Source organism: Podarcis cretensis, assembly GCF_951804945.1.
Source record: "Podarcis cretensis genome assembly, chromosome: 5".
Lineage (NCBI taxonomy): Eukaryota > Metazoa > Chordata > Lepidosauria > Squamata > Lacertidae > Podarcis > Podarcis cretensis.
This window is the reverse complement of record NC_137174.1, coordinates 8,761,749-9,050,106: the sequence shown is the minus strand read 5'-3', so window position 1 is coordinate 9,050,106 and position 288,358 is coordinate 8,761,749. Positions and strand designations below refer to the sequence as shown.

General features: G+C 42.3%; 2 protein-coding genes, 3 long non-coding RNA genes and 1 pseudogene across 12 annotated transcripts; 5 read left to right on the top strand and 1 right to left on the bottom strand.

Moving 5' to 3' along the window:
- Positions 1-161,913: 161,913 nt before the first annotated feature.
- On the bottom strand, positions 161,914-223,957 carry MAEA (macrophage erythroblast attacher, E3 ubiquitin ligase). Of its 3 annotated transcripts, XM_079975372.1 has the most exons (11): positions 223,953-223,957; positions 191,044-191,143; positions 180,513-180,695; positions 178,511-178,714; positions 174,752-174,874; positions 174,203-174,214; positions 169,303-169,379; positions 167,158-167,266; positions 166,653-166,786; positions 165,902-166,097; positions 161,914-163,250 (listed from the first exon to the last, which is right to left on the bottom strand). In XM_079975372.1, the coding sequence occupies exons 2-11, from the start codon at positions 191,110-191,112 to the stop codon at positions 163,155-163,157; spliced, it is 1,203 nt and encodes a 400-aa protein (XP_079831498.1). In that variant the 5' UTR covers positions 191,113-191,143; positions 223,953-223,957; the 3' UTR covers positions 161,914-163,154. The 3 variants fall into 3 exon arrangements, with proteins under 3 accessions (XP_079831498.1, XP_079831500.1, XP_079831499.1); XM_079975374.1 differs by lacking the exons at positions 191,044-191,143; positions 223,953-223,957 and adding an exon at positions 186,568-186,590; XM_079975373.1 differs by lacking the exons at positions 174,203-174,214; positions 223,953-223,957 and having other exon boundaries at positions 191,044-191,501.
- On the top strand, positions 166,108-166,759 carry LOC307215866. The gene is made up of 2 exons (XR_013838690.1): positions 166,108-166,585; positions 166,619-166,759. It is a non-coding gene; the product is annotated as an uncharacterized lncRNA (long non-coding RNA).
- Positions 176,664-178,503, top strand: LOC307215808 (peptidyl-prolyl cis-trans isomerase-like 3; annotated as a pseudogene). Its single transcript has 2 exons — positions 176,664-177,024; positions 177,242-178,503. The product of its transcript is annotated as a peptidyl-prolyl cis-trans isomerase-like 3 (transcript).
- LOC307215829 lies at positions 183,447-203,536 on the top strand. The gene is made up of 3 exons (XR_013838652.1): positions 183,447-183,575; positions 202,035-202,182; positions 203,522-203,536. It is a non-coding gene; the product is annotated as an uncharacterized lncRNA (long non-coding RNA).
- Positions 186,714-188,206, top strand: LOC307215836. Its single transcript, XR_013838660.1, has 3 exons — positions 186,714-187,017; positions 187,390-187,610; positions 187,749-188,206. It is a non-coding gene; the product is annotated as an uncharacterized lncRNA (long non-coding RNA).
- On the top strand, positions 223,899-279,100 carry CTBP1 (C-terminal binding protein 1). 5 transcript variants are annotated; one of them, XM_079975340.1, is made up of 11 exons: positions 223,906-224,065; positions 245,223-245,305; positions 248,850-249,071; positions 257,290-257,444; positions 264,520-264,664; positions 267,286-267,492; positions 269,056-269,270; positions 272,926-273,056; positions 275,351-275,478; positions 276,571-276,688; positions 278,027-279,100. In XM_079975340.1, the coding sequence occupies exons 3-11, from the start codon at positions 249,065-249,067 to the stop codon at positions 278,211-278,213; spliced, it is 1,293 nt and encodes a 430-aa protein (XP_079831466.1). In that variant the 5' UTR covers positions 223,906-224,065; positions 245,223-245,305; positions 248,850-249,064; the 3' UTR covers positions 278,214-279,100. The 5 variants fall into 5 exon arrangements, with proteins under 5 accessions (XP_079831464.1, XP_079831465.1, XP_079831468.1 ...); XM_079975342.1 differs by lacking the exon at positions 248,850-249,071 and having other exon boundaries at positions 223,905-224,065; XM_079975341.1 differs by lacking the exon at positions 245,223-245,305.
- Positions 279,101-288,358: the final 9,258 nt, after the last annotated feature.

The window sequence follows — 288,358 nt, the reverse complement described above, 5'->3', positions numbered from 1 at the left end:
CAACTGAACCGGCAGAAAAAGATTCTTTTGAAAAAATCCCTAAGCCCCGGGGTCACAATTTCATAAAAAATCTGACTTTCGGCAATTCACTCAAAAATGGTGCCGAACGATTGCAAATGCTTCCCTGAGAGGTTTTGTAGTCGAAACAGAAGGCTTTTTATCACAGGAAAAGAAATCAGCCCTCAACAACATAACCGGCAGAAAAAGAATTTTTTGAAAAAATCCCTAAGCCCCGGTGTCACAATTTCATCATAAATCTGACTTTCGGCAATTCACTCAAAAATGGTGCCAAACGGTTGCAAATGCTCCCCTAAGAGGTTTTGTAGCCGAAACAGAAGGCTTTTTATCAAAGGAAAAGAAATCAGCCCTCAACAACATAACCGGCAGAAAAATATTTTTTTGAAAAAATCCCTAAGCCCCGGGGTCACAATTTCATAAAAAATGAGACTTTCGGCAATTCACTCAAAAATGGTGCCGAACGGTTGCAAATGCTTCCCTGAGAGGTTTTGCAGTCGAAACAGAAGGCTTTTTATCACAGGAAAATAAATCAGCCCTCAACAACATAACCGGCAGAAAAAGATTTTTTTGAAAAAATCCCTAAGCCCCGGGGTCACAATTTCATAAAAAATCTGACTTTTGGCAATTTCATCATGAATCATTTCATCATGAATTTCGGCAATTTCATCATGAATCTGACTTTCGGCAATTCACTCAAAAATGGTGCCAAAGTGTTGCAAATGCTTCCCTGAGAGGTTTTGCAGTCGAAACAGAAGGCTTCTTATCACAGGAAAAGAAATCAGCCCTCAACAACATAACCGGCAGGAAAAGAATCATTTGAAAAAATCCCTAAGCCCCGGGGTCACAATTTCGTAAAAAAATTGACTTTCGGCAATTCACTCAAAAATGGTGCCATAGAGTTGCAAATGCTCCCCTGAGAGGTTTTGCAGTCGAAACAGAAGGCTTTTTATCACAGGAAAAGAAATCAGCCCTCAACAACATAACCGGCAGAAAAAGATTTTTTTGAAAAAATCCCTAAGCCCCGGGGTCACAATTTCATCATAAATCTGACTTTCGGCAATTCACTCAAAAATGGTGCCAAACGGTTGCAAATGCTCCCCTAAGTGGTTTTGTAGTCGAAACAGAAGGCTTTTTATCACAGGAAAAGAAATCAGCCCTCAACAACATAACCGGCAGAAAAAGATTCTTTTGAAAAAATCCCTAAGCCCCGGGGTCACAATTTCATTAAAAATCTGACTTTCGGCAATTCACTCAAAAATGGTGCCGAACGGTTGCAAATGCTTCCCTGAGAGGTTTTGCAGTCGAAAAAGAAGGCTTTTTATCACAGGAAAATAAATCAGCCCTCAACAACATAACCGGCAGAAAAAGATTTTTTTGAAAAAATCCCTAAGCCCCGGGGTCACAATTTCATCATAAATCTGACTTTCGGCAATTCACTCAAAAATGGTGCCAAACGTTTGCAAATACTCCCCTGAGAAGCTTTGCAGTCGAAACAGAAGGCTTTTTATTACAGGAAAAGAAATCAGCCCTCAACAACTTAACCGGCAGAAAAAGATTTTTTTGAAAAAATCCCTAAGCCCCAGGGTCACAATTTCATAAAAAAACTGACTTTCGGCAATTCACTCAAAAATGGTGCCAAACGTTTGCAAATGCTCCCCTGAGAGGTTTTGCAGTCGAAGCAGAAGGCTTTTTATCACAGGAAAAGAAATCAGCCCTCAACAACATAACCGGCAGAAAAAGATTTTTTTGAAAAAATCCCTAAGCCCCGGGGTCACAATTTCATCATAAATCTGACTTTCGGCAATTCACTCAAAAATGGTGCCAAACGTTTGCAAATGCTCCCCTGAGAGGTTTTGCAGTCGAAGCAGAAGGCTTTTTATCACAGGAAAAGAAATCAGCCCTCAACAACATAACCGGCAGAAAAAGATTTTTTTGAAAAAATCCCTAAGCCCCGGGGTCACAATTTCATCAAAAATCTGACTTTCGGCAATTCACTCAAAAATGGTGCCAAACGGTTGCAAATGCTCCCCTGAGAGGTTTTGCAGTCGAAACAGAAGGCTTTTTATCACAGGAAAAGAAATCAGCCCTCAACAACATAACCGGCAGAAAAATATTTTTTTGAAAAAATCCCTAAGCCCCGGGGTCACAATTTCATCAAAAATGTGACTTTCGGCAATTCACTCAAAAATGGTACCAAACGTTTGCAAATGCCCCCCTGAGAGGTTTTGCAGTCGAAACAGAAGGCTTTTTATCACAGGAAAAGAAATCAGCCCTCAACAACATAACCGGCAGAAAAATATTTTTTTGAAAAAATCCCTAAGCCCCGGGGTCACAATTTCATAAAAAATGTGACTTTCGGCAATTCACTCAAAAATGGTGCCAAACTGTTGCAAATGCTTCCCTGAGAGGTTTTGCATTCGAAACAGAAGGCTTTTTATCACAGGAAAAGAAATCAGCCCTCAACAACATAACCGGCAGAAAAAGATTTTTTTGAAAAAATCCCTAAGCCCCGGGGTCACAATTTCATAAAAAATCTGACTTTCGGCAATTCACTCAAAAATGGTGCCAAACATTTGCAAATGCTCCCCTGAGAGGTTTTGCAGTCGAAGCAGAAGGCTTTTTATCACAGGAAAAGAAATCAGCCCTCAACAACATAACCGGCAGAAAAATATTTTTTTGAAAAAATCCCTAAGCCCCGGGGTCACAATTTCATCAAAAATGTGACTTTCGGCAATTCACTCAAAAATGGTACCAAACGTTTGCAAATGCCCCCCTGAGAGGTTTTGCAGTCGAAACAGAAGGCTTTTTATCACAGGAAAAGAAATCAGCCCTCAACAACATAACCGGCAGAAAAATATTTTTTTGAAAAAATCCCTAAGCCCCGGGGTCACAATGTCATAAAAAATGTGACTTTCGGCAATTCACTCAAAAATGGTGCCGAAGGGTTGCAAATGCTTCCCTGAGAGGTTTTGCAGTCGAAACAGAAGGCTTTTTATCACAGGAAAAGAAATCAGCCCTCAACAACATAACCGGCAGAAAAATATTTTTTTGAAAAAATCCCTAAGCCCCGGGGTCACAATTTCATCATAAATCTGACTTTCGGCAATTCACTCAAAAATGGTGCCATACGGTTGCAAATGCTTCCCTGAGAGGTTTTGTAGTCGAAACAGAAGGCTTTTTATCACAGGAAAAGAAATCAGCCCTCAACAACTTAACCGGCAGAAAAATATTTTTTGAAAAAATCCCTAAGCCCCGGGGTCACAATTTCATAAAAATGTGACTTTCGGCAATTCACTCAAAAATGGTGCCAAACTGTTGCAAATGCTTCCCTGAGAGGTTTTGCAGTCGAAACAGAAGGCTTTTTATCACAGGAAAAGAAATCAGCCCTCAACAACTTAACCGGCAGAAAAATATTTTTTTAAAAAAATCCCTAAGCCCCGGGGTCACAATTTCATAAAAAATGTGACTTTCAGCAATTCACTCAAAAATGGTGCCAAACGGTTGCAAATGCTCCCCTGAGAGGTTTTGTAGCCGAAACAGAAGGCTTTTTATCACAGGAAAAGAAATCAGCCCTCAACAACTTAACCGGCAGAAAAAGATTCTTTTGAAAAAATCCCTAAGCCCCGGGGTCACAATTTCATCATAAATCTGACTTTCGGCAATTCACTCAAAAATGGTGCCGAACGGTTGCAAATGCTCCCCTGAGAAGCTTTGCAGTCGAAACAGAAGGCTTTTTATTACAGGAAAAGAAATCAGCCCTCAACAACTTCACCGGCAGAAAAAGATTTTTTTGAAAAAATCCCTAAGCCCCGGGGTCACAATTTCATCAAAAATCTGACTTTCGGCAATTCACTCAAAAATGGTGCCAAACGGTTGCAAATGCTCCCCTGAGAGGTTTTGCGGTCGAAACAGAAGGCTTTTTATCACAGGAAAAGAAATCAGCCCTCAACAACATAACCGGCAGAAAAATATTTTTTTGAAAAAACCCCTAAGCCCCGGGGTCACAATTTCATCAAAAATCTGACTTTCGGCAATTCACTCAAAAATGGTACCAAACGTTTGCAAATGCCCCCCTGAGAGGTTTTGCAGTCGGAACAGAAGGCTTTTTATCACAGGAAAAGAAATCAGCCCTCAACAACATAACCGGCAGAAAAAGATGTTTTTGAAAAAATCCCTAAGCCCCGGGGTCACAATTTCATAAAAAAATTGACTTTTGGCAATTCACTCAAAAATGGTGCCAAACGGTTGCAAATGCTCCCCTGAGAGGTTTTGTAGTCGAAACAGAAGGCTTTTTATCACAGGAAAAGAAATCAGCCCTCAACAACATAACCGGCAGAAAAAGATTTTTTTCAAACAATCCCTAAGCCCCGGGGTCACAATTTCATCATAAATCTGACTTTCGGCAATTGACTCAAAAATGGTGCCAAACGTTTGCAAATGCTCCCCTGAGAGGTTTTGCAGTCGAAACAGAAGGCTTTTTATCACAGGAAAAGAAATCAGCCCTCAACAACATAACCGGCAGAAAAAGATTTTTTTGAAAAAATCCCTAAGCCCCGGGGTCACAATTTCATCATAAATCTGACTTTCGGCAATTCACTCAAAAATGGTGACTTTCGGCAATTCACTTTAAAATGGTGCCAAAAGGTTTCAAATGCTCCCCTGAGAGGTTTTGCAGTCGAAACAGAAGGCTTTTTATCACAGGAAAAGAAATCAGCCCTCAACAACATAACCGGCAGAAAAAGTTTTTTTTGAAAAAATCCCTAAGCCCTGGGGGTCACAATTTCACCATGAATCTGACTTTCGGCAATTCACTTAAAAATGGTGCCAAACGGTTTCAATTGCTCCCCTGAGAGGTTTTGCAGTCGAAACCGAAGGCTTTTTATTACAGGAAAAGAAATCAGCCCTCAACAACTGAACCGGCGGAAAAAGATTTTATTGAAAAAATCCCTAAACCCCGGGGTCACTATTTCATCATAAATCTGACTTTCGGCAATTCACTCAAAAATGGTGCCATACGGTTGCAAATGCTCCCCTGAGAGGTTTTGCAGTCGAAACAGAAGGCTTTTTATCACAGTAAAAGAAATCAGCCCTCAACAATATAACCGGCAGAAAAATATTTTTTTGAAAAAATCCCTAAGCCCCGGGGTCACAATTTCATCAAAAATCTGACTTTCGGCAATTCACTCAAAAATGGTGCCAAACGGTTGCAAATGCTCCCCTGAGAGGTTTTGCAGTCCAAACAGAAGGCTTTTTATCACAGGAAAAGAAATCAGCCCTCAACAACATAACCGGCAGAAAAAGAATTTTTTTTAAAAAATCCCTAAGCCCCGGGGTCACAATTTCATAAAAAATTTGACTTTCGGCAATTCACTCAAAAATGGTGCCAAACGGTTGCAAGTGCTCCCCTGAGAGGTTTTGTAGTCGAAACAGAAGGCTTTTTATCACAGGAAAAGAAATCAGCCCTCAACAACATAACCGGCAGAAAAAGATTCTTTTGAAAAAATCCCTAAGCCCCGGGGTCACAATTTCATAAAAAATCTGACTTTCGGCAATTCACTCAAAAATGGTGCCAAACGGTTGCAAATGCTTCCCTGAGAGGTTTTGTAGTCGAAACAGAAGGCTTTTTATCACAGGAAAAGAAATCAGCCCTCAACAACATAACCGGCAGAAAAATATTTCTTTGAAAAAATCCCTAAGCCCCGGCGTCACAATTTCATCAAAAATGTGACTTTCGGCAATTCACTCAAAAATGGTGCCAAACTGTTGCAAATGCTTCCCTGAGAGGTTTTGCAGTCGAAACAGAAGGCTTTTTATCACAGGAAAAGAAATCAGCCCTCAACAACTTAACCGGCAGAAAAATATTTTTTTGAAAAAATCCCTAAGCCCCGGGGTCACAATTTCATAAAAAATGTGACTTTCAGCAATTCACTCAAAAATGGTGCCAAACGGTTGCAAATGCTCCCCTGAGAGGTTTTGTAGCCGAAACAGAAGGCTTTTTATCACAGGAAAAGAAATCAGCCCTCAACAACTTAACCGGCAGAAAAAGATTCTTTTGAAAAAATCCCTAAGCCCCGGGGTCACAATTTCATCAAAAATCTGACTTTCGGCAATTCACTCAAAAATGGTGCCAAACGTTTGCAAATGCCCCCCTGAGAGGTTTTGCAGTCGGAACAGAAGGCTTTTTATCACAGGAAAAGAAATCAGCCCTCAACAACATAACCGGCAGAAAAAGATGTTTTTGAAAAAATCCCTAAGCCCCGGGGTCACAATTTCATAAAAAAATTGACTTTTGGCAATTCACTCAAAAATGGTGCCAAACGGTTGCAAATGCTCCCCTGAGAGGTTTTGTAGTCGAAACAGAAGGCTTTTTATCACAGGAAAAGAAATCAGCCCTCAACAAGTTAACCGGCAGAAAAAGATTTTTTTCAAACAATCCCTAAGCCCCGGGGTCACAATTTCATCATAAATCTGACTTTCGGAAATTGACTCAAAAATGGTGCCAAACGTTTGCAAATGCTCCCCTGAGAGGTTTTGCAGTCGAAACAGAAGGCTTTTTATCACAGGAAAAGAAATCAGCCCTCAACAACATAACCGGCAGAAAAAGATTTTTTTGAAAAAATCCCTAAGCCCCGGGGTCACAATTTCATCATAAATCTGACTTTCGGCAATTCACTCAAAAATGGTGACTTTCGGCAATTCACTTTAAAATGGTGCCAAAAGGTTTCAAATGCTCCCCTGAGAGGTTTTGCAGTCGAAACAGAAGGCTTTTTATCACAGGAATGAAATCAGCCCTCAACAACATAACCGGCAGAAAAAGTTTTTTTTGAAAAAATCCCTAAGCCCCGGGGTCACAATTTCATCATGAATCTGACTTTCGGCAATTCACTTAAAAATGGTGCCAAACGGTTTCAATTGCTCCCCTGAGAGGTTTTGCAGTCGAAACCGAAGGCTTTTTATTACAGGAAAAGAAATCAGCCCTCAACAACTGAACCGGCGGAAAAAGATTTTATTGAAAAAATCCCTAAACCCCGGGGTCACTATTTCATCATAAATCTGACTTTCGGCAATTCACTCAAAAATGGTGCCAAACGGTTGCAAATGCTCCCCTGAGAGGTTTTGTAGTCGAAACAGAAGGCTTTTTATCACAGGAAAAGTAATCAGCCCTCAACAACATAACCGGCAGAAAAATATTTTTTTGAAAAAATCCCTAAGCCCCGGGGTCACAATTTCATCAAAGATCTGACTTTCGGCAATTCACTCAAAAATGGTGCCAAACGTTTGCAAATGCTCCCCTGAGTGGTTTTGTAGTCGAAACAGAAGGCTTTTTATCACAGGAAAAGAAATCAGCCCTCAACAACATAACCGGCAGAAAAAGATTTTTTTGAAAAAGTCCCTAAGCCCCGGGGTCACAATTTCATCATAAATCTGACTTTCGGCAATTCACTCAAAAATGGTGCCGAACGATTGCAAATGCTTCCCTGAGAGGTTTTGTAGTCGAAACAGAAGGCTTTTTATCACAGGAAAAGAAATCAGCCCTCAACAACATAACCGGCAGAAAAAGATTTTTTTGAAAAATCCCTAAGCCCCGGGGTCACAATTTCATAAAAAAACTGACTTTCGGCAATTCACTCAAAAATGGTGCCAAACGTTTGCAAATGCTCCCCTGAGAGGTTTTGCAGTCGAAGCAGAAGGCTTTTTATCACAGGAAAAGAAATCAGCCCTCAACAACATAACCGGCAGAAAAAGATTTTTTTGAAAAAATCCCTAAGCCCCGGGGTCACAATTTCATCAAAAATCTGACTTTCGGCAATTCACTCAAAAATGGTGCCAAACGGTTGCAAATGCTCCCCTGAGTGGTTTTGCAGTCGAAACAGAAGGCTTTTTATCAAAGGAAAAGAAATCAGCCCTCAACAACATAACCGGCAGAAAAAGATTTTTTTGAAAAAATCCCTAAGCCCCGGGGTCACAATTTCATCAAAAATCTGACTTTCGGCAATTCACTCAAAAATGGTGCCAAACGGTTGCAAATGCTCCCCTGAGTGGTTTTGCAGTCGAAACAGAAGGCTTTTTATCAAAGGAAAAGAAATCAGCCCTCAACAACATAACCGGCAGAAAAAGTTTTTTTTGAAAAAATCCCTAAGCCCCGGGGTCACAATTTCATCATAAATCTGACTTTCGGCAATTCACTCAAAAATGGTGACTTTCGGCAATTCACTTTAAAATGGTGCCAAACGGTTTCAAATGCTCCCCTGAGAGGTTTTGCAGTCGAAACAGAAGGCTTTTTATCACAGGAAAAGAAATCAGCCCTCAACAACATAACCGGCAGAAAAAGTTTTTTTTGAAAAAATCCCTAAGCCCTGGGGTCACAATTTCATCATGAATCTGACTTTCGGCAATTCACTCAAGAATGGTGCCAAACGGTTGCAAATGCTCCCCTGAGAGGTTTTGTAGCCGAAACAGAAGGCTTTTTATCACAGGAAAAGTAATCAGCCCTCAACAACATAACCGGCGGAAAAATATTTTTTTGAAAAAATCCCTAAGCCCCGGGGTCACAATTTCATCAAAAATCTGACTTTCGGCAATTTCATCATGAATCATTTCATCATGAATTTCGGCAATTTCATCATGAATCTGACTTTCGGCAATTCACTTTAAAATGGTGCCAAACGGTTTCAAATGCTCCCCTGAGAGGTTTTGCAGTCGAAACAGAAGGCTTTTTATCACAGGAAAAGAAATCAGCCCTCAACAACTGAACCGGCGGAAAAAGATTTTTTTGAAAAAATCCCTAAGCCCCGGGGTCACAATTTCATCATAAATCTGACTTTCGGCAATTCACTCAAAAATGTTGCCAAACGGTTGCAAATGCTCCCCTGAGTGGTTTTGCAGTCGAAACAGAAGGCTTTTTATCACAGGAAAAGAAATCAGCCCTCAACAACATAACCGGCAGAAAAAGATTTTTTTGAAAAAGTCCCTAAGCCCCGGGGTCACAATTTCATCAAAAATCTGACTTTCGGCAATTTCATCATGAATCATTTCATCATGAATTTCGGCAATTTCATCATGAATCTGACTTTCGGCAATTCACTTTAAAATGGTGCCAAACGGTTTCAAATGCTCCCCTGAGAGGTTTTGCAGTTGAAACAGAAGGCTTTTTATCACAGGAAAAGAAATCAGCCCTCAACAACTGAACCGGCGGAAAAAGATTTTTTTGAAAAAATCCCTAAGCCCCGGGGTCACAATTTCATCATAAATCTGACTTTCGGCAATTCACTCAAAAATGTTGCCAAACGGTTGCAAATGCTCCCCTGAGTGGTTTTGTAGTCGAAACAGAAGGCTTTTTATCACAGGAAAAGAAATCAGCCCTCAACAACATAACCGGCAGAAAAAGATTTTTTTGAAAAAGTCCCTAAGCCCCGGGGTCACAATTTCATCATAAATCTGACTTTCGGCAATTCACTCAAAAATGGTGCCAAACGGTTGCAAATGCTTCCCTGAGAGTTTTTGTAGTCGAAACAGAAGGCTTTTTATCACAGGAAAAGAAATCAGCCCTCAACAACATAACCGGCAGAAAAAGATTTTTTTGAAAAAGTCCCTAAGCCCCGGGGTCACAATTTCATAAAAAATCTGACTTTCGGCAATTCACTCAAAAATGGTGACAAACGGTTGCAAATGAACCCCTGAGAGGTTTTGCACTCGAAACAGAAGGCTTTTTATCACAGGAAAAGAAATCAGCCCTCAACAACTGAACCGGCAGAAAAAGATTTTTTTGAAAAAATCCCTAAGCCCCGGGGTCACAATTTCATCATAAATCTGACTTTCGGCAATTCACTCAAAAATGGTGCCATACGGTTGCAAATGCTCCCCTGAGAGGTTTTGCAGTCGAAACAGAAGGCTTTTTATCACAGGAAAAGAAATCAGCCCTCAACAACATAACCGGCCGAAAAAGAATTTTTTGAAAAAATCCCTAAGCCCCAGGGTCACAATTTCATCATAAATCTGACTTTCGGCAATTGACTCAAAAATGGTGCCAAACGTTTGCAAATGCTCCCCTGAGAGGTTTTGCAGTCGAAACAGAAGGCTTTTTATCACAGGAAAAGAAATCAGCCCTCAACAACATAACCGGCAGAAAAAGATGTTTTTGAAAAAATCCCTAAGCCCCGGGGTCACAATTTCATAAAAAATTTGACTTTCGGCAATTCACTCAAAAATGGTGCCAAACGGTTGCAAATGCTCCCCTGAGAGGTTTTGTAGCCGAAACAGAAGGCTTTTTATCAAAGGAAAAGAAATCAGCCCTCAACAACATAACCGGCAGAAAAAGATTCTTTTGAAAAAATCCCTAAGCCCCGGGGTCACAATTTCATCAAAAATCTGACTTTCGGCAATTCACTCAAAAATGGTGCCGAACGGTTGCAAATGCTTCCCTGAGAGGTTTTGTAGTCGAAACAGAAGGCTTTTTATCACAGGAAAAGAAATCAGCCCTCAACAAGTTAACCGGCAGAAAAAGATTTTTTTCAAACAATCCCTAAGCCCCGGGGTCACAATTTCATCATAAATCTGACTTTCGGCAATTCACTCAAAAATGGTGCCAAACGGTTGCAAATGCTCCCCTGAGAGGTTTTGCAGTCGAAACAGAAGGCTTTTTATCACAGGAAAAGAAATCAACCCTCAACAACATAAGCGGCAGAAAAAGATTCTTTTGAAAAAATCCCTAAGCCCCGGGGTCACAATTTCATCATAAATCTGACTTTCGGCAATTTCATCATGAATCATTTCATCATGAATTTCGGCAATTTCATCATGAATCTGACTTTCGGCAATTCACTCAAAAATGGTGACTTTCGGCAATTCACTTTAAAATGGTGCCAAACGGTTTCAAATGCTCCCCTGAGAGGTTTTGCAGTCGAAACAGAAGGCTTTTTATCACAGGAAAAGAAATCAGCCCTCAACAACATAACCGGCAGAAAAAGTTTTTTTTGAAAAAATCCCTAAGCCCTGGGGTCACAATTTCATCAAAAATCTGACTTTCGGCAATTTCATCATGAATCATTTCATCATGAATTTCGGCAATTTCATCATGAATCTGACTTTCGGCAATTCACTTTAAAATGGTGCCAAACGGTTTCAAATGCTCCCCTGAGAGGTTTTGCAGTCGAAACAGAAGGCTTTTTATCACAGGAAAAGAAATCAGCCCTCAACAACTGAACCGGCGGAAAAAGATTTTTTTGAAAAAATCCCTAAGCCCCGGGGTCACAATTTCATAAAAAATGTGACTTTCGGCAATTCACTCAAAAATGGTGCCAAAGTGTTGCAAATGCTTCCCTGAGAGGTTTTGCAGTCGAAACAGAAGGCTTTTTATCATAGGAAAAGAAATCAGCCCTCAACAACATAACCGGCAGAAAAAGATTCTTTTGAAAAAATCCCTAAGCCCCGGGGGTCACAATTTCATAAAAAATCTGACTTTCGGCTATTCACTCAAAAATGGTGCCAAACGGTTGCAAATGCTCCACTGAGTGGTTTTGTAGTCGAAACAGAAGGCTTTTTATCACAGGAAAAGAAATCAGCCCTCAACAATATAACCGGCAGAAAAAGATTTTTTTGAAAAAGTCCCTAAGCCCCGGGGTCACAGTTTCATAAAAAATCTGACTTTCGGCAATTCACTCAAAAATGGTGACAAACGGTTGCAAATGCTCCCCTGAGAGGTTAAGCAGTCGAAACAGAAGGCTTTTTATCACAGGAAAAGAAATCAGCCCTCAACAACTTCACCGGCAGAAAAAGATTTTTTTGAAAAAATCCCTAAGCCCCGGGGTCACAATTTCATCATAAATCTGACTTTCGGCAATTCACTCAAAAATGGTGCCAAACGTTTGCAAATGCTCCCCTGAGAGGTTTTGCAGTCGAAGCAGAAGGCTTTTTATCACAGGAAAAGAAATCAGCCCTCAACAACTGAACCGGCGGAAAAAGATTTTTTTGAAAAAATCCCTAAGCCCCGGGGTCACAATTTCATCATAAATCTGACTTTCGGCAATTCACTCAAAAATGGTGCCAAACAGTTGCAAATGCTCCCCTGAGTGTTTTGTAGTCGAAACAGAAGGCTTTTTATCACAGGAAAAGAAATCAGCCCTCAACCACATAACCGGCAGAAAAAGATTTTTTTGAAAAAATCCCTAAGCCCCGGGGTCACAATTTCATCATAAATCTGACTTTTGGCAATTCACTCAAAAATGGTGCCAAACGGTTGCAAATGCTTCCCTGAGAGGTTTTGCATTCGAAACAGAAGGCTTTTTATCACAGGAAAAGAAATCAGCCCTCAACAACATAACCGGCAGAAAAAGATTTTTTTGAAAAAATCCCTAAGCCCCCGGGGTCACAATTTCATCATAAATCTGACTTTCGGCAATTCACTCAAAAATGGTGCCAAACGTTTGCAAATGCTCCCCTGAGATGTTTCGCAGTCGAAGCAGAAGGCTTTTTATCACAGGAAAAGAAATCAGCCCTCAACAACATAACCGGCAGAAAAAGATTTTTTTGAAAAAGTCCCTAAGCCCCGGGGTCACAATTTCATAAAAAATCTGACTTTCGGCAATTCACTCAAAAATGGTGACAAACGGTTGCAAATGCTCCCCTGAGAGGTTTTGTAGTCGAAACAGAAGGCTTTTTATCACAGGAAAAGAAATCAGCCCTCAACAACATAACCGGCAGAAAAAGATTTTTTTGAAAAAATCCCTAAGCCCCGGGGTCACAATTTCATCATAAATCTGACTTTTGGCAATTCACTCAAAAATGGTGCCAAACGGTTGCAAATGCTTCCCTGAGAGTTTTTGTAGTCGAAACAGAAGGCTTTTTATCACAGGAAAAGAAATCAGCCCTCAACAACTTAACCGGCAGAAAAAGATTTTTTTGAAAAAATCCCTAAGCCCCGGGGTCACAATTTCATAAAAAAACTGACTTTCGGCAATTCACTCAAAAATGGTGCCAAACGTTTGCAAATGCTCCCCTGAGAGGTTTTGCAGTCGAAGCAGAAGGCTTTTTATCACAGGAAAAGAAATCAGCCCTCAACAACATAACCGGCAGAAAAAGATTTTTTTGAAAAAATCCCTAAGCCCCCGGGGTCACAATTTCATCATAAATCTGACTTTCGGCAATTCACTCAAAAATGGTGCCAAACGTTTGCAAATGCTCCCCTGAGAGGTTTCGCAGTCGAAGCAGAAGGCTTTTTATCACAGGAAAAGAAATCAGCCCTCAACAACATAACCGGCAGAAAAAGATTTTTTTGAAAAAATCCCTAAGCCCCGGGGTCACAATTTCATCATAAATCTGACTTTCGGCAATTCACTCAAAAATGGTGCCATACGGTTGCAAATGCTTCCCTGAGAGGTTAAGCAGTCGAAACAGAAGGCTTTTTATCACAGGAAAAGAAATCAGCCCTCAACAACATAATCGGCAGAAAAATAATTTTTTGAAAAAATCCCTAAGCCCCGGGGTCACAATTTCATCATAAATCTGACTTTCGGCAATTCACTCAAAAATGGTGCCGAACGATTGCAAATGCTTCCCTGAGAGGTTTTGTAGTCGAAACAGAAGGCTTTTTATCACAGGAAAAGAAATCAGCCCTCAACAACATAACCGGCAGAAAAAGATTTTTTTGAAAAAATCCCTAAGCCCCGGGGTCACAATTTCATCATAAATCTGACTTTCGGCAATTCACTCAAAAATGGTGCCAAACTGTTGCAAATGCTTCCCTGAGAGGTTTTGCATTCGAAACAGAAGGCTTTTTATCACAGGAAAAGAAATCAGCCCTCAACAACATAACCGGCAGAAAAAGAATTTTTTGAAAAAATCCCTAAGCCCCGGGGTCACAATTTCATCATAAATCTGACTTTCGGCAATTCACTCAAAAATGGTGCCATACGGTTGCAAATGCTTCCCTGAGAGGTTAAGCAGTCGAAACAGAAGGCTTTTTATCACAGGAAAAGAAATCAGCCCTCAACAACATAATCGGCAGAAAAATAATTTTTTGAAAAAATCCCTAAGCCCCGGGGTCACAATTTCATCATAAATCTGACTTTCGGCAATTCACTCAAAAATGGTGCCAAACGGTTGCAAATGCTCCCCTGAGTGGTTTTGTAGTCGAAACAGAAGGCTTTTTATCACAGGAAAAGAAATCAGCCCTCAACAACATAACCGGCAGAAAAAGATTTTTTTGAAAAAGTCCCTAAGCCCCGGGGTCACAATTTTATAAAAAATCTGACTTTCGGCAATTCACTCAAAAATGGCGCCGAACGATTGCAAATGCTTCCCTGAGAGGTTTTGTAGTCGAAACAGAAGGCTTTTTATCACAGGAAAAGAAATCAGCCCTCAACAACATAACCGGCAGAAAAAGATTTTTTTGAAAAAATCCCTAAGCCCCTGGGTCACAATTTCATAAAAAATCTGACTTTCGGCAATTTCATCATGAATCATTTCATCATGAATTTCGGCAATTTCATCATGAATCTGACTTTCGGCAATTCACTTAAAAATGGTGCCAAACGGTTTCAATTGCTCCCCTGAGAGGTTTTGTAGTCGAAACAGAAGGCTTTTTATCACAGGAAAAGAAATCAGCCCTCAACAACTGAACCGGCGGAAAAAGATTTTTTTGAAAAAATCCCTAAGCCCCGGGGTCACAATTTCATAAAAAATGTGACTTTCGGCAATTCACTCAAAAATGGTGCCAAAGTGTTGCAAATGCTTTCCTGAGAGGTTTTGCAGTCGAAACAGAAGGCTTTTTATCATAGGAAAAGAAATCAACCCTCAACAACTGAACCGGCAGAAAAAGATTCTTTTGAAAAAATCCCTAAGCCCCGGGGTCACAATTTCATAAAAAATCTGACTTTCGGCAATTCACTCAAAAATGGTGCCGAACGGTTGCAAATGCTCCCCTGAGAGGTTTTGTAGCCGAAACAGAAGGCTTTTTATTACAGGAAAAGAAATCAGCCCTCAACAACATAACCGGCAGAAAAAGATTTTTTTGAAAAAATCCCTAAGCCCCTGGGTCACAATTTCATAAAAAATCTGACTTTCGGCAATTTCATCATGAATCATTTCATCATGAATTTCGGCAATTTCATCATGAATCTGACTTTCGGCAATTCACTCAAAAATGGTGCCAAACGTTTGCAAATGCTCCCCTGAGAGGTTTTGCAGTCGAAACAGAAGGCTTTTTATCACAGGAAAAGAAATCAGCCCTCAACAACATAACCGGCAGAAAAAGATTTTTTTGAAAAAATCCCTAAGCCCCGGGGTCACAATTTCATAAAAAATGTGACTTTCGGCAATTCACTCAAAAATGGTGCCAAAGTGTTGCAAATGCTTTCCTGAGAGGTTTTGCAGTCGAAACAGAAGGCTTTTTATCATAGGAAAAGAAATCAACCCTCAACAACTGAACCGGCAGAAAAAGATTCTTTTGAAAAAATCCCTAAGCCCCGGGGTCACAATTTCATAAAAAATCTGACTTTCGGCAATTCACTCAAAAATGGTGCCGAACGGTTGCAAATGCTCCCCTGAGAGGTTTTGTAGCCGAAACAGAAGGCTTTTTATTACAGGAAAAGAAATCAGCCCTCAACAACATAACCGGCAGAAAAAGAATTTTTTGAAAAAATCCCTAAGCCCCGGGGTCACAATTTCATCATAAATCTGACTTTCGGCAATTCACTCAAAAATGGTGCCATACGGTTGCAAATGCTCCCCTGAGAGGTTTTGCAGTCGAAACAGAAGGCTTTTTATCACAGGAAAAGAAATCAGCCCTCAACAACATAACCGGCAGAAAAATATTTTTTTGAAAAAATCCCTAAGCCCCGGGGTCACAATTTCATAAAAAATGTGACTTTCGGCAATTCACTCAAAAATGGTGCCGAACGGTTGCAAATGCTTCCCTGAGAGGTTTTGTAGCCGAAACAGAAGGCTTTTTATCAAAGGAAAAGAAATCAGCCCTCAACAACATAACCGGCAGAAAAATATTTTTTTGAAAAAATCCCTAAGCCCCGGGGTCACAATTTCATAAAAAATGTGACTTTCGGCAATTCACTCAAAAATGGTGCCGAACGGTTGCAAATGCTTCCCTGAGAGGTTTTGCAGTCGAAACAGAAGGCTTTTTATCACAGGAAAATAAATCAGCCCTCAACAACATAACCGGCAGAAAAAGATTTTTTTGAAAAAATCCCTAAGCCCCGGGGTCACAATTTCATCATAAATCTGACTTTCGGCAATTCACTCAAAAATGGTGCCAAACATTTGCAAATGCTCCCCTGAGAGGTTTTGCAGTCGAAGCAGAAGGCTTTTTATCACAGGAAAAGAAATCAGCCCTCAACAACATAACCGGCAGAAAAATATTTTTTTGAAAAAATCCCTAAGCCCCGGGGTCACAATTTCATCAAAAATGTGACTTTCGGCAATTCACTCAAAAATGGTACCAAACGTTTGCAAATGCCCCCCTGAGAGGTTTTGCAGTCGAAACAGAAGGCTTTTTATCACAGGAAAAGAAATCAGCCCTCAACAACATAACCGGCAGAAAAATATTTTTTTGAAAAAATCCCTAAGCCCCGGGGTCACAATTTCATAAAAAATGTGACTTTCGGCAATTCACTCAAAAATGGTGCGAAACTGTTGCAAATGCTTCCCTGAGAGGTTTTGCAGTCGAAACAGAAGGCTTTTTATCATAGGAAAAGAAATCAGCCCTCAACAACATAACCGGCAGAAAAATATTTTTTTGAAAAAATCCCTAAGCCCCGGGGTCACAATTTCATCATAAATCTGACTTTCGGCAATTCACTCAAAAATGGTGCCATACGGTTGCAAATGCTCCCCTGAGAGGTTTTGCAGTCGAAACAGAAGGCTTTTTATCACAGTAAAAGAAATCAGCCCTCAACAACATAACCGGCAGAAAAAGAATTTTTTTAAAAAAATCCCTAAGCCCCGGGGTCACAATTTCATAAAAAATTTGACTTTCGGCAATTCACTCAAAAATGGTGCCAAACGGTTGCAAGTGCTCCCCTGAGAGGTTTTGTAGTCGAAACAGAAGGCTTTTTATCACAGGAAAAGAAATCAGCCCTCAACAATATAACCGGCAGAAAAAGATTCTTTTGAAAAAATCCCTAAGCCCCGGGGTCACAATTTCATAAAAAATCTGACTTTCGGCAATTCACTCAAAAATGGTGCCAAACGGTTGCAAATGCTTCCCTGAGAGGTTTTGTAGTCGAAACAGAAGGCTTTTTATCACAGGAAAAGAAATCAGCCCTCAACAACTTAACCGGCAGAAAAATATTTTTTGAAAAAATCCCTAAGCCCCGGGGTCACAATTTCATAAAAATGTGACTTTCGGCAATTCACTCAAAAATGGTGCCAAACTGTTGCAAATGCTTCCCTGAGAGGTTTTGCAGTCGAAACAGAAGGCTTTTTATCACAGGAAAAGAAATCAGCCCTCAACAACTTAACCGGCAGAAAAATATTTTTTTAAAAAAATCCCTAAGCCCCGGGGTCACAATTTCATAAAAAATGTGACTTTCAGCAATTCACTCAAAAATGGTGCCAAACGGTTGCAAATGCTCCCCTGAGAGGTTTTGTAGCCGAAACAGAAGGCTTTTTATCACAGGAAAAGAAATCAGCCCTCAACAACTTAACCGGCAGAAAAAGATTCTTTTGAAAAAATCCCTAAGCCCCGGGGTCACAATTTCATCATAAATCTGACTTTCGGCAATTCACTCAAAAATGGTGCCGAACGGTTGTAAATGCTCCCCTGAGAAGCTTTGCAGTCGAAACAGAAGGCTTTTTATTACAGGAAAAGAAATCAGCCCTCAACAACTTCACCGGCAGAAAAAGATTTTTTTGAAAAAATCCCTAAGCCCCGGGGTCACAATTTCATCAAAAATCTGACTTTCGGCAATTCACTCAAAAATGGTGCCAAACGGTTGCAAATGGTCCCCTGAGAGGTTTTGCGGTCGAAACAGAAGGCTTTTTATCACAGGAAAAGAAATCAGCCCTCAACAACATAACCGGCAGAAAAATATTTTTTTGAAAAAACCCCTAAGCCCCGGGGTCACAATTTCATCAAAAATCTGACTTTCGGCAATTCACTCAAAAATGGTACCAAACGTTTGCAAATGCCCCCCTGAGAGGTTTTGCAGTCGGAACAGAAGGCTTTTTATCACAGGAAAAGAAATCAGCCCTCAACAACATAACCGGCAGAAAAAGATGTTTTTGAAAAAATCCCTAAGCCCCGGGGTCACAATTTCATAAAAAAATTGACTTTTGGCAATTCACTCAAAAATGGTGCCAAACGGTTGCAAATGCTCCCCTGAGAGGTTTTGTAGTCGAAACAGAAGGCTTTTTATCACAGGAAAAGAAATCAGCCCTCAACAAGTTAACCGGCAGAAAAAGATTTTTTTCAAACAATCCCTAAGCCCCGGGGTCACAATTTCATCATAAATCTGACTTTCGGCAATTGACTCAAAAATGGTGCCAAACGTTTGCAAATGCTCCCCTGAGAGGTTTTGCAGTCGAAACAGAAGGCTTTTTATCACAGGAAAAGAAATCAGCCCTCAACAACATAACCGGCAGAAAAAGATTTTTTTGAAAAAATCCCTAAGCCCCGGGGTCACAATTTCATCATAAATCTGACTTTCGGCAATTCACTCAAAAATGGTGACTTTCGGCAATTCACTTTAAAATGGTGCCAAAAGGTTTCAAATGCTCCCCTGAGAGGTTTTGCAGTCGAAACAGAAGGCTTTTTATCACAGGAATGAAATCAGCCCTCAACAACATAACCGGCAGAAAAAGTTTTTTTTGAAAAAATCCCTAAGCCCCGGGGTCACAATTTCATCATGAATCTGACTTTCGGCAATTCACTTAAAAATGGTGCCAAACGGTTTCAATTGCTCCCCTGAGAGGTTTTGCAGTCGAAACCGAAGGCTTTTTATTACAGGAAAAGAAATCAGCCCTCAACAACTGAACCGGCGGAAAAAGATTTTATTGAAAAAATCCCTAAACCCCGGGGTCACTATTTCATCATAAATCTGACTTTTGGCAATTCACTCAAAAATGGTGCCAAACGGTTGCAAATGCTCCCCTGAGAGGTTTTGTAGTCGAAACAGAAGGCTTTTTATCACAGGAAAAGTAATCAGCCCTCAACAACATAACCGGCAGAAAAATATTTTTTTGAAAAAATCCCTAAGCCCCGGGGTCACAATTTCATCAAAGATCTGACTTTCGGCAATTCACTCAAAAATGGTGCCAAACGGTTGCAAATGCTCCCCTGAGTGGTTTTGTAGTCGAAACAGAAGGCTTTTTATCACAGGAAAAGAAATCAGCCCTCAACAACATAACCGGCAGAAAAAGATTTTTTTGAAAAAGTCCCTAAGCCCCGGGGTCACAATTTCATCATAAATCTGACTTTCGGCAATTCACTCAAAAATGGTGCCGAACGATTGCAAATGCTTCCCTGAGAGGTTTTGTAGTCGAAACAGAAGGCTTTTTATCACAGGAAAAGAAATCAGCCCTCAACAACATAACCGGCAGAAAAAGATTTTTTTGAAAAAATCCCTAAGCCCCGGGGTCACAATTTCATAAAAAAACTGACTTTCGGCAATTCACTCAAAAATGGTGCCAAACGTTTGCAAATGCTCCCCTGAGAGGTTTTGCAGTCGAAGCAGAAGGCTTTTTATCACAGGAAAAGAAATCAGCCCTCAACAACATAACCGGCAGAAAAAGATTTTTTTGAAAAAATCCCTAAGCCCCGGGGTCACAATTTCATCAAAAATCTGACTTTCGGCAATTCACTCAAAAATGGTGCCAAACGGTTGCAAATGCTCCCCTGAGTGGTTTTGCAGTCGAAACAGAAGGCTTTTTATCAAAGGAAAAGAAATCAGCCCTCAACAACATAACCGGCAGAAAAAGATTTTTTTGAAAAAATCCCTAAGCCCCGGGGTCACAATTTCATAAAAAATCTGACTTTCGGCAATTCACTCAAAAATGGTGCTAAACGTTTGCAAATGCTCCCCTGAGAGGTTTTGCAGTCGAAACAGAAGGCTTTTTATCACAGGAATGAAATCAGCCCTCAACAACATAACCGGCAGAAAAAGATTCTTTTGAAAAAATCCCTAAGCCCCGGGGTCACAATTTCATCATAAATCTGACTTTCGGCAATTCACTCAAAAATGGTGACTTTCGGCAATTCACTTTAAAATGGTGCCAAACGGTTTCAAATGCTCCCCTGAGAGGTTTTGCAGTCGAAACAGAAGGCTTTTTATCACAGGAAAAGAAATCAGCCCTCAACAACATAACCGGCAGAAAAAGTTTTTTTTGAAAAAATCCCTAAGCCCTGGGGTCACAATTTCATCATGAATCTGACTTTCGGCAATTCACTCAAGAATGGTGCCAAACGGTTGCAAATGCTCCCCTGAGAGGTTTTGTAGCCGAAACAGAAGGCTTTTTATCACAGGAAAAGTAATCAGCCCTCAACAACATAACCGGCGGAAAAATATTTTTTTGAAAAAATCCCTAAGCCCCGGGGTCACAATTTCATCAAAAATCTGACTTTCGGCAATTTCATCATGAATCATTTCATCATGAATTTCGGCAATTTCATCTTGAATCTGACTTTCGGCAATTCACTTTAAAATGGTGCCAAACGGTTTCAAATGCTCCCCTGAGAGGTTTTGCAGTCGAAACAGAAGGCTTTTTATCACAGGAAAAGAAATCAGCCCTCAACAAGTTAACCGGCAGAAAAAGATTTTTTTCAAACAATCCCTAAGCCCCGGGGTCACAATTTCATCATAAATCTGACTTTCGGCAATTCACTCAAAAATGGTGCCAAACGTTTGCAAATGCTCCCCTGAGAGGTTTTGCAGTCGAAACAGAAGGCTTTTTATCACAGGAAAAGAAATCAGCCCTCAACAACATAACCGGCAGAAAAAGATTTTTTTGAAAAAATCCCTAAGCCCCGGGGTCACAATTTCATCATAAATCTGACTTTCGGCAATTCACTCAAAAATGGTGCCAAACGGTTGCAAATGCTCCCCTGAGAGGTTTTGCAGTCGAAACAGAAGGCTTTTTATCACAGGAATGAAATCAGCCCTCAACAACATAACCGGCAGAAAAAGATTCTTTTGAAAAAATCCCTAAGCCCCGGGGTCACAATTTCATCATAAATCTGACTTTCGGCAATTTCATCATGAATCATTTCATCATGAATTTCGGCAATTTCATCATGAATCTGACTTTCGGCAATTCACTTAAAAATGGTGCCAAACGGTTGCAAATGCTTCCCTGAGAGGTTTTGTAGTCGAAACAGAAGGCTTTTTATCACAGGAAAAGAAATCAGCCCTCAACAAGTTAACCGGCAGAAAAAGATTTTTTTCAAACAATCCCTAAGCCCCGGGGTCACAATTTCATAAAAAATCTGACTTTCGGCAATTCACTCAAAAATGGTGCCAAACGGTTGCAAATGCTCCCCTGAGAGGTTTTGCAGTCGAAACAGAAGGCTTTTTATCACAGGAAAAGAAATCAACCCTCAACAACATAAGCGGCAGAAAAAGATTCTTTTGAAAAAATCCCTAAGCCCCGGGGTCACAATTTCATCATAAATCTGACTTTCGGCAATTTCATCATGAATCATTTCATCATGAATTTCGGCAATTTCATCATGAATCTGACTTTCGGCAATTCACTCAAAAATGGTGACTTTCGGCAATTCACTTTAAAATGGTGCCAAACGGTTTCAAATGCTCCCCTGAGAGGTTTTGCAGTCGAAACAGAAGGCTTTTTCTCACAGGAAAAGAAATCAGCCCTCAACAACATAACCGGCAGAAAAAGTTTTTTTTGAAAAAATCCCTAAGCCCTGGGGTCACAATTTCATCAAAAATCTGACTTTCGGCAATTTCATCATGAATCATTTCATCATGAATTTCGGCAATTTCATCATGAATCTGACTTTCGGCAATTCACTTAAAAATGGTGCCAAACGGTTTCAATTGCTCCCCTGAGAGGTTTTGCAGTCGAAACAGAAGGCTTTTTATCACAGGAAAAGAAATCAGCCCTCAACAACTGAACCGGCGGAAAAAGATTTTTTTGAAAAAATCCCTAAGCCCCGGGGTCACAATTTCATAAAAAATGTGACTTTCGGCAATTCACTCAAAAATGGTGCCAAAGTGTTGCAAATGCTTCCCTGAGAGGTTTTGCAGTCGAAACAGAAGGCTTTTTATCATAGGAAAAGAAATCAGCCCTCAACAACATAACCGGCAGAAAAAGATTCTTTTGAAAAAATCCCTAAGCCCCGGGGGTCACAATTTCATAAAAAATCTGACTTTCGGCTTTTCACTCAAAAATGGTGCCAAACGGTTGCAAATGCTCCCCTGAGTGGTTTTGTAGTCGAAACAGAAGGCTTTTTATCACAGGAAAAGAAATCAGCCCTCAACAATATAACCGGCAGAAAAAGATTTTTTTGAAAAAGTCCCTAAGCCCCGGGGTCACAGTTTCATAAAAAATCTGACTTTCTCAAATTCACTCAAAAATGGTGACAAACGGTTGCAAATGCTCCCCTGAGAGGTTAAGCAGTCGAAACAGAAGGCTTTTTATCACAGGAAAAGAAATCAGCCCTCAACAACTTCACCGGCAGAAAAAGATTTTTTTTTAAAAATCCCTAAGCCCCGGGGTCACAATTTCATCATAAATCTGACTTTCGGCAATTCACTCAAAAATGGTGCCAAACGTTTGCAAATGCTCCCCTGAGAGGTTTTGCAGTCGAAGCAGAAGGCTTTTTATCACAGGAAAAGAAATCAGCCCTCAACAACTGAACCGGCGGAAAAAGATTTTTTTGAAAAAATCCCTAAGCCCCGGGGTCACAATTTCATCATAAATCTGACTTTCGGCAATTCACTCAAAAATGGTGCCAAACAGTTGCAAATGCTCCCCTGAGTGGTTTTGTAGTCGAAACAGAAGGCTTTTTATCACAGGAAAAGAAATCAGCCCTCAACAACATAACCGGCAGAAAAAGATTCTTTTGAAAAAATCCCTAAGCCCCGGGGTCACAATTTCATGAAAAATTTGACTTTCGGCAATTCACTCAAAGATGGCGCCAAACGGTTGCAAATGCTCCCCTGAGAGATTTTGCACTTGAAACAGAAGGCTTTTTATCACAGGAAAAGAAATCAGCCCTCAACAACTGAACCGGCAGAAAAAGAATTTTTTGAAAAAATCCCTAAGCCCCGGGGTCACAATTTCATCATAAATCTGACTTTCGGCAATTCACTCAAAAATGGTGCCAAACGGGTGCATATGCTCCCCTGAGAGGTTTTGCAGTCGAAAAAGAAGGCTTTTTATCAAAGGAAAAGAAATCAGCCCTCAACAACTGAACCGGCAGAAAAAGATTTTTTTGAAAAAATCCCTAAGCCCCGGGGTCACAATTTCATAAAAAATCTGACTTTCGGGAATTCACTCAGAAATGGTGTCAAACGGTTGCAAATGCTCCCCTGAGAGGTTTTGCAGTCGAAATAGAAGGCTTTTTATCAAAGGAAAATAAATCAGCCCTCAACAACTTAACCGGAAGAAAAGGATTTTTTTTGCAAAAATCCCTAAGCCCCGGGGTCACAATTTCATAAAAAATCTGACTTTTGGCAATTCACTCAAAAATGGTGCCATACGGTTGCAAATGCTCCCCTGAGAGGTTTTGCAGTCGAAACAGAAGGCTTTTTATCACAGGAAAAGAAATCAGCCCTCAACAACTGAAATGGCAGAAAAAGATTTTTTTGAAAAAATCCCTAAGCCCCGGGGTCACAATTTCATCAAAAATCTGACTTTCGGCAATTCACTCAAAAATGGTGCCATACGTTTCCATATGCTCCCCTGAGAGGTTTTGCAGTCGAAACAGAAGGCTTTTTATCACAGGAAAAGAAATCAGCCCTCAACAATTTAACCGGCAGAAAAAGATTTTTTTCAAAAAATCCCTAAGCCCCGTGGTCACAATTTCATGAAAAATTTGACTTTCGGCAATTCACTCAAAGATGGCGCCAAACGGTTGCAAATGCTCCCCTGAGAGGTATTGCAGTCAAAAGAGAAGGCTTTTTATCACAGGAAAAGAAATCAGCCCTCAACAAGTTAACCGGAAGAAAAAGATTTTTTTCAAAAAATCCCTAAGCCCCGGGGTCACAATTTCATCAAAAATCTGACTTTTGGCAATTCACTCAAAAATGGTGCCATACGGTTGCAAATGCTCCCCTGAGAGATTTTGCAGTTGAAACAGAAGGCTTTATATCACAGGGCAAAGAAATCAGCCCTCAACAACATAACCGGCAGAAAAAGTTTTTTTTGAAAAAATCCCTAAGCCCCGGGGTCACAATTTCATCAAAAATCTGACTTTCGGCAATTTACTCAAAAATGGTGCCATACGGGTGCATATGCTCCCCTGAGAGGTTTTGCAGTCGAAAAAGAAGGCTTTTTATCAAAGGAAAAGAAATCAGCCCTCAGCAACATAACCGGCAGAAAAAGATTTTTTTGAAAAAATCCCTAAGCCCCGGGGGCACAATTTCATAAAAAATCTGACTTTCGGCAGTTCACTCAAAAATGGTGCCAAACGGTTGCAAATGCTCCCCTGAGAGGTTTTGCATTCGAAACAGAAGGCTTTTTATCAAAGGAAAATAAATCAGCCCTCAACAACTTAACCGGAAGAAAAGGATTTTTTTGCAAAAATACCTAAGCCCCGGGGTCACAATTTCATCATAAATCTGACTTTCGGCAATTCACTCAAAAATGGTGCCAAACGGTTGCAAATGCTCCCCTGAGAGGTTTTGCAGTCGAAACAGAAGGCTTTTTATCACAGGAAAAGAAATCAGCCCTCAACAACTGAACCGGCAGAAAAAGAATTTTTTGAAGAAATCCCTAAGCCCCGGGGTCACAATTTCATAAAAAATCTGACTTTCGGCAGTTCACTCAAAAATGGTGCCAAACGGTTGCAAATGCTCCCCTGAGAGGTTTTGCAGTCGAAACAGAAGGCTTTTTATCAAAGGAAAATAAATCAGCCCACAACAACATAACCGGCAGAAAAAGATTTTTTTGAAAAAATCCCTAAGCCCCGGGGTCACAATTTCATAAAAAATCTGACTTTCGGCAATTCACTCAAAAATGGTGCCAAACGGGTGCAAATGCTCCCCTGAGAGGTTTTGCAGTCAAAAGAGAAGGCTTCTTATCACAGGAAAAGAAATCAGCCCACAACAACATAACCGGCAGAAAAAGATTTTTTTGAAAAAATCCCTAAGCCCCGGGGTCACAATTTCATAAAAAATCTGACTTTCGGCAATTCACTCAAAAATGGTGCCAAACGGTTGCAAATGCTCCCCTGAGAGGTTTTGCAGTCGAAACAGAAGGCTTTTTATCAAAGGAAAATAAATCAGCCCTCAACAACATAACCGGAAGAAAAGGATTTTTTTGCAAAAATCCCTAAGCCCCGGGGTCACAATTTCATCATAAATCTGACTTTCGGCAATTCACTCAAAAATGGTGCCATACGGTTGCAAATGCTCCCCTGAGAGGTTTTGCAGTCGAAACAGAAGGCTTTTTATCACAGGAAAAGAAATCAGCGCTCAACAAGTTAACTGGCAGAAAAAGATTTTTTTGAAAAAATCCCTAAGCCCCGGGGTCACAATTTCATAAAAAATCTGACTTTCGGCAATTCACTCAAAAATGGTGCCAAATGGTTGCAAATGCTCCCCTGAGAGGTTTTGCATTCGAAACAGAAGGCTTTTTATCAAAGGAAAATAAATCAGCCCTCAACAACTTAACCGGAAGAAAAGGATTTTTTTGCAAAAATACCTAAGCCCCGGGGTCACAATTTCATGAAAAATTTGACTTTCGGCAATTCACTCAAAGATGGCGCCAAACGGTTGCAAATGCTCCCCTGAGAGATTTTGCACTTGAAACAGAAGGCTTTTTATCACAGGAAAAGAAATCAGCCCTCAACAACTGAACCGGCAGAAAAAGAATTTTTTGAAAAAATCCCTAAGCCCCGGGGTCACAATTTCATCATAAATCTGACTTTCGGCAATTCACTCAAAAATGGTGCCAAACGGGTGCATATGCTCCCCTGAGAGGTTTTGCAGTCGAAAAAGAAGGCTTTTTATCAAAGGAAAAGAAATCAGCCCTCAACAACTGAACCGGCAGAAAAAGATTTTTTTGAAAAAATCCCTAAGCCCCGGGGTCACAATTTCATAAAAAATCTGACTTTCGGGAATTCACTCAGAAATGGTGTCAAACGGTTGCAAATGCTCCCCTGAGAGGTTTTGCAGTCGAAATAGAAGGCTTTTTATCAAAGGAAAATAAATCAGCCCTCAACAACTTAACCGGAAGAAAAGGATTTTTTTTGCAAAAATCCCTAAGCCCCGGGGTCACAATTTCATAAAAAATCTGACTTTTGGCAATTCACTCAAAAATGGTGCCATACGGTTGCAAATGCTCCCCTGAGAGGTTTTGCAGTCGAAACAGAAGGCTTTTTATCACAGGAAAAGAAATCAGCCCTCAACAACTGAAATGGCAGAAAAAGATTTTTTTGAAAAAATCCCTAAGCCCCGGGGTCACAATTTCATCAAAAATCTGACTTTCGGCAATTCACTCAAAAATGGTGCCATACGTTTCCATATGCTCCCCTGAGAGGTTTTGCAGTCGAAACAGAAGGCTTTTTATCACAGGAAAAGAAATCAGCCCTCAACAATTTAACCGGCAGAAAAAGATTTTTTTCAAAAAATCCCTAAGCCCCGTGGTCACAATTTCATGAAAAATTTGACTTTCGGCAATTCACTCAAAGATGGCGCCAAACGGTTGCAAATGCTCCCCTGAGAGGTATTGCAGTCAAAAGAGAAGGCTTTTTATCACAGGAAAAGAAATCAGCCCTCAACAAGTTAACCGGAAGAAAAAGATTTTTTTCAAAAAATCCCTAAGCCCCGGGGTCACAATTTCATCAAAAATCTGACTTTTGGCAATTCACTCAAAAATGGTGCCATACGGTTGCAAATGCTCCCCTGAGAGATTTTGCAGTTGAAACAGAAGGCTTTATATCACAGGAAAAGAAATCAGCCCTCAACAACATAACCGGCAGAAAAAGTTTTTTTTGAAAAAATCCCTAAGCCCCGGGGTCACAATTTCATCAAAAATCTGACTTTCGGCAATTTACTGAAAAATGGTGCCATACGGGTGCATATGCTCCCCTGAGAGGTTTTGCAGTCGAAAAAGAAGGCTTTTTATCAAAGGAAAAGAAATCAGCCCTCAGCAACATAACCGGCAGAAAAAGATTTTTTTGAAAAAATCCCTAAGCCCCGGGGGCACAATTTCATAAAAAATCTGACTTTCGGCAGTTCACTCAAAAATGGTGCCAAACGGTTGCAAATGCTCCCCTGAGAGGTTTTGCATTCGAAACAGAAGGCTTTTTATCAAAGGAAAATAAATCAGCCCTCAACAACTTAACCGGAAGAAAAGGATTTTTTTGCAAAAATACCTAAGCCCCGGGGTCACAATTTCATCATAAATCTGACTTTCGGCAATTCACTCAAAAATGGTGCCAAACGGTTGCAAATGCTCCCCTGAGAGGTTTTGCAGTCGAAACAGAAGGCTTTTTATCACAGGAAAAGAAATCAGCCCTCAACAACTGAACCGGCAGAAAAAGAATTTTTTGAAGAAATCCCTAAGCCCCGGGGTCACAATTTCATAAAAAATCTGACTTTCGGCAGTTCACTCAAAAATGGTGCCAAACGGTTGCAAATGCTCCCCTGAGAGGTTTTGCAGTCGAAACAGAAGGCTTTTTATCAAAGGAAAATAAATCAGCCCTCAACAACTTAACCGGAAGAAAAGGATTTTTTTGCAAAAATACCTAAGCCCCGGGGTCACAATTTCATCATAAATCTGACTTTCGTCAATTCACTCAAAAATGGTGCCAAACGGTTGCAAATGCTCCCCTGAGAGGTTTTGCAGTCAAAAGAGAAGGCTTCTTATCACAGGAAAAGAAATCAGCCCACAACAACATAACCGGCAGAAAAAGATTTTTTTGAAAAAATCCCTAAGCCCCGGGGTCACAATTTCATAAAAAATCTGACTTTCGGCAATTCACTCAAAAATGGTGCCAAACGGTTGCAAATGCTCCCCTTAGAGGTTTTGCAGTCGAAACAGAAGGCTTTTTATCAAAGGAAAATAAATCAGCCCTCAACAACATAACCGGAAGAAAAGGATTTTTTTGCAAAAATCCCTAAGCCCCGGGGTCACAATTTCATCATAAATCTGACTTTCGGCAATTCACTCAAAAATGGTGCCATACGGTTGCAAATGCTCCCCTGAGAGGTTTTGCAGTCGAAACAGAAGGCTTTTTATCACAGGAAAAGAAATCAGCGCTCAACAAGTTAACCGGCAGAAAAAGATTTTTTTGAAAAAATCCCTAAGCCCCGGGGTCACAATTTCATGAAAAATTTGACTTTCGGCAATTCACTCAAAGATGGCGCCAAACGGTTGCAAATGCTCCCCTGAGAGATTTTGCACTTGAAACAGAAGGCTTTTTATCACAGGAAAAGAAATCAGCCCTCAACAACTGAACCGGCAGAAAAAGAATTTTTTGAAAAAATCCCTAAGCCCCGGGGTCACAATTTCATCATAAATCTGACTTTCGGCAATTCACTCAAAAATGGTGCCAAACGGGTGCATATGCTCCCCTGAGAGGTTTTGCAGTCGAAAAAGAAGGCTTTTTATCAAAGGAAAAGAAATCAGCCCTCAACAACTGAACCGGCAGAAAAAGATTTTTTTGAAAAAATCCCTAAGCCCCGGGGTCACAATTTCATAAAAAATCTGACTTTCGGGAATTCACTCAGAAATGGTGTCAAACGGTTGCAAATGCTCCCCTGAGAGGTTTTGCAGTCGAAATAGAAGGCTTTTTATCAAAGGAAAATAAATCAGCCCTCAACAACTTAACCGGAAGAAAAGGATTTTTTTTGCAAAAATCCCTAAGCCCCGGGGTCACAATTTCATAAAAAATCTGACTTTTGGCAATTCACTCAAAAATGGTGCCATACGGTTGCAAATGCTCCCCTGAGAGGTTTTGCAGTCGAAACAGAAGGCTTTTTATCACAGGAAAAGAAATCAGCCCTCAACAACTGAAATGGCAGAAAAAGATTTTTTTGAAAAAATCCCTAAGCCCCGTGGTCACAATTTCATGAAAAATTTGACTTTCGGCAATTCACTCAAAGATGGCGCCAAACGGTTGCAAATGCTCCCCTGAGAGGTATTGCAGTCAAAAGAGAAGGCTTTTTATCACAGGAAAAGAAATCAGCCCTCAACAAGTTAACCGGAAGAAAAAGATTTTTTTCAAAAAATCCCTAAGCCCCGGGGTCACAATTTCATCAAAAATCTGACTTTTGGCAATTCACTCAAAAATGGTGCCATACGGTTGCAAATGCTCCCCTGAGAGATTTTGCAGTTGAAACAGAAGGCTTTATATCACAGGAAAAGAAATCAGCCCTCAACAACATAACCGGCAGAAAAAGTTTTTTTTGAAAAAATCCCTAAGCCCCGGGGTCACAATTTCATCAAAAATCTGACTTTCGGCAATTTACTCAAAAATGGTGCCATACGGGTGCATATGCTCCCCTGAGAGGTTTTGCAGTCGAAAAAGAAGGCTTTTTATCAAAGGAAAAGAAATCAGCCCTCAGCAACATAACCGGCAGAAAAAGATTTTTTTGAAAAAATCCCTAAGCCCCGGGGGCACAATTTCATAAAAAATCTGACTTTCGGCAGTTCACTCAAAAATGGTGCCAAACGGTTGCAAATGCTCCCCTGAGAGGTTTTGCATTCGAAACAGAAGGCTTTTTATCAAAGGAAAATAAATCAGCCCTCAACAACTTAACCGGAAGAAAAGGATTTTTTTGCAAAAATACCTAAGCCCCGGGGTCACAATTTCATCATAAATCTGACTTTCGGCAATTCACTCAAAAATGGTGCCAAACGGTTGCAAATGCTCCCCTGAGAGGTTTTGCAGTCGAAACAGAAGGCTTTTTATCACAGGAAAAGAAATCAGCCCTCAACAACTGAACCGGCAGAAAAAGAATTTTTTGAAGAAATCCCTAAGCCCCGGGGTCACAATTTCATAAAAAATCTGACTTTCGGCAGTTCACTCAAAAATGGTGCCAAACGGTTGCAAATGCTCCCCTGAGAGGTTTTGCAGTCGAAACAGAAGGCTTTTTATCAAAGGAAAATAAATCAGCCCTCAACAACTTAACCGGAAGAAAAGGATTTTTTTGCAAAAATACCTAAGCCCCGGGGTCACAATTTCATCATAAATCTGACTTTCGGCAATTCACTCAAAAATGGTGCCAAACGGTTGCAAATGCTCCCCTGAGAGGTTTTGCAGTCAAAAGAGAAGGCTTTTTATCACAGGAAAAGAAATCAGCCCTCAACAAGTTAACCAGCAGAAAAAGATTTTTTTGAAAAAATCCCTAAGCCCCGCGGGGGGTCACAATTTCATCATAAATCTGACTTTCGTCAATTCACTCAAAAATGGTGCCAAACGGTTGCAAATGCTCCCCTGAGAGGTTTTGCAGTCAAAAGAGAAGGCTTCTTATCACAGGAAAAGAAATCAGCCCACAACAACATAACCGGCAGAAAAAGATTTTTTTGAAAAAATCCCTAAGCCCCGGGGTCACAATTTCATAAAAAATCTGACTTTCGGGAATTCACTCAAAAATGGTGCCATACGGTTGCATATGCTCCCCTGAGAGGTTTTGCAGTCAAAACAGAAGGCTTTTTATCACAGGAAAAGAAATCAGCCCTCAACAACATAACCGGCAGAAAATTTTTTTTTTAAAAAAATCCCTAAGCCCCGGGGTCACAATTTCATAAAAAATCTGACTTTCGGCAATTCACTCAAAAATGGTGCCAAACGGTTGCAAATGCTCCCCTGAGAGGTTTTGCAGTCGAAACAGAAGGCTTTTTATCAAAGGAAAATAAATCAGCCCTCAACAACATAACCGGAAGAAAAGGATTTTTTTGCAAAAATCCCTAAGCCCCGGGGTCACAATTTCATCATAAATCTGACTTTCGGCAATTCACTCAAAAATGGTGCCATACGGTTGCAAATGCTCCCCTGAGAGGTTTTGCAGTCGAAACAGAAGGCTTTTTATCACAGGAAAAGAAATCAGCGCTCAACAAGTTAACCGGCAGAAAAAGATTTTTTTGAAAAAATCCCTAAGCCCCGGGGTCACAATTTCATGAAAAATTTGACTTTCGGCAATTCACTCAAAGATGGCGCCAAACGGTTGCAAATGCTCCCCTGAGAGATTTTGCACTTGAAACAGAAGGCTTTTTATCACAGGAAAAGAAATCAGCCCTCAACAACTGAACCGGCAGAAAAAGAATTTTTTGAAAAAATCCCTAAGCCCCGGGGTCACAATTTCATCATAAATCTGACTTTCGGCAATTCACTCAAAAATGGTGCCAAACGGGTGCATATGCTCCCCTGAGAGGTTTTGCAGTCGAAAAAGAAGGCTTTTTATCAAAGGAAAAGAAATCAGCCCTCAACAACTGAACCGGCAGAAAAAGATTTTTTTGAAAAAATCCCTAAGCCCCGGGGTCACAATTTCATAAAAAATCTGACTTTCGGAAATTCACTCAGAAATGGTGTCAAACGGTTGCAAATGCTCCCCTGAGAGGTTTTGCAGTCGAAATAGAAGGCTTTTTATCAAAGGAAAATAAATCAGCCCTCAACAACTTAACCGGAAGAAAAGGATTTTTTTTGCAAAAATCCCTAAGCCCCGGGGTCACAATTTCATAAAAAATCTGACTTTTGGCAATTCACTCAAAAATGGTGCCATACGGTTGCAAATGCTCCCCTGAGAGGTTTTGCAGTCGAAACAGAAGGCTTTTTATCACAGGAAAAGAAATCAGCCCTCAACAACTGAAATGGCAGAAAAAGATTTTTTTGAAAAAATCCCTAAGCCCCGGGGTCACAATTTCATCAAAAATCTGACTTTCGGCAATTCACTCAAAAATGGTGCCATACGTTTCCATATGCTCCCCTGAGAGGTTTTGCAGTCGAAACAGAAGGCTTTTTATCACAGGAAAAGAAATCAGCCCTCAACAATTTAACCGGCAGAAAAAGATTTTTTTCAAAAAATCCCTAAGCCCCGTGGTCACAATTTCATGAAAAATTTGACTTTCGGCAATTCACTCAAAGATGGCGCCAAACGGTTGCAAATGCTCCCCTGAGAGGTATTGCAGTCAAAAGAGAAGGCTTTTTATCACAGGAAAAGAAATCAGCCCTCAACAAGTTAACCGGAAGAAAAAGATTTTTTTGAAAAAATCCCTAAGCCCCGGGGTCACAATTTCATAAAAAATCTGACTTTTGGCAATTCACTCAAAAATGGTGCCATACGGTTGCAAATGCTCCCCTGAGAGATTTTGCAGTTGAAACAGAAGGCTTTATATCACAGGAAAAGAAATCAGCCCTCAACAACATAACCGGCAGAAAAAGTTTTTTTTGAAAAAATCCCTAAGCCCCGGGGTCACAATTTCATCAAAAATCTGACTTTCGGCAATTTACTCAAAAATGGTGCCATACGGGTGCATATGCTCCCCTGAGAGGTTTTGCAGTCGAAAAAGAAGGCTTTTTATCAAAGGAAAAGAAATCAGCCCTCAACAACATAACCGGCAGAAAAAGATTTTTTTGAAAAAATCCCTAAGCCCCGGGGGCACAATTTCATAAAAAATCTGACTTTCGGCAATTCACTCAAAAATGGTGCCATACGTTTCCATATGCTCCCCTGAGAGGTTTTGCAGTCGAAACAGAAGGCTTTTTATCACAGGAAAAGAAATCAGCCCTCAACAAGTTAACCGGCAGGAAAAGATTTTTTTCAAAAAATCCCTAAGCCCCGTGGTCACAATTTCATGAAAAATTTGACTTTCGGCAATTCACTCAAAGATGGCGCCAAACGGTTGCAAATGCTCCCCTGAGATATTTTGCAGTTGAAACAGAAGGCTTTTTATCACAGGAAAAGAAATCAGCCCTCAACAACTGAACCGGCAGAAAAAGAATTTTTTGAAAAAATCCCTAAGCCCCGGGGTCACAATTTCATAAAAAATCTGACTTTCGGCAATTCACTCAAAAATGGTGCCATACGGGTGCATATGCTCCCCTAAGAGGTTTTGCAGTCGAAAAAGAAGGCTTTTTATCAAAGGAAAAGAAATCAGCCCTCAACAACTGAACCGGCAGAAAAAGATTTTTTTGAAAAAATCCCTAAGCCCCGGGGTCACAATTTCATAAAAAATCTGACTTTCGGGAATCTACTCAGAAATAGTGTCAAACGGTTGCAAATGCTCCCCTGAGAGGTTTTGCAGTCAAAACAGAATGCTTGTTATCACAGGAAAAGAAATCAGCCCTCAACAAGTTAACCGGCAGAAAAAGATTTTTTTGAAAAAATCCCTAAGCCCCGGGGTCACAATTTCATCATAAATCTGACTTTCGGCAATTCACTCAAAAATGGTGCCAAACGGTTGCATATGCTCCCCTGAGAGGTTTTGCAGTCGAAACAGAAGGCTTTTCATCAAAGGAAAAGAAATCAGCCCTCAACAACATAACCGGCAGAAAAAGATTTTTTTGCAAAAATCCCTAAGCCCCGGGGTCACAATTTCATCAAAAATCTGACTTTTGGGAATTCACTCAAAAATGGTGCCAAACGGTTGCAAATGCTCCCCTGAGAGGTTTTGCAGTCAAAAGAGAAGGCTTTTTATCACAGGAAAAGAAATCAGCCCTCAACAACTTAACCGGAAGAAAAAGATTTTTTTCAAAAAATCCCTAAGCCCCGTGGTCACAATTTCATGAAAAATTTGACTTTCGGCAATTCACTCAAAGATGGCGCCAAACGGTTGCAAATGCTCCCCTGAGAGGTATTGCAGTCGAAATAGAAGGCTTTTTATCAAAGGAAAATAAATCAGCCCTCAACAACTTAACCGGAAGAAAAGGAATTTTTTGCAAAAATCCCTAAGCCCCGGGGTCACAATTTCATCATAAATCTGACTTTCGGCAATTCACTCAAAAATGGTGCCATACGGTTGCATATGCTCCCCTGAGAGGTTTTGCAGTCGAAACAGAAAGCTTTTTATCACAGGAAAAGAAATCAGCCATAAACAACATAACCGGCAGAAAAAGATTTTTTTCAAAAAATCCCTAAGCCCCGGGGTCACAATTTCATCAAAAATCTGACTTTTGGCAATTCACTCAAAAATGGTGCCAAACGGTTGCAAATGCTCCCCTGAGAGGTTTTGCAGTCAAAAGAGAAGGCTTTTTATCACAGGAAAAGAAATCAGCCCTCAACAAGTTAACCGGCAGAAAAAGATTTTTTTGAAAAAATCCCTAAGCCCCGTGGTCACAATTTCATGAAAAATTTGACTTTCGGCAATTCACTCAAAGATGGCGCCAAACGGTTGCAAATGCTCCCCTGAGAGGTTTTGCAGTCAAAACAGAAGGCTTTTTATCACAGGAAAAGAAATCAGCCCTCAACAACATAACCGGCAGAAAATTTTTTTTTTGAAAAAATCCCTAAGCCCCGGGGTCACAATTTCATCATAAATCTGACTTTCGGGAATTCACTCAAAAATGGTGCCAAACGGTTGCATATGCTCCCCTGAGAGGTTTTGCAGTCAAAAGAGAAGGCTTTTTATCACAGGAAAAGAAATCAGCCCTCAACAAGTTAACCGGCTGAAAAAGATTTTTTTCAAAAAATCCCTAAGCCCCGGGGTCACAATTTCATGAAAAATTTGACTTTCGGCAATTCACTCAAAAATGGTGCCAAACGGTTGCAAATGCTCCCCTGAGAGGTTTTGCAGTCGAAACAGAAGGCTTTTTATCACAGGAAAAGAAATCAGCCCTCAACAACTGAACCGGCAGAAAAAGAATTTTTTGAAGAAATCCCTAAGCCCCGGGGTCACAATTTCATAAAAAATCTGACTTTCGGCAGTTCACTCAAAAATGGTGCCAAACGGTTGCAAATGCTCCCCTGAGAGGTTTTGCAGTCGAAACAGAAGGCTTTTTATCAAAGGAAAATAAATCAGCCCTCAACAACTTAACCGGAAGAAAAGGATTTTTTTGCAAAAATACCTAAGCCCCGGGGTCACAATTTCATCATAAATCTGACTTTCGGCAATTCACTCAAAAATGGTGCCAAACGGTTGCAAATGCTCCCCTGAGAGGTTTTGCAGTCAAAAGAGAAGGCTTTTTATCACAGGAAAAGAAATCAGCCCTCAACAAGTTAACCAGCAGAAAAAGATTTTTTTGAAAAAATCCCTAAGCCCCGCGGGGGGTCACAATTTCATCATAAATCTGACTTTCGGGAATTCACTCAAAAATGGTGCCAAACGGTTGCAAATGCTCCCCTGAGAGGTTTTGCAGTCAAAAGAGAAGGCTTCTTATCACAGGAAAAGAAATCAGCCCACAACAACATAACCGGCAGAAAAAGATTTTTTTGAAAAAATCCCTAAGCCCCCGGGGTCACAATTTCATAAACAATCTGACTTTCGGCAATTCACTCAAAAATGGTGCCATACGGTTGCATATGCTCCCCTGAGAGGTTTCGTAGTCAAAACAGAAGGCTTTTTATCACAGGAAAAGAAATCAGCCCTCAACAACATAACCGGCAGAAAAAGATTTTTTTGAAAAAATCCCTAAGCCCCGGGGTCACAATTTCATCATAAATCTGACTTTCGGCAATTCACACAAAAATGGTGCCAAACGGTTGCATATGCTCCCCTGAGAGGTTTTGCAGTCAAAAGAGAAGGCTTTTTATCACAGGAAAAGAAATCAGCCCTCAACAAGTTAACCGGCTGAAAAAGATTTTTTTCAAAAAATCCCTAAGCCCCGTGGTCACAATTTCATGAAAAATTTGACTTTCGGCAATTCACTCAAAGATGGTGCCAAACGGTTGCAAATGCTCCCCTGAGAGGTTTTGCAGTTGAAACAGAAGGCTTTTTATCACAGGAAAAGAAATCAGCCCTCAACAACATAACCGGCAGAAAAAGATTTTTTTGAAAAAATCCCTAAGCCCCGGGGTCACAATTTCATAAAAAATCTGACTTTCGGCAGTTCACTCAGAAATGGTGCCAAACGGTTGCAAATGCTCCCCTGAGAGGTTTTGCAGTCGAAACAGAAGGCTTTTTATCAAAGGAAAATAAATCAGCCCTCAACAACTTAACCGGAAGAAAAGGATTTTTTTGCAAAAATACCTAAGCCCCGGGGTCACAATTTCATCATAAATCTGACTTTCGGGAATTCACTCAAAAATGGTGCCAAACGGTTGCAAATGCTCCCCTGAGAGGTTTTGCAGTCGAAACAGAAGGCTTTTTATCACAGGAAAAGAAATCAGCCCTCAACAAGTTAACCGGCTGAAAAAGATTTTTTTCAAAAAATCCCTAAGCCCCGTGGTCACAATTTCATGAAAAATTTGACTTTCGGCAATTCACTCAAAGATGGTGCCAAACGGTTGCAAATGCTCCCCTGAGAGGTTTTGCAGTCGAAACAGAAGGCTTTTTATCACAGGAAAAGAAATCAGCCCTCAACAACATAACCGGCAGAAAAAGATTTTTTTGAAAAAATCCCTAAGCCCCGGGGTCACAATTTCATCATAAATCTGACTTTCGGCAATTCACTCAAAAATGGTGCCAAACGGTTGCAAATGCTCCCCTGAGAGGTTTTGCAGTCAAAAGAGAAGGCTTTTTATCACAGGAAAAGAAATCAGCCCTCAACAAGTTAACCAGCAGAAAAAGATTTTTTTGAAAAAATCCCTAAGCCCCGCGGGGGGTCACAATTTCATCATAAATCTGACTTTCGGGAATTCACTCAAAAATGGTGCCAAACGGTTGCAAATGCTCCCCTGAGAGGTTTTGCAGTCAAAAGAGAAGGCTTCTTATCACAGGAAAAGAAATCAGCCCACAACAACATAACCGGCAGAAAAAGATTTTTTTGAAAAAATCCCTAAGCCCCCGGGGTCACAATTTCATAAAAAATCTGACTTTCGGCAATTCACTCAAAAATGGTGCCATACGGTTGCATATGCTCCCCTGAGAGGTTTTGCAGTCAAAACAGAAGGCTTTTTATCACAGGAAAAGAAATCAGCCCTCAACAACATAACCGGCAGAAAAATATTTTTTTGAAAAAATCCCTAAGCCCCGGGGTCACAATTTCATAAAAAATCTGACTTTCGGCAATTCACTCAAAAATGGTGCCAAACGGTTGCAAATGCTCCCCTGAGAGGTTTTGCAGTCGAAACAGAAGGCTTTTTATCAAAGGAAAATAAATCAGCCCTCAACAACTTAACCGGAAGAAAAGGATTTTTTTTGCAAAAATACCTAAGCCCCGGGGTCACAATTTCATCATAAATCTGACTTTCGGCAATTCACTCAAAAATAGCGCCAAACGGTTGCAAATGCTCCCCTGAGAGGTTTTGCAGTCGAAACAGAAGGCTTTTTATCACAGGAAAAGAAATCAGCCCTCAACAACTGAACCGGCAGAAAAAGAATTTTTTGAAAAAACCCCTAAGCCCCGGGGTCACAATTTCATAAAAAATCTGACTTTCGGCAATTCACTCAAAAATGGTGCCAAACGGTTGCAAATGCTCCCCTGAGAGGTTTTGCAGTCAAAAGAGAAGGCTTCTTATCACAGGAAAAGAAATCAGCCCTCAACAACATAACCGGCAGAAAAAGATTTTTTTGAAAAAATCCCTAAGCCCCGGGGTCACAATTTCATAAAAAATCTGACTTTCGGCCATTCACTCAAAAATGGTGCCATACGGTTGCATATGCTCCCTGAGAGGTTTTGCAGTCAAAACAGAAGGCTTTTTATCACAGGAAAAGAAATCAGCCCTCAACAACATAACCGGCAGAAAAATATTTTTTTGAAAAAATCCCTAAGCCCCGGGGTCACAATTTCATAAAAAATCTGACTTTTGGCAATTCACTCAAAAATGGTGCCAAACGGTTGCAAATGCTCCCCTGAGAGGTTTTGCATTCGAAACAGAAGGCTTTTTATCAAAGGAAAATAAATCAGCCCTCAACAACTTAACCGGAAGAAAAGGATTTTTTTGCAAAAATACCTAAGCCCCGGGGTCACAATTTCATCATAAATCTGACTTTCGGCAATTCACTCAAAAATGGTGCCATACGGTTGCAAATGCTCCCCTGAGAGGTTTTGCAGTCGAAACAGAAGGCTTTTTATCACAGGAAAAGAAATCAGCCCTCAACAACTGAACCGGCAGAAAAAGAATTTTTTGAAGAAATCCCTAAGCCCCGGGGTCACAATTTCATAAAAAATCTGACTTTCGGCAGTTCACTCAAAAATGGTGCCAAACGGTTGCAAATGCTCCCCTGAGAGGTTTTGCAGTCGAAACAGAAGGCTTTTTATCAAAGGAAAATAAATCAGCCCTCAACAACTTAACCGGAAGAAAAGGATTTTTTTGCAAAAATACCTAAGCCCCGGGGTCACAATTTCATCATAAATCTGACTTTCGGCAATTCACTCAAAAATGGTGCCAAACGGTTGCAAATGCTCCCCTGAGAGGTTTTGCAGTCAAAAGAGAAGGCTTTTTATCACAGGAAAATAAATCAGCCCACAACAACATAACCGGCAGAAAAAGATTTTTTTGAAAAAATCCCTAAGCCCCGGGGTCACAATTTCATAAAAAATCTGACTTTCGGCAATTCACTCAAAAATGGTGCCATACGGTTGCATATGCTCCCCTGAGAGGTTTTGCAGTCAAAACAGAAGGCTTTTTATCACAGGAAAAGAAATCAGCCCTCAACAACATAACCGGCAGAAAAAATTTTTTTTGAAAAAATCCCTAAGCCCCGGGGTCACAATTTCATAAAAAATCTGACTTTCGGCAATTCACTCAAAAATGGTGCCAAACGGTTGCAAATGCTCCCCTGAGAGGTTTTGCAGTCGAAACAGAAGGCTTTTTATCAAAGGAAAATAAATCAGCCCTCAACAACATAACCGGAAGAAAAGGATTTTTTTGCAAAAATCCCTAAGCCCCGGGGTCACAATTTCATCATAAATCTGTCTTTCGGCAATTCACTCAAAAATGGTGCCATACGGTTGCAAATGCTCCCCTGAGAGGTTTTGCAGTCGAAACAGAAGGCTTTTTATCACAGGAAAAGAAATCAGCGCTCAACAAGTTAACCGGCAGAAAAAGATTTTTTTGAAAAAATCCCTAAGCCCCGGGGTCACAATTTCATGAAAAATTTGACTTTCGGCAATTCACTCAAAGATGGCGCCAAACGGTTGCAAATGCTCCCCTGAGAGATTTTGCACTTGAAACAGAAGGCTTTTTATCACAGGAAAAGAAATCAGCCCTCAACAACTGAACCGGCAGAAAAAGAATTTTTTGAAAAAATCCCTAAGCCCCGGGGTCACAATTTCATCATAAATCTGACTTTCGGCAATTCACTCAAAAATGGTGCCAAACGGGTGCATATGCTCCCCTGAGAGGTTTTGCAGTCGAAAAAGAAGGCTTTTTATCAAAGGAAAAGAAATCAGCCCTCAACAACTGAACCGGCAGAAAAAGATTTTTTTGCAAAAATCCCTAAGCCCCGGGGTCACAATTTCATAAAAAATCTGACTTTTGGCAATTCACTCAAAAATGGTGCCATACGGTTGCAAATGCTCCCCTGAGAGGTTTTGCAGTCGAAACAGAAGGCTTTTTATCACAGGAAAAGAAATCAGCCCTCAACAACTGAAATGGCAGAAAAAGATTTTTTTGAAAAAATCCCTAAGCCCCGGGGTCACAATTTCATCAAAAATCTGACTTTCGGCAATTCACTCAAAAATGGTGCCATACGTTTCCATATGCTCCCCTGAGAGGTTTTGCAGTCGAAACAGAAGGCTTTTTATCACAGGAAAAGAAATCAGCCCTCAACAATTTAACCGGCAGAAAAAGATTTTTTTCAAAAAATCCCTAAGCCCCGTGGTCACAATTTCATGAAAAATTTGACTTTCGGCAATTCACTCAAAGATGGCGCCAAACGGTTGCAAATGCTCCCCTGAGAGGTATTGCAGTCAAAAGAGAAGGCTTTTTATCACAGGAAAAGAAATCAGCCCTCAACAAGTTAACCGGAAGAAAAAGATTTTTTTCAAAAAATCCCTAAGCCCCGGGGTCACAATTTCATAAAAAATCTGACTTTTGGCAATTCACTCAAAAATGGTGCCATACGGTTGCAAATGCTCCCCTGAGAGATTTTGCAGTTGAAACAGAAGGCTTTATATCACAGGAAAAGAAATCAGCCCTCAACAACATAACCGGCAGAAAAAGTTTTTTTTGAAAAAATCCCTAAGCCCCGGGGTCACAATTTCATCAAAAATCTGACTTTCGGCAATTTACTCAAAAATGGTGCCATACGGGTGCATATGCTCCCCTGAGAGGTTTTGCAGTCGAAAAAGAAGGCTTTTTATCAAAGGAAAAGAAATCAGCCCTCAACAAGTTAACCGGCAGAAAAAGATTTTTTTGAAAAAATCCCTAAGCCCCGGGGTCACAATTTCATAAAAAATCTGACTTTCGGCAATTCACTCAAAAATGGTGCCATACGTTTCCATATGCTCCCCTGAGAGGTTTTGCAGTCGAAACAGAAGGCTTTTTATCACAGGAAAAGAAATCAGCCCTCAACAAGTTAACCGGCAGGAAAAGATTTTTTTCAAAAAATCCCTAAGCCCCGTGGTCACAATTTCATGAAAAATTTGACTTTCGGCAATTCACTCAAAGATGGCGCCAAACGGTTGCAAATGCTCCCCTGAGATATTTTGCAGTTGAAACAGAAGGCTTTTTATCACAGGAAATAAATCAGCCCTCAACAACTGAACCGGCAGAAAAAGAATTTTTTGAAAAAATCCCTAAGCCCCGGGGTCACAATTTCATAAAAAATCTGACTTTCGGCAATTCACTCAAAAATGGTGCCATACGGGTGCATATGCTCCCCTAAGAGGTTTTGCAGTCGAAAAAGAAGGCTTTTTATCAAAGGAAAAGAAATCAGCCCTCAACAACTGAACCGGCAGAAAAAGATTTTTTTGAAAAAATCCCTAAGCCCCGGGGTCACAATTTCATAAAAAATCTGACTTTCGGGAATTCACTCAGAAATGGTGTCAAACGGTTGCAAATGCTCCCCTGAGAGGTTTTGCAGTCAAAACAGAATGCTTTTTATCACAGGAAAAGAAATCAGCCCTCAACAAGTTAACCGGCAGAAAAAGATTTTTTTGAAAAAATCCCTAAGCCCAGGGGTCACAATTTCATCATAAATCTGACTTTCGGCAATTCACTCAAAAATGGTGCCAAACGGTTGCATATGCTCCCCTGAGAGGTTTTGCAGTCGAAACAGAAGGCTTTTTATCAAAGGAAAAGAAATCAGCCCTCAACAACATAACCGGCAGAAAAAGATTTTTTTGAAAAAATCCCTAAGCCCCGGGGTCACAATTTCATCAAAAATCTGACTTTTGGGAATTCACTCAAAAATGGTGCCAAACGGTTGCAAATGCTCCCCTGAGAGGTTTTGCAGTCAAAAGAGAAGGCTTTTTATCACAGGAAAAGAAATCAGCCCTCAACAAGTTAACCGACAGAAAAAGATTTTTTTCAAAAAATCCCTAAGCCCCGTGGTCACAATTTCATGAAAAATTTGACTTTCGGCAATTCACTCAAAGATGGCGCCAAACGGTTGCAAATGCTCCCCTGAGAGGTTTTGCAGTCGAAACAGAAGGCTTTTTATCACAGGAAAAGAAATCAGCCCTCAACAAGTTAACCGGCAGGAAAAGATTTTTTTCAAAAAATCCCTAAGCCCCGTGGTCACAATTTCATGAAAAATTTGACTTTCGGCAATTCACTCAAAGATGGCGCCAAACGGTTGCAAATGCTCCCCTGAGATATTTTGCAGTTGAAACAGAAGGCTTTTTATCACAGGAAATAAATCAGCCCTCAACAACTGAACCGGCAGAAAAAGAATTTTTTGAAAAAATCCCTAAGCCCCGGGGTCACAATTTCATAAAAAATCTGACTTTCGGCAATTCACTCAAAAATGGTGCCATACGGGTGCATATGCTCCCCTAAGAGGTTTTGCAGTCGAAAAAGAAGGCTTTTTATCAAAGGAAAAGAAATCAGCCCTCAACAACTGAACCGGCAGAAAAAGATTTTTTTGAAAAAATCCCTAAGCCCCGGGGTCACAATTTCATAAAAAATCTGACTTTCGGGAATTCACTCAGAAATGGTGTCAAACGGTTGCAAATGCTCCCCTGAGAGGTTTTGCAGTCAAAACAGAATGCTTTTTATCACAGGAAAAGAAATCAGCCCTCAACAAGTTAACCGGCAGAAAAAGATTTTTTTGAAAAAATCCCTAAGCCCAGGGGTCACAATTTCATCATAAATCTGACTTTCGGCAATTCACTCAAAAATGGTGCCAAACGGTTGCATATGCTCCCCTGAGAGGTTTTGCAGTCGAAACAGAAGGCTTTTTATCAAAGGAAAAGAAATCAGCCCTCAACAACATAACCGGCAGAAAAAGATTTTTTTGAAAAAATCCCTAAGCCCCGGGGTCACAATTTCATCAAAAATCTGACTTTTGGGAATTCACTCAAAAATGGTGCCAAACGGTTGCAAATGCTCCCCTGAGAGGTTTTGCAGTCAAAAGAGAAGGCTTTTTATCACAGGAAAAGAAATCAGCCCTCAACAAGTTAACCGACAGAAAAAGATTTTTTTCAAAAAATCCCTAAGCCCCGTGGTCACAATTTCATGAAAAATTTGACTTTCGGCAATTCACTCAAAGATGGCGCCAAACGGTTGCAAATGCTCCCCTGAGAGGTTTTGCAGTCGAAATAGAAGGCTTTTTATCAAAGGAAAATAAATCAGCCCTCAACAACTTAACCGGAAGAAAAGGAATTTTTTGCAAAAATACCTAAGCCCCGGGGTCACAATTTCATCATAAATCTGACTTTCGGCAATTCACTCAAAAATGGTGCCATACGGTTGCAAATGCTCCCCTGAGAGGTTTTGCAGTCGAAACAGAAGGCTTTTTATCACAGGAAAAGAAATCAGCCCTCAACAACTGAAATGGCAGAAAAAGATTTTTTTGAAAAAATCCCTAAGCCCCGGGGTGACAATTTCATCAAAAATCTGACTTTCGGCAATTCACTCAAAAATGGTGCCATACGTTTGCATATGCTCCCCTGAGAGGTTTTGCAGTCGAAACAGAAAGCTTTTTATCACAGGAAAAGAAATCAGCCATAAACAACATAACCGGCAGAAAAAGATTTTTTTGAAAAAATCCCTAAGCCCCGGGGTCACAATTTCATCAAAAATCTGACTTTTGGCAATTCACTCAAAAATGGTGCCAAACGGTTGCAAATGCTCCCCTGAGAGGTTTTGCAGTCAAAAGAGAAGGCTTTTTATCACAGGAAAAGAAATCAGCCCTCAACAAGTTAACCGGCAGAAAAAGATTTTTTTGAAAAAATCCCTAAGCCCCGTGGTCACAATTTCATGAAAAATTTGACTTTCGGCAATTCACTCAAAGATGGCGCCAAACGGTTGCAAATGCTCCCCTGAGAGGTTTTGCAGTCAAAACAGAAGGCTTTTTATCACAGGAAAAGAAATCAGCCCTCAACAACATAACCGGCAGAAATTTTTTTTTTTGAAAAAATCCCTAAGCCCCGGGGTCACAATTTCATCATAAATCTGACTTTCGGGAATTCACTCAAAAATGGTGCCAAACGGTTGCATATGCTCCCCTGAGATATTTTGCAGTTGAAACAGAAGGCTTTTTATCACAGGAAATAAATCAGCCCTCAACAACTGAACCGGCAGAAAAAGAATTTTTTGAAAAAATCCCTAAGCCCCGGGGTCACAATTTCATAAAAAATCTGACTTTCGGCAATTCACTCAAAAATGGTGCCATACGGGTGCATATGCTCCCCTAAGAGGTTTTGCAGTTGAAACAGAAGGCTTTTTATCACAGGAAAAGAAATCAGCCCTCAACAACATAACCGGCAGAAAAAGATTTTTTTGAAAAAATCCCTAAGCCCCGGGGTCACAATTTCATCAAAAATCTGACTTTCGGCAATTCACTCAAAAATGGTGCCAAACGGTTGCAAATGCTCCCCTGAGAGGTTTTGCAGTCGAAACAGAAGGCTTTTTATCAAAGGAAAATAAATCAGCCCTCAACAACTTAACCGGAAGAAAAGGATTTTTTTGCAAAAATACCTAAGCCCCGGGGTCACAATTTCATAAAAAATCTGACTTTCGGCAATTCACTCAAAAATGGTGCCAAACGGTTGCATATGCTCCCCTGAGAGGTTTTGCAGTCGAAACAGAAGGCTTTTTATCAAAGGAAAAGAAATCAGCCCTCAACAACATAACCGGCAGAAAAAGATTTTTTTGAAAAAATCCCTAAGCCCCGGGGTCACAATTTCATCAAAAATCTGACTTTTGGGAATTCACTCAAAAATGGTGCCAAACGGTTGCAAATGCTCCCCTGAGAGGTTTTGCAGTCAAAAGAGAAGGCTTTTTATCACAGGAAAAGAAATCAGCCCTCAACAAGTTAACCGACAGAAAAAGATTTTTTTCAAAAAATCCCTAAGCCCCGTGGTCACAATTTCATGAAAAATTTGACTTTCGGCAATTCACTCAAAGATGGCGCCAAACGGTTGCAAATGCTCCCCTGAGAGGTTTTGCAGTCGAAATAGAAGGCTTTTTATCAAAGGAAAATAAATCAGCCCTCAACAACTTAACCGGAAGAAAAGGAATTTTTTGCAAAAATACCTAAGCCCCGGGGTCACAATTTCATCATAAATCTGACTTTCGGCAATTCACTCAAAAATGGTGCCATACGGTTGCAAATGCTCCCCTGAGAGGTTTTGCAGTCGAAACAGAAGGCTTTTTATCACAGGAAAAGAAATCAGCCCTCAACAACTGAAATGGCAGAAAAAGATTTTTTTGAAAAAATCCCTAAGCCCCGGGGTGACAATTTCATCAAAAATCTGACTTTCGGCAATTCACTCAAAAATGGTGCCATACGTTTGCATATGCTCCCCTGAGAGGTTTTGCAGTCGAAACAGAAAGCTTTTTATCACAGGAAAAGAAATCAGCCATAAACAACATAACCGGCAGAAAAAGATTTTTTTGAAAAAATCCCTAAGCCCCGGGGTCACAATTTCATCAAAAATCTGACTTTTGGCAATTCACTCAAAAATGGTGCCAAACGGTTGCAAATGCTCCCCTGAGAGGTTTTGCAGTCAAAAGAGAAGGCTTTTTATCACAGGAAAAGAAATCAGCCCTCAACAACTGAACCGGCAGAAAAAGATTTTTTTGAAAAAATCCCTAAGCCCCGTGGTCACAATTTCATGAAAAATTTGACTTTCGGCAATTCACTCAAAGATGGCGCCAAACGGTTGCAAATGCTCCCCTGAGAGGTTTTGCAGTCAAAACAGAAGGCTTTTTATCACAGGAAAAGAAATCAGCCCTCAACAACATAACCGGCAGAAATTTTTTTTTTTGAAAAAATCCCTAAGCCCCGGGGTCACAATTTCATCATAAATCTGACTTTCGGGAATTCACTCAAAAATGGTGCCAAACGGTTGCATATGCTCCCCTGAGAGGTTTTGCAGTCAAAAGAGAAGGCTTTTTATCACAGGAAAAGAAATCCGCCCTCAACAAGTTAACCGGCAGAAAAAGATTTTTTTCAAAAAATCCCTAAGCCCCGTGGTCACAATTTCATGAAAAATTTGACTTTCGGCAATTCACTCAAAGATGGTGCCAAACGGTTGCAAATGCTCCCCTGAGAGGTTTTGCAGTTGAAACAGAAGGCTTTTTATCACAGGAAAAGAAATCAGCCCTCAACAACATAACCGGCAGAAAAAGATTTTTTTGAAAAAATCCCTAAGCCCCGGGGTCACAATTTCATCAAAAATCTGACTTTCGGCAATTCACTCAAAAATGGTGCCAAACGGTTGCAAATGCTCCCCTGAGAGGTTTTGCAGTCGAAACAGAAGGCTTTTTATCAAAGGAAAATAAATCAGCCCTCAACAACTTAACCGGAAGAAAAGGATTTTTTTGCAAAAATACCTAAGCCCCGGGGTCACAATTTCATAAAAAATCTGACTTTCGGCAATTCACTCAAAAATGGTGCCAAACGGTTGCAAATGCTCCCCTGAGAGGTTTTGCAGTCGAAACAGAAGGCTTTTTATCACAGGAAAAGAAATCAGCCCTCAACAAGTTAACCGGCAGAAAAAGATTTTTTTCAAAAAATCCCTAAGCCCCGGGGTCACAATTTCATAAAAAATCTGACTTTCGGCAATTCACTCAAAAATGGTGCCAAACGTTTGCAAATGCTCCCCTGAGAGGTTTCGTAGTCGAAACAGAAGGCTTTTTATCACAGGAAAAGAAATCAGCCCTCAACAACATAACCGGCAGAAAAAGATTTTTTTGAAAAAATCCCTAAGCTCCGGGGTCACAATTTCATCATAAATCTGACTTTTGGCAATTCACACAAAAATGGTGCCAAACGGTTGCATATGCTCCCCTGAGAGGTTTTGCAGTCAAAAGAGAAGGCTTTTTATCACAGGAAAAGAAATCAGCCCTCAACAAGTTAACCGGTTGAAAAAGATTTTTTTCAAAAAATCCCTAAGCCCCGTGGTCACAATTTCATGAAAAATTTGACTTTCGGCAATTCACTCAAAGATGGTGCCAAACGGTTGCAAATGCTCCCCTGAGAGGTTTTGCAGTTGAAACAGAAGGCTTTTTATCACAGGAAAAGAAATCAGCCCTCAACAACATAACCGGCAGAAAAAGATTTTTTTGAAAAAATCCCTAAGCCCCGGGGTCACAATTTCATAAAAAATCTGACTTTCGGCAGTTCACTCAAAAATGGTGCCAAACGGTTGCAAATGCTCCCCTGAGAGGTTTTGCAGTCGAAACAGAAGGCTTTTTATCAAAGGAAAATAAATCAGCCCTCAACAACTTAACCGGAAGAAAAGGATTTTTTTGCAAAAATACCTAAGCCCCGGGGTCACAATTTCATCATAAATCTGACTTTCGGCAATTCACTCAAAAATGGTGCCAAACGGTTGCAAATGCTCCCCTGAGAGGTTTTGCAGTCAAAAGAGAAGGCTTTTTATCACAGGAAAAGAAATCAGCCCTCAATAAGTTAACCAGCAGAAAAAGATTTTTTTGAAAAAATCCCTAAGCCCCGCGGGGGGTCACAATTTCATCATAAATCTGACTTTCGGGAATTCACTCAAAAATGGTGCCAAACGGTTGCAAATGCTCCCCTGAGAGGTTTTGCAGTCGAAATAGAAGGCTTTTTATCAAAGGAAAATAAATCAGCCCTCAACAACATAACCGGCAGAAAAAGAATTTTTTGAAAAAATCCCTAAGCCCCGGGGTCACAATTTCATAAAAAATCTGACTTTCGGCAATTCACTCAAAAATGGTGCCAAACGGTTGCAAATGCTCCCCTGAGAGGTTTTGCAGTCGAAATAGAAGGCTTTTTATCAAAGGAAAATAAATCAGCCCTCAACAACTTAACCGGAAGAAAAGGAATTTTTTGCAAAAATACCTAAGCCCCGGGGTCACAATTTCATCATAAATCTGACTTTCGGCAATTCACTCAAAAATGGTGCCATACGGTTGCAAATGCTCCCCTGAGAGGTTTTGCAGTCGAAACAGAAGGCTTTTTATCACAGGAAAAGAAATCAGCCCTCAACAACTGAAATGGCAGAAAAAGATTTTTTTGAAAAAATCCCTAAGCCCCGGGGTCACAATTTCATCAAAAATCTGACTTTTGGCAATTCACTCAAAAATGGTGCCAAACGGTTGCAAATGCTCCCCTGAGAGGTTTTGCAGTCAAAAGAGAAGGCTTTTTATCACAGGAAAAGAAATCAGCCCTCAACAAGTTAACCGGCAGAAAAAGATTTTTTTGAAAAAATCCCTAAGCCCCGTGGTCACAATTTCATGAAAAATTTGACTTTCGGCAATTCACTCAAAGATGGCGCCAAACGGTTGCAAATGCTCCCCTGAGAGGTTTTGCAGTCAAAACAGAAGGCTTTTTATCACAGGAAAAGAAATCAGCCCTCAACAACATAACCGGCAGAAAATTTTTTTTTTGAAAAAATCCCTAAGCCCCGGGGTCACAATTTCATCATAAATCTGACTTTCGGGAATTCACTCAAAAATGGTGCCAAACGGTTGCATATGCTCCCCTGAGAGGTTTTGCAGTCAAAAGAGAAGGCTTTTTATCAAAGGAAAAGAAATCAGCCCTCAACAACTGAACCGGCAGAAAAAGATTTTTTTGAAAAAATCCCTAAGCCCCGGGGTCACAATTTCATAAAAAATCTGACTTTCGGGAATTCACTCAGAAATGGTGTCAAACGGTTGCAAATGCTCCCCTGAGAGGTTTTGCAGTCGAAATAGAAGGCTTTTTATCAAAGGAAAATAAATCAGCCCTCAACAACTTAACCGGAAGAAAAGGATTTTTTTGCAAAAATCCCTAAGCCCCGGGGTCACAATTTCATAAAAAATCTGACTTTTGGCAATTCACTCAAAAATGGTGCCATACGGTTGCAAATGCTCCCCTGAGAGGTTTTGCAGTCGAAACAGAAGGCTTTTTATCACAGGAAAAGAAATCAGCCCTCAACAACTGAAATGGCAGAAAAAGATTTTTTTGAAAAAATCCCTAAGCCCCGGGGTCACAATTTCATCAAAAATCTGACTTTCGGCAATTCACTCAAAAATGGTGCCATACGTTTCCATATGCTCCCCTGAGAGGTTTTGCAGTCGAAACAGAAGGCTTTTTATCACAGGAAAAGAAATCAGCCCTCAACAATTTAACCGGCAGAAAAAGATTTTTTTCAAAAAATCCCTAAGCCCCGTGGTCACAATTTCATGAAAAATTTGACTTTCGGCAATTCACTCAAAGATGGCGCCAAACGGTTGCAAATGCTCCCCTGAGAGGTATTGCAGTCAAAAGAGAAGGCTTTTTATCACAGGAAAAGAAATCAGCCCTCAACAAGTTAACCGGAAGAAAAAGATTTTTTTCAAAAAATCCCTAAGCCCCGGGGTCACAATTTCATAAAAAATCTGACTTTTGGCAATTCACTCAAAAATGGTGCCATACGGTTGCAAATGCTCCCCTGAGAGATTTTGCAGTTGAAACAGAAGGCTTTATATCACAGGAAAAGAAATCAGCCCTCAACAACATAACCGGCAGAAAAAGTTTTTTTTGAAAAAATCCCTAAGCCCCGGGGTCACAATTTCATCAAAAATCTGACTTTCGGCAATTTACTCAAAAATGGTGCCATACGGGTGCATATGCTCCCCTGAGAGGTTTTGCAGTCGAAAAAGAAGGCTTTTTATCAAAGGAAAAGAAATCAGCCCTCAACAAGTTAACCGGCAGAAAAAGATTTTTTTGAAAAAATCCCTAAGCCCCGGGGTCACAATTTCATAAAAAATCTGACTTTCGGCAATTCACTCAAAAATGGTGCCATACGTTTCCATATGCTCCCCTGAGAGGTTTTGCAGTCGAAACAGAAGGCTTTTTATCACAGGAAAAGAAATCAGCCCTCAACAAGTTAACCGGCAGGAAAAGATTTTTTTCAAAAAATCCCTAAGCCCCGTGGTCACAATTTCATGAAAAATTTGACTTTCGGCAATTCACTCAAAGATGGCGCCAAACGGTTGCAAATGCTCCCCTGAGATATTCTGCAGTTGAAACAGAAGGCTTTTTATCACAGGAAATAAATCAGCCCTCAACAACTGAACCGGCAGAAAAAGAATTTTTTGAAAAAATCCCTAAGCCCCGGGGTCACAATTTCATAAAAAATCTGACTTTCGGCAATTCACTCAAAAATGGTGCCATACGGGTGCATATGCTCCCCTAAGAGGTTTTGCAGTCGAAAAAGAAGGCTTTTTATCAAAGGAAAAGAAATCAGCCCTCAACAACTGAACCGGCAGAAAAAGATTTTTTTGAAAAAATCCCTAAGCCCCGGGGTCACAATTTCATAAAAAATCTGACTTTCGGGAATTCACTCAGAAATGGTGTCAAACGGTTGCAAATGCTCCCCTGAGAGGTTTTGCAGTCAAAACAGAATGCTTTTTATCACAGGAAAAGAAATCAGCCCTCAACAAGTTAACCGGCAGAAAAAGATTTTTTTGAAAAAATCCCTAAGCCCCGGGGTCACAATTTCATCATAAATCTGACTTTCGGCAATTCACTCAAAAATGGTGCCAAACGGTTGCATATGCTCCCCTGAGAGGTTTTGCAGTCGAAACAGAAGGCTTTTTATCAAAGGAAAAGAAATCAGCCCTCAACAACATAACCGGCAGAAAAAGATTTTTTTGAAAAAATCCCTAAGCCCCGGGGTCACAATTTCATCAAAAATCTGACTTTTGGGAATTCACTCAAAAATGGTGCCAAACGGTTGCAAATGCTCCCCTGAGAGGTTTTGCAGTCAAAAGAGAAGGCTTTTTATCACAGGAAAAGAAATCAGCCCTCAACAAGTTAACCGACAGAAAAAGATTTTTTTCAAAAAATCCCTAAGCCCCGTGGTCACAATTTCATGAAAAATTTGACTTTCGGCAATTCACTCAAAGATGGCGCCAAACGGTTGCAAATGCTCCCCTGAGAGGTTTTGCAGTCGAAATAGAAGGCTTTTTATCAAAGGAAAATAAATCAGCCCTCAACAACTTAACCGGAAGAAAAGGAATTTTTTGCAAAAATACCTAAGCCCCGGGGTCACAATTTCATCATAAATCTGACTTTCGGCAATTCACTCAAAAATGGTGCCATACGGTTGCAAATGCTCCCCTGAGAGGTTTTGCAGTCGAAACAGAAGGCTTTTTATCACAGGAAAAGAAATCAGCCCTCAACAACTGAAATGGCAGAAAAAGATTTTTTTGAAAAAATCCCTAAGCCCCGGGGTCACAATTTCATCAAAAATCTGACTTTCGGCAATTCACTCAAAAATGGTGCCATACGTTTGCATATGCTCCCCTGAGAGGTTTTGCAGTCGAAACAGAAAGCTTTTTATCACAGGAAAAGAAATCAGCCATAAACAACATAACCGGCAGAAAAAGATTTTTTTGAAAAAATCCCTAAGCCCCGGGGTCACAATTTCATCAAAAATCTGACTTTTGGCAATTCACTCAAAAATGGTGCCAAACGGTTGCAAATGCTCCCCTGAGAGGTTTTGCAGTCAAAAGAGAAGGCTTTTTATCACAGGAAAAGAAATCAGCCCTCAACAAGTTAACCGGCAGAAAAAGATTTTTTTGAAAAAATCCCTAAGCCCCGTGGTCACAATTTCATGAAAAATTTGACTTTCGGCAATTCACTCAAAGATGGCGCCAAACGGTTGCAAATGCTCCCCTGAGAGGTTTTGCAGTCAAAACAGAAGGCTTTTTATCACAGGAAAAGAAATCAGCCCTCAACAACATAACCGGCAGAAAATTTTTTTTTTGAAAAAATCCCTAAGCCCCGGGGTCACAATTTCATCATAAATCTGACTTTCGGGAATTCACTCAAAAATGGTGCCAAACGGTTGCATATGCTCCCCTGAGAGGTTTTGCAGTCAAAAGAGAAGGCTTTTTATCACAGGAAAAGAAATCCGCCCTCAACAAGTTAACCGGCAGAAAAAGATTTTTTTCAAAAAATCCCTAAGCCCCGTGGTCACAATTTCATGAAAAATTTGACTTTCGGCAATTCACTCAAAGATGGTGCCAAACGGTTGCAAATGCTCCCCTGAGAGGTTTTGCAGTTGAAACAGAAGGCTTTTTATCACAGGAAAAGAAATCAGCCCTCAACAACATAACCGGCAGAAAAAGATTTTTTTGAAAAAATCCCTAAGCCCCGGGGTCACAATTTCATCAAAAATCTGACTTTCGGCAATTCACTCAAAAATGGTGCCAAACGGTTGCAAATGCTCCCCTGAGAGGTTTTGCAGTCGAAACAGAAGGCTTTTTATCAAAGGAAAATAAATCAGCCCTCAACAACTTAACCGGAAGAAAAGGATTTTTTTGCAAAAATACCTAAGCCCCGGGGTCACAATTTCATAAAAAATCTGACTTTCGGCAATTCACTCAAAAATGTTGCCAAACTGTTGCAAATGCTCCCCTGAGAGGTTTTGCAGTCAAAAGAGAAGGCTTTTTATCACAGGAAAAGAAATCAGCCCTCAACAACATAACCGGCAGAAAATTTTTTTTTTGAAAAAATCCCTAAGCCCCAGGGTCACAATTTCATCATAAATCTGACTTTCGGGAATTCACTCAAAAATGGTGCCAAACAGTTGCAAATGCTCCCCTGAGAGGTTTTGCAGTCAAAACAGAAGGCTTTTTATCACAGGAAAAGAAATCAGCCCTCAACAACATAACCGGCAGAAAATTTTTTTTTTGAAAAAATCCCTAAGCCCCAGGGTCACAATTTCATCATAAATCTGACTTTCGGCAATTCACTCAAAAATGGTGCCAAACGGTTGCATATGCTCCCCTGAGAGGTTTTGCAGTCAAAAGAGAAGGCTTTTTATCACAGGAAAAGAAATCAGCCCTCAACAAGTTAACCGGCTGAAAAAGATTTTTTTCAAAAAATCCCTAAGCCCCGTGGTCACAATTTCATGAAAAATTTGACTTTCGGCAATTCACTCAAAGATGGTGCCAAACGGTTGCAAATGCTCCCCTGAGAGGTTTTGCAGTTGAAACAGAAGGCTTTTTATCACAGGAAAAGAAATCAGCCCTCAACAACATAACCGGCAGAAAAAGATTTTTTTGAAAAAATCCCTAAGCCCCGGGGTCACAATTTCATCAAAAATCTGACTTTCGGCAATTCACTCAAAAATGGTGCCAAACGGTTGCAAATGCTCCCCTGAGAGGTTTTGCAGTCGAAACAGAAGGCTTTTTATCACAGGAAAAGAAATCAGCCCTCAACAACTGAACCGGCAGAAAAAGAATTTTTTGAAGAAATCCCTAAGCCCCGGGGTCACAATTTCATAAAAAATCTGACTTTGGGCAGTTCACTCAAAAATGGTGCCAAACGGTTGCAAATGCTCCCCTGAGAGGTTTTGCAGTCGAAACAGAAGGCTTTTTATCAAAGGAAAATAAATCAGCCCTCAACAACTTAACCGGAAGAAAAGGATTTTTTTGCAAAAATACCTAAGCCCCGGGGTCACAATTTCATCCTAAATCTGACTTTCGGCAATTCACTCAAAAATGGTGCCAAACGGTTGCAAATGCTCCCCTGAGAGGTTTTGCAGTCAAAAGAGAAGGCTTTTTATCACAGGAAAAGAAATCAGCCCTCAACAAGTTAACCAGCAGAAAAAGATTTTTTTGAAAAAATCCCTAAGCCCCGCGGGGGGTCACAATTTCATCATAAATCTGACTTTCGGCAATTCACTCAAAAATAGCGCCAAACGGTTGCAAATGCTCCCCTGAGAGGTTTTGCAGTCGAAACAGAAGGCTTTTTATCACAGGAAAAGAAATCAGCCCTCAACAACTGAACCGGCAGAAAAAGAATTTTTTGAAAAAACCCCTAAGCCCCGGGGTCACAATTTCATAAAAAATCTGACTTTCGGCAATTCACTCAAAAATGGTGCCAAACGGTTGCAAATGCTCCCCTGAGAGGTTTTGCAGTCAAAAGAGAAGGCTTTTTATCACAGGAAAAGAAATCAGCCCTCAACAACTGAACCGGCAGAAAAAGAATTTTTTGAAGAAATCCCTAAGCCCCGGGGTCACAATTTCATAAAAAATCTGACTTTCGGCAGTTCACTCAAAAATGGTGCCAAACGGTTGCAAATGCTCCCCTGAGAGGTTTTGCAGTCGAAACAGAAGGCTTTTTATCAAAGGAAAATAAATCAGCCCTCAACAACTTAACCGGAAGAATAGGATTTTTTTGCAAAAATACCTAAGCCCCGGGGTCACAATTTCATCATAAATCTGACTTTCGGCAATTCACTCAAAAATGGTGCCAAACGGTTGCAAATGCTCCCCTGAGAGGTTTTGCAGTCAAAAGAGAAGGCTTCTTATCACAGGAAAAGAAATCAGCCCACAACAACATAACCGGCAGAAAAAGATTTTTTTGAAAAAATCCCTAAGCTCCGGGGTCACAATTTCATAAAAAATCTGACTTTCGGCAATTCACTCAAAAATGGTGCCAAACGGTTGCAAATGCTCCCCTGAGAGGTTTTGCAGTCAAAAGAGAATGCTTTTTATCACAGGAAAAGAAATCAGCCCTCAACAAGTTAACCAGCAGAAAAAGATTTTTTTGAAAAAATCCCTAAGCCCCGCGGGGGGTCACAATTTCATCATAAATCTGACTTTCGGGAATTCACTCAAAAATGGTGCCAAACGGTTGCAAATGCTCCCCTGAGAGGTTTTGCAGTCGAAACAGAAGGCTTTTTATCAAAGGAAAATAAATCAGCCCTCAACAACTTAACCGGAAGAAAAGGATTTCTTTGCAAAAATACCTAAGCCCCGGGGTCACAATTTCATCATAAATCTGACTTTCGGCAATTCACTCAAAAATGGTGCCAAACGGTTGCAAATGCTCCCCTGAGAGGTTTTGCAGTCAAAAGAGAAGGCTTTTTATCACAGGAAAAGAAATCAGCCCTCAACAAGTTAACCAGCAGAAAAAGATTTTTTTGAAAAAATCCCTAAGCCCCGCGGGGGGTCACAATTTCATCATAAATCTGACTTTCGGGAATTCACTCAAAAATGGTGCCAAACGGTTGCAAATGCTCCCCTGAGAGGTTTTGCAGTCAAAAGAGAAGGCTTCTTATCACAGGAAAAGAAATCAGCCCACAACAACATAACCGGCAGAAAAAGATTTTTTTGAAAAAATCCCTAAGCCCCGGGGTCACAATTTCATAAAAAATCTGACTTTCGGCAATTCACTCAAAAATGGTGCCATACGGTTGCATATGCTCCCCTGAGAGGTTTTGCAGTCAAAACAGAAGGCTTTTTATCACAGGAAAAGAAATCAGCCCTCAACAACATAACCGGCAGAAAAATATTTTTTTGAAAAAATCCCTAAGCCCCGGGGTCACAATTTCATAAAAAATCTGACTTTCGGCAATTCACTCAAAAATGGTGCCAAACGGTTGCAAATGCTCCCCTGAGAGGTTTTGCAGTCGAAACAGAAGGCTTTTTATCAAAGGAAAATAAATCAGCCCTCAACAACTTGACCGGAAGAAAAGGATTTTTTTTGCAAAAATACCTAAGCCCCGGGGTCACAATTTCATCATAAATCTGACTTTCGGCAATTCACTCAAAAATAGCGCCAAACGGTTGCAAATGCTCCCCTGAGAGGTTTTGCAGTCGAAACAGAAGGCTTTTTATCACAGGAAAAGAAATCAGCCCTCAACAACATAACCGGCAGAAAAATATTTTTTTGAAAAAACCCCTAAGCCCCGGGGTCACAATTTCATAAAAAATCTGACTTTCGGCAATTCACTCAAAAATGGTGCCAAACGGTTGCAAATGCTCCCCTGAGAGGTTTTGCAGTCGAAACAGAAGGCTTTTTATCAAAGGAAAATAAATCAGCCCTCAACAACTTGACCGGAAGAAAAGGATTTTTTTGAAAAAATCCCTAAGCCCCGGGGTCACAATTTCATAAAAAATCTGACTTTCGGCAATTCACTCAAAAATAGCGCCAAACGGTTGCAAATGCTCCCCTGAGAGGTTTTGCAGTCGAAACAGAAGGCTTTTTATCACAGGAAAAGAAATCAGCCCTCAACAACTGAACCGGCAGAAAAAGAATTTTTTGAAGAAATCCCTAAGCCCCGGGGTCACAATTTCATAAAAAATCTGACTTTCGGCAATTCACTCAAAAATGGTGCCAAACGGTTGCAAATGCTCCCCTGAGAGGTTTTGCAGTCAAAAGAGAAGGCTTCTTATCACAGGAAAAGAAATCAGCCCTCAACAACATAACCGGCAGAAAAAGATTTTTTTGAAAAAATCCCTAAGCCCCGGGGTCACAATTTCATAAAAAATCTGACTTTCGGCAATTCACTCAAAAATGGTGCCATACGGTTTCATATGCTCCCCTGAGAGGTTTTGCAGTCAAAAGAGAAGGCTTTTTATCACAGGAAAAGAAATCAGCCCTCAACAACTGAACCGGCAGAAAAAGAATTTTTTGAAGAAATCCCTAAGCCCCGGGGTCACAATTTCATAAAAAATCTGACTTTCGGCAGTTCACTCAAAAATGGTGCCAAACGGTTGCAAATGCTCCCCTGAGAGGTTTTGCAGTCGAAACAGAAGGCTTTTTATCAAAGGAAAATAAATCAGCCCTCAACAACTTAACCGGAAGAATAGGATTTTTTTGCAAAAATACCTAAGCCCCGGGGTCACAATTTCATCATAAATCTGACTTTCGGCAATTCACTCAAAAATGGTGCCAAACGGTTGCAAATGCTCCCCTGAGAGGTTTTGCAGTCAAAAGAGAAGGCTTCTTATCACAGGAAAAGAAATCAGCCCACAACAACATAACCGGCAGAAAAAGATTTTTTTGAAAAAATCCCTAAGCCCCGGGGTCACAATTTCATAAAAAATCTGACTTTCGGCAATTCACTCAAAAATGGTGCCAAACGGTTGCAAATGCTCCCCTGAGAGGTTTTGCAGTCAAAAGAGAATGCTTTTTATCACAGGAAAAGAAATCAGCCCTCAACAAGTTAACCAGCAGAAAAAGATTTTTTTGAAAAAATCCCTAAGCCCCGCGGGGGGTCACAATTTCATCATAAATCTGACTTTCGGGAATTCACTCAAAAATGGTGCCAAACGGTTGCAAATGCTCCCCTGAGAGGTTTTGCAGTCGAAACAGAAGGCTTTTTATCAAAGGAAAATAAATCAGCCCTCAACAACTTAACCGGAAGAAAAGGATTTTTTTGCAAAAATACCTAAGCTCCGGGGTCACAATTTCATCATAAATCTGACTTTCGGCAATTCACTCAAAAATAGCGCCAAACGGTTGCAAATGCTCCCCTGAGAGGTTTTGCAGTCGAAACAGAAGGCTTTTTATCACAGGAAAAGAAATCAGCCCTCAACAACTGAACCAGCAGAAAAAGAATTTTTTGAAAAAACCCCTAAGCCCCGGGGTCACAATTTCATCAAAAATCTGACTTTCGGGAATTCACTCAAAAATGGTGCCAAACGGTTGCAAATGCTCCCCTGAGAGGTTTTGCAGTCAAAAGAGAAGGCTTCTTATCACAGGAAAAGAAATCAGCCCTCAACAACATAACCGGCAGAAAAAGATTTTTTTGAAAAAATCCCTAAGCCCCGGGGTCACAATTTCATAAAAAATCTGACTTTCGGCAATTCACTCAAAAATGGTGCCATACGGTTTCATATGCTCCCCTGAGAGGTTTTGCAGTCAAAAGAGAAGGCTTTTTATCACAGGAAAAGAAATCAGCCCTCAACAACATAACCGGCAGAAAAATATTTTTTTGAAAAAATCCCTAAGCCCCGAGGTCACAATTTCATAAAAAATCTGACTTTCGGCAATTCACTCAAAAATGGCGCCAAACGGTTGCAAATGCTCCCCTGAGAGGTTTTGCAGTCGAAACAGAAGGCTTTTTATCACAGGAAAAGAAATCAGCCCTCAACAACTGAACCGGCAGAAAAAGATTTTTTTGAAAAAATCCCTAAGCCCCGGGGTCACAATTTCATCATAAATCTGACTTTCGGCAATTCACTCAAAAATGGTGCCAAACGGTTCCATATGCTCCCCTGAGAGGTTTTGCAGTCGAAACAGAAGGCTTTTTATCACAGGAAAAGAAATCAGCCCTCAACAACTGAAATGGCAGAAAAAGATTTTTTTGAAAAAATCCCTAAAGCCCGGGGTCACAATTTCATCAAAAATCTGACTTTCGGCAATTCACTCAAAAATGGTGCCATACGTTTCCATATGCTCCCCTGAGAGGTTTTGCAGTCAAAAGAGAAGGCTTTTTATCACAGGAAAAGAAATCAGCCCTCAACAAGTTAACCGGCAGAAAAAGAATTTTTTGAAAAAATCCCTAAGCCCCGGGGTCACAATTTCATAAAAAATCTGACTTTCGGCAATTCACTCAAAAATGGTGCCAAACGGTTGCAAATGCTCCCCTGAGAGGTTTTGCAGTCGAAACAGAAGGCTTTTTATCACAGGAAAAGAAATCAGCCCTCAACAACTGAACCGGCAGAAAAAGATTTTTTTGAAAAAATCCCTAAGTCCCGGGGTCACAATTTCATAAAAAATCTGACTTTCGGCAATTCACTCAAAAATGGTGCCATATGTTTCCATATGCTCCCCTGAGAGGTTTTGCAGTCGAAACAGAAGGCTTTTTATCACAGGAAAAGAAATCAGCCCTCAACAACTGAACCGGCAGAAAAAGATTTTTTTGAAAAAATCCCTAAGCCCCGGGGTCACAATTTCATAAAAAATCTGACTTTCGGCAATTCACTCAAAAATGGTGCCAAACGTTTGCAAATGCTCCCCTGAGAGGTTTTGTAGTCGAAACAGAAGGCTTTTTATCACAGGAAAAGATATCAGCCCTCAACAACTGAACCGGCAGAAAAAGTTTTTTTTGAAAAAATCCCTAAGTCCCGGGGTCACAATTTCATAAAAAATCTGACTTTCGGCCATTCACTCAAAAATGGTGCCATACGGTGGCAAATGCTCCCCTGAGAGGTTTTGCAGTCGAAACAGAAGGCTTTTTATCACAGGAAAAGAAATCAGCCCTCAACAACTGAAATGGTAGAAAAAGATTTTTTTGAAAAAATCCTTAAAGCCCGGGGTCACAATTTCATAAAAAATCTGACTTTCGGCAATTCACTCAAAAATGGTGCCATACGTTTCCATATGCTCCCCTGAGAGGTTTTGCAGTCGAAACAGAAGGCTTTTTATCACAGGAAAAGAAATCAGCCCTCAACAACATAACCGGCAGAAAAAAAAATTTTTTAAAAAAATCCCTAAGCCCCGGGGTCACAATTTCATAAAAAATCTGACTTTCGGCAATTCACTCAAAAATGGTGCCAAACGGTTGCAAATGCTCCCCTGAGAGGTTTTGCATTCGAAACAGAAGGCTTTTTATCAAAGGAAAATAAATCAGCCCTCAACAACTTAACCGGAAGAAAAGGATTTTTTTGCAAAAATACCTAAGCCCCGGGGTCACAATTTCATCATAAATCTGACTTTCGGCAATTCACTCAAAAATGGTGCCAAACGGTTGCAAATGCTCCCCTGAGAGGTTTTGCAGTCAAAAGAGAAGGCTTTTTATCACAGGAAAAGAAATCAGCCCTCAACAAGTTAACCAGCAGAAAAAGATTTTTTTGAAAAAATCCCTAAGCCCCGCGGGGGGTCACAATTTCATCATAAATCTGACTTTCGGGAATTCACTCAAAAATGGTGCCAAACGGTTGCAAATGCTCCCCTGAGAGGTTTTGCAGTCAAAAGAGAAGGCTTCTTATCACAGGAAAAGAAATCAGCCCACAACAACATAACCGGCAGAAAAAGATTTTTTTGAAAAAATCCCTAAGCCCCGGGGTCACAATTTCATAAAAAATCTGACTTTCGGCAATTCACTCAAAAATGGTGCCAAACGGTTGCAAATGCTCCCCTGAGAGGTTTTGCAGTCAAAACAGAAGGCTTTTTATCACAGGAAAAGAAATCAGCCCTCAACAACATAACCGGCAGAAAAATATTTTTTTGAAAAAATCCCTAAGCCCCGGGGTCACAATTTCATAAAAAATCTGACTTTCGGCAATTCACTCAAAAATGGTGCCAAACGGTGGCAAATGCTCCCCTGAGAGGTTTTGCAGTCGAAACAGAAGGCTTTTTATCACAGGAAAAGAAATCAGCCCTCAACAACTGAAATGGTAGAAAAATATTTTTTTGAAAAAATCCCTAAGTCCCGGGGTCACAATTTCATCAAAAATCTGACTTTCGGCAATTCACTCAAAAATGGTGCCATACGTTTCCATATGCTCCCCTGAGAGGTTTTGCAGTCAAAACAGAAGGCTTTTTATCAAAGGAAAATAAATCAGCCCTCAACAACATAACCGGAAGAAAAGGATTTTTTTGCAAAAATACCTAAGCCCCGGGGTCACAATTTCATCATAAATCTGACTTTCGGCAATTCAGTCAAAAATAGCGCCAAACGGTTGCAAATGCTCCCCTGAGAGGTTTTGCAGTCGAAACAGAAGGCTTTTTATCAAAGGAAAATAAATCAGCCCTCAACAACTTAACCGGAAGAAAAGGATTTTTTTGCAAAAATACCTAAGCCCCGGGGTCACAATTTCATCATAAATCTGACTTTCGGCAATTCACTCAAAAATGGTGCCAAACGGTTGCAAATGCTCCCCTGAGAGGTTTTGCAGTCGAAACAGAAGGCTTTTTATCACAGGAAAAGAAATCAGCCCTCAACAACTGAACCGGCAGAAAAAGAATTTTTTGAAGAAATCCCTAAGCCCCGGGGTCACAATTTCATAAAAAATCTGACTTTCGGCAGTTCACTCAAAAATGGTGCCAAACGGTTGCAAATGCTCCCCTGAGAGGTTTTGCAGTCGAAACAGAAGGCTTTTTATCAAAGGAAAATAAATCAGCCCTCAACAACTTAACGGGAAGAAAAGGATTTTTTTGCAAAAATACCTAAGCCCCGGGGTCACAATTTCATCAAAAATCTGACTTTTGGGAATTCACTCAAAAATGGTGCCAAACGGTTGCAAATGCTCCCCTGAGAGGTTTTGCAGTCAAAAGAGAAGGCTTTTTATCACAGGAAAAGAAATCAGCCCTCAACAAGTTAACCAGCAGAAAAAGATTTTTTTGAAAAAATCCCTAAGCCCCGCGGGGGGTCACAATTTCATCATAAATCTGACTTTTGGCAATTCACTCAAAAATGGTGCCAAACGGTTGCAAATGCTCCCCTGAGAGGTTTTGCAGTCGAAACAGAAGGCTTTTTATCAAAGGAAAATAAATCAGCCCTCAACAACATAACCGGCAGAAAAAATTTTTTTTGAAAAAATCCCTAAGCCCCGGGGTCACAATTTCATAAAAAATCTGACTTTCGGCAATTCACTCAAAAATGGTGCCAAACGGTTGCAAATGCTCCCCTGAGAGGTTTTGCAGTCGAAACAGAAGGCTTTTTATCAAAGGAAAATAAATCAGCCCTCAACAACTTAACCGGAAGAAAAGGATTTTTTTGCAAAAATACCTAAGCCCCGGGGTCACAATTTCATCATAAATCTGACTTTCGGCAATTCACTCAAAAATAGCGCCAAACGGTTGCAAATGCTCCCCTGAGAGGTTTTGCAGTCGAAACAGAAGGCTTTTTATCACAGGAAAAGAAATCAGCCCTCAACAACTGAACCGGCAGAAAAAGATTTTTTTGCAAAAATACCTAAGCCCCGGGGTCACAATTTCATAAAAAATCTGACTTTCGGCAATTCACTCAAAAATGGTGCCAAACGGTTGCAAATGCTCCCCTGAGAGGTTTTGCAGTCAAAAGAGAAGGCTTCTTATCACAGGAAAAGAAATCAGCCCTCAACAACATAACCGGCAGAAAAAGATTTTTTTGAAAAAATCCCTAAGCCCCGGGGTCACAATTTCATAAAAAATCTGACTTTCGGCAATTCACTCAAAAATGGTGCCATACGGTTTCATATGCTCCCCTGAGAGGTTTTGCAGTCAAAAGAGAAGGCTTTTTATCACAGGAAAAGAAATCAGCCCTCAACAACATAACCGGCAGAAAAAGAATTTTTTGAAAAAATCCCTAAGCCCCGGGGTCACAATTTCATCAAAAATCTGACTTTCGGCAATTCACTCAAAAATGGTGCCAAACGGTTGCAAATGCTCCCCTGAGAGGTTTTGCAGTCGAAACAGAAGGCTTTTTATCACAGGAAAAGAAATCAGCCCTCAACAACTTAACCGGAAGAAAAAGATTTTTTTGAAAAAATCCCTAAGCCCCGGGGTCACAATTTCATCATAAATCTGACTTTCGGCAATTCACTCAAAAATGGTGCCAAACGGTTCCATATGCTCCCCTGAGAGGTTTTGCAGTCGAAACAGAAGGCTTTTTATCAAAGGAAAAGAAATCAGCCCTCAACAAGTTAACCAGCAGAAAAATATTTTTTTGAAAAAATCCCTAAGCCCCGGGGTCACAATTTCATAAAAAATCTGACTTTCGGCAATTCACTCAAAAATGGTGCCAAACGGTTGCAAATGCTCCCCTGAGAGGTTTTGCAGTCAAAAGAGAAGGCTTCTTATCACAGGAAAAGAAATCAGCCCTCAACAAGTTAACCGGCAGAAAAGGATTTTTTTGAAAAAATCCCTAAGCCCCGGGGTCACAATTTCATCATAAATCTGACTTTCGGGAATTCACTCAAAAATGGTGCCAAACGGTTCCATATGCCCCCCTGAGAGGTTTTGCAGTTGAAACAGAAGGCTTTTTATCACAGGAAAAGAAATCAGCCCTCAACAACATAACCGGCAGAAAAAGAATTTTTTGAAAAAATCCCTAAGCCCCGGGGTCACAATTTCATAAAAAATCTGACTTTCGGCAATTCCCTCAAAAATGGTGCCAAACGGTTGCAAATGCTCCCCTGAGAGGTTTTGCAGTCGAAACAGAAGGCTTTTTATCACAGGAAAAGAAATCAGCCCTCAACAACATAACCGGCAGAAAAAATTTTTTTTGAAAAAATCCCTAAGCCCCGGGGTCACAATTTCATCATAAATCTGAGTTTTGGCAATTCACTCAAAAATGGTGCCATACGGTTGCATATGCTCCCCTGAGAGGTTTTGCAGTCAAAAGAGAAGGCTTTTTATCACAGGAAAAGAAATCAGCCCTCAACAACTGAACCGGCAGAAACAGATTTTTTTCAAAAAATCCCTAAGTCCCGGGGTCACAATTTCATAAAAAATCTGACTTTCGGGAATTCACTCAGAAATGGTGTCAAACGGTTGCAAATGCTCCCCTGAGAGGTTTTGCAGTTGAAACAGAAGGCTTTTTATCACAGGAAAAGAAATCAGCCCTCAACAACTTAACCGGAAGAAAAGGATTTTTTTACAAAAATCCCTAAGCCCCGGGGTCACAATTTCATAAAAAATCTGACTTTCGGCAATTCACTCAAAAATGGTGCCATATGTTTCGATATGCTCCCCTGAGAGGTTTTGCAGTCGAAACAGAAGGCTTTTTATCACAGGAAAAGAAATCAGCCCTCAACAACATAACCGGCAGAAAAAGAATTTTTTGAAAAAATCCCTAAGCCCCCGGGGTCACAATTTCATCATAAATCTGACTTTCGGCAATTCACTCAAAAATGGCGCCAAACGGTTGCAAATGCTCCCCTGAGAGGTTTTGCAGTCAAAACAGAAGGCTTTTTATCACAGGAAAAGAAATCAGCCCTCAACAACTGAACCGGCAGAAAAAGAATTTTTTGAAGAAATCCCTAAGCCCCGGGGTCACAATTTCATAAAAAATCTGACTTTCGGCAATTCACTCAAAAATGGTGCCAAACGGTTGCAAATGCTCCCCTGAGAGGTTTTGCAGTCAAAAGAGAAGGCTTCTTATCACAGGAAAAGAAATCAGCCCTCAACAACATAACCGGCAGAAAAATATTTTTTTGAAGAAATCCATAAGCCCCGGGGTCACAATTTCATCATAAATCTGACTTTCGGCAATTCACTCAAAAATGGTGCCATACGGTTGCAAATGCTCCCCTGAGAGATTTTGCAGTCGAAACAGAAGGCTTTTTATCACAGGAAAAGAAATCAGCCATCAACAAGTTAACCGGCAGAAAAAGATTTTTTTCAAAAAATACCTAAGCCCCGGGGTCACAATTTCATCATAAATCTGACTTTCATCAATTCACTCAAAAATGGCGCCAAACGGTTGCAAATGCTCCCCTGAGAAGTTTTGCAGTCGAAACAGAAGGCTTTTTATCACAGGAAAAGAAATCAGCCCTCAACAACTGAACCGGCAGAAAAAGAATTTTTTGAAAAAATCCCTAAGCCCCGGGGTCACAATTTCATAAAAAATCTGACTTTCGGCAATTCACTCAAAAATGGTGCCAAACGGTTGCAAATGCTCCCCTGAGAGGTTTTGCAGTCAAAAGAGAAGGCTTCTTATCACAGGAAAAGAAATCAGCCCTCAACAAGTTAACCGGCAGAAAAAGATTTTTTTGAAAAAATCCCTAAGCCCCGGGGTCACAATTTCATCATAAATCTGACTTTCATCAATTCACTCAAAAATCTTGCCAAACGGTTGCAAATGCTCCCCTGAGAGGTTTTGCAGTCGAAACAGAAGGCTTTTTATCACAGGAAAAGAAATCAGCCCTCAACAACTGAACCGGCAGAAAAAGATTTTTTTGAAAAAATCCCTAAGCTCCGGGGTCACAATTTCATCATAAATCTGACTTTCGGCAATTCACTCAAAAATGGCGCCAAACGGTTGCAAATGCTCCCCTGAGAGGTTTTGCAGTCGAAACAGAAGGCTTTTTATCACAGGAAAAGAAATCAGCCCTCAACAACTGAACCGGCAGAAAAAGATTTTTTTGAAAAAATCCCTAAGCCCCGGGGTCACAATTTCATCAAAAATCTGACTTTCGGCAATTCACTCAAAAATGGTGCCATACGTTTCCATATGCTCCCCTGAGAGGTTTTGCAGTCGAAACAGAAGGCTTTTTATCAAAGGAAAATAAATCAGCCCTCAACAACTTAACCGGAAGAAAAGGATTTTTTTGCAAAAATACCTAAGCCCCGGGGTCACAATTTCATCATAAATCTGACTTTCGGCAATTCACTCAAAAATGGTGCCATATGTTTCCATATGCTCCCCTGAGAGGTTTTGCAGTCGAAACAGAAGGCTTTTTATCACAGGAAAAGAAATCAGCCCTCAACAACTGAACCGGCAGAAAAAGAATTTTTTGAAAAAATCCCTAAGCCCCGGGGTCACAATTTCATAAAAAATCTGACTTTCGGCAATTCACTCAAAAATGGTGCCAAACGGTTGCAAATGCTCCCCTGAGAGGTTTTGCAGTTGAAACAGAAGGCTTTTTATCACAGGAAAAGAAATCAGCCCTCAACACCATAACCGGCAGAAAAAAATTTTTTTGAAAAAATCCCTAAGCCCCGGGGTCACAATTTCATCATAAATCTGACTTTCGGCAATTCACTCAAAAATGGTGCCAAACGGTTGCAAATGCTCCCCTGAGAGGTTTTGCAGTCGAAACAGAAGGCTTTTTATCACAGGAAAGGAAATCAGCCCTCAACAACATAACCGGTAGAAAAAATTTTTTTTGAAAAAATCCCTAAGCCCCGGGGTCACAATTTCATCAAAAATCTGACTTTCGGCAATTCACTCAAAAATGGTGCCAAACGGTTGCAAATGCTCCCCTGAGAGGTTTTGCAGTCGAAACAGAAGGCTTTTTATCAAAGGAAAATAAATCAGCCCTCAACAACTTAACCGGAAGAAAAGGATTTTTTTACAAAAATCCCTAAGCCCCGGGGTCACAATTTCATAAAAAATCTGACTTTCGGCAATTCACTCAAAAATGGTGCCATATGTTTCCATATGCTCCCCTGAGAGGTTTTGCAGTCGAAAGAGAAGGCTTTTTATCACAGGAAAAGAAATCAGCCCTCAACAACTGAAATGGCAGAAAAAGATTTTTTTGAAAAAATCCCTAAAGCCCGGGGTCACAATTTCATCAAAAATCTGACTTTCGGCAATTCACTCAAAAATGGTGCCATACGTTTCCATATGCTCCCCTGAGAGGTTTTGCAGTCGAAACAGAAGGCTTTTTATCACAGGAAAAGAAATCAGCCCTCAACAAGTTAACCGGCAGAAAAAGATTTTTTTCAAAAAATCCCTAAGCCCCGTGGTCACAATTTCATGAAAAATTTGACTTTCGGCAATTCACTCAAAGATGGCGCCAAACGGTTGCAAATGCTCCCCTGAGAGGTTTTGTAGTCGAAACAGAAGGCTTTTTATCACAGGAAACGAAATCAGCCCTTAACAACATAACCGGCAGAAAAAGAATTTTTTGAAAAAATTACTAAGCCCCCGGGGTCACAATTTCATAAAAAATCTGACTTTCGGCAATTCACTCAAAAATGGTGCCAAACGGTTGCAAATGCTCCCCTGAGAGGTTTTGCAGTCGAAACAGAAGGCTTTTTATCACAGGAAAAGAAATCAGCCCTTAACAACATAACCGGCAGAAAAATTTTTTTTAGAAAAAATCCCTAAGCCCCAGGGTCACAATTTCATCATAAATCTGACTTTTGGCAATTCACTCAAAAATGGTGCCATACGGTTCCATATGCTCCCCTAAGAGGTTTTGCAGTCAAAAGAGAAGGCTTTTTATCACAGGAAAAGAAATCAGCCCTCAACAAGTTAACCGGCAGAAACAGATTTTTTTCAAAAAATCCCTAAGTCCCGGGGTCACAATTTCATAAAAAATCTGACTTTCGGCAATTCACTCAAAAATGGTGCCAAACGTTTGCAAATGCTCCCCTGAGAGGTTTTGTAGTCGAAACAGAAGGCTTTTTATCACAGGAAAAGATATCAGCCCTCAACAACTGAACCGGCAGAAAAAGATTTTTTTGAAAAAATCCCTAAGCCCCGGGGTCACAATTTCATAAAAAATCTGACTTTCGGGAATTCACTCAAAAATGGTGCCATATGTTTCCATATGCTCCCCTGAGAGGTTTTGCAGTCAAAACAGAAGGCTTTTTATCACAGGAAAAGAAATCAGCCCTCAACAACATAACCGGCAGAAAATTTTTTTTTTGAAAAAATCCCTAAGCCCCGGGGTCACAATTTCATCATAAATCTGACTTTTGGCAATTCACTCAAAAATGGTGCCATACGGTTCCATATGCTCCCCTGAGAGGTTTTGCAGTCAAAAGAGAAGGCTTTTTATCACAGGAAAAGAAATCAGCCCTCAACAAGTTAACCGGCAGAAAAAGATTTTTTTGAAAAAATCCCTAAGCCCCGGGGTCACAATTTCATGAAAAATTTGACTTTCGGCAATTCACTCAAAGATGGCGCCAAACGGTTGCACATGCTCCCCTGAGAGGTTTTGCAGTTGAAACAGAAGGCTTTTTATCACAGGAAAAGAAATCAGCCCTCAACAACATAACCGGCAGAAAAAATTTTTTTTGAAAAAATCCTTAAGCCCCGGGGTCACAATTTCATCATAAATCTGACTTTTGGCAATTCACTCAAAAATGGTGCCATACGGTTCCATATGCTCCCCTGAGAGGTTTTGCAGTCAAAAGAGAAGGCTTTTTATCACAGGAAAAGAAATCAGCCCTCAACAAGTTAACCGGCAGAAAAAGATTTTTTTCAAAAAATCCCTAAGCCCCGGGGTCACAATTTCATGAAAAATTTGACTTTCGGCAATTCACTCAAAAATGGTCCCATATGTTTCCATATGCTCCCCTGAGAGGTTTTGCAGTCGAAACAGAAGGCTTTTTATCACAGGAAAAGAAATCAGCCCTCAACAACTGAACCGGCAGAAAAAGAATTTTTTGAAAAAATCCCTAAGCCCCGGGGTCACAATTTCATAAAAAATCTGACTTTCGGCAATTCACTCAAAAATGGTGCCAAACGGTTGCAAATGCTCCCCTGAGAGGTTTTGCAGTCAAAAGAGAAGGCTTCTTATCACAGGAAAAGAAATCAGCCCACAACAACATAACCGGCAGAAAAAGATTTTTTTGAAAAAATCCCTAAGCCCCGGGGTCACAATTTCATAAAAAATCTGACTTTCGGCAATTCACTCAAAAATGGTGCCATACGGTTGCATATGCTCCCCTGAGAGGTTTTGCAGTCAAAAGAGAAGGCTTTTTATCACAGGAAAAGAAATCAGCCCTCAACAACATAACCAGCAGAAAAATATTTTTTTGAAAAAATCCCTAAGCCCCGGGGTCACAATTTCATAAAAAATCTGACTTTCGGCAATTCACTCAAAAATGGTGCCAAACGGTTGCAAATGCTCCCCTGAGAGGTTTTGCAGTCGAAACAGAAGGCTTTTTATCACAGGAAAAGAAATCAGCCCTCAACAACTGAACCGGCAGAAAAAGATTTTTTTGAAAAAATCCCTAAGCCCCGGGGTCACAATTTCATAAAAAATCTGACTTTCGGCAATTCACTCAAAAATGGTGCCATACGGTTGCATATGCTCCCCTGAGAGGTTTTGCAGTCAAAAGAGAAGGCTTTTTATCACAGGAAAAGAAATCAGCCCTCAACAACATAACCGGCAGAAAAAGATTTTTTTGAAAAAATCCCTAAGCCCCGGGGTCACAATTTCATAAAAAATCTGACTTTCGGCAATTCACTCAAAAATGGTGCCAAACGGTTGCAAATGCTCCCCTGAGAGGTTTTGCAGTCGAAACAGAAGGCTTTTTATCACAGGAAAAGAAATCAGCCCTCAACAACTGAACCGGCAGAAAAAGATTTTTTTGAAAAAATCCCTAAGCCCCGGGGTCACAATTTCATAAAAAATCTGACTTTCGGCAATTCACTCAAAAATGGTGCCAAACGGTTCCATATGCTCCCCTGAGAAGTTTTGCAGTCGAAACAGAAGGCTTTTTATCAAAGGAAAATAAATCAGCCCTCAACAAGTTAACCGGCAGAAAAGGGTTTTTTTTGAAAAAATCCCTAAGCCCCGGGGTCACAATTTCATAAAAAATCTGACTTTCGGGAATTCACTCAAAAATGGTGCCAAACGGTTGCAAATGCTCCCCTGAGAGGTTTTGCAGTCGAAACAGAAGGCTTTTTATCACAGGAAAAGAAATCAGCCCTCAACAACATAACCGGCAGAAAAAATTTTTTTTGAAAAAATCCCTAAGCCCCGGGGTCACAATTTCATCATAAATCTGACTTTTGGCAATTCACTCAAAAATGGTGCCATACGGTTCCATATGCTCCCCTGAGAGGTTTTGCAGTCAAAAGAGAAGGCTTTTTATCACAGGAAAAGAAATCAGCCCTCAACAAGTTAACCGGCAGAAACAGATTTTTTTCAAAAAATCCCTAAGTCCCGGGGTCACAATTTCATAAAAAATCTGACTTTCGGCAATTCACTCAAAAATGGTGCCAAACGTTTGCAAATGCTCCCCTGAGAGGTTTTGTAGTCGAAACAGAAGCCTTTTTATCACAGGAAAAGATATCAGCCCTCAACAACTGAACCGGCAGAAAAAGATTTTTTTGAAAAAATCCCTAAGCCCCGGGGTCACAATTTCATCATAAATCTGACTTTCGGCAATTCACTCAAAAATGGTGCCAAACGTTTGCAAATGCTCCCCTGAGAGGTTTTGTAGTCGAAACAGAAGGCTTTTTATCACAGGAAAAGATATCAGCCCTCAACAACTGAACCGGCAGAAAAAGATTTTTTTGAAAAAATCCCTAAGCCCCGGGGTCACAATTTCATAAAAAATCTGACTTTCGGCAATTCACTCAAAAATGGTGCCAAACGGTTGCAAATGCTCCCCTGAGAGGTTTTGCAGTCAAAACAGAAGGCTTTTTATCACAGGAAAAGAAATCAGCCCTCAACAACATAAGCGGCAGAAAATTTTTTTTTTGAAAAAATCCCTAAGCCCCGGGGTCACAATTTCATCATAAATCTGACTTTTGGCAATTCACTCAAAAATGGTGCCATACGGTTCCATATGCTCCCCTGAGAGGTTTTGCAGTCAAAAGAGAAGGCTTTTTATCACAGGAAAAGAAATCAGCCCTCAACAACATAACCGGCAGAAAAAGATTTTTTTGAAAAAATCCCTAAGCCCCGGGGTCACAATTTGATAAAAAATCTGACTTTCGGCAATTCACTCAAAAATGGTGCCATACGGTTGCATATGCTCCCCTGAGAGGTTTTGCAGTCAAAAGAGAAGGCTTTTTATCACAGGAAAAGAAATCAGCCCTCAACAACATAACCGGCAGAAAAATATTTTTTTGAAAAAATCCCTAAGCCCCGGGGTCACAATTTCATAAAAAATCTGACTTTCGGCAATTCACTCAAAAATGGTGCCAAACGGTTGCAAATGCTCCCCTGAGAGGTTTTGCAGTCGAAACAGAAGGCTTTTTATCACAGGAAAAGAAATCAGCCCTCAACAACTGAACCGGCAGAAAAAGATTTTTTTGAAAAAATCCCTAAGCCCCGGGGTCACAATTTCATAAAAAATCTGACTTTCGGCAATTCACTCAAAAATGGCGCCAAACGGTTCCATATGCTCCCCTGAGAAGTTTTGCAGTCGAAACAGAAGGCTTTTTATCAAAGGAAAATAAATCAGCCCTCAACAAGTTAACCAGCAGAAAAATATTTTTTTTGAAAAAATCCCTAAGCCCCGGGGTCACAATTTCATAAAAAATCTGACTTTCGGCAATTCACTCAAAAATGGTGCCAAACGGTTGCAAATGCTCCCCTGAGAGGTTTTGCAGTCGAAACAGAAGGCTTTTTATCACAGGAAAAGAAATCAGCCCTCAACAACTGAACCGGCAGAAAAAGATTTTTTTGAAAAAATCCCTAAGCCCCGGGGTCACAATTTCATAAAAAATCTGACTTTCGGCAATTCCCTCAAAAATGGTGCCAAACGGTTCCATATGCTCCCCTGAGAAGTTTTGCAGTCGAAACAGAAGGCTTTTTATCAAAGGAAAATAAATCAGCCCTCAACAAGTTAACCAGCAGAAAAAGATTTTTTTGAAAAAATCCCTAAGCCCCGGGGTCACAATTTCATAAAAAATCTGACTTTCGGCAATTCACTCAAAAATGGTGCCAAACGGTTGCAAATGCCCCCCTGAGAGGTTTTGCAGTCAAAAGAGAAGGCTTCTTATCACAGGAAAAGAAATCAGCCCTCAACAAGTTAACCGGCAGAAACAGATTTTTTTCAAAAAATCCCTAAGTCCCGGGGTCACAATTTCATAAAAAATCTGACTTTCGGCAATTCACTCAAAAATGGTGCCAAACGTTTGCAAATGCTCCCCTGAGAGGTTTTGTAGTCGAAACAGAAGGCTTTTTATCACAGGAAAAGATATCAGCCCTCAACAACTGAACCGGCAGAAAAAGATTTTTTTGAAAAAATCCCTAGCCCCGGGGTCACAATTTCATAAAAAATCTGACTTTCGGGAATTCACTCAGAAATGGTGTCAAACGGTTCCATATGCTCCCCTGAGAGGTTTTGCAGTCGAAACAGAAGGCTTTTTATCACAGGAAAAGAAATCAGCCCTCAACAACTGAACCGGCAGAAAAAGAATTTTTTGAAAAAATCCCTAAGCCCCGGGGTCACAATTTCATAAAAAATCTGACTTTCGGCAATTCACTCAAAAATGGTGCCAAACGGTTGCAAATGCTCCCCTGAGAGGTTTTGCAGTCAAAAGAGAAGGCTTCTTATCACAGGAAAAGAAATCAGCCCTCAACAACATAACCGGCAGAAAAAGATTTTTTTGAAAAAATCCCTAAGCCCCGGGGTCACAATTTCATAAAAAATCTGACTTTCGGCAATTCACTCAAAAATGGCGCCAAACGGTTCCATATGCTCCCCTGAGAAGTTTTGCAGTCGAAACAGAAGGCTTTTTATCAAAGGAAAATAAATCAGCCCTCAACAAGTTAACCAGCAGAAAAATATTTTTTTGAAAAAATCCCTAAGCCCCGGGGTCACAATTTCATAAAAAATCTGACTTTTGGCAATTCACTCAAAAATGGTGCCATACGGTTCCATATGCTCCCCTGAGAGGTTTTGCAGTCAAAAGAGAAGGCTTATTATCACAGGAAAAGAAATCAGCCCTCAACAACTTAACCGGAAGAAAAGGATTTTTTTGCAAAAATACCAAAGCCCCGGGGTCACAATTTCATCATAAATCTGACTTTCGGCAATTCACTCAAAAATGGTGCCAAACGGTTGCAAATGCTCCCCTGAGAGGTTTTGCAGTCAAAAGAGAAGGCTTCTTATCACAGGAAAAGAAATCAGCCCACAACAACATAACCGGCAGAAAAAGATTTTTTTGAAAAAATCCCTAAGCCCCGGGGTCACAATTTCATAAAAAATCTGACTTTCGGCAATTCACTCAAAAATGGTGCCATACGGTTGCATATGCTCCCCTGAGAGGTTTTGCAGTCAAAACAGAAGGCTTTTTATCACAGGAAAAGAAATCAGCCCTCAACAACATAACCGGCAGAAAAAATTTTTTTTGAAAAAATCCCTAAGCCCCGGGGTCACAATTTCATAAAAAATCTGACTTTCGGCAATTCACTCAAAAATGGTGCCAAACGGTTGCAAATGCTCCCCTGAGAGGTTTTGCAGTCGAAACAGAAGGCTTTTTATCACAGGAAAAGAAATCAGCCCTCAACAACTGAACCGGCAGAAAAAGATTTTTTTGAAAAAATCCCTAAGCCCCGGGGTCACAATTTCATAAAAAATCTGACTTTCGGCAATTCACTCAAAAATGGTGCCAAACGGTTCCATATGCTCCCCTGAGAAGTTTTGCAGTCGAAACAGAAGGCTTTTTATCAAAGGAAAATAAATCAGCCCTCAACAAGTTAACCAGCAGAAAAAGATTTTTTTGAAAAAATCCCTAAGCCCCGGGGTCACAATTTCATAAAAAATCTGACTTTCGGCAATTCACTCAAAAATGGTGCCAAACGGTTGCAAATGCTCCCCTGAGAGGTTTTGCAGTCAAAAGAGAAGGCTTCTTATCACAGGAAAAGAAATCAGCCCTCAACAAGTTAACCGGCAGAAAAGGGTTTTTTTTGAAAAAATCCCTAAGCCCCGGGGTCACAATTTCATAAAAAATCTGACTTTCGGGAATTCACTCAAAAATGGTGCCAAACGGTTGCAAATGCTCCCCTGAGAGGTTTTGCAGTCGAAACAGAAGGCTTTTTATCACAGGAAAAGAAATCAGCCCTCAACAACATAACCGGCAGAAAAAAATTTTTTTGAAAAAATCCCTAAGCCCCGGGGTCACAATTTCATCATAAATCTGACTTTTGGCAATTCACTCAAAAATGGTGCCATACGGTTCCATATGCTCCCCTGAGAGGTTTTGCAGTCAAAAGAGAAGGCTTTTTATCACAGGAAAAGAAATCAGCCCTCAACAAGTTAACCGGCAGAAACAGATTTTTTTCAAAAAATCCCTAAGTCCCGGGGTCACAATTTCATAAAAAATCTGACTTTCGGCAATTCACTCAAAAATGGTGCCAAACGTTTGCAAATGCTCCCCTGAGAGGTTTTGTAGTCGAAACAGAAGCCTTTTTATCACAGGAAAAGATATCAGCCCTCAACAACTGAACCGGCAGAAAAAGATTTTTTTGAAAAAATCCCTAAGCCCCGGGGTCACAATTTCATCATAAATCTGACTTTTGGCAATTCACTCAAAAATGGTGCCATACGGTTCCATATGCTTCCCTGAGAGGTTTTGCAGTCAAAAGAGAAGGCTTATTATCACAGGAAAAGAAATCAGCCCTCAACAACATAACCGGCAGAAAAAGATTTTTTTGAAAAAATCCCTAAGCCCCGGGGTCACAATTTCATAAAAAATCTGACTTTCGGCAATTCACTCAAAAATGGTGCCAAACGGTTGCAAATGCTCCCCTGAGAGGTTTTGCAGTCAAAACAGAAGGCTTTTTATCACAGGAAAAGAAATCAGCCCTCAACAACATAAGCGGCAGAAAATTTTTTTTTTGAAAAAATCCCTAAGCCCCGGGGTCACAATTTCATCATAAATCTGACTTTTGGCAATTCACTCAAAAATGGTGCCATACGGTTCCATATGCTCCCCTGAGAGGTTTTGCAGTCAAAAGAGAAGGCTTTTTATCACAGGAAAAGAAATCAGCCCTCAACAACATAACCGGCAGAAAAATATTTTTTTGAAAAAATCCCTAAGCCCCGGGGTCACAATTTGATAAAAAATCTGACTTTCGGCAATTCACTCAAAAATGGTGCCATACGGTTGCATATGCTCCCCTGAGAGGTTTTGCAGTCAAAAGAGAAGGCTTTTTATCACAGGAAAAGAAATCAGCCCTCAACAACATAACCGGCAGAAAAATATTTTTTTGAAAAAATCCCTAAGCCCCGGGGTCACAATTTCATAAAAAATCTGACTTTCGGCAATTCACTCAAAAATGGTGCCAAACGGTTGCAAATGCTCCCCTGAGAGGTTTTGCAGTCGAAACAGAAGGCTTTTTATCACAGGAAAAGAAATCAGCCCTCAACAACTGAACCGGCAGAAAAAGATTTTTTTGAAAAAATCCCTAAGCCCCGGGGTCACAATTTCATAAAAAATCTGACTTTCGGCAATTCACTCAAAAATGGCGCCAAACGGTTCCATATGCTCCCCTGAGAAGTTTTGCAGTCGAAACAGAAGGCTTTTTATCAAAGGAAAATAAATCAGCCCTCAACAAGTTAACCAGCAGAAAAATATTTTTTTTGAAAAAATCCCTAAGCCCCGGGGTCACAATTTCATAAAAAATCTGACTTTCGGCAATTCACTCAAAAATGGTGCCAAACGGTTGCAAATGCCCCCCTGAGAGGTTTTGCAGTCAAAAGAGAAGGCTTCTTATCACAGGAAAAGAAATCAGCCCTCAACAAGTTAACCGGCAGAAACAGATTTTTTTCAAAAAATCCCTAAGTCCCGGGGTCACAATTTCATAAAAAATCTGACTTTCGGCAATTCACTCAAAAATGGTGCCAAACGTTTGCAAATGCTCCCCTGAGAGGTTTTGTAGTCGAAACAGAAGGCTTTTTATCACAGGAAAAGATATCAGCCCTCAACAACTGAACCGGCAGAAAAAGATTTTTTTGAAAAAATCCCTAGCCCCGGGGTCACAATTTCATAAAAAATCTGACTTTCGGGAATTCACTCAGAAATGGTGTCAAACGGTTCCATATGCTCCCCTGAGAGGTTTTGCAGTCGAAACAGAAGGCTTTTTATCACAGGAAAAGAAATCAGCCCTCAACAACTGAACCGGCAGAAAAAGAATTTTTTGAAAAAATCCCTAAGCCCCGGGGTCACAATTTCATAAAAAATCTGACTTTCGGCAATTCACTCAAAAATGGTGCCAAACGGTTGCAAATGCTCCCCTGAGAGGTTTTGCAGTCAAAAGAGAAGGCTTCTTATCACAGGAAAAGAAATCAGCCCTCAACAACATAACCGGCAGAAAAAGATTTTTTTGAAAAAATCCCTAAGCCCCGGGGTCACAATTTCATAAAAAATCTGACTTTCGGCAATTCACTCAAAAATGGCGCCAAACGGTTCCATATGCTCCCCTGAGAAGTTTTGCAGTCGAAACAGAAGGCTTTTTATCAAAGGAAAATAAATCAGCCCTCAACAAGTTAACCAGCAGAAAAATATTTTTTTGAAAAAATCCCTAAGCCCCGGGGTCACAATTTCATAAAAAATCTGACTTTTGGCAATTCACTCAAAAATGGTGCCATACGGTTCCATATGCTCCCCTGAGAGGTTTTGCAGTCAAAAGAGAAGGCTTATTATCACAGGAAAAGAAATCAGCCCTCAACAACTTAACCGGAAGAAAAGGATTTTTTTGCAAAAATACCAAAGCCCCGGGGTCACAATTTCATCATAAATCTGACTTTCGGCAATTCACTCAAAAATGGTGCCAAACGGTTGCAAATGCTCCCCTGAGAGGTTTTGCAGTCAAAAGAGAAGGCTTCTTATCACAGGAAAAGAAATCAGCCCACAACAACATAACCGGCAGAAAAAGATTTTTTTGAAAAAATCCCTAAGCCCCGGGGTCACAATTTCATAAAAAATCTGACTTTCGGCAATTCACTCAAAAATGGTGCCATACGGTTGCATATGCTCCCCTGAGAGGTTTTGCAGTCAAAACAGAAGGCTTTTTATCACAGGAAAAGAAATCAGCCCTCAACAACATAACCGGCAGAAAAAATTTTTTTTGAAAAAATCCCTAAGCCCCGGGGTCACAATTTCATAAAAAATCTGACTTTCGGCAATTCACTCAAAAATGGTGCCAAACGGTTGCAAATGCTCCCCTGAGAGGTTTTGCAGTCGAAACAGAAGGCTTTTTATCACAGGAAAAGAAATCAGCCCTCAACAACTGAACCGGCAGAAAAAGATTTTTTTGAAAAAATCCCTAAGCCCCGGGGTCACAATTTCATAAAAAATCTGACTTTCGGCAATTCACTCAAAAATGGTGCCAAACGGTTCCATATGCTCCCCTGAGAAGTTTTGCAGTCGAAACAGAAGGCTTTTTATCAAAGGAAAATAAATCAGCCCTCAACAAGTTAACCAGCAGAAAAAGATTTTTTTGAAAAAATCCCTAAGCCCCGGGGTCACAATTTCATAAAAAATCTGACTTTCGGCAATTCACTCAAAAATGGTGCCAAACGGTTGCAAATGCTCCCCTGAGAGGTTTTGCAGTCAAAAGAGAAGGCTTCTTATCACAGGAAAAGAAATCAGCCCTCAACAAGTTAACCGGCAGAAAAGGGTTTTTTTTGAAAAAATCCCTAAGCCCCGGGGTCACAATTTCATAAAAAATCTGACTTTCGGGAATTCACTCAAAAATGGTGCCAAACGGTTGCAAATGCTCCCCTGAGAGGTTTTGCAGTCGAAACAGAAGGCTTTTTATCACAGGAAAAGAAATCAGCCCTCAACAACATAACCGGCAGAAAAAATTTTTTTTGAAAAAATCCCTAAGCCCCGGGGTCACAATTTCATCATAAATCTGACTTTTGGCAATTCACTCAAAAATGGTGCCATACGGTTCCATATGCTCCCCTGAGAGGTTTTGCAGTCAAAAGAGAAGGCTTTTTATCACAGGAAAAGAAATCAGCCCTCAACAAGTTAACCGGCAGAAACAGATTTTTTTCAAAAAATCCCTAAGTCCCGGGGTCACAATTTCATAAAAAATCTGACTTTCGGCAATTCACTCAAAAATGGTGCCAAACGTTTGCAAATGCTCCCCTGAGATGTTTTGTAGTCGAAACAGAAGCCTTTTTATCACAGGAAAAGATATCAGCCCTCAACAACTGAACCGGCAGAAAAAGATTTTTTTGAAAAAATCCCTAAGCCCCGGGGTCACAATTTCATCATAAATCTGACTTTTGGCAATTCACTCAAAAATGGTGCCATACGGTTCCATATGCTTCCCTGAGAGGTTTTGCAGTCAAAAGAGAAGGCTTATTATCACAGGAAAAGAAATCAGCCCTCAACAACATAACCGGCAGAAAAAGATTTTTTTGAAAAAATCCCTAAGCCCCGGGGTCACAATTTCATAAAAAATCTGACTTTCGGCAATTCACTCAAAAATGGTGCCAAACGGTTGCAAATGCTCCCCTGAGAGGTTTTGCAGTCAAAACAGAAGGCTTTTTATCACAGGAAAAGAAATCAGCCCTCAACAACATAAGCGGCAGAAAATTTTTTTTTTGAAAAAATCCCTAAGCCCCGGGGTCACAATTTCATCATAAATCTGACTTTTGGCAATTCACTCAAAAATGGTGCCATACGGTTCCATATGCTCCCCTGAGAGGTTTTGCAGTCAAAAGAGAAGGCTTTTTATCACAGGAAAAGAAATCAGCCCTCAACAACATAACCGGCAGAAAAATATTTTTTTGAAAAAATCCCTAAGCCCCGGGGTCACAATTTGATAAAAAATCTGACTTTCGGCAATTCACTCAAAAATGGTGCCATACGGTTGCATATGCTCCCCTGAGAGGTTTTGCAGTCAAAAGAGAAGGCTTTTTATCACAGGAAAAGAAATCAGCCCTCAACAACATAACCGGCAGAAAAATATTTTTTTGAAAAAATCCCTAAGCCCCGGGGTCACAATTTCATAAAAAATCTGACTTTCGGCAATTCACTCAAAAATGGTGCCAAACGGTTGCAAATGCTCCCCTGAGAGGTTTTGCAGTCGAAACAGAAGGCTTTTTATCACAGGAAAAGAAATCAGCCCTCAACAACTGAACCGGCAGAAAAAGATTTTTTTGAAAAAATCCCTAAGCCCCGGGGTCACAATTTCATAAAAAATCTGACTTTCGGCAATTCACTCAAAAATGGCGCCAAACGGTTCCATATGCTCCCCTGAGAAGTTTTGCAGTCGAAACAGAAGGCTTTTTATCAAAGGAAAATAAATCAGCCCTCAACAAGTTAACCAGCAGAAAAATATTTTTTTTGAAAAAATCCCTAAGCCCCGGGGTCACAATTTCATAAAAAATCTGACTTTCGGCAATTCACTCAAAAATGGTGCCAAACGGTTGCAAATGCTCCCCTGAGAGGTTTTGCAGTCGAAACAGAAGGCTTTTTATCACAGGAAAAGAAATCAGCCCTCAACAACTGAACCGGCAGAAAAAGATTTTTTTGAAAAAATCCCTAAGCCCCGGGGTCACAATTTCATAAAAAATCTGACTTTCGGCAATTCCCTCAAAAATGGTGCCAAACGGTTCCATATGCTCCCCTGAGAAGTTTTGCAGTCGAAACAGAAGGCTTTTTATCAAAGGAAAATAAATCAGCCCTCAACAAGTTAACCAGCAGAAAAAGATTTTTTTGAAAAAATCCCTAAGCCCCGGGGTCACAATTTCATAAAAAATCTGACTTTCGGCAATTCACTCAAAAATGGTGCCAAACGGTTGCAAATGCCCCCCTGAGAGGTTTTGCAGTCAAAAGAGAAGGCTTCTTATCACAGGAAAAGAAATCAGCCCTCAACAAGTTAACCGGCAGAAACAGATTTTTTTCAAAAAATCCCTAAGTCCCGGGGTCACAATTTCATAAAAAATCTGACTTTCGGCAATTCACTCAAAAATGGTGCCAAACGTTTGCAAATGCTCCCCTGAGAGGTTTTGTAGTCGAAACAGAAGGCTTTTTATCACAGGAAAAGATATCAGCCCTCAACAACTGAACCGGCAGAAAAAGATTTTTTTGAAAAAATCCCTAAGCCCCGGGGTCACAATTTCATAAAAAATCTGACTTTCGGGAATTCACTCAGAAATGGTGTCAAACGGTTGCAAATGCTCCCCTGAGAGGTTTTGCAGTCAAAACAGAAGGCTTTTTATCACAGGAAAAGAAATCAGCCCTCAACAACATAACCGGCAGAAAATTTTTTTTTTGAAAAAATCCCTAAGCCCGGTCACAATTTCATCATAAATCTGACTTTTGGCAATTCACTCAAAAATGGTGCCATACGGTTCCATATGCTCCCCTGAGAGGTTTTGCAGTCAAAAGAGAAGGCTTATTATCACAGGAAAAGAAATCAGCCCTCAACAACATAACCGGCAGAAAAAGATTTTTTTGAAAAAATCCCTAAGCCCCGGGGTCACAATTTCATCATAAATCTGACTTTTGGCAATTCACTCAAAAATGGTGCCATACGGTTCCATATGCTCCCCTGAGAGGTTTTGCAGTCAAAAGAGAAGGCTTTTTATCACAGGAAAAGAAATCAGCCATCAACAAGTTAACCAGCAGAAAAAGATTTTTTTCAAAAAATCCCTAAGCCCCGGGGTCACAATTTCATAAAAAATCTGACTTTCTGCAATTCACTCAAAAATGGTGCCAAACGGTTGCAAATGCTCCCCTGAGAGGTTTTGCAGTCGAAACAGAAGGCTTTTTATCACAGGAAAAGAAATCAGCCCTCAACAACATAACCGGCAGAAAAATATTTTTTTGAAAAAATCCCTAAGCCCCGGGGTCACAATTTCATAAAAAATCTGACTTTCGGCAATTCACTCAAAAATGGCGCCAAACGGTTCCATATGCTCCCCTGAGAAGTTTTGCAGTCGAAACAGAAGGCTTTTTATCAAAGGAAAATAAATCAGCCCTCAACAAGTTAACCAGCAGAAAAATATTTTTTTGAAAAAATCCCTAAGCCCCGGGGTCACAATTTCATAAAAAATCTGACTTTCGGCAATTCACTCAAAAATGGTGCCAAACGGTTGCAAATGCTCCCCTGAGAGGTTTTGCAGTCGAAACAGAAGGCTTTTTATCACAGGAAAAGAAATCAGCCCTCAACAACATAACCGGCAGAAAAAGATTTTTTTCAAAAAATCCCTAAGCCCCGGGGTCACAATTTCATCATAAATCTGACTTTTGGCAATTCACTCAAAGATGGCGCCAAACGGTTCCATATGCTCCCCTGAGAGGTTTTGCAGTCAAAAGAGAAGGCTTATTATCACAGGAAAAGAAATCAGCCCTCAACAACATAACCGGCAGAAAAAGATTTTTTTGAAAAAATCCCTAAGCCCCGGGGTCACAATTTCATAAAAAATCTGACTTTCGGCAATTCACTCAAAAATGGTGCCATACGGTTGCATATGCTCCCCTGAGAGGTTTTGCAGTCAAAACAGAAGGCTTTTTATCACAGGAAAAGAAATCAGCCCTCAACAACATAACCGGCAGAAAAAGATTTTTTTCAAAAAATCCCTAAGCCCCGGGGTCACAATTTCATGAAAAATTTGACTTTCGGCAATTCACTCAAAAATGGTGCCAAACGGTTCCATATGCTCCCCTGAGAGGTTTTGCAGTTGAAACAGAAGGCTTTTTATCACAGGAAAAGAAATCAGCCCTCAACAACATAACCGGCAGAAAAAGATTTTTTTCAAAAAATCCCTAAGCCCCGGGGTCACAATTTCATCATAAATCTGACTTTCGGCAATTCACTCAAAAATGGTGCCATATGTTTCCATATGCTCCCCTGAGAGGTTTTGCAGTCGAAACAGAAGGCTTTTTATCACAGGAAAAGAAATCAGCCCTCAACAACTGAACCGGCAGAAAAAGAATTTTTTGAAAAAATCCCTAAGCCCCGGGGTCACAATTTCATAAAAAATCTGACTTTCGGCAATTCACTCAAAAATGGTGCCAAACGGTTGCAAATGCTCCCCTGAGAGGTTTTGCAGTCAAAAGAGAAGGCTTCTTATCACAGGAAAAGAAATCAGCCCTCAACAACTGAACCGGCAGAAAAAGATTTTTTTGAAAAAATCCCTAAGCCCCGGGGTCACAATTTCATAAAAAATCTGACTTTCGGCAATTCACTCAAAAATGGCGCCAAACGGTTCCATATGCTCCCCTGAGAAGTTTTGCAGTCGAAACAGAAGGCTTTTTATCAAAGGAAAATAAATCAGCCCTCAACAAGTTAACCAGCAGAAAAATATTTTTTTGAAAAAATCCCTAAGCCCCGGGGTCACAATTTCATAAAAAATCTGACTTTCGGCAATTCACTCAAAAATGGTGCCAAACGGTTGCAAATGCTCCCCTGAGAGGTTTTGCAGTCGAAACAGAAGGCTTTTTATCACAGGAAAAGAAATCAGCCCTCAACAACTGAACCGGCAGAAAAAGATTTTTTTGAAAAAATCCCTAAGCCCCGGGGTCACAATTTCATAAAAAATCTGACTTTCGGCAATTCACTCAGAAATGGTGTCAAACGGTTGCAAATGCTCCCCTGAGAGGTTTTGCAGTCAAAACAGAAGGCTTTTTATCACAGGAAAAGAAATCAGCCCTCAACAACATAACCGGCAGAAAATTTTTTTTTTGAAAAAATCCCTAAGCCCGGTCACAATTTCATCATAAATCTGACTTTTGGCAATTCACTCAAAAATGGTGCCATACGGTTCCATATGCTCCCCTGAGAGGTTTTGCAGTCAAAAGAGAAGGCTTATTATCACAGGAAAAGAAATCAGCCCTCAACAACATAACCGGCAGAAAAAGATTTTTTTGAAAAAATCCCTAAGCCCCGGGGTCACAATTTCATAAAAAATCTGACTTTCGGCAATTCACTCAAAAATGGTGCCAAACGGTTCCATATGCTCCCCTGAGAGGTTTTGCTTTCAAAAGAGAAGGCTTTTTATCACAGGAAAAGAAATCAGCCATCAACAAGTTAAACAGCAGAAAAAGATTTTTTTCAAAAAATCCCTAAGCCCCGGGGTCACAATTTCATGAAAAATTTGACTTTCGGCAATTCACTCAAAGATGGCGCCAAACGGTTGCAAATGCTCCCCTGAGAGGTTTTGCAGTTGAAACAGAAGGCTTTTTATCACAGGAAAGGAAATCAGCCCTCAACAACATAACCTGCAGAAATTTTTTTTTTGAAAAAATCCCTAAGCCCCGGGGTCACTATTTCATCAAAAATCTGACTTTCGGCAATTCACTCAAAAATGGTGCCAAACGGTTGCAAATGCTCCCCTGAGAGGTTTTGCAGTCAAAAGAGAAGGCTTCTTATCACAGGAAAAGAAATCAGCCCACAACAACATAACCGGCAGAAAAAGATTTTTTTGAAAAAATCCCTAAGCCCCGGGGTCACAATTTGATAAAAAATCTGACTTTCGGCAATTCACTCAAAAATGGTGCCATACGGTTGCATATGCTCCCCTGAGAGGTTTTGCAGTCAAAAGAGAAGGCTTTTTATCACAGGAAAAGAAATCAGCCCTCAACAACATAACCGGCAGAAAAAGAATTTTTTGAAAAAATCCCTAAGCCCCGGGGTCACAATTTCATAAAAAATCTGACTTTCGGCAATTCACTCAAAAATGGTGCCAAACGGTTGCAAATGCTCCCCTGAGAGGTTTTGCAGTCAAAAGAGAAGGCTTCTTATCACAGGAAATGAAATCAGCCCTCAACAACTGAACCGGCAGAAAAAGATTTTTTTGAAAAAATCCCTAAGCCCCGGGGTCACAATTTCATAAAAAATCTGACTTTCGGCAATTCACTCAAAAATGGCGCCAAACGGTTCCATATGCTCCCCTGAGAAGTTTTGCAGTCGAAACAGAAGGCTTTTTATCAAAGGAAAATAAATCAGCCCTCAACAAGTTAACCAGCAGAAAAAGATTTTTTTGAAAAAATCCCTAAGCCCCGGGGTCACAATTTCATAAAAAATCTGACTTTCGGCAATTCACTCAAAAATGGTGCCAAACGGTTCCATATGCTCCCCTGAGAAGTTTTGCAGTCGAAACAGAAGGCTTTTTATCAAAGGAAAAAAAATCAGCCCTCAACAAGTTAACCAGCAGAAAAAGATTTTTTTGAAAAAATCCCTAAGCCCCGGAGTCACAATTTCATAAAAAATCTGACTTTCGGCAATTCACTCAAAAATGGTGCCAAACGGTTCCATATGCTCCCCTGAGAGGTTTTGCAGTCAAAACAGAAGGCTTTTTATCACAGGAAAAGAAATCAGCCCTCAACAACATAACCGGCAGAAAAAGATTTTTTTCAAAAAATCCCTAAGCCCCGGGGTCACAATTTCATGAAAAATTTGACTTTCGGCAATTCACTCAAAGATGGCGCCAAACGGTTGCACATGCTCCCCTGAGAGGTTTTGCAGTTGAAACAGAAGGCTTTTTATCACAGGAAAGGAAATCAGCCCTCAACAACATAACCTGCAGAAATTTTTTTTTTTGAAAAAATCCCTAAGCCCCGGGGTCACTATTTCATCAAAAATCTGACTTTCGGCAATTCACTCAAAAATGGTGCCAAACGGTTGCAAATGCTCCCCTGAGAGGTTTTGCAGTCAAAAGAGAAGGCTTCTTATCACAGGAAAAGAAATCAGCCCACAACAACATAACCGGCAGAAAAAGATTTTTTTGAAAAAATCCCTAAGCCCCGGGGTCACAATTTGATAAAAAATCTGACTTTCGGCAATTCACTCAAAAATGGTGCCATACGGTTGCATATGCTCCCCTGAGAGGTTTTGCAGTCAAAAGAGAAGGCTTTTTATCACAGGAAAAGAAATCAGCCCTCAACAACATAACCGGCAGAAAAATATTTTTTTGAAAAAATCCCTAAGCCCCGGGGTCACAATTTCATAAAAAATCTGACTTTCGGCAATTCACTCAAAAATGGTGCCAAACGGTTGCAAATGCTCCCCTGAGAGGTTTTGCAGTCGAAACAGAAGGCTTTTTATCACAGGAAAAGAAATCAGCCCTCAACAACTGAACCGGCAGAAAAAGATTTTTTTGAAAAAATCCCTAAGCCCCGGGGTCACAATTTCATAAAAAATCTGACTTTCGGCAATTCACTCAAAAATGGCGCCAAACGGTTCCATATGCTCCCCTAAGTAGTTTTGCATTCGAAACAGAAGGCTTTTTATCAAAGTAAAATAAATCTGCCCTCAACAAGTTAACCAGCAGAAAAATATTTTTTTGAAAAAATCCCTAAGCCCCGGGGTCACAATTTCATAAAAAATCTGACTTTCGGCAATTCACTCAAAAATGGCGCCAAACGGTTGCAAATGCTCCCCTGAGAGGTTTTGCAGTCGAAACAGAAGGCTTTTTATCACAGGAAAAGAAATCAGCCCTCAACAACTGAACCGGCAGAAAAAGATTTTTTTGAAAAAATCCCTAAGCCCCGGGGTCACAATTTCATCATAAATCTGACTTTTGGCAATTCACTCAAAAATGGTGCCATACGGTTCCATATGCTCCCCTAAGAGGTTTTGCAGTCAAAAGAGAAGGCTTATTATCACAGGAAAAGAAATCAGCCCTCAACAACATAACCGGCAGAAAAAGAATTTTTTGAAAAAATCCCTAAGCCCCGGGGTCACAATTTCATAAAAAATCTGACTTTCGGCAATTCACTCAAAAATGGTGCCAAACGGTTCCATATGCTCCCCTGAGAGGTTTTGCAGTCAAAACAGAAGGCTTTTTATCACAGGAAAAGAAATCAGCCCTCAACAACATAACCGGCAGAAAAAGATTTTTTTCAAAAAATCCCTAAGCCCCGGGGTCACAATTTCATGAAAAATTTGACTTTCGGCAATTCACTCAAAGATGGCGCCAAACGGTTGCACATGCTCCCCTGAGAGGTTTTGCAGTTGAAACAGAAGGCTTTTTATCACAGGAAAGGAAATCAGCCCTCAACAACTGAACCGGCAGAAAAAGAATTTTTTGAAAAAATCCCTAAGCCCCGGGGTCACTATTTCATCAAAAATCTGACTTTCGGCAATTCACTCAAAAATGGTGCCAAACGGTTGCAAATGCTCCCCTGAGAGGTTTTGCAGTCGAAACAGAAGGCTTTTTATCAAAGGAAAATAAATCAGCCCTCAACAACTTAACCGGCAGAAAAAGATTTTTTTCAAAAAATCCCTAAGCCCCGGGGTCACAATTTCATCATAAATCTGACTTTCGGCAATTCACTCAAAAATGGTGCCATATGTTTCCATATGCTCCCCTGAGAGGTTATGCAGTTGAAACAGAAGGCTTTTTATCACAGGAAAAGAAATCAGCCCTCAACAACATAACCGGCAGAAAAAGAATTTTTTGAAAAAATCCCTAAGCCCCGGGGTCACAATTTCATAAAAAATCTGACTTTCGGCAATTCACTCAAAAATGGTGCCATACGGTTGCATATGCTCCCCTGAGAGGTTTTGCAGTCAAAACAGAAGGCTTCTTATCACAGGAAAAGAAATCAGCCCTCAACAACATAACCGGCAGAAAAATATTTTTTTGAAAAAATCCCTAAGCCCCGGGGTCACAATTTCATAAAAAATCTGACTTTCGGCAATTCACTCAAAAATGGTGCCAAACGGTGGCAAATGCTCCCCTGAGAGGTTTTGCAGTCGAAACAGAAGGCTTTTAATCAAAGGAAAATAAATCAGCCCTCAACAACTTAACCGGCAGAAAAAGATTTTTCTGAAAAAATCCCTAAGCCCCGGGGTCACAATTTCATCATAAATCTGACTTTCGGCAATTCACTCAAAAATGGCGCCAAACGGTTGCAAATGCTCCCCTGAGAGGTTTTGCAGTCAAAAGAGAAGGCTTCTTATCACAGGAAAAGAAATCAGCCCTCAACAACATAACCGGCAGAAAAAGATTTTTTTGAAAAAATCCCTAAGCCCCGGGGTCACAATTTCATCATAAATCTGACTTTCGGCAATTCACTCAAAAATGGTGCCATACGGTTGCATATGCTCCCCTGAGAGGTTTTGCAGTCAAAAGAGAAGGCTTTTTATCACAGGAAAAGAAATCAGCCCTCAACAACTGAACTGGCAGAAAAAGATTTTTTTGAAAAAATCCCTAAGCCCCGGGGTCACAATTTCATAAAAAATCTGACTTTCGGCAATTCACTCAAAAATGGTGCCAAACGGTTCCATATGCTCCCCTGAGAAGTTTTGCAGTCGAAACAGAAGGCTTTTTATCAAAGGAAAATAAATTAGCCCTCAACAAGTTAACCAGCAGAAAAATATTTTTTTGAAAAAATCCCTAAGCCCCGGGGTCACAATTTCATAAAAAATCTGACTTTCGGCAATTCACTCAAAAATGGTGCCATACGGTTGCAAATGCTCCCCTGAGAGGTTTTGCAGTCAAAAGAGAAGGCTTCTTATCACAGGAAAAGAAATCAGCCCTCAACAAGTTAACCGGCAGAAAAGGATTTTTTTTGAAAAAATCGCTAAGCCCCGGGGTCACAATTTCATCATAAATCTGACTTTCGGGAATTCACTCAAAAATGGTGCCAAACGGTTGCAAATGCTCCCCTGAGAGGTTTTGCAGTCAAAAGAGAAGGCTTCTTATCACAGGAAAAGAAATCAGCCCTCAACAAGTTAACCGGCAGAAAAGGATTTTTTTGAAAAAATCCCTAAGCCCCGGGGTCACAATTTCATCATAAATCTGACTTTCGGGAATTCACTCAAAAATGGTGCCAAACGGTTCCATATGCCCCCCTGAGAGGTTTTGCAGTCGAAACAGAAGGCTTTTTATCACAGGAAAAGAAATCAGCCCTCAACAACTGAAATGGCAGAAAAAGATTTTTTTGAAAAAATCCCTAAAGCCCGGGGTCACAATTTCATCAAAAATCTGACTTTCGGCAATTCACTCAAAAATGGCGCCATACGTTTCCATATGCTCCCCTGAGAGGTTTTGCAGTCGAAACAGAAGGCTTTTTATCACAGGAAAAGAAATCAGCCCTCAACAAGTTAACCGGCAGAAAAAGATTTTTTTCAAAAAATCCCTAAGCCCCGTGGTCACAATTTCATGAAAAATTTGACTTTCGGCAATTCACTCAAAAATGGCGCCAAACGGTTGCAAATGCTCCCCTGAGAGGTTTTGCAGTCGAAACAGAAGGCTTTTTATCACAGGAAAAGAAATCAGCCCTCAACAACTGAACCGGCAGAAAAAGATTTTTTTGAAAAAATCCCTAAGCCCCGGGGTCACAATTTCATCATAAATCTGACTTTTGGCAATTCACTCAAAAATGGTGCCAAACTATTGCAAATGCTCCCCTCAGAGGTTTTGCAGTCGAAACAGAAGGCTTTTTATCACAGGAAAAGAAATTAGCCCTCAACAACTGAACCGGCAGAAAAAGATTTTTTTGAAAAAATCCCTAAGCCCCGGGGTCACAATTTCATCATAAATCTGACTTTTGGCAATTCACTCAAAAATGGTGCCATACGGTTCCATATGCTCCCCTGAGAGGTTTTGCAGTCAAAAGAGAAGGCTTTTTATCAAAGGAAAATAAATCAGCCCTCAACAACTGAACCGGCAGAAAAAGATTTTTTTGAAAAAATCCCTAAGCCCCGGGGTCACAATTTCATCAAAAATCTGACTTTTGGGAATTCACTCAAAAATGGTGCCAAACGGTTGCAAATGCTCCCCTGAGAGGTTTTGCAGTCAAAAGAGAAGGCTTTTTATCACAGGAAAAGAAATCAGCCCTCAACAACTTAACCGGAAGAAAAGGATTTTTTTGCAAAAATACCTAAGCCCCGGGGTCACAATTTCATAAAAAATCTGACTTTCGGCAGTTCACTCAAAAATGGTGCCAAACGGTTGCAAATGCTCCCCTGAGATGTTTTGTAGTCGAAACAGTAGGCTTTTTATCACAGGAAAAGAAATCAGCCCTCAACAACTGAACCGGCAGAAAAAGATTTTTTTTGCAAAAATCCCTAAGCCCCGGGGTCACAATTTCATCATAAATCTGACTTTCGGCAATTCACTCAAAAATGGTGCCAAACGGTTGCATATGCTCCCCTGAGAGGTTTTGCAGTCAAAACAGAAGGCTTTTTATCACAGGAAAAGAAATCAGCCCTCAACAACTGAACCGGCAGAAAAAGATTTTTTTTGCAAAAATCCCTAAGCCCCGGGGTCACAATTTCATCATAAATCTGACTTTCGGCAATTCACTCAAAAATGGTGCCAAACGGTTCCATATGCTCCCCTGAGAGGTTTTGCAGTCGAAACAGAAGGCTTTTTATCAAAGGAAAAGAAATCAGCCCTCAACAAGTTAACCGGCAGAAAAGGATTTTTTTGAAAAAATCCCTAAGCCCCGGGGTCACAATTTCATCATAAATCTGACTTTCGGCAATTCACTCAAAAATGGTGCCAAACGGTTCCATATGCCCCCCTGAGAGGTTTTGCAGTCGAAACAGAAGGATTTTTATCAAAGGAAAAGAAATCAGCCCTCAATAACTGAAATGGCGGAAAAAGATTTTTTTGAAAAAATCCCTAAGCCCCGGGGTCACAATTTCATGAAAAATCTGACTTTTGGGAATTCACTCAAAAATGGTGCCAAACGGTTCCATATGTTCCCCTGAGAGGTTTTGCAGTCGAAACAGAAGGCTTTTTATCAAAGGAAAGTAAATCAGCCCTCAACAACTTAACCGGAAGAAAAGGATTTTTTTGCAAAAATACCTAAGCCCCGGGTTTACAATTTCATCATAAATCTGACTTTTGGCAATTCACTCAAAAATGGTGCCAAACTGTTGCAAATGCTCCCCTCAGAGGTTTTGCAGTCGAAACAGAAGGCTTTTTATCACAGGAAAAGAAATTAGCCCTCAACAACTGAAACGGCAGAAAAAGAATTTTTTGAAAAAATCCCTAAGCCCCGGGGTCACAATTTCATCATAAATCTGACTTTTGGCAATTCACTCAAAAATGGTGCCAAACGGTTGCAAATGCTCCCCTGAGATGTTTTGCAGTCAAAAGAGAAGGCTTTTTATCACAGGAAAAGAAATCAGCCATCAACAAGTTAACCAGCAGAAAAAGATTTTTTTCAAAAAATCCCTAAGCCCCGGGGTCACAATTTCATAAAAAATCTGACTTTCTGCAATTCACTCAAAAATGGTGCCAAACGGTTGCAAATGCTCCCCTGAGAGGTTTTGCAGTCGAAACAGAAGGCTTTTTATCACAGGAAAAGAAATCAGCCCTCAACAACATAACCGGCAGAAAAATATTTTTTTGAAAAAATCCCTAAGCCCCGGGGTCACAATTTCATAAAAAATCTGACTTTCGGCAATTCACTCAAAAATGGCGCCAAACGGTTCCATATGCTCCCCTGAGAAGTTTTGCAGTCGAAACAGAAGGCTTTTTATCAAAGGAAAATAAATCAGCCCTCAACAAGTTAACCAGCAGAAAAATATTTTTTTGAAAAAATCCCTAAGCCCCGGGGTCACAATTTCATAAAAAATCTGACTTTCGGCAATTCACTCAAAAATGGTGCCAAACGGTTGCAAATGCTCCCCTGAGAGGTTTTGCAGTCGAAACAGAAGGCTTTTTATCACAGGAAAAGAAATCAGCCCTCAACAACATAACCGGCAGAAAAAGATTTTTTTCAAAAAATCCCTAAGCCCCGGGGTCACAATTTCATCATAAATCTGACTTTTGGCAATTCACTCAAAGATGGCGCCAAACGGTTCCATATGCTCCCCTGAGAGGTTTTGCAGTCAAAAGAGAAGGCTTATTATCACAGGAAAAGAAATCAGCCCTCAACAACATAACCGGCAGAAAAAGATTTTTTTGAAAAAATCCCTAAGCCCCGGGGTCACAATTTCATAAAAAATCTGACTTTCGGCAATTCACTCAAAAATGGTGCCATACGGTTGCATATGCTCCCCTGAGAGGTTTTGCAGTCAAAACAGAAGGCTTTTTATCACAGGAAAAGAAATCAGCCCTCAACAACATAACCGGCAGAAAAAGATTTTTTTCAAAAAATCCCTAAGCCCCGGGGTCACAATTTCATGAAAAATTTGACTTTCGGCAATTCACTCAAAAATGGTGCCAAACGGTTCCATATGCTCCCCTGAGAGGTTTTGCAGTTGAAACAGAAGGCTTTTTATCACAGGAAAAGAAATCAGCCCTCAACAACATAACCGGCAGAAAAAGATTTTTTTCAAAAAATCCCTAAGCCCCGGGGTCACAATTTCATCATAAATCTGACTTTCGGCAATTCACTCAAAAATGGTGCCATATGTTTCCATATGCTCCCCTGAGAGGTTTTGCAGTCGAAACAGAAGGCTTTTTATCACAGGAAAAGAAATCAGCCCTCAACAACTGAACTGGCAGAAAAAGAATTTTTTGAAAAAATCCCTAAGCCCCGGGGTCACAATTTCATAAAAAATCTGACTTTCGGCAATTCACTCAAAAATGGTGCCAAACGGTTGCAAATGCTCCCCTGAGAGGTTTTGCAGTCAAAAGAGAAGGCTTCTTATCACAGGAAAAGAAATCAGCCCTCAACAACATAACCGGCAGAAAAAGATTTTTTTGAAAAAATCCCTAAGCCCCGGGGTCACAATTTCATAAAAAATCTGACTTTCGGCAATTCACTCAAAAATGGCGCCAAACGGTTCCATATGCTCCCCTGAGAAGTTTTGCAGTCGAAACAGAAGGCTTTTTATCAAAGGAAAATAAATCAGCCCTCAACAAGTTAACCAGCAGAAAAATATTTTTTTGAAAAAATCCCTAAGCCCCGGGGTCACAATTTCATAAAAAATCTGACTTTCGGCAATTCACTCAAAAATGGTGCCAAACGGTTGCAAATGCTCCCCTGAGAGGTTTTGCAGTCAAAAGAGAAGGCTTTTTATCACAGGAAAAGAAATCAGCCCTCAACAACTGAACCGGCAGAAAAAGAATTTTTTGAAAAAATCCCTAAGCCCCGGGGTCACAATTTCATAAAAAATCTGACTTTCGGCAATTCACTCAAAAATGGTGCCAAACGGTTGCAAATGCTCCCCTGAGAGGTTTTGCAGTCAAAAGAGAAGGCTTCTTATCACAGGAAAAGAAATCAGCCCTCAACAACTGAACCGGCAGAAAAAGATTTTTTTGAAAAAATCCCTAAGCCCCGGGGTCACAATTTCATAAAAAATCTGACTTTCGGCAATTCACTCAAAAATGGCGCCAAACGGTTCCATATGCTCCCCTGAGAAGTTTTGCAGTCGAAACAGAAGGCTTTTTATCAAAGGAAAATAAATCAGCCCTCAACAAGTTAACCAGCAGAAAAATATTTTTTTGAAAAAATCCCTAAGCCCCGGGGTCACAATTTCATAAAAAATCTGACTTTCGGCAATTCACTCAAAAATGGTGCCAAACGGTTGCAAATGCTCCCCTGAGAGGTTTTGCAGTCGAAACAGAAGGCTTTTTATCACAGGAAAAGAAATCAGCCCTCAACAACTGAACCGGCAGAAAAAGATTTTTTTGAAAAAATCCCTAAGCCCCGGGGTCACAATTTCATAAAAAATCTGACTTTCGGCAATTCCCTCAAAAATGGTGCCAAACGGTTCCATATGCTCCCCTGAGAAGTTTTGCAGTCGAAACAGAAGGCTTTTTATCAAAGGAAAATAAATCAGCCCTCAACAAGTTAACCAGCAGAAAAAGATTTTTTTGAAAAAATCCCTAAGCCCCGGGGTCACAATTTCATAAAAAATCTGACTTTCGGCAATTCACTCAAAAATGGTGCCAAACGGTTGCAAATGCTCCCCTGAGAGGTTTTGCAGTCAAAAGAGAAGGCTTCTTATCACAGGAAAAGAAATCAGCCCTCAACAAGTTAACCGGCAGAAACAGATTTTTTTCAAAAAATCCCTAAGTCCCGGGGTCACAATTTCATAAAAAATCTGACTTTCGGCAATTCACTCAAAAATGGTGCCAAACGTTTGCAAATGCTCCCCTGAGAGGTTTTGTAGTCGAAACAGAAGGCTTTTTATCACAGGAAAAGATATCAGCCCTCAACAACTGAACCGGCAGAAAAAGATTTTTTTGAAAAAATCCCTAAGCCCCGGGGTCACAATTTCATAAAAAATCTGACTTTCGGGAATTCACTCAGAAATGGTGTCAAACGGTTGCAAATGCTCCCCTGAGAGGTTTTGCAGTCAAAACAGAAGGCTTTTTATCACAGGAAAAGAAATCAGCCCTCAACAACATAACCGGCAGAAAATTTTTTTTTTGAAAAAATCCCTAAGCCCGGTCACAATTTCATCATAAATCTGACTTTTGGCAATTCACTCAAAAATGGTGCCATACGGTTCCATATGCTCCCCTGAGAGGTTTTGCAGTCAAAAGAGAAGGCTTATTATCACAGGAAAAGAAATCAGCCCTCAACAACATAACCGGCAGAAAAAGATTTTTTTGAAAAAATCCCTAAGCCCCGGGGTCACAATTTCATAAAAAATCTGACTTTCAGCAATTCACTCAAAAATGGTGCCAAACGGTTCCATATGCTCCCCTGAGAGGTTTTGCTTTCAAAAGAGAAGGCTTTTTATCACAGGAAAAGAAATCAGCCATCAACAAGTTAAACAGCAGAAAAAGATTTTTTTCAAAAAATCCCTAAGCCCCGGGGTCACAATTTCATGAAAAATTTGACTTTCGGCAATTCACTCAAAGATGGCGCCAAACGGTTGCAAATGCTCCCCTGAGAGGTTTTGCAGTTGAAACAGAAGGCTTTTTATCACAGGAAAGGAAATCAGCCCTCAACAACATAACCTGCAGAAATTTTTTTTTTGAAAAAATCCCTAAGCCCCGGGGTCACTATTTCATCAAAAATCTGACTTTCGGCAATTCACTCAAAAATGGTGCCAAACGGTTGCAAATGCTCCCCTGAGAGGTTTTGCAGTCAAAAGAGAAGGCTTCTTATCACAGGAAAAGAAATCAGCCCACAACAACATAACCGGCAGAAAAAGATTTTTTTGAAAAAATCCCTAAGCCCCGGGGTCACAATTTGATAAAAAATCTGACTTTCGGCAATTCACTCAAAAATGGTGCCATACGGTTGCATATGCTCCCCTGAGAGGTTTTGCAGTCAAAAGAGAAGGCTTTTTATCACAGGAAAAGAAATCAGCCCTCAACAACATAACCGGCAGAAAAAGAATTTTTTGAAAAAATCCCTAAGCCCCGGGGTCACAATTTCATAAAAAATCTGACTTTCGGCAATTCACTCAAAAATGGTGCCAAACGGTTGCAAATGCTCCCCTGAGAGGTTTTGCAGTCAAAAGAGAAGGCTTCTTATCACAGGAAATGAAATCAGCCCTCAACAACTGAACCGGCAGAAAAAGATTTTTTTGAAAAAATCCCTAAGCCCCGGGGTCACAATTTCATAAAAAATCTGACTTTCGGCAATTCACTCAAAAATGGCGCCAAACGGTTCCATATGCTCCCCTGAGAAGTTTTGCAGTCGAAACAGAAGGCTTTTTATCAAAGGAAAATAAATCAGCCCTCAACAAGTTAACCAGCAGAAAAAGATTTTTTTGAAAAAATCCCTAAGCCCCGGGGTCACAATTTCATAAAAAATCTGACTTTCGGCATTTCACTCAAAAATGGTGCCAAACGGTTCCATATGCTCCCCTGAGAGGTTTTGCAGTCAAAACAGAAGGCTTTTTATCACAGGAAAAGAAATCAGCCCTCAACAACATAACCGGCAGAAAAAGATTTTTTTCAAAAAATCCCTAAGCCCCGGGGTCACAATTTCATGAAAAATTTGACTTTCGGCAATTCACTCAAAGATGGCGCCAAACGGTTGCACATGCTCCCCTGAGAGGTTTTGCAGTTGAAACAGAAGGCTTTTTATCACAGGAAAGGAAATCAGCCCTCAACAACATAACCTGCAGAAATTTTTTTTTTTGAAAAAATCCCTAAGCCCCGGGGTCACTATTTCATCAAAAATCTGACTTTCGGCAATTCACTCAAAAATGGTGCCAAACGGTTGCAAATGCTCCCCTGAGAGGTTTTGCAGTCAAAAGAGAAGGCTTCTTATCACAGGAAAAGAAATCAGCCCACAACAACATAACCGGCAGAAAAAGATTTTTTTGAAAAAATCCCTAAGCCCCGGGGTCACAATTTGATAAAAAATCTGACTTTCGGCAATTCACTCAAAAATGGTGCCATACGGTTGCATATGCTCCCCTGAGAGGTTTTGCAGTCAAAAGAGAAGGCTTTTTATCACAGGAAAAGAAATCAGCCCTCAACAACATAACCGGCAGAAAAATATTTTTTTGAAAAAATCCCTAAGCCCCGGGGTCACAATTTCATAAAAAATCTGACTTTCGGCAATTCACTCAAAAATGGTGCCAAACGGTTGCAAATGCTCCCCTGAGAGGTTTTGCAGTCGAAACAGAAGGCTTTTTATCACAGGAAAAGAAATCAGCCCTCAACAACTGAACCGGCAGAAAAAGATTTTTTTGAAAAAATCCCTAAGCCCCGGGGTCACAATTTCATAAAAAATCTGACTTTCGGCAATTCACTCAAAAATGGCGCCAAACGGTTCCATATGCTCCCCTAAGTAGTTTTGCATTCGAAACAGAAGGCTTTTTATCAAAGTAAAATAAATCTGCCCTCAACAAGTTAACCAGCAGAAAAATATTTTTTTGAAAAAATCCCTAAGCCCCGGGGTCACAATTTCATAAAAAATCTGACTTTCGGCAATTCACTCAAAAATGGCGCCAAACGGTTGCAAATGCTCCCCTGAGAGGTTTTGCAGTCGAAACAGAAGGCTTTTTATCACAGGAAAAGAAATCAGCCCTCAACAACTGAACCGGCAGAAAAAGATTTTTTTGAAAAAATCCCTAAGCCCCGGGGTCACAATTTCATCATAAATCTGACTTTTGGCAATTCACTCAAAAATGGTGCCATACGGTTCCATATGCTCCCCTAAGAGGTTTTGCAGTCAAAAGAGAAGGCTTATTATCACAGGAAAAGAAATCAGCCCTCAACAACATAACCGGCAGAAAAAGAATTTTTTGAAAAAATCCCTAAGCCCCGGGGTCACAATTTCATAAAAAATCTGACTTTCGGCAATTCACTCAAAAATGGTGCCAAACGGTTCCATATGCTCCCCTGAGAGGTTTTGCAGTCAAAACAGAAGGCTTTTTATCACAGGAAAAGAAATCAGCCCTCAACAACATAACCGGCAGAAAAAGATTTTTTTCAAAAAATCCCTAAGCCCCGGGGTCACAATTTCATGAAAAATTTGACTTTCGGCAATTCACTCAAAGATGGCGCCAAACGGTTGCACATGCTCCCCTGAGAGGTTTTGCAGTTGAAACAGAAGGCTTTTTATCACAGGAAAGGAAATCAGCCCTCAACAACTGAACCGGCAGAAAAAGAATTTTTTGAAAAAATCCCTAAGCCCCGGGGTCACTATTTCATCAAAAATCTGACTTTTGGCAATTCACTCAAAAATGGTGCCAAACGGTTGCAAATGCTCCCCTGAGAGGTTTTGCAGTCGAAACAGAAGGCTTTTTATCAAAGGAAAATAAATCAGCCCTCAACAACTTAACCGGCAGAAAAAGATTTTTTTCAAAAAATCCCTAAGCCCCGGGGTCACAATTTCATCATAAATCTGACTTTCGGCAATTCACTCAAAAATGGTGCCATATGTTTCCATATGCTCCCCTGAGAGGTTATGCAGTTGAAACAGAAGGCTTTTTATCACAGGAAAAGAAATCAGCCCTCAACAACATAACCGGCAGAAAAAGAATTTTTTGAAAAAATCCCTAAGCCCCGGGGTCACAATTTCATAAAAAATCTGACTTTCGGCAATTCACTCAAAAATGGTGCCATACGGTTGCATATGCTCCCCTGAGAGGTTTTGCAGTCAAAACAGAAGGCTTCTTATCACAGGAAAAGAAATCAGCCCTCAACAACATAACCGGCAGAAAAATATTTTTTTGAAAAAATCCCTAAGCCCCGGGGTCACAATTTCATAAAAAATCTGACTTTCGGCAATTCACTCAAAAATGGTGCCAAACGGTGGCAAATGCTCCCCTGAGAGGTTTTGCAGTCGAAACAGAAGGCTTTTAATCAAAGGAAAATAAATCAGCCCTCAACAACTTAACCGGCAGAAAAAGATTTTTCTGAAAAAATCCCTAAGCCCCGGGGTCACAATTTCATCATAAATCTGACTTTCGGCAATTCACTCAAAAATGGCGCCAAACGGTTGCAAATGCTCCCCTGAGAGGTTTTGCAGTCAAAAGAGAAGGCTTCTTATCACAGGAAAAGAAATCAGCCCTCAACAACATAACCGGCAGAAAAAGATTTTTTTGAAAAAATCCCTAAGCCCCGGGGTCACAATTTCATCATAAATCTGACTTTCGGCAATTCACTCAAAAATGGTGCCATACGGTTGCATATGCTCCCCTGAGAGGTTTTGCAGTCAAAAGAGAAGGCTTTTTATCACAGGAAAAGAAATCAGCCCTCAACAACTGAACCGGCAGAAAAAGATTTTTTTGAAAAAATCCCTAAGCCCCGGGGTCACAATTTCATAAAAAATCTGACTTTCGGCAATTCACTCAAAAATGGTGCCAAACGGTTCCATATGCTCCCCTGAGAAGTTTTGCAGTCGAAACAGAAGGCTTTTTATCAAAGGAAAATAAATTAGCCCTCAACAAGTTAACCAGCAGAAAAATATTTTTTTGAAAAAATCCCTAAGCCCCGGGGTCACAATTTCATAAAAAATCTGACTTTCGGCAATTCACTCAAAAATGGTGCCAAACGGTTGCAAATGCTCCCCTGAGAGGTTTTGCAGTCAAAAGAGAAGGCTTCTTATCACAGGAAAAGAAATCAGCCCTCAACAAGTTAACCGGCAGAAAAGGATTTTTTTTGAAAAAATCGCTAAGCCCCGGGGTCACAATTTCATCATAAATCTGACTTTCGGGAATTCACTCAAAAATGGTGCCAAACGGTTGCAAATGCTCCCCTGAGAGGTTTTGCAGTCAAAAGAGAAGGCTTCTTATCACAGGAAAAGAAATCAGCCCTCAACAAGTTAACCGGCAGAAAAGGATTTTTTTGAAAAAATCCCTAAGCCCCGGGGTCACAATTTCATCATAAATCTGACTTTCGGGAATTCACTCAAAAATGGTGCCAAACGGTTCCATATGCCCCCTTGAGAGGTTTTGCAGTCGAAACAGAAGGCTTTTTATCACAGGAAAAGAAATCAGCCCTCAACAACTGAAATGGCAGAAAAAGATTTTTTTGAAAAAATCCCTAAAGCCCGGGGTCACAATTTCATCAAAAATCTGACTTTCGGCAATTCACTCAAAAATGGCGCCATACGTTTCCATATGCTCCCCTGAGAGGTTTTGCAGTCGAAACAGAAGGCTTTTTATCACAGGAAAAGAAATCAGCCCTCAACAAGTTAACCGGCAGAAAAAGATTTTTTTCAAAAAATCCCTAAGCCCCGTGGTCACAATTTCATGAAAAATTTGACTTTCGGCAATTCACTCAAAAATGGCGCCAAACGGTTGCAAATGCTCCCCTGAGAGGTTTTGCAGTCGAAACAGAAGGCTTTTTATCACAGGAAAAGAAATCAGCCCTCAACAACTGAACCGGCAGAAAAAGATTTTTTTGAAAAAATCCCTAAGCCCCGGGGTCACAATTTCATCATAAATCTGACTTTTGGCAATTCACTCAAAAATGGTGCCAAACTATTGCAAATGCTCCCCTCAGAGGTTTTGCAGTCGAAACAGAAGGCTTTTTATCACAGGAAAAGAAATTAGCCCTCAACAACTGAAACGGCAGAAAAAGAATTTTTTGAAAAAATCCCTAAGCCCCGGGGTCACAATTTCATAAAAAATCTGACTTTCGGCAGTTCACTCAAAAATGGTGCCAAACGGTTGCAAATGCTCCCCTGAGATGTTTTGTAGTCGAAACAGAAGGCTTTTTATCACAGGAAAAGAAATCAGCCCTCAATAACATAACCGGCAGAAAAAGAATTTTTTGAAAAAATCCCTAAGCCCCCGGGGTCACAATTTCATAAAAAATCTGACTTTCGGCAATTCACTCAAAAATGGTGCCAAACGGTTGCAAATGCTCCCCTGAGAGGTTTTGCAGTCGAAACAGAAGGCTTTTTATCACAGGAAAAGAAATCAGCCCTCAACAACATAACCGGCAGAAAAAGAATTTTTTGAAAAAATCCCTAAGCCCCGGGGTCACAATTTCATCATAAATCTGACTTTCGGCAATTCACTCAAAAATGGTGCCAAACGGTTGCAAATGCTCCCCTGAGAGGTTTTGCAGTCAAAAGAGAAGGCTTTTTATCACAGGAAAAGAAATCAGCCCTCAACAACTGAACCGGCAGAAAAAGATTTTTTTGAAAAAATCCCTAAGCCCCGGGGTCACAATTTCATCATAAATCTGACTTTTGGCAATTCACTCAAAAATGGTGCCAAACGGTTGCAAATGCTCCCCTGAGAGGTTTTGCAGTCAAAAGAGAAGGCTTTTTATCACAGGAAAAGAAATCAGCCCTCAACAACTTAACCGGAAGAAAAGGATTTTTTTGCAAAAATACCTAAGCCCCGGGGTCACAATTTCATAAAAAATCTGACTTTCGGCAGTTCACTCAAAAATGGTGCCAAACGGTTGCAAATGCTCCCCTGAGATGTTTTGTAGTCGAAACAGTAGGCTTTTTATCACAGGAAAAGAAATCAGCCCTCAACAACTGAACCGGCAGAAAAAGATTTTTTTTGCAAAAATCCCTAAGCCCCGGGGTCACAATTTCATCATAAATCTGACTTTCGGCAATTCACTCAAAAATGGTGCCAAACGGTTGCATATGCTCCCCTGAGAGGTTTTGCAGTCAAAACAGAAGGCTTTTTATCACAGGAAAAGAAATCAGCCCTCAACAACTGAACCGGCAGAAAAAGTTTTTTTTTGCAAAAATCCCTAAGCCCCGGGGTCACAATTTCATCATAAATCTGACTTTCGGCAATTCACTCAAAAATGGTGCCAAACGGTTCCATATGCTCCCCTGAGAGGTTTTGCAGTCGAAACAGAAGGCTTTTTATCAAAGGAAAAGAAATCAGCCCTCAACAAGTTAACCGGCAGAAAAGGATTTTTTTGAAAAAATCCCTAAGCCCCGGGGTCACAATTTCATCATAAATCTGACTTTCGGCAATTCACTCAAAAATGGTGCCAAACGGTTCCATATGCCCCCCTGAGAGGTTTTGCAGTCGAAACAGAAGGATTTTTATCAAAGGAAAAGAAATCAGCCCTCAATAACTGAAATGGCGGAAAAAGATTTTTTTGAAAAAATCCCTAAGCCCCGGGGTCACAATTTCATGAAAAATCTGACTTTTGGGAATTCACTCAAAAATGGTGCCAAACGGTTCCATATGTTCCCCTGAGAGGTTTTGCAGTCGAAACAGAAGGCTTTTTATCAAAGGAAAGTAAATCAGCCCTCAACAACTTAACCGGAAGAAAAGGATTTTTTTGCAAAAATACCTAAGCCCCGGGTTTACAATTTCATCATAAATCTGACTTTTGGCAATTCACTCAAAAATGGTGCCAAACTGTTGCAAATGCTCCCCTCAGAGGTTTTGCAGTCGAAACAGAAGGCTTTTTATCACAGGAAAAGAAATTAGCCCTCAACAACTGAAACGGCAGAAAAAGAATTTTTTGAAAAAATCCCTAAGCCCCGGGGTCACAATTTCATCATAAATCTGACTTTTGGCAATTCACTCAAAAATGGTGCCAAACGGTTGCAAATGCTCCCCTGAGATGTTTTGCAGTCAAAAGAGAAGGCTTTTTATCACAGGAAAAGAAATCAGCCCTCAACAACATAACCGGCAGAAAAAGATTTTTTTGAAAAAATCCCTAAGCCCCCGGGGTCACAATTTCATAAAAAATCTGACTTTCGGCAATTCACTCAAAAATGGTGCCAAACGGTTGCATATGCTCCCCTGAGAGGTTTTGCAGTCAAAACAGAAGGCTTTTTATCACAGGAAAAGAAATCAGCCCTCAACAACTGAACCGGCAGAAAAATATTTTTTTGAAAAAATCCCTAAGCCCCGGGGTCACAATTTCATAAAAAATCTGACTTTCGGCAATTCACTCAAAAATGGTGCCAAACGGTTCCATATGCTCCCCTGAGAGGTTTTGCAGTCGAAACAGAAGGCTTTTTATCAAAGGAAAGTAAATCAGCCCTCAACAACTTAACCGGAAGAAAAGGATTTTTTTGCAAAAATACCTAAGCCCCGGGGTCACAATTTCATCATAAATCTGACTTTTGGCAATTCACTCAAAAATGGCGCCAAACGGTTGCAAATGCTCCCCTCAGAGGTTTTGCAGTCGAAACAGAAGGCTTTTTATCACAGGAAAAGAAATTAGCCCTCAACAACTGAAACGGCAGAAAAAGAATTTTTTGAAAAAATCCCTAAGCCCCGGGGTCACAATTTCATCATAAATCTGACTTTCGGCAATTCAATCAAAAATGGTGCCATACGGTTTCAAATGCTCCCCTGAGAGGTTTTGCAGTCGAAGCAGAAGGCTTTTTATCAAAGGAAAATAAATCAGCCCTCAACAACTTAACCGGAAGAAAAGGATTTTTTTGCAAAAATACCTAAGCCCCGGGGTCACAATTTCATAAAAAATCTGACTTTCGGCAGTTCACTCAAAAATGGTGCCAAACGGTTGCAAATGCTCCCCTGAGATGTTTTGTAGTCAAAAGAGAAGGCTTTTTATCACAGGAAAAGAAATCAGCCCTCAACAACAGAACCGGCAGAAAAAAATTTTTTTTCAAAAAATCCCTAAGCCCCGGGGTCACAATTTCATAAAAAATCTGACTTTCGGCAATTCACTCAAAAATGGTGCCAAACGGTTGCAAATGCTCCCCTGAGAGGTTTTGTAGTCGAAACAGAAGGCTTTTTATCAGAGGAAAAGATATCAGCCCTCAACAACTGAACCGGCAGAAAAAGATTTTTTTGAAAAAATCCCTAAGCCCCGGGGTCACAATTTCATAAAAAATCTGACTTTCGGCAATTCACTCAAAAATGGTGCCAAACGGTTGCAAATGCTCCCCTGAGAGGTTTTGCAGTCGAAACAGAAGGCTTTTTATCAAAGGAAAAGAAATCAGCCCTCAACAACTTAACCGGAAGAAAAGGATTTTTTTTGCAAAAATCCCTAAGCCCCGGGGTCACAATTTCATAAAAAATCTGACTTTCGGCAATTCACTCAAAAATGGTGCCAAACGGTTGCAAATGCTCCCCTGAGAGGTTTTGTAGTCGAAACAGAAGGCTTTTTATCAGAGGAAAAGATATCAGCCCTCAACAACTTAACCGGCAGAAAAAGATTTTTTTGAAAAAATCCCTAAGCCCCGGGGTCACAATTTCATCATAAATCTGACTTTCGGCAATTCACTCAAAAATGGTGCCAAACGGCTGCATATGCTCCCCTGAGAGGTTTTGTAGTCGAAACAGAAGGCTTTTTATCAAAGGAAAAGAAATCAGCCCTCAACAACTTAACCGGAAGAAAAGGATTTTTTTTGCAAAAATCCCTAAGCCCCGGGGTCACAATTTCATAAAAAATCTGACTTTCGGCAATTCACTCAAAAATGGTGCCAAACGGTTGCAAATGCTCCTCTGAGAGGTTTTGCAGTCGAAACAGAAGGCTTTTTATCACAGGAAAAGAAATCAGCCCTCAACAAGTTAACCGGCAGAAAAAGATTTTTTTCAAAAAATCCCTAAGCCCCGGGGTCACAATTTCATCATAAATCTGACTTTCGGCAATTCACTCAAAAATGGCGCCAAACGGTTCCATATGCCCCCCTGAGAGGTTTTGCAGTCGAAACAGAAGGCTTTTTATCACCGGAAAAGAAATCAGCCCTCAACAACTGAAATGGCAGAAAAAGATTTTTTTGAAAAAATCCCTAAAGCCCGGGGTCACAATTTCATCATAAATCTGACTTTCGGCAATTCAATCAAAAATGGTGCCATACGGTTTCAAATGCTCCCCTGAGAGGTTTTGCAGTCGAAGCAGAAGACTTTTTATCAAAGGAAAATAAATCAGCCCACAAAAACTTAACCGGAAGAAAAGGATTTTTTTGCAAAAATACCTAAGCCCCGGGGTCACAATTTCATAAAAAATCTGACTTTCGGCAGTTCACTCAAAAATGGTGCCAAACGGTTGCAAATGCTCCCCTGATATGTTTTGCAGTCAAAAGAGAAGGCTTTTTATCACAGGAAAAGAAATCAGCCCTCAACAACATAACCGGCAGAAAAAGATTTTTTTGAAAAAATCCCTAAGCCCCGGGGTCACAATTTCATCATAAATCTGACTTTCGGCAATTCACTCAAAAATGGTGCCAAACGGTTCCATATGCTCCCCTGAGAGGTTATGCAGTTGAAACAGAAGGCTTTTTATCACAGGAAAAGAAATCAGCCCTCAACAAGTTAACCGGCAGAAAAAGATTTTTTTCAAAAAATCCCTAAGCCCCGGGGTCACAATTTCATCATAAATCTGACTTTCGGCAATTCACTCAAAAATGGCGCCAAACGGTTCCATATGCTCCCCTGAGAGGTTTTGCAGTCGAAACAGAAGGCTTTTTATCACAGGAAAAGAAATCAGCCCTCAACAACATAACCGGCAGAAAAGGATTTTTTTGAAAAAATCCCTAAGCCCCGGGGTCACAATTTCATCATAAATCTGACTTTCGGGAATTCACTCAAAAATGGTGCCAAACGGTTCCATATGCCCCCCTGAGAGGTTTTGCAGTCGAAACAGAAGGCTTTTTATCACCGGAAAAGAAATCAGCCCTCAACAACTGAAATGGCAGAAAAAGATTTTTTTGAAAAAATCCCTAAAGCCCGGGGTCACAATTTCATCATAAATCTGACTTTTGGCAATTCACTCAAAAATGGTCCCATCTGTTTCCATATGCTCCCCTGAGAGGTTATGCAGTTGAAACAGAAGGCTTTTTATCACAGGAAAAGAAATCAGCCCTCAACAACATAACCGGCAGAAAAAGAATTTTTTGAAAAAATCCCTAAGCCCCCGGGGTCACAATTTCATAAAAAATCTGACTTTCGGCAATTCACTCAAAAATGGTGCCAAACGGTTGCATATGCTCCCCTGAGAGGTTTTGCAGTCAAAACAGAAGGCTTTTTATCACAGGAAAAGAAATCAGCCCTCAACAACTGAACCGGCAGAAAAATATTTTTTTGAAAAAATCCCTAAGCCCCGGGGTCACAATTTCATAAAAAATCTGACTTTCGGCAATTCACTCAAAAATGGTGCCAAACGGTTCCATATGCTCCCCTGAGAGGTTTTGCAGTCGAAACAGAAGGCTTTTTATCAAAGGAAAGTAAATCAGCCCTCAACAACTTAACCGGAAGAAAAGGATTTTTTTGCAAAAATACCTAAGCCCCGGGGTCACAATTTCATCATAAATCTGACTTTTGGCAATTCACTCAAAAATGGCGCCAAACGGTTGCAAATGCTCCCCTCAGAGGTTTTGCAGTCAAAACAGAAGGCTTTTTATCACAGGAAAAGAAATTAGCCCTCAACAACTGAAACGGCAGAAAAAGAATTTTTTGAAAAAATCCCTAAGCCCCGGGGTCACAATTTCATCATAAATCTGACTTTCGGCAATTCAATCAAAAATGGTGCCATACGGTTTCAAATGCTCCCCTGAGAGGTTTTGCAGTCGAAGCAGAAGGCTTTTTATCAAAGGAAAATAAATCAGCCCTCAACAACTTAACCGGAAGAAAAAGATTTTTTTGAAAAAATCCCTAAGCCCCGGGGTCACAATTTCATCATAAATCTGACTTTCGGCAATTCACTCAAAAATGGTGCCAAACGGTTCCATATGCTCCCCTGAGAGGTTATGCAGTTGAAACAGAAGGCTTTTTATCACAGGAAAAGAAATCAGCCCTCAACAACATAACCGGCAGAAAAAGAATTTTTTGAAAAAATCCCTAAGCCCCGGGGTCACAATTTCATAAAAAATCTGACTTTCGGCAATTCACTCAAAAATGGTGCCAAACGGTTGCATATGCTCCCCTGAGAGGTTTTGCAGTCAAAACAGAAGGCTTTTTATCACAGGAAAAGAAATCAGCCCTCAACAACTGAACCGGCAGAAAAATATTTTTTTGAAAAAATCCCTAAGCCCCGGGGTCACAATTTCATAAAAAATCTGACTTTCGGCAATTCACTCAAAAATGGTGCCAAACGGTTCCATATGCTCCCCTGAGAGGTTTTGCAGTCGAAACAGAAGGCTTTTTATCAAAGGAAAGTAAATCAGCCCTCAACAACTTAACCGGAAGAAAAGGATTTTTTTGCAAAAATACCTAAGCCCCGGGGTCACAATTTCATCATAAATCTGACTTTTGGCAATTCACTCAAAAATGGCGCCAAACGGTTGCAAATGCTCCCCTGAGAGGTTTTGCAGTCAAAAGAGAAGGCATTTTATCACAGGAAAAGAAATCAGCCCTCAACAACATAACCGGCAGAAAAAGATTTTTTTGAAAAAAATCCCTAAGCCCCGGGGTCAAAATTTCATAAAAAATCTGACTTTCGGCAATTCACTCAAAAATGGTGCCAAACGGTTGCAAATGCTCCCCTGAGAGGTTTTGCAGTCGAAACAGAAGGCTTTTTATCAAAGGAAAAGAAATCAGCCCTCAACAACTTAACCGGCAGAAAAAGATTTTTTTCAAAAAATCCCTAAGCCCCGGGGTCACAATTTCATCATAAATCTGACTTTCGGGAATTCACTCAAAAATGGTGCCAAACGGCTGCATATGCTCCCCTGAGAGGTTTTGTAGTCGAAACAGAAGGCTTTTTATCAAAGGAAAAGAAATCAGCCCTCAACAACTTAACCGGAAGAAAAGGATTTTTTTTGCAAAAATTCCTAAGCCCCGGGGTCACAATTTCATAAAAAATCTGACTTTCGGCAATTCACTCAAAAATGGTGCCAAACGGTTGCAAATGCTCCCCTGAGAGGTTTTGCAGTCGAAACAGAAGGCTTTTTATCACAGGAAAAGAAATCAGCCCTCAACAAGTTAACCGGCAGAAAAAGATTTTTTTCAAAAAATCCCTAAGCCCCGGGGTCACAATTTCATCATAAATCTGACTTTCGGCAATTCACTCAAAAATGGCGCCAAACGGTTCCATATGCTCCCCTGAGAGGTTTTGCAGTCGAAACAGAAGGCTTTTTATCACAGGAAAAGAAATCAGCCCTCAACAACATAACCGGCAGAAAAAGATTTTTTTGAAAAAATCCCTAAGCCCCGGGATCACAATTTCATCATAAATCTGACTTTCGGCAATTCACTCAAAAATGGCGCCAAACGGTTCCATATGCTCCCCTGAGAGGTTTTGCAGTCGAAACAGAAGGCTTCTTATCACAGGAAAAGAAATCAGCCCTCAACAAGTTAACCGGCAGAAAAGGATTTTTTTGAAAAAATCCCTAAGCCCCGGGGTCACAATTTCATCATAAATCTGACTTTCGGGAATTCACTCAAAAATGGTGCCAAACGGTTCCATATGCCCCCCTGAGAGGTTTTGCAGTCGAAACAGAAGGCTTTTTATCACCGGAAAACAAATCAGCCCTCAACAACTGAAATGGCAGAAAAAGATTTTTTTGAAAAAATCCCTAAAGCCCGGGGTCACAATTTCATCATAAATCTGACTTTCGGCAATTCAATCAAAAATGGTGCCATACGGTTTCAAATGCTCCCCTGAGAGGTTTTGCAGTCGAAGCAGAAGACTTTTTATCAAAGGAAAATAAATCAGCCCACAAAAACTTAACCGGAAGAAAAGGATTTTTTTGCAAAAATACCTAAGCCCCGGGGTCACAATTTCATAAAAAATCTGACTTTCGGCAGTTCACTCAAAAATGGTGCCAAACGGTTGCAAATGCTCCCCTGAGATGTTTTGCAGTCAAAAGAGAAGGCTTTTTATCACAGGAAAAGAAATCAGCCCTCAACAACATAACCGGCAGAAAAAGATTTTTTTGAAAAAATCCCTAAGCCCCGGGGTCACAATTTCATCATAAATCTGACTTTCGGCAATTCACTCAAAAATGGTGCCAAACGGTTCCATATGCTCCCCTGAGAGGTTATGCAGTTGAAACAGAAGGCTTTTTATCACAGGAAAAGAAATCAGCCCTCAACAACTGAACCGGCAGAAAAATATTTTTTTGAAAAAATCCCTAAGCCCCGGGGTCACAATTTCATAAAAAATCTGACTTTCGGCAATTCACTCAAAAATGGTGCCAAACGGTTCCATATGCTCCCCTGAGAGGTTTTGCAGTCGAAACAGAAGGCTTTTTATCACAGGAAAAGAAATCAGCCCTCAACAACATAACCGGCAGAAAAAGATTTTTTTGAAAAAATCCCTAAGCCCCGGGATCACAATTTCATCATAAATCTGACTTTCGGCAATTCACTCAAAAATGGCGCCAAACGGTTCCATATGCTCCCCTGAGAGGTTTTGCAGTCGAAACAGAAGGCTTCTTATCACAGGAAAAGAAATCAGCCCTCAACAAGTTAACCGGCAGAAAAAGATTTTTTTGAAAAAATCCCTAAGCCCCGGGGTCACAATTTGATAAAAAATCTGACTTTCGGCAATTCACTCAAAAATGGTGCCATACGGTTGCATATGCTCCCCTGAGAGGTTTTGCAGTCAAAAGAGAAGGCTTTTTATCACAGGAAAATAAATCAGCCCACAAAAACTTAACCGGAAGAAAAGGATTTTTTTGCAAAAATACCTAAGCCCCGGGGTCACAATTTCATAAAAAATCTGACTTTCGGCAGTTCACTCAAAAATGGTGCCAAACGGTTGCAAATGCTCCCCTGAGATGTTTTGCAGTCAAAAGAGAAGGCTTTTTATCACAGGAAAAGAAATCAGCCCTCAACAACATAACCGGCAGAAAAAGAATTTTTTGAAAAAATCCCTAAGCCCCCGGGGTCACAATTTCATAAAAAAACTGACTTTCGGCAATTCACTCAAAAATGGTGCCAAACGGTTGCATATGCTCCCCTGAGAGGTTTTGCAGTCAAAACAGAAGGCTTTTTATCACAGGAAAGGAAATCAGCCCTCAACAACTGAACCGGCAGAAAAATATTTTTTTGAAAAAATCCCTATGCCCCGGGGTCACAATTTCATAAAAAATCTGACTTTCGGCAATTCACTCAAAAATGGTGCCAAACGGTTCCATAGGCTCCCCTGAGAGGTTTTGCAGTCGAAACAGAAGGCTTTTTATCAAAGGAAAGTAAATCAGCCCTCAACAACTTAACCGGAAGAAAAGGATTTTTTTGCAAAAATACCTAAGCCCCGGGGTCACAATTTCATCATAAATCTGACTTTTGGCAATTCACTCAAAAATGGCGCCAAACGGTTGCAAATGCTCCCCTCAGAGGTTTTGCAGTCGAAACAGAAGGCTTTTTATCACAGGAAAAGAAATTAGCCCTCAACAACTGAAACGGCAGAAAAAGAATTTTTTGAAAAAATCCCTAAGCCCCGGGGTCACGATTTCATCATAAATCTGACTTTCGGCAATTCAATCAAAAATGGTGCGATACGGTTTCAAATGCTCCCCTGAGAGGTTTTGCAGTCGAAGCAGAAGGCTTTTTATCAAAGGAAAATAAAACAGCCCTCAACAACTTAACCGGAAGAAAAGGATTTTTTTGCAAAAATACCTAAGCCCCGGGGTCACAATTTCATAAAAAATCTGACTTTCGGCAGTTCACTCAAAAATGGTGCCAAACGGTTGCAAATGCTCCCCTGAGATGTTTTGTAGTCGAAACAGAAGGCTTTTTATCACAGGAAAAGAAATCAGCCCTCAACAAAGAACCGGCAGAAAAAATTTTTTTTTGAAAAAATCCCTAAGCCCCGGGGTCACAATTTCATAAAAAATCTGACTTTCGGCAATTCACTCAAAAATGGTGCCAAACGGTTGCAAATGCTCCCCTGAGAGGTTTTGCAGTCAAAAGAGAAGGCTTTTTATCACAGGAAAAGAAATCAGCCCTCAACAACATAACCGGCAGAAAAAGATTTTTTTGAAAAAATCCCTAAGCCCCGGGGTCAAATTTTCATAAAAAATCTGACTTTCGGCAATTCACTCAAAAATGGTGCCAAACGGTTGCAAATGCTCCCCTGAGAGGTTTTGCAGTCGAAACATAAGGCTTTTTATCAAAGGAAAAGAAATCAGCCCTCAACAACTTAACCGGCAGAAAAAGATTTTTTTCAAAAAATCCCTAAGCCCCCGGGTCACAATTTCATCATAAATCTGACTTTCGGGAATTCACTCAAAAATGGTGCCAAACGGCTGCATATGCTCCCCTGAGAGGTTTTGTAGTCGAAACAGAAGGCTTTTTATCAAAGGAAAAGAAATCAGCCCTCAACAACTTAACCGGAAGAAAAGGATTTTTTTTGCAAAAATCCCTAAGCCCCGGGGTCACAATTTCATAAAAAATCTGACTTTTGGCAATTCACTCAAAAATGGTGCCATACGGTTGCAAATGCTCCCCTGAGAGGTTTTGCAGTCGAAACAGAAGGCTTTTTATCACAGGAAAAGAAATCAGCCCTCAACAACATAACCGGCAGAAAAAGATTTTTTTGAAAAAATCCCTAAGCCCCGGGATCACAATTTCATCATAAATCTGACTTTCGGCAATTCACTCAAAAATGGCGCCAAACGGTTCCATATGCTCCCCTGAGAGGTTTTGCAGTCGAAACAGAAGGCTTATTATCACAGGAAAAGAAATCAGCCCTCAACAAGTTAACCGGCAGAAAAGGATTTTTTTGAAAAAATCCCTAAGCCCCGGGGTCACAATTTCATCATAAATCTGACTTTCGGGAATTCACTCAAAAATGGTGCCAAACGGTCACATATGCCCCCCTGAGAGGTTTTGCAGTCGAAACAGAAGGCTTTTTATCACCGGAAAAGAAATCAGCCCTCAACAACTGAAATGGCAGAAAAAGATTTTTTTGAAAAAATCCCTAAAGCCCGGGGTCACAATTTCATCATAAATCTGACTTTCGGCAATTCACTCAAAAATGGTGCCAAACGGTTGCAAATGCTCCCCTGAGAGGTTTTGCAGTCAAAACAGAAGGCTTTTTATCACAGGAAAAGAAATCAGCCCTCAACAACATAACCGGCAGAAAAAATTTTTTTTGAAAAAATCCCTAAGCCCCGGGGTCACAATTTCATCATAAATCTGACTTTTGGCAATTCACTCAAAAATGGTGCCATACGGTTCCATATGCTCCCCTGAGAGGTTTTGTAGTCAAAAGAGAAGGCTTTTTATCACAGGAAAAGAAATCAGCCCTCAACAAGTTAACCGGCAGAAACAGATTTTTTTCAAAAAATCCCTAAGTCCCGGGGTCACAATTTCATAAAAAATCTGACTTTCGGCAATTCACTCAAAAATGGTGCCAAACGTTTGCAAATGCTCCCCTGAGAGGTTTTGTAGTCGAAACAGAAGGCTTTTTATCACAGGAAAAGATATCAGCCCTCAACAACTGAACCGGCAGAAAAAGATTTTTTTGAAAAAATCCCTAAGCCCCGGGGTCACAATTTCATAAAAAATCTGACTTTCGGCAATTCACTCAAAAATGGTGCCAAACGGTTGCAAATGCTCCCCTGAGAGGTTTTGCAGTCGAAACAGCAGGCTTTTTGTCAAAGGAAAATAAATCAGCCCTCAACAACTTAACCGGAAGAAAAGGATTTTTTTACAAAAATCCCTAAGCCCCGGGGTCACAATTTCATAAAAAATCTGACTTTCGGCAATTCACTCAAAAATGGTGCCATATGTTTCCATATGCTCCCCTGAGAGGTTTTGCAGTCGAAACAGAAGGCTTTTTATCACAGGAAAAGAAATCAGCCCTCAACAACTGAACCGGCAGAAAAAGAATTTTTTGAAAAAATCCCTAAGACCCGGGGTCACAATTTCATAAAAAATCTGACTTTCGGCAATTCACTCAAAAATGGTGCCAAACGGTTCCATATGCTCCCCTGAGAGGTTTTGCAGTCAAAAGAGAAGGCTTTTTATCACAGGAAAAGAAATCAGCCATCAACAAGTTAACCGGCAGAAAAAGATTTTTTTCAAAAAATCCCTAAGCCCCGGGGTCACAATTTCATGAAAAATTTGACTTTCGGCAATTCACTCAAAGATGGCGCCAAACGGTTGCACATGCTCCCCTGAGAGGTTTTGCAGTTGAAACAGAAGGCTTTTTATCACAGGAAAAGAAATCAGCCCTCAACAACATAACCGGCAGAAAAAGAATTTTTTGAAAAAATCCCTAAGCCCCGGGGTCACAATTTCATAAAAAATCTGACTTTCGGCAATTCACTCAAAAATGGTGCCAAACGGTTGCAAATGCTCCCCTGAGAGGTTTTGCAGTCGAAACAGAAGGCTTTTTATCAGAGGAAAGGAAATCAGCCCTCAACAACATAACCGGCAGAAAAATTTTTTTTTGAAAAAATCCCTAAGCCCCGGGGTCACAATTTCATCAAAAATCTGACTTTCGGCAATTCACTCAAAAATGGTGCCAAACGGTTGCAAATGCTCCCCTGAGAGGTTTTGCAGTCGAAACAGCAGGCTTTTTGTCAAAGGAAAATAAATCAGCCCTCAACAACTTAACCGGAAGAAAAGGATTTTTTTACAAAAATCCCTAAGCCCCGGGGTCACAATTTCATAAAAAATCTGACTTTCGGCAATTCACTCAAAAATGGTGCCATATGTTTCCATATGCTCCCCTGAGAGGTTTTGCAGTCGAAACAGAAGGCTTTTTATCACAGGAAAAGAAATCAGCCCTCAACAACTGAACCGGCAGAAAAAGAATTTTTTGAAAAAATCCCAAAGACCCGGGGTCACAATTTCATAAAAAATCTGACTTTCGGCAATTCACTCAAAAATGGTGCCAAACGGTTGCATATGCTCCCCTGAGAGGTTTTGCAGTCAAAACAGAAGGCTTTTTATCACAGGAAAAGAAATCAGCCCTCAACAACTGAACCGGCAGAAAAATATTTTTTTGAAAAAATCCCTAAGCCCCGGGGTCACAATTTCATAAAAAATCTGACTTTCGGCAATTCACTCAAAAATGGTGCCAAACGGTTCCATATGCTCCCCTGAGAGGTTTTGCAGTCGAAACAGAAGGCTTTTTATCACAGGAAAAGAAATCAGCCCTCAACAACATAACCGGCAGAAAAAGATTTTTTTGAAAAAATCCCTAAGCCCCGGGATCACAATTTCATCATAAATCTGACTTTCGGCAATTCACTCAAAAATGGCGCCAAACGGTTCCATATGCTCCCCTGAGAGGTTTTGCAGTCGAAACAGAAGGCTTCTTATCACAGGAAAAGAAATCAGCCCTCAACAAGTTAACCGGCAGAAAAAGATTTTTTTGAAAAAATCCCTAAGCCCCGGGGTCACAATTTGATAAAAAATCTGACTTTCGGCAATTCACTCAAAAATGGTGCCATACGGTTGCAAATGCTCCCCTGAGAGGTTTTGCAGTCGAAACAGAAGGCTTTTTATCACAGGAAAAGAAATCAGCCCTCAACAACATAACCGGCAGAAAAATATTTTTTTGAAAAAATCCCTAAGCCCCGGGGTCACAATTTCATAAAAAATCTGACTTTCGGCAATTCACTCAAAAATGGTGCCAAACGGTTGCAAATGCTCCCCTGAGAGGTTTTGCAGTCGAAACAGAAGGCTTTTTATCACAGGAAAATAAATCAGCCCACAAAAACTTAACCGGAAGAAAAGGATTTTTTTGCAAAAATACCTAAGCCCCGGGGTCACAATTTCATAAAAAATCTGACTTTCGGCAGTTCACTCAAAAATGGTGCCATACGGTTGCAAATGCTCCCCTGAGAGGTTTTGCAGTCGAAACAGAAGGCTTTTTATCACAGGAAAAGAAATCAGCCCTCAACAACATAACCGGCAGAAAAAGATTTTTTTGAAAAAATCCCTAAGCCCCGGGATCACAATTTCATCATAAATCTGACTTTCGGCAATTCACTCAAAAATGGCGCCAAACGGTTCCATATGCTCCCCTGAGAGGTTTTGCAGTCGAAACAGAAGGCTTATTATCACAGGAAAAGAAATCAGCCCTCAACAAGTTAACCGGCAGAAAAGGATTTTTTTGAAAAAATCCCTAAGCCCCGGGGTCACAATTTCATCATAAATCTGACTTTCGGGAATTCACTCAAAAATGGTGCCAAACGGTCACATATGCCCCCCTGAGAGGTTTTGCAGTCGAAACAGAAGGCTTTTTATCACCGGAAAAGAAATCAGCCCTCAACAACTGAAATGGCAGAAAAAGATTTTTTTGAAAAAATCCCTAAAGCCCGGGGTCACAATTTCATCATAAATCTGACTTTCGGCAATTCACTCAAAAATGGTGCCAAACGGTTGCAAATGCTCCCCTAAGAGGTTTTGCAGTCAAAACAGAAGGCTTTTTATCACAGGAAAAGAAATCAGCCCTCAACAACATAACCGGCAGAAAAAATTTTTTTTGAAAAAATCCCTAAGCCCCGGGGTCACAATTTCATCATAAATCTGACTTTTGGCAATTCACTCAAAAATGGTGCCATACGGTTCCATATGCTCCCCTGAGAGGTTTTGTAGTCAAAAGAGAAGGCTTTTTATCACAGGAAAAGAAATCAGCCCTCAACAAGTTAACCGGCAGAAACAGATTTTTTTCAAAAAATCCCTAAGTCCCGGGGTCACAATTTCATAAAAAATCTGACTTTCGGCAATTCACTCAAAAATGGTGCCAAACGTTTGCAAATGCTCCCCTGAGAGGTTTTGTAGTCGAAACAGAAGGCTTTTTATCACAGGAAAAGATATCAGCCCTCAACAACTGAACCGGCAGAAAAAGATTTTTTTGAAAAAATCCCTAAGCCCCGGGGTCACAATTTCATAAAAAATCTGACTTTCGGCAATTCACTCAAAAATGGTGCCAAACGGTTGCAAATGCTCCCCTGAGAGGTTTTGCAGTCGAAACAGCAGGCTTTTTGTCAAAGGAAAATAAATCAGCCCTCAACAACTTAACCGGAAGAAAAGGATTTTTTTACAAAAATCCCTAAGCCCCGGGGTCACAATTTCATAAAAAATCTGACTTTCGGCAATTCACTCAAAAATGGTGCCATATGTTTCCATATGCTCCCCTGAGAGGTTTTGCAGTCGAAACAGAAGGCTTTTTATCACAGGAAAAGAAATCAGCCCTCAACAACTGAACCGGCAGAAAAAGAATTTTTTGAAAAAATCCCTAAGACCCGGGGTCACAATTTCATAAAAAATCTGACTTTCGGCAATTCACTCAAAAATGGTGCCAAACGGTTCCATATGCTCCCCTGAGAGGTTTTGCAGTCAAAAGAGAAGGCTTTTTATCACAGGAAAAGAAATCAGCCATCAACAAGTTAACCGGCAGAAAAAGATTTTTTTCAAAAAATCCCTAAGCCCCGGGGTCACAATTTCATGAAAAATTTGACTTTCGGCAATTCACTCAAAGATGGCGCCAAACGGTTGCACATGCTCCCCTGAGAGGTTTTGCAGTTGAAACAGAAGGCTTTTTATCACAGGAAAAGAAATCAGCCCTCAACAACATAACCGGCAGAAAAAGAATTTTTTGAAAAAATCCCTAAGCCCCGGGGTCACAATTTCATAAAAAATCTGACTTTCGGCAATTCACTCAAAAATGGTGCCAAACGGTTGCAAATGCTCCCCTGAGAGGTTTTGCAGTCGAAACAGAAGGCTTTTTATCAGAGGAAAGGAAATCAGCCCTCAACAACATAACCGGCAGAAAAATTTTTTTTTGAAAAAATCCCTAAGCCCCGGGGTCACAATTTCATCAAAAATCTGACTTTCGGCAATTCACTCAAAAATGGTGCCAAACGGTTGCAAATGCTCCCCTGAGAGGTTTTGCAGTCGAAACAGCAGGCTTTTTGTCAAAGGAAAATAAATCAGCCCTCAACAACTTAACCGGAAGAAAAGGATTTTTTTACAAAAATCCCTAAGCCCCGGGGTCACAATTTCATAAAAAATCTGACTTTCGGCAATTCACTCAAAAATGGTGCCATATGTTTCCATATGCTCCCCTGAGAGGTTTTGCAGTCGAAACAGAAGGCTTTTTATCACAGGAAAAGAAATCAGCCCTCAACAACTGAACCGGCAGAAAAAGAATTTTTTGAAAAAATCCCAAAGACCCGGGGTCACAATTTCATAAAAAATCTGACTTTCGGCAATTCACTCAAAAATGGTGCCAAACGGTTGCATATGCTCCCCTGAGAGGTTTTGCAGTCAAAACAGAAGGCTTTTTATCACAGGAAAAGAAATCAGCCCTCAACAACTGAACCGGCAGAAAAATATTTTTTTGAAAAAATCCCTAAGCCCCGGGGTCACAATTTCATAAAAAATCTGACTTTCGGCAATTCACTCAAAAATGGTGCCAAACGGTTCCATATGCTCCCCTGAGAGGTTTTGCAGTCGAAACAGAAGGCTTTTTATCACAGGAAAAGAAATCAGCCCTCAACAACATAACCGGCAGAAAAAGATTTTTTTGAAAAAATCCCTAAGCCCCGGGATCACAATTTCATCATAAATCTGACTTTCGGCAATTCACTCAAAAATGGCGCCAAACGGTTCCATATGCTCCCCTGAGATGTTTTGCAGTCAAAAGAGAAGGCTTTTTATCACAGGAAAAGAAATCAGCCCTCAACAACATAACCGGCAGAAAAAGATTTTTTTGAAAAAATCCCTAAGCCCCGGGGTCACAATTTCATCATAAATCTGACTTTCGGCAATTCACTCAAAAATGGTGCCAAACGGTTCCATATGCTCCCCTGAGAGGTTATGCAGTTGAAACAGAAGGCTTTTTATCACAGGAAAAGAAATCAGCCCTCAACAACATAACCGGCAGAAAAAGAATTTTTTGAAAAAATCCCTAAGCCCCCGGGGTCACAATTTCATAAAAAATCTGACTTTCGGCAATTCACTCAAAAATGGTGCCAAACGGTTGCATATGCTCCCCTGAGAGGTTTTGCAGTCAAAACAGAAGGCTTTTTATCACAGGAAAAGAAATCAGCCCTCAACAACTGAACCGGCAGAAAAATATTTTTTTGAAAAAATCCCTAAGCCCCGGGGTCACAATTTCATAAAAAATCTGCCTTTCGGCAATTCACTCAAAAATGGTGCCAAACGGTTCCATAGGCTCCCCTGAGAGGTTTTGCAGTCGAAACAGAAGGCTTTTTATCAAAGGAAAGTAAATCAGCCCTCAACAACTTAACCGGAAGAAAAGGATTTTTTTGCAAAAATACCTAAGCCCCGGGGTCACAATTTCATCATAAATCTGACTTTTGGCAATTCACTCAAAAATGGCGCCAAACGGTTGCACATGCTCCCCTGAGAGGTTTTGTAGTCGAAACAGAAGGCTTTTTATCAAAGGAAAAGAAATCAGCCCTCAACAACTTAACCGGAAGAAAAGGATTTTTTTTGCAAAAATCCCTAAGCCCCGGGGTCACAATTTCATAAAAAATCTGACTTTCGGCAATTCACTCAAAAATGGTGCCAAGCGGTTGCAAATGCTCCCCTGAGAGGTTTTGCAGTCGAAACAGAAGGCTTTTTATCACAGGAAAAGAAATCAGCCCTCAACAAGTTAACCGGCAGAAAAAGATTTTTTTCAAAAAATCCCTAAGCCCCGGGGTCACAATTTCATCATAAATCTGACTTTCGGCAATTCACTCAAAAATGGCGCCAAACGGTTCCATATGCTCCCCTGAGAGCTTTTGCAGTCGAAACAGAAGGCTTTTTATCACAGGAAAAGAAATCAGCCCTCAACAACATAACCGGCAGAAAAAGATTTTTTTGAAAAAATCCCTAAGCCCCGGGATCACAATTTCATCATAAATCTGACTTTCGGCAATTCACTCAAAAATGGCGCCAAACGGTTCCATATGCTCCCCTGAGAGGTTTTGCAGTCGAAACAGAAGGCTTCTTATCACAGGAAAAGAAATCAGCCCTCAACAAGTTAACCGGCAGAAAAGGATTTTTTTGAAAAAATCCCTAAGCCCCGGGGTCACAATTTCATCATAAATCTGACTTTCGGGAATTCACTCAAAAATGGTGCCAAACGGTTCCATATGCCCCCCTGAGAGGTTTTGCAGTCGAAACAGAAGGCTTTTTATCACCGGAAAAGAAATCAGCCCTCAACAACTGAAATGGCAGAAAAAGATTTTTTTGAAAAAATCCCTAAAGCCCGGGGTCACAATTTCATCATAAATCTGACTTTCGGCAATTCACTCAAAAATGGTGCCAAACGGTTGCAAATGCTCCCCTGAGAGGTTTTGCAGTCAAAACAGAAGGCTTTTTATCACAGGAAAAGAAATCAGCCCTCAACAACATAACCGGCAGAAAAATTTTTTTTTGAAAAAATCCCTAAGCCCCGGGGTCACAATTTCATCATAAATCTGACTTTTGGCAATTCACTCAAAAATGGTGCCATACGGTTCCATATGCTCCCCTGAGAGGTTTTGCAGTCAAAAGAGAAGGCTTTTTATCACAGGAAAAGAAATCAGCCCTCAACAAGTTAACCGGCAGAAACAGATTTTTTTCAAAAAATCCCTAAGTCCCGGGGTCACAATTTCATAAAAAATCTGACTTTCGGCAATTCACTCAAAAATGGTGCCAAACGTTTGCAAATGCTCCCCTGAGAGGTTTTGTAGTCGAAACAGAAGGCTTTTTATCAGAGGAAAAGATATCAGCCCTCAACAACTGAACCGGCAGAAAAAGATTTTTTTGAAAAAATCCCTAAGCCCCGGGGTCACAATTTCATAAAAAATCTGACTTTCGGCAATTCACTCAAAAATGGTGCCAAACGGTTGCAAATGCTCCCCTGAGAGGTTTTGCAGTCGAAACAGCAGGCTTTTTGTCAAAGGAAAATAAATCAGCCCTCAACAACTTAACCGGAAGAAAAGGATTTTTTTACAAAAATCCCTAAGCCCCGGGGTCACAATTTCATAAAAAATCTGACTTTCGGCAATTCACTCAAAAATGGTGCCATATGTTTCCATATGCTCCCCTGAGAGGTTTTGCAGTCGAAACAGAAGGCTTTTTATCACAGGAAAAGAAATCAGCCCTCAACAACTGAACCGGCAGAAAAAGAATTTTTTGAAAAAATCCCTAAGACCCGGGGTCACAATTTCATAAAAAATCTGACTTTCGGCAATTCACTCAAAAATGGTGCCAAACGGTTCCATATGCTCCCCTGAGAGGTTTTGCAGTCAAAAGAGAAGGCTTTTTATCACAGGAAAAGAAATCAGCCATCAACAAGTTAACCGGCAGAAAAAGATTTTTTTCAAAAAATCCCTAAGCCCCGGGGTCACAATTTCATGAAAAATTTGACTTTCGGCAATTCACTCAAAGATGGCGCCAAACGGTTGCACATGCTCCCCTGAGAGGTTTTGCAGTTGAAACAGAAGGCTTTTTATCACAGGAAAAGAAATCAGCCCTCAACAACATAACCGGCAGAAAAAGAATTTTTTGAAAAAATCCCTAAGCCCCGGGGTCACAATTTCATAAAAAATCTGACTTTCGGCAATTCACTCAAAAATGGTGCCAAACGGTTGCAAATGCTCCCCTGAGAGGTTTTGCAGTCGAAACAGAAGGCTTTTTATCAGAGGAAAGGAAATCAGCCCTCAACAACATAACCGGCAGAAAAATTTTTTTTTGAAAAAATCCCTAAGCCCCGGGGTCACAATTTCATCAAAAATCTGACTTTCGGCAATTCACTCAAAAATGGTGCCAAACGGTTGCAAATGCTCCCCTGAGAGGTTTTGCAGTCGAAACAGCAGGCTTTTTGTCAAAAGAAAATAAATCAGCCCTCAACAACTTAACCGGAAGAAAAGGATTTTTTTACAAAAATCCCTAAGCCCCGGGGTCACAATTTCATAAAAAATCTGACTTTCGGCAATTCACTCAAAAATGGTGCCAAACGGTTGCAAATGCTCCCCTGAGAGGTTTTGCAGTCGAAACAGAAGGCTTCTTATCACAGGAAAAGAAATCAGCCCACAACAACATAACCGGCAGAAAAAGATTTTTTTGAAAAAATCCCTAAGCCCCGGGGTCACAATTTCATAAAAAATCTGACTTTCGGCAATTCACTCAAAAATGGTGCCATACGGTTGCATATGCTCCCCTGAGAGGTTTTGCAGTCAAAACAGAAGGCTTTTTATCACAGGAAAAGAAATCAGCCCTCAACAACATAACCGGCAGAAAAAGATTTTTTTGAAAAAATCCCTAAGCCCCGGGGTCACAATTTCATAAAAAATCTGACTTTCGGCAATTCACTCAAAAATGGTGCCAAACGGTTCCATATGCTCCCCTGAGAGGTTTTGCAGTCGAAACAGAAGGCTTTTTATCAAAGGAAAATAAATCAGCCCTCAACAAGTTAACCAGCAGAAAAAGATTTTTTTGAAAAAATCCCTAAGCCCCGGGGTCACAATTTCATCATAAATCTGACTTTCGGGAATTCACTCAAAAATGGTGCCAAACGGTTGCAAATGCTCCCCTGAGAGGTTTTGCAGTCAAAAGAGAAGGCTTCTTATCACAGGAAAAGAAATCAGCCCTCAACAAGTTAACCGGCAGAAAAGGATTTTTTTGAAAAAATCCCTAAGCCCCGGGGTCACAATTTCATCATAAATCTGACTTTCGGCAATTCACTCAAAAATGGTGCAATACGTTTCCAGATGCTCCCCTGAGAGGTTTTGCAGTCGAAACAGAAGGCTTTTTATCAAAGGAAAAGAAATCAGCCCTCAACAAGTTAACCGGCAGAAAAAGATTTTTTTGAAAAAATCCCTAAGCCCCGGGGTCACAATTTCATAAAAAATCTGACTTTCGGCAATTCACTCATAAATGGTGCCATACGGGTGCATATGCTCCCCTGAGAGGTTTTGCAGTCGAAAAAGAAGGCTTTTTATCAAAGGAAAAGAAATCAGCCCTCAACAACTGAACCGGCAGAAAAAGAATTTTTTGAAAAAATCCCTAAGCCCCCGGGGTCACAATTTCATAAAAAATCTGACTTTCGGCAATTCACTCAAAAATCGTGCCAAACGGTTGCAAATGCTCCCCTGAGAGGTTTTGCAGTCAAAAGAGAAGGCTTTTTATCAAAGGAAAAGAAATCAGCCCTCAACAACTTAACCGGCAGAAAAAGATTTTTTTAAAAAAATCCCTAAGCCCCGCGGTCACAATTTCATAAAAAATCTGACTTTCGGCAATTCACTCAAAAATGGTGCCAAACGGTTCCATATGCTCCCCTGAGAGGTTTTGCAGTCGAAACAGAAGGCTTTTTATCACAGGAAGAGAAATCAGCCCTCAACAACTTAACCGCAATAAAAGGATTTTTTTGCAAAAATACCTAAGCCCCGGGGTCACAATTTCATCATAAATCTGACTTTCGGCAATTCACTCAAAAATGGTGCCATACGGTTGCAAATGCTCCCCTGAGAGGTTTTGCAGTCGAAACAGAAGGCTTTTTATCACAGGAAAAGAAATCAGCCCTCAACAACTGAACCGGCAGAAAAAGAATTTTTTGAAAAAATCCCTAAGCCCCGGGGTCACAATTTCATCATAAATCTGACTTTCGGCAATTCACTCAAAAATGGTGCCAAACGGTTGCAAATGCTCCCCTGAGAGGTTTTGCAGTCAAAAGAGAAGGCTTTTTATCACAGGAAAAGAAATCAGCCCTCAACAAGTTAACCGGCAGAAAAAGATTTTTTAGAAAAAATCCCTAAGCCCCGGGGTCACAATTTCATCATAAATCTGACTTTCGGCAATTCACTCAAAAATGGTGCCAAACGGTTGCAAATGCTCCCCTGAGAGGTTTTGCAGTCAAAAGAGAAGGCTTTTTATCACAGGAAAAGAAATCAGCCCTCAACAACATAACCGGCAGAAAAAGATTTTTTTGAAAAAATCCCTAAGCCCCGGGGTCAAAATTTCATCATAAATCTGACTTTCGGGAATTCACTCAAAAATGGTGCCAAACGGCTGCATATGCTCCCCTGAGAGGTTTTGCAGTCGAAACATAAGGCTTTTTATCACAGGAAAAGAAATCAGCCCTCAATAACTGAAATGGCGGAAAAAGATTTTTTTGAAAAAATCCCTAAGCCCCGGGGTCACAATTTCATCATAAATCTGACTTTCGGGAATTCACTCAAAAATGGTGCCAAACGCTTCCATATGCCCCCCTGAGAGGTTTTGCAGTCGAAACAGAAGGCTTTTTATCACAGGAAAAGAAATCAGCCCTCAACAACATAACCGGCAGAAAAATATTTTTTTGAAAAAATCCCTAAGCCCCGGGGTCACAATTTCATAAAAAATCTGACTTTCGGCAATTCACTCAAAAATGGTGCCAAACGGTTGCAAATGCTCCCCTGAGAGGTTTTGCAGTCGAAACAGAAGGCTTTTTATCACAGGAAAAGAAATCAGCCCTCAACAACATAACCGGCAGAAAAAGATTTTTTTGAAAAAATCCGTAAGCCCCGGGGTCACAATTTCATAAAAAAATCTGACTTTCGGCAATTCACTCAAAAATGGCGCCAAACGGTTCCATATGCTCCCCTGAGAGGTTTTGCAGTCGAAACAGAAGGCTTTTTATCAAAGGAAAAGAAATCAGCCCTCAACAAGTTAACCGGCAGAAAAAGATTTTTTTGAAAAAATCCCTAAGCCCCGGGGTCACAATTTCATAAAAAATCTGACTTTCGGCAATTCACTCAAAAATTGTGCCATACGGTTCCATATGCTCCCCTGAGAGGTTTTGCAGTCAAAAGAGTAGGCTTTTTATCAAAGGAAAAGAAATCAGCCCTCAACAAGTTAACCGGCAGAAAAAGATTTTTTTCAAAAAATCCCTAAGCCCCGGGGTCACAATTTCATCATAAATCTGACTTTCGGCAATTCACTCAAAAATGGTGCCAAACGGTTGCATATGCTCCCCTGAGAGGTTTTGCAGTCGAAAAAGAAGGCTTTTTATCAAAGGAAAAGAAATCAGCCCTCAACAACATAACCGGCAGAAAAAGATTTTTTTGAAAAAATCCCTAAGCCCCGGGGTCACAATTTCATCATAAATCTGACTTTTGGGAATTCACTCAAAAATGGTGCCAAACGGTTGCAAATGCTCCCCTGAGAGGTTTTGCAGTCAAAAGAGAAGGCTTTTTATCACAGGAAAAGAAATCAGCCCTCAACAAGTTAACCGGCAGAAAAAGATTTTTTTCAAAAAATCCCTAAGCCCCGGGGTCACAATTTCATCATAAATCTGACTTTCGGCAATTCACTCAAAAATGGTGCAATACGTTTCCAGATGCTCCCCTGAGAGGTTTTGCAGTCGAAACAGAAGGCTTTTTATCAAAGGAAAAGAAATCAGCCCTCAACAAGTTAACCGGCAGAAAAAGATTTTTTTGAAAAAATCCCTAAGCCCCGGGGTCACAATTTCATCATAAATCTGACTTTCGGGAATTCACTCAAAAATGGTGCCAAACGGTTCCATATGCCCCCCTGAGAGGTTTTGCAGTCGAAACAGAAGGCTTTTTATCACAGGAAAAGAAATCAGCCCTCAATAACTGAAATGGCGGAAAAAGATTTTTTTGAAAAAATCCCTAAGCCCCGGGGTCACAATTTCATAAAAAATCTGACTTTCGGCAATTCACTCAAAAATGGTGCCATACGGTTCCATATGCTCCCCTGAGAGGTTTTGCAGTCAAAAGAGAAGGCTTTTTATCAAAGGAAAAGAAATCAGCCCTCAACAACATAACCGGCAGAAAAAGATTTTTTTGAAAAAATCCCTAAGCCCCGGGGTCACAATTTCATCAAAAATCTGACTTTTGGGAATTCACTCAAAAATGGTGCCAAACGGTTGCAAATGCTCCCCTGAGAGGTTTTGCAGTCAAAAGAGAAGGCTTTTTATCACAGGAAAAGAAATCAGCCCTCAACAAGTTAACCGGCAGAAAAAGATTTTTTTCAAAAAATCCCTAAGCCCCGTGGTCACAATTTCATGAAAAATTTGACTTTCAGCAATTCACTCAAAGATGGCGCCAAAAGGTTGCAAATGCTCCCCTGAGAGGTTTTGCCGTCGAAACCCAAGTCTTTTTATCACAGGAAAAGAAATCAGCCCTCAACAACATAACCGGCAGAAAAAGAATTTTTTGAAAAAATCCCTAAGCCCCCGGGGTCACAATTTCATAAAAAATCTGACTTTCGGCAATTCACTCAAAAATCGTGCCAAACGGTTGCAAATGCTCCCCTGAGAGGTTTTGCAGTCAAAACATAAGGCTTTTTATCAAAGGAAAAGAAATCAGCCCTCAACAACTTAACCGGCAGAAAAAGATTTTTTTGAAAAAATCCCTAAGCCCCGGGGTCACAATTTCATAAAAAATCTGACTTTCGGCAATTCACTCAAAAATGGTGCCAAACGGTTCCATATGCTCCCCTGAGAGGTTTTGCAGTCGAAACAGAAGGCTTTTTATCACAGGAAGAGAAATCAGCCCTCAACAACTTAACCGGAAGAAAAGGATTTTTTTGCAAAAATACCTAAGCCCCGGGGTCACAATTTCATCATAAATCTGACATTCGGCAATTCACTCAAAAATGGTGCCATACGGTTGCAAATGCTCCCCTGAGAGGTTTTGCAGTCGAAACAGAAGGCTTTTTATCACAGGAAAAGAAATCAGCCCTCAACAACTGAACCGGCAGAAAAAGAATTTTTTGAAAAAATCCCTAAGCCCCGGGGTCACGATTTCATCATAAATCTGACTTTCGGCAATTCACTCAAAAATGGTGCCATACGGTTGCAAATGCTCCCCTGAGAGGTTTTGCAGTCGAAACAGAAGGCTTTTTATCACAGGAAAAGAAATTAGCCCTCAACAACTGAAACGGCAGAAAAAGAATTTTTTGAAAAAATCCCTAAGCCCCGGGGTCACAATTTCATCATAAATCTGACTTTCGGCAATTCACTCAAAAATGGTGCCATACGGTTGCAAATGCTCCCCTGAGAGGTTTTGTAATCAGAAGAGAAGGCTTTTTATCACAGGAAAAGAAATCAGCCCTCAACAACATAACCGGCAGAAAAAGATTTTTTTGAAAAAATCCCTAAGCCCCGGGGTCACAATTTCATCATAAATCTGACTTTCGGCAATTCACTCAAAAATGGTGCCAAACGGTTCCATATGCTCCCCTGAGAGGTTTTGCAGTCGAAACAGAAGGCTTTTTATCAAAGGAAAAGAAAACAGCCCTCAACAACTTAACCGGCAGAAAAAGATTTTTTTTGAAAAAATCCCTAAGCCCCGGGGTCACAATTTCATCATAAATCTGACTTTCGGCAATTCACTCATAAATGGTGCCATACGGGTGCATATGCTCCCCTGAGAGGTTTTGCAGTCGAAACAGAAGGCTTTTTATCACAGGAAAAGAAATTAGCCCTCAACAACTGAAACGGCAGAAAAAGAATTTTTTGAAAAAATCCCTAAGCCCCGGGGTCACAATTTCATCATAAATCTGACTTTCGGCAATTCACTCAAAAATGGTGCCATACGGTTGCAAATGCTCCCCTGAGAGGTTTTGTAATCAGAAGAGAAGGCTTTTTATCACAGGAAAAGAAATCAGCCCTCAACAACATAACCGGCAGAAAAAGATTTTTTTGAAAAAATCCCTAAGCCCCGGGGTCACAATTTCATCATAAATCTGACTTTCGGCAATTCACTCAAAAATGGTGCCAAACGGTTCCATATGCTCCCCTGAGAGGTTTTGCAGTCGAAACAGAAGGCTTTTTATCAAAGGAAAAGAAAACAGCCCTCAACAACTTAACCGGCAGAAAAAGATTTTTTTTGAAAAAATCCCTAAGCCCCGGGGTCACAATTTCATCATAAATCTGACTTTCGGCAATTCACTCAAAAATGGTGCCAAACGGTTGCATATGCTCCCCTGAGAGGTTTTGCAGTCAAAAGAGAAGGCTTTTTATCACAGGAAAAGAAATCAGCCCTCAACAAGTTAACCGGCAGAAAAAGATTTTTTTCAAAAAATCCCTAAGCCCCGTGGTCACAATTTCATGAAAAATTTGACTTTCAGCAATTCACTCAAAGATGGCGCCAAACGGTTGCAAATGCTCCCCTGAGAGGTTATGCAGTTGAAACAGAAGGCTTTTTATCACAGGAAAAGAAATCAGCCCTCAACAACATAACCGGCAGAAAAAGATTTTTTTGAAAAAATCCCTAAGCCCCGGGGTCACAATTTCATAAAAAATCTGACTTTCGGCAATTCACTCAAAAATGGTGCCAAACGGTTCCATATGCTCCCCTGAGAGGTTTTGCAGTCGAAACAGAAGGCTTTTTATCACAGGAAGAGAAATCAGCCCTCAACAACTTAACCGGAAGAAAAGGATTTTTTTGCAAAAATCCCTAAGCCCCGGGGTCACAATTTCATCATAAATCTGACTTTCGGCAATTCACTCAAAAATGGTGCCATACGGTTGCAAATGCTCCCCTGAGAAGTTTTGTAATCAGAAGAGAAGGCTTTTTATCACAGGAAAAGAAATCAGCCCTCAACAACATAACCGGCAGAAAAAGATTTTTTTGCAAAAATCCCTAAGCCCCGGGGTCACAATTTCATCATAAATCTGACTTTCAGCAATTCACTCAAAAATGGTGCCAAACGGTTCCATATGCTCCCCTGAGAGGTTTTGCAGTCGAAACAGAAGGCTTTTTATCAAAGGAAAAGAAAACAGCCCTCAACAACTTAACCGGCAGAAAAAGATTTTTTTTGAAAAAATCCCTAAGCCCCGGGGTCACAATTTCATCATAAATCTGACTTTCGGCAATTCACTCAAAAATGGTGCCAAACGGTTGCATATGCTCCCCTGAGAGGTTTTGCAGTCGAAAGAGAAGGCTTTTTATCAAAGGAAAAGAAATCAGCCCTCAACAACATAACCGGCAGAAAAAGATTTTTTTGAAAAAATCCCTAAGCCCCGGGGTCACAATTTCATCAAAAATCTGACTTTTGGGAATTCACTCAAAAATGGTGCCAAACGGTTGCAAATGCTCCCCTGAGAGGTTTTGCAGTCAAAAGAGAAGGCTTTTTATCACAGGAAAAGAAATCAGCCCTCAACAAGTTAACCGGCAGAAAAAGATTTTTTTCAAAAAATCCCTAAGCCCCGTGGTCACAATTTCATGAAAAATTTGACTTTCAGCAATTCACTCAAAGATGGCGCCAAACGGTTGCAAATGCTCCCCTGAGAGGTTATGCAGTTGAAACAGAAGGCTTTTTATCACAGGAAAAGAAATCAGCCCTCAACAACATAACCGGCAGAAAAAGATTTTTTTGAAAAAATCCCTAAGCCCCCGGGGTCACAATTTCATAAAAAATCTGACTTTCGGCAATTCACTCAAAAATCGTGCCAAACGGTTGCAAATGCTCCCCTGAGAGGTTTTGCAGTCAAAACATAAGGCTTTTTATCAAAGGAAAAGAAATCAGCCCTCAACAACTTAACCGGCAGAAAAAGATTTTTTTGAAAAAATCCCTAAGCCCCGGGGTCACAATTTCATCATAAATCTGACTTTCGGCAATTCACTCAAAAATGGTGCCAAACGGTTCCATATGCTCCCCTGAGAGGTTTTGCAGTCGAAACAGAAGGCTTTTTATCACAGGAAGAGAAATCAGCCCTCAACAACTTAACCGGAAGAAAAGGATTTTTTTGCAAAAATACCTAAGCCCCGGGGTCACAATTTCATCATAAATCTGACTTTCGGCAATTCACTCAAAAATGGTGCCATACGGTTGCAAATGCTCCCCTGAGAGGTTTTGAAGTCGAAACAGAAGGCTTTTTATCACAGGAAAAGAAATCAGCCCTCAACAACTGAACCGGCAGAAAAAGAATTTTTTGAAAAAATCCCTAAGCCCCGGGGTCACGATTTCATCATAAATCTGACTTTCGGCAATTCACTCAAAAATGGTGCCATACGGTTGCAAATGCTCCCCTGAGAGGTTTTGCAGTCGAAACAGAAGGCTTTTTATCACAGGAAAAGAAATTAGCCCTCAACAACGGAAACGGCAGAAAAAGAATTTTTTGAAAAAATCCCTAAGCCCCGGGGTCACAATTTCATCATAAATCTGACTTTCGGCAATTCACTCAAAAATGGTGCCATACGGTTGCAAATGCTCCCCTGAGAGGTTTTGAAGTCGAAACAGAAGGCTTTTTATCACAGGAAGAGAAATCAGCCCTCAACAACTGAACCGGCAAAAAAAGAATTTTTTGAAAAAATCCCTAAGCCCCGGAGTCACAATTTCATCATAAATCTGACTTTTGGCAATTCACTCAAAAATGGCGCCAAACGGTTGCAAATGCTCCCCTGAGAGGTTTTGCAGTCGAAACAGAAGGCTTTTTATCACAGGAAAAGAAATCAGCCCTCAACAACATAACCGGCAGAAAAAGAATTTTTTGAAAAAATCCCTAAGCCCCGGGGTCACAATTTCATGAAAAATTTGACTTTCGGCAATTCACTCAAAGATGGCGCCAAACGGTTGCAAATGCTCCCCTGAGAGGTTTTGCAGTTGAAACAGAAGGCTTTTTATCACAGGAAAAGAAATCAGCCCTCAACAACTGAACCGGCAGAAAAAGAATTTTTTGAAAAAATCCCTAAGCCCTGGGGTCACAATTTCATAAAAAATCTGACTTTCGGCAATTCACTCAAAAATGGTGCCAAACGGTTGCAAATGCTCCCCTGAGAGGTTTGGCGGGTGAAACAGAAGGCTTTTTATCACAGGAAAAGAAATCAGCCCTCAACAACTTAACCGGAAGAAAAGGATTTTTTTTGCAAAAATACCTAAGCCCCGGGGTCACAATTTCATAAAAAATCTGACTTTCGGCAATTCACTCAAAAATGGTGCCAAACGGTTGCAAATGCCCACCTGAGAGGTTTTGCAGTCGAAACAGAAGGCTTTTTATCACAGGAAAAGAAATCAGCCCTCAACAACATAACCGGCAGAAAAAGATTTTTTTGAAAAAATCCCTAAGCCCCGGGGTCACAATTTCATCATAAATCTGACTTTCGGCAATTCACTCAAAAATGTTGCCAAACGGTTGCAAATGCTCCCCTGAGAGGTTTTGCAGTCGAAACAGAAGGATTTTTATCACAGGAAAAGAAATCAGCCCTCAACAACATAACCGGCAGAAAAAAATTTTTTTAAAAAAATCCCTAAGCCCCGGGGTCACAATTTCATAAAAAATCTGACTTTCGGCAATTCACTCAAAGATGGCGCCAAACGGTTGGAAATGCTCCCCTGAGAGGTTTTGCAGTCGAAACAGAAGGCTTTTTATCACAGGAAAAGAAATCAGCCCTCAACAACTGAACCTGCAGAAAAAGATTTTTTTGAAAAAATCCCTAAGCCCCGGGGTCAAAATTTCATAAAAAATCTGACTTTCGGCAATTCACTCAAAAATTGTGCCAAACGGTTCCATATTCTCCCCTGAGAGGTTTTGCAGTCGAAACAGAAGGCTTTTTATCAAAGGAAAAGAAATCAGCCCTCAACAACTTAACCGGAAGAAAAGAATTTTTTTGCAAAAATACCTAAGCCCCGGGGTCACAATTTCATCATAAATCTGACTTTCAGCAATTCACTCAAAAATGGTGCCATACGGTTGCAAATGCTCCCCTGAGAGGTTTTGCAGTCGAAACAGAAGGCTTTTTATCACAGGAAAAGAAATCAGCCCTCAACAACTGAACCGGCAGAAAAATATTTTTTTGAAAAAATCCCTAAGCCCCGGGGTCACAATTTCATAAAAAATCTGACTTTCGGCACTTCACTCAAAAATGGCGCCAAACGGTTGCAAATGCTCCCCTGAGATGTTTTGTAGTCGAAACAGAAGGCTTTTTATCACCGGAAAAGAAATCAGCCCTCAACAACTGAACCGGCAGAAAAAGATTTTTTTGAAAAAATCCCTAAAGCCCGGGGTCACAATTTCATCATAAATCTGACTTTCGGCAATTCACTCAAAAATGGTGCCAAACGTTTGCAAATGCTCCCCTGAGAGGTTTTGCAGTCGAAACAGCAGGCTTTTTGTCAAAGGAAAATAAATCAGCCCTCAACCACTTAACCGGAAGAAAAGGATTTTTTTACAAAAATCCCTAAGCCCCGGGGTCACAATTTCATAAAAAATCTGACTTTCGGCAATTCACTCAAAAATGGTGCCATATGTTTCCATATGCTCCCCTGAGAGGTTTTGCAGTCGAAACAGAAGGCTTTTTATCACAGGAAAAGAAATCAGCCCTCAACAACTGAACCGGCAGAAAAAGAATTTTTTGAAAAAATCCCTAAGACCCGGGGTCACAATTTCATAAAAAATCTGACTTTCGGCAATTCACTCAAAAATGGTGCCAAACGGTTCCATATGCTCCCCTGAGAGGTTTTGCAGTCAAAAGAGAAGGCTTTTTATCACAGGAAAAGAAATCAGCCATCAACAAGTTAACCGGCAGAAAAAGATTTTTTTCAAAAAATCCCTAAGCCCCGGGGTCACAATTTCATGAAAAATTTGACTTTCGGCAATTCACTCAAAGATGGCGCCAAACGGTTGCACATGCTCCCCTGAGAGGTTTTGCAGTTGAAACAGAAGGCTTTTTATCACAGGAAAAGAAATCAGCCCTCAACAACATAACCGGCAGAAAAAGAATTTTTTGAAAAAATCCCTAAGCCCCGGGGTCACAATTTCATAAAAAATCTGACTTTCGGCAATTCACTCAAAAATGGTGCCAAACGGTTGCAAATGCTCCCCTGAGAGGTTTTGCAGTCGAAACAGAAGGCTTTTTATCAGAGGAAAGGAAATCAGCCCTCAACAACATAACCGGCAGAAAAATTTTTTTTTGAAAAAATCCCTAAGCCCCGGGGTCACAATTTCATCAAAAATCTGACTTTCGGCAATTCACTCAAAAATGGTGCCAAACGGTTGCAAATGCTCCCCTGAGAGGTTTTGCAGTCGAAACAGCAGGCTTTTTGTCAAAGGAAAATAAATCAGCCCTCAACAACTTAACCGGAAGAAAAGGATTTTTTTACAAAAATCCCTAAGCCCCGGGGTCACAATTTCATAAAAAATCTGACTTTCGGCAATTCACTCAAAAATGGTGCCATATGTTTCCATATGCTCCCCTGAGAGGTTTTGCAGTCGAAACAGAAGGCTTTTTATCAAAGGAAAAGAAATCAGCCCTCAACAACTGAACCGGCAGAAAAAGAATTTTTTGAAAAAATCCCAAAGACCCGGGGTCACAATTTCATAAAAAATCTGACTTTCGGCAATTCACTCAAAAATGGTGCCAAATGGTTGCAAATGCTCCCCTGAGAGGTTTTGCAGTCAAAAGAGAAGGCTTCTTATCACAGGAAAAGAAATCAGCCCACAACAACATAACCGGCAGAAAAAGATTTTTTTGAAAAAATCCCTAAGCCCCGGGGTCACAATTTCATAAAAAATCTGACTTTCGGCAATTCACTCAAAAATGGTGCCATACGGTTGCATATGCTCCCCTGAGAGGTTTTGCAGTCAAAACAGAAGGCTTTTTATCACAGGAAAAGAAATCAGCCCTCAACAACATAACCGGCAGAAAAAGATTTTTTTGAAAAAATCCCTAAGCCCCGGGGTCACAATTTCATAAAAAAATCTGACTTTCGGCAATTCACTCAAAAATGGCGCCAAACGGTTCCATATGCTCCCCTGAGAGGTTTTGCAGTCGAAACAGAAGGCTTTTTATCAAAGGAAAATAAATCAGCCCTCAACAAGTTAACCAGCAGAAAAAGATTTTTTTGAAAAAATCCCTAAGCCCCGGGGTCACAATTTCATCATAAATCTGACTTTCGGGAATTCACTCAAAAATGGTGCCAAACGGTTGCAAATGCTCCCCTGAGAGGTTTTGCAGTCAAAAGAGAAGGCTTCTTATCACAGGAAAAGAAATCAGCCCTCAACAAGTTAACCGGCAGAAAAGGATTTTTTTGAAAAAATCCCTAAGCCCCGGGGTCACAATTTCATCATAAATCTGACTTTCGGGAATTCACTCAAAAATGGTGCCAAACGGTTCCATATGCCCCCCTGAGAGGTTTTGCAGTCGAAACAGAAGGCTTTTTATCACAAGAAAAGAAATCAGCCCTCAACAACATAACCGGCAGAAAAATATTTTTTTGAAAAAATCCCTAAGCCCCGGGGTCACAATTTCATAAAAAAATCTGACTTTCGGCAATTCACTCAAAAATGGTGCCAAACGGTGGCAAATGCTCCCCTGAGAGGTTTTGCAGTCGAAACAGAAGGCTTTTTATCAAAGGAAAATAAATCAGCCCTCAACAAGTTAACCAGCAGAAAAAGATTTTTTTGAAAAAATCCCTAAGCCCCGGGGTCACAATTTCATCATAAATCTGACTTTCGGGAATTCACTCAAAAATGGTGCCAAACGGTTGCAAATGCTCCCCTGAGAGGTTTTGCAGTCAAAAGAGAAGGCTTCTTATCACAGGAAAAGAAATCAGCCCTCAACAAGTTAACCGGCAGAAAAGGATTTTTTTGAAAAAATCCCTAAGCCCCGGGGTCACAATTTCATCATAAATCTGACTTTCGGCAATTCACTCAAAAATGGTGCAATACGTTTCCAGATGCTCCCCTGAGAGGTTTTGCAGTCGAAACAGAAGGCTTTTTATCAAAGGAAAAGAAATCAGCCCTCAACAAGTTAACCGGCAGAAAAAGATTTTTTTGAAAAAATCCCTAAGCCCCGGGGTCACAATTTCATAAAAAATCTGACTTTCGGCAATTCACTCATAAATGGTGCCATACGGGTGCATATGCTCCCCTGAGAGGTTTTGCAGTCGAAAAAGAAGGCTTTTTATCAAAGGAAAAGAAATCAGCCCTCAACAACTGAACCGGCAGAAAAAGATTTTTTTGAAAAAATCCCTAAGCCCCGGGGTCACAATTTCATCATAAATCTGACTTTTGGCAATTCACTCAAAAATGGTGCCATACGGTTCCATATGCTCCCCTGAGAGGTTTTGCAGTCAAAAGAGAAGGCTTTTTATCAAAGGAAAATAAATCAGCCCTCAACAACATAACCGGCAGAAAAAGGTTTTTTTGAAAAAATCCCTAAGCCCCGGGGTCACAATTTCATCATAAATCTGACTTTTGGCAATTCACTCAAAAATGGTGCCATACGGTTCCATATGCTCCCCTGAGAGGTTTTGCAGTCAAAAGAGAAGGCTTTTTATCAAAGGAAAATAAATCAGCCCTCAACAACATAACCGGCAGAAAAAGGTTTTTTTCAAAAAATCCCTAAGCCCCGGGGTCACAATTTCATCATAAATCTGACTTTCGGCAATTCACTCAAAAATGGTGCCAAACGGTTGCATATGCTCCCCTGAGAGGTTTTGCAGTCGAAAGAGAAGGCTTTTTATCAAAGGAAAAGAAATCAGCCCTCAACAACATAACCGGCAGAAAAAGATTTTTTTGAAAAAATCCCTAAGCCCCGGGGTTACAATTTCATCAAAAATCTGACTTTTGGGAATTCACTCAAAAATGGTGCCAAACGGTTGCAAATGCTCCCCTGAGAGGTTCTGCAGTCAAAAGAGAAGGCTTTTTATCACAGGAAAAGAAATCAGCCCTCAACAAGTTAACCGGCAGAAAAAGATTTTTTTGAAAAAATCCCTAAGCCCCGGGGTCACAATTTCATAAAAAATCTGACTTTCGGCAATTCACTCAAAAATGGTGCCAAACGGTTCCATATGCCCCCCTGAGAGGTTTTGCAGTCGAAACAGAAGGCTTTTTATCACAGGAAAAGAAATCAGCCCTCAACAACATAACCGGCAGAAAAAGATTTTTTTGAAAAAATCCCTAAGCCCCGGGGTCACAATTTCATAAAAAATCTGACTTTCGGCAATTCACTCAAAAATGGTGCCAAACGGTGGCAAATGCTCCCCTGAGAGGTTTTGCAGTCGAAACAGAAGGCTTTTTATCAAAGGAAAATAAATCAGCCCTCAACAAGTTAACCGGCAGAAAAAGATTTTTTTCAAAAAATCCCTAAGCCCCGGCGTCACAATTTCATCATAAATCTGACTTTCGGCAATTCACTCAAAAATGGTGCCAAACGGTTGCATATGCTCCCCTGAGAGGTTTTGCAGTCGAAAGAGAAGGCTTTTTATCAAAGGAAAAGAAATCAGCCCTCAACAACATAACCGGCAGAAAAAGATTTTTTTGAAAAAATCCCTAAGCCCCGGGGTTACAATTTCATCAAAAATCTGACTTTTGGGAATTCACTCAAAAATGGTGCCAAACGGTTGCAAATGCTCCCCTGAGAGGTTTTGCAGTCAAAAGAGAAGGCTTTTTATCACAGGAAAAGAAATCAGCCCTCAACAAGTTAACCGGCAGAAAAAGATTTTTTTCAAAAAATCCCTAAGCCCCGTGGTCACAATTTCATGAAAAATTTGACTTTCGGCAATTCACTCAAAGATGGCGCCAAACGGTTGCAAATGCTCCCCTGAGAGGTTATGCAGTTGAAACAGAAGGCTTTTTATCACAGGAAAAGAAATCAGCCCTCAACAACATAACCGGCAGAAAAAGAATTTTTTGAAAAAATCCCTAAGCCCCCGGGGTCACAATTTCATAAAAAATCTGACTTTCGGCAATTCACTCAAAAATCGTGCCAAACGGTTGCAAATGCTCCCCTGAGAGGTTTTGCAGTCAAAACATAAGGCTTTTTATCAAAGGAAAAGAAATCAGCCCTCAACAACTTAACCGGCAGAAAAAGATTTTTTTGAAGAAATCCCTAAGCCCCGCGGTCACAATTTCATAAAAAATCTGACTTTCGGCAATTCACTCAAAAATGGTGCCAAACGGTTCCATATGCTCCCCTGAGAGGTTTTGCAGTCGAAACAGAAGGCTTTTTATCACAGGAAGAGAAATCAGCCCTCAACAACTTAACCGCAATAAAAGGATTTTTTTGCAAAAATACCTAAGCCCCGGGGTCACAATTTCATCATAAATCTGACTTTCGGCAATTCACTCAAAAATGGTGCCATACGGTTGCAAATGCTCCCCTGAGAGGTTTTGCAGTCGAAACAGAAGGCTTTTTATCACAGGAAAAGAAATCAGCCCTCAACAACTGAACCGGCAGAAAAAGAATTTTTTGAAAAAATCCCTAAGCCCCGGGGTCACGATTTCATCATAAATCTGACTTTCGGCAATTCACTCAAAAATGGTGCCATACGGTTGCAAATGCTCCCCTGAGAGGTTTTGCAGTCGAAGCAGAAGGCTTTTTATCAAAGGAAAATAAATCAGCCCTCAACAACTTAACCGGAAGAAAAGGATTTTTTTGCAAAAATACCTAAGCCCCGGGGTCACAATTTCATAAAAAATCTGACTTTCGGCAGTTCACTCAAAAATGGTGCCAAACGGTTGCAAATGCTCCCCTGAGATGTTTTGTAGTCGAAACAGAAGGCTTTTTATCACAGGAAAAGAAATCAGCCCTCAACAACTGAACCGGCAGAAAAAGAATTTTTTGAAAAAATCCCTAAGCCCCGGGGTCACAATTTCATCATAAATCTGACTTTCGGCAATTCACTCAAAAATGGTGCCAAACGGTTCCATATGCTCCCCTGAGAGGTTTTGCAGTCGAAACAGAAGGCTTTTTATCAAAGGAAAAGAAAACAGCCCTCAACAACTTAACCGGCAGAAAAAGATTTTTTTTGAAAAAATCCCTAAGCCCCGGGGTTACAATTTCATCATAAATCTGACTTTCGGCAATTCACTCAAAAATGGTGCCAAACGGTTGCAAATGCTCCCCTGAGAGGTTTTGCAGTCAAAAGAGAAGGCTTTTTATCACAGGAAAAGAAATCAGCCCTCAACAACATAACCGGCAGAAAAAGATTTTTTTGAAAAAATCCCTAAGCCCCGGGGTCAAAATTTCATCATAAATCTGACTTTCGGGAATTCACTCAAAAATGGTGCCAAACGGCTGCATATGCTCCCCTGAGAGGTTTTGCAGTCGAAACATAAGGCTTTTTATCACAGGAAAAGAAATCAGCCCTCAATAACTGAAATGGCGGAAAAAGATTTTTTTGAAAAAATCCCTAAGCCCCGGGGTCACAATTTCATCATAAATCTGACTTTCGGGAATTCACTCAAAAATGGTGCAATACGTTTCCAGATGCTCCCCTGAGAGGTTTTGCAGTCGAAACAGAAGGCTTTTTATCAAAGGAAAAGAAATCAGCCCTCAACAACTGAACCGGCAGAAAAAGAATTTTTTGAAAAAATCCCTAAGCCCCGGGGTCACGATTTCATCATAAATCTGACTTTCGGCAATTCACTCAAAAATGGTGCCATACGGGTGCAAATGCTCCCCTGAGAGGTTTTGCAGTCGAAGCAGAAGGCTTTTTATCAAAGGAAAATAAATCAGCCCTCAACAACTTAACCGGAAGAAAAGGATTTTTTTGCAAAAATACCTAAGCCCCGGGGTCACAATTTCATAAAAAATCTGACTTTCGGCAGTTCACTCAAAAATGGTGCCAAACGGTTGCAAATGCTCCCCTGAGAGGTTTTGCAGTCGAAACAGAAGGCTTTTTATCACAGGAAAAGAAATCAGCCCTCAACAACTGAACCGGCAGAAAAAGAATTTTTTGAAAAAATCCCTAAGCCCCGGAGTCACAATTTCATCATAAATCTGACTTTCGGCAATTCACTCAAAAATGGTGCCAAACGGTTGCAAATGCTCCCCTGAGAGGTTTTGCAGTCAAAAGAGAAGACTTTTTATCACAGGAAAAGAAATCAGCCCTCAACAACATAACCGGCAGAAAAAGATTTTTTAGAAAAAATCCCTAAGCCCCGGCGTCACAATTTCATCATAAATCTGACTTTCGGCAATTCACTCAAAAATGGTGCCAAACGGTTCCATATGCTCCCCTGAGAGGTTTTGCAGTCGAAACAGAAGGCTTTTTATCAAAGGAAAAGAAAACAGCCCTCAACAACATAACCGGCAGAAAAAGATTTTTTTGAAAAAATCCCTAAGCCCCGGGGTCAAAATTTCATCATAAATCTGACTTTCGGGAATTCACTCAAAAATGGTGCCAAACGGCTGCATATGCTCCCCTGAGAGGTTTTGCAGTCGAAACATAAGGCTTTTTATCACAGGAAAAGAAATCAGCCCTCAATAACTGAAATGGCGGAAAAAGATTTTTTTGAAAAAATCCCTAAGCCCCGGGGTCACAATTTCATCATAAATCTGACTTTCGGGAATTCACTCAAAAATGGTGCCAAACGGTTCCATATGCCCCCCTGAGAGGTTTTGCAGTCGAAACAGAAGGCTTTTTATCACAGGAAAAGAAATCAGCCCTCAACAACATAACCGGCAGAAAAATATTTTTTTGAAAAAATCCCTAAGCCCCGGGGTCACAATTTCATAAAAAATCTGACTTTCGGCAATTCACTCAAAAATGGTGCCATACGGTTCCATATGCTCCCCTGAGAGGTTTTGCAGTCGAAACAGAAGGCTTTTTATCAAAGGAAAATAAATCAGCCCTCAACAACTTAACCGGAAGAAAAGGATTTTTTTGCAAAAATACCTAAGCCCCGGGGTCACAATTTCATCATAAATCTGACTTTCGGCAATTCACTCAAAAATGGCGCCAAACGGTTGCAAATGCTCCCCTGAGAGGTTTTGCAGTCGAAACAGAAGGCTTTTTATCACAGGAAAAGAAATCAGCCCTCAACAACAGAACCGGCAGAAAAAGAATTTTTTGAAAAAATCCCTAAGCCCCGGGGTCACAATTTCATCATAAATCTGACTTTCGGCAATTCACTCAAAAATGGTGCCATACGGTTGCATATGCTCCCCTGAGAGGTTTTGCAGTCAAAAGAGAAGGCTTTTTATCACAGGAAAAGAAATCAGCCCTCAACAACATAACCGGCAGAAAAATATTTTTTTGAAAAAATCCCTAAGCCCCGGGGTCACAATTTCATAAAAAAAATCTGACTTTCGGCAATTCACTCAAAAATGGCGCCAAACGGTTCCATATGCTCCCCTGAGAGGTTTTGCAGTCGAAACAGAAGGCTTTTTATCAAAGGAAAATAAATCAGCCCTCAACAACTTAACCGGAAGAAAAGGATTTTTTTGAAAAAATCCCTAAGCCCCGGGGTCACAATTTCATCATAAATCTGACTTTCGGGAATTCACTCAAAAATGGTGCCAAACGGTTCCATATGCCCCCCTGAGAGGTTTTGCAGTCGAAACAGAAGGCTTTTTATCACAGGAAAAGAAATCAGCCCTCAACAACATAACCGGCAGAAAAAATTTTTTTTGAAAAAATCCCTAAGCCCCGGGGTCACAATTTCATCATAAATCTGACTTTCGGGAATTCACTCAAAAATGGTGCCAAACGGTTCCATATGCCCCCCTGAGAGGTTTTGCAGTCGAAACAGAAGGCTTTTTATCACAGGAAAAGAAATCAGCCCTCAATAACTGAAATGGCGGAAAAAGATTTTTTTGAAAAAATCCCTAAGCCCCGGGGTCACAATTTCATCAAAAATCTGACTTTCGGCAATTCACTCAAAAATGGTGCAATACGTTTCCAGATGCTCCCCTGAGAGGTTTTGCAGTCGAAACAGAAGGCTTTTTATCAAAGGAAAAGAAATCAGCCCTCAACAAGTTAACCGGCAGAAAAAGATTTTTTTGAAAAAATCCCTAAGCCCCGGGGTCACAATTTCATAAAAAATCTGACTTTCGGCAATTCACTCAAAAATTGTGCCATACGGTTCCATATGCTCCCCTGAGAGGTTTTGCAGTCAAAAGAGAAGGCTTTTTATCAAAGGAAAAGAAATCAGCCCTCAACAAGTTAACCGGCAGAAAAAGATTTTTTTCAAAAAATCCCTAAGCCCCGGGGTCACAATTTCATCATAAATCTGACTTTTGGGAATTCACTCAAAAATGGTGCCAAACGGTTGCATATGCTCCCCTGAGAGGTTTTGCAGTCGAAAGAGAAGGCTTTTTATCAAAGGAAAAGAAATCAGCCCTCAACAACATAACCGGCAGAAAAAGTTTTTTTGAAAAAATCCCTAGGCCCCGTTGTCACAATTTCATCATAAATCTGACTTTTGGGAATTCACTCAAAAATGGTGCCAAACGGTTGCAAATGCTCCCCTGAGAGGTTTTGCAGTCAAAAGAGAAGGCTTTTTATCACAGGAAAAGAAATCAGCCCTCAACAAGTTAACCGGCAGAAAAAGATTTTTTTCAAAAAATCCCTAAGCCCCGGGGTCACAATTTCATCATAAATCTGACTTTCGGCAATTCACTCAAAAATGGTGCCATACGGGTGCATATGCTCCCCTGAGAGGTTTTGCAGTCGAAACAGAAGGCTTTTTATCACAGGAAAAGAAATTAGCCCTCAACAACTGAAACGGCAGAAAAAGAATTTTTTGAAAAAATCCCTAAGCCCCGGGGTCACAATTTCATCATAAATCTGACTTTCGGCAATTCACTCAAAAATGGTGCCATACGGTTGCAAATGCTCCCCTGAGAGGTTTTGTAATCAGAAGAGAAGGCTTTTTATCACAGGAAAAGAAATCAGCCCTCAACAACATAACCGGCAGAAAAAGATTTTTTTGAAAAAATCCCTAAGCCCCGGGGTCACAATTTCATCATAAATCTGACTTTTGGCAATTCACTCAAAAATGGTGCCAAACGGTTCCATATGCTCCCCTGAGAGGTTTTGCAGTCGAAACAGAAGGCTTTTTATCAAAGGAAAAGAAAACAGCCCTCAACAACTTAACCGGCAGAAAAAGATTTTTTTTGGAAAAAATCCCTAAGCCCCGGGGTTACAATTTCATCATAAATCTGACTTTCGGCAATTCACTCAAAAATGGTGCCAAACGGTTGCAAATGCTCCCCTGAGAGGTTTTGCAGTCAAAAGAGAAGGCTTTTTATCACAGGAAAAGAAATCAGCCCTCAACAACATAACCGGCAGAAAAAGATTTTTTTGAAAAAATCCCTAAGCCCCGGGGTCACAATTTCATAAAAAATCTGACTTTCGGCAATTCACTCAAAAATGGTGCCATACGGTTGCATATGCTCCCCTGAGAGGTTTTGCAGTCAAAACAGAAGGCTTTTTATCACAGGAAAAGAAATCAGCCCTCAACAACATAACCGGCAGAAAAAGATTTTTTTGAAAAAATCCCTAAGCCCCGGGGTCACAATTTCATAAAAAAATCTGACTTTCGGCAATTCACTCAAAAATGGCGCCAAACGGTTCCATATGCTCCCCTGAGAGGTTTTGCAGTCGAAACAGAAGGCTTTTTATCAAAGGAAAATAAATCAGCCCTCAACAAGTTAACCAGCAGAAAAAGATTTTTTTGAAAAAATCCCTAAGCCCCGGGGTCACAATTTCATCATAAATCTGACTTTCGGGAATTCACTCAAAAATGGTGCCAAACGGTTGCAAATGCTCCCCTGAGAGGTTTTGCAGTCAAAAGAGAAGGCTTCTTATCACAGGAAAAGAAATCAGCCCTCAACAAGTTAACCGGCAGAAAAGGATTTTTTTGAAAAAATCCCTAAGCCCCGGGGTCACAATTTCATCATAAATCTGACTTTCGGGAATTCACTCAAAAATGGTGCCAAACGGTTCCATATGCCCCCCTGAGAGGTTTTGCAGTCGAAACAGAAGGCTTTTTATCACAAGAAAAGAAATCAGCCCTCAACAACATAACCGGCAGAAAAATATTTTTTTGAAAAAATCCCTAAGCCCCGGGGTCACAATTTCATAAAAAAATCTGACTTTCGGCAATTCACTCAAAAATGGTGCCAAACGGTGGCAAATGCTCCCCTGAGAGGTTTTGCAGTCGAAACAGAAGGCTTTTTATCAAAGGAAAATAAATCAGCCCTCAACAAGTTAACCAGCAGAAAAAGATTTTTTTGAAAAAATCCCTAAGCCCCGGGGTCACAATTTCATCATAAATCTGACTTTCGGGAATTCACTCAAAAATGGTGCCAAACGGTTGCAAATGCTCCCCTGAGAGGTTTTGCAGTCAAAAGAGAAGGCTTCTTATCACAGGAAAAGAAATCAGCCCTCAACAAGTTAACCGGCAGAAAAGGATTTTTTTGAAAAAATCCCTAAGCCCCGGGGTCACAATTTCATCATAAATCTGACTTTCGGCAATTCACTCAAAAATGGTGCAATACGTTTCCAGATGCTCCCCTGAGAGGTTTTGCAGTCGAAACAGAAGGCTTTTTATCAAAGGAAAAGAAATCAGCCCTCAACAAGTTAACCGGCAGAAAAAGATTTTTTTGAAAAAATCCCTAAGCCCCGGGGTCACAATTTCATAAAAAATCTGACTTTCGGCAATTCACTCATAAATGGTGCCATACGGGTGCATATGCTCCCCTGAGAGGTTTTGCAGTCGAAAAAGAAGGCTTTTTATCAAAGGAAAAGAAATCAGCCCTCAACAACTGAACCGGCAGAAAAAGATTTTTTTGAAAAAATCCCTAAGCCCCGGGGTCACAATTTCATCATAAATCTGACTTTTGGCAATTCACTCAAAAATGGTGCCATACGGTTCCATATGCTCCCCTGAGAGGTTTTGCAGTCGAAAAAGAAGGCTTTTTATTACAGGAAAAGAAATCAGCCCTCAACAACATAACCGGCAGAAAAAGATTTTTTTGAAAAAATCCCTAAGCCCCGGGGTCACAATTTCATAAAAAATCTGACTTTCGGCAATTCACTCAAAAATGGTGCCAAACGGTGGCAAATGCTCCCCTGAGAGGTTTTGCAGTCGAAACAGAAGGCTTTTTATCAAAGGAAAATAAATCAGCCCTCAACAAGTTAACCGGCAGAAAAAGATTTTTTTCAAAAAATCCCTAAGCCCCGGCGTCACAATTTCATCATAAATCTGACTTTCGGCAATTCACTCAAAAATGGTGCCAAACGGTTGCATATGCTCCCCTGAGAGGTTTTGCAGTCGAAAGAGAAGGCTTTTTATCAAAGGAAAAGAAATCAGCCCTCAACAACATAACCGGCAGAAAAAGATTTTTTTGAAAAAATCCCTAAGCCCCGGGGTTACAATTTCATCAAAAATCTGACTTTTGGGAATTCACTCAAAAATGGTGCCAAACGGTTGCAAATGCTCCCCTGAGAGGTTTTGCAGTCAAAAGAGAAGGCTTTTTATCACAGGAAAAGAAATCAGCCCTCAACAAGTTAACCGGCAGAAAAAGATTTTTTTCAAAAAATCCCTAAGCCCCGTGGTCACAATTTCATGAAAAATTTGACTTTCGGCAATTCACTCAAAGATGGCGCCAAACGGTTGCAAATGCTCCCCTGAGAGGTTATGCAGTTGAAACAGAAGGCTTTTTATCACAGGAAAAGAAATCAGCCCTCAACAACATAACCGGCAGAAAAAGAATTTTTTGAAAAAATCCCTAAGCCCCCGGGGTCACAATTTCATAAAAAATCTGACTTTCGGCAATTCACTCAAAAATCGTGCCAAACGGTTGCAAATGCTCCCCTGAGAGGTTTTGCAGTCAAAACATAAGGCTTTTTATCAAAGGAAAAGAAATCAGCCCTCAACAACTTAACCGGCAGAAAAAGATTTTTTTGAAGAAATCCCTAAGCCCCGCGGTCACAATTTCATAAAAAATCTGACTTTCGGCAATTCACTCAAAAATGGTGCCAAACGGTTCCATATGCTCCCCTGAGAGGTTTTGCAGTCGAAACAGAAGGCTTTTTATCACAGGAAGAGAAATCAGCCCTCAACAACTTAACCGCAATAAAAGGATTTTTTTGCAAAAATACCTAAGCCCCGGGGTCACAATTTCATCATAAATCTGACTTTCGGCAATTCACTCAAAAATGGTGCCATACGGTTGCAAATGCTCCCCTGAGAGGTTTTGCAGTCGAAACAGAAGGCTTTTTATCACAGGAAAAGAAATCAGCCCTCAACAACTGAACCGGCAGAAAAAGAATTTTTTGAAAAAATCCCTAAGCCCCGGGGTCACGATTTCATCATAAATCTGACTTTCGGCAATTCACTCAAAAATGGTGCCATACGGTTGCAAATGCTCCCCTGAGAGGTTTTGCAGTCGAAGCAGAAGGCTTTTTATCAAAGGAAAATAAATCAGCCCTCAACAACTTAACCGGAAGAAAAGGATTTTTTTGCAAAAATACCTAAGCCCCGGGGTCACAATTTCATAAAAAATCTGACTTTCGGCAGTTCACTCAAAAATGGTGCCAAACGGTTGCAAATGCTCCCCTGAGATGTTTTGTAGTCGAAACAGAAGGCTTTTTATCACAGGAAAAGAAATCAGCCCTCAACAACTGAACCGGCAGAAAAAGAATTTTTTGAAAAAATCCCTAAGCCCCGGGGTCACAATTTCATCATAAATCTGACTTTCGGCAATTCACTCAAAAATGGTGCCAAACGGTTCCATATGCTCCCCTGAGAGGTTTTGCAGTCGAAACAGAAGGCTTTTTATCACAGGAAAAGAAATCAGCCCTCAACAACATAACCGGCAGAAAAAGATTTTTTTGAAAAAATCCCTAAGCCCCGGGGTCACAATTTCATAAAAAATCTGACTTTCGGCAATTCACTCAAAAATGGTGCCAAACGGTGGCAAATGCTCCCCTGAGAGGTTTTGCAGTCGAAACAGAAGGCTTTTTATCAAAGGAAAAGAAAACAGCCCTCAACAACTTAACCGGCAGAAAAAGATTTTTTTTGAAAAAATCCCTAAGCCCCGGGGTTACAATTTCATCATAAATCTGACTTTCGGCAATTCACTCAAAAATGGTGCCAAACGGTTGCAAATGCTCCCCTGAGAGGTTTTGCAGTCAAAAGAGAAGGCTTTTTATCACAGGAAAAGAAATCAGCCCTCAACAACATAACCGGCAGAAAAAGATTTTTTTGAAAAAATCCCTAAGCCCCGGGGTCAAAATTTCATCATAAATCTGACTTTCGGGAATTCACTCAAAAATGGTGCCAAACGGCTGCATATGCTCCCCTGAGAGGTTTTGCAGTCGAAACATAAGGCTTTTTATCACAGGAAAAGAAATCAGCCCTCAATAACTGAAATGGCGGAAAAAGATTTTTTTGAAAAAATCCCTAAGCCCCGGGGTCACAATTTCATCATAAATCTGACTTTCGGGAATTCACTCAAAAATGGTGCCAAACGGTTCCATATGCCCCCCTGAGAGGTTTTGCAGTCGAAACAGAAGGCTTTTTATCACAGGAAAAGAAATCAGCCCTCAACAACATAACCGGCAGAAAAATATTTTTTTGAAAAAATCCCTAAGCCCCGGGGTCACAATTTCATAAAAAATCTGACTTTCGGCAATTCACTCAAAAATGGTGCCAAACGGTGGCAAATGCTCCCCTGAGAGGTTTTGCAGTCGAAACAGAAGGCTTTTTATCAAAGGAAAATAAATCAGCCCTCAACAACTTAACCGGAAGAAAAGGATTTTTTTGCAAAAATACCTAAGCCCCGGGGTCACAATTTCATCATAAATCTGACTTTCGGCAATTCACTCAAAAATGGCGCCAAACGGTTGCAAATGCTCCCCTGAGAGGTTTTGCAGTCGAAACAGAAGGCTTTTTATCACAGGAAAAGAAATCAGCCCTCAACAACAGAACCGGCAGAAAAAGAATTTTTTAAAAAAATCCCTAAGCCCCGGGGTCACAATTTCATCATAAATCTGACTTTCGGCATTTCACTCAAAAATGGTGCCATACGGTTGCATATGCTCCCCTGAGAGGTTTTGCAGTCAAAAGAGAAGGCTTTTTATCACAGGAACAGAAATCAGCCCTCAACAACATAACCGGCAGAAAAATATTTTTTTGAAAAAATCCCTAAGCCCCGGGGTCAAAATTTCATAAAAAAATCTGACTTTCGGCAATTCACTCAAAAATGGCGCCAAACGGTTCCATATGCTCCCCTGAGAGGTTTTGCAGTCGAAACAGAAGGCTTTTTATCAAAGGAAAATAAATCAGCCCTCAACAAGTTAACCAGCAGAAAAAGATTTTTTTGAAAAAATCCCTAAGCCCCGGGATCACAATTTCATCATAAATCTGACTTTCGGGAATTCACTCAAAAATGGTGCCAAACGGTTGCAAATGCTCCCCTGAGAGGTTTTGCAGTCGAAACAGAAGGCTTTTTATCACAGGAAAAGAAATTAGCCCTCAACAACTGAAACGGCAGAAAAAGAATTTTTTGAAAAAATCCCTAAGCCCCGGGGTCACAATTTCATCATAAATCTGACTTTCGGCAATTCACTCAAAAATGGTGCCATACGGTTGCAAATGCTCCCCTGAGAGGTTTTGTAATCAGAAGAGAAGGCTTTTTATCACAGGAAAAGAAATCAGCCCTCAACAACATAACCGGCAGAAAAAGATTTTTTTGAAAAAATCCCTAAGCCCCGGGGTCACAATTTCATCATAAATCTGACTTTTGGCAATTCACTCAAAAATGGTGCCAAACGGTTCCATATGCTCCCCTGAGAGGTTTTGCAGTCGAAACAGAAGGCTTTTTATCAAAGGAAAAGAAAACAGCCCTCAACAACTTAACCGGCAGAAAAAGATTTTTTTTGGAAAAAATCCCTAAGCCCCGGGGTTACAATTTCATCATAAATCTGACTTTCGGCAATTCACTCAAAAATGGTGCCAAACGGTTGCAAATGCTCCCCTGAGAGGTTTTGCAGTCAAAAGAGAAGGCTTTTTATCACAGGAAAAGAAATCAGCCCTCAACAACATAACCGGCAGAAAAAGATTTTTTTGAAAAAATCCCTAAGCCCCGGGGTCACAATTTCATAAAAAATCTGACTTTCGGCAATTCACTCAAAAATGGTGCCATACGGTTGCATATGCTCCCCTGAGAGGTTTTGCAGTCAAAACAGAAGGCTTTTTATCACAGGAAAAGAAATCAGCCCTCAACAACATAACCGGCAGAAAAAGATTTTTTTGAAAAAATCCCTAAGCCCCGGGGTCACAATTTCATAAAAAAATCTGACTTTCGGCAATTCACTCAAAAATGGCGCCAAACGGTTCCATATGCTCCCCTGAGAGGTTTTGCAGTCGAAACAGAAGGCTTTTTATCAAAGGAAAATAAATCAGCCCTCAACAAGTTAACCAGCAGAAAAAGATTTTTTTGAAAAAATCCCTAAGCCCCGGGGTCACAATTTCATCATAAATCTGACTTTCGGGAATTCACTCAAAAATGGTGCCAAACGGTTGCAAATGCTCCCCTGAGAGGTTTTGCAGTCAAAAGAGAAGGCTTCTTATCACAGGAAAAGAAATCAGCCCTCAACAAGTTAACCGGCAGAAAAGGATTTTTTTGAAAAAATCCCTAAGCCCCGGGGTCACAATTTCATCATAAATCTGACTTTCGGGAATTCACTCAAAAATGGTGCCAAACGGTTCCATATGCCCCCCTGAGAGGTTTTGCAGTCGAAACAGAAGGCTTTTTATCACAAGAAAAGAAATCAGCCCTCAACAACATAACCGGCAGAAAAATATTTTTTTGAAAAAATCCCTAAGCCCCGGGGTCACAATTTCATAAAAAAATCTGACTTTCGGCAATTCACTCAAAAATGGTGCCAAACGGTGGCAAATGCTCCCCTGAGAGGTTTTGCAGTCGAAACAGAAGGCTTTTTATCAAAGGAAAATAAATCAGCCCTCAACAAGTTAACCAGCAGAAAAAGATTTTTTTGAAAAAATCCCTAAGCCCCGGGGTCACAATTTCATCATAAATCTGACTTTCGGGAATTCACTCAAAAATGGTGCCAAACGGTTGCAAATGCTCCCCTGAGAGGTTTTGCAGTCAAAAGAGAAGGCTTCTTATCACAGGAAAAGAAATCAGCCCTCAACAAGTTAACCGGCAGAAAAGGATTTTTTTGAAAAAATCCCTAAGCCCCGGGGTCACAATTTCATCATAAATCTGACTTTCGGCAATTCACTCAAAAATGGTGCAATACGTTTCCAGATGCTCCCCTGAGAGGTTTTGCAGTCGAAACAGAAGGCTTTTTATCAAAGGAAAAGAAATCAGCCCTCAACAAGTTAACCGGCAGAAAAAGATTTTTTTGAAAAAATCCCTAAGCCCCGGGGTCACAATTTCATAAAAAATCTGACTTTCGGCAATTCACTCATAAATGGTGCCATACGGGTGCATATGCTCCCCTGAGAGGTTTTGCAGTCGAAAAAGAAGGCTTTTTATCAAAGGAAAAGAAATCAGCCCTCAACAACTGAACCGGCAGAAAAAGATTTTTTTGAAAAAATCCCTAAGCCCCGGGGTCACAATTTCATCATAAATCTGACTTTTGGCAATTCACTCAAAAATGGTGCCATACGGTTCCATATGCTCCCCTGAGAGGTTTTGCAGTCGAAAAAGAAGGCTTTTTATTACAGGAAAAGAAATCAGCCCTCAACAACATAACCGGCAGAAAAAGATTTTTTTGAAAAAATCCCTAAGCCCCGGGGTCACAATTTCATAAAAAATCTGACTTTCGGCAATTCACTCAAAAATGGTGCCAAACGGTGGCAAATGCTCCCCTGAGAGGTTTTGCAGTCGAAACAGAAGGCTTTTTATCAAAGGAAAATAAATCAGCCCTCAACAAGTTAACCGGCAGAAAAAGATTTTTTTCAAAAAATCCCTAAGCCCCGGCGTCACAATTTCATCATAAATCTGACTTTCGGCAATTCACTCAAAAATGGTGCCAAACGGTTGCATATGCTCCCCTGAGAGGTTTTGCAGTCGAAAGAGAAGGCTTTTTATCAAAGGAAAAGAAATCAGCCCTCAACAACATAACCGGCAGAAAAAGATTTTTTTGAAAAAATCCCTAAGCCCCGGGGTTACAATTTCATCAAAAATCTGACTTTTGGGAATTCACTCAAAAATGGTGCCAAACGGTTGCAAATGCTCCCCTGAGAGGTTTTGCAGTCAAAAGAGAAGGCTTTTTATCACAGGAAAAGAAATCAGCCCTCAACAAGTTAACCGGCAGAAAAAGATTTTTTTCAAAAAATCCCTAAGCCCCGTGGTCACAATTTCATGAAAAATTTGACTTTCGGCAATTCACTCAAAGATGGCGCCAAACGGTTGCAAATGCTCCCCTGAGAGGTTATGCAGTTGAAACAGAAGGCTTTTTATCACAGGAAAAGAAATCAGCCCTCAACAACATAACCGGCAGAAAAAGAATTTTTTGAAAAAATCCCTAAGCCCCCGGGGTCACAATTTCATAAAAAATCTGACTTTCGGCAATTCACTCAAAAATCGTGCCAAACGGTTGCAAATGCTCCCCTGAGAGGTTTTGCAGTCAAAACATAAGGCTTTTTATCAAAGGAAAAGAAATCAGCCCTCAACAACTTAACCGGCAGAAAAAGATTTTTTTGAAGAAATCCCTAAGCCCCGCGGTCACAATTTCATAAAAAATCTGACTTTCGGCAATTCACTCAAAAATGGTGCCAAACGGTTCCATATGCTCCCCTGAGAGGTTTTGCAGTCGAAACAGAAGGCTTTTTATCACAGGAAGAGAAATCAGCCCTCAACAACTTAACCGCAATAAAAGGATTTTTTTGCAAAAATACCTAAGCCCCGGGGTCACAATTTCATCATAAATCTGACTTTCGGCAATTCACTCAAAAATGGTGCCATACGGTTGCAAATGCTCCCCTGAGAGGTTTTGCAGTCGAAACAGAAGGCTTTTTATCACAGGAAAAGAAATCAGCCCTCAACAACTGAACCGGCAGAAAAAGAATTTTTTGAAAAAATCCCTAAGCCCCGGGGTCACGATTTCATCATAAATCTGACTTTCGGCAATTCACTCAAAAATGGTGCCATACGGTTGCAAATGCTCCCCTGAGAGGTTTTGCAGTCGAAGCAGAAGGCTTTTTATCAAAGGAAAATAAATCAGCCCTCAACAACTTAACCGGAAGAAAAGGATTTTTTTGCAAAAATACCTAAGCCCCGGGGTCACAATTTCATAAAAAATCTGACTTTCGGCAGTTCACTCAAAAATGGTGCCAAACGGTTGCAAATGCTCCCCTGAGATGTTTTGTAGTCGAAACAGAAGGCTTTTTATCACAGGAAAAGAAATCAGCCCTCAACAACTGAACCGGCAGAAAAAGAATTTTTTGAAAAAATCCCTAAGCCCCGGGGTCACAATTTCATCATAAATCTGACTTTCGGCAATTCACTCAAAAATGGTGCCAAACGGTTCCATATGCTCCCCTGAGAGGTTTTGCAGTCGAAACAGAAGGCTTTTTATCACAGGAAAAGAAATCAGCCCTCAACAACATAACCGGCAGAAAAAGATTTTTTTGAAAAAATCCCTAAGCCCCGGGGTCACAATTTCATAAAAAATCTGACTTTCGGCAATTCACTCAAAAATGGTGCCAAACGGTGGCAAATGCTCCCCTGAGAGGTTTTGCAGTCGAAACAGAAGGCTTTTTATCAAAGGAAAAGAAAACAGCCCTCAACAACTTAACCGGCAGAAAAAGATTTTTTTTGAAAAAATCCCTAAGCCCCGGGGTTACAATTTCATCATAAATCTGACTTTCGGCAATTCACTCAAAAATGGTGCCAAACGGTTGCAAATGCTCCCCTGAGAGGTTTTGCAGTCAAAAGAGAAGGCTTTTTATCACAGGAAAAGAAATCAGCCCTCAACAACATAACCGGCAGAAAAAGATTTTTTTGAAAAAATCCCTAAGCCCCGGGGTCAAAATTTCATCATAAATCTGACTTTCGGGAATTCACTCAAAAATGGTGCCAAACGGCTGCATATGCTCCCCTGAGAGGTTTTGCAGTCGAAACATAAGGCTTTTTATCACAGGAAAAGAAATCAGCCCTCAATAACTGAAATGGCGGAAAAAGATTTTTTTGAAAAAATCCCTAAGCCCCGGGGTCACAATTTCATCATAAATCTGACTTTCGGGAATTCACTCAAAAATGGTGCCAAACGGTTCCATATGCCCCCCTGAGAGGTTTTGCAGTCGAAACAGAAGGCTTTTTATCACAGGAAAAGAAATCAGCCCTCAACAACATAACCGGCAGAAAAATATTTTTTTGAAAAAATCCCTAAGCCCCGGGGTCACAATTTCATAAAAAATCTGACTTTCGGCAATTCACTCAAAAATGGTGCCAAACGGTGGCAAATGCTCCCCTGAGAGGTTTTGCAGTCGAAACAGAAGGCTTTTTATCAAAGGAAAATAAATCAGCCCTCAACAACTTAACCGGAAGAAAAGGATTTTTTTGCAAAAATACCTAAGCCCCGGGGTCACAATTTCATCATAAATCTGACTTTCGGCAATTCACTCAAAAATGGCGCCAAACGGTTGCAAATGCTCCCCTGAGAGGTTTTGCAGTCGAAACAGAAGGCTTTTTATCACAGGAAAAGAAATCAGCCCTCAACAACAGAACCGGCAGAAAAAGAATTTTTTAAAAAAATCCCTAAGCCCCGGGGTCACAATTTCATCATAAATCTGACTTTCGGCATTTCACTCAAAAATGGTGCCATACGGTTGCATATGCTCCCCTGAGAGGTTTTGCAGTCAAAAGAGAAGGCTTTTTATCACAGGAACAGAAATCAGCCCTCAACAACATAACCGGCAGAAAAATATTTTTTTGAAAAAATCCCTAAGCCCCGGGGTCAAAATTTCATAAAAAAATCTGACTTTCGGCAATTCACTCAAAAATGGCGCCAAACGGTTCCATATGCTCCCCTGAGAGGTTTTGCAGTCGAAACAGAAGGCTTTTTATCAAAGGAAAATAAATCAGCCCTCAACAAGTTAACCAGCAGAAAAAGATTTTTTTGAAAAAATCCCTAAGCCCCGGGATCACAATTTCATCATAAATCTGACTTTCGGGAATTCACTCAAAAATGGTGCCAAACGGTTGCAAATGCTCCCCTGAGAGGTTTTGCAGTCAAAAGAGAAGGCTTTTTATCACAGGAAAAGAAATCAGCCCTCAATAACTGAAATGGCGGAAAAAGATTTTTTTGAAAAAATCCCTAAGCCCCGGGGTCACAATTTCATCAAAAATCTGACTTTCGGCAATTCACTCAAAAATGGTGCAATACGTTTCCAGATGCTCCCCTGAGAGGTTTTGCAGTCGAAACAGAAGGCTTTTTATCAAAGGAAAAGAAATCAGCCCTCAACAACTGAACCGGCAGAAAAAGAATTTTTTGAAAAAATCCCTAAGCCCCGGGGTCACGATTTCATCATAAATCTGACTTTCGGCAATTCACTCAAAAATGGTGCCATACGGGTGCAAATGCTCCCCTGAGAGGTTTTGCAGTCGAAGCAGAAGGCTTTTTATCAAAGGAAAATAAATCAGCCCTCAACAACTTAACCGGAAGAAAAGGATTTTTTTGCAAAAATACCTAAGCCCCGGGGGCACAATTTCATAAAAAATCTGACTTTCGGCAGTTCACTCAAAAATGGTGCCAAACGGTTGCAAATGCTCCCCTGAGATGTTTTGTAGTCGAAACAGAAGGCTTTTTATCACAGGAAAAGAAATCAGCCCTCAACAACTGAACCGGCAGAAAAAGAATTTTTTGAAAAAATCCCTAAGCCCCGGAGTCACAATTTCATCATAAATCTGACTTTCGGCAATTCACTCAAAAATGGTGCCAAACGGTTGCAAATGCTCCCCTGAGAGGTTTTGCAGTCAAAAGAGAAGGCTTTTTATCACAGGAAAAGAAATCAGCCCTCAACAACATAACCGGCAGAAAAAGATTTTTTAGAAAAAATCCCTAAGCCCCGGGGTCACAATTACATCATAAATCTGACTTTCGGCAATTCACTCAAAAATGGTGCCAAACGGTTCCATATGCTCCCCTGAGAGGTTTTGCAGTCGAAACAGAAGGCTTTTTATCACAGGAAAAGAAATCAGCCCTCAACAACTGAACCGGCAGAAAAAGAATTTTTTGAAAAAATCCCTAAGCCCCGGAGTCACAATTTCATCATAAATCTGACTTTCGGCAATTCACTCAAAAATGGTGCCAAACGGTTGCAAATGCTCCCCTGAGAGGTTTTGCAGTCAAAAGAGAAGACTTTTTATCACAGGAAAAGAAATCAGCCCTCAACAACATAACCGGCAGAAAAAGATTTTTTAGAAAAAATCCCTAAGCCCCGGGGTCACAATTACATCATAAATCTGACTTTCGGCAATTCACTCAAAAATGGTGCCAAACGGTTCCATATGCTCCCCTGAGAGGTTTTGCAGTCGAAACAGAAGGCTTTTTATCAAAGGAAAAGAAAACAGCCCTCAACAACATAACCGGCAGAAAAAGATTTTTTTGAAAAAATCCCTAAGCCCCGGGGTCAAAATTTCATCATAAATCTGACTTTCGGGAATTCACTCAAAAATGGTGCCAAACGGCTGCATATGCTCCCCTGAGAGGTTTTGCAGTCGAAACATAAGGCTTTTTATCACAGGAAAAGAAATCAGCCCTCAATAACTGAAATGGCGGAAAAAGATTTTTTTGAAAAAATCCCTAAGCCCCGGGGTCACAATTTCATCATAAATCTGACTTTCGGGAATTCACTCAAAAATGGTGCCAAACGGTTCCATATGCCCCCCTGAGAGGTTTTGCAGTCGAAACAGAAGGCTTTTTATCACAGGAAAAGAAATCAGCCCTCAACAACATAACCGGCAGAAAAATATTTTTTTGAAAAAATCCCTAAGCCCCGGGGTCACAATTTCATAAAAAATCTGACTTTCGGCAATTCACTCAAAAATGGTGCCATACGGTTCCATATGCTCCCCTGAGAGGTTTTGCAGTCGAAACAGAAGGCTTTTTATCAAAGGAAAATAAATCAGCCCTCAACAACTTAACCGGAAGAAAAGGATTTTTTTGCAAAAATACCTAAGCCCCGGGGTCACAATTTCATCATAAATCTGACTTTCGGCAATTCACTCAAAAATGGCGCCAAACGGTTGCAAATGCTCCCCTGAGAGGTTTTGCAGTCGAAACAGAAGGCTTTTTATCACAGGAAAAGAAATCAGCCCTCAACAACAGAACCGGCAGAAAAAGAATTTTTTGAAAAAATCCCTAAGCCCCGGGGTCACAATTTCATCATAAATCTGACTTTCGGCAATTCACTCAAAAATGGTGCCATACGGTTGCATATGCTCCCCTGAGAGGTTTTGCAGTCAAAAGAGAAGGCTTTTTATCACAGGAAAAGAAATCAGCCCTCAACAACATAACCGGCAGAAAAATATTTTTTTGAAAAAATCCCTAAGCCCCGGGGTCACAATTTCATAAAAAAAATCTGACTTTCGGCAATTCACTCAAAAATGGCGCCAAACGGTTCCATATGCTCCCCTGAGAGGTTTTGCAGTCGAAACAGAAGGCTTTTTATCAAAGGAAAATAAATCAGCCCTCAACAACTTAACCGGAAGAAAAGGATTTTTTTGAAAAAATCCCTAAGCCCCGGGGTCACAATTTCATCATAAATCTGACTTTCGGGAATTCACTCAAAAATGGTGCCAAACGGTTCCATATGCCCCCCTGAGAGGTTTTGCAGTCGAAACAGAAGGCTTTTTATCACAGGAAAAGAAATCAGCCCTCAACAACATAACCGGCAGAAAAATTTTTTTTTGAAAAAATCCCTAAGCCCCGGGGTCACAATTTCATCATAAATCTGACTTTCGGGAATTCACTCAAAAATGGTGCCAAACGGTTCCATATGCCCCCCTGAGAGGTTTTGCAGTCGAAACAGAAGGCTTTTTATCACAGGAAAAGAAATCAGCCCTCAATAACTGAAATGGCGGAAAAAGATTTTTTTGAAAAAATCCCTAAGCCCCGGGGTCACAATTTCATCAAAAATCTGACTTTCGGCAATTCACTCAAAAATGGTGCAATACGTTTCCAGATGCTCCCCTGAGAGGTTTTGCAGTCGAAACAGAAGGCTTTTTATCAAAGGAAAAGAAATCAGCCCTCAACAAGTTAACCGGCAGAAAAAGATTTTTTTGAAAAAATCCCTAAGCCCCGGGGTCACAATTTCATAAAAAATCTGACTTTCGGCAATTCACTCAAAAATTGTGCCATACGGTTCCATATGCTCCCCTGAGAGGTTTTGCAGTCAAAAGAGAAGGCTTTTTATCAAAGGAAAAGAAATCAGCCCTCAACAAGTTAACCGGCAGAAAAAGATTTTTTTCAAAAAATCCCTAAGCCCCGGGGTCACAATTTCATCATAAATCTGACTTTTGGGAATTCACTCAAAAATGGTGCCAAACGGTTGCATATGCTCCCCTGAGAGGTTTTGCAGTCGAAAGAGAAGGCTTTTTATCAAAGGAAAAGAAATCAGCCCTCAACAACATAACCGGCAGAAAAAGTTTTTTTGAAAAAATCCCTAAGCCCCGGGGTCACAATTTCATCATAAATCTGACTTTTGGGAATTCACTCAAAAATGGTGCCAAACGGTTGCAAATGCTCCCCTGAGAGGTTTTGCAGTCAAAAGAGAAGGCTTTTTATCACAGGAAAAGAAATCAGCCCTCAACAAGTTAACCGGCAGAAAAAGATTTTTTTCAAAAAATCCCTAAGCCCCGGGGTCACAATTTCATCATAAATCTGACTTTCGGCAATTCACTCAAAAATGGTGCCATACGGGTGCATATGCTCCCCTGAGAGGTTTTGCAGTCGAAACAGAAGGCTTTTTATCACAGGAAAAGAAATTAGCCCTCAACAACTGAAACGGCAGAAAAAGAATTTTTTGAAAAAATCCCTAAGCCCCGGGGTCACAATTTCATCATAAATCTGACTTTCGGCAATTCACTCAAAAATGGTGCCATACGGTTGCAAATGCTCCCCTGAGAGGTTTTGTAATCAGAAGAGAAGGCTTTTTATCACAGGAAAAGAAATCAGCCCTCAACAACATAACCGGCAGAAAAAGATTTTTTTGAAAAAATCCCTAAGCCCCGGGGTCACAATTTCATCATAAATCTGACTTTTGGCAATTCACTCAAAAATGGTGCCAAACGGTTCCATATGCTCCCCTGAGAGGTTTTGCAGTCGAAACAGAAGGCTTTTTATCACAGGAAAAGAAAACAGCCCTCAACAACTTAACCGGCAGAAAAAGATTTTTTTTGAAAAAATCCCTAAGCCCCGGGGTTACAATTTCATCATAAATCTGACTTTCGGCAATTCACTCAAAAATGGTGCCAAACGGTTGCAAATGCTCCCCTGAGAGGTTTTGCAGTCAAAAGAGAAGGCTTTTTATCACAGGAAAAGAAATCAGCCCTCAACAACATAACCGGCAGAAAAAGATTTTTTAGAAAAAATCCCTAAGCCCCGGGGTCAAAATTTCATAAAAAATCTGACTTTCGGCAATTCACTCAAAAATGGTGCCAAACGGTTGCAAATGCTCCCCTGAGAGGTTTTGCAGTCGAAACATAAGGCTTTTTATCAAAGGAAAAGAAATCAGCCCTCAACAACTTAACCGGCAGAAAAAGATTTTTTTCAAAAAATCCCTAAGCCCCGGGGTCACAATTTCATCATAAATCTGACTTTCGGGAATTCACTCAAAAATGGTGCCAAACGGCTGCATATGCTCCCCTGAGAGGTTTTGTAGTCGAAACAGAAGGCTTTTTATCAAAGGAAAAGAAATCAGCCCTCAACAACTTAACCGGAAGAAAAGGATTTTTTTTGCAAAAATCCCTAAGCCCCGGGGTCACAATTTCATCATAAATCTGACTTTCGGCAATTCACTCAAAAATGGTGCCAAACGGTTGCAAATGCTCCCCTGAGAGGTTTTGCAGTCGAAACAGAAGGCTTTTTATCACAGGAAAAGAAATCAGCCCTCAACAACTGAACCGGCAGAAAAAGATTTTTTTCAAAAAATCCCTAAGCCCCGTGGTCACAGTTTCATGAAAAATTTGACTTTCGGCAATTCACTCAAAGATGGCGCCAAACGGTTGCAAATGCTCCCCTGAGAGGTTTTGCAGTTGAAACAGAAGGCTTTTTATCAGAGGAAAAGAAATCAGCCCTCAACAACTGAACCGGCAGAAAAAGAATTTTTTGAAAAAATCCCTAAGCCCTGGGGTCACAATTTCATAAAAAATCTGACTTTCGGCAGTTCACTCAAAAATGGTGCCAAACGGTTGCAAATGCTCCCCTGAGAGGTTTTGCAGTCGAAACAGAAGGCTTTTTATCACAGGAAAAGAAATCAGCCCTCAACAAGTTAACCGGCAGAAAAAGATTTTTTTGAAAAAATCCCTAAGCCCCGGGGTCACAATTTCATCATAAATCTGACTTTCGGCAATTCACTCAAAAATGGTACCAAAGGGTTCCATATGCTCCCCTGAGAGGTTTTGCAGTCGAAACAGAAGGCTTTTTATCAAAGGAAAAGAAATCAGCCCTCAACAAGTTAACCGGCAGAAAAAGATTTTTTTGAAAAAATCCCTAAGCCCCGGGGTCACAATTTCATAAAAAATCTGACTTTCGGCAATTCACTCAAAAATGGTGCCAAACGGTTGCAAATGCTCCCCTGAGAGGTTTGGCGGGTGAAACAGAAGGCTTTTTATCACAGGAAAAGAAATCAGCCCTCAACAACTTAACCGGAAGAAAAGGAGTTTTTTTTGCAAAAATACCTAAGCCCCGGGGTCACAATTTCATAAAATATCTGACTTTCGGCAATTCACTCAAAAATGGTGCCAAACGGTTGCAAATGCCCCCCTGAGAGGTTTTGCAGTCGAAACAGAAGGCTTTTTATCACAGGAAAAGAAATCAGCCCTCAACAACATAACCGGCAGAAAAAGATTTTTTTGAAAAAATCCCTAAGCCCCGGGGTCACAATTTCATCATAAATCTGACTTTCGGCAATTCACTCAAAAATGTTGCCAAACGGTTGCAAATGCTCCCCTGAGAGGTTTTGCAGTCGAAACAGAAGGATTTTTATCACAGGAAAAGAAATCAGCCCTCAACAACATAACCGGCAGAAAAAAATTTTTTTAAAAAAATCCCTAAGCCCCGGGGTCACAATTTCATAAAAAATCTGACTTTCGGCAATTCACTCAAAGATGGCGCCAAACGGTTGCAAATGCTCCCCTGAGAGGTTTTGCAGTCGAAACAGAAGGTTTTTTATCACAGGAAAAGAAATCAGCCCTCAACAACTGAACCTGCAGAAAAAGATTTTTTTGAAAAAATCCCTAAGCCCCGGGGTCACAATTTAATCAAAAATCTGACTTTCGGCAATTCACTCAAAAATGGCGCCAAACGGTTGCAAATGCTCCCCTGAGAGGTTTTGCAGTCGAAACAGAAGGCTTTTTATCACAGGAAAAGAAATCAGCCCTCAACAACGTAACCGGCAGAAAAAGATTTTTTTGCAGAAATCCCCAAGGCCCCGGGTCACAATTTCAGCTAAAATCTGACTTTTGGCAATTCACTCAAAAATGCTGCCAAACGGTTGCAAATGCTCCCCTGAGAGGTTCAAAACAGAAGGCTTTTTATCACAGGAAAATAAATCAATAATTCTATTGCTAAGGCTGATGCCCCTAATCAATAATTCTATTGTTAAGGCTGATGCCCCTAATCAATAATTCTATTGCTAAGGCTGATGCCCCACAATCAATAATTCTCCTGCTAAGGCTGATGCCCCTAATCAATAATTCTGTTGCTAAGGCTGATGCCCCCTAATCAATAATTCTATTGCTAAGGCTGATGCCCCTAATCAATAATTCTCCTGCTAAGGCTGATGCCCCCAATCAATAATTCTCCTGCTAAGGCTGATGCCCCCAATCAATAATTCTATTGCTAAGGCTGATGCCCCCAATCAATAATTCTGTTGCTAAGGCTGATGCCCCTAATCAATAATTCTATTGCTAAGGCTGATGCCCCTAATCAATAATTCTCCTGCTAAGGTTGATGCCCCCCTAATCAATAATTCTCCTGCTAAACCTGATGCCCCTAATCAATAATTCTATTGCTAAGGCTGATGCCCCCAATCAATAATTCTGTTGCTAAGGCTGATGCCCCTAATCAATAATTCTGTTGCTAAGGCTGATGCCCCTAATCAATAATTCTCCTGCTAAGGTTGATGCCCCCCTAATCAATAATTCTCCTGCTAAACCTGATGCCCCTAATCAATAATTCTATTGCTAAGGCTGATGCCCCCAATCAATAATTCTGTTGCTAAGGCTGATGCCCCTAATCAATAATTCTGTTGCTAAGGCTGATTCCCCCCATCCATAATTCTGTTTCTAAGGATGATTCCCCCCTAATCAATAATTCTGTTGCTAAGGCTGATGCCCCTAATCAATAATTCTGTTGCTAAGGCTGATGCCCCTAATCAATAATTCTCCTGCTAAGGTTGATGCCCCCCTAATCAATAATTCTCCTGCTAAACCTGATGCCCCTAATCAATAATTCTATTGCTAAGGCTGATGCCCCCAATCAATAATTCTGTTGCTAAGGCTGATGCCCCTAATCAATAATTCTGTTGCTAAGGCTGATTCCCCCCATCCATAATTCTGTTTCTAAGGATGATTCCCCCCTAATCAATAATTCTGTTGCTAAGGCTGATGCCCCTAATCAATAATTCTGTTGCTAAGGCTGATGCCCCTAATCAATAATTCTGTTGCTAAGGCTGACGCCCCCCGATCAATAATTCTGTTGCTAAGGCTGATGTCCCACAATCCATAATTTTGTTGCTAAGGCTGATGCCCCACAATCCATAATGATGCAGGCCTTCCAAGTGTCCCTATTTTCCAGGGGCAGTCCCAGATTTGCAGAATCCATCCCGGTTTCTGATTAAATCCCGGAATGCCCCGCTTTTCATTAGGACGTCCCTATCTTCATCAGAGGACGTTTGGAGGGTATGGTAAAGGAAAGGTACCCCTGCCCATACGGGCCAGTCTTGCCAGACTCTGGGGTTGTGCGCCCATCTCACTTAAGAGGCCAGGGGCCAGCGCTGTCCGGAGACACTTCCGGGTCACGTGGCCAGCGTGACATCGCTGCTCTGGCGAGCCAGAGCCGCACACGGAAACGCCGTTTACCTTCCCGCTGGTAAGCGGTCCCTATTTATCTACTTGCACCCGGAGGTGCTTTCGAACTGCTAGGTTGGCAGGCGCTGGGACCGAGCAGCGGGAGCGCACCCCGCCGCAGGGATTCGAACCGCCGACCTTTCGATCAGCAAGTCCTAGGTGTTGAGGCTTTAACCCACAGCGCCACCTGCGTCCCAGTCCCTACTTGTCCCTATTTTCAGTCTGTGAGCACCTAGAAAGGAATACTGTGATCACCAATAGTCAGCATGGATTTCTGAAAAATAAGTCATGTCAGACTAACCTGATCTCGTTTTTTGGCAGAATTACAAGCCTGGTAGATGAAGGGAACGCAGTGGATGTAGTCTACCTTGATTTCAGCAAGGCATTTGACAAGGTGCCCCATGATATTCTTGTAAAGAAGCTGGTAAAATGCGGACTTGACTATGCTACCACTCAGTGGATTTGTAACTGGCTGACTGACCGAACCCAAAGGGTGCTCATCAATGGTTCCTCATCAATGGTTCTCTGTGGGGTGCCACAGGGTTCTGTCTTGGGCCCGGTCTTATTCAACATCTTTATCAACGACTTGGATGATGGACTCAAGGGCATCCTGATCAAATTTGCAGATGACACCAAACTGGGAGGGGTGGCTAACACCCTAGAGGACAGGACCACACTTCACAACAACCTTGACAGATTAGAGAACTGGGCCAAAACAAACAAGATGAACTTTAACAGGGAGAAATGTAAAGTATTGCACTTGGGCAAAAAAAAAAAGAGAGGCACAAATATAAGATGGGTGACACCTGGCTTGAGAGCAGTACATGTGAAAAGGCTCTAGGAGTCTTGGTTGACCACAAACATGACATGAGCCAACAGTGTGACGCGGCAGCTAAAAAAGCCAATGCAATTCTGGGCTGCATCAATAGAGTATAGCATCTAGATCAAGGGAAGTAATAGTGCCACTGTATTCTGCTCTGGTCAGACCTCACCTGGAGTACTGTGTCCAGTTCTGGGCACCACAGTTCAAGAAGGACACTGACAAACTGGAACGTGTCCAGAGGAGGGCAACCAAAATGGTCAAAGACCTGGAAACGATGCCTTATGAAGAACGGCTAAGGGAGCTGGGCATGTTTAGCCTAGAGAAGAGGAGGTTAAGGGGTGATATGATAGCCATGTTCAAATATATAAAAGGATATCACATAGGGGAGGGAGAAAGGTTTTCTGCTGCTCCAGAGAAGCGGACACGGAGCAATGGATCCAAACTACAAGAAAGAAGATTCCACCTAAACATTAGGAAGAACTTCCTGACAGTAAGAGCTGTTCGACAGTGGAATTTGCTGCCGAGGAGTGTGGTGGAATCTCCTTCTTTGGAGGTCTTTAAGCAGAGGCTTGACAACCATATGTCAGGAGTGCTCTGATGGTGTTTCCTGCTTGGCAGGGGGTTGGACTCGATGGCCCTTGTGGTCTCTTCCAACTCTATGATTCTATGATTCATTGGAGAAATGTTGGAGGGAACATCTCTATTCATCCAGGAAATGTTGGAGGGTATAAACTAGGTTGCGCAATGTCAGAAATTGTGCTTGCTCTCCATGCTGCTTCCACGCTTTCCCTCAGTCCTTCAGGCCCTAATCCCAATGGGGAGAATGGGGTGCCTGGACCAGCAATGAAGCCTCACGTTGTAAATCCTCTTGTGTTGACTCATGCTTGTTTGCAGGATAGTTAAACCAGACTTTCTTGTCTTTGATGTTCTCCATTGTGTTAAGACTGTGGCTCCCATGCCAGCTGGGAAGGATGGGAGTTGTTATCCAACATTTCTGGAGAGCAACAGCATTGAGAAAGTCTTCACTAAACAGTGGGAGATGGCGTTTACTCTGATGGAGTGGGGAGTGCTAATGACTTGGGACGTGGGGGTTGTAGAGACCAGAGGCCTTTCTTCTTGGAATAACAGGTTTGGAATAGCCCAAGAAAGATGTTAAATTATTTTTGTATGCCACAACTGCTGCTCGTATTTTGTTAGCTGAAAAGTGGAAAACCCAAGAATTACCAACAATAGAAGAATGGCAGATGAAGATGATGGATTTTCCGGAGCTAGCCGACCTAACCGGAAGAGTCTGTGACCAGAAGGAGGAGTATCATCAGGAAGAGTGGAATAAATTTAATTATTGTTTAGTTAAATTTGCTAAGTTAAACTAACTGAAAACAGCTTGCAGATTCTTAATGGGCTTAGGATTTTATTTATGTTAAGTGATGAATTAATATGTTTAATTCCATTAGGTTAAGATCTAAGGATGTTAATGTTTAAGTTAAATTTCATAAAAATTGGGATTTGGAAAACCGTTAAAAGGACATGCAATGAAATTCAACCAAGGGGAAGCGAGGAAGTCACTTAACAAAGTTAATAACTGTAATTTTCAATAAGGCTATGATTTTTGTTTATCTTGTGTGTTTGTTTGTTTATAATATTGTGAAAACTAATAAAAAAATTTGAGTAGGGATATGGGGGTTGTAGACACGATTCCTAGCCCATTGTGATCGATGATGGTTTCAATATTGAAAAGCGTCAAAGAAAGTTTTGAAAATAATCATCCTGTTGCACAGATTTTGAAAAGGCACCCCTGTGCTCCTTTAGGAGGAAGGATGGAATATAGATTTAAATAAATTTAAAGGGTACATCTCAGCAGCGTACAGTGAGGAGCATACTGATTTTGAGCAGGAATCGGCTGCTAAATTATTTGTATTTCAGCGCATATCAAAGGCCGGTGCTGCTTCCCCTTTAAACGATGCTCACCTGGATTTCAGTGGAAGATAAAGCAGAGTTCACAAATCTCCACCCACTTGTTTTCCACTGCAAATTGGCACTGAGTGGACACAATTTGAAGCAAAGAAGAGCAATTTTGAACCGTCTATTCACCACTTCTTTTCATCTACAACCCAGCCTGTTTTATCCCCAACAAGCATCTCAGGTTCCAAAGTAACTACAGATGTCTTGCAGCATACCTGCCTGGGGAAAATTTCAACATGTTAGTGAATGAGTATTGTCTCCTTGTTGTTGTTGTTTAGTCGTTTAGTCGTGTCCTACTCTTCGTGACCCCATGGACCAGAGCACACCAGGCACTCCTGTCTTCCACTGCCTCCCGCAGTTTGGTCAAACTCATGCTGGTAGCTTCGAGAACACTGTCCCACCATCTCGTCCTCTGTCGTCCCCTTCTCCTTGTGCCCTCCATCTTTCCCAACATCAGGGTCTTTTCCAGGGAGTCTTCTCTTCTCATGAGGTGGCCAAAGTATTGGAGCCTCAGCTTCACGATCTGTCCTTCCAGTGAGCACTCAGGGCTGATTTCCTTCAGAATGGATCGGTTTGATCTTCTTGCAGTCCATGGGACTCTCAAGAGTCTCCTCCAGCACCATAATTCAAAAGCGCCAATTCTTCGGCGATCAGCCTTCTTTATCATGCTGCAATTCCAAACTCGTAAGAAGAAACTTGAACTTTTAAGTCATTCAGTCTTACTCTGGTGACACACAAAAACCTCCCCTGTGCCGCACCAGTATTAAAGATGGCGAATGGCTCCTGTCTCCCAGTTTAACCTACTCCAAATGCATGCAGTGGAACTGAATAGCACCAACTATTCTAAGAAATAGCTGCTATAATACACTAAGATACATGTTTTATACTTACATGGCACTGAGGTTAACAGCAGACCTTCAACTTGCAGTTTCTCCTTATGTTCTTGGTGCATGATTAATCTAAAATTCCTGACCCTTCAGGGCAAGGAACATAATGTGCCTTCACTAAAATGCTTTAATTCTTTAAAAAATAGCAAAAACTTCAGAAGGCAGAGTTAGGGAGCCCATAGATCATAGCTGTCAACGTTTCCCTTTTTTAAAGGGAAATTCCCTTATTCCAAATAGGATCCCTCGCAAGAAAAGGGAAAAGTGGACAGCTATGCCATAGACAGCCCTCCAGATATTTTTAGACATCAGGGATAATGAGAGCTCTAATCCAGGAACAACTGGAGAGCAATAGGTTCCCTCACCTGAAAGTACTTTGTACATGGTCTTGCAAGCTTATGACAGAAATAATGGTGATTAAAAATGGCCTATAATCTTCACAGGTTCGTTCAAAAGCCCTGTTAAGTCATTCAGTAGTGCTTCATTCAGAGGGGTGTGTCTGCAAAGCTGGGTGTTTTAAAAACAAGAATGTAGCCAACCGTTATCTCTCGATTTGCGATTTGTTATAACAGATAAATCTCAAGACACGCAGAGCAATTGAGCTAAGCCAGGCTGCAAGGTAAGTGAAATTGTGGAATCTAGCCCCCTTTCACAGGCAGATGCACCTGGAGCAGTGACCCTTCTCATTCTGTAAAATATTACATTGCTACAGTCTGTTCCCTCCAGCAGTAAATGTTGTTTTCCCCTGTGGGGAAACAATGTTTATCAGAGATGCTTCACTGCCAAAGAAACACCAGTTGAGCTACTTGTTTTTTTTTGTTCTTCATGAGTGTTTTCCGGCTTAGGGTTACATTCAGATCTGGGCTTGTGGCTTGTCTGACTGGAGACAAATCACAAGCTGCAGCCAAATATTAAAGCTAAAAATCAAAGCTGCATCAAGTGTGTTCTATTTGTTTAAATCACTGCTTGTCTATGATAATTAGAAAATCAAGTCTCCCTACATTAGTCTTTCACTTAGAAACATAGATTCTGTATTTAATTTTGTGATCATGTGAGTATCCCAAGTCCACATCTAAATGTATCTCCTAGCCAATTCCTCACCCTTCCCAGAATTTTGAAGGTGTACTGGATCAATTGCTTAGAAGAAATGAGCACATTTGTCCCTTTACTTATTGATAGTTGTTCAGTTTTCAAAAATATAGTATCTGTATAATCCAATAATCAGACAAGTATCCAGAAAATACTGAGTTGTCACCAGTATTAGGTAAAATATCTGTAATGTGACCATTTTAGTAGTGAAGGTTAACTCCCCGCACCAATTCCTAGTTTCAAGAACAAATTAACATTCCATTGTCAACTAAGGAAAAGAAACAATGATTATAAAAGGGTTTGTGTTTACAGTCTTTATTAGCTAATCAACATCAACATGCAAAAATAAATGCTAAATACAAACTTCTACCATATGGTTTTTTCCAACTACAATGGTTTTATTTGGAGAGTGATAAGGATGTGATTTGCAGCTGTTAAAACTGAACTAATCTCTTGTGTAATGAATACCCCTAAAATTACATAATTAATCCTGCAAGGCATCTTCAAAATTTGCCCAACACTTAAGGTTACCAGCTGATCTTTATGTGAGTACATTCTCAAAGTAAGAAATAAGGCAGTAGCACTAATGGTTTGATATTGAATCCTATGCACATAGTAACTAATAAATGAAGAATTTTAACACTATGGTAAACTGGAAGGACAGACATACAAGCAGTGCATTGTGCCTGTAATGTTTTCAGTTACTTCGTATTTATGCAGTCTTCCCAAGATGGTCAGTGTGTGGAGGGTTTTTGGAAGAGAATAAACCCTTGCAGTACTTTTCAAAGAACTCCTAACTGATCCAGTTAAATCAGCCTTGTGTTAGTGTTGTCGTCAAGCATCTACTATGGCCCATGGGATCATTTCAAAGGCAGAATGGAAGAGGATTTCAAACAAAAGGGTCTTAGCCAATTGCTAACACAGAAAAAGGAAGCACACAGACCTACATCACACTTTTGACATTGCAAATCTATTTCCAGTTTATGTGTCTCATGCTGACAACCACATTTGAAGGGGAGATGCACGTGTGTGCGTGCACACACTTGAGGCCACAAGGTCGACACACATTCAGAGGCCGTGACTGGCCCCAGTTCCCTGGTGCATGTATCACAGTTTTGCATATTTGGCCCCTTCAAATTATAAGTTCTTCCATACATGGGCACATATTGGCGATGTTGAAACAGGTCTGGAAGTGTGAAACGGCCCTTTGAGGTTCACTGTAACTTTTTTTCTCATGTGAAACTGTCCATTTTTTGAGCTGAGTTTTTGCTGGATGATTATTTGAGAAAAGTCCAATTACTGTAACAAAATCCAAACATTCAATATTTGTTCCCTCCAAGTACAACCTTTTAGTCACACTTCCTCAGTTTCTAAGAGTGTATATTGTTGTTCATTGATCTTTGGTCGCAATAAAAAATGCCACCAACTAATCTGATTCCCACCCCAGCTCTCTTAGCCACACTCAAGATCTTTCTCTACAAGTCATGCCAAAATATATTATGTCAAATTCCAGCGGCACTTCATTGTATGTACGAGGGAATTACATAATGTAGACCTTCTCAGCTTGTGAGAAGTTGAAGACTTCTTTGGTTCTTGGGCAAACTACTTTATCATCTTGACGAACAGAAAGCAAAGACTGAAACAAAAAGAAGAGAGATTAATTATGATAGTCCCAGAGTGAAATAAAGTGTTTATCCATTCTTCAGTTTATGTTACCTTAACTGCAAAGTTTTAAGAGCTGGCAACAGATACACAATCCAAGACTCCACACTGCTATATACACACACTAGCCAATGTCTGTTCAGCCTTTTCGTAATCCTATTTTGACTGATTTTTTTATTATTAGATACAATATTTATATATTGCCTAATAAAGCTTATTTGGGTGGTTTAAAGGTTTAAACCAAGTAAGAGACATGCTAACACAGAATAAAACTAGGAAATGCATAAAACCCATGTAAAAATTTGCAACAACATTAGCGTAAGAATCTAAAAAGCAATAAAATATAAATATTAAAAAGCCTGGGAATATTTTTTAAAGGTTTCACAATGTAGGCAACAGGCAAGTTTCTCCATGGAGGGCAACCCACAACTGTAAAGGGCCTCTCCATGATAGCCAGGTGCTGAGTTTCCTTTGATGGGAATCTAGGGAACGGCATTGAAAGATGGTTTTAAGTTCTGGAATAGGTGCATGTAGGAAAAGGTGATCTTTCTGGTAAACTGTCAACCAAAGCCAATCAGAGCTTAAAACGGTTCATAACAACCCTTTGAACTGGACCTGAAAATGGACTATAAAGCTAGTAAAGTTGGTGAAGCACTGGTATATGAGCATTATCAATCTGTCTCAGTTGCTTGCTGCTCTGTGTTGGAGCAACTGAAGATGCAAGACAAACTGAAGTTTATGGACCATCTTCAAAAGGATCCCCATGTACAATGCATTCCAGCAATCCAAACAGGAGGTTAACAGGTATCAAAAGTTGTAGCAAAGCTATCTTTGTCCACATCAGCTTAAGCTAATAAAAGGTATTCTGAGCTACAGAGTCTACTTATGCCTCTAGTGACAATGAAAGTGTAGACCAAAACTGCATGTGAGCCCTTAAGGCAGGCATGGCCAAACTTGGCCCTCCAGTTGTTTTGGGACTACAACTCCCATCATCCCTAGCTAACAGGACCAGTGGTCAGGGATGATGGGAATTGTAGTCTCCAAACAACTGGAGGGCCAAGTTTGGCCATGCCTGCCTTAAGGGAAATGTAACCACCTGTAGTCCATATGAGCACCACTCAGCCAGGCAGACAAACCACCCTATCATAGCATTCAGTGTTGGCTAGATTGAGGTCTCAGGGCCCATTACTGTGCTCAAAACCAAAAAGACAACTAGATGCAGGAGAAAACCCAGAGAGAATAAATTCTCAAAGTGCCAAAATGTTTTATTATGCTCAATATATTCAAGAATTAAGAAGTTATTTCATCGGGAGCGTCTTACACTTCTTACCATTAACCCGCAAATATAATTTTCTGAAGCTTTGTCCCCTGCTGAATTCAACTAAAGGCCTAAGCAAATTATTGAAGGTTTTTTGTAGAATTCAGCAAAGCAGAAAGCTGTACAAGTTAAAGTTGGAAGGTTTGGTAAGTTCCTACATTGGCTCCCAGTATGTTTCCGAGCACAATTCAAAGTGTTGGTGTTGACCTTTAAAGCCCTAAACGGCCTCGGCCCAGTATACCTGTAGGAGCATCTCCACCCCCATCATTCAGCCCGGACGCTGAGGTCCAGCGCCGAGGACCTTCTGGCGGTTCCCTTACTGCGAGAAGTGAGGTTACAGGGAACCAGGCAGAGGGCCTTCTTGGGAGTGGTACCCGCCCTGTTGAACGCCCTCCCACCAGATGTCAAGGAAATAAACAACCGACCGTTAGAAGACATTTGAAGGCAGCCCTGTTCAGCGAAGTTTTTAATGTGTGATATTTTAATGTATTTTTAATCATTGTTGGAGGCTGCCCAGAGAGGCTGGGGAAACCCAGCCAGATGGGCGGGGTACAAATTAATAATAATAATAATAATAATAATAATAATAATAATTACCGTATTTTTCGCACCATAGGATGCACCGGACAATAGGACGCACCTTGTTTTAGAGCGGGGAGAACAAGAAAAAAAAATTCTCCCCCTCTCTGCCCAGCGCCCCTTCAGCGAAGCGGCAGGAGGCACTGCGCAGAGAGGGGGAGAATTTCCCCCCTCTTGTTTTCCCGCTCTTAAAACAAGGTGCCATTTAAGGTGCGTTCAGGCGGCTACCTTGGAAGCCTGGAAAGCGAGAGGGGTCAGTGTGCACCGACCCCTCTCGCTCTCCAGGCTTCAGGTTCCTTTCGACCTGCTCTTTGGGGCTGGTGGGGGGAAGCCCACCACCAGCCCCAAAGAGCAGGTCAGGGAGCAGTGGAAAGGCGCAGCAGAGAGGCTCCTGCCATCGCCGCGCGTCACCTCTCCAGCCGGGAGAGGGTCGCAGGGGGCTGCTTTAGCCCCGTGCGCCCCCTCCCAGCTGGAGAGGTGCCGCGCGACTATGGAGGCTCCTGCCATAGCCGCGCGTCACCTCTCCAGCCGGGAGAGGGTCACGGGGCTATGGCGTCTTCGCTCCATAGGACGCACACACATTTTCCCTTCATTTTTGAAGGGGGAAAAGTGCGTCCTATAGAGCGAAAAATATGGTATTTCCAAACCAATTTAACACCATTATCTGTTTTAGGAAGCCACATACAGTATATCACAATAGTTTGAAACATCTATGGAAAAACACTTACATTGTATCCATACACATATCCATTTGGAAGCATCATGGGAGGGTTATTTTCATTCATCACATCTCCTGAAATCTTGCAGACTAGTCGGGAGTTGGCACAATGTGCCATTGGCAGAGGCTGAGCCAGCTTATTTAGGGATTTGCTACAAACAGGGCAGTCAGGGTTTTTGGAACTGCCATCCTCTTTATAACATTGTCTATTTAAAAGTGAGTTAAAGGATAATAGATAAATTACATATTTGAATAATAAACACCGAACAGAGAACTCTTTTGCTACAGAAGACGGCTTTTAGGCTTATATGAAGAAAGTGGACCTGCAGGTGCAGATGTTGATTTCAAGGACAACCAGTTTTATTTTTGTATACTTCTGAGCCTCCTAAACCTGTTAAATTTTCAGCTCACTAAAACAGCGGTCAAGACACCCGATGGCTCAGGCTTGCTCGATTTTTTTTACCGAGCGCGTAAAAATGCACGAGACTTTTCTGAATTCTGATATTACAAAAAAATTAAATAAAATCCCAATTTATATCAAGATTAAGAGCCTGTGTGTCATGCAATCTGCATTTTGGAGAACATAAACAATGAAAGATGGCTGCTCTGTTGTTTTTTTAAAAAGTATTCAAGGCATAAACATATGTCTTAAATTTGGACATAAATTTGCCAAACGCAGCTCAAGAAACAGATAGTCTACAAAAAAACTTAATTTTTAAGGACCAAGTTTCAGCATCCCACTGTGATGCCCTGAAGGATACGGTGTTTTTATAGCTGAAAGCCCGGCCTGGAGTGTTATAGTAAAGACAGAGTTGTTCCCCAGCTGATGTAGCCTGTAGTTATCATATCTAAACTGCTGGATTAGCATCCTCCACCGGGCAGGGTCCAGAAGATCCTGTGGGGGGAACACAGAGACACAAAAATGCAAAAGGCAGACTGTGATATTTCAATAGTTTAAAAGTATTGGGAATGTAAGTATGTACTGCAACCAGTTGAACCTGGAATTTTTTTGTGCATCTCAGTTTTAATACTTTCAAATAGGCTAGCGGGGAATCACAACCGTTCCCAGCTGTCAATATCGAGAAGCAGATTAACAGAACATTTTGCCAATAGCAACAAGCAGGTTAAATGCATGTTTGAAATCCTCAATATTTAATAATGGGCATCAATTTAGAGTCAGTAAGCATTAGAGCATCAGTACACTGCAAAAAAAAAAGGGAAAAAATCCTCTACCTATCTTTTTAGCTTAATTAAATTGACACATACCTTGTAAGGAGAGATATGAGTATCTGAAGGGAAGGCCAACATTCCCATCACCTGTCGTACCTCGTCCAGTTGATTTCCTTCAGCCTGGCTGAAATGCTTCCTTGCATGTCTGAAATTCAGAACGCAAAATTACTCTGCTTGCATCTCAATGTTTGCTTTATGTTCTTTTTAAGAAGTACCAACCCTTACCTAGAAAGAGAAACATTTTTCTAAGCAAATCTTACAACCCCAGGAAGTTTTCTCACTTATCTATGAAAGTTCTACATTTCTGAGCCACAAAGTTTATTCCAGTAGAGAATCCAATGAGCCATGATAATCCATCAAAACACATTTTTTGTTGCAAGTCCTGGGGAGCGTCTGATGCAAATATAGTGCTAAACATTGTCAAGAGACTGAGGGGTGTGTACACCCTTCATCTACAATGTCACCACCATATCAAGAATGGTGTGGAAACACTTTTGATTTTTATGTAGCAGTGTTAGGGCTGATGAGGACCAACATGCTGTCAAGTCCGCTGTTGCAGAACAGTAAGAATTGCTGTTGTGCCAACAACCAGGTGCCAGAAGAAGAGTTCTGGCATTCTGAACATCAGCTGGTCCGTTCAATGCAATCATCTCACAACCTCTGCTTTTGATTCTGTGTGACCAATACAGCTAGTATGTTGCCAGTCTCCTTCCTTGCAGCACCCCTTGTCCTGGGATAAGACGGTGTTGAGGAAGAAAAACCAAAATTTGCTGAATACAGGTAACTCACAACATAGGCACAATTAACTTGCACACATTCGACTTTATTGGCATTTTAAAAATATTTTTAAAGAGGGCAGAAAGAGCGTGGGTTTCTGGGAAGAAAGACTTTGGCAATCCCAACTGCAATTGAACAAACAAAACGTGTTTTGGTTTTTACACACTATCCCTGGAACATACCCCCATGTAAGTTGAGAGTTGCCTGTATTTTAAGGCATTAGTTTAGAGACACAACATGTCCCGTTTGACAAAGCAGTAATGGTGCTGTACAACAGCTCTAAAATGGTCTAAAGAAAAAAAAAATCTAAGAACACAGAGTTACACTAATACACAGTGAGTCGTTTATCTAACTCCAAAAAGCAGGACTCCCTCAATACAAGGCCCGATAGGTGTTTAGCTAAGGTTATCTGAGCAAATTCATTCTACCTGCTGGCTTGCAGCTAGAAAAGTCACATATTCTAATGACTCCTCCTAATAGTCTACTGTATTGTGCCTATTCGATGACTCATCATGCAAACTGAGCTCTACACATTCATATAAAAGTTCCAAGGGTTATATCGCACAACACCAACAAATGGCAAAGAGGGAAGAGTGATAATAGAGACTGGATCAATTCTCAATGGTTCCCACAGTTTACTTTTATTGTATTTAAATCAATCTGCAACCTGAGATACAATTGAGAAGGGGAAAATATTGATCCTCATCAGTTTGAGTAACTTGGGATAGTTAATCACTAGCCCAATGGTGTTCAAGTGTAGTAGCTGACACCTTCTTTGACATCATGTTCTATGATGGAACTTATTTCTACCTCATCGCCTTTACATTATCCTACCATCTACAACACTACTAACACCAACACTGTCCCTAGCAGAAAAATATGATGGCAAGTCTTAACGTATCATGCAGCAAAGGCCTTTCTAGCTGTCTAATATTTCCAGTTTAGGTTTGGAAAAGTTTAGCTTCTTGGACCATGGTCTCTGCTTCCTTAAGGAAGGATTTCTGGAAAGAGATGTGTTGCACCTCAAAGTGGTTGGCAAGAATATGTTTGCTAAGTCTCACAAACCTGATCAGGAGTGCTTTAAACTAAATCCTGTGGGAAAAGAGGACAATAGTTGGTTGATGGGAACACTTGGTACTGGGGATAATAGCTTCACTGACGCACATGAAACTGAGGTTGTGCTCCAGAAACCTGCTAAAGGGCAGGAAACTACAAGGAGGAAGCAGCTGGAGGGAATGACTTGTATCTATATTAACGCACAGGGTATAGGAACCAAGCAAAACAATTTTGAGCAAATATGGTCTAATAGGCATCACTGAAACCTAGTGGGATGAGACTCATGACTGGAATGTAGCAATTGAGGATTATAACCAGTACAAAATTCTGCACATCCTATTTCCATACCTGACAGCATCCAGTCTCTTGTTCTGTCGAATAAGTTCAATGAACTCCTGAATCCTTAGGCTGAACTCCAGACAGCTCTAAGATTAAAGAAAAGACAGGATCTTAGATGTGGCCACATTTAACCCGTGATCTTAGACATACTTACATTACATTATGTTACACTGAAATCAATAGGAGGTTTGAGTTAATATATTTAGGATTAAGGTGTATGCAGTTCTATTTGCTGGTGTTTATGTCAATAATGATGTGCCACTAGATTACAATATAATATAATAATATAATATAATATAATATAATATAATATAATATAATATAATAATATAGGTTTGAGTTGCATAAAAACAAATCTATTTGCACCTCAGAATTGAATGCTATTAAAAATCCTGTTACTATGACTAAGGTCTGATTTTTAGCCAGTGTTACCTATCTGCATTTTAAATTTGAATTTTGTGCCGTAACTGAAAATACTTTCTGAGAAGCAACAATCAGAAATAGGAGGATCTGCATCTTTCAGTGAGACCTCTTTGAACAGGAATAAGTTATTATTCCACACTACTTAATAAAATTTAAAGAAAATCTAAAGGCATTTGTTCATCGGCGGGGGGGGGGGGGGATTAGATGGACTGAGGTCATCCGCAGGTTAAATGCTTACAGTACTTGGTGATAACAGATCAAATTACTTCGTACTGAAGTTCTCTTAACATCTGTTCATTGTAATGCGAAGGGCTTGTATTAAAACTAACCTTCACTTAAAACTGATCCTAATGTTCTCTTTTTATATACAATCTTTAATCAATTGCACTGCAATATTATCCATGTGCCTAAAGTTTTTTAAAGTTTCTTTCAGTTTAAAGCTGCAGTCTGCTTACATCAAGGCAGAGTTAAAATACCCTTCCCCAACTTAACGCCCTCCAGATGTTCTGGACTAGAACCTGTACCAGCCCCATCTGCTGAGTATGCTGTATGGAGCTGATAGGAGTTGCATTACAAAACATCTGAAGGGCACCAAGTTGCAGAAGGAAGAGTTAAGGAACACATTGCAACGTGTGTAAAAAGGCAAAGACCATTATGTCCGGTCATGACCGACTCTGGGGTTGCGGCGCTCATCTCACTTTCTTGGCTGAGGGAGCCGGCGTACAGCTTCCGGGTCATGTGGCCAGCATGACTAAGCCGCTTCTGGCGAACCAGAGCAGCGCACGGAAACGCCATTTACCTTCCCACTGGAGTGGTACCTATTTATCTACTTGCACTTTGACGTGCTTTCGAACTGCTAGGTTGGCAGGAGCAGGGACTGACCAACGGGAGCTCACCTCGTCGCGGGGATTCAAACCGCCGACCTTCTGATCAGCAAGTCCTAGGTTCTGTGGTTTAACCCACAGCGCCACCCGAGTCCCATTTTAGCAACGTGTGTATTTATGCATAAATGCTACAACTTGCACTGCACCAGACATTATCACATGTCTGTACTGCTATGGCAGCTCTCCTCCTTCAACCACTGTGGCAAGTTACAGCTTCAGGATCACATAGCCTGCAATTTTATACTTGGGGAGTGGGCTGCACTATAGTTAAATGCATACTGCACTATAAAGAATCCCCTGCCCCATGAATTTAAAGGACACTACACATTCATAGCCTGCTCTCTTCTGCTTATCTTGTAGTAAACCTTTTTCAACAAAACATTACGTAACGATTGTATGCCACTGAAATCCTATACTGCCAAAGTCGACAGGACCTGGGGCAGCAAGGTTTCTGCATGCAACTAGACTGCACCGAGAATTTGCAAAACAAAGAGCTGGTGTGGCAAAGCAAATGTTGGCACTTACCATGGCAAGTTCCTTCTCTGGAGGGAGAAAGGGGATCCCGTGTGGGTTGTCACTGCCCATTTCTCCACTGGCAGGAAGTCACACTTTTGAGAGGGCACGCCTGGTGGGCAGGGAAACCCCCTCACCAGTTCAATTCGTGCTTAAGAAAGTAACTGTATAGCCAAAAATTAAACAACTTAACAGAACAGGAAGGAAAAGGAACACAACTTGTTAGGAGAAAGGAACTCAGCTGTCCCACAGTGGGATATACCACTCTGTTCCTGAGGCCCAGTCCCAAGAAGAAGAAGAGGAGGAGTTTGGATTTGATATCCCACTTTATCACTACCCTAGGGAGTCTCAAAGCGGCTAACATTCTCCTTTCCCTTCCTCCCCTACAACAAACACTCTTGGAGGTGAGTGAAGCTGAGAGCCTTCAGAGAAGTGTGACTAGCCCAAGGTCACCCAGCAGCTGCATGTGGAGGAGCAGGGAATCAAACCTGGTTCACCAGATTACGAGTCCACTGCTCTTGTAAGGCAGCCCAGGTGAAGAAGAGAAGAATGGTATGGGCTAAAGAATAAGTGAAGGGAAAACCGGGGTGGAGGGAGAGGGAGAAAAGGCCCCTGAACATTGATGGTGGGGGGCCCCAAACCACTGGGCGACCCTAAGCTCTTTGTGTCCAATGGCCTCCCCCCCACAGTGGTCACCTGGAAGGCTGGATCCCCTTCCTCCCTACAGAGAAGGAACTTAACACGGTAAGTACCAACATTTACTTTTCTTTTAATAGTAGGAGGGGATTCTGTGTGGGATATCTCAGCAATTACCAGACTGGGTAACTGTGGGTAATGGTGTTTCCTACCTACTGAAGCACTCATTTCCCAAAGGCGGCCTTGGCTGAGTTGTACATGTTTAGCTAGTAATGCCTCATGAAGGTGGGACATGAGAACCAGATGGCTGCCCTGTATATGTCACCCAGAAGGGCTTGGGTCCGAAATACCGCTGAGGCGGTTGCCCTCCTGGTGGAAATGGGCTGTGATACCCAAAGGAGCCCGCCCCCCCCCCGGGAACCCATCACAGCTCCTGGTGATGCAGGCCTTTATCCATCATGCTAATATCGCTGGGGAGGCCTTGTGTCCCTTGGATCTGGACTGGAAGGAAACAAACATGAATTCTGATAGGTGGGATTCCACTGTGCACCTGAACTAGATCCTGATGGGCCTGCACACATCTAGAAAGTATCATTCCTTCTCCCTAGCGGACCTGGGCTTTGAGCAGAAGGAAGGGAGGACCACCTCTTGAGCCTTGTGGAGGTTGGAGTTAACCTTTGGGATGAAGGTCTAATCACAGCGTGGCAGACTCCTTCGGAATAATACATAACTCCTTGTGGACAGAAAGGGCTTCAATCTACAATACCTGCCGGGCTGAGGTGATAGCCGCTAGGAAGAGAGCCTTGCAGCTCAGGAACTTCAGAGGTACCATCTGCAGGTACTCAAAGGGGTGGGGAGACCAGTGAGCACCTTCAGTACCATATGGAGGTCCTAGGTGGGGAACCTGTGCACTTTAGTAGTACAGTGGTACCTCTGGTTACGTACTTACCGTATTTTTCGCTCTATAAGACGCACCAGACCACAAGACGCACCTAGTTTTTGGAGGAGGAAAACAAGAAAAAAAATATTCTGAATCTCAGAAGCCAGAACAGCAAGAGGGATCGCTGCGCAGTGAAAGCAGCAATCCCTCTTGCTGTTCTGGCTTCTGGGATAGCTGTGCAGCCTGCATTCGCTCCATAAGACGCACACACATTTCCCCTTACTTTTTAGGAGGGGAAAAGTGAGTCTTATAGAGCAAAAAATACGGTAATTCGAGGTCTGTTCTTAACCTGAGGTACCACTTTAGCTAATGGGGCCTCCCGCTGCCGCCGTTCTCATCCTGTTCTCTGTTCTCATCCTGAAGCAGAGTCTGTAACCTGAAGTGTATGTAACCCGAGGTACCACTGTAGTAGTAGTAGTAGTAGTAGTAGTAGGAGTAGGAGTAGTAGTAGACCACCCTTCATCCAAAGATCCCAGGGCAGTATTAGCAGCACTGCCAAGAAGCATTTGACCAAGGAGAAGGAACTCAGAGGGGCTCCTGCTGACCTAAACACTGAGCCCAAGGCTGCTACTTGTCTGCCAAGGGTGTTGAGGCAGAGCCCTTGGTCCAGGCTATGATGTCCATTGTCTGCCCTGCCCGGGTTCCCAATGACTCTTCTGATGAGTCCACAGAGAGCTCCATCCTCCTAAGCAGCTCTCCACCTGGGCAAAAAACCCTTCCGTCGCTTTTCACCCCTTTCTGAAACCTTCTCCCCACCATGGAAGGTCCTTCAAGGGCTGTAGGCCTGAAAGGCCAAAGAAAAGGGATACCTGAAGGAAGAAGAGGAGAAATCGATGGTGCCAGGAGTGAGCAAAAAAGTGGCAGGCAGAAGAGGAGTGGGAGTAGAAAGATGATCCAGGAACAAAGAAAACAAACGATCAAGGGAAAATGCCTTTCAAAATGGTGTTCCCACCTTCTCTCTTTTGCAGTGCCTGGAGCTCCCAACAAGAGCAACCTTCAGTGGAGCTAGCAGGAAGTTGAATTGACTGGGGGGTTGCCCTGCCCACCAGGTGTACCCCTCAAAAAATTGACTTTCTGCCAGTGGAGAGGTGGACGGTGACAACCCACACAGGATCCTTTTCCTCCTCTACAGAGGAAGAACTTATCATGGCAAGTACCAATGTTTGCTTTACACCACACCAGCATGTGGTGGGGCAGAGCCGCCCTGCTAACTTAGCATTGCTACTTTTTACCTAGATGGTGCTGGGACGGAGTGGAGGCTGTGTGTGAACACCAGCAGCCTCACTGGTAAAACTGCCTTGCCACATTCCCATCCAGGTAAAGAACAGGGATGCCGGTACTGGGATCTTGGCTCTGCAGCACCACACACACCACTTCTGGCTAAGACACAGCCATGGATCAAGAGGTACCTGGTTTCAATCATCGTCTCTGCCAAGAACTCCTTAGGTGGCCTTAGGGAGCTGAAGTAGACAGTGGCTTGCCTATCTGCAATGTGTAGATACTGTTGACTTACCTTAGAGGAATGCTGTAAAAACAAGGATTACCTATGTTAAGTGCACTCAACACTTTTTAAAGCACTATAATTATTTTAAAGCAAGGAAATGTAACTGCATGTGGTTATGCTGCCCAGAAACGAACTTATACCAAAGGCAGCTTTCCCCAATATGAAATTACATCTGTTCACACCCAATTCAATTTTCCTACTATAAAACTTGAGCTTTGCTTACAGTAGAATACAAAATTGTAGATATGTAAGCCCTGTATTTCTCCATATACTTGCCCAAGTTATTTTTACACACAAGATTTATAAAACTTGTTTTGTTTGATTAAGGTTATTTAGTAAGTATACTTTAATCAACTGGAAACAAATTTTGCCCATGATACAGCTTCATCACATGGGACAACAAGAATCAAGCTAGATTACATTAAATGCATTTTTAACCAATACAGTTCCTGGTGGTAGTGATTATTGTTTATCCATTCACCTCTGCTCATTCAGGCATAATTTTTTTTGCAACCTATAAAGGTTACATTAAATTAAAGCATCATCCAGTTTGCATACCTTCATCTTCCTGAGCCTAGATTTGTTATCATGACACCAAGCTAAGCAAGTCATCGTTTCTTGTCTTTCCAAGGATTCTTCTACTTCTTTGGCAGTCAGGAACATCTCAATATTTACCAGATCCTAAACAGAGATAGAAGGGTGGGAGAGAGAAAGAAAAAGTGAGACGAGGTAGTTACTCACCAGAGCCAGAGGAATGACACCATATACAGCTTTCGTTAAGATAACATTGAGATTTTTCCTTTTTGTGGAGACAAGGGAGGGATTTGCAGAGCACCAACCTAAGGACAGTCAAACTCCTTTTCCTTAATGAAGGAAGATTTTTATCCAAATCCTAGTCAATGTCTATGAAATAAAAAAATAAAACATTTATACTGGGCAAAATCTGAAGAGCTATTTTAAGTACACTCAAGGGCTTCGATGTGTCTAGGGAATCTTAGCTTTTTCCCTTTGAGGAATAGGCCCCAATAATCTGTCACAAACTGCTTTTCAAAACTTCTTCAGTGTCAAAGAATGCTTGACGTGTACAGTGGGGGGGGGGGGGGCTGCTGTTCAAAAAACATAGCTAAAGTTCCCTGAACATGTGGAACTAGTTGTGCAGTGCTCTGGTTCCAAGCTTTTAAGTATTTCCTTTTTAAAATAACCTGATTTAAAATACTGGAATTCAATACAAACATACAGAAGTCTATATCCAAACAAAATGAACCCCTGCCTCTCTATCGAACACGATGAGTTAGTCTGCTTTCCTATACAAAAGAACAAACAGAGGCAAAGATGTGTGACTTGAAGTCAAGAACTGTAAATTACACAATACAATGTGCATTTCTTAATGCCAAAAGCACCTTTCATTGCATGAAAAAATAACCCTGCTTCTGGCAAGTTTGGGGCACTTTACCTTCAAGTCCTGACCTGTGTCTGGAGGACCATACAAAATCACAATTCTACAATTGTTCACCAAAGAAGAGAAATTTTGTAAATTAGAAGCACGTGAATCGTAAGATTAAAGACTTTGGATGATTCTCCAGAGTGTCTTCAGTAGCAGAAGGTTTGAAATAATTAAGCTATAAGATACTACAGGTGCAACAAACAAGTTATTAATACAAGTACTGTAATATAGTTACTGCTTAAAGAAAAATTAAAGAAAAATAATGAGGTTTAGAGATCTCCTCTTTGATAGCACATTTCAACTCTTCCCCTTCTTTGACCTTGGGGCTCTCGACACTGTATAGGCCAATGAGAATTTTTACATATACTGTATATTTTGGAAACTTGTTTGTTTTCTAGGCATTTGGACTCCTCTTATGATATTGAAACCAAATTTTTGCATGATGATTCCTGAGACCAAGAAGCAGGTTTTTGTCTAAGTGGATACAATTGTATTAGACACAAGATCTACCCACTCTGGAAGAATGGCAGATGAAAGTAATGGACTATATGGAATTGGCGGAAATGACTGGCAGAATCCGGGACCAGGGAGAAGAGCTGGTGGAAGAGGACTGGAAGAAATTTAAAAACTATTTACAGAAACACTGTAAAATTACTGAATGTTAATGATGCTGGAATGAAATGAAGTGGTTTTAGCAATAAGACAAAATAGGAATATGTAAAATTGGATTGATATTAGATGAAAATTCGAAGTTATAATATGTGAAGATAAAGAACTAAGAGTAAACAAAGAGGGTATGGATTTGCTGAACTAACTATTAACTGGAATACAAAAAAGGGAGGTGTGAGGAAGTCATGAAAATGAGTAAATGAGTGGTAAGATAATAGAAAGAGGGATTTATTTTTAACTGTTTTTATTCTTTTTTCTTTTCAGGTTTTTGTATTTTTTGTATTTTCTTTTTACTATCTTTGTAACTTTTTTCTTGTTGAAAAGCTAATAAATATTATTTAAAAAACAACAACAATTGGATTCCATACTGAATCAAGATGGCAGAATGAGCCTTTCAAAGAGGAGCAAAGGAGTGGCAAGGCTGTGTGGAGTCCATCCGCACCTTTTTAGAGCAGTGAAATCCTGAAAGATTCAAAGGGTGTTGCCCCTTCTGACTGATATGCTCTGCATTCCTAGTCAGCAAAGATGACTGTGACCCTACATACCAATGTGGGAGAAATTAAAAGAGACCTATTCTGTGAAAAAGCACCCAAGGCTTGTGAAAATTTCCTGGCACTCTGCACTAGTAAGTACAACAATGGCTGTATTTTTTCACTGGAATATCAAAGGATTTATGGTGCAGGCCAAAGATCCAACAGGTTCTGGAAAAGGAGGAACTATCTTAATAACCAAAATCAGTACCTTGTACCAACCACTCAATATTCTCAGTGGAGAGGTTACGTTAAGTAATTTGTTTGAATGTTGAATTTGTAAGCGTGTATCTGGAGACAATGGATAAAACTGACACCATTAGATGTACTGCTGGATATGTGTTGAATGGTTCTTGTATTTGTATAAAAACCATTAAAAATTTGTTTAAAAGAAAAGGAGGAAAGAGCTTTTGGGGCATAAGATTTGAAGATGAATAGAGTGAATACTTAAAACACAGTGTTCATGGAATTGTTTCCACGGCAAATAATGGTCCAAATACAAATGGATCCCAATTCTTCATCACTTATGAAAAACAGTCACACCTGAACAAGAAATACACTACTTGGGAAGGTAATCAATGGCTTGGATGAGCTGGAGAAATTGCCAGTGAGCGAGAATACATTCCACCCCCATAATGACATAATGTTAAAGATGTTACAATTCATGCTAATTCTTCTGCTCAATAGCTAAAAATGCCAATGCAGATTTCTGAAGGACTGGCTTGAAAAACTGCTGGCGAGTCTTTGAAGACAGATGGAGCTTGTGCATTCTCTCTTGGGATTATGGACTTCCCAAGCTTTTCAAATTTCAACATTTCACAGGACAAAAGGCCACTTTTTGATGTGTGAAATTGTACACACTTAAGAAAGCTGGGTTCAATTTAAAAAAAAATAAATGAAAAAAAGAAAAAAGATGAGCCTTTCAAAACTGCAGATTCTTTTTGGTTTCTTAGAATTCCCAATGCCCAAGTAAGAAGCTGCTACTATTTTATATCTGATACATAGTCAGATACAGCATCGGTACTTAAAATGGTATATGAACTGCAGTTTCAAGCAGCAAGCCAGGAAAATGTACAATTTCTCTCCAGTATAAAACCTTCCTGTACTTGGAAACCGAAGGACAGAGAGGAAGACGCAAGCTTATTACTCTCTTTGATATGCTGTAGTCTTCCATTTGTTGGTTATGTTTGGTTTTTGATAGCTGATCCCGTCAGGCATAGGGTCAAATACGGAGTGAAGAATGGGGGAAGAGGCATGATCGCAGGATTGCAGAGTTGGACGTGACCCTGTGGGTCATCTAGTCCAGCCCCCAGCAATACAGGAATAACACAAGGCAGTGAACATAGAGAGTTTGCTTCCGCCTTGTGGCTTACCATGCTTTACTATGCCTGACCCCAATAGGAAGCTGCCTCCATAACATCACCCCTCCCCCAAAATCAGGATCTAGTCTCCCAGCCTTAAAGACTCAGCAGGCACCCCAGCACTGAACGATTGCCTTTGAGGTCTCCACGACAACCTTTCATTTCTCAAGGAAAGTGATGTCTTCCAGATAAGCAGTAGTAATAACAATCTAATAACTGGAAGTAGCCGGGGGGGGGGGAGCAGATAGCTATCTAGATTCCAGATAGTAGCAAATAAAGCAGCCTTTTGTACTTCATCACAGCAAATACCAACCTCAATACCACTTTGCCTGGCCAGCTTTACAGCTGTATTGTAATAGCCACATCGCAAGAGATGCTCCACCATCATACGATCCATGCGTTTTTTCTTCCACATGTTAGCAGCAGCTGGTTGGTCACTGCTGTGCTCCTTGAGATGCTCAATCCTGCGCTTGCATAGTTTTGCACTCTCGTCTTCAGCCTGGATTGATTCCACTGCCTATATCAAGAAACCCCTCGTTCAGTCAGAAGTTACATTGAACAGGTCTGTACTCCACATTTCACATTTTCTACCATGTAAATGTAGAAAAATATATACAACCTACTAAGAAATACAACATCAAATACAACACCCTCACCCCATCCTGGCAACTGTTAGAATTCCTGCTCCATGATTGCAGGCATGGGATTTTTATCTATCATATGACGGTATATGTTTTGACTCCACAGAGTGGGAAGTGACGGAGACAGGATGTTTGTGTTACTGTGTTCCATGAAGGGGGACTATCGTCCTTTGTTCTTTTTCTCTTTGCTGTCTGATGCTAGAGAGAGGGGAAGCCATGTTGCAGTGCTCCGTGTGTGTTTATATGTAAATAAAGTAGATAAGCCAAAATGCTGAGTTGCTGAGATCTGTTACGCAAGCTGCATAAGGGACTCTGTTACGCAAGCTGCTTAGGGACTCTGCGGATCCCTAAGTGTGCCGATGTCTCTTGGCATTGGTCGCTTAGGTGTTCAGGCAGAAGAAAGCTTTTGAAGCTCCCGAACGATCAACCAGGAGAGAACATGCAAGTCGGGCATGTGTCTCTGCCAGGGTCCTACTCGAGAGTAAGACGAGCTACTGACAGCAACAGTCAAGTCACAGTATTAATACATAGCTGAAACATATATTATTCTACCCAGGACTATGGGACACACACAAACAGCCATTATAACCATTTACCACTTATTTGTTAACATCCTTGTAATTAAAGGTGATACTGGAGGAATCAACTGTCATACCATGAACGTGCAACTGTTTAACAAAGGAAGGTGAGGCTTCTGACAAAGGGCAGAACATGACTTTTCAGTAACACACGGTGCTTATTTTGCAGTCATCATACACGTATAGTTAAAATATTGGTGGGACCAGAACCTCGTGAAATGTTCCCATCAAAAATTTACAACCCGAATCTAATACAAAGGTAGACACATCTCACTTAAATCAATGGGCTTAACTACAGCCACAGTTGTGCTGAATGATGGTCCAGAACCTGTGCAACACTATGTACAGTCGACTCACAATCTGCACACATTTAACTTGCACGACTGCAACTTCAGTGCTTGGTGGCCAACCAGCTGATATCACACAAATTAAGCACATGGAAGGACGAGAGCTTAAAAGCTCTCAGGCTTGCATACTGGGTTCTGGGAAGGTACCACATGGGCTCACAGGAGCCCCCCAGAGCCTGGTAAGCAGGCAGAAGAGCTTAAAATCTTTAAAACTCTCCACCTTGCTGGGGTGGGGGTAAGCAAAGCCAATACATGATTTTGGTTTTATGTGCAAAAAGGATCTGCATTTTTCCAACCTGGTTTGCTCCTCAGTTTTTCTGCATAATGTTACTTCTACGTTGAGTTCCTTGTTAGGTCATTTGGGGGCTGAAGAATATTAACCTTTTTAAACAAACATTTAGAAGTTAAGTTTTCATCAAAAATAAATCTGTAGCTTCCTAGACCTTTTAAAAGACGACACCACTTAGTAAGTCCTTGTGTTTATGATGTAATCTCTTTCTTGGCATAGCTCCTAAAGAACATAAGAGTAGCCTGCAGGATCAGGCCAATGGCCCCTCTAATCCAGCATCCTGTTCTCACAGTGGCCAACCAGACGTCTTATCCTCCCATGGTTCACAGCAACTGGCATTCAGAAGCTTTGCTGCTTCTGACTGTAGAGGCAGAGCATAGCCATTGTAGCTTATAGCAGCCAAGAGCTCTCTCCTTCTCCACGAATTTGTCTAATCCTCTTTTAAAGCCACCCAACTTACCTTTCTTTTCAGAACACTGAGTTTTTCAACTACTCCATCAAGGAGACTAACCACAGAATCCACAGCTGGGCAGCTGCTCAGCGTCTTCTCCAGCTCTGCTACAACCATAGTTACGTGGCTAGTCTCTCGGTCAATGTTTTTCTGAGCAGCTCGGAAACGTTTGTTCAGCGTTTCGTATGGCACCTTTAAGAAGAAGAGGAATTAAAACAGTGTAAAAAGTGTTTACATCAAAACTCTTGTGCTTTCTAGTTCTGTTTAGGAAGACAGGAAGCATCCTTATACTGATTCACACCATTGGCCCACTCCAATGTACAGCACATACTCCAAGCTGGAGAAGCCTGGTCTCCACTGATGGACAACAACTTTCATAGATTTGAAGGTGTGCTTTCCAGTCCTACTTGGAGATGTTTACTGTATCTTATGTGGAAAACTCTCAATAATTTTTTTTTTTAAAAACCCAGTTGGCTCTCCCTCCATAAAGGTGTTCTAATCACTGTATCTCTAGCTGCAGGTCTCACTCAATATGTCAAAGTACTTAAAGCACTCAGGCCTTTGATATGTTCTATGTAGTATCTTTTGCTGGATTAGTCTTGATCGAGTACAGTGGTGTCCCGCAAGACGAATGCCTCGCAAGACGGAAAACTCGCTAGACGAAAGAGTTTTCCATTTTGGAGGTGCTTCGCAAAACGAATTTCCTATGGGCTTGCTTCGCAAGACGAAAATGTCTTGCGAGTTCCTGCGGGTTTCCCCCCCCCCCTTTTTCTAAGCCGCTAAGCCGCTTATCCGCTAATAGCCACTAATAGCGCTAATCCATCAATGGGCTTGCTTCGCAAGACGAAAAAACCGCTAGACGAAGAGAATCGCAGAACGGATTCTTTTCGTCTTGCGAGGCACCACTGTATCTAATGAAGCAAATATAAATGTCTGTAAAGCTGCCTCCCAATCCAGAAGCTGCAATCTGAGTTTAAATTTTGTGTTCCACTTACTTCTGATAGTCTAAATTAGGTGTTTATATTCCTCAGCATATGAAATGCTAACATTTAAGACTTATTGTGAAAACCACAGTGCAGGCCTCCTGCAGCATGTCAAGTGGGTCTACCACAGAGAGCACACATCTGGACCAGATTTTGCCTCAAGCTATATGCATTGCTTGAGGACGCGGGTGTCGCTGTGGGTTAAACCACAGAACCTAGGACTTGCCAATCAGAAGGTCGGCGGTTCGAATCCCTGCAACGGGGTGAGCTCCTGTTGCTCGGTCCCAGCTCCTGCCAACCTAGCAGTTCGAAAGCACATCAAAGTGCAAGTAGATAAATAGGTACCGCTCTGGCGGGAAGGTAAATGGTGTTTCTGTGCGCTGCTCTGGTTTGCCAGAAGCGGCTTAGTCTTGCTGGCCACATGACCCAGAAGCTGTATGCTGGCTCTCTCAGCCAATAAAGCAAGATGAACGCCACAACCCCATAGTCGGTCACGACTGGACCTAATGGTCAGGGGTCCCTTTACCTTTATATGCATTGCTATGCTGCCTCGGGGGCAGGAATTGAATTCCTCCCAAAAGGCTACAATGCTATAAATGCTTTAAATTTATTGCTTTCACTATGAATTTATGGGAGATTTACAATAACTTTATCTAAACATCCACAGGAATGGTTTGCTTGCTAGTTATACATGAAATGCCCCAAATGATTAAACAGGCATGAGCATAAGAGTCAAAATGAAGCTGGACCACAATCAACATCTAGGCTTGTACAGCAGCTTTTTTACGAGCATATTGTGCAGGGCACCTTAAATGCTTAGAGCCTAGAGCTACTTAGCAGGGATACTAAAAATAGAGACTAGGTAGATAAAACATAGGTATTGCCCTTATGACCCAACTATGATATATTAGAACAAAAGAGACAAAAGATGTGATAATTTTATCAGAAGTTGGAATCCTCTTATTTAATAGTGTTTGAAAATAAATTCAGTGCTCTTTATTCAAAGTTTTGATTCAAATTATAGGTAACTGCAACTATAAAACCACAATTAAACAGAACATTTTTAACATTGATGGAAAACTAATAAACTTCCCCTCCATTCATATTTGAAAAACAATACAGACCATTCTTTATTTGCTTCCTGAAATCCAATACACTCTAAAGAATTCTTTGTATTTATTTGTCTTGACCTTGTCACTCAGTAATCCCAGCCTTCAGAAATTTGTCTAGCTGAAGAACGGTATGAACTACGCAAACAATTATGCTAGTACAGAAGTGCCAGCAAATACCTTTCCCCCCAACTGTTATAAAACACAGAGAAGCCTGTAGGTATAACACAGCAATGGTCTACGACCGCAGTAAGTTGTTGTTGTTATTGTTGTAACCAAGTATTTGCCTATATAATCAAGTTTTAGCCAGATTTTTGAATAGTGCTTCAGATAAGCACCATTATATATCGAGGAGGAAATGGGATGGGATGGCAGAGTGAAAGGAAGCTGTTGTCACAGAGCTCCCCCCCTTCATAGACACAAGGCCATGGGAGAGGGGAATGGCTAGTGGGAGCATGAAGAATGGCTTATGAGCACAGTCTCACTATTCCTCATATGTTCACCCACTGCACAAGGTCACCCATCTAAATATCCCTATTATTCTTTTCAGAGTGGATTAAAATACCATAATACCACTGCTGAGCAAAAAATGGGAGAGAGGATTTTCAGTTCCTCAACACAAACCTATAAGCTGTTCCAACTGTCTTACAATCTACCTTAGTGCAAATCCCAGAGGATTCAAAAATACTCCACACGCCAAGACAACCAACATCAAGTAGCACCATTTCTGTTTTCCCAGTACAATGATTTTTGCATCACAATGCAATTGTTTCATATCAATGGGTGTAGCTGAGCCTCTCTCTATCTGCTCTTAAGACAAGACCTCACACAGGCTGGGCAGAACCTCTGCACCCTTAAAATGCTTCTGTCAACCTGAGTAGAGGTTAAACTACAGGGAGCCCACTGAGCAGCATATGCAATCTTAAGGCAGTGGGATCTGGAGAACAGAGAGAATGGACTATGCTGCCATGGGAAATGAGGTAATAGGATCACACAATGAATAGGATCAGACTTGCAAGCTGTTTTAGTTATTTATTTAATGTAATTTTTTCTTAACCACCCTGCATCAGAAGATTATACTGCAGTGCACACAGCGTTCGAAACTCCCATTGTTCTAGGCGCATTTTGCGACAGGGAATTACATAAACGCAAGCAGTTTCTGAGCTCTGGGCACAGTACTGCGCCTAAGATTTCAGATTAAAATTGCCACTGTGACTCAGAAGTAAATCCCAACCAAGTTCAATGGGGCTTCCTCCCAAGTAAAACTTGCATGGATTGGGAACCTGAACACTTTCTTTTCTTTTAAACCCAACATGCTTTGTTTAGGTTTTAGTTGCCTTGTTTAATGTACTTTAAATGTATGGTGTGGTTTTAATTTGAAATATACTAGCCAGTTAGTTATGATGGTCTAAGTAGTGCATGTTAAAGTGTTATCTACCTCAGTCACATAAAAGGTAAAGGGACCCCTGACCATTAGGTCCAGTCGTGGCCGACTCTGGGGTTGCGGCGCTCATCTCGCTTTATTGGCCGAGGGAGCCGGCGTACAGATTCCAGGTCATGTGGCCAGCATGACTAAGCCACTTCTGGCGAACCAGAGCAGCGCACGGAAACGCCGTTTACCTTCCCGCCGGAGCAGTACCTATTTATCTACTTGCACTTTGAAGTGCTTTCGAACTGCTAGGTTGGCAGGAGCAGGGACTGAGCAATGGGAGCTCACCCTGTCGCGGGGATTCAAACAGCCGACCTTCTGATCGGCAAGTCCTAGGCTCTGTGGTTTAACCCACAGCACCACCCGCGTCCCTACCTCAGTCACATAGTGATGCTTAAAATCAAAACAAATTTTGGAGTGGGATCATTGAAAGGCCCTTAAGTCTTAGGTTTGCGAACTGGACACTCAAGGTGGGTGTCTCTGCCATTAGTTGCGCAGGCCTTTAATATGTGTTAATTGTGGTGCCAAAAAAGATATGTTTATATGCAGTGCTTTTTTTCTGGGGGGACGTGGGGAACCATACCCCTAAACATTTTATGAATCTATGTTTGGCCTCATTGAGGGGTAGTATTTCAATATGAGTGGGAAAACGAGAGGACCCCTAAACATTTTTTAAGGAAAAAAAGCACTGCTTATATGAAGGAAAGGGGGTGTGGGGAGAATTGAGGGCTTCTCTGCAGAGTGGAAGGAAAGCAGGGCCTTTTTCTGCCTCCCCACTTCCTGCCACTCTCTGAAGACTGCAGAAGGGACCCCCTTAAGAATATGGCGCGGGGGGGGGCGGCAGGGGAAGCATAACTTTGTTTTTTGAAGTCTTCAGATGAGGACTAGACCATGTGAAAAACGAACATAGTATTTTAGCTGCAGTTCATTCATCTTCAGCTTTGTATTCTTGTTATAAAAAAGGGTGCCTAGACATTCCATTGTTGCACCCATAACCTAGGTTTAAAGTGCCATTTAGCTCCTAGCTTTCATATCTCAGTTTCTAACACTGAGTGCACAGTATGAATAAAAATATTCACACAACATATGAATACCATTACAGTGGTACCTCGGGTTAAGTACTTAATTCGTTCCGGAGGTCTGTACTTAACCTGAAACTGTTCTTAACCTGAAGCCCCACTTTAGCTAATGGGGCCTCCTGCTGCCGCCAAAGCACGATTTCTGTTCTTATCCTGAAGCAAAGTTCTTAACCTGAAACATTATTTCTGGGTTAGCGGAGTGTGTAACCTGAAACGTATGTAACCTGAAGCGTGTGTAACCCGAGGTACCACTGTAGTAAAGTGCAGAGGATTCCCCTGCCATAAGGATGGACATTAACAGTTCAAATAGTTTTAAAATATTGACATTATAGGAACAAAGACAAAAAAATTATATGATATACACACCCTGAATACATTTGCTAGCTGTTACTGCTAAATTTCATTTTTAAAAAGCATAACAAATGTTATTACCTTTTTATTCAGCCATTCTCCAAGAAGTTCAGAACAACATACATAGTTGTCTGAGTGATTTTATACTAACAGTATGGTGAGAACAAGAACATGACTGCCCCAACACTACCTAATGAGTTTATTGTCAAACAAGGATGCGAATTTGGGTCTCCTAGACTTGGTTCATTCAACTATACCAGGGAATGAAAATCTGTGGCACCCAGGGAATGAAAATCTGTGGCACTCAACAACATCTGGAGGGCCACAGATTATCCACCCATGAACACATCTTTGCCACTGATAATGTAAAGGGGGTGGGGAGGAGATGAACAAGGCAATTGATTACTCAACTTCCAACAACTGGGTGAGATGGGAATCAGATAAAACAACCTAACATCTGGATGGGGTGGTGCCACTCCAGAGCAGTACTACACAGTTGATGGGATATAGGCAGCACTAATTTAATTGTATTTCATTATTATATCTGTAAGCTGGCTTCCAGAGCCTACATATAAAGACATGCTTGATCAAATAAATGTAGATTCAGTATTCTACCCATAAACCTGCACCAAAAGACCCTCTCATGAAGCAAAATATCTGGTAATAAAACTGAATTTCCTTTGATTAATCTTTTTTTACATTAAAAAATCCAAAAATGGCATCACATATATTGCCATTATCAAAGATAAAGTAAAACCTATACATAAATTAAGCAAGAAAGGGAAATCTACAAAGACAATAAAATCAGTGCTATATATGTAAGTAAATAAAATTACAGCTCCAAGCATTCATGCCACTTCTATCAAGAAGAGAGATTACTGGGTACCAGCTTGGGGGAGTGCAATGACCTACAATGTTTTGCTTCTCTCCACACAACTGGTTTGTCAGAAGGGAACGGTACTGTATTCCTTTCATTGCTTTCTTCAAACCACTAGGCGTGATTGTCCACCACCATTTTCTTAATTTCTGCTCCAGATAGACAGATCAAACTAAGTTTCTAGACATATGTAACATTTTTAAATTTCAATATATCATTACCACTAAACCTTTTACATTTTATACACTGTTGAGAACTTCACTTGTTTCACACAATCCTCTTGAGATTCTGGAACATACTGCACCATGTCATCAACTGAGATCACTATAGGAACCTAAGGAGCATTGACAAACGTACTAGAACTGTATTAGTAAAGTAACTGACAACACAGATGAAAAACCAGGAAAGATGTAAAATGAACTGAGTTCCTTTATGTGTGGACTTTTCAAAGAAAATGCCCAAAGCGGAGATGTTTCAACTGCTGCTTGCTGGATGGACCATGAAAAGGATATCGCTCTGCTTTCTGCCTACTTAATCCTCCTTGCCCTTTTCTACCTAACCGTAAAGTATAATTAACAATAATTGGCTATTGTCTGATTATTTTATCATGTTTGTTGCCTTATTTTAATGCTGGAAACCATTTTGTGATTTCATTTTATTTGCAAAACTAAAAAAGCAACGCATCAGTGGAAATATATATATGTGTGTATGTATATACACACACACATATATATATACAGTGGTGCCCCGCAAGACGAACGCCTCGCAAGACGGAAAACCCGCTAGACGAAAGGGTTTTCCGTTTTGGAGGCGCTTCGCAAAACGAATTTCCCTATGGGCTTGCTTCGCAAGATGAAAATGTCTTGTGAGTTCCTGCGGGGTTTTTTCCCTTTCCCCCCCCCTTTTCCTAAGCCCTAAGCTGCTTATCAGCTGATCCGCTAAAAGCCGCTAAACCGCTAATAGCGCTAATCCGCTAAGCTGTCAATGGGCTTGCTTCGCAAGAGGAAAAAACCACTATACGAAGAGCCTCACGGAACGGATTAATTTCGTCTTGCGAGGCACCACTGTATATATGTGTGTATGTATATACACACATATATATACACTCAGCAATCCCATTGTGTTTTGTTTTTACTTCTGAATAGTTTTGTATAATATAGCACAGTACTGTAAATAAATAAATGGTGGTATTCATCAAGAGAAAATCTGAACGATATAAACAGCAATTCTAACAGTAACCAACGATAACCACCAGGTAAGCAGGTTTGAATAGTTCAGAGTTCATTTCCTTAAATGTAAACAGCAGCTTAAACCAGGGCAGTCCAACAAACTGTCCAAGGGCTGCGTGCAGCTTTCAGCAACATTTGGCCCATGCCCCACAGCCCTCGTGCTGCCTTCCCAAAGCCAGGTAAGCAAGGCACTGGGCTTTGGGAAGGAGGTGAGAGGACTCTAGGACACTGTTAGAGCCCTCTCACCTCTTCCCCAGAGGTCTCTCATCTCCTTCCCAAGCCTAATTAGCAGTTTCCCAGCTTTGGGAATAAGTTGGAAGAGCTCTAGGACATGTTTCCTTCCAAAGATCCCACATCTTGCTTAGCTGAGGGCTTGCAGTAAAGGTAAAGGGACCCCTGACCATTAGGTCCAGTCGTGGCAGACTCTGGGGTTGCGGCGCTCATCTCGCTCTATAGGCCGAGGGAGCCGGCATTTGTCTGCAGACAGCTTCCGGGTCATGTGGCCAGAATGACTAAGCTGCTTCTGGCGAACCAGAGCAGCGCACGGAAACGCCGTTTACCTTCCCGCCGGAGTGGTACCTATTTATCTACTTGCACTTTGATGTGCTTTCGAACTGCTAGGTTGGCAGGAGCAGGGACCGAACAATGGGAGCTCACTCTGTTGCGGGGATTCGAACCGCCGATCTTCTGATCGGCAAGCCCTAGGCTACGTGGTTTAACCCACAGCGCCACCTGCATCCCTTAGGGCTTGCAGGGAGGTTATCAAATTTCGGCCTCAGTCCTCCCCCCCCCCCTTGCATATGACAAGGCCCATGGGTTCCATGTTGAAGCACTCTTGCAGCCAACTTGGCTTGAACAGTTGTGTCACCATTAAACTGTTCTCACTAATCCAACACTGCAATAACTGAAAAAATGTATTAATTCTGATGTTTAATTCATTAGCTGGAATAGACAACTAAAAATCCTTAATAAAAGCGGTATTTTAGAAAAGTCTTATACAAACAAATAAGCATACCTGGTTTTAAATTGACTTCACTCAACATTCATAACCCCACTACAAAATAAAAACACGTGTCCTCTGGAGCTATAACACAATGACCAATATCGTTAAAATGGACTGTAGTTCTTCAATTTCCCTTTTGTTCCTAATGGACATGAATTTTAAAAAGTTTGTAAAGCTCAAGCAGGAGATCATGTTGATTCAGCTATATGCTTTAAAAAAGAGGAAAGGTGCAGAAGAAAGGGAAAGCATACAGAAGATGTTATCAATACATGAGAAGTTCAAAGAGAAAAATGAGGCTTGTTTTTTTCCAGTTAATTGTGCAATTTTTACTACACATACCTGAGAGATGAGAGGCCTTTCTGTTTTTCATTTTCTATCACTAATCATGACGGAATTATTTCCATTCCAGCTATAAGACTTCTATATACAATATACAATTTGATTTACTCACCTCATGACTATACTATGACTCAAGCCAACATACTTTTGACATCACTATTGTGTACTAGGAAGAGGTACACCTTTTATTAATATGTTTGTACCTTGTTATCAAGATCCTCTGTTTAGGCTTTAAGACAAATGCCATGCCAATGAATCATTTGCCTCTTTTCTGTATCAGTTTAGTTATAAGGAGCTTTCCCCAGATAGCCCTTGGCCTCCCTTTCTGTATATCAACACAAGAAACATGCTCTTGGAAGCAAACTTTTTATTTCCCCCCTCTAATTTATATTTATTCTTCTTCTAGTCTGTCCCTGCCTCTATGGAACCCTCAAGATTATTCCAAGCATTAGCTGGTAAAAAATAAAGTCTTTGGAAACAAGGTGCTCATTGAGCAGGTGGTTACACTTGGATTTTGGAATTTTCCATAATCTGATTTCCAGCTGCATTTTGTTACTGAAACAGTATTCAACATCCTGGTGTAGGCAAATAAAAGTCCTATTAATGCTTCTGGACCTCCTGGTAGCTTTTGGCAACTATCAAACATGTTATCCTGCTCAATGTTTAAAGTGATGAGTAGGGGTACTACATCTACATCAGCAATAGGGACCCTGTAACCCTCCATATGTTGTAGGATTTAACTCCTAGCAAGCGTGTCCTATGGTAAGGAACATGAGGAACAACGGTCCAACATCTGGATGGCCATATGTTCCTCCTAATCGTAATGAAAGCACTGAAAGTCATCTAGGGGTTTGGGGGCCAGACTCATCAGTGCTCTAATGACCCCATATCCACTTCTTTGTTTCATCAAATTCAGATGATGATGTGAAAATGTGAAATGGATATTCAAACCTCGGTTGTCGTACGTAAGCCTTTTTGGCTTCCGAAATGTTCAACAACCAAAGCGCAGCTTCCAATTGGTTACAGAAACTTCCTGCACTCAAGTGGAAGCCGTGTCGGATGTTTTGTGTGTGTGGTTTTTTTTTTAAAGATAACCTAGCAAGATAAATACCATGAATAGCAAAGACAAGGCTGCATGGGTGAAGCCTCTCGCCACATCACATACACACCCAAAATGAAGATTAAGTCTCTCACCATATATGTGTGTGTGTGTGTGTGTGTGTATATCTATGGGGGTGTTTATATGTGTGTGTGTATCGTGGGGGTGGGGTGTATATACATATGTATATATTCTTTTATGTGTGTGTACATTGTATATGTGTGTGTGTATATATAAGAAAAGGTAAAGGGACCCCTGACCATTAGGTCCAGTCGTGACCGACTCTGGGGCTATGGCGCTCATCTTGCTTTACTGGCCAAGGGAGCTGGCGTACAGCTTCCGGGTCATGTGGCCAGCATGACTAAGCCACTTCTGGCGAACCAGAGCAGCGCACGGAAACACCGTTTACCTTCCCGCCAGAGTGGTACCTATTGATCTACTTGTACTTTGGCGTGCTTTCAAACTGCTAGGTTGGCAGGAGCTGGGACCGAGCAACGGGAGCTCACCCCGTCGCAGGGATTCGAACCGCCGACCTTCTGATCGGCAAGTCCTAGGCTCTGTGTATATTTTGTATATATATACACATATATATACATATTTATGTATATACGTATATATACATAGTGTGTGTGTGCGTATATATATATATATATATATATACACACACACACACCGTATATAGTATTATATATATACATATATATATATATATATATATATACAGACACACATTGTATATTATATATATATGTGTGTGTGTATATATTTATACATATATACACACATGCATATGTAAATATGTAAATACATACACACACACACAAATATATATATTTATATATACACCCCCCCCCACGATAACAAGAGAGGCGTCTCTGGTTCTCTGGCCCCCCTTTCCCCCGCTCCTCTCGGGAGCGCCTCGGAGGCCCCCGGCCGCGTTGGTGCGAAATGCCGGGAGGCGTCTCCCCCCGCCGGCCAGGGAGGAGGAAGCGGGGCCTCGGCGCCTCCCGGAGGGCCTCGCCGGGGAGAGCGGCCCACCCACCTTGAGCGTGGGGTACTCCTGCACCTTCAGAGTCATCGAGAGCTGAGCGGCCGACTCCTGCACCGCCATCTTGGACCGAGCACCAAACGCCGCCGCCGCCGCCGCCGCCACGGCGCCGCCTCCGCCCGCCCGCCCGCGCCGCTCCTTCTCCTCACAGAATCCTGAGGGAGCCTTCGGTACCCCCTCGCGAACTGCACCCTGGGAGAGAAAGCGCTTCCGCCTCCCCCCTCCCCCCCCGGCCTTCGGATGACAGACGAGTCCACCCCTAGGCCCCTCGCTCGCTCGCTTCCTTCCTTCCGCTCCCCCCCCCTTTTTTTTTCCTTCAAAGCAGGATGGTTCGTGCCATTAGCGCGACGGGCTGACGCAAGGAAGCAAGGCAGCCAATCAGAGCGCTCCTCTGACACCCTTTCTTTTCTTCTCTTCTCCGTCCTCTCTCTGTTTGCGATGTTTTTCGGAATCTGTAAAAGCAGGTTGGGTTGGGGAGGAAGTGACGGGAGGGGAGGGGCTTGACGAATCGAGGCGAGGCTTCGGGTTCCACCTGATTGACATCTTCCGGTCGCTGCGCGCCGTCGGCCAATCCAAGCCGACGGTGGGCGGGACTTTCTAGACGTGGAGTCTGAGGCGGCGCTTTCGAGTTTAGTTTGGCGGCGGCCGCTCAGCGAGCGAGGTCTCCTTCGTCGAGCAGTGAGGACAGCGGGCCTGGTTTGTTTCACAGTTGTTTCTGCCGGTTGGAGCGACGGGAGTGTTTCTGAGCGTGTACAGAGTTGTTTTCTTTCTAGGCTGGGGGAGGGGAGAGTTTCTGTGTGTGTTTAATGGCCTCATAGCAAATTTGGGTTTATTAATCTGACATACTGCTTTCTCATAGTGATTGGTGTGTGTGTGTGAAATGAAGTCAAAGGTTTTATACGGAGGTTTTTTTAAAAAAATATTTTATTAAAACCTTGTCATAGTTCAGTAAGATGAAAGAAACAAATCGAAATAAAATGGAATGAAAACACAGAGAAAGAAGAAACAGCGAAGGGATGAAAAGAGGAAAAATAAAGAGGACTTCTGATTTTCTGTCTATTGGTTACATAAATGAAATTGTTCCAAATACTCACTCTAGAATGATACCCAACAGATCTACTTTCTCTTAGGCAATATTTGCCCAGTCTTCCAACCCAAATGACTCAGATTAGTTCATTTTTCTTTTTACACAAAAAATCCAAAAGGGGGTTCTCTATCGTTATTAATACATTTCAGCAGTGGTTTTTCTGTAATCAAAATTAATTAATTAATTTGTATACTGCCCTATACCTGTAGTTCTCAGCGTGGTTGCAACATAAAATCACACTATAAAAAAACAAAACTCATAATATCAAGTCCACTGTGAGTGTATATTAAAATAAGATTCCACAATTCTCCTATTATTTATTCATTAATTTGAACCCAGTGCCATATCTTCCATTCCCATTTCCTGTTGCATTTCCTGTGGTTTTCCATCCTGTTTGTTTAAATCCCTTCCATTTATGTTTCTTCCATTTCCCTTCCCCTAAAAAGTGCCAGAGGTTTGATAGCTTTTTCCTCTGAATTCACTCCAAGTCGTGCACAGAGTACTTTCTCTCTCAACTCTGTCTCTGCCAGATCAGTATATCGCTCCCCATCCATGGCTTCTTTCCACCTCTGCAACATCACAACTCTCATTTCTCTAAGCACCTGTGTGAAGGACTTTTCCACTTCACCTGCTGTTGCCTCCAACTCTACCATTTCATGTTCCTGTTCTGGCACTCCTTTTTCCATATTGAGCTTTGAAGTCTTGGTGTCCTCTTTTCGCCTTCATCCAGGCCTGGGAAATGGATCACAGCTTGTCTGCCTAACTTGGCCAATGGCAGGTGCGCTGTGATCTCTGCCCCTGGCTTCACTCTGGTCCTCATCCGCCCCATGGGCTTACTTATGTAACAAAGAGTTAAGTGTAGTGATTACTTTATTTTCCAAGTAAACATACTGATCTGTGGTCAGGTTCGCTGACAGGGCTTAGCAAGCAAGTGTTGGCAAGTGAGTAAGTCATACATTGTCAGGAAGTCCAGCATGCATCAACATGTTGTGTGTTGTGTTGTTGTGTGTAATGACTTGTTTATGGGACACGGGTGGCGCTGTGGGTTAAACCACAGAGCCTATGGCTTGCCGATCAGAAGGTCGGTGGTTTGAATCGCTTGACGGGGTGAACTACCGTTGCTCGGTCCCAGCTCCTACCAACCTAGCAGTTCGAAAGCACGTCAAAGTGCAAGTAGATAAATAAGTACTGCTCCGGCGGGAAGGTAAACAGCGTTTCCGTGCACTGCTCTGGTTTGCCAGAAGCAGCTTAGTCATGCTGGCCACATGACCTGGAAGCTGTACGCCGGCTCCCTCGGCCAATAAAGCGAGATGAGCGCCGCAACCCCAGACTCGTCCACGACTGGACCTAATGATCGGGTCCCTTTACCTTTAATGACTTGTTTACAATATAATACTATAAATAGGCAGCACACATGAAATCTAATTTAGATTGTTTCTGAATTGTGTGACAAGCAGTTAACAGTTGTGCAAGTGCAATAAATTTTAAAAAATTAATTCATATTTGATACCTTCTATCTTTACGGATTACAGAGCACATACAAATTGTATTATTATTGTCTCAATAAAATAGCAATTTACGCTTGAGTATTTTTATACATTTTCTTACACATCTACCATATCCTTCCCCCGAGACACATCCTAACTATGGAAAGCTCTGCAAAACAAAATATATTACAGTGTGGTCCCATCTCATGTGAGGGTTCTGCCCCAGAAGCAGTACGTATTTGCAAAACCACACATAGCCAAAAACTGCTGGCTCTCAAGGGAGGGAACCACGACACCGAGGCCCTCCCCGTGTCTCCACTTTCCTCACTCCTCCATAAACAGTTAGCAGCATTGAGAGGACCATAGCAGATTGATTTTCCTCTTTTCCTCCTGTAAAATTAGCAGCCTCCTGCAGCTGTGAGATGAGCAGGGAAGCAGTGCAAGGCAGACAGAGGGGAAAAGAAATCTGGCTCCCTTGGCTGCAGTAGGGAGAAGAGAAGCATGCAGAAGCTACAGCTCCACTGCAGATCCATGGTGTCAAACTCAATGCCAAGGAAAGCAAAGCAAGTTATGGGGCCTCAAATATCCAGATAGCTAATCAGGCCTGCAGAACCAAGTGTGCACACTGGAGCACACTGTGCACACTGACAAGGCTATCCAGATAACGGACAGTAGGGGCACCGCCTGGCTAAACCCTCCCCACCCATTCAAGGAAAATAAAGTCCTTGAAGGCTGAACAGGACTCATGAGCATAGCTCTCAACTGTACTGACCTTGAAACGGGACATCCGACAGGTCCCTGGCTTGTGGGTGCACAGGCAGCAGCTGAGAGGCTGGCTTGATGTCACCTTTTGCCAACAGCACACCCCTTCTGAACCGCACAACCCCCACTGCCTCCTCAAAGGGTATGTATTTCACAGAGACCATTTCCTGTGCAACCCTGTCCCCTTTAGGGAAGGAAAGAATATGAATGAGGTACATTCCCCAGAGGGACGCGGGTGGTGCTGTGGGTAAAACCTCAGCACCTAGGATTTGCCGATCGTATGGTTGGCGGCTCGAATCCCCGCGGCGGGGTGAGCTCCCGTCGTTCGGTCCCAGCTCCTGCCCACCTAGCAGATCGAAAGCACATCAAAGTGCAAGTAGATAAATAGGTACCGCTCTGGCGGGAAGGTAAACGGCGTTTCCGTGTGCTGCGCTGGTGCGGGCTCACCACAGCAGCTTTGTCACGCTGGCCATGTGACCCGGAAGTGTCTTCGGATAGCGCTGGCCCCCGGCCTCTTAAGCGAGATGGGCGCGCAACCCCTGAGTCGGTCACGACTGGCCCGTACGGGCAGGGGTACCTTTACCTTTACCTTTTATATTCCCCAGGCAGGAGGGAGGAAAAGGGTCCAGAGGTCCTATCTAGCTAAGGACCTTGGCTTCTGTCCCCTATACATGGGACACCAAGAGGGCACCAAACACAGCCCTGCTTTAATAGTGGGAACAACATTCCCTAGGCAGTCTTGGTACATCCACATGACCATGTGCTGTCTATCACATTTGAATAATTTAGTGATATTTATTTCTGCTTTCAGTAAGCAAAAGCAGCTGCATATTAACTATCCGCATCTGTATGAATACAGAGACTGAAAAGCATCGATGACAGATGCAAATATTCAAATATTTCCAAACTGGAGTTCCGGGCACGCAAGTTGCAATGGCATTGTTATGTGTGGAAACAATATAATAACATTGAAATCATTTTCTTGATAGCTTATTTGTTATAATATGGTAAGACATTGAATAGATGGCGCTCTAATAGGAAGAGTAGGAGTTTATAATTAGGCTGTGCGTTCTCATGTTGCTCAAGATAGGATAGTTACTTCATGTTTAGTTAAAATGTACTAATATTGTCAATAAAATATTGTCTTGTTTAGCATATCTAGGACATTATTTTGATTTCCCAACATAAACATAGTGATTGTTTTAAAAAGAGCAGCAGGCTGTTTATACTGGCCGAATCTGACAGTATAATTGATGTTTCACATTTATAGCTTGGTATTTTGGACTCAATAAATCATCTTCAAAATGTTGCCGGTAAGACTGGGAAAATGAGAAACAGACCCTGAAATTGATAGGTTTATCTATCTCTCCCTGTGCAATCCCCAGGTTCCTGACTGGCCACAATTCAAAGTTTTCTGCCCTCTTGGCAATGTGCTCAGTTCCTTGGCTAAGGAGCGGAACCACGTGCTGTGCTAAGGTAATACCAACCTCTAAGTTTTGATTACTTAGATCACCTGCCTTTCTGTGCCTTCCATTAACTGTGTATTGCCTGCTGTCCACCAATCTCAACATTAAAGGCTTTGGAAAGAATCCTCCTTTGAGTTCTTGTTCTTTTGCAACTGGCAGCCAGGACTTTAACTCAGAACTTGAGATCTTGCCTATGCATGGACCTCCCCCCACTTTCTCAGCCAAGCCTGGAGATTTTTATCCTGATTTTGGGGAGCGGGGAGTGTTTGACCAAATAACAACTATGAGCTGCTTCTTCCTCTGATATCCAGCAGATGGTGCTGGCATAACATAACTCAGGTGACTTAGTTTTTTAAAAGGGCAGGCTCAGCCTTCTTTCAAATTCCACAAACCCCAAAGACTCTGTTTTCCTAGAATATAAAGGTTAAGCTGTTGTCAGTGGGAAAAACCCAGCTGAAAGCTTCAGCTGTCAGTGCAGATTTAAAATGTCTAAAATGTAGGCTACTTGAGGTAAAGTGCAAAGTAGTGCACAAACCTATAGGGTAACTGGCACTTTTAAAAGTGTGCCCTTGCCAGTAAATGAAACAGAAATAAAGTAATAATAATAAATAATAATAAATTTTATTTATATCCCGCCCTCCCCAGCCAAAGCCGGGCTCAGGGCAGCTAACAACCTTACCTCTCTCGCCCTGACCTAGCCACTGTGATCCACGCGACGGTCACCTCCAGACTGGATTATTGTAACTCGCTCTAGGTGGGGCTGACCTTGAGACTGACCCAGAAACTCCAGCGGGTGCAGAATGCCGCAGCGAGACTCCTTACGGGGTCTTCACTGCGAGATCACATTCATCCGGTGCTGTACCAGCTGCACTGGCTCCCGGTGGAGTATAGGATCAGGTTTAAGGTGCTGGTTTTAACCTTCAAAGCCCTATACGGCCTAGGACCCTCGTACCTACGGGACCGCCTCTCCTGGTATGCCCCACAGAGGAACTTACGGTCTTCAAATAAAAACATCTTGAAGGTCCCTGGCCACAGAGAGGTTAGGCTGGCCTCAACTAGAGCCAGGGCTTTTTCGGCTGCGGCTCCGACCTGGTGGAACGCTCTGTCACAAGAGACAAGGGCCCTGCAGGACTTGACATCTTTCCGCAGGGCCTGCAAGACAGAGCTGTTCCACCAGGCCTTTGGTCAGGGCGCAGCCTGACTCCCTCCTTTGGCAATCTTTACAAAACTTTAGTTTATGGTTGCCATCAATTTTGATTTTAATTAATTTTTATAATGTTTTTATAATGTTGCACTGTTTTCGTGTTGTTAGCCGCCCTGAGCCCGGCTTCGGCTGGGGAGGGCGGGATATAAATAAAATTTATTATTATTATTATTATTAAAACAGTACAACAGTACAACACAACACAACACTCTAAAATCATTCATTATAAAATTAATTCAAATCAAACCAATGGCAACCATATGGCCAGAGCTCCGCGAAAATTGCCAAAGGAGGGAGTCAGCCTGTGCTCTGGCCAAAGGCCTGGTGGAACTGCTCTGTCTTGCAGGCCCTGCGGAAAGATGTCAAGTCCACACACCAAGGAGTGGCGTGTTGACAATTCCCCCCAAGTGCCACCCTCTGTCCCTGACCAGAGAGAAACGAGCGCAGCCATTGAAGGACTGTGCCCTGGATCCCCACGTCGGCAAGGCGGTGGTCCAGGAGTTCGTGATCGACCATGTCGAAGGCTGCTGACAGGTCTAGAAGAATCAGCAGCCCCAACCCGCCTCAATCCAGCTGCCTGCGGAGATCATCTGTTAGGGCGACCAGAGCCGTCTCAGTCCCATGACCAGCGTGGAAGCTGGACTGGAATGGATCCAGAGCCGATGTTTCATCCAGAAACCCACCAAGCTGTTCAGCAACCGCTCTCTCAATCACCTTACCCAGGAACGGAAGATTCAAAACCGGGCGGTAATTGGTTAGATCTAAGGGATCTAATGATGTTTTCTTTAAGAGCAGGCGCTCTTAAAAGCTTTTCAGTAGCATTACTAAGAGTGCTGACCATCTAAGTGTCACCGTTTTCCAGAGACAGTCCCAGATTTACAGAAGCCACCCCAGTTTCTGATTTGATCCCAGAATGTCCCGCTTTTCCCTATTTTCATCAGAGTTTGGTTTTTCTCGATTTTGCAGGGTATGGAGTTATGTGACCCCCGAGCCAAGAAGATAAGTAACTATACAACCTTTAGAAGACATCTGAAGGCAGCCCTGTATAGGGAAGTTTTTTTTCATGTGTTATGTTTTTATATATGTTGGAAGCCGCCCAGAGTGGCTGGGACAACCCAGTCAGATGGGTGGGGTATAAATAATAAAGTTGTTGAATAGGATATCCCTATTCAACTGGACACTGAGGTCCAGCACCGATGGCATTCAAGCGGTTCCCTCGCTGCGAGAAGCCAAGTTGCAGGGAACCAGGCAGAGGGCCTTCTCGGTAGTGGCACCCGCCCTGTGGAACGCCCTCCCACCAGATGTCAAAGAGAAAAATAACTACCAAACTTTTAGAAGACATCTAAAGGCAGCCCTGTTTAGGGAAGCTTTTAATGTTTAATAGGTTATTGTATTTTAGTGTTTGTTGGAAGCCGCCTAGAGTGGCTGGGGAAACCCAGCCAGATGGGCGGGGAGAAATTATAAATAATAATTATTATTATTATTATTATTATTATTATTATTTTCATTGGAGAAAAGTTGGAGAGTATGTGAGTGTACAAAACAGGACTCTCAGGAAGAAAAGCAAGCTGATTGAATTTGAGCCACGCCTCTTGGCTCAAATTGGCTCCTACAGAAGCCAGGGTTGTGGGTGAACATATCAGACGAAGGGTTCAGTCAGCCTGCTTATATAGAGCTCCAGTACAACGTAACTGTCACAGTTTTCTAAAACTATCCAATCACTGAACATCACTTTTGATCCCTTATTTGCATAACTATCTACAGTATCCCCCTGCTGGCCCAGGGTGAGAACTTCAGTACATAACAAATTTGTTGTTGACAAAGGACAGCTGGACATATAAAGGGCCCCATTACCTTCAGTAGCTTAGGGCCTCATCAAACCTAAATCTGGCCCTGGGGCTTGGTGCCAAACCTGGTAAAGCTAACACAGGTGTTGAGAAGGCAGGTGATTAACCCTGACCTGCCTGCTCCACCCCACCAACTGCTACTGAAGATGGGGAGGTTGACTTCCATATTCCTGACAACTTTTTGTCTCCCCCCCCCCAAAAAAAAATCAGTGCAGAGTAGGCTTAGTGATTTTACACACAAATTACGGTATTCTTACATTATTTTTTTGAAGTTGTTTGGGCATAAACAGACATTGAGACTTCTGTTGTGAAGGCCTCCAGCATTTTAAGCAAATATGGTGCTGGATTTTTCAAAATACCATGATCAAATAAACAATATGGCATGTTGGAGGACGACGACAAGGTGTTGACGGATGAGGAGGATGAGGAGTTAGCAGATGTTCATGGCACTTTTGGCAGAGAGGGATAGAAAGAAGAACAAATTATTACTCAGGCTTCATGGTAACAGAGACCCTATTAAGAAACATTGCATAGCTTTCTATGGCTTTAAATGTTCTGAAGGAAGCAGTTTGGATCTGAGCCCTTGGCCTTGATCCTCAGATACTTATGAGATATTTCATGTAACTCAGACAACAGTAAATTAAAAAATAAGAAGTATAATGACAGAGTCATCAAATCTGTAAATGTATTTGCATTTGTTGTGAATGATGTATGGGAAAGTACAGTGGTACCTCGGGTTACATACGCTTCAGGTTACATACGCTTCAGGTTACAGACTCCACTAACCCAGAAATAGTACCTCGGGTTAAGAACTTTGCTTCAGGATGAGAACAGAAATCGTGCTCCGGAGGCACGGCAGCAGTGGGAGGCCCCATTAACTAAAGTGGTACTTCAGGCAAAGAACAGTTTCAGGTTAAGAACGGACCTCCAGAACGAATTAAGTACTTAACCCGAGGTACCACTGTACATCATAACCTATCCTGTCTGCGGGTACCCTTCTATTCTGCCTTGGTCAGACCACACCTGGAGTCCTGTGTCCAGTTCTGGGCGCCACAATTTAAAAAGGATATGGACAAGCTGGAACATGTGCAGATGAGAATGAATGAGATGGTCAAGGGTCTGGAAACCAAGCCTTATGAGGAACGGTTGAAGGAGCTGTGTAAGTTTAGCCTAGAAAAGAGGAGACTGGGAGGAGATATGATGGTCATCTTCAATTACAGTCATACTTCCGGTTGCGAACGCGATCCGTGCGGGAGGCACGTTTGCAACCCGCAGCGTTTGTAGCCTGAAGCGCCACGTCTATGCATGCGCGCGTCGCGATTCGGCACTTCTGCACATGCTGATGTCATTTTGCGCTTCTGTGCATGTGTGAACGCCGAAACCCAGAAGTTACCCGTTCCGGTACTTCCAGGTTTGGTGTGGTCCGCAACCCGAAAATGCACAACCCGCAGCTTTCGTAACCCGAGGTATGACTGTATCTCAAGAGCTGCCACATGGAAGATGGAGCAAGCTTGCTTTCTCCTGCTCTGGAGAGTAGGAGCTAAACTAATGGCTTTAAAAGAAAGGAAGATTTTTCTGATAAGAGTTGTTTGACAGTAGAACGGACTCCATTGGAAGGTACTGAAGAAGAAGAGTTTGGATTTGATATCCCGCTTTATCACTATCCAAGGGAGTCTCAAAGCGGCTAACATTCTCCTTTCCCTTCCTCCCCCACAACAAACACTCTGTGAGATGAGTGGAGCTGGGAGACTTCAAAGAAGCGTGACTAGCCCAAGGTCACCCAGCAGCTGCATGTGGAGGAGCGGGGAAGCGAACCCAGTTCCCCAGATTACGAGTCTACCACTCTTAACCACTACACCACATGGGATTCCTTTCTTGGAGGTTTTTAAGCAGAGGTTGGATATCATCTGTCATGGATGCTGTTATGTACTGAAGTTCTCACCCTGGGCCAGCAGGGGGATACTGTAGATAGTTCAGGTCCACATATGCAAATAAGGGATTGACAGTGACGTTCAGTGATTGGATAGTTACAGAAAATGGTTACTGTTGCGTTCTAGTGGAGCTCTATATAAGCAGGCTGGCTGAACCCTTCAGTTCAGTTCTGTTCTGGCCTGTGAATAAACAAGAGCTGTTTGAAGAATTGCTGTGTCGTCTGATATATTTACCCACAACTTAACGGATGCTTTAGTTGAGATTCCTGCCTTGCAGAGGGATGGACCAAATGATCGTAGGAGTCACTTCCAACTCTACAATTCTAATACTATTCTTATGTAAAACTGAGCTTTTTTTTTTTTTTGTTCATTTGCAAATAAAAGTTAAGTCTGCACTTCTGTGGTATTCTATTAGTTTAGAGCTGTTTTCAGTGTTTTTATTGCAAGTACACAGATGGTGATATTTGATTTCCTGTCAGATTTAATGAACACAAGACAGGAGGAATAAGAACATTTGTTTGTTCAGCAAAGTTCATTTTGTGACTTTTGATTCATAAAGTGCTTACCGTTGTGTTGCTGTTTTATTTGTACAATGTGGTTATATGTTTAACCAAATACAGATGTTAATCATGAGGAATTTTGCAAATTACAGATTGCTAGGTTCCTGTAGCGGGTTTAATCAATAATTTTTAATGATATTGTATATTTTGTATTGTGTATTTCATTGTTGTACACCACCTAGAAATGTGAGCATGACAGGTGGTATATAAATATCCCTAAAGAAATATATACAATGTCCACAACAAAACATCATTGAACAATACTTTCCTTTTTTAAGCCCCTCAGCTGCAAAAAAACTGTGTCTCCCAGTTGCCTGGCAGTGACACAGCAGGCAAAGTCAATGTTTTTTGAACCCTTAGCCCTTGCCCTGTTGAAAAGAAAGGCCCTGTTAAAATTAGATGCTGAGCAGGTCCTTAGGAGCATTTTTCCTAATGTTTAACTGTAAACTAAGAGGAAGGTGATGTTGAAGCAACTGCTTCTTATTCTACTCTCCCTGGACCAGGTAAGCAATAGTTTTTCTTTCTTTCTTTTTTCAAATATGCTTTGCAATTATTATTACTGAAAACCATTTTTCCTAAATTTTCTTTAGAGGTAATGCTCAGTGGGTCAACCTTTCTTTCATTTTATTCCTTTTGCACAGGAGAGGCTCTTTTTCCACCACCATGGCTACTCCAAGAGATGCAAATTAATGGATACATAACAAGAAAAGTACTATGGAATAATATCTCAATATAGGATCACAGCGGAGAGACTCTGATATGGACAAAGGCAAAAACATTTATTATTGTGTAAGATGGAGGAATGTTTGTTGATGTTTTTTTTAAAAAAGTATTTCTGCATTTTTAATAATTTGATACATCCACTTTCCAGTTATCTTCATTTATCCTACATTCTTCGGCTCCCCCACACCTACCTCTTAATTAATCCTTGGTTATGCTGCATTTCCTTAATTACCAGCCCTCTTCATGGTTGTTGAAATTATTGGAGGCAAAGTTGAGATGTTTGATTGGAGGAAAAACCATTGCTGACATTTATTATAATAATTAGAGAACCCCTTTTGGTCTTTTTGTGTGAAAAGGAAAACGAAAAAATTTGAGACATTTGGGTCTGAAGATTGAGAAAATATTGCTTAAACAGAAAATAGAACAGTAGGATGTCACCCTAGACTGGATGTTTTGAATAATTTTATTTACGTAACTGACAGAGGGATAATCAGAAGTCCTCTTTATTTTTCTTTCTTTTCTTTCCCCCCTTTTCATTCTCCTTTCTTTCCTTTTCTTATTTTTCTTTTTATTTGGTGTCCTCTGCTTTGGGTTTATTGGGGTCCAAGGATTACACCCACACCCACCCACCCACACAAAAAGGTAGTGGATGGTTGCTGACCGAACTCTGAGAGGCAGGGCAGGAAAGACCATCCAAGGTGAGAAAATGAGAGGAGAGAAGAAATCTCTCAGGTGAGAACTGGGAGGGTCCCCCACTTTCTGTGTGAGACAGGGGTTAAGAGCTTCTTTTGAGAGAGGACTCTGCATTTTCTTTTCTCTTTCTTTCTTTGGTTTTGTTTTTATTTAGATTGGTTTCTTTCGTCTTACTGTATTATGAAAAAGCTTTAATAAAATATTATGTGGAAAAAAGAGAGAAAACATGGAGGTCACAGCTTGTAGAGATCACAAATGGTGAGGTACTTAAAAAATCAGGGGAAATATGTAAAGAAAGGTTTAAATAAAAGCATGAAAATAACTACAATAGTACCTTGGGTTACAGACGCTTCAGGTTACATACACTTCAGGTTACAGACTCCGCTAACCCAGAAATAGTACCTCGGGTTAAGAACTTTGCTTCAGGATGAGAACAGAAATTGTGCGGCAGCAGCGGGAGGCCCCATTAGCTAAAGTGATGCTTCAGATTAAGAACAGTTTCAGGTTTAGAACGGACCTCTGGAACGAATTAAGTTCTTAACCCGAGGTACCGCTGTATGGGGAAAGTGAGTCCACAGGTCGAAGTTTTAAATCATCCGAGTTTTTTCAGAAGCAAACAACAAAATAATATATCTGCATAGAAAAGCACCGGTACATTTTTTGGACAACATGGCACAACATTATGATTAATGTACTTCTTTGTTTTATACAGAAAGGTGTTTCATAGTGGTGATTTTGAGAGGCTACATATCAACACTATGCAGGTATCTGCCCCAATTCTGAGACCAGGAATTTTTGTATCAATTAAAAATATAGTTTAAGAGCATCAGACATGCCTGCTGGGTCAGACCAGTAGCCCATCTAAGTCTAATTCAAGGTGGCAACCCATTGAGGTACCCACTGAGGCTGTGAGTGGCTGCTTGGCTCAAGGTTACCAATTTGGTTTTCATGGCTGAGTGGACCCTGGCTTGGTCCAAGACTACCCACTGCGCAACACTACCTCTGCTTTGGATGCGGACGATGTAAGGTTCAGTCACCAGTATCTCCAGGTATGGCTGTGAATGTTCAAAGTCTAAAACTATGGTGGGCTGCTGTTAGTATACATGCTGAGCTAGATATGGACCAGTGATCTGATATTCCTGTGACCACTTGTTAGGGAGGGTGGGGGGGTGGGGAATTTAAAGGTAAAGGTAAAGGTACCCCTGCCCGTACGGGCCAGTCTTGACAGACTCTGGGGTTGTGCGCCCATCTCACTTAAGAGGCCAGGGGCCAGCGCTGTCCGGAGACACTTCCGGGTCACGTGGCCAGCGTGACATCGCTGCTCTGGCGAGCCAGAGCCGCACACGGAAACGCCGTTTACCTTCCCGCTGGTAAGCGGTCCCTATTTATCTACTTGCACCCGGAGGTGCTTTCGAACTGCTAGGTTGGCAGGCGCTGGGACCGAGCAGCGGGAGCGCACCCCGCCGCAGGGATTCGAACCGCCGACCTTTCGATCGGCAAGCCCTAGGTGCTGAGGCTTTAACCCACAGCGCCACCTGCGTCCCTTGTTAGGGAGGGTGGGGGGGTGGGGAATTTAGTTCAGTTCAAATCTTTATGAGAGACAACGTGATTCACGCTTCTAAGAAATTGTTTAAAATCTGCTCAAGAACGAAGCAGGACATACCGTATTTTTTGCTCTATAGGACGGACTTTTTCCCCTCCAAAAATGAAGGGGAAATGTGTGTGCATCCTATGGAGCGAATGCAGGCTCCTTGGCTTCAGCGATAGCAGTGCGAAGCCTCCGAAGCGCAGAGGGAGAGCTCCCCCCGCGCTCTGGAGGCTTCGTGTTGCTTTCGCTGAAGCCCCCGGAGTGCAGGGAATGCCCACTGCACTCCGGGGGCTTCAGGCAGCTATCCGCAAGCCTTCGAAGCACAGCAGGAGGTCCCGCTGTGCTCCAAAGGCTTGCGGATAGTTGCCTGAAGCCTGGAGAGCGAGAGGGGTTGGTGCGCACCGATCCCTCTTGCTCTCCAGGCTTCGCTTTGCTGGAGAGGCGCTGCACAGTTTTCCCTCTCTGCGCAGCGCCCCTTCAGCGAAGCGGGAGGAGAAATGGAAGGGGCTCCGTTTCTCCTGCCGCTTCGCTGAAGGGACGCTGAGCAGAGAGGGGGAGATCCCCACCCCCCCGTTCTCCCCCTCCTATGGTCCGGTGCGTCCTATAGAGCGAAAAATACCTTAAGACAGGGGTAGACAACCTAAGGCCCATGGGCCGGATGTGACCCAAAGGCCTTCTCAATCCAGCCCACAGACGGTCCAGGAATCAGTGTGTTTTTACATGAGTAGAATGTGTCCTTTTATTTAAAATACATTTCTGGGTTATTTGTGGGGCCTGTCTGGTGTTTTTACATGAGTAGAATGTGTGCTTTTATTTAAAATGCATCTCTGGGTTATTTGTGGGGCATAGGAATTTGTTCAATTTTTTTCCCCTCCAAAATATAGTCTGGCTCACCACATGGTCTGAGGGACGGTGGACTGGCCCAAGGCTGAAAAAGGTTGCTGATCCCTGCCTTAAGATGTCCACAGCCAGAATCAGAATGAGATAGACTGGGATTGATTTGTCCATTCCTAGCGACGCATGGAACTTCCTCTTTTGTTTTTTCTTGTGGAATGAACACTATATCTTCAGAAGCCCAAGAGTGGAGGATTGTTGTGTATGTGTAGTGAAGCAGAGTATCAAAGAACAATCCGTAGGACACTGAGTTGACTAATCATAACTCTAATGTAGGATATCACCAACCATTTGCTTTTGACTTGCCTAGTGAATAAAACATCTAGATGTAGAATAAGAAAACAACAAAAATAATAGTGACGTAGATTTAATTTTTAATTTAGCAGAAAAAAGATGTGCATCTAAGCACAGAAGTCACTGAACAAAGAAGTATTACCGTATTTTTTGCCCTATAGGGCGCACCGGCCAATAGGACGCACTTATTTTGGGGCAAAATAAGCCCCAAAGAGCAAAGAAGCCATGACAGCGAGCGGCATGGATCCCGCTCGCTGTCCTGGCTTCATTTTTAGCCTCAGGGCTGGGGGTCCGGGAGCGCAACCTCGCCATCGCTTGCGGGGCTGGGGGCGGGGGGAGCCCGAGCTTCCCCCGACCCCAGCCCTCAGAACAGGTTCCAGAGCCAGAGCTTCCCCCGACCCCAGCCCCCAGAACGGGTCCCAGAGCGATGGTGAAGTTGTGCGCAACCTCGCCATCGCTCCCGGAACTTGCCGGGCTGGGGGGATAGCTTCCTGAAGCCTTCAGAGTGAGAGGGGTCGGTGCGCACTGACCCCTCTCGCTCTCCAGGCTTCAGCGTAAGCCTGCATTCGCCCCATAGGACGCACACACATTTCCCCCTCATTTTTGGAGGGGGAAAATTGCGTCCTATAGGGCGAAAAATACAGTAATTGCTCTCCTTTAACAAAACTCTCCGGCATTTATCTGCACTTATGGAGGAAGACAGCAAGTGCATTTGATGTGGTTAATGACAACCGATTGTATAACAAAGTTGCATATTTCATGCTATATAAATGCTGTTTCCTATTAAGGCTAGATAGATTGTAACTCAGTAGGTAAAAGTCCTTTTGAGATTTATCCAGTTATTAATTATGTCTCACTAATTATTCTTGTTGAGCATATTGCACATACAAAGGTTGCACGATTTCTCTTTTGTCTTTTGCACAGTAACTTAGAAAGGTGTTTCGACTGGGCTTGGTTCCTTTGTGTTATGCCTTTAATATGTTGTCATGATAGAAAAAGGAGGAACATTATGTACAGCTTCCACTGGCCCAGCCAGGAATGCAAAGATGACGATCCAGTTAGTCTGGCATCTATTCCAACGGTTAGAATATCACGCTATTGCTTTCTGAGGCTAAGATTATATGTCACTCAGTCTTGTCAAAAATTCTATGAATATTCAATGAGGATTTTAATGTATTGTAATCAAGGAAGCAATTTCAGTAGAGAAATATTAAATAAGTTGTCATCTCCTCACTTTAAATGCATTGTTTTGCCCATGAAGTGACCTTAGGCAATTTTTAAACAGTGTTTCTCTTCTCTGTTTGGCTTACACCAAATAAATTATTTTTACCTAATGGGAATAAATTCTGATTTAATACATTCATAAAGGACGAGGTAGTTTTCTAATAAAACCAGGTTTTAATATCTCAGTTTGTTTTTGCAATTTACACTGAAACAAAAATGTAAGTCCGTATATTTAGTCTGACACTTGGATAGCTGAAGCTTGCAGTGTTGTGCTTCCTTCCTTCATCCCAGCATTGCTTCAATGAAATTGGCATATTTAAGCGCACATGATGTTTTTTTAAAAAATTATATGTTAAATTCTACCTCTTCTAATAAAGTATAGCTTAGCTTTCCTTTAAATTTTGCTTCCTGGTTTTCATATAAAAGGGTGGAATTTTGCTCAACAATATTCATTCTGTTAATTTTCAACATACAGTGGTACCTCGGGTTAAGTACTTAATTCGTTCTGGAGGTCCGTTCTTAACCTGAAACTGTTCTTAACCTGAAGCACCACTTTAGCTAATGGGGCCTCCTACTGCCGCCGCGCGATTTCTGTTCTCATCCTGAAGCAAGTTCTTAACCCAAGGTACTATTTCTGGGTTAGCGGAGTCTGTAACCTGAAGCGTATGTAACATGAAGCGTAACCTGAGGTACCACTGTATATTGATTTAAAAAAAGGGAAGATTTGTGTATTGAAGCTGTCTTAGAATATTTGGATTTACCACTAAATGTATATATGCTTTATAGGGCTCCCACGGCTTGCGGAGAGCAGCCTGTTCCGGGGGGGAAATAAATTTTTTCTCCTTTATTTCCCCCCCAAAAAACTAGGTGCGCCCTATGGGCCGGTGCACCCTATGGGGCGAAAAATATGGTATATTATTATTATTATTATTATTATTATTATTATTATTATTATATTTATATATACCCCGCCCATCTGGCTGTGTTTCCCCAGATACTCTGGGCAGCTTCCAACAAAAGATTAAAAATACATTAAAATATCAGTCATTAAAAACTCCCCTAAACAGGGCTGCCTTCAGATGTCTTCTAAATGTCATATAGTTGTTTATTTCTTTGACATCTGGTGGGAGGGCGTAACACAGGGCAGGTGCCACTACTGAGAAGGCCCTTTGTGTATGCGTGCTGCTTGTGGACTGTGTACAATGTACTTTTTGACATTGCACAATGTACTTAAAAGATGTATACACTCATGCACTCACAAAAGACAAAGTACTACTACATGAAGACACACAAACATGGAAGATACAACATAGCTATAAATAAAATGTAAACCTAACCTGAAAAACAAGGGCCATTTTTTTTGGGGGGGGGATCAGAGGATTAGGTTTAGGGTTAAGACACAGCCAAGAAACATTTTTTATATAAAGGTGGGATTGGGACAGCATGGGAAACAAACATAAAAATAGGGTGTGCAGGGTGCTAAATGATAAAAGAAGCTGAATACAACTTTGTTGTTGTCGTTTAGTCGTGTCCGACTCTTCGTGACCCCATGGACCAGAGCACACCAGGCACTCCTGTCTTCCACTGCCTCCCGCAGTTTGGTCAAACTCATGCTGGTAGTTTTGAGAACACTGTCCCACCATCTCGTCCTCTGTCTTCTCCTTGTGCCCTCCATCTTTCCCAACATCAGGGTCTTTTCCAGGGAGTCTTCTCTTCTCATGAGGTGGCCAAAGTACTGGAGCCTCAGCTTCAGGATCTGTCCTTCCAGTGAGCAGTCAGGGCTGATTTCCTTAAGAATGGATAGGTTTGATCTTCTTGCAGTCCATGGGACTCTCAAGAGTCTCCTCCAGCACCATAAATACATAAATACAACTAGCTCCAAGCTATTTTTAATGTTCAATGAACCAACAAAAGAATGGAGCCACTGGGAGAGGCCTGTGATTTTTAAAGTTTTCACCAGCCTTGCCCCCCTTATTGAAGAGTGCTGAATGAGATTCTAGTCCTTAATTTGGAAGCTAGATCTGTCAGTGTGCAGAGTCTGGCTCTCCTCCTCCAGGCACCCTTCTCTATAGTATTGCAATTAATAACGGGAGATAGGCTGTCTTACTTTCTTTACAGAGTGCTTTGAACTCTGGGTGACATTCAAGAACTCTGGGTGGATCCAAATTGCTCTGGAGCAATCCAAGACAGCCTCAATCCACTCTGGAACAGCCCCAGTTCGGTCCACATCATCCAATTTAATTCGGGATCCAGGCAGATCAGCTGCACAACCCTATCTTATTTGTATAGTTTTTGTTTGTGCATTTGATTTTGTTTGATGAAAACAATAAAAAAGCAACTTGAAATGGTTCCATTTGTTTCCTCAGTCAAATGAGAAAATTATGAAAAGTTAATGTGGAAAATGCTCAAAGCAAATGTTCTTATTAGAGGATTTTAAAAGTAGTCAGAGAAATCTTGATCCATGAGTGATTTGATAGTAATTCACTTTGACATATTTTTCTCATTTGCCAAAAGGCAAATGGAAGCTACTCAAATAAACCATTTATGTAAGAAACCAGAGAGATCTTGAGCAAAATTAACTGAAGAAGACTGATAGTTCTGTCCCATCCTTAAGTTATAGCAACTGGACAAGGATAAGATAATTCCCAAATCCTCTTGCACTGATGGAATACAAAACTGCATGGCACAAGACAGTGATAGTTCTACACTTTGGGAGGAATAGCCGGCAGCACAAATATCAGATGGGGGCACCTGGCTTGCCAGTAGGACATGTGAAAAGGATCTGGGGGTCTTAGTAGACCATGTGTGCAGAGGATGAAAAAGGGTCTGGAAACCAAGCCATATGAGGAATGGCTGAAAGAGTTGGGTATAGTTAGCGTGGCAAAGGGGAGGCTTGCCAGAGTGATGCATGCTCTAGTTATCTCTCGCTTGGACTACTGCAATGCGCTCTATGTGAGGCTACCTTTGAAGGTGACTCGGAAACTGCAATTAATCCAGAATGCAGCAGCTAGACTGGTGACTGGGAGTGGCCACCGAGACCACATAACACTGGTCCTGAAAGATCTTCATTGGCTCCCAGTACGTTTCCGAGCACAATTCAAAGTGTTGTTGCTGACCTTTAAAGCCCTAAACAGCCTCAGTCCTGTATACCTGAAGGAGCATCTCCACCCCCATCGTCCAGCCCGGACACTGAGATCCAGCACCAAGGGCCTTCTGGCAGTTCCCTCGCTGCGAGAAGTGAGGTTACAGGGAACCAGGCACAGGGCCTTCTTGGTAGTGGCGCCTGCCCTGTGGAACAGATGTTAAGGCAATAAGCTAAGGTTACCAGACATCCCCATTTCCCAGGAACAGTCCCCGGATTTACAAATCACTCCCCGTACAAAATCCATTGAAGTTGAAAAGTGTCCCTGGATTCATTGAAAAAAAATCTGGTAACCTTACAATAAGCAACTATTTTACTTTTAAGAGACAACTGTTTAGGGAAGTTTTTAATGTTTGATGCTGTATTGTTTTTAATATATGGTTGGAAGCCGCCCAGAGTGGCTGGGGAAACCCAGCCAGATGGGCGGGGTATAAATAATAAATTATTATTACTGTATTATTATTATTATTATTATTATTATTATTATTATTATTAGATAGGATAGCCATCTTCAACTATATCAAGGGCTGCCACATGGAAAATTGAGCAAGCTTGTTTTCTCCTGCTTCAGAGGGTACGACTGAACATCAGAAGACCTTTCTGACAGTGAGAGCTGTGTGACAGTGGAAGGCAATAATAATAATAATAATAATAAATGTTATTTATATCCCGCCCTCCCCAGCTGAAGCCGGGCTCAGGGCGGCTAACAACAATAAAATAATACAACATTCTAAAATCATTTCATTAAAATTAATTCAACTCAAATTGATGGCAACCATTGGGCTAGAGTTCTGTGAGGATTGCCGAAGGAGGGGGTCAGACTGTTCTTTGGCCACAGGCCTGGTGGAACAGATCTGTCTTGCTGGCCCTGCGAAAAGATGTCAAGTCCCGCAGGGCCCTAGTCTCTTGTGGCAGAGTGTTCCACCAGATCGGAGCCACAGCCGAAAAAGCCCTGGCTCTGGTTGAGGCCTGCCTAACCTCTCTGTGGCCTGGGACCTCCAAGATGTTTTTGTTTGAAGACCGTAAGTTCCTCTGTGGGGCATACCAGGAGAGGCAGTCCCGTAGGTACGAGGGTCCTAGGCCGTATAGGGCTTTGAAGGTTAAAACCAGCACCTTAAACCTGATCCTGTACTCCACCGGGAGCCAGTGCAGCTGGTATAGCACCGGGTGAATGTGATCTCGCAGCGAAGACCCCATAAGGAGTCTCGCCGCGGCATTCTGCACCCGCTGGAGTTTCTGGGTCAGTCTCAAGGGCAGCCCCACGTAGAGCGAGTTACAATAATCCAGTCTGGAGGTGACCATCACATGGATCACAGTGGATAGGTCAGGGCGAGAGAGGAGTTTGACCGTCGGATGGCAGTGGAGGTTTGTTTTTAAGCAGAGGGAGGGCCACCTTCCATGGTGTTTTTGTTGAGATGCCTGCACTGCAGGGGGTTGGACTAGATGACCCTTGGAGCCCCTTCCAACTCTACCATTCAATTATTCAATGAGGTCTGTAGTGTTGTATGGGGCACACGAGAACAGACGGTGTGTGGGATGAGGAATCTGGTTCCAACAACAGTTTCTTCTCCACCCTCCACTGTCTCTTCCCGGTTACTGGTGACATCATTGACTGTGCATTTAGACTGCAATGTAAGGGGGAGGCAAATGGGAGAGATGGGCGAAAAGTCGTGATTGGAAAATAACCGTTGGAAATGGATCAGATGCAGTGTGGCTTTGCGGCTTTGCCATTTTATTTTATTTTTGTTAAATGCTTTTTATTAAATTTTCCACAAACGACAAATAAAACAATCTTTTACAATCTACATTTTGTGTCATCTTATTTACACTGCGTATATTCACACCCTGACTTCCTTCCTTCCCTGCTTTGGTTTTCTTAATATATATTTTTTCTTGTAGTTTCTTGTTCACCTTCTATACACATCACAGGATTTATGTTAACCGTGCCGTAGTTTTTAAACTTCTACAGTTAGATCTTATATATACCACAAATTTACCCCACTCTCCTTTGAACTTTGTCCCTTTTTGGTCTCGAATTCTGTATGTCATTTTAGCTAATTCTGTATATTCAAAAAATTTGGCTTGCCATTCTATTAACGTTGGGGTCTCCTGTAATTTCCATTTTTGGGCCACAAGTATTCTAGCTGATGCAGTGACGTATTGAAGCAATTTATGGTCTTCTTTTTTTACTTCCTTCCCTATTATCCCTAATAAGAAGATTTCAGTTTTTTTCCGGAAATGTATACTTTGCCATTTTAGATGCACACTTCACATTTCCAAAAAATGTTCATTGAACCATGCAGGGCATAGCAGCAGTGGTGGTTCCTACAGACATTAGTGCATTTATGGGACTGCAAGTGTTAAGTTGCACCGGAACTGGCTCCCTAGCAAGATGCGGGCTGCTGGACTTGCGGATCTCCTGGGCGGAGCGTTCAGCAGCTTCTGAGGCCACAGCCTCCTCAATGGCTTTCTGTAGTGTGAGGTCTGGCTTGGCGAGAAGACACCGTTGCAGATGGATGTCCCGGACCCCGCAGACGATTCGATCCATCAGGGCATCGTCTAAGTCTCGGAACTCGCAGTGCATTGCAGCCTGTCGCAGGGCAGTGGTGTAGTTGTTGATTGACTCCCCCTCTGCCTGGTTCCTGTGGTAAAACGCATGGCGGGCAGCAATCTTGGATGGCTTTGGCGCGTAGTGGTTGCGGAGCTTCTCTTGGATCGTGTCCCATGTTGTTGCCTGGACTGCTTCAGGCGCAACCAATGCTCGGGCCGTCTCAAACACCTCAGGCCCACAAAGGCTGAGGAATAGGCCCCGCTTCCGTTCCTTTGATACTGCTGTCAGCTCGTTGGCTTGGAGGTAGCAGTCGAACCGAGCGAGGTAGGAGTCCCATGATTCAGAGGCTGGCGCAAATGGCGGTAGAGGCACAAGTGAAGCCATGATTCCGATGCCGGCGTGAAGGGCGATGGATGGAACACAGTGCTCTAGCCAGAACAGTCAGCTCTGAATTGGTTCTGTCCAGTGATTTCGCTCAGTGATTCAGCTCAGTTCAGAGGCTGGCCGCATCTGGCTGTGCTCTGATGTCCATCGATCCCACCTTCGTTGCCAGTGTTAAGTTGTGGGTTGACATAGCAGACGACACAGCGATTTATCCAAAGCAGCTCTTTATTTTGTAAGCTGGAATAGAACTGACTGCAAACAGCTCAGCCGGCCTGCTTTTATAGGCAGCCGGCTGTAAACATTGTAGCAACAACAACCCAGCGTTTCCCGCCTAAAATAACTGACGTGGACCTGAGTGAAAACTATCTACAGGCTGGCCCAGGGTGAGAACTTCAGTACATAACAACAAGTAACATTAAAGAGGCAGGAAAAGTGTCTAATAAGGACGCACATTAGGGGTATAAGAAGACTGCAGCTTTAATTCTGACCTGTCTTTGACACAAGCAGTGCTGTTTCAGTTTCTAGCGCAGGAAATATTGGCAGTAATTTGCATCTGGTTCCTGCTGGGCCAAAACTTGCAAACTGCAAACAGAGTCCTCTTTTTTTAAGCTGCTCTTGTTCACCTGAGATTCAAGCTCTCCTCCTGGGAGCTGCCAGGCAAACACAGAGACTCAAACACCACAAAATTCCTGGCGTACTACTTCTTTGAGTCTTCATAGGTAAAGGTAAATGTAAAGGGACCCCTAACCATTAGGTCCAGTCGGGGCTGACTCTGGGGTTGTGACGCTCATCTCGCTTTATTGGCCGAGGGAGCTGGCGTACAGCTTCTGGGTCATGTGGCCAGCATAACTAAGCCACTTCTGGCAAACCAGAGCAGCGCACGGAAACGCCGTTTACCTTCCCGCCAGAGCGGTACCTATTTATCTACTTGCACTTTGATGTCCTTTCTAACTGCTTGGTTGGCAGGAGCAGGGCCCGAGCAACGGGAGCTCACCCCGTCACGGGGATTCGAACCGCCGACCTTCTGATCAGCAAGCCCTAGGCTCTGTAGTTTAACCCACAGCGTCACCCGCATCCCATTTGAGTCTTCATAGTAACTGTTTAATTTTACCTGTTGTTATGTTGTGTAACGCGCTCGGTATTGTGACTCAAGGCCCTTTTGTCTAATGTTTAAAAAAGTGTTCCTTAATTTATAATGCAAGTGTTAGTCCCTGTTATGATATTAAAGTAGTTACAGCACTTAAGTCCAGGCAGAAATTATGGTTAGGTGTTTAAGACTGAAGCCTACTTAATGGGGAGCCCAAAATGATTATGTTCTTCCCTTAAACTCAGTTAAAAAGACGACCTATGCATGAAATTCAACAGTGATAGCAATCAGTTTTATGCAGGGGGATGCAAAAAAAAGAAAAGAAAGAAAGAAAGAAAGAAAGAAAGAAAGAAAGAAAGAAATCTGAAAAAGTACTTTGCTTTGTACATGAGCAAAGTAATGTTTACAGACGTTTTACTGCATCCTTACATAAAACCCATATTGCCGTTACTATTTTATGTTGATTAAACAATTTCCTCATTAGTGCTAGAGTGTTTTCTAATTAAGCATTAATTAAGCTATTTGTTTTTAATCTCATTGTTCAGGGGTAATGGCTTAAATTACTGAATTGCTGAAAAAGTACAAGAGATTTTGGTAACACATAAAGTGAACATAGGTGGTCTGTGAAATATCTCTAACTGTACATTTATTTCACCATGCCAATTCAAAGATGAATTGTAATAAGTCAACAATGTCTCATTGTTGTCCAAGAATAAAACTGGAATGACTTCACATTGCTATTGGGTTGTGTTCCATGTAAGTCAGTGGTGGCCAAACTTGGCCCTCCAGCTGTTTTTGGACTTCAACTCCCATCATCCCTAGCTAACAGGACCAGTGGTCAGGGATGATGGGAATTGTAATCACAAAACAACTGAATGGCTAAGTTTGGTCACCAATGATGTAAGTCCTACTCAGAGTAAACCCATTCACATTCATAGGCATGACTTTGAGCCATCAATTTCAATGGGTCTAGTCTGAGAAAAGGTTGAAGGCAGTGGGTGTGAAAAAGCAGAGACATCACCATGCCAACAAAGGTCCATATAGTAAAAGCTATGGTTTTCCCAGTAGTGATGTATGGAAGTGAGAGCTGGACCATAAAGAAGGCTGATCGCCAAAGAATCGATGCTTTTGAATTATGGTACTAGAGGAGATTCTTGAGAGTCCCATGGACTGCAAGAAGATCAAATCTATCCATTCTTAAGGAAATCAGCCCTGAGTGCTCACTGGAAGGACAGATCCTGAAGCTGAGGCTCCAATACTTTGGCCACCTCATGAGAAGAGAAGATTCCCTGGAAAAGACCCTGATGTTGGGAAAGATGAAGGGCACAAGGAGAAGGGGACGACAGAGGATGAGATGGTTGGACAGTGTTCTCGAAGCTACCAACATGAGTTGACCAAACTGCGGGAGGCAGTGGAAGACAGGAGTGCCTGGCGTGCTCTGGTCCATGGGGTCACAAAGAGTCGGACACGACTAAACAACTAAACAACAACAATGAAGAGAAGCTAGACATCCTCTTGATTGCTCAGTTTAGAACATCTGAACAGCTCCTCAAGAAGAACAGAAAGGTATTGATGAGGTAAATCTTAAGAAAGCAGTGATGGGAGGTATGGAGCACACGATGTTAAGAGATAACTGGAGGAACCTAACACATCCTATAAGGACCCAGTCGCCAGTGCCAGATTTGTCCTGGGAGGACTAGGATCAGCCAAGACATCAGCTTCATCCATTGGGTTCCTCTAAACCAGGCGTGGCCAAACTCAGCCCTTCAGCCGTTTTGGGACTACAACTCCCATCATCCCTAACTAATAGAACCAGTGGTCAGGGATGATGGGAATTGTAGTCCCAAAACATCTGGAGGGCCGAGTTTGGCCATGCCTGCAAACAGTGGGCTTCTCTGATTTTGTGAATGGAGTGCAACAACAACAACAGCAGCAATGTATGTATTAAGAGAAAGTGTGCCCCAAAATGAAATGATTAGTAAAAACAAAATACAAAATGCATTGCCTGTGGAAATGTGTATATTGCAGGAGAAACGCAAATTGAAGAGCTTCAGAATTTTTGTGAGGACTTCCTCCCCCCCTTTTAATGGCAAACTGCTGTGGAAAAGCAACAAACAGAACTCAATACTGGAAAAATTAGAAATGGAGAAAGGCAAAATTTGAGAGATTCATCCATACCTAATTGCAAAAGCTGCAAACAGTGTATTTTACCAGCTCCTTGTGTGCTGGGGGACGCGGCTTAATTTAGGATGCTAGACGTCAGATTGTAGTTTTAAATGTAGTATTTTTAAAATATTTAAATATTTAATGTTGTATGTGTGTGTGAAATTTAATTTTTAAAATGTTTTACTGATGTACCGTATTTTTTGCTCTATAAGACTCACTTTTTCTCTCCTAAAAAGTAAGGGGAAATGTGTGTGCGTCTTATGGAGCGAATGCAGGCTGCGCAGCTATCACAGAAGCCAGAACAGCAAGAGGGATTGCTGCTTTCACTGTGCAGTGATCTCTCTTGCTGTTCTGGCTTCTGAGATTCAGAATTTTTTTTTTCTTGTTTTCCTCCTCCAAAAACTAGGTGCGTCTTGTGGTACATTCTTCAATGTAAACTACTTTGAGAGACAGTCTTGCCTGAAAGTTGTAGAGTTGTATATCACCCTTAAAATTTTTTTTATTTAATATACATGCATATTTATGCATAGGGTACATAAGGATAATCCACTGGCTCTTCCTTGCTCTTTGCTAGTTTCTGGATTATACGATACCACACTACACTAGCTAACATGATGCACAGTCTATCACATGTTCTCTTTAAGAATCCTTTTGCTACAAATCTGCTAAATATGCAACTCTTCAGTGAATTTATGCAGATAATTTTTTGCAGAGCACTTTCTTGTGACTGGGTCTTCTGCTTAATTCATACATATAGCGGCGGTATGACAGCCCCTTTCAACACTGTGTATAAACTCTTGTCAGAGCATTGAGCCATTCAGAAATCAAGGAATTCCAAAGGGGCTGCGGAAAGAATCCATTACCAATAATACAAAAGTATTTTCAATGCTACTGCACTGTTCTGGCACATACAGAATCACCTCACCCCGTCAGATTATCTTCCTTGCTTGAAAATTTCACCGACGGAATTAGACAGATTGGACGGAAAGCTCAAAATCGAGGTGTTGGATTTGTCAGGTACTGATGTCGAGCAATACAACCGTTTATTCTCATGTGCCATTTTTAGAGCCTTTCGTTGTTATTTTCGGGTTTTTGCATGGTTCTCAAGCCCTCAAAATCATTGGTGGCTAAAAGGGCGTAGCCAGGATTTGGGGGGGGGGGGCAGAACTTCAGATTTCTATTGATTTCTATTGATTTAGGGAGGCAGCATCCTCCCTTTGGCTACACCCATGGGAGGCTATCCATTTTTAACCCCCCCCCCTTTTGTTTTTAAAGACGACATTTCTAGCCTGATAAAGGAATGGAAACTGTAGAAGAGGCGAGGACTCCGTTTTTGTACAAGGAAGTTGGAAGGTGTGCCCTGATCAGAGGAGTAGCTCCTTAAACAAAGCAAAGTAAGAAGGTAAAGGTAAAGGGACCCCTGACCGTTAAGTCCAGTCGTGGCCGACTCTGGGGTTGTGGCGCTCATCTCGCTTTATTGGCCGAGGGAGCCGGTGTACAGCTTCCAGGTCATAGTCAAAGGGCTTACCTTTTCCTAGATAAGGTCTGAGGAGAGTGCTGATTTTTAGAAAATCCGAAACTGGGTTTGTTGAGATGTTTATGAGGCCATATCATAGGTTCTTCATTAAGTCACTCGCCAGGATCTTATGTATTTCATCATTCACCATCAGAGACCATTTTACTCTTGACATGCCCAAAGATTCACCGACTCATTATGCTATTCAATTTAACATAATACTGTTTACATTCCAGTCAGCTGCAAAATTCCTAACTGGCCACAATTTGTTGAAAGGGTCTCTTGTGCAAACCTTCCTACTGAATTGATTTTGTGTGGTTTTTTAAAAAAATCAGTTCATGTACAAAGGAATCTGAAGGAAGAAAACCCAAAAATAATTAATCTGAATAATTTGTTGAGTATATTAAAAGTGCTGTGGCCACAAACTAGATTGGAAGGGATCCAAATATCACTGTTCTCCAAGACCAACTTAAGTTGAGAGAATGGCAGGTTTGATTATAGTTATCACAAATCAATTGGTTTCAATCAATGTTCTCTTCACTGACTCTGAGAAGTGGGGAGCACCCCGCCCCCAGAGTGGAATTAACTACCTTCAAGATCCAGCTCCTTAAACACCCTGGCAGTTGTGGTTATCATCACCATCAACATTGCTACCACTGCTGTTATTAAAATTTATACCCTGTCCTTCCTCCTCATTTTTAATTTGTTTACCGTCTTTCTGTCTTACAATACTCAAGGCGGTTTACAAGCTGAACAAATAAATGTACATCTTATAACAATCTAATGCAATAGCACATGTGATAATAAAACATAACTTTAAAATAAGAAACCTACATCAAAAAGTAAGATTCAACAATCATTAGGACAGTATAAAATAATAATAATATCAACATATAAAATTAAACAGAAATCCACTCAACAGTTACAATAAATAATTTCTAAACTATAATCAGTAAAACAACGGCAAGCCACAGTACATAAAATAATACAATACAAATTGAGAAGCAGAGACTAGAGTGGGTACAGAAATTCATATGAATGATTAGGGGAAAAAATTATATGCGATAACTGCAGCAAGAATATTGTTAGCCCAAAGGTGGAAGCAAGAAGAAATGCCAACTAAAGAAGAGTGGCAAGAGAAATTGATGAACTATGCGATGGCGAGATTAACCGGGAAAATTTGGAAGCAGCAGGACCAGACTTTCCTAAAGGAATGGAAGAAGTTTTCAATATATTTGGAAAGCAACTGTAACCAATTGACATCACTTGTAGGGTTAAAAGACATTTTGTAAGGAGTAATATATAAATTATTGTGAAAAGAATTAAGAATAGGTATTAAGATTTGAATTTATAGCAATAACTATAGTAACAAAATGCATAATTAGAAAAGATTTTAGAAAACCATCAGTTGAGGTTGAAGGAAGTCTTAGGCTGTGATAGCCAAAGATTTTGAAACGAGCTTTAAAAGAATGATATGTTGGAAACAACAGTAGTCTGTTAAACATTAAAAGCTTCCCTAAAGAAGGCTGCCTTCAGATGTCTTCTAAAAGTCTGGTAGTTGTTCTTCTCTTTGACATCTGATGGGAGGGCGTTCCACAGGGCGGGTGCCACTACCAAGAAGGCCCTCTGCCTGGTTCCCTGTAACTTGGCTTCTCGCAGGGAGGGAACCGCCAGAAGGCCCTCGGTGCTGGACCTCAGTGTCCGGGTAGAACGATGGGGGTGGAGACACTCCTTCAGATATACTGGACCGAGGCCATTTAGGGCTTTAAAGGTCAGCACCAACACTTTGAATTGTGCTTGGAAACATAAATAATACCATTTCCCCTTTCAAATAAGAGGATTTTATTCCCTTTTTTTTCATACCTTGATGGGCAATGCCTACGGCATATTCAAAATGTCTGCAACTTTATGATTACTGAACGCTGAGATAAATGACACATTGGAAGGCTCCAAAATGGCTCTAATGAAGAATCATGAGTAATACATCTGGTGTCAGGCAAAGAAAAGGTTTGGGGATATATGGAGCATTGACTTTATGGCACTGCACCTAGATTATAGCTAGCTTTCTGGTTATCAAAACATGAATGGCAGAATGAAAATAGCCATTCAGGGAGCGAACCTGCCAGTTTAAGCCATGGGTAGGCAAACTAAGGCCTGGGGGCCAAATCCGGCCCACGGACGGTCAGGGAATTAGCATGTTTTTACATAAGTAGAATGTGTCCTTTTGTTTAAAATGCATCTCAGGGTTATTTGTGGGGCATAGGAATTCGTTCATTTCCCCCCAAAAAATATAGTTCGGCCCCTCACAAGGTCTGAGGGACAGTGGACTGGCCCCCTGCTGAAAAAGTTTGCTGGCCCCTGGTTTAAGCCCTTGTAACTCTAATTTACATCAATGTAATCATTTTTCTGGGAACAAATGCCCTGAACTCAATTGAACTTACTCCTGAGTAGACATCTATAAACTTGGTCTGCAACTTATGCTATATAGGATTGCACCTTAATAATGTTTAACTCAATGTGGATCATTAATTTGCAACAGTGTAACTTAATGCAGAATTGTTTCTTTCCTATGGTAGTGATGAACAAACCTGTTAAACTAAAGGCTGTCTCCATAATAGGAAGTATAATCTATTCCTATTTGCAATGGCATGACTAGTGGTAGATCAAAGGAGACCTGAATCCCTTAAGTCAATTAAAAAAATTAAAATATAAAAAGTAATTAGATGATCCCCTATTCATTATTATTCCCAAAATTTGTAATACTGTGTGTGCTGGAGAGTCTTGTGAAATCTGGTGATTGATATTGCTGGAACTCTTTTTGCCCTAACACAAATTTATTGACATAATTAGAAAAACAAAAACCTGCCTCTTCCTGGGTATCTAACAAAAACTGCTTTCTCAAGCTTTTGTTTTGCATAATACAAACAGCAAATGAGAGGCACTTGGGTGGCTGTGAGTGTGGGTGTGGGTGTGTACAGAGTCAGGTTTTATTGATGAATAGCAAAAAAATACACGTTTTGATCTCCTTTATTGCTGTCTCCGTATTGAAACTGAAAGCAATACAAAGGTATTTTAAAGCTGTTGAATTGACTGATCCTGCTCCGATACTCGTGCAACAAATGTGAGAAGCTTCCTGAAAACAGTTGGAAGGCATCAGATTAGAAATCAATGGCTACATCTCCAGTCAGGTAAATTATTAGGCCTTGAAGTGCACAGCCATTCTGAGAGTTAATTGTATTCTATAGTATAGTGTGTACTGCATTATGCGTCAGCTGACCCAGCCAGGCAGCGGAGCTGAACTGAATACTTTGTTTGACATCCACCTCCTCAGCTTTTCTCATAAAGCCCATACAATCTAATTGGAGGCAGTTTTGCTTTTTTTCAATATATATATATTTACGTACTTTTTACATACATAACTGATGCTCTAGTCTAGGGAACACAAAAGGTCTCCTGATTAGAGTTGTCTTGCAGTCCTCTTACTAGTTGTCCTAGAACAAAAGTAATCTCTTACTTAGAACATTGTAGTTGCCTTAATAATAATAATAATAATAAATGAAAAGAAATGACTGCGCTTTTAGCAGAAAATATAATTAAAATCTAGTAGGGTGGTTTGAGCAAAGCCCCCTCCCCACCTTTTTAATTTGGAGCTGGTAAGACTGATAGATTTTTATGTGTAGACTTTGTACCCCCTCCCCTGCCAAAGCACTTTTTATATTTCTCAAATTTATCTCTTTCCCTTAAATGACCTATAAGTGGTTCCTTAGGAATGTGGAAAGGAGTTTGCTTCTCTTTTAGAAATTTCTGTTACCAGATGCCAACTTTGTGGCATTGTCCAGTATTTGCCTTTTTGTATTTGGTGCATTCATACAATTGCACTGAGATAATTACGGTCGGAGACCAGCTTATAAAACACACTTGGGGGTACAGTCACAGGAGAAAAATAGACAATTAAAACAATGTACAACAATAAATTTAAAAACAATCTACAACAATAAACTATCCCAGGGAGTTGACCCAGAGTCACTCATGGAACTGAGTTTGGGGATTTTCATGACGGGCTATTTTGAGTTGGGAGATGGTCTGCACCTACAGATCTGTACACAGAATCTGGCGACCATCCAGGTCATTTTCTGATCTTTGCCTGACAGGAAAAGGTCAAATTTTTGCTTTTGCGGGAGGTCGGCAAGCCTCACCAGTAGGGGATCAATGATCTTACTATGTGCCTCTTCATAAAAGGGACATCTAAAGTACAAGTGTTCTGGGCTTCCTATCTCTCCCAATGGACAGGTGCAAAGTCTCTGAGCATATGGGACTTTTCTAAAGGCTCCTTCCAGGACCGGCAAGGGTGTTTTTTTCTTCTTCTTTCTCCTAGCCCTTGAAATCAATTGCACTGATTTCAAGGGCTAGGAGAAAAAAACACAGAGGGGTAGGCAGAGAAAGGCCCAGGTATGCCCTGTTTTTAGGGGGAAATGCAACAAGCTGATTTGCCCACTCAGCAGTTGCAGTGTCAGATGCCCCCACTTGCCAATTCTGCCAACTACAATTTACAGTGGGAGACTGTGTGTGTATATGTGTGATTATTCAAGGGCACTAACTTGGCTGTTGACTCAAGTCCTGTTGAAAGTAAAGGAGGTTGTACAGCGGCAATATTCCCTGTTCCCTAATATGCAGGACTTGCCTGCCAATTCCAATTAATTCTGAGAATTATCAGGGGTAGGAAAGACTTGCCCACCCTGCACGTGACCTCCTCCTTCTTTGGTGATCACTCGTAGCCGAGTAAGATTGTCTTCCATGAACACGGTTTTAACAATGAGTCCCTAAGTGACTGTGGAGACCAATTCTGGATCCACACGTCCTTCCACAGTGGGGACAGAGGTTTCCAGATGGGAGTTGATCATGGTGAGGGTTTGCCAAGTGTGCCTTCCTCTTAGCATGTTTCTCCCTTACGTCCTGAGTTTGAGTATCTTCAAAGTCCATGACACCTTTGGTAAAGGCTGTTCTCCAACTGGAGCGCTCGCAGGCCACCGTTTCCCAGTTGTTGGTGATTATACTACATTTTTAAAAAGATTTCCCTGGAGAGATTCTTTAAACCTCTTTTGTTGACCACTGGCATTACGCTTTCCATTTTTAAGTGCGGAATACTATAGAGTAGTTGCTTTGGAAGACAATCATCAAGCATCCACACAACATGAAGTTGATGTTGAAGAATCATTGCTTCGACACTGGTGATCTTTGCTTCTTAGTTAGTTCGCCTGTTTTCCCAAGTGATGTGTAAAATTTTTCAGAAACACCGTTGATGGAATCTTTCGAGGAGTTGGAGATGGCGCTTATAAGTGGTCCACGTTTCACAAGCACACAGCAAGGCCGGTAGTACAATAGCTTTGTAAAGCGTTTCAGTTTCCCTGCTGCAAATGTCCCGGTCCTCACCCTGCACTTCAATCGATGCACTCGCGATTTCGGCATCAGTGTTGGCCCTTGTGGGAAAATAACTGCCATGGTTGTTGTTGTTTAGTCGTGTCCGACTCTTTGTGACCCCATGGACCAGAGCATGCCAGGCACTCCTGTCTTCCACTGCCTCCCGCAGTTTGGTCAAACTCATGCTGGTAGCTTTGACAACACTGTCCAACCATCTCGTCCTCCGTCGTCCCCTTCTCCTTGGGCCCTCCATCTTTCCCAATATCAGGGTCTTCTCCAGGGAGTCTTCTCTTCTCATGAGGTGGCCAAAGTATTGGAGCCTCAGCTTCAGGATCTGTCCTTCCAGTGAGCACTCAGGGTTGACTTCCTTAAGCATGGAGAGGTTTGATCTTCTTGCAGTCCATGGCACTCTCAAGAGTCTCCTCCAGCACCACAATTCAAAAGCATCCATTCTTTGGCGATCAGCCTTCTTTATGGTCCAGCTCTCGCTTCCATACATCACTACTGAGGAAACCATAGCATTAACTACACGGACCTTTGTTGGCAAGGAGATGTCTCTGCTTTTTAAGACGCTGAACTGCCCTGGTAGGAGAAGTGTATGTGTGTGACTGCGCCCGCGGCGAGCCTCTTGCGCTTGCCGACGGGATGCTTGGGGTCGAAGAGCGCCTCCCGGCCGCGCGCTCCCCTGCGCGCGCTCCCGCCTTCCCGCGCTCCCTCCCGCCCCTTCTGCTTTCCGGGGACTTTGGCGAGGCAGGAACCAGAAGACCAACGCCTGCCTGCCTGCCTGGAGCTCCTCCCGCGCCGCCGCCGCCGCCTCCTCCTCCTCCCGGCCTCCGTTCCTGGCGAAGCGTCTGGGCCGCTTGGCGAGCGGGGAGAGCGACGGCGCCGCCATCTGCGCCGCACTGCGCCCCAGACGCCGCCGGAGGAGCCGTGCCCCTGACAGCGCGGTTCAATGGGCAGCTCCCACCTCCTCAACAAGGGCTTGCCGCTCGGTAAGGACCCGCCCGGCCAGGCCCTGCCCTGCCCTGCCTTGCCCGGCCTGCCTGCCTGCCTGGGTGGTGGCGCGGCCGGCGGGCGCTTGGAGAGGCCGGCGAGGCTCCCTTCCCTTCCCTTCCCCCCCGCTCGCCGCCGCCGTGCGCGCACCCGCCGCCCGCCGGGCTTTGTGCTGCGCGGCATTGTGCGTCTCGGGGCGCCTTTCGGAGGCGCCAGCCAGGCCCCCCTGCGCCTCTCCGCCGGGCGCGCGCCGGCGCGCAAAAGGGGGGACTTGGAGAGGCTCCAGGGCGCGCGCGCGCGCGGGTCTGGTCTGGTCTGCGCGGTAAGAGGGGAAGGAGGGGCGGGCAGGCGGGCGGCCCTGGCTTCCCCCAGGGCGGGCGAGGGGGTCGGGGCCGCGGCTGGAGAGGGAGAACAAGGCCCACCCGCCGCCGCCGCCGCCGCCTTGCCCGGCCAGGCTGCTTCTCCGCCGCGCGCGCAGAGGTTGCCAGGCGCGGCGGAGAGGAGGGAGGGAGGAAGGAAGGAAGGAAGTTGAGCGGGGACGCCGTGTCCCTCCTGGACGGGAAAGGGTGGCTCAAGGCCTGGGGTGGCCTTCTGGGGCGGGCGGGCGGCCCCGCGTGTGCGTGTGTATGCGTGGACCCGCGTGCAGCTGGCGGGCTTCTGGTCCGCCGACCTTCCGGAGGATGCGTTTGTTGCGAAAGGGCCGCGATGGCAAGCTGCGCCCCCAAGCCCCACTGGCTGGGCTGGCCTCCGTCTCGGCTGGGATGCTCCGCCTGCTGCTCCTAAAACCCTGCAGCTGGGATGAGATGTTGACACCGCATGGATGGAAGAATGGAAAGGGGTACCATTCCCCCCCCGCCCCCGACTCGTAACTCTTTGTAATAGATGGTATGCTGTAAAAGGCAGCGAGGGGCTTGCGCTGCCCTTTTGGTTAGGGAACAAGGCAGGAACCGTGCTTTGGAAACATGCTTTTGTGAGATACTTTTGCCAGAAAGACATTCGCTTTCCTGCCAAGATGGAGAAACTGCAAGCAAATCAATCCCCGTTTAGTTAGTTTTAAAAAATGAAGCATGATGAATCGGGTGGAGGGATGTTGTTGTTGTGTGCCACCGTCCCCTTCTGTTTTTTGCAATGAAGCGCATGAAATTTGGTGATGGCGGTTTTGAAGCTGAGCGACTCGGCTGCACCATCGCTTATGATATGATTCATGCACCTTATCAGCAGGGCCTGTGTTCCCTGATATTATCGAGTTCAGCCTCTTCGCAAAGCGAAGGAACAGAAAGAGCCACGCTGGTTTAAACAAATAATTCGCAGCAGTTTGGAAGGATCTCCTAGCATGGCATACTTTCAGGCTGTTCAGTAAATAACAGTTGAGGAACTCCTCCAGTTGACAAGAGAGTGCTTGTCTAATTCTAATCGGATTAAGTGGTGTATCTGCACTGTTACACCGCTAACAGTGCACAAGGCTAATATTAGCAACACAGTCGGCATAGCTGCTTTAAAAATACTGCTCTCTATAAACAACTCTGATCAATCACTGCAATGAACATATTTTATACTTTTTGTGTGTTAACAAGCTTTGTTATTTATTAGATAAACTGGACAGATTTATCTACTACCTTTTTTGCACATTAGCAGCTTCCTATATCAAATAATGCGCTTTTGTTTATTTATGTTCTAATACAGAAAGTAATCTTCATGCAGTGATTTAAAATTCAGACTTTTGCCCTAGCACTCGTTTTATTTTATAAAATGTAGACAGTTGTTATATTAGGTTGGGTTATTATTGATTAAACATAGACCAGTATCTCCACAGAAACATCTGATCTGATGCTTTTGCAGTTATATACAGCTTCATTTTAAAAGCAAGTTTCAAGAACTGCTTTTTTAAAAAAAATTACATATGGCATAGTTATAAATGCATAGCACAACAGTATCAAGCTGCTTGTTATAAATTCTTGCTCCAAGAATATTATTTTTTAAAAAATTACTATTGAAATGCAGATTCTGATCTTTTTAAAGGAGATATGTCATAATTGCTCATTTTTACATGAAATATGGTGTCTAGGATTAAAATTATTAATATGCAGATGCCATGGGTAAACTCCTAATGGTTTTCGTGTTGCAACCAATTTGTCACATTCACAAGAAGAAAAACTGTCTTCATTTATGTTTAAGCAGAGCGCCCCAAGAATACCTTAGGAAAGGATTCCATATATGTTACTATTTATTGGGCAGTTGTTACCTAAATACTCAATGTTCCCATTTATTTTGTAACTTACAAGAACAAGTTAATAGTTTCATATTTTAATTGGTGCATTAAATTACAAAAGGAAATTCCCTATTCACTACAGTAAAATGGCCTGGGAACATAAAATATGAATGCTAGAACAACTCATTGCTTTATCCAGGATTGTATTAGCAGATAAAGTTGTCAAGAACGATCAAGATATTAAAGGATGACAAAGCATCTTGTATAAGGTAGCACTAAAAAAGGAGAAGGAAACAAATGCAGAAAGGGAAATAAATATAGTTTGGTATAATAAAGGAAATCTAAATCAATGCAATGAAAAGCATTCAAAGAAGGGTGACTCCACTATTATTATTTTTTAGAACAGGCCCACATTTTCTTTATAGCTAAGGCCGGTTCTTCTAACTAGTCAAATATTTTGATGATGTGCAGAGCACGAAAATCTTGATTTCTGGAGGTTATGTTCAGCCACCCTTTTACACAACCAGCTTGATGCAGTCTGCCTCTAGAATTAAACTGGCATATCTAACTATTATAGCCGAAAGAAATTGTTGGACATCGTTAGAATTGGTTTCACACCTTTACCACTGATCAGAAGATAACCCACATCCTTTTTAGTTGCTGAATTAGCTGAAGTTGGAAGCATCCCACCCCCGAGACTGAATCAGTTTTAAGAATGACTTTCACTGCCTTGATGTAATGATTCTAGACATTGTGCAGGGTTTTGAAACTCTAGCATAACCATGGATCTGGAAAGGTGGGCTGAATTTCTAAAGCAAACCAGATTGGGAGTAGAGTAGCTCTTGCGTCAAATATATTAACTAAAATTTCATTTGCAAGATTACCATTCTTACTTTAAATGCATGCTCTTGTCCTAATGCAGAAAACGAATTATTTGACCACTTAATAAGTAGGACACGGGTGGTTTTCAGACTCTGCTCCTTAGAAGCTTATCAAGGGTTCTAAATTGGCAGTGGCAGACAAGTTGCTCAAAAGAGAGCTTTTCCGTCATTACCAATATTCTTTGCAATGTGCAGTCATGTGGGGGCAGTGGGGTTAGGAGCAGAACACCCTCTCAGTTGTATGGAACCATAGTTGTGTTGAAAAGGCTCCTGGAAAATACTTCAGAATCTTTACAAGCAGGGATTCTGTGGGTTACTCAGCAGAAGAATTACTGTGCAAAGATTTACTGTATTTTTTGCTCTATAAGACTCACTTTTCCCCTCCCAAAAAGTAAGGGGAAATGTGTGTGCATCTTATGGAGCGAATACAGGCTGTGCAGCTATCCCAGAAGCCAGAACAGCAAGAGGGATCGCTGCGCAGCGATCCCTCTTGCTGTTCTGGCTTCTGAGATTCAGAATATTATTTTTTCTTGTTTTCCTCCTCCAAAAACTAGGTGCGTCTTATAGAGCGAAAAAATACGGTACTTGGTCGTTTGAGTTTTGAAAGCCATTTATGCAGGGTGTGAATGTTTTTTCTAGCAAGACCTAGAACAATATTGTCCCAAGTCAAGGTCAGTAGATCCATAGTGGACTGCCATGAAAATTAACAAAAACCGAATTTCCCAAGGGGCAAGGTGAACTGTGCAACTTCCAAGAGGAAATGATTATTTTGGAAGCTTACAGTTCCTATGGAATTTCTGGATGAATCTGCATTAGAAATCCGGAGTGGAGACTACATTTCCACAGAACTCATGGATTATTTTCTGCTCCTTTCCTTTTTGCCAGGCACTCCTAGCTGTGGTTGCAGTTAGAGAGCTCCAAAAATCAGCAGCAGGTCTGAATAGCTTGAGTCGGGACAGATAATTAATAATAGTCCATTTTTAAAAACTGCATTTTTGCGCTGATGGTCAGTTGCGCACCAGGGACTTGTAAGTCAAGGGTGATAACGTTTGGGCTTTTATTTCACGGTCCAGAACACTGATGTGGCGATGCACTTGGCCTCTGGGCTTGCAGCATTTCAAGATTGTAAAATCCTGCAGTAGTTGGCAGTGGAAGGAGCACTGCAGTCAAAACCCAGGGCTTCTTAAAACCTCCTGCGCCCGGCCAACATTTGTTTAATGAAAATGTAGTAAAGCATTACTGTACATATGCAGGTTGCAGCAGAGTCTAGAGCAGGAGGAGAACATGAAAATCCAAAATTGGAACAATAACTGTAGTCAGTTGATTCTATATTGCAGAACAAGGCCATTTGCCTTTGGGATGGCTTCCAGCTGAACATGAAAAATGAGTCTCTGATAAATCCTCATAAGCCTTATGGGGAAAATGTCTTTAAAACGTTAACATAATAAAAGTACTAAGAATTATTCCCATTCCTGCTCCTGTTTTGGGCTGGAGGAAGTGGATGAATGCCTTACTTACTTCGCCAAACCTTTTATTAAGCATTACAAATACAGGCCATCATAAAACATCCATATATACAATTTTAAAATATATATAAATAAACAGCCACGTAAAAATATGTAACAACAAAGATATTCATTGGAGTGGAGGATGAAAGCCAACTTTTGAATATGTGTTTTATTGTGGGGTCATAATCTTGTTTTTAAAATGTTTAGGAAAATGAATCGAAGGCCTGGATCTAGATTTTAAAAGCATTTCTTTTACCCTGGCATATTATAAAAAAGATATTTTGTATTGGATACGAACTTTTGTATATCTTTGGATAAGTATTAATTTAAAAAATGGTATTTAAAATAAAAGGGAAGGGGGCATGATAGAGGTCTATACAGTTATGCATGGTTGGGAAGAAATTGGCAGATAATACCAGAACCTGGGGTCATCAAAACACATCGATTGACCACAGTTTCATAAAAAAGGAAGAACTTTTTCCAATGTTTCCAAATTCTGGAAATATTTGCTATAGGATGTGGTGATGTCTATTAGCTTAGATAACTTTTAAGTGGGAACTGGGCAAGTTCAGCTGCCGTGTGCAGTTCAGTTGCTGAAGAAGAACAGTCGGGCAGGACTTTTGCCCTTTTTCAGGTTCCTGAACTCATCTGGTTGGGCCACCGTGGGAAAGAGGAAGCTGGACTGGATAGATCTTTTGGCTCCAGCAGGGTTTCCCCCTACGTTCATGGCATGCGATGTGACGTGGGGTTGGGAGAGGCCTGCCATTTAAGGAGGAAAGTATCCTTTCCACTTGGCACAGCACAAACCAAGTAGTCCACTTTGACTACTGCAATGTGCTCTACGTGGAGCTACCTTAGAAGGTGACTCGGAAATTGCAATTAATCCAGAAGGCGGCAGCTAGACTCGTGACTGCAAGCGGCCGCCGAGACCATATAACACTGGTCCTAAAGGACCTGCATTGGCTCCCAGTACGTTTCCGAGCACAATTCAAAGTGTTGGGGCTGACCTTTAAAGCCCTAAACAGCCTTGGTCCTGTATATCTGAAGGAGTGTCTCTACCCCCATCGTCCAGCCCGGACACTGAGATTCAGCACCAAGGGCCTTCGGGCGGTTCCCTCACTGCGAGAAGCCAAGTTACAGGGAACCAGGCAGAGGGCCTTCTCGGTGGTGGCGCCTTCCCTGTGGAACGCCCTCCCTTCAGATGTCAAAGAGAACAACAACTACCAGACTTTTAGAAGACATCTGAAGGCAGCCCTGTTTAGGGAAGTTTTTAATGTCTGACACTGTATTGTTTTTAATATTCGGTTGGAAGCCACCCAGCCAGATGGGCGAGGTATAAATAATAAATTATTATTATTATTATTAACCTTGACCATGTCTGAAGTAGCACTCTGGGTCCTGTAAAAAAAATGCAGCGTCCTTCAACAATTATGGCTAGTACAGTGGTACCTCTGGTTACGAACTTAATTCGTTCTGGAGGTCCATTCTTAAGCTGAAACTGTTCTTATCCTGAGGTACCACTTTAGCTAATGGGGCCTCCCGCTGTGTGCACGCCTCTGGCGCACAATTTCTGTTCGCATCCTGGGGCAAGGTTCGCAACCAGGAGCAGCTACTTCCGGGTTAGCGGAGCTCGTAACCTGAAGCGTTTGTAACCAGAGGTACCACTGTATCGCAGTGCTTGGATTCCCAACTGGGATGTGCATATGTACTGCCATCTGATAGGACAGAGATGAATTCACAGCCGGGCAGCAATTTCAGCACCTGATTTCTGCGGGTGGCGTGGCTATTGGTGATGCATTCACCCTCAAATGCTGCTTCATTCATTCCCTGACCCATGCAACATGTTTTGCTCTCTATTCAGAGTTCACTGGCCTTGAACCTCAACAGATTTCCAGGTAGCATGTGCGCCGTGCCAGATTCTTTTCATCAGTATTTTAGCCAAGGAGAGAGAGGAAGGCTGAGTGGGTTATGTCCAAGAAAAAGAAACCTATCAGCATAGCAGTCTTTTGTTATACATCATTAGTTTACTCTCTCTTAAGATGGAGGGAATGCCAGATTTCGGGGGCACAGTGCTGGGATAAAACTGCCATAAGAATAAGTACCGTATTTTTTGCTCTATAAGACTCACTTTTTCCCTCCTAAAAAGTAAGGGGAAATGTGTGTGCGTCTTATGGAGTGAATGCAGGCTGCGCAGCTATCCCAGAAGCCAGAACAGCAAGAGGGATTGCTGCTTTCACTGCGCAGCGATCCCTCTTGCTGTTCTGGCTTCTGAGATTCAGAATATTTTTTTTCTTGTTTTCCTCCTCCAAAAATTAGGTGCGTCTTATGGTCTGGTGGGTCTTATAGAGCAAAAAATACGGTAAGTATTTTCTCTATCCAGATTGGCCTCTGTCTGTGGGGGAAAATGGTGCCCACGGCAGCATCAGCTTGCAGTACAATGTGCTGTGACTCATTTTTAGAGCAGCTGATGGAGAGCAGTCTGCAGCAGTGTTGCTGCTGGTCCATATCCAATGCAGCAGCTGGCACAGAGAGAAGGCAACAGTACTGCATCTGTCCTATGTGCTCAGAGCAGCTGCCTTGGATTGAAGAATGCAACATGTTGGCCTGCATGAATTCTGATATCAGTTTTTGAGTTCCCAGACAATACAGGTTTCCTGCTTTGTCATGTAGACGTTTTGCCAGGACTGTAACCTTAGCCCAGGGGTCGGCAACGTTTTCGGGGCATGGGCTGGTTTGTGATCCTGCAGATGCCACAGTGGGCCAGAGTGCGCATGTGTGTGTGCGCGCATGCATGCACATTTCCAGCACTCCTTCCGGCGCAGAGGTGGCGTGTGCAGCTTCTTATTGGCTGGTAGAGCTTCCTGCAGCCAATGGGAAGCCGCCCAGCGTTGCGGAAGGTGGTCTTGGCTCTGCTCTGCACTGGTTTAGCGTGGCGCATGGGAGCCAACCGAGCGGGCAGCAGGGGTCCATGGGCCGGTTAAATGGGCCTTAGGTTGCCTATGCCTGCCTTAGCCGAAGCAACATGGTTTGGCACTGATAAAAAGCCTGTCTTCAGATTATTTTGACATTAAAAATATAATAATTAAATTAACAGAGATTAAATGTGTTATCTTCGGTTTAATGTTGTACATGTGTGCCATTATTACCAATTCCCTTCATTCATTTAATCTACTTTGCAAATAACTTTAATGTTTGCTGCTGCATATCTCTTCTCATATCATTGCCTTTCCTGTTCATAAAATGAGATAAATAATTGGATTTGCTGGTATAAATTTTATGTGTGTTTTTATGCATGTCTGCACCTGGAGGAATATTCAAACTGGTACAAATGGAGGTGATGCCAGCTGGTCACTAGATCTGGAGTTGAAGATTGCTGCTGCTTTTTGATGGTGGCAGTTTTATCTGCGCGATTTGGTTTTTAGGGCTTTAAAACCAAGAAAGTTAGTTGAATGCAGCCCAATGTATTTTAGATCCACCTTCTTAGGGGAAGAGAACATTTGAGAATTCCAGAGGGGAAAGCTTAATGATAATGGGTTCATTGTACTGTTTGTGTAGGAATTAACTAATTCAGTACGAGGGCTGTTCAGGAGTGCAGTAGATAATCTTCTTGATTCTCCAGTGTACTGTAAAGTTTCTGAAACATTCACAATGGGATTAGATTCACCTTAGTATTTTCAAAGGATCACGTATTAGTTTCCAGGAGCTTAACCTTTCTGCTGTTTGTCTGTTTTGACCAAGATGAAACATTTTTTTAAAAAAAACAACAACTTTTCTTCGTAAACAAAGGAAAACATCTCTCCTGTGAAAGTGGAAAGATGAGAACTTGGCTATATATCCACACATGCCTTCATTCATTCCGATAATATAGCACTTTTCTGCCAAGTCTTCATCTCCATTTCTGCAAGGCTATTCCATCCAGGAGCATTTTCCTTGTTCTAAGCATCCCCTGAGAGTGAGATTGACTAGATCAAAAGCTAGTATATGGTCTAGTCCAGTAATGACCAAACTTGGCCCTCTACCTGTTTTGGGACTACAATTCCCATTATTCCTAACCACTGGTCCTATGGGAGTTGTAGTCCCAAAACAGCTGGAGGGCCAACTTTGGCCATCACTGGTCTAGTCAACTTTGCACTCTACTTAGTACAGTGGTACCTTGGGTTACAGACGCTTCAGGTTACATATGCTTCAGGTTACAGACTCCATTAACCCAGAAATAGTACCTCGGTTAAGAACTTTGCTTCAGGATGAGAACAGAAATTGTGCTCTGGCAGCGCAGCGGCAGCAGGAGGCCCCATTAGCTAAAGTGGTGCTTCAGGTTAAGAACAGTTTCAGGTTAAGAACGGACCTCCGGAACGAATTACCGTATTTTTTGCTCTATAAGACTCACCTTTTCCCTCCTAAAAAGTAAGGGGAAATGTGTGTGCGTCTTATGGAGCGAATGCAGGCTGCGCAGCTATCCCAGAAGCCAGAACAGCAAGAGGGATTGCTGCTTTCACTGCACAGCGATCCCTCTTGCTGTTCTGGCTTCTGAGATTCAGAATTTTTTTTTCTTGTTTTCTTCCTCCAAAAACTAGGTGCGTCTTATAGAGCGAAAAATACGGTAAGTACTTAACCCGAGGTACCACTGTACTTACAATGAACTGCAATGGGATGTTAAGACAGGAACAGTCTCTTTCCGACAGACGGTTGGTATCCATCTGTCTCAAGAGACAATGGAGGGCGTGTGCCTTCAGGGATTGAGAGTTGCAGGGCCTGCTGTGGCTGTAGGGCCAACACAGGGGAGACCTGTTTTGTTGCAGTGGGGCAGATGAAGGCTGTGCTGGTGCAGGTGGACTATGCCTTTTCTTGCTTCTGCGCTCCTCCCAGTGGTCATTTTCCCTCTGCTTACTGCTGCGGATACACAACCTGACGTGAGGGAGGCACTAATTTCCTGCATAATGTCTCCATGGTTGTTAAGTTAAATTGGAGCATTAAGGAGGAATTTATGCCTGCTGCATTGGTCCTGTATTCCACCCCATTGCTCAGCCCGGACACTGAGGTCCAGCTCTGAGGGCCTTCTGCCGGTTCCCTCATTGTGAGAAGTGAAGTTACAGAGAACCAGGCAGAGGGCCTTCTCAGTAGTGGCACCCACCCTGTGGAATGCCCTCTGGTGAGATGTCAAAGATGTCAAAAATAAACAACTATCTGACTTTCAGAAGTCGTCTGAAGGCAGCCCTGTATCAGGAAGCTTTTAATGTGTGATGTTTTACTATGGTTTTATAATTTGTTGAAAGCTGCCAAGAGTCACTGGGGCAACCCCGTCAGATGGGTGGCCTATAAATTATCATTATTATTTATGGATGGAATAATAATAATAATACAGTCATACCTCGGGTTACAGAGACGCTTCAGGTTGTGTTTTTTCGGGTTGCGGGCTGCCGAAACCCAGAAGTACTGGAACGGGTTACTTCCGTGTTTCGGAGGCCGCGCATGCGCAGAAGCGCTAAATCGCGCTATGCACAGAAGCGACGAATCGCAACGTGCGCAGACGCGCCACTGCGGGTTGTGGATGCTGCGGGTTGCGAATGTGCATGCCGCATGGATCACATTTGCAACCCAAGCATCCACTGTAATAATAATAATAATAATAGTTTTTATTATTAATCTGTGCATAGCCAGGTGGGAAGGTAACTTTCCTGTTTCAGTGATGCTCAGTGTTTCTTAAGCTGTGCTTTCTGTTACTTTACTGAGGAATGAGAGCACATACATGGAGCTCATAATTAGCTGACACTTAGAATAATAAAATCGTAGAGTTGGAAAGGACCACGAAGACCCCCTGCGATGCAGGAAACTCTGCAAAGGCCACCCAACCTCTGCTTAAAAACCTCCAAGGAGAATCAATCGCCTCCCAAGGGTGCCCAGTTCTGCTGCTGAACCGCTCTTACTGTCAGAAAGTATTTCCTGATGTTTCGTCGGGAATCTCCTTTCTTGTAACTTGAATCCGTTGGTTCCTCCAGAGCAGGAGGAAACCACCTTGTTCCATGTGACAGCCCTTTTGGATATTTGAAGATTTCTATCGTGCATGTTATTCCCCAGCTAAAGAAACGGCAAAACAACAATGATGATGTCACCTTTCCCCATATCTTTGCAGCCTGAGGCAATTGATAATTAGCCCAGACAAAGATATGAATGATGTATTACATGGTTGTAACAGTCAGTTTGAACTTTTTAAAGTATGCGTGAGAGATGAGAAGGCCGGGGTTTTTTCCCCCCTTTGCCGGAAGAGCCCAAAATTGCTTCTTCCTTTACAATCAATGTTTTTGATAGCTCTGAGGCTGATCATAGAGTTGTAGAGTTGGAAGGGACCGCCAGGGGTCATCTAGCCCAACCCCCTGCTACGTTGGAAATACATAGGTGTCGTACCCAAGTTACACTGAAGTTATACTGTGGGGTGGAGAATCACCTCAACCCTGAACAGAGGGCTGGTTTCGAAGTCTGATAGTGTCAGTTGTGTCTGTAGATGCATGCTTGAAGTTGCTGCATTATTAAACATTCTTCTCATAGTCTTAATAGATAAAAATTTATTTTTTCTATTTTTTTGGTGAACGCTGCGAATTCAAAGGAAGCTATGCATATTGGGAGGGCAAATGTGCATTTATGATTCCATAGAAGCTGAAGTGGTCAGTGCTGCAGTAGTCATCAGTGATGCTGATTCAGAGCCTGCCTGAAAAGTGTAGCGGGATAGAGGATGGCCCATGTACTGAGTCAGATTTTGGCCCAGCTAGCCTAGCGGTGTCTGTTCTGCCTGGCAACAGCTCTAAAAGGTCTCAGGCAGAGCTTGATACTGGCAAAATGTGTAGTAGACCTCTGTGCATTCGTTATTGGGGGCTGTGTTCTGTAAGGTGCAGGATCCCCTGGTTATTTATAAAGGGTGGTATATAAATTTAATATATAAAATAAATGGAACACAGGTGGAATTACTCTGAGTAAAAATTCATAGTTCTGTGCATAGTTGGGGAAATTTAATAATGTCTTAACACAAATAACATTTAAACTACAGTGGTAAAAGGTAAAGGTACCCCTGCCCGTACGGGCCAGTCTTGACAGACTCTGGGGTTGTGCGCCCATCTCACTTAAGAGGCCGGGGGCCAGCGCTGTCCGGAGAAACTTCCGGGTCACGTGGCCAGCGTGACATCGCTGCTCTGGCGAGCCAGAGCCGCACACGGAAACGCCGTTTACCTTCCCGCTGGTAAGCGGTCCCTATTTATCTACTTGCACCCGGAGGTGCTTTTGAACTGCTAGGTTGGCAGGCGCTGGGACCGAGCAGCGGGAGCGCACCCCGCCGCAGGGATTCGAACCGCCGACCTTTCGATCGGCAAGCCCTAGGCGCTGAGGCTTTAACCCACAGCGCCACCTGCGTCCCAACTACAGTGGTACCTCGGGTTAAATACTTAATTCGTTCCGGAGGTCCGTTCTTAACCTGAAACTGTTCTTAACCTGAAGCACTACTTTAGCTAATGGGGCCTTCTGTTGCCACCGCACCGCCGGAGTACGATTTCTGTTCTCATCCTGAAGCAAAGTTCTTAACCCGAGGTACTATTTCTGGGTTAGTGGAGTCTGTAACCTGAAGCGTACGTAAGTGGAACCTCGGGTTACATACGCTTCAGGTTACATACGCTTCAGGTTACAGACTCCGCTTACCCAGAAATAGTGCTTCAGGTTAAGAACTTTGCTTCAGGATGAGAACAGAAATCGTGCTCCGGCGGCGCGGCAGCCGCAGGAGGCCCCATCAGCTAAAGTGGTGCTTCAGGTTAAGAACAGTTTCAGGTTAAGAACGGACCTCCAGAACAGGGAAGCAGAAAAGGAAACCGTACTGTAATTAATAGCAGAGCATTAAGAGGTTTTTATAAGGAGCTTGATTTGAGATGTCAGATTGCTTCTTACACGAAGGTAACAGGCAGTTCTGCAATGCAGCGGCTGATGGTTAGGTCTCCACGTGCCAAGCTAAGCTACTCTTCAGCCACCACAACTGGCAAGAAGAAAGTAACTAAAGTAACTTTAAAGCTCACTTGTAAATGGGTAAATAAACAACTTGTTGAACTCTTTTTATATGTCTACTAAGAGGTTAGCAACCCGCATTTCCACAGCCTGAATGGAAATGTAGGATACCGGCTTTTTAACAGGCTAAAGTCTTCTGCGGGACTTGACATCTTTCTGCAGGGCCTGCAAGACAGAGCTGTTCCACCAGGCCTTTGGCCAGGGCACAGCCTGACCCCCTCCTTTGGCAATCCTCACAGAACTCTAGCCCAATGGTTGCCATTCATTTGATTTGAACTGATTTTGTAATGAATTGATTTTAGAATGCTGTATTATTTTACTGTTGTTAGCCGCTCTGAGCCCGGCTTCGGCTGGGGAGGGCGGGATATAAATACAATTTTATTACTATTTATTACATTAGACGTGGGGATACAGGGCATAGCCCGTAACTGGCTGTGCTCTTTTATCTCTGGTCGGGGACAGAGGGTGGCACTAGGGAATCATAGAATCATAGAGTTGGAAGAGACCACAAGGGCCATCGAGTCCAACCCCCTGCCAAGCAGGGAGGGAAATGTCGTCGCGCCATTCCTTGGTGTGTGGGCACAATTCTCTCCCCGATGCTTTTTAACATCTTTATGCGCCCCCTTGCTCAGATTATCCGGAGCTTTGGGCTGGGCTGTCACCAATATGCTGATGACACTCAGCTCTATCTGCTGATGGATGGCCACACCGACTCGGCCCCGAACACACTGACCAGATGCTTGGAAGCTGTGGCTGGATGGTTTCGTGGGAGCCGATTGAAACTAAATCCTTCGAAGACAGAGGTCCTATGGCTGGGTCGGGATGGCATGGGGATGAGGGACCAACTCCCTTCTCTTGCGGGGGCCCAATTAGTGCCATTGCCTTCCGTTAAGAGTTTGGGTGTAATCCTTGACGCCTCCCTTTCCATGGAGGCGCAAGTTACAGCAACAGCCAAGGCAACATTTTTCCACCTTTGCCGCATCAAGCAGTTGGTCCCTTACCTTTCTCGCCCCAACCTGGCCACAGTGATCCATGCGACAGTCATCTCCAGGCTTGACTACTGTAATTCGCTCTACGCGGGGCTGCCCTTGAAGCTGACCCAGAAACTCTAGCGGGTACAGAATGCTGCAGCGAGGCTCCTCACGGGGTCTCTGCCATGGGAGCATATTCACCCAGTGCTTTTCCAGCTGCACTGGCTCCCGGTGGAGTACAGGGTCAGATTTAAGATGCTGCTTTTGACCTTTAAAGCCCTTCACGGCCTAGGACCCTCGTATCTATGGGACCGCCTCTCCCGCTATGCCCCACAGAGAGCCTCAAGGTCCATAAATAGCAACACCCTATTGGTCCCGGGCCCTAAGGAAGTTAGATCGGCTTCAACCAGAGCCAGGGCCTTTTCAACTCTGGCTCCAGCCTGGTGGAACGCTCTGTCTCATGAGACCAGGGCCCTGCAGGATCTGATTTCTTTCCGCAGGGCCTGTAAGACAGCGTTATTCTGCAGGGCCTTTGGCTTGGAGCCAATTTGATTCCCTCCCTCCCTCTCTTTCTTTTTTTCCTTTCCTCCTCCTCCTGCTACTTTATGAGGCCACATTTTGTATTTTAATTTTGTTTTTAAGTTGTAATCATTCAACTTGTTTTTCTTATCGCTTGTAAGCCGCTCTGAGCCCAGCCTTGGCTGGGGAGGGCGGGGTATAAATAAAAATTATTATTATTATTATTATTATTACTCTACCGAGCAGGCTGGCAGATGAGGAAAATCTTCTCCTCTTCTGCAGCGAACATGGAAAACCCAAGTTGACGGATGCCAGTGGAATGGAGAGACCCACTCCTCTTCCACCAGCAAACTCGCTTGCATGGGATTCCTTGTTGCCTCTGGCTACCAGGCAAAAGGTTAAAGGCGGTGGGGGGGTGTCTCTGCTTATGTGGGACTTCCGTTCCCAACCACTGCACTTGTCAGCAGGGCACATGCAAGTCTGTCCTGTCCCCTTTCAGTGCTGAAAACAGTGGTGGTGCCAGCAGTTGTGCTTGTGTGCTTGTGTTGATCAGGCCCAAGTGGGGAGGTGCCTATGGAAGTCTGCTTGAAAGTCTGCACCAAACCGAAGGTGTCTGAATGGAGTATGGAGCAGCCAGACCTTCTCTAAATGTCCATTGTGTGGGGATGAGGATGCACAATCACATAGAACCATAGCTCTTTGTGCAAAGGCAGGGCCAATGTAGTGCATGTGACGTAGGGATGTGGTCAGCAGCGTTCTCCCCCTCCCCACCTTCTTTTACTTATGGGAAATTGCTGATCAGGGCTCATGCAGATCAAAGAATTCCAATTAAAGTAAAGGTAGAGGGATCCCTGACCATTAGGTCCAGTCGTGACCGACTCTGGGGTTGCGGCGCTCATCTCGCTTTATTGGCCGAGGGAGCCGGTGTACAGCTTCCGGGTCATGTGGCCAGCATGACTAAGCCGCTTCTGGCGAACCAGAGCAGCACATGGAAACGCAGTTTACCTTCCCGCTGGAGTGGTACCTATTTTATCTACTTGCCCTTTGACGTGCTTTCGAACTGCTAGGTTGGCAGGAGCAGGGACCGAGCAATGGGAGCTCACCCCGTTGTGGGGATTCGAACCGCCGACCTTATGATCGGCAAGTCCTAGGCTCTGTGGTTTAACCCACAACGCCACCCGCGTCCCTAAAGAATTCCAATTAGCTTTGTCTGAAATGGCCTGACAAGATACCTCTTTGCAGCTGTGACGTATCTGAATAAGAACACAAGCTGTCAAGTTTCTTTAGAGTTTAGATTTTAAATGCATTAAAATCTTTGGAGTGTCTTAGCAGATGCGGCACAAAACGATCAGCGTGCTTGGATCTTGAAACCCCCCCATCGAAACAGAATATGCGTTTTGATGATTACATAATCATAAATGGTGCACAGAAAGTAAATAGGTCAGCGCTATATTCAGGGTTGGCTGATTTTAATCAAGGAGAATTACTAAGGTTATTTAAATAAGAAAATAGAATTAAATAATGAATTTAAATCATTTCACGTACAATAATATGTATTAATTGCTTGCTACGGCAATGAAGATGTATTAGTTTACTACTGTAAACTAATCCATTTTCGTTGCCGTAGCAAGCAATTAATACATATATTATTGTACATGAAGTGGTTTAAATTCATTATTTAATTCTATCTAGAAGCATAATGCAAAATCTCTGGTCTGCAGCAAACCTTGTGTAATGCTCAGTTATATGTGATGTAGAGAAAGGAAGGAAGTGTGAGATGGAGAGTTTTCTGTCTGGTTTTCTTTGAACATACAAGGACATCAAGCCAGATCACTGACTTGAAGAGCCAGAACATAGCACAGTTAAATGTGTTGGATAGTGCATTGAGTGCCTGTAACTTCCCCAGAGGGAGGCTGGTAATTACTAGGTAAAAGCCGTCCTTCAATATGAAATGCAGTTGCTTGGAGAAATATTTTCCCCACAGCGTTTTTTCCCCTTGTGCGCAAAGCAAGCATTAATGCAGCATGTTTGATAGAGCTTGGTTGAAGAGATGAATTGTGGGTTTAATCAAGGGTCATGAGCCCATACAGCAGAATGGTTCCAAACATTTCTTTTCTGATTCTTTAATGGATTTACGGTGGTTTAGATTGATTATGAGTTAAACATCTGGCTAGGTCAGATGACAACTTTGAGCTAGGCTAAGAACTTTGAGAACTTAAAGAAGAAAAGTCACTTGATCCAGGGACAGCCCACATACTATTATTCTGACCTCTTTTTCTTAATGGCGACGGGAACCATTCATAATGTAAGAATATTCTTCATAACTGTTAGCAGGGCAGTGGGGTGGGCTAAGTGAAGAGAAGCGACAACAGTTAACTAGAACGTTGTTCACCACTCCTGCTCAGATTGCACAGAAAAAGCATTTTGGTTCCTGAAATTCATTCTGGCACCCAGGTATCATCACTTGGCTACAAAAGGCTGATAGCCAGGTGCAAAATGCGCCTGGCGCCTGGCTAATTTCAAACAGCAATTAGATGGCGCATACGACAGCAGCCTCTGTCAACCTGGTGCCATCCAGGGCTCCCATCAGGCCTGACCTTTGGTGGCTGTGGTTGATGGGGGAAGATGGGAATTACAGTCCAAAACATTTGGAGGGCACTATGCTTACAAACGCATACAAAGTGGGACGCGGGTGGCGCTGTGGGTTATACCACAGAGCCTAGGACTTGCCAATCAGAAGGTCACCAGTTCGAATCCCCGCGAGGGGGTGAGCTCCCGTTGCTCGGTTCCTGCTCCTGCCAACCTAGCAGTTCGAAAGCACGTCAAAGTGCAAGTAGATAAATAGGTACCACTCTGGTGGGAAGGTAAACGGCGTTTCCGTGCACTGCTCTGGTTCGCCAGAAGTGGCTTAGTCATGCTGGCCACATGACCTGGAAGCTGTACGCTGGCTCCCTTGGCCAATAAAGCGAGATGAGCGCCGCAACCCCAGGGTCGGCCACGACTGCACCTAATGGTCAGGGGTCCCTTTACCTTTACCTTTATGCTTACAAAGGCTGTTCCATAGTAAATTCTAGTGCGTTTCCATTTCGTACATGGTTGCCTGACTCTGCCCCACTTGCTTTGATTTGTAGCATCGCAGGGCCCAGTTTCACAAGAATAACCTCTAGCACTTAATCACAGAAAGCTTCTGAAAGCTGGGTTGTAAGTGATTTTAATAGGCTCAGATGGCATCGGGGACTTATGGGGGGGGGGATACTAGATGATTTTAAACGTAACATTTTTCTTTTTATCTATTCTGCCACAAATAGCAAGTTTAGCTAAGGGGGAGATGAATCACAGTGAAAGCTTTACTACAGAGAAAACCTTCAGAAGTTGATGTCTCAAGAAAAGGAAAGTTTGTCTCCCTCAGATCAGACGAATTAGCTCTGAGGTGGCTTCCGAATGTCAGAAGTACAGAACAAATTTGATTTTGGGAAAACGCAGCTGAAGTACTTAGCTTGTTTTTATTTGTTGGTTTGTTTGTTTTTTGTAAAACAAGCTGGGATTGGCCTGTGTAATAATAATATGATCTTTCAAGATGCCATTCCGCTGCTCCCTAAAATTTCTATTTGAGTCATGGATGTAGAAACCCAGATGTAGACCCTGATCGAACTGTGCAGCTCTAGAACCAGTTTGCATGTCTGAAACCGTTTCAGGCATTACAGCGTAGCCGTAATTATTCAAATCAGCTGATTGACGGGAAAAGCGTTGAGCAGGTGGGAACTTAATCCCCCTGTCTTAATAGTTGGTGGATGCCATTATTCCTCACAGTGAAAACAAATAGTTCAGTATGTTTAAAGTTATTCATATTATTTATTTATTTTTTAAAAAACACAACCCTCTGTTCAAGGTGTGTTTGAACTTGTTCTGAGGTGATAGGTTGAGCGCCGGTTTTTAGGAAATGACGCCAAGAGAAACAAAAAGAGTGCAGTGATTGACGGGTACGGATGTATGGAAGTCATACCCTCTTCTTTCGTTGGCAATAGAGGGGAAACCTTTGCTTCCTTTTATTTATCTCTTCTTGGTTCCTTTGTGCTATTTATCTGAAAATTTTGGGAAGGAATTTGGAATACCCTTGAAGAGACCCTGCTTTCATGTGGCCGTATGTTAGCCAAAACATAGGTAAAGGTAAAGGTACCCCTGCCCGTACGGGCCAGTCTTGACAGACTCTGGGGTTGTGCGCCCATCTCACTCAAGAGGCCAGGGGCCAGCGCTGTCCGGAGACACTTCCGGGTCACGTGGCCAGCGTGACATCGCTGCTCTGGCGAGCCAGAGCCACACACGGAAACGCCGTTTACCTTCCCGCTGGTAAGCGGTCCCTATTTATCTACTTGCACCCGGAGGTGCTTTCGAACTGCTAGGTTGGCAGGCGCTGGGACCGAGCAGCGGGAGCGCACCCCGCCGCAGGGATTCGAACCGCCGACCTTTCGATCGGCAAGCCCTAGGCGCTTGAGGCTTTAACCCACAGCGCCACCTGCGTCCCAAAGCCAAAACATAAATGTAAGTAAAATTATACTTGTGCTTTTCAGTCCTTTATTCAAAAATCTGTGCAAGTAGATTGGAGATCTGAGCTGAACTTTCAAAGGATCAGTAAGACCATGACTCCTCCTTACTTGCAGTGATTAATAATAATAATAATAATAATAATAATAATAATTTATTATTTATACCCCGCCTTCCATAGAAACCAAAAATACAGTAAAATCACACGTTAAAAACTTCCCTGAACATAAATGCCTTTGTAGTGTTTTCCATATTTTAGTGGGATGGCAGAAGAAACCTTTCAAGTGTGTTCTCCTGCATGGTATTGTGTCTTGTGAAGCTCTGTGTCGGAAGTTGCAAACTTTTTGGACCGGTGGGCACATTGTGAATTTTGAGAATGCTTTGGGTGCCAGTCACAAATGCAGGGCATGGCATAACTAAATTAGATAAGAGTACAGTCATTGGCTCGGGTGGCACTGTGGTCTAAACCACAGAGCTCATGGCTTGCCGATCGGAAGGTCGGTGGTTCGAATCCCTGCGACAGGGTGAGCTCCCGTTATTTGGTCCCTGCTCCTGCCAACCTAGCAGTTCGAAAGCATGTCAAAGTGCAAGTAGATAAATAGGTACCACTCTGGCAGGAAGGTAAACAGCATTTCCGTGTGCTGCTCTGGTTTCGCCATGACCCGGAAAAACTGTCTGTGGACAAACGCCGGCTCCCTCGGCCAGTAAAGCGAGATGAGCGCCGCAACCCCAGAGTTGTTCGCGACTGGACTTAACTGTCAGGGGTCCTTTATCTTTACCTTTTTACGGTCATTGAACTACTTCATGCTTGTCGTGGGAAGTAGTCTGTCCTACTGGTCCTGATTTGTGTACACCACACAATATTGCTTTTTCACACACACACACACTGTTGCTCTCAAATAACAGGGAACATTCTCCAGTTCCGGGGGGAAGACACACACACATAAACCCAGACACACGATTTCACTCTCACACTTACACACTTTCACACTTTGCATAGTGACAAACTACACATCCCCCTCTCCCTCCCCAAGCAAATCCCTCTCAGTCATGCACACACAGTCATGTACCCACCCATTGACCACCCACAAATTCAGAAAAATGTGACGGAAGCGACTTCTAGTTCCAAAAAACAACAACAACACAAGGGCCACCAACCTGGCAGCTATGGGCATTCAGTTGGCCATCTCTGCTCTGTGCTACCCTCTCAATGTTTCGTTTTAAATCCTGAAAGCAGATAGAGCAGGGATCAGTAAACTTTCAGCAGGGGGCCGGTCCACTGTCCCTCAGACCTTGTGGGAGGCCGGACTATATTTTGGGGGGAAGTGAACAAATTCCTATGCCCCACAAATAACCCAGAGATGCATTTTAAATAAAAGCACACATTCTACTCATGTAGAAACACCAGGCAGGCCCCACAAATAACCCAGAGATGCATTTTAAATAAAAGGACACATTCTACTGATTCCCGGACTGTCCGTGGGCTGGATTTAGAAGGTGATTGCACTGCATCTGGCCCCTGGGCCTTAGGTTGCCTACCCATGAGATAGAGCCATAGACTTGTAGAGTTGGGGGTTGCCTCCCGGGCCTCATGCAGTCAACCCCCCTGAAGTGTGTGATGTTTCTTAGATACAGAAATGAGCCACCAGGCAGAGAAGTACATTGGATCCTATGCAGACATACTTAGAACGCATTTGCACATGTTAATCCAGGGCTACTCCCAGATGTCTGCTTTATCCAGTCATCAAAGTGCCTTTGCAGGCAACTTGCAAAAGAGACACTCACAAGACAGGTGTCAACTGTGCCTCTTGGTTGCTGCTAACATGAACACAATGACATGGTCAGTGTTGGGGCAAAACCATCAAGTACCTCCTAGGCTCCGTAACAAGAAGTATCTTGTCCGTTAGCTGTTTTCCTACGTTTTGTGGAGCTTTTGCAAAAGAGGAAGCTAACATCTGGAGCGCTTTAAATAACTACTTGGAATAAGAGATTCACCCAGGTTATCATTGTTTTTAAAGCACCCAGACGTATAAGGAGCAAATGATAAATGATTCACAACCTTCAGGTGCTTGGAAGAATTGGTAGCCTAGTGGGATGAAATTAAGAGCTCACAGGGAACATATTACAAGTAGGAGTGCAAGACTTTTTTAAGTGTCTAGCATATGTTCTGTGTCAGCAATGCCATCTCTAAGAAGTATTTGTTTTTAAATGTTTGCATAATGCATGCTAATTTCAAAACAAAAAAACCCATAGTTCATTGCATGTTAAAGCAAAAGTAAACTAAAATTCAGCCTCTTAAATGGCAGTGCCCACAGGGAAGATTATGAAGATTAAGAATCCTAAGACATTTGTGCACGATAACTTCTATAGAAGTGAAAACATGGGACTCCGTTCTGTTATGTTACCCTTCATTTCACACACTTGCTGGTTTGTAATTTATAGGGTTACTCATAAGTCTTGTGCTTTTTTGGCATTTATATATTTTTCAGAAAAAGGAGAATTCAAGCATTTGTTTTGAGGAAAAAAGAAAAAAATTCTTTGGACTTTGCAAACAGATGTTAGAAAATGAAAGGTAGGTCAACTGTTGGGCCTACAAATCATGGATTTGCAGAGGGATGCAGTGAGCTATGTAATTATAGTGGTCTGTGGAGAAGTGGCGTACAAATCAAATTTAAATTTAACTCTAAATTGTGCATTTCATTCCATTCAGACATGGGTTGAAATGATAGTGGCCAAATCCAGAGAAAGTCACTCAAAGCAATAGGACCAGCTAGTTGCAACTAATTTATGCCCCATTAATTTCAATGGAATTTAATATAACCATATAATTCTATTCATATTTACTCAGATAAGCTCGCATATTTCACACAGAGGGCGCCACTACCGAGAAGGCCCTCTGCCTGGTTCCCACTTCTCACAGTGAGGGAACTGTCAGGAGGCCCTCAGAGCTGGACCTCAGGGTCTAGGCTGAACAATGGGGTGGAGATGCTTCTTCAGGTATACAGAGCCGAGGCCATTTAGGGCTTTAAAGGTTAGTACCAACACTTTGAATTGTGCTCGGAAACATACCGGGAGCCAAAGCAGATCTTTCCGAAACTGTGTTATATGGTCCCAGTGGTTGCTCCCAGTCACCAGTCTGGCAGCTGCGATAGTTTCCGAGTCGCCTTCAAAGATAGCCCCACATAGAGCGCATTGCAGTAGTCAAAGCAGAAGATAACCGGAGCTTGTATCACTCTGGCGAAACAGTGTGCAAGCAGGTAGGGTCTCAGCCAATGTACCAGAAGGAGCTTGCAGACTGCCACCCTGGATACAGAGTTGACCTGCACCTCCATGGACAGCTGTGAGTCCAAAATGACCCCAAGGCTGTGCCACCTGGTTCTTTAGGGGCACAGTTGCCCCATTCAGGACCAGGGAGTCCCTCACACCTGCCCGCCCCCTGTCTCCCAGAAATAGTAATTTCTGTATTGTTGGAATTCAACCTCAATCCATTGACCACCCTCCAACCATCTCCAGTCACTCACACAGGATGTTCACTGCCTTCACTGGTTCCGATTAAAACCAGAGCTGGAGCTGGGTATCATCCGCATATTGGTGGACACCCAGCCCAACCCTCCTGATGATCTCTCCCAGCAGTTTCATATATACAGTGGTGCCCCGCAAGACGAATGCCTCACAAGACAGAAAACTCGCTAGACGAAAGAGTTTTCCGTTTTGGAGGTACTTCGCAAAATGAATTTCCTATGGGCTTGCTTCACAAGACAAAAATGTCTTGCGAGTTCCTGCGGGGGTTTTTTCCCTCCCCCCCCCTTTTTCTAAGCCGCTAAGCCGCTTATCCGCTAAAAGCCGCTAATAGCGCTAATCCGCTAAGCCGTCAATGGGCTTGCTTCGCAAGACGAAAAAACCGCTAGACGAAGAGACTCGCGGAACGGATTCTTTTCGTCTTGCGAGGCACCACTGTAAATTAAAAAGGATGGGGGAGAGGACGGAGCCCTGAGCATACAGGGGTCCATATACCAACCGGCCATTACCACTTTCTGGACATGGCTCAAGAGGAAGGAGCGAAAGTCCAATTCCCAATCCTCCTAGATGGTAGGATACCGTGGTTGAAATGTAATAGGATTGCAGACTATGTCCCTCTGGATTTGTGCTATTATTTAGAGAAAACTACTTTTTTTAAAAAAAAGCATATGATTTTCAATATTCAAATTTTAAATATTTAGAATAGCGCCTAAAACATTTGCTAAAGAGCCTTGCAGTTAGGCCTTCAATGCACTGTTCAGAATTTAATCAGAATATAATAAAATAAAATAAAACCATCCAATTTAAACCACAGTGTGCTGCATTAAAACTAGGCAATAGCAGGGCATAAGGGGTGCTATCGTCAGATCAAGGTGTGGTGGGAATTTTGTTGTGAAGAGGTTTTGCTTCAGGAATTTGTTGATTTATCTGTTCTGTATCAGAAAAGAAAATCATTGTTATGAGCCCACAAAATTTATTGTAATTCCACTCACCCTTAATTCCCTGGCGGGGGGATGGGGGGCACAATTTTGTGGTTTATCTCGGGTGCCAAAATATTTTGGGCCATCCCTGTATATTGGTGAAAAATTGTTCTTGTCCTTGATTTTTACTAAATATCACATATCAAGAAAAGTGTTTAATTTTTTTAAAAAATCTGTTAAATGGTTAACAGTAGGACGGTTTGCAGAATATCTTGAATAGGCTGACAGTGCCCTAAACACTGCAAAAGAATGTGAGAGTGGTTAAATATTACCCTTGGGTCATAAACACATGCATGGTAGGGCTGTGCTAGTGGTCTGCTTCATCAGTGGTCAGTAGACTAAAGGCTGTTTAATAATTGCATTGTTAGATACATAATTAAAAATACATTTGGAAGACATTAAGGGTTTAACTCAGGCATAGGCAAACTCCGGCCCTCCAGATGTTTGGGACTACAATTCCCATCACCCCTAGCTAACAGGACCAGTGGTCAGGGATGATGGGAATTGTAGTCCCAAACATCTGGAGGGCCGGAGTTTGCCTATGCCTGGTTTAACTTCATTCCCTATGTACAGGAAATTCAAAGTTAAGCCTTCTCACTGGATCTTTAGTTCCTACAGCTGCAGTAAACTTACGAAGGTCATGTGCTATATCTTTACGTTCCTCCCAGTTCATACGGCACGTTTTAGTGCATTTATGAAATTGCTACCCAGCCCCTCCATATATATCCGGTTGAGTTGTATATATTTATAAACGTGCACATGCACATGCTACGTCATTTTTAAACATCGCTGTTGCTCCTCCCAAATGTGTTCTACAGACCTTACAAAGAAATTGCTTTTCAGATGATAACATAAGCTAATGCCACCCTCTGCTGTCAATCACAGTTTGCTCCTCTTGGTGAGTGAGTGTAGGCCATTCAGCCATTCTTGCCTTGCACTGTCTTCCTTTCTGCTTTCCTTATAGAAGGTAGGCTCAAGTGCACTGGCAACAATCTTCGACCAACATGAAAAAGTGTGTGTGTTGTTGTTTCTAACTATAATAATAATAATAATAACAACAACAACAACAACAACAACAAATTTTTATTTATAACCCGCCCTTCCCGGTTTAAAAACCGGGCTCAGGGAGGCTAACAGCAAATATAAAACATTGATTAAAATGCGACTTAAAAACAGCATAGAATGCAACATAAAATGCAGCATCAATATCAATACAATTCAAAAATTCAGGGGTCATTTTTTGGGGGGTGGGAATTAGCTCACTCTATGGATAGGTGTTAACTTAACCTAAAGCAGCAGGGACTAAACCAGGCATAGGCAAATTCCGGCCCTCCAGATGTTTGGGACTACAATTCCCATCATCCCCGACCACTGGTCCTGTTAGCTAGGGATGATGGGAATTGTAGTCCCAAACATCTGGAGGGTCGGAATTTGCCTATGCCTGAGCTAAACAATGCCATGTTACCATCAGCACTTAATTTGTCTTCCTGTTCTGCTCATTTGCAGTTGGAAAGTAGATTCAGTGAGAACTTTTTAAGTTTGAACTTGCTGGCTTTTGCAGTTGTCAGACCCTTAATGTTGTCTTACTGTATTTTTTTTTGTTTTTTAATTTTTTAGTAAAAATTTGAACCCGAGCCCAAGATACAGAGCTTGCACAGTGGATAAGAAGTTTTAAAAGCTTTGGTTCAAGATTGCAGGAGGCTGAAAAGAAAAATTAAAGACATGAGAAGGAGGATCAAATGACAGGTTGCTGTGTTGACTTCCAGCACTGAAGATTGTAAATAGCTGAGAAGTGGAATTAATGACTCTGAAACTGAAACCCAGTTTAAGAAATGTCAGGTTGGTAGGGGTTCCTAGAACTCTGGAACTAGCATACAACTGTTTTTAATCAACTTTGACTTTCTTTTTAAGGAAATGCTTGTCCAGCTATGGAAACTTAAATGCTTGCTTGTGGCTAAAGTTCTATTCTTAATTTAATTTGATTTTCGGTTCTTGCAAGTTGTGTTGCAGTGAGGGTTTGATCTGCATCCTATTTATGGCCATTGTTGTGTTGGGGACTTTTCAGACACAACCCTAAGCTTACTGGAGCTCCCTGCTACGTCTGAACGTAGAGGAACTCTGGTTAGCTCAAACTGGTTAGTTCAAACAAATGATAAATCCATGGTTAATTTTCATCACTGGCTATAATTGAAACCAGCAGTGGGAAATAGTTTTTTTTGTCAAGCACCACATTCCCTTGGGGTAATTTTGTTTGGGGGCTTTGGAGCCAAAAGTGATTGCACACCCCATTTCCTTTCTCTTAACAAATAAATAAATGTATTGATACTTATTCAAAGATATACAAAAACACCCCCCATTATAAAGTATCTTTGTACGATATACAGAGATAAAGCAGCTGCTTAGTCTAAAAGAGAACAAAGTCAGAAGAAAGAAAAGACAAGGAGAACAGAATCCTAAGGAAACAGAAAGCAAGAGAAAAGGAAAAGAAAGAAAAAACTAAAGGATAAAGAAGAAAATTAAAGGACTTCTGGCTCTCTGTCCTGCAGCTACATATGATATTCATTCTTTAAGACCCAACCAGTTCTAGTGTTCAAAACTCCCCTTGTTCTAGGCGGATTTTGCAACAGGGAATTTCATTAGGGCAAGCAGTTTCTGAGCTCCGGGCGCAGTACTGCGCCGAAGATTTCAGATTAAAACTGCAGAGTGGAAGGAAAGGGTGATCTTTTTCTGCCTCCCCACTTCCAGCTACTCTGAAGACTGGAGAAGAGACCCTCTTAAGAATATTGGGGGGTGGGTGGGCAGGAGAAGGACTGGGCCATGTGAAAAACAAACATAATATTTTAGCTGCAGTTTATTCATTTTCAGCTTCGTATTCTTATAAAAAAGTGTGCCTAGACATTCCGTTGCTGTGCCCATAACCTCGGTTTAAGGTGCCATTTAGCTTCCAGCTTTCCTATCTTATTTTCTCACACTGAACCATTCTGTCTTCTATAAACCAGTCTTTTTTCAATCTTCAAATCCAGATATTACAAGTTCATTTTCTCTTCTGAGCAAAAAAGTCCATAAGAAAATTCCAATCCTTAACAAATGTCCGTAATGATTTTTCTCTTAATTAAACATGTTAACTTTGCCATCTCAGCCAATTCCAGTAGTTTTAACAGCCATTCTTTTATAGTGGAGTAGGGTTGTGTCTTTCCATCTTGGCTCATACAGTGGTACCTCAGGTTACATACGCTTCAGGTTACATACGCTTCAGGTTACAGACTCCGCTAACCCAGAAATAGTGCTTCAGGTTAAGAACTTTGCTTCAGGATGAGAACAGAAATCGTGCTCCGGTGGCACGGCAGCAGCAGGAGGCCCCATTAGCTAAAGTGGTGCTTCAGGTTAAGAACAGTTTCAGGTTAAGAACGGACCTCCAGAACGAATTAAGTACTTAACCCGAGGTACCACTGTATAGCAGTCTCACCACTGTAACCTAAACCTTTTCCTCTCAATTTAGTCCTCTTCTATCTCATCCCCCCCCCCCCCCCCCGCCCATGAGATTAGGCCAAGGTGGGCAGTTGGGCCACTTCTGGCTTAAGTGAACTACAGTTCCCAGAGTTCAAATGTAAAATAATATGGGATTGTGGTTAGTTTAACATTAGAAGCAGATGCTTCAGATCTGCTCAAGGCTACTACAAGACAGGGGATGCAGTAGAACAGAAGCCCACAACTTTGTGCAAGATTGTTCGCATAATTTGTGTAACTCAATGAAGACGTCAGCCCAGGATGTGGCAGCTGTGAAAAGGGAAAATTCCTTTCTGGGGATTGTTAGGGAAAGGAATCAGAAATAAAATTGCCAATATCCTAATGCCATTATACAAAACTATATACAGTTCTGGTCGCCTCTTCTCAAAAAGGAGCTGGAAAAATTTCAGGGAAAAAGGCCAGCAAAACGATGAAGGGCAGAAAGGGACTTTTTTGGGACTTTTCAGTTTTAGAGAAAAGACAAGTGAGAGGCAACACGATAGAAGTTTATACAATTGAGCCTGGCATGGAGAAAGTGGATAGAGAAAGGGGAGCAAATTGGGATTTGTATTTAATCAGTTTTTCTTTTAAAGAAAAGAACCAAAGGAGAAAATATTTGCGCTGGGAGCGGGGAATGGAGAGATTGACGCAGTGGAGTATTTTGTGGGGAAAGTATTCCACAAAAAACGCACTAGCCCCATTTCCCAGTATATTACTTAGATTAGGAATTAATGGCACACTGATAATCTGGGGGTGGGTGGGGTGGAGAAACTATGCAAGTCCTTTCCACTTTGCAGAAACTTCCCTGTATAGGTTTGTGGCTGTTTACAAGGTTTATGTTAAGAAAAGTGGCAATCTGTTATGTGGAGAGAGCCTGTTACATTCTTTGTGCTCTTATCGGCAACCCAGGTGCTAGAACAAACCCAGGTTTAAAATTGTCAGTGGTGAATGAGTGTGGCGATCACACAGGGTCCCCGGACGTTTGACGGTCTATTGACCCTGTGCCACCACTGAGATTGCTTTCGCTGCCGCCACCCTGCTTCTCACGGGGACACACGGAGTCCAGACAGTTGTTAACATTAACAAATAATCAAGTTTATTTTTAAATGCAGGAACAAGCGTATGGTTTCAGTTTATTTTTCTCTTGTCAGTTTCTTAATCTTAGTTCCTAACAACTCCAAACTGTTTATTCCAACTACAGTGTTGCCCCGCAAGACGAACGCCTCGCAAGACGGAAAACCCGCTAGACGAAAGGGTTTTCCGTTTTGGAGGCGCTTCGCAAAACGAATTTCCCTATGGGCTTGCTTTGCAAGACGAAAATGTCTTGCGGGTTCCTGCGGGTTTCCCCCCTTTTCCCCCCCCCTTTTCCTAAGCCGCTGATCCGCTGATAAGCCGCTTAACAGCTGATCGCTAAAAGCCGCTAAATCGCTAATAGCGCTAATCCGCTAAACTGTCAATGGGCTTGCTTCGCAAGACGAAAAAACCGCTATAGGAAGAGCCTCACGGAACGGATTAATTTCGTCTTGCGAGGCACCACTGTAACTGAGTCCCTCTAACAATTCCTCTCGGCCTCTCACAACACAACTCGACCAACCCACTGCCTAATCCTCCCTTTTCCTACTCCAACTCCCAAACCTCAACCAACTCTCAAACAGCTCCCACTCTAACTTTTACTCCCCCCTTGCATTCTCACTGGCCAATCACATCACACCCATTTTAACCCTTCCCTTATGACCAACCTAGGAGGCAAACGCCACAATGAGCACCCAGATTCTTTCCCCTTCTACCTGCTTCTGAGAAAACGAATCGCCCAGGGATGGAGAACCATTGGTCCTCTAAATGTTGCTGGACTACAACTCCCATAATGCTGCTGAGGGCTGATGAAAGATGTAGTTGGAGGATATCTGGGGGGCCGCAGATTCCCCATCCCCACTGTAGCCCAAGGGTTGCAGAATAATAACAACCCTGAGGGATAGGATGGACTAAGAGATACAGAGATATTCAAGGTTGCGCACTGTCAGAGGTGGGATTTGAATTTGCATTTCCTCGTTTTGCACAAATCTGCAATAGCTATATTGTTGGTCTTCAACAGGTGGGTCACTCTGATTGACACCACAACCTCTTTTTAGAGCGAGAGGGAGACAAAGGGGAGCATCATTCTAACTGGGTTCCGTATTTTAGATTTGTTCGTCGGCCGTTAAAACCTTGGGTTTTAGTTTTGAATGGCTGCATTATTGCTAGGCTCTTGGGCTGTAAGTTATTCCTGTGTCCCTTATGGTTCTCCAGCACTGTCCGTTCTTACTGATAGCACTCTGCTTCTGCTACTGAAGGCAGCTGTTTCTTAGGCAGCCTGTATCCTCCATGTTGCTGTTTGTGAGTTTAATGTCTCTGGACAGTCCTAGACTAGAGCCTGTGATATGCAACTTTCCATGATGCTCTCTGTTCCACAGATCTTTGCGAGACTTCTTACCTGAATGACTGTGAACAGTGGTGCCCCGCAAGACGAATGCCTTGCAAGATGAAAAACCCGCTAGACAAAAGGGTTTTCCGTTTTGGAGGTGCTTCGCAAAATGAATTTCGTATGGGCTTGCTTCGCAAGACGAAAATGTCTTGCGAGTTTTTCCGACTTTTTTTTCCTCCCCCCCCTTTTTCTAAGCTGCTTATCTGCTTATCCGCTAAGTCGCTAAAAGCCGCTAATAGCGCTAATCCGCTAAGCCGTCAATGGGCTTGCTTCACAAGACGAAAAAACCGCTAGACGAAGAGAATCGCGGAACAGATTCTCTTCGTCTTGCGAGGCACCACTAATTTTGTGTGTGTGTGTGTGAGAGAGAGAGAGAGAGAGAGAGCACACCATCTGTACAAACATTGACAACTAAATAGCAAAATAAATACTAAAAACTTCCAGGGAAGGAGACAAAGCACCCGGGTTGTGGTACCCACTGCTGCCCCATCAAGCCAATCCTGGGGTAATTGGAGGCCATCCCTGACCTCCTTTTGCTTCTCCGACTCTGGTGTTGCGGCGCTCATCTCGCTTTATTGGCCGAGGGATCCGGCGTACAGCTTCCGGGTCATGTGGCCAGCATGACTAAGCCGCTTCTGGCAAACCAGAGCAGCGCACGGAAACACCGTTTACCTTCCCGCCAGCTACTTGCACTTTGATGTGCTTTCGAACTGCTAGGTGGGCAGGAGCTGGAACTGAACAACGGGAGCTCACCCCGTCGTGGGGATTCGAACCGCCGACCTTCTGATCGGCAAGTCCTAGGCTCTGTGGTTTAACCCACAGCGCCACCTGCATCCCCCACCTACCCTCGTGCATATACCAGGCATTAGCCTATATTGAATCATAAGTCGTCTTTATTGTAAATTGAACTCTTGGGATATTTGGGAAACAGACATGCTTTTGACAGAAGGCTTCTTGGTCATTCACATGTGTTACCCATCCTAAACATGACAAATTGCAGAATACAAATCACATTTACAAGGTTTGCCCAGGTATCTTAACAGCCGTCAAATCTGGGCAGCTAACTAGGTTCCGAAAGCACTGTTAAGAATCCATGATTAGCTCTGCTTAACCCAGAATTGCATGTTTGCACTATATTAAACTGAAACTGTGTTGAAAAAATTCCCCAAATCTAGCTCTGGGAAAGACAGATTGAGGAACTAGCTCTGCTCACTTGGCTTCATGTCTGGCTGAGGTTATTATTATTTATTATTATTATTATTATTATTATTATTATTATTATTATATCTCTATGCTGCTTCTTATTCAAATAAATCCCAAAGCAGCTTACAAACAAAAGATAAAAATAACATAATGGAACATCACGAATACAGCATAAATTGTATAGAATACTGAGCAAATCATCAGTAAAACATTCACAAATCACAAATAAAACAATTTACCATCTGTGTAACAAAACAACTAAAAAATAAGCTAAACATCACAGTTTCCCCCAAAATCATAGTATAATCACAAAGCACGACAGCATTCATATCTATAAAACAACGTTAACGTAATAGCAACAAAACAAAGAAAAAAAGCCCTGTTGAATTTGTACCTGGGTGTCTTCCTCAGTTGGTTAGAGCCTGGTGCTGAGAACGCCAAGGTTGCAGGTTCGATCCCTGTATGGGATGGATGCATATTCCTGCATTTCAGGGGTTTGGACTAGATGATCCTCAGGGTCCCTTCCAGCTCTACAGTTCTATGATTCTGTTATTCTCAGGAGCTCAATGAAATTGGGAAAGTTGGACATGGTTGGGTGCGGTGCTGATTCTGACCATCTGTTGCCTCTGGTTCCGTAAGCTTCATCAACCATACCTGCTTTTTCCCTATCAGAGTGTGATTGTAGAAGACCCATAAAACCGCTTGTGCCTGGAGTATTCTTTCTTTTTACAAATAAGCAAAATAAATTTTGTTCTTATTTAATTAGGCTGGTTTTATATCGTAGTGCCACAGATCAGTGCATTATGGCACTGCAGGAAAATCTCCCCTCTGGTCATAAGAATTCAAAATGAAGCTTTTAAAGTGAATAGTCTTCACTAATTAAATGTAATATAACCACAAACAGGAATATCACCAATTGTCCTCTTTGGCTATCTGTTCTTCTTCATTCTGTCATGTATGCCAGCTTATTGTGTGGCAAAGTATGTGTGGGGTTTTTTTGGGGGGGGGCAGTGAGTGTTAAATAACGACTAGGTAATCTCTCATGACAGGAATCCTAAAATATCATTTACAAGAGCTGAAGCATCTCTTTATTGCGAGGCTTGTAAATAGGTCCACCCAAGTCCCTAGCCTGCTTGCCCACATGTGCCATTATGGGCAATGTTTCAATGTCTAGTCACCTGAAGGGAATTTTTAGTTCTCCAGCTGTTGGGGAGAGCAGGGCTGGGTTTAGGTTTGATGAGGCCCTAAGCTACTGAAGGTAATGGGGCCCTTTATATGTCCAGCTGTCCTTTGTCAACAACAAATTGCCGCTGTTTTTTGTGTTGAATATATGCTATATGGAGGGACGCTGGTGGCGCTGTGGGTTAAACCACAGAGCCTAAAAGGTAAAGGTAAAGGTACCCCTGCCCGTACGGGCCAGTCTTGACAGACTCTGGGGTTGTGCGCCCATCTCACTCAAGAGGCCAGGGGCCAGCGCTGTCCAGAGACACTTCCGGGTCACGTGGCCAGCGTGACATCGCTGCTCTGGCGAGCCAGAGCCGCACACGGAAACGCCGTTTACCTTCCCGCTGGTAAGCGGTCCCTATTTATCTACTTGCACCTGGAGGTGCTTTCGAACTGCTAGGTTGGCAGGCGCTGGGACCGAGCAGCGGGAGCGCACCCCGCCGCAGGGATTCGAACCGCCGACCTTTCGATCGGCAAGTCCTAGGCGCTGAGGCTTTAACCCACAGCGCCACCTGCGTCCCATAAACCACAGAGCCTAGGACTTGCCAATCAGAAGGTCAGTGGTTTGAATCCCCGCAACGGGGGGGGGGGGGGAGCTCCCGTTGTTTGGTCCTAGCAGTTCGAAAGCATGTCAAAGTGCAAGTAGATAAATAGGTACCGCTCCGGCGGGAAGGTAAACGGCGTTTCCGTGCGCTGCTCTGGTTCGCCAGAAGTGGCTTAGTCCTACTGGCCACATGACCCGGAAGCTGTACACCGGCTCCCTCAGCCAATAAAGCGAGATGAGCGCTGCAACCCCAGAGTCGGTCACGACTGGACCTAATGGTCAGGGGTCCCTTTACCTTTATATGCTATATGGTAATTTATGGACCTAATAGGTATCTAAAGCCATTTGCTTAAAGGAAAATATGTATTTTATCAAAGTAATTTTATTTTATTTGTTTTTTATCTTATATTTTGGAAATGTACATCCAAATTTTTTTCCTTTAAATTTTTTCGGACCCCCAAGAGAGTGGGCCCCTAAGCTATAGCTTGTTTCGGTTATACAGTCATACCTCAGATTACAGTCGTTTCAGGTTGTGCGTTCTTGGGTTATGGACACGCCGAAACCAGGAAGTACCGGAACGGGTTACTTCCGGGTTTCGGCGCTCACGCATGCACAGAAGCGCTAAATTGCGCTATGCGCAGAAGTGCCGAATCACAACCCGCTCGTGCGCAGATGCGGCACAGCGGGTTGCGGACACTGCGGGTTGCGAATGCGCCTCCCGCACGGATCACGTTCGCAACCCGAGCGTCCACTGTACGTAAATCCGGCACTGGGGGCGAGTGGCTCTGTACATGTAATAAGTGCAACAAGAGAATATTCTTGGTGACTCTTTGTATCGTGTCTTTGCAATTTCACTATCCTGAAGTACATAGTCTGAAGTGATTCTGTTATTACCATTTTCTCATATGGCTTCAAAAGAAGTCGCTTTTAAAGGTCTGCCAGCGACTAAATACCCATTTTATTCGCTTCAGTTAGTCAAAATTCAGTCTCTCTGCCACCCCTGGTCATTACTTCTGATGACCCATAAGCTGCTCAAGAAAGATATTTTGTTTACATTATTTCACTTGGAGATGTAACTTAGCATGTGTATAAAGCACCGTTTCCCCTTTTTGTTTCAGGCATTCGACCACCAATCATGAATGGGCCCATGCACCCGCGTCCCTTGGTAGCACTGCTGGATGGCCGGGACTGCACAGTGGAAATGCCAATCCTGAAGGACGTCGCCACTGTTGCGTTTTGCGATGCACAGTCCACGCAAGAAATTCATGAAAAGGTGCAGCTGAACATTTATTTAAATTACCCGTCTAGGAAGTACCGTATTTTTCGCTCTATAGGACGCACCAGACCATAGGAGGGGGAGAACAGGGGGAAAAAAATTCTCCCCCTCTCTGCTCAGCGCCCCTTCAGCGAAGTGGCAGGAGAAACGGAGCCCCTTCCATTTCTCCTCCCGCTTCGCTGAAGGGGCGCTGCGCAGAGAGGGAAAACTGTGCAGCGCCTCTCCAGCAAAGTGAAGCTTGGAGAGCAAGAGGGATCGGTGTGCACTGACCCCTCTCGCTCTTCTGGCGGCTATCCGCAAGCCTTTGGAGCGCAGCGGGAACTCCTGCTGCGCTCCGAAGGCTTGCGGATAGCTGCCTGAAGCCCCCGGAGTGCAGCGGGCATTCCCTGTGCTCCGGGGGCTTCAGGCAGCTTCAGCGAAAGCAACGTGGGGAGCTCTCCCTCTGCACTTCGGAGGCTTCGCGTTGCTATCGCTGAAGCCAAGGAGCCTGCATTCACTCCATAGGACGCACACACATTTCCCCTTCATTTTTGGAGGGGAAAAAGTGTTTCCTATAGAGCGAAAAATACGGTATTGTGAACACCGTGTACCACTACCACTTTCCCCATATTCTGTGCGGCACCTGAAAGGATAATCTGAAATGGCAAGCTGTTTTACAGATAATGCGCAGAGGAGTATGCAGCCCTGCACTGTGTCCATCCTGGCAAATCTCAAACATGGTAAAAAACAACAACAACCTTAAGCAAGCTTCCTCAACCTCGACCCTCCAGATGTTTTTCACCTACAACTCCCATGATCCCTAGCTAGCAGGAGCAGTGGTCAGGGATGATGGGAATTGTAGTCTCAAAACATCTGGAGGGCCGAGGTTGAGGAAGCCTGACCTTAAGCTGAACTAATACAGGCGTACCTTGGAAGTTGAACGGAATCCTTTTCAGGAGTCCGTTTGACTTCTGAAATGTTCAGAAACCAAAGCGCGGCTTCTGATTGGCTGCAGGAAGCTCTTGCAGCCAATCGGAAGCCGCGGAAGCCCTGTCGGACGTTTGGCTTCCAAAAATAGTTTGCAAACGGGAACAGTCCCTTCCGGGTGTTTGGGAGACAAAATGTCCGAGTAGCAAGGCATTTGGGATCTAAGGTACGACTGTAAATATTTAGGACTCTCAGATATCCTGGCTCTGGTGGCATGCCCTTTCAGACTTGGGAAACCAGCCCTGCTGGCCACCAGCTGCTTTCTTTCCTAGTTGGTTGTTTGGTTGGATGGTTTGCTGTTTGCTCCCACCAGTTGCAACAATAACAGGAGAAGGGTTCTAAACTGAGCTAGGGGTTATGAGTGCAAAACCAGTAAGTCTGCTTTGTTGATGACCCCTCTAGGTCTTCCAAGAGTCATGTATGTGCTTGAATGATTTCAGAGATGGGGAACCAGAGGCCAATGCACCCCTTTGTACCAGTTCCTGGCCTTCTCGGTTATAGGGAACCAGGCACAGGGCCTTCTTGGTAGTGGCACCCGCCTTGTGGAACACCCTCCCACCAGATGTCAAAGAGAAGAACAACTACCAGATTTTTAGAAGACATCTGAAGGCAACCCTCTTTAGGGAAGCTTTTAATGTTTAACAGACTCCTGTATTTTAATGCTTTGTTGGAAGCTGCCCAGAGTGTCTGGGGAAACCCAGTCAGATGGGCGGGGTATAAATAATAAATTCTATTCTATTCTATTCTATTCTATTCTATTCTATTCTATTCTATTCTATTCTATTCTATTCTTCTCAACTCTCCTCATGCCACAGCCACTCTCAGCACCCTCTTGTAGTGCGTTTGCTTGCCTGGAATGCATTCCTGAACTGTGATTAGGGCCTGTTACTTGCCTGGATAAAAGGGATGTGGGTGGCGCTGTGGTCTCAACCACAGAGCCTAGGACTTGCTTATCAGAAGGTTGGCGGTTTGAATCCCACGACGGGGTGAGCTCCTATTGCTCGGTCCCTGCTCCTGCCAACCTAGCAGTTCAAAAGCATGTCAAAGTGCAAGTAGATAAATAGGTACCCCTCCAGTGGGAAGGTAAACGGCGTTTCTGTGCGCTGCTCTGGTTCGCCAGAAGCGGCTTAGTCATGCTGGCCACATGACCTGGAAGCTGTACGCCGGCTCCCTCAGCCAAGAAAGTGAGATGAGCGCCGCAACCCCAGAGTCGGCCACGACTGGACCTAATGGTCAGGGGTCCCTTTACCTTTACCTTACTTGCCTGGATGGAGGATAGAGGATGGAAATGGGGTTTTGTGTTTATAAACCTATGACTTCTGTGTGGCTGGAATATAGCCCACTCTACAAATATCAGTGCCGCGTGGTCCCTCTGTGTTCCTTTTTTTGCCTTTGGCACTGCTCACCCCTAGCCTGCAACTCCCAGAAGCTTGCCTTTGAGGAAGACAGTTGCCCTCAGGCTGAAAATAAGACCCATCCCGATTTATAGCAATGCTGGCCTTGCAGAGAGTTTCTTAGAGGCTATTGGGACAGTGTACATTTTTTTAAACATATGAAATGTGTTGTAAGAACGCTAAACATTTGCTTTTTGGAACAGCCCAACACAGAAATGGCTAGTGTCTCTGCAGAATAAATTTGAACTAGTATTGAACTATAGATCCGGATCTATCTGTGAAGTCTCATAAAAATAAAAATAAAAAATCGGTTCCCTACCAAATAAATTAGTGTAATTTCTATAAACTGCTAATGGCTGACCTTTTCAGAGAAATGTCAGGTTTGTTTCCTCTAATAGATGGAAGATTTCACCAGAGATGTCGGCAGCATCTCACAGGATAACTTGCTTCAGACTGTAGCTCGTCAGAAACGCTCAAATGTTTCCACTCCAATATGGGCGACTGACCTTTAAATCCAAGGTTACCATAGGTCAGTCCTCATTTTTCCTGAAGATAAGCACATTCAGTTTCCTAATTCAGTGAAGGGAGAATGTTCAGCACTGCGCTATTTCTCCTACCTAGCTTTTTTATTTGGGCGGGCAGGGGTGTGTGTGCAGGGAATCAGATGCTGCTTCAAAGTCGTAGAATTGTAGAGTTGGAAGGAATCACGTCTAGACCAACCCCCTGCAATGCTGGGGTGTAGACAATAGACTCACTTTCAGGTCCACTAACACGGTTGCTGCTAAATACCCTTTCCTGATCCCCGTAGAATTGATGCTTTTGAATTATGGTGCTGGGGGAGACTCTTGAGAGTCCCATGGACTGCAAGAAGATCAAACCTATCCATTCTGAGGGAAATCAGCCCTGAGTGCTCACTGGAAGGACAGATCGTGAAGCTGAGGCTCCAAGACTTTGGCCCCCTCATGAGAAGAGAAGACTCCCTGGAAAAGACCCCGATGTTGGGAAAGATGGAGGGCACAAGGAGAAGGGGACGACAGAGGATGAGATGGTTGGATAGTGTTCTCGAAGCTACCAGCATGAGTTTGACCAAACTGTGGGAGGCAGTGGAAGACAGGAGTGCCTGGTGTGCTCTGGTCCAGGGGGTCACGAAGAGTCCTAAACGACTAAACAACAACCACCCTTTCTTACATGCGACTCGTAGCCTACAGAGCAGCTGGGTTCAAAAAGGTTAAAAAAGCTTTGGTCAGAGTTCATTATAAGGCTCTGGAATGGTGCAATCCATTGCTTTCAGGAAGTGGTAGACTTTGGGACGGCTGAGCGTGGTGGAATAGCAAAGGCCATAGGTGGCAGACTGCCAATATTTGTATGGAGCTTCTGGGCGCGATCACCCATGGCTACAGCGTGTGATAGCTTTGATATGTTAATGACAATACATTATTACCCAGGAGCACGGGTGGCGCTGTGGTCTAAACCACTGAGCCTCTTGGGCTTGCCGAACGGAAAGTTTGCGGTTCAAATCCCTGCGATGGAGTGAGCTCCCATTGCTCGGTCCCTGCTCCTGCCAACCTAGCAGTTAGCAGTTCGAAAGCACACCAGTGCAAGTAAATAAATAGGCACTGCTGTCGCTGGAAGGTAAACGGCGTTTCTGTGCGCTCTGGCTTACATCACAGTGTTCAGTTGTGCCAGTAGTGGAAAGAAGCCACATGACCCAGAAAGTTGTGGACAAACGCCGGCTCCCTCGGCCTGTAGAGCAAGATGAATGCCGCAACCCCATAGTCACCTTTGACTGGACTTAACCATCCAGGGGTCCTTTACCACCTGGTATGTGGTACCAATGTACTGGTACCTGGAACCAGTGAATGCTGCCTATTGTTAGTGGACAATAACAGCTTAACTCCCTCCCCATGTGTGTGTGTGTTTGTCACACAAATATTGTGTGATTGTCACAAACACAGGACATAGCACTGACTTCCCATGGTAAACATGAGATTGGGCGAAGGCAATCAGCAGGAAGTCTCTAATTTTGTGCAATGCTTTGCCTTCACAGAAGACACACCGCGCAGTGGCCTTTTTGTGACCGGTGCCCTTGGCACTATTCGCAGTTTTTAATTCTTTTATCATTCAAAGCAATAAACACGGTGCAAAAAATGTTAACCATTTCGGTTTTTATTTCGTATTTTTTATTTTTATTATCCACATTTTAATTAAACGTTTGTCACAAGTTCAGTAGGGAAGGGAAGAGAGGCATTTTATAATTTATCAAAATGTGAGGACTGCCCTTAATATGGTACATTATTTTCATGTGTTTTGTACGCCATCTCAAGAGCTTTTAGTGAGCCATCTGGGAGCTTAGGGCTAAAATGTGAATAAATGAGGCCTGTGCAGAAGATACGATTGATTTGTAAAGTGCTCCTTCAATGCACGTCATGCGGGGCAGGAGTCCCTGGGGGGAAAGAGTTTATATTTTGGGGGAGCTCCCATGCTATGCTTTCCTTTGCTTTTCTGAAACAAGCTGTAGGCTTTCTTCAGCCTCTTGGGTGCAGGTAAAGTTGGCAGCCAAAAGAAGAGGCAAAGGAGAACTTAGGCTGAAGAATAGAGAGCAGCCATAGGTGTGCATTAAGCCTAGCAGCTGATCCTATTTATCTCTTCTGTCTCTCTGCACAGTGGCTGCAGCAACAGTGTGATGGGAACAAGGTGGAATGGTTGTTTAGTTGTTTAGTCGTGTCCGACTCTTCGTGACCCCATGGACCAGAGCACGCCAGGCACTCCTGTCTTCCACTGCCTCCTGCAGTTTGGTCAAACTCATGCTGGTAGCTTCGAGAGCACTGTCCAACCATCTCGTCCTCTGTTGTCCCCTTCCCCTTGTGTCCATCTTTCCCAACATCAGGGTCTTTTCCAGGGAGTCTTCTCTTCTCATGAGGTGGAGAGAAGAGCCTCAGCTTCAGGATCTGTCCTTCCAGTGAGCACTCAGGGCTGATTTCCTTCAGAATGGAGAGGTTTGATCTTCTTGCAGTCCATGGGACTCTCAAGAGTCTCCTCCAGCACCATAATTCAAAAGCATCAATTCTTTGGCGATCAGCCTTCTTTATGGCCCAGCTCTCACTTCCATACATCACTACTGGGAAAACCATAGCTTTAACTATACGGACCTTTGTTGGCAAGGGGATGTCTCTGCTTTTTAAGATGCTGTCTAGGTGTGTCATTGCTTTTCTCCCAAGAAGCAGGCGTCTTTTAATTTCATGGCTGCTGTCACCATCTGCAGTGATCATGGAGCCCAAGAAAGTAAAATCTCTCACTGCCTCCATTTCTTCCCCTTCTATTTGCCAGGAGGTGATGGGACCAGTGGCCATGATCTTTGTTTTTTTGATGTTGAGCTTCAGACCATATTTTGCGCTCTCCTCTTTCACCCTCATTAAAAGGTTATTTAATTCCTCCTCACTTTCTGCCATCAAGGTTGTATCATCTGCATTCCACAAGGTGGAATGGGAGATGGCAAAACCCCAATTGGTACCAGTTGTGCCATTGGATGTGCTTATGGCAATTTTGATCCTTATAGAGGTGTGGGTTTTTTTGTTACTCTTTTCGAGAAATAAGGAAACTATTGACAGCAAGAGAAACTCTTGCCAGCTGACCACTTATTGGAGAGCTGATGGGAAATTCTTCGTGACCTTAGATGCCTCTTGTATAAATTGACACCAGATGATGTTTTGGAACATAAAATCTTGGCTCGCTTTGGAGCTCTTTGCATAATGCCTATCTCTAGAGTTATTTTACTTTGAAGGATAGGTAGGGATGGGAACTGCCTTTCAGTTGTTTTATTTGTGTTACGCTTTTTAGTAAAAGTTAAAGGATCAGAAAGGAAAAACCGTTCTCCACAGTGCTAATAGCTTCACAAGAAAACACTTCCATTGCTTTGCTCTATTTTTCTATTTTGCTTTATTTCCCCAAAGGCTTTTTTCTTGCCTTAAGCAACTAGGGTACACTCAAGTTCAGTGAAACCTGATAAATGTCTTGAGATTTGCCATGATGCTAAAAACAAAACCTGCACCTCAGACTGTTGGTGGGCACCGGGTCCAGACTAGTCAGATTACCAAGTACGTAACATCTTAATCCATGGAATTTTGCCAGGTTAAAGGTAAAGGTAAAGGGGCCCCTGACCATTAGGTCCAGTCGTGACCGACTTTGGGGTTGCGGCGCTCATCTCGCTTTATTGGCCGAGGGAGCCGGCGTACAGCTTCCGGGTCATTTGGCCAGCATGACTAAGCCGCTTCTGGCGAACCAGAGCAGCGCATGGAAACACCGTTTACCTTCCCGCCCGAGCGGTACCTATTTATCTACTTGCACTTTGACGTGCTTTTGAACTGCTAGGTTGGCAGGAGCAGGGACCGAGCAACAGGAGCTCACCCCGTCGAGGGGATTCGAACCGCCGACCTTCTGATCAGCAAGCCCTAAGCTCTGTGGTTTAACCCTGAGCACCACCCGCGTCCCTCTCACCTCCCAGGGGGAAGTAGCAAAATATAGTAGCATTTGTGAACAGGTCTCTCAAGTGAACAGTAAGTCTCAGGCAATCATTTTGCTACCCATTCTGCTGCAACCGCACCTTGAAATTCTCCCTTGAGAGATGACCAGACTATTGGAGGTGATGGCATGTACCCCAGGAATTGGAATTCTGGAGAGAACGTAACTGAATTGTGTTTGCCTTTGTTTTCCAGGTACTAAATGAAGCAGTGGGAGCCCTGATGTACCACACCATCACTTTAACCCGTGAAGACCTGGAGAAGTTTAAAGCACTTCGAATAATCGTTAGAATTGGAAGTGGTTTTGATAACATTGATATTAAATCTGCTGGCGATTTAGGTATGTCGTTAATTCACGTCTGTGAAATTTTATGTAGAAACCCAAGGGGGTTTGTGTTCAGACCTTTCTGACTTGTTTGTAGGTTGCACTTAATTGTGGTACTCTGTATTTGAAATTAATTGAATAACTCAAGTAAGGGTACTCCAGTTGGTGCTCACAAAAATAATAAAGAAATAAATAAAAATAAAATTTTATTTATATCCCGCCCTCCCCAGCCGAAGCCAGGCTCAGAGCGGCTAACAACAGTAAACTGATACAACAGTCTAAAATCATTCCATTATAAAATCAGTTCAAATCAGATTAATGGCAACCATTGGGCTAGAGTTCTGTGAGGATTGCCAAAGGAGGGGGTCAGGCTGTGCCCTGACCAAAGGCCTGGTGGAACAATTCTGTCTTGCAAGCCCTGCGGAAAGATGTCAAGTCCCACAGGGCCCTAGTCTCTTGTGACAGAGCGTTCCACTAGATCGGAGCCACAGCCGAAAAAGCCCTGGCTCTGGTTGAGGCCAGCCTAACCTCTCTGTGACCCGGGACCTCCAAGATGTTTTTGTTTGAAGACCGTAAGGTCCTCCGTGGGACATACCAGGAGACGCAGTCCCATAGGTACGAGGGTCCTAGGCCATATAGGGCTTTAAAGGTTAAAACCAGCACCTTAAACCTGATCCTGTACTCCACCAGGAGACAGTGCAGCTGGTGTAGTACCAGTTGAATGTGATCTCGCAGTGAGGACCCCGTAAGGAGTCTCGCCGCGGCATTCTGCACCCGCTGGAGTTTCTGGGTCAGTCTCAAAGGGCAGCCGCACGTAGAGCCAGTTACAATAATCCAGTCTGGAGGTGACCGTTGTGTGGATCACAGTGGCTAGGTCAGGGCAAGGAGCCAACTGCTTAGCTTGGCGGAGGTGAAAAAATGCTGTCTTTGTTATAGCTGCAATCTGCGCCTCCATGGAAAGGGAGGTGTCGAAGATTACACCCAAACCCTTAACGGACAGTGCTGGCACTAATTGCACCCCCGCAAGAGATGGGAGTTGCCCCCCCAATCCCATATCGTCCTGACCCAGCCAAAGGACCTTTGACCCAACGTAAAGGTAAAGGGACCCCTGACCATTAGGTCCAGTCGTGACCGACTCGGGGGTTGTGCGCTCATCTTGCTCTATAGGCCGAGGGAGCCAGCGTTTGTCCGCAGACAGCTTCCGGGTCATGTGGCCAGCATGACTAAGCCGTTTCTGGCGAACCAGAGCAGCGCACAGAAACACCGTTTACCTTCCCGCCGGAGCAGTACCTATTTATCTACTTGCACTTTGACGTGCTTTCGAACTGCTAGGTTGGCAGGAGCAGGGACCGGGCAGTAGTCTATACAGCCCTATACAGCCTAGGACCCTCGTACCTACAGGACCGCCTCTCCTGGTATGTCCCACGGAGGACCTTAAGGTCTTCAAATAAAAACATCTTGGAGATCCTGGGCCACAGGGAAGTTAGGCTGGCCTCAACCAGAGCCAGGGCTTTCTCGGCTGTGGCTCTGATCTGGTGGAACGCTCTGTCACAAGAGACTAGGGCCCTGCGGGACTTGACATCTTTCCGCAGGGCTTGCAAGACAGAATTGTTCCACCAGGCTTTTGGTCAGGGCACAGCCTGACCCCCCTCCTTCGGCAGTCTTCACAGAACTCTAGCCCAATGGTTGCCATCAATCTGATTTGAATTAATTTTATAATGAAATGAGTTTAGAATGTTGTATTATTTTATTGTTGTTAGCCGCCCTGAGCCCGGCTTCGGCTGGGGAGGGCGGGATATAAATAAATTTTACTATTATTATTATTATTATTATTATTAATCCAGGGGTGTAGGTTTGAGCCCCACATTGGGCAAAAGATTCTTGCCCTCTGGGGGATTGAACTAAATGGTCCTTGTGGTCCCTTCCAAACTCTATGATTCTATGATCTGGAGCAGTGTTGGCTCTGGGTTTTGAAGGGCTCTTGGGCAAGGCATCCTCCATGCCACCTCCATCCACCTCCATGACTCCCAACTCCTCACCTGAGCCTGAGCATGCCAGCCATTGGTGCCAGCCCTGGTCTGGAGGACCACAGGTCAGTTACGCCTGGAGCACAACTTTGGAGCATCCTAGAAACTAAATTCTGGCAAATGAGCCTTGGTCCCATCCCTGGAGCAACTGCTTACATCCGGCTCCACTCTCCCCTGCCCTACCCAAAGCAAGAGTTTATTCCACAACCCCTCTATTTCTCTTACGCTTTTCTGATGCATGACTTGTTTTAGATGGTTGAAGCAGCAGGTGGGGACTGTCCCTTTCTTAATCATTGGAAAGGTGCATAGTCTTGCTTTAGGTCAGGCATAGGCAAACTCGGCCCTCCAGCTGTTTTGGGACTACAACTCCCATCATCCCTAGCTAACTGGACCAGTGGTCAGGGATGATGGGAATTGTAGTCCCAAAACAGCTGGAGGGCTGAGTTTGCCTATGCCTGATTTAGGTGCTTAATAGTATATGTCTTTCCAACATCTCTGAGGGCCAGGGCCTGGTTGAATTCATAAAGATGCTAAAGGGGGCGGGGGATTCTGTGGCATTCTGGAGCCACCCCAGGATTCAACACATTGTGTGTTTTATTATTATTTAAGGGATTGCAGTGTGCAATGTTCCAGCTGCATCCGTGGAAGAGACAGCAGACTCTACAATGTGCCACATCTTGAACCTGTACAGACGAACCACCTGGCTTCATCAGGCCTTGCGAGAAGGCACGAGGGTGCAGAGCGTGGAGCAGATCCGGGAAGTGGCTTCTGGGGCTGCAAGAATCCGAGGGGAGACCCTGGGCATTATTGGGTTAGGTAGGCTAAACCTATTGTCCTGCTCTCTGCTCTTTGCGGATAAAGTCTGTTTGTTATTTAAATGCATCCACTGTTGTGGCTTAAGGCTAATCGGGACCCTAACAAGCTGCTAGGGATGATGGTATCTATTTATAATTGCTGCCCTGGGTTAGCTAGTGCCCTAAGATGCTCCAAACCTATTGTCTGCATTACCAAGACCAGGTATCTACCCCTCTACAGTGGTATCTCAGTTTAAGAATTGCCCTGTTTATGAACGATTTGGTTTACGAACTTCGCAAAACCAGAAGTAGTGTCCCGGTTTGCGAACTTTACCTTGGTCTACAAACGGAAACCGGACTGTGGAAGGGCACCGGCGGCGGGAGGCCTCATTAGGGAAAGGCGCCTTGGTTTAAGAACAGATTCGGTTTAAGAACGGACTTCAGGAACGGATTAAGTTCGTAAACCGAGGTACCACTGTATTTTGCTCAGTAGTTCATTTCTAAAATGTATTCCAGAACCGCCCTGTCACTCTGTAGCAGAAATAAGTTTGTTGAAGCATAGTGGGCAAAAGTCTACACAAAGTTTGGGGAGGGGTGGAAGAGCAACAGTAATGTTTTCCTAATGGAACTGGAAATTTCTCTTCTCCATTCCCTGCCCCTATGTTTCATTAGAACTCTTTAAGTTGGACTACTGTGTACGTACTCTGTGACCTCATTCTGATGTAACACTAAACTATGGCTTAGCATAATACGAATGGCCCTCTGCTTTGTGAGCTCCCTTCTCTTCTTCCGCTGCAACCATGAGGAGGAGTAGATGGGAAGGGTTTGCTTCCACTTCCAACTAATTATGTCCACGCATTATCCTTGGACCCAGATAAACTGGATATTCTTAACTATGGTTTAGGGAAAGAAGCAAACATTAAACCCTGGTTTACGATTCTGCTAAACCAGTGTTCTTCAGCCAGATGTTGTTGGACAATATCCTCAGCCAGCTTAGCCGCAGGTGGGACCCACAATCGAAGAACACTGTCCTAAACCATATTTAAGATTCAGCTTTGGGGATAATGATAATAAACCATGGTTAATTGAAAGCAGAAGCTAAACCTTTTCCTTACGGCCACACCAGAAAAGAGATACAGTGGTGCCCCGCAAGACGAATGCCTCGCAAGACAGAAAACCCACTAGACGAAAGGGTTTTCTGTTTTGGAGGTGCTTCGCAAAATGAATTTCCTATGGGCTTGCTTCGCAAGACGAAAATGTCTTGCGAGTTCCTGCGGGTTTTTTCCCTCCCCCCCCCCTTTTCTAAGCCACTAAGCCGCTTATCAGCTGATCCGCTAAGCCGCTTATCAGCTGATCCGCTAAGCCGCTAATAGCGCTAATCCGCTAAGCTGCTAATGGGCTTGCTTCGCAAGACGAAAAAACCGCAAGACGAAGAGACTCGCGGAACGGATTCTTTTCATCTTGCGAGGCACCACTGTAGTTTAACATTGCATCCAAGCCCCATCTGCATGAATGGGTGGTTAGCTTTATATCTGCCTCAACAATATTTGTTGTAAGACAAAACGAATTCTCCCCCTCCCTGCAGGACGAGTTGGTCAAGCAGTTGCACTACGTGCAAAAGCCTTTGGCTTCAATGTCATTTTCTACGACCCGTACCTCTCAGATGGCATGGAACGCGCTCTTGGACTTCAGCGGGTGACGACTTTGCAGGATTTGTTGTTTCACAGCGACTGCGTCACCCTCCACTGCAGCCTAAACGAACACAACCATCACCTTATTAACGACTTCACCATTAAACAGGTATGTTTCGGATAATGTCACAGTGACGATAAAAGTCAACATTGACATAGCAATTTTTGTGTGTTCTAAGCACTTCACAAACATTGCCTTAGAGATACTTACAACAGCCTTGCGAGGCAGACCAAAGATGTCATTGCCATATTGCAGATATATTGTTACAGGGTACCGTATTTTTTGCTCTATAAGACGCACCAGACCACAAGACGCACCTAGTTTTTGGAGGAGGAAAACAAGAAAACAATTATTCTGAATCTCAGAAACCAGAACAGTAAGAGGGATTGCTGCGCAGTGAAAGCAGCAATCCCTCTTGCTGTTCTGGCTTCTGTGATAGCTGCGCAGCCGGCATTCGCTCCATAAGACGCACACACATTTCCCCTTACATTTTAGGAGTGAAAAAGTGAGTCTTATAGAGCAAAAAATACGGTATATTGAGAGGCGAGCGGTTCTGCCTGGCAACCAGGTATCAATTTTGTCTGCCATCTACTTGGTGAAGAAATGTCACATCCTACCATTGCAGTTTAATCACGTTGATCTTTGTTTACTCGGGAACCGAAAAGTTGTCTTCCGATAAAATTTCTGCACATCTCAATTTGTAGATTAAGTGGCTACTGCCCCCTTGTGTTCAGTGCTAATACTCACAAGCGTTCCCATCCCAATTTAGTTGTCAGGCTACTGGCGGAGGAGAGTACTTGAAATGATTTCAGACTTTCAACTGAAACGTTTGCAGATCACCCATAGCATTTACAGCCGTAACTTACTTTTTATTGAACTTACATTATCAGAAGTGTATGCTTGCCAATCAAAACAACCATTTCTTAGTTCTGCAGGCCGAGAACTGCCTACAGAACAATGGCAGTCTTGCAGTTAGTTGCATCCTAGATGACACAACCTTGATGGCAGAAAGTGAGGAGGAATTAAAGAACCTATTAATGAGGGTGAAAGAGGAGAGCGCAAAATACGGTCTGAAGCTCAGCATCAAAAATAGTAAGATCATGGCCACTGGTCCCATCACCTCCTGGCAAATAGAAGGGGAAGAAATGGAGGCAGTGAGAGATTTTATTTTCTTGGGCTCCGTGATCACTGCAGATGGTGACAGCAGCCATGAAATTTAAAGGTGCCTGCTTCTTGGGAGAAAAGCAATGACAAACCTAGACAGCATCTTAAAAAGCAGAGACATCACCTTGCCAACAAAGGTCCGTATAGTTAAAGTTATGGTTTTCCCAGTAGTGATGTATGGAAGTGAGAGCTGGACCATAAAGAAGGCTGATTACCAAAGAATTGATGCTTTTGAATTATGGTGTTGGAGGAGACTCTTGAGAGTCCCATGGACTGCAAGAAGATCAAACCTCTCCATTCTGAAGGAAATCAGCCCTGAGTGCTCACCGGAAGGACAGATCATGAAGCTGAGGCTCCAATACTTTGGCCACCTCATGAGAAGAGAAGACTCCCTGGAAAAGACCCTGATGTTGGGAAAGATGGAGGGCACAAGGAGAAGGGAACGACAGAGGACGAGATGGTTGGACAGTGTTCTCGAAGCTACCAGCATGAGTTTGACCAAACTGCGGGAGGCAGTGGAAGACAGGAGTGCCTGGCGTGCTCTGGTCCATGGGGTCACGAAGAGTCGGACACGAGTAAACGACTAAACAACAACAATAATTTTTTTATCATGCAGCCACTTCTCTGAGGTTTGGTATCAGACCATCCACCTGATTCATGGAAGCTTGTGCTGCAATAATTCCAAGAATCTCTTTTTCATCTGTGAACCTTCATGAGAACATGAGAATTCAATCCACTTCTGGGTCCCTCCCCCCCCCCCTTTTAAGAGGTCTGCCGACTGGGCAGAAGGGCTTTTCAGCTGTGATGAACAGAATATGGAATGGAATAGCCACTGGCTGCCTCATGGCCTCTATTTAGGCAGGTTGCAAAACCACCTTTATTTCAGCAGGCATTTTCAGGGCACATTAGTTTTTCAACTGATTTTTAGAGCTGTGCTTTGATTCCCAGGGAACGGGGTATTAACGTATTAGTTAACCTGTTGCTATCTTGCTGCTCCTGCAATCATATGAGGTACTTCAAATTGTCATTTTATTCTTTTTTATATTAATTACAGTGTCGATTCTGTTTTTTAAAATGGTGCTGCAGAAATGTTGGTATAAATGAATGCTCTGATCTTTAAGGTGCCATAAAGCTTTTCTTTTCTTTATTGCAACCAACAGAATTTGCTGCACAGCTAATTCCATGGATTCTCTCTTGATTTGTCTTTTATCTAGTCATACGCTTCACATAAACTGGTTTCTACAGCTTTCTGGGTTTCAAGTTAATTGGGTTTCAGCAAGCAAGAAATCTCAACATTATGGGCTGGCCATTTGTTGAATTACATTAACATAGTTTATGGATATGTTTCCTTGCAAGTTTCTGAAAGCCGTGAAACTTCTTGATGAAACAGGAAATCGACATAAGCATATTACTGAAAGCTACAATTGTCTGTGTCAGTTTTATAATTTATTAAATGCCGTATTTTTCGCTCTATAACACGCACCAGACCATAACACGCACGTAGTTTTTAGAGGAGGAAAACAAGAAAAAAAATATTCTAAACGAAATAGTGGATATATGATTTTTGTGGTTCATGCTGTGGCCACAGACATGTGATCTGACAGTGAGTTTGGAGTAGCCCAATGCAAAAATCCTGTGGATCCATGCTTTGTAACCACGGAGGAGGGAAGGAAGGCGAACCATGGATCCTCTGCTCACGACTGCAGCAGATCCCCCCTGCCACCCGCAGGCATTCGCTCCATAACACGCACAGACATTTCCCCTTACTTTCTAGGAGGAAAAAAGTGAGTGTTATGGTGCAAAAAATACGGTATTTCCACTTTCCTAAAGGATCTTGGAATGCAAAGGTGTTCTGATAAGTTATTAATATGCCACTTATTTTTATGTCAACAGCTGTGCTGTTCTACTTGGTACAACTTTAAGTGTTTCCATTGATATGTTAAGGCAAGTAGAAAATTACATTGTTGCCTCAGTAAGCAAACACATTTTGTTTGCTAACGGGTGCTTGTTTTCACACGTCTCGTTTTTAGTAATTTCTATTCACTTTACCTTAAATTTTTTTTTTTTTTTGCAGTAAATCAGTTCAGTTTCTTGTGAAAGGTAGAGGAAACAGCCTGTGCACTTTTTCCAAAGCCACGGCAGTTCCCTTCAGCGACTCAGAGTCTTAGATTTCATAAATTGTCATCTGACTTCAGTGCAGTACAACAGGGCACACATTTTAAAGTCCTGTTAACTAGACGGAAAGTATTTTTAAAGCATCAAACTGCCCATATTTTTAAGGTTTGCTTTCAGTATTGCCTTAGGCTACATTATAGCATTTAAACGCAGACTGAACATCTGTCAAATGCAAAAATTAATCTGTTTGATGCTCCCCCTCCCCTGGCCTTGTTCAGTTTAACCATGATAAAGATGCAGTTTTGCTTGGCTATTTACACCTTTTAAGCTTCGTTTATAAGAAGATTTTTGTAGCATTTTTCCAGTGTGTAGTAAGGCAAGTGGTCCATTTTTGGTTGTAGGCTGTTCCAATGACGGCTGGTTCCTCTACTAACATCAACTTTATTTCGCGCGTTTTTAATCTGGGCATTTTAACTTCCCGCAGATGCGACAGGGAGCCTTCCTTGTGAACATGGCTCGAGGAGGGCTAGTAGATGAAAAAGCACTTGCACAGGCCCTGAAGGAAGGAAGGATACGAGGGGCAGCCTTGGACGTACACGAGTCAGAACCATTCAGGTGATTCTGTTTCCTGTTTAGTGCCTGTTCTATTGCTAAACAAAAATAAAAAGGTAAAGGGACCTCTGACCATTAGGTCCAGTCGTGGCAGACTTTGGGGTTGCGGCGCTCATCTTGCTTTATTGGCCGAGGGAGCCGGCGTACAGCTTCCAAGTCATGTGGCCAGCATGACTAAGCCGCTTTTGGCAAACCAGAGCAGCACACGGAAACGCTGTTTATCTTCCCGCCAGAGCGGTACCTATTTATCTACTTGCACTTTGATGTGCTTTCGAACTGCTAGGTGGGCAGGAGCAGGGAACGAACGGGAGCTCACCCCATCACAGGGATTCGAACCGCTGACCTTCTGATCAGCAAGTCCTAGGCTCTGTGGTTTAACCCACAGCACCACCTTCCAAATGAAGATTCTCTGGTCCTTCCTAGAGTGTTCCAAGTGTCTCCTATACTTGCATCTCTGGATTATTATCAGAATATGCAGTGACCCAGAATATGTTGTTTCCTGCTATTTATTAAAAAGAAAATATCAATTATGTGCCCCTGGTGACCAGCCTTTGCTCACCTTCGGACCCACCCACTGGCTTGGGTAGCAGCAGCTTCAACTCGCCCTCACTTCCGATTAGTAGGAAATTAATGGTTCTACACAATCTTCCAAGGGTAAAAGGCGTATTTCGTAGCAAAAATACGTTCCCGCCTGACTGCTTCGCCTGTCCTCCATCTATATTCTCTGCCCTGCCAGGGCTCTGAGATACTGGTAGTGTTTTTGGATGATGCGTGAGCACCTAACAGCTCCACACAAAAGTTTAGACAACACCTTGATAGCTTCCATGGATTCAGTCAGGAACAGATACCTCAAAGATGCTGTTTGATCCCTTTCCACTATCAAGTTTTGGCTAGGAAAGCCCAGTCACCCCAGTATACAGCTCAATCATACTTTCAAAATCTGTTTGGGATGCCAAGATATTAACCTGGTTGAGACTTGATATGAAGGCAGGGAGAAGCTGTTCAAATGAACCACGTTCCTCTCATATTACCACAGAACCAGCAACTCCAGAACAAACTCTCCCAAAAGTTTACCACAAATACCATATTTTTCGCTCTATAAGACGCACCAGACCACAAGACGCACCTAGTTTTTGGAGGAGGAAAACAAGAAAAAAAATATTCTGACTCCCAGAATCCAGAACACAGTGAAAGCAGCAATCCCTCTTGCTGTTCTGACTTCTGGGATAGCTGCGAAGCCTGCATTCGTTCCATAAGACGCACACACATTTCCCCTTACTTTTTAGGAGGGAAAAAGTGAGTCTTATAGAGCAAAATATACGGTAATTATGCTAAATAACCAGGCATCAATATAACTAATAGCACACATAATAAAAGATAAAGGTAAAGGGACTCCTGACCATTAAGTCCAGGGCTGCCCTCCTCCCTCCTCAGGGAAAAGCCCCCAAGAGCCACACACACACTCCACGTGGCTCTTTAAAGGGAGCGCTGAGCAGAGCCTCCCGCCTGCATTTGCTCCATAAGACGCACACACATTTCCCCTTACTTTTTAGGAGGGAAAAAGTGAGTCTTATAGAGCAAAAAATACGGTACTTCTCTTTATATCTAGGCAAATGGCTGTCTTACTGTTTTATTACATATATCTTCCTCCAGCGAACTCTATGGAAACTTCTACTCTGGGCTTTCAAACCCCGTCTCAGTACTGTTTCCTCAAATGCACATGTTGTTGTTCCCATTATCCTCAGCACTGGCTATGCTGTTGAGAAATGGAAGTCGTGGGTGTTTGCCGTTTATTTCTGGTTGTGTATACTTATTCTTTGGGATGCGGGTGGCGCTGTGGGTTAAATCACAGAGCCTAGGACTTGCCGATCAGAAGGTCGGCGATTCAAATCCCTGCAACGGGGTGAGCTCCCGTTGCTCCGTCCCTGCTCCTGCCAACCTAGCAGCTCAAAAGCACGTCAAAGTGCAAGTAGATAAATAGGTACCACTCCGGCGGGAAGGTAAATGGCGTTTCCGTGCGCTGCTCTGGTTCGCCAGAAGCGGCTTAGTCATGCTGGCCACATGACCTAGAAGCTGTCTGTGGACAAATGCCGGCTCCCTCGGCCAATAAAGCGAGATGAGCGCCACAACCTCAGAGTCGGTCACAACTGGACCTAATGGCCAAGGGTCCCTTTACCTTTTTATACTTATTCTTAATAAACACACAAAAGCCTCTGTTCAGGAAGATGGTGGTGATGATGATTAATTACAGTATAAGATGTACAGTATATGATACCTTTCTTTACTTTTTCTCTCAGCTTTAGTCAGGGTCCCCTGAAGGATGCGCCAAATCTGATCTGTACTCCCCACGCTGCGTGGTACAGTGAGCAGGCCTCAATAGAAATGCGGGAAGAAGCAGCCCGAGAGATCCGGAAGGCTATCACAGGTGCCAGCCATATTCCCCTCAGTGTTCTTTTACCGACTCTTCCTTAACAAGCATGCCGTTCTTCTGTATCTGGAACATCAGTAGTACAAAGGACACCAAACCGGCTTGGAATAACATTTACTGTGTGGCACTACTAACTTTGCAAACGTTGACTTTTTTAAAAAAAGAAAATTAATTCAAAATTATAACAAGACATATTCTCCAAAAACATATCATCCTTGTCCCCCCCCCCCCCATTTTTATTAAAATACAACATTAAAATATTGAAACATTAAAATATTAAAATGCAGCCTCATCACAGGAGGAGAAAATGAAAAAGGAAAAAGAAAGAGGGGGAGGGAATCAAACTGGCTCCAAGCCAAAGGCCAGGCAGAACAACTCTGTCTTACAGGCCCCGAGGAAAGAAATCAGATCCTGCAGGGCCCTGGTCTCATGAGGCAGAGCGTTCCACCAGGCGGGAGCCAGAGTTGAGAAGGCCCTGGCTCTGGTTGAAGCTAATCTAAGTTCCTTAGGGCCCGGGACCACTAGGGTGTTGCTGTTTATGGACCTTGAGGCTCTCTGTGGGGCATACCAGGTGAACTGATAACAGGCAATGAAAAGCGGCCATTATTACCGTATTTTTCGCCCTATAGGACGCACTTTTTCCCCTCCAAAAATGAAGGGGAAATGTGTGTGTGCCCTATGGGGCGAATGCAGGCTTTCGCTGAAGCCTGGAGAGCGAGGGGGGTCGGTGCGCACCGACCCCTCTCGCTCTCCAGGCTTCAGGAAGCTATCTGCTAGCCGTGGGAGACCCAGCTAGCCGTTGGAGAGCTTCGCGACTTCGTGCAGCTCTCCCACGGCTTGCGAATAGCAGCCTGTTCTGGGGGCTGGGTTCGGGGGAAGCTCGGGCTTCCCCCGCCCCCGCCCCGCACCTAGGGGGGAAATATATTTTTTTTCTTTATTTCCCCCCCCCCCCAAAAAAAACTAGGTGCGTCCTATGGGGCGAAAAATACGGTAATGTGTCGTGCACATTCGCGTGCATTTTATTTTTAACCTGACATTATTTGCACATGCGGAGTTTACTTATGCTGCAATATTTAACTGTCTGGCTAGGTCGCATTCCAGACAACCTGAGGAACTGTGTCAACAAAGAACATTTGACTGCAGCTACACATTGGGCCAGCATGGACCCAGGAGTTGTTCACCCAGAGCTCAATGGCGCTGCATACAGGTAAGAAGATTCTCTCGCAGCCAGTTTAATGGCGCTCCCTTTTGTCGGCTCTAGACAGTATCCACTATGTATATCTGTTGACATGCTGACAGTGAGCTGTCATTGTGAGGCGTCAACTCGGGGAGAAGAGATTCAAAAGGTTTTAACATTTTGAGTCAAATGCCACTCCCATCAAATTCTATTGCTGTAACTTCCAAATCTCTTGTGTACATGTGGGGGTGGGGCAGCTGGTACTCCACAATAACCAGATTTTATTGGGGGGAGGCTCTAGTGCAGGGGTCAGCAAACTTTTTCAGCAGGGGGCCGGTCCACTGTCCCTCAGATCTTGTGGGGGCCCGGACTATATTTTGGAAAAGGAAAAAAATATGAACGAATTCCTATTCCCCACAAATAACCCAGAGATGCATTTTAAATCAAAGGACACATTCTACTCATGTAAAAACGCGCAGATTCCTGGACCTTCCGCGGGCTGGATTTAGAAGGTGATTGGACTGGATCTGGCCCTCTGCTCTAGTGACTGATCTCCCATGTAGTTGCTGCTAAATTGGGGGGGGGGGACTCCATAACCTTCCCGCCCCCCTGAGAGGCAGCAACATCATCTGCAAGAGTGTCAGAATAGTTAACAGCCCTCCTTTAGTAAGCGAGCAATTAAATGCGGCATTAAGCTACTTTTTCCTTTTTTAATGGGATTTCTACTTCTGGCTACTATTTACACAGTAGCACTCCTTTGCAAGATTTCATTTCTGATTAAAAGCTTAAAAGTTGCCTTTTGGAGATCTTTTGTTCATGTTCATGCATTCAGTGAATCTGACTTCCAGGTAGATAGATATGCCTCAGACAACAGTTGTCACGTGCTACAAGTTAAAGGTAAAGGTAAAGGGACCCCTGACCATTAGGTCTAGTCGTGACCGACTCTGGGGTTGCGGCGCTCATCTCACTTTATTGGCCAAGGGAGCCGGCGTAGAGCTTCCAGGTCATGTAGCCAGCATGACTAAGCCGCTTCTGGTGAACCAGAGCAGCACACGAAAACGCTGTTTACCTTCCCGCTGGAGCGGTACCTATTTATCTACTTACACTTTGACGTGCTTTTGAACTGCTAGGTTGGCAGGAGCAGGGACCGAGCAACGGGAGCTCACCCCGTCGCGGGGATTCGAACCGCCGACCTTCTGATCAGCAAGCCCTAGGCTCTGTGGTTTAACCCACAGCGCCACCTGTGCTACAAGTTACTCTTCCTTAAATTTTGTAGGAAAACTTCTTCACACGCACGCACAATAAAATAAAATAAAAAGTAACACTGGGTCTCAACAGATCTCTGATGCATGCTTTCCTTTCTCTCAGCAGGTATCCTCCTGGGGTTGTCAGCGTGGCTCCACCTGGCCTACCTACCGCCGTAGAAGGAATAGTCCCCAACGCCATGTCCTTATCGCATGGGCTTCCTCCTGTCGCCCACCCTCCCCACGCTCCTTCTCCGGGCCAGACAGTCAAACCAGAAGCTGATAGAGACCACCCTAACGACCAGTTGTAGCCTAAGAAAACATCATTCCCAGCACGGGCGACTGTGGAAAGCGTGCGGAAAACCGATTGGACTTTGAATAGATGCAAAATCATGAACATACAGAGGAGGCCATATTATGTTTTAGACAGTGGTCCAAAATGCAGTATAATGAGAAATGGTGGGAGATGAAAGATTTGAAAACTTTATTCCTCCATATAAAAATGTAGTTTGTCCCTGTTCAGTGACCTGACTCACTGTTTCTGTGTCCTATGGGTTCTTTGTTAAGCCAGAGAAGTTAGTAGTTTAATTATATCATGAATGTACTTGTCTGTGTACAGTTTTTAGAACATTAACAAGGGTTTGTTTGCTTAGTTGTCAACAAGAAAAAAAATTATATATATAAGGGAGGCATTCGACAAACCATTTTTGAGATTTGGGATCCTTTGTTTTTTATATGTTTAAAAATGCCTAAAAGCGAAGCAGTTGGTGAACTTCTCAGGACAACGATTTTTCCCATTTTTCTTTCTATGCCACGCAGTGCATTGTTTTTTCTACCTTCTTGTCTTATTTTTTTAGAATAATTTAATAAAGTAAAAACAGTTTCTCCTAATTTCGGCACAAATTCCCCTTATTTCAGAATGAAGACATTTCGAAGAGATTTTGAGGTGCAAAATAAAAGTTTTTTTTATAAACGAGCATTATGCTTTTTGTCACCGGTTAATATATATTATTGGTGGGATGCAGAGAGAGAGATTGAGAGAGACACTAGACTACTGAAAAGTAGCTGCATTTCATTGCCTACATGGATTCCTTCCTGGTAATGTGGTAGGCTAGCAATATTTTGGGTTAAAATCATGTTTGTGACTGTGTCCATTTGTATGAATTATTATTTTCAAGAAATAAAAATTCCAAACAAATACCATGTGCACCATATATATGTATATATACATATTTATTTCTGGGTGATTGTTCATCTTTTATGAGGATTAAGGGATACTTCACGCCTAGGTTTAGTTTGCTGTGATTGTTGTAATGCTTTCTCGGAAGAACAACAGCCTCATTAAATGCAGTTCTTTTAAATACAGTATTTTACAGCAAGGATAGGGATATGTTTGGCCCTCAGCTCGGACTCCCCGTACTTTGCAGCCGTTGTCAATGGTTAAGGAAAACGGAAGCTGAAATCTAACAGCAAATGGAAAATGACAGCTTCTGCCATCCCTGTTTTTACTGACTGGAAAGCTGGAAATGATGTATTGGAAAAGAACAGCTTTCGTTTCATTTTTTCCAACTACGCGAATCGGTTTTCTTACATCTTGGGACATAAAGTTTTGGTTTTGAAAGAGCATCAGCTAGCCACAGAACAGCCAGCTTTTTTAATATATATTTCTCATTGCAAACCAATATAATAGTGGCACAAACATTTCATGTGCATATTAAAAAAACTATTTTGACTGAGAATAAACGGATTAAATATGGAACACAATCCTACTGGAAATGTTTCCATATTTCATACTCTCTTCCCTGCCATCCTTTCTTCACCTCAATCAGCCACTGAAGCAAATTATGGTGAAATAAAAACCTGGTGAAAGGATCACTCTTTATTTTACACTATTTTCTGCAAAAGGAGCAGCCTGCAATACTGTTGGGTTTTGAATATGCTCTGTTGATGCCCATAAATTTTCATTTTTCTTCTTCCCCTTAGATCTCGTAATTACATTCCTATCTTTTGATTAAATGATGGCTTCCACATTTTCGCATTATGGCTTTGTCCCTCCCTTTCCTAACTCCCTCTTAACCCTCATCCCTCCAGATTATTTAGATTTCAGACAATCTACTATATATTTGGAAAGCGGCTTGTCTGCCTGCCTGCCTTATTTTCTACAGGCTTGGCTGCCTCTCAAGATATTGCCAGCAAACTCAGCTTAGGGTTCATCACCATTTCTATGCATGGTGCCATTTTGTGTCAAGATGGCGGCCCCAAACGTCACTTTGGTGTGACTTTGCCCATTTTTGGTCATAGGTTCAACCGCCTCTCAATATATTGTCACCAGGCTTGGCACGAGGGTCCCCAAGGTGGGGGTGGCAAGCATTTGGACACTGGCCACGTTTTGAACCAAGATGGTAGACCAAAATGTCGCTTTGGCCAAACTCTGCAGACGTGTACCCAAAGTGGGGGCAGCAGAGGGCTTTGTTGCCACATGGATGCCAGGTGCCATTTTGATTCAAGTTGGCAAACCGAAAAATGAGTTTGGCACAGCACCACCTGATTTTTGACATGACCAGTCCAAACTCACAAATTATACTACCTGTTGGAAACAAAAAACAAAACCCTCAAATGTCTTTTGCTTTCTACAGATTCCCCAGGCAGCCCAGTCACTCCCTAAGGTTAAGGGACCCCTGACCATTAGGTCCAGTCGTGACCAACACTGGGGTTCCGGCACTCATCTTGCTTTATTGGCCGAGGGAGCCAGCGTTTGTCCGCAGACAGCTTCCGGGTCATGTGGCTAGCATGACTAAGCCGCTTCTGGCGAACAAGAGCAGCGCACGGAAACGCCGTTTACCTTCCCGCCAGAGCGGTACCTATTTATCTACTTGCACTTTGACATGATTTAGAACTGCTAGGTGGGCAGGAGCTGGGACTGAGCAACGGGATCTCACCCTGTCGCGGGGATTTGAACCACCGACCTTCTGATTGGCAAGTCCTAGGCTCTGTGGTTTAACCCAGTCACTCCCTACTAGTCCTTTTATATCGGGAATTGTGGAACTGGTTATCATTACACCCCAGAGTCAGCTAAGAAATGGTTTCGTTTGATTCTGAGTGATGGATCATGTGGTTGTCCTGAAGCTTGTCTGAAAAAAATACTGAACTTTGGCAGGATCTTGCCACGTATTTCCTATGTTTCCCGTAAAGGTGGAGATGCTAAAAATAGTTATCTAAGCTACTGGTAGTTACCACTAGGTGGCAAAAATACTGTATTAATGTATTGATGCTGAGATACTACAAAATCATCTGATTTTGGGGTGCGACACACAACATGTAATTAGAATACAGTATATTCTTTGCAGCCAGCATTTTGCATGTTAAGATGCCCAAGACCTATAGAGACAAGAAGGCAGATTTACTGTTATCGATCATTAGCAACTTGACAAAAGAGAGACTAACCTTTCTTCTGTCCTGATGTGATTTTGCACGTCCTAGAAGCTTGATAGATTTCTCCACCTTATCCAGAGCAGAAGAAGCAAAATCACTTCCTTCCAACCTAATTTCTAGAGTCTGGCTTAACTGTTAAAGGAGAAAAAGACCAACATCTGAAAGTGTTCTATACCCTTGTACTTCTTTAGATACCTTTAAGCATTTTTCTTCTTTCCCATTTAACTTAAAGATACCGTATTTTTCGCTCTATAAGACACACCAGACCATAAGACGCACCTAGTTTTTGGAGGAGGAAAACAAGAAAAAAAAATATTCTGAATCTCAGATGCCAGAACAGCAAGAGGGATCGCTGCGCAGTGAAAGCAGCAATCCCTCTTGCTGTTCTGGCTTCTGGGATAGCTGCGCAGCCTGCATTCGCTCCATAAGACGCACACACATTTCCCCTTACTTTTTAGGAGGGAAAAAGTGAGTCATATAGAGCAAAAAATATGGTATGTTAAGAGTAAACCTGTCCCAGCTTGTGTGGCTGCAACAACAACAACGACAGCAATAAATCAAGATAGCAATCAAGGTTAAGTGAGAAAGTATTGCACAATTCTTTTGATACGGGTACCAGCAGCGGACCAAGCCGATTGGACGCCTAGGATGGCACACCTGCCCTGCACCCAGGGGCGGGGCCAGCCATCCTTGGGGCGGGGCCAGCGAGGCAGGACGCTCTGTGGGGCCTCCGAGGAGTCTGCCTGCCTCCTCCCACTCAGCTGCCCTACAGCTGGGGTGAAGTTGGCGGGCGGACCATTTGGGGCAGCACAGAGCCTGCAGGCACTCAAGCCACCGCGTCACTCCCAGGAGAGACACGTGGTTCGGGCGCGCTGCAAGCCCCGCAGTGAGTGTCGCCCTGGCATGTTGTCACCCCCTCTGTGGTGACACCTGGGGCAACCCACCCCCACCACACCCCCTTCCTCCGCCGCGACTGGAACTGCATTCAAGGAAAAGGAGGATATTAAAGACATAGGAAGTCAACAAATCGTCAAAGCAGCACAATGCCTTGGGCCCGCTGAATGGTGTTGAGTATGCCGTTGCTAATCCCTGCTTAATGGTAAAGGTAAAGGGACCCCTGACCATTAGGTCCAGTCCTGACTGACTCTGGGGTTGCGGCTCATCTTGCTTTATTGGCCGAGGGAGCCGGCGTACAGCTTCCGGGTCATGTGGCCAGCATGACTAAGCAGCTTCTGGCGAACCAGAGCAGCACACGGAAACGCCGTTTACCTTCCCGCCGGAGTGGTACCTATTTATCTACTTGCACTTTGACGTGCTTTCAAACTGCTAGGTTGGCAGAAGCAGGGACCGAGCAACGGGAGCTCACCCTTTCGCCGGGATTCGAACCGCCAACCTTCTGATCGGCAAGCCCTAGGCTCTGTGGTTTAACCCACAGCGCCACCCGCATCCCTACAGCACCACCCGGATCCCTGATACCTTCTTACTGTGTATGAATTGCCAAAGAGCAAGCAGTAATGGGGGGGGGGGAATTAAATGCAAAGACTGCAACCTGAAAATGGATATTTTTTATTTATTTAAAAATTATGAATGTGTACGCGAATGTTCATGTTGCCAAGTCACACGGCATTCGCATCTGGCTCTGTGATTTCCAGCTGCCGGAAAAGACACTCTTTTGTCACAGAAACGGCTCTTGCTTCACACAAACTGTTCTCCCAGCAGACGTGTGTTCACAAACACGGAATTTGTAAGAGAGGCAGAGCTCAGCATTCCCTTCCTCTGATTCTTCCTCTCTACGCTGTTTTTCCTTAATTGAAAAAGTATAGTTTTAGTTCCACGGGACATTATCGCCAAAGCTGTTTCATTTGAGCTAAGCAAGGAAGAAGATGAACTATCGCCCTGCGGGATGACGCATAAAAGCCACCACCATCTGGGACACCTCTGCTCTTTGCTTAAGACAGAAAACTGGTCATGTAAAACAGTGCTCCCCAACCTTCTCATCGCCGTGGACCAGTAAATGTTTGATAATTTTTCTGTGGCCCGCTTGTTTTGATTTAATAATTTTAATTTAATTGTATTTAAACATGCCTTCAAAATAAAATACAGCTACACCAAAAAATGAATATAAAGTGATTTATTTTATTTAACTCACTAGAATGCCAAATCAATGAGAACCCTGAGCTTGTTTCTTTGCAACGAGACGGTTCCATCTGGGGGTAATAGGAGACAATGACACCCGAGGTGTGTTGCTTATGTCCAGTTTATTCCATTGTTTTGTTTTGGTTGCTGTCACTGCAGAAAACCCCGCTTCACACAGATAGGTTGTCGGAAATGGCAATAGGGATTTAAGTGCTGTGGTGGCAATCTCAGGGTATTCCGCCATGACTTTAATCCAGAACATCGGCAGAGTTGTTGTCTTGAACGTAGTTTTAAGGCCACCGTCATTTGCAATCTCCAGCAGTAGTTGTTCTTCTTGCATAGACATGCTAGATTCGCCTGATTTGTTGGCAAATGGGTCGTGGATCAATTCCTTACCAATTCGTGGGTCTTTTGTGGTTGGGAAGTAGCGCTCAAACTCTTTTAAAAGCAAAGACAGGTGATCGTGCATGTTCGATGAATGTTCAAGCTCAGTCTCGCCTACAATCCCTGCTAGTGTCTTAAGGTAAAGGTAAAGGTACCCCTGCCCGTACGGGCCAGTCTTGACAGACTCTGGGGTTGTGCGCCCATCTCACTTAAGAGGCCAGGGGCCAGCGCTGTCCGGAGACACTTCCGGGTCACGTGGCCAGCGTGACATCGCTGCTCTGGCGAGCCAGAGCCGCACACGGAAACGCCGTTTACCTTCCCGCTGGTAAGCGGTCCCTATTTATCTACTTGCACCCGGAGGTGCTTTCGAACTGCTAGGTTGGCAGGCGCTGGGACCGAGCAGCGGGAGCGCACCCCGCCGCAGGGATTCGAACCGCCGACCTTTCGATCGGCAAGCCCTAGGCGCTGAGGCTTTAACCCACAGCGCCACCTGCGTCCCCTGCTAGTGTCTTAAACATGTCCAAAATGCCTCTGTTCACGCGCCGTCCCCACAACTCCAGTTTGGCTTTAAATGCAGCTACTTTGTCTGATAACTTGAAAACAGTTGTCATTTTCCCCTGAAGGCCCAGATTGAGTTCATTGAGCAGGCTGAATATGTCACACAGGTAAGCCAGTTTTGTGACCCATACCTTGTCACTGAAATGTGCTGCCAGCGGTGACTTCTTTTCTGAGAGAAATCTTTGCAATGGCTCTCGTAATTCAAATACTCTGGTTAGCGATTTTCCTCTGGATAACCATCTTATTTCTGTGTATAAGAGAAGGCATCTGTACTCTGTGTCCATCTCACAAAGCTGCTCAAACAGGCGCGAGTTAAGTGCGTGTGCTTTGATGTGGTTAATAACTTTAACGACACCCATCAATACGCTGTTAAATTCCGGTGACATTTTTCGGCTTGCCAGCATTTCCCTGTGAATGAGACAATGCGTAGATTCACTCTCAGGTGCAACCTCCTTAATCCGAGCAGTTAAACCAGACAGTCGTCTGGTCATGGCAGCAGCTCCGTCTGTGCATAAAGGTAAAGGTATGCTGACACAAAAGGACCATTTCAGTTTTTCTGATATATAACCATCCAGTGACTTGAACAGTTCTGCTCCTGTGGTGTTGGTTGGCAAAGATAGTGCACATAACAAATCCTCATGCACATCCTCCTGATATAGATATCGCACATAAACAAGTAGTAGTGCCTTGTTGTCGATATCTGTAGATTTGTCAACCTGGAGTGCATACCACGGTGATGTATTAATCCTCTCCAACAATTGTGCCTCAATGTCTTTGGCTATTTCCTCAATGCGCCTAGTCACAGTGCTAGCTGACAAAGGCACATGTGCTATCTTTTCCACAGCAGCCTCTCCTAGAAGTTCACGGCAAATGTCTTTAGTGGAGGGCAAGATCAATTCTTCACCAATAGTAAATGGCTTTTTAGCCTTAGCAATGCGGTTAGCCACCAAATATGATGCTCTTTTTCTTTCAAAATACTCCAGGGGCTTGTCTTTTATGCCAGGGTGCTTGGCGGTCAAGTGGCGAAGCAGTTTTGAAGGTTTCATTGCCTCATTAGAGAGCTTCTCGCCGCAAACTATGCAGAGCGGTTTTGATGCGTGGGAATCACCTGTCCCAATAAATCCATATTTCAAATAGGACTTGTGGTATTATCTGTTAAAAGTTGCATGTTTCTTTGATGTTGAAGGCTCTTCTTCTGTCTGTTCACTGGGCCTTTTTTTCTTCCCAAGGAAACTTTTTTCTTCCCAAGGAAACGATGTCTGTTTCATACTCATTTTTGCTGATTTGTGGGTTAAAGCAGACACAATAACACGTCAGTACACACCAGTATCGGTGAACAGATAGAAGAGCTAGAAGAGTGATACCTTCTCTTTCTCTTCACTCCACTGCTGCTTGCAACTGCTCAGCTCCAGATGTCACCTAAATCCGAATGTAAATCAAAAAACTATCAACGCAAAAATGTGATCAGTGTTTTAAATATATGACCAGTGTATCAAAATAACTGTGAAATATATATATAAATCACAAAAGATGATTGTGCCCCCTTTCAATACAGAGATGCCAGCGTTCGCCTTTCAATACAGTGGTGCCTCGCAAGACGAAAAGAATCCGTTCTGCGATTTTCTTCGTCTAGCGGTTTTTTCGTCTTGCGAAGCAAGCCCATTGACGGCTTAGCGGATTAGCGCTATTAGCGGCTTAGCGGTTTTTAGCGGCTTTTAGCAGCTTATCGGCTTAGCGGATAAGCCGATAAGCGGCTTAGCGGCTTAGAAAAAGGGGGGGAAAGGGGGGGAAAGTCAGAAAAACTCGCAAGACATTTTCATCTTGCGAAGCAAGCTCATAGGAAATTCATTTTGCAAAGCACCTCCAAAACAGAAAACCCTTTCGTCTAGTGGGTTTTTTGTCTTACGAGGCATTCGTCTTGCGGGGCACCACTGTACAGAGATGCCAGCATTCCCCCTTTCAATACAGAGATGCCCCAGCATTCCCCCTTTCAATACAGAGATCATCACGCCATAGTGCTGAGTCTCCTCAATAGCAGAGAACCCCCGCCCCCCTCCGTGCACTTATGCCTGAACCCGCACAAACACATTCGACCCAGGAGTTGTTGACCTAAATAAGTGCAATAGGCCTGGGTGAATGAGAGGGCATTCTAATAAAACCATTGCTGCTCCTCTTTCCATTTGATAGTGCTGAGTCCCCCCTCTCCGTGCACTTACCTCACGGCAGCTTCTCTTCAGTCCCCGCGTCTCCGACCTCGAGTCCTCGGTCCTCCCGTGGCACCTCCTCCTCGGCCAATGGCATGAGGTTTGCCTTTCGGCCAATCAGGGAGCGGGAGGACCCGCTCCCTGAATGGCCAGGGGGAGCATCAGTGTAACAATAGCGAATTTTCATTCGCTATTGTCACACAATGGGCGGGCTTGAGAGGGCGCAATGCAACTCGGCCGCCCGCCACAGCGAAATGATTTGAAGTTCCTCGGGCGGCCCGGTGTCGATTGATCCATGGACCGGCACCGGTCCGCGGCCCGGGGGTTGGGGAACACTTTTACGTCGTAAAGGACCCCACAAAGAGGGGATTTCGGCCTCTGTTTCAGATGTTTCTTTGTGTGATGCAAACTGAGTTGGCATGAATGCAGACTTTTCTACACCTAACCTAGAAGTAAAATGCAGTGTACACATAATGTGAGTTGTTACTCCTTTGCCATGAAGTTAATTCTGAAATGCAGTCCTGAGTTTGTCTGCCCCCTGAGAGCTGAAGTGCATTGCAGAAGTCGAGTGGTCTTGATTATTGAGCACCACAGTGGCATATATTTTATTTGTTAGCCGTCGCCTGGCAGCAGTCATTACATCAGGCTGCAGCGGAGGAAGGCAGGGAGGCCTGCGGAGAAACCAGCAATGTTTGATGCCTTATCGGCTTGAACTTTCTAACCCAGCTGGTCATTAGAGGATAGGGTTGTACTCCTCCTGTACGTTTCCAAGCTCAATTCAAAGTGAAGGAGCGTCTCCACCCCCATCATTCTGCCTGGACACTGAGGTCCAGCTCTGAGGGCCTTCTGGCAGTTCCCTCGCTGTGAGAAGCCAAGTTACAGGGAACCAGGCAGAGGGCCTTCTCGGTAGTGGCACCCGCCCTGTGGAACGCCCTCCCACCAGGTGTCAAGGAAATAAACAACTACCTGACTTTTAGAAGACATCTGAAGGCAGCCCTGTTTAGGGAAGTTTTTAACGTTTGAACTTTTATTGTGTTTTTAATATCCTGTTGGAAGCCCCTCAGAGTGGCTGGGGAGGCCCGGCCAGATGGGCAGCGTATAAGTAATATTATTATTATTATTATTATTCAACTTTGTTGCTTGTGGCTCAGATTACCTCAGAGGTGGTGTGCATTATTACCAGCTTTGACTGGTGTTTCTGTCAGTTATGACTGCAACTGGACTGGGATAGCTTGATGACGGGCTCAACCCACTGGTGACCTGAAGGAGACATTGATGTGACCAGATGATGCTTTGGGTCTCTTCCATTTCTACAATTCTGTGATTCTATGTGAAGCTGCAGCTGGTGCAGAAGTCCAACTGCTGTTAGGCATTGACTACTGACTGCCGGATTGGCCAGATGAGGAAGAATAGTGGGAGACTGCCTCCCCTTCCTGACCCTTCCAGGAAGGGAAGAGGAAGACAGTATAGATTTACAACAGGGGTTTGAGGGGCGGTCACAGCTCAGAGGCAGATGAGGGGGAACGTTAGGGAATCATGGGAGAGCCAGAAGAATACCCAGCTGACACATTGTCATTAGAAAGCATTCGAGACCATCCATCTCCCAGGACCCGGCGAGCCTTAAAAGTAGGAGAGTAAAGAGCTCAAAGACAGAGGGCACGTAGCAGCACCCGTAGAGGAGAGGATGAGAATGACAAATGAAGAAGTGGGAGAGATGGGGGTGTGATTCACTCGGGACAACG

Bases quoted from the DNA above. Each gene is read 5' to 3' on its own strand.
- MAEA (XM_079975372.1), bottom strand. From the start codon at position 191,112: ATGGCGGTGCAGGAGTCGGCCGCTCAGCTCTCGATGACTCTGAAGGTG. The intron at 178,715-180,512 runs GTAAGTTGGGTG...TTCTTGATATAG, and splicing joins TCAGTGTTCTGAAAAGAAAG to GCAGTGGAATCAATCCAGGC. The intron at 166,098-166,652 runs GTATCCTTCAGG...ACTTTTAAATAG, and splicing joins CTTTCAGCTATAAAAACACC to ACAATGTTATAAAGAGGATG.
- CTBP1 (XM_079975338.1), top strand. From the start codon at position 224,026: ATGGGCAGCTCCCACCTCCTCAACAAGGGCTTGCCGCTCG. The intron at 269,271-272,925 runs GTATGTTTCGGA...AACTTCCCGCAG, and splicing joins ACGACTTCACCATTAAACAG to ATGCGACAGGGAGCCTTCCT. The intron at 276,689-278,026 runs GTAAGAAGATTC...CCTTTCTCTCAG, and splicing joins CTCAATGGCGCTGCATACAG to CAGGTATCCTCCTGGGGTTG.